This window comes from Maylandia zebra, linkage group LG8 (genome assembly GCF_041146795.1).
Source record: "Maylandia zebra isolate NMK-2024a linkage group LG8, Mzebra_GT3a, whole genome shotgun sequence".
Classification (NCBI taxonomy): domain Eukaryota; kingdom Metazoa; phylum Chordata; class Actinopteri; order Cichliformes; family Cichlidae; genus Maylandia; species Maylandia zebra.
The window spans coordinates 28062495-28288163 of NC_135174.1; the positions used below are offsets into that span (position 1 = coordinate 28062495).

A 225669-nucleotide genomic window follows, 5' to 3' on the forward strand; every position below is an offset into this window, starting at 1 on the left:
AGGGTAGATCCACAAGGCACTGGAGAAATGATGTCTCTGCCCTGTTGCCCTCATGGGATGAAGAGCAGCAGGAGGATGGATGGACTTGTCAACGCTAGTTTAGGTCTTTGAAACTCTAATATTTGGGAAAATGTTAAGCTTACATGCTTTTCTGATCTGCACAGAAGTAACCTCTAAAATAACTTAGAAACAATAATGTTGCCATGGATACAAGCTACCCAAGAAAAGACACTGGACTGGACTGTGTGCTGCAAACCAAGCCTTGCTTACATTTCAGATAACAGATGACCCTAAACTGCCTGTTACATGTTAGTAGTCATGACTGCAATTTGTACACTTCCATTCTGGATCCTGATTATCAGACATTTTCAGATAGTTTTGTCATAAATGAAAGATAATGTGCAATAAAGATGATGTAATCGGATTAGGTCAACAACCAGTTTGTGCTGTGATGTAGTTTTTTCCATCACCAACAGCAATAATTTACACTGATTTCTTATTCAAAAATACGCTTAAATGCAATTCAACACTTTATTTGTTTTCCTGGTAAACTGACTCGCACACACAAATATTTTTCTGCCACTTCTGGCCATTCACTGTTCACTTCCTTGTGATTTTATGGAAGCAGCGGCTCCATGAGTGAGTGAACAGTGTGGTCTTTGTGCGCTCAGGACAAAGCTGGTGCTGTGAGTCAGCCATCAGGACCTTGAGGAAGGACACCTGAGCACCAAAACACCTCCATGCTACCTGTTAGACTGAGCTCATCGTCGCGGACTCACAAAACAGCGGGAGTTATCAGTGCCACTCTTCCCTGTTTGCCCAGACTGTTAACACACCAGCAGCAAGAAACTGTTTCCTCAGTCATGCAGTGCTGTCCTATTAGAGGTGCATTACCAAATAAACCTATTCTGCACCACCAACCCGTAGGAGAGGAAAATATGCATGCCTCATATCTGAGGTCAGACAGCATGACAGAAATGATAATCAACACTTTGCTGCCAGTCTGAGTTTCAGAATCCAGAATCCAGCAGATGACAAAATCCAGGAGGAACCATAGAAGCAGGAACACAGAACAACCAGAAACATTACAGGCAGTGTTAACTAATGCACTGGCAAAGAAATGGGAAAACTTAAGCTTGTTATTCACACGGAGCTACAAAAGAAAGTGATCGCAGCTGTGGGGAACAACAGAGACGCCGAAGAAAACCAAACACAAGGCACAAAAGACAACTGACAAAATAATACAGGAAGTGAAACGTGATAACTCAACAGGAAAACACAGACACAAAAGAACCCAAAACAAAGGAGCTGGCATGGGAGAATGGAAGTGAACCGTAAACAAAAAGAAAAATACATAAAGATAAATATATCAAAAACTATGACCAGGAATGGAGGAAAAGAAAAACATGGAGCTAAAGACAGCGTAATCTAAGAAGATACCAGAAGATAATTACAGAAAACCAAACTAAAAGTTCATAAACTCAAGACATGTGCTTGTTTTGATCCCTTTACCTTCGTTTTGAGTCTCTTAGTTCTTGTTCTGAGACTCAACTTGTGCTGATTTTATTCTTCTTTGTGGGTTTTTGTGCTTTTTTATGCCTATTTTACGTCTCCTTGCTATCACTTAGAAGTTAGTCTGTGGTTGTTTTATGTCTTATCACATTTCTCGCACTTTTATCGTTGTTGTTGTGTGCCTGGAAAATATTTCCCCCCGCACGGGTGAATGTGCAACAAGTTGTTAGAAATACTCCCAGACCTTTTGTGCACCCAGGCTTTCACTGGGATTATCTGTGATAAAGCTAATCCTGCAGAAAGCCTGCAGCCACTGCAAAGCTGCGTGTTGTTTGTGTCAAAGCAGTTTCTAAAAAGTCAAAACGATGTCTAAAGTTTGAGGCTTTTATCCTTTAACCCTATTTAATTTCACTGAACACTTGTCAGCTGTTAAATTAAGAAACTCCCAATAAAATAAACCCAAACAAAAAATGTGCACACCAGTTTTACTGCTGGTTTGTTTTTTGGTCCTTTGGGCCCCTAATCCAAAAACTGAACGCATATTTTGTTTCTGTTTGGATATTAAACATCGAATCCCTGCTAATGAAAACGTCCTACACACAGAGAAACTTTGTTGTAGTAAAATAACTCAAGACTCATCTTTGCAGCACCTCAGGGAATTCCCAGAAAGCCCAGAGGAGTGCTGAGACTGCACTTTGGGGCCATGTGAAACTTTTCCTAAATCAAAAATAGGGGTGAGGCTGCTCCTGAGGAAAGAAGCTGGTGGAGCTCTTGGAGAAAACCGACCCCATGGCCTCCACTGCACTCAAATGCCTGGCATACTTGAAAGGTTCTCAAAGCTCCCTGATCATCTTAACCATGACTTTGCATTCCACAAATGAATCAAACTTTTGTTTAAGTTCATGTAAAAGCAACATTTTGTGTAATATTTATTAGTATTTGTTATCATGTGTGTATACTCCTGTGCACAGACTGCATTCAGTCAACACAGTTTAAAAGGCTTTTGTGTTTAGTTTTGTGGCAGCACGTGTAGTGATTAGCAACCTGTGTGTGTCCCCCTGTTTCACCCCACAGTCCAAAGACATGCATGTTTAAACGGTGATGCTAATACAGCTGTGGGTGTGGATGTGTGGGTGTCTGACTCTGTGCACTGGCCCTGTAATTGACTGGTGACTGGATCTATTTTCAGTTGTTTTCCATGTCTTGGTGATTGTGTCTCTTTGTTTGTTTTGTATCGTTAATTTGTAACCTCTATTTTTATATATGTTGTCATTCAGGGATTGTTTTGTTTCTTTGTGGTTACTTTGTGTCACTATGGTGAGTCTGATAGTTTCAGATAGTTTCAATTTCAACAGTTTGAGTGTTTTACTTGTGTTTTTATATCACTGTGGGAACTGTGTCTGTCATTCTTTTGAGATTGTGTTTGTTTGTGGTCATTTGGGGTCTTTTTGTGATTGTTTTACACTTTTTGTCACCTTTTATGCCACTGTGGCCATAGTAACCGTCGGTGTTACTTTTTTGTGTCTTGGTGTTTCATTTGTCTCTTTTTGGTTGTTGTGTATCACTGTGGTAATCACGTGTGTCACTGTCTTTGTGATCGTTTTTGCCTCTTTGCTTATCTTTCTGCATTTCTATATTACAGTAGCAGCTGATCAGATGACCCCGTGTAATGTAAAAGGCATATTTCTATGTGCATTATGATGTGACTGCATTAATTAGTATCTTCTTTTATTTTGGGAAGATCACAAACTGTCGGGCACACTTCCTGATAACAAAACCTTTGTGGGGTGGACTCTTTTTATGAAAACCATAAAACCATTATGATAAAACTGAACCATTGAGCCTCTCCTCAGGATAAGTCACAGAGGGGACTTCTGCTGAGATAACATGCCCCACCACACACCTGGTATCTCATGCCAGGCTGAGCAGCTGCTGTGTTTCCACACACGTTACCATGGATGTGGACTGCAAACACTGAAGTCTGTGGGGACCTCACTCACACTACACACACACACAGACATGTCCTCCATGCATCAGGGAACTGATCAAACAGTTAAACCACGACCATGCAGAGAACAACGACATCAGAAGGTTTGTCTTCACGTGTGGAGACGTTTCACCGACCAAATCTGCTTTACTGTGGCTGTAAAGCTCTTTCAGGCCACTGAGCCATAATTCACCTAAATCTGGGTCACTGAAAATACTTTGTGGAGAAAGCATTTGAGCCTTTTAGTACAGTAACAAAAAAAGTCAGTCAGTAAGGCCGATAATCCAAACAAGAGGCAGGCGAAGGGCAGTGTCCATAAACGGGTCACTTCCACGCATGAGAAAATCTAACAGGAACTAAAAATGAGCAACAAACGGGAAAATCTTACAGAAGAATTGTGCTGGAAAACACAAAAACAGTTTAAAAGCTTGATATTTGCAGAGTGCTGCTCAGGTGGAATAAATACTGGAATGACAAATGAGCTAATGCTACAAAGGTGTGACACAAAAGGGCAGAGCACAGCACAAAGGCTGCAAGAGAGCTGAATGAAGTGTTTGACAAACAGAGATTTCAAAATATCGCCCTGGAAAGCAACCGAGGTGCTTAGTCTGTGTAGATTCTCAGTCATCCAGGTCATGGAAGTCTTAAGAGCTTGAGAAAAGAAAGCAACTGGACTTCGTTGAGCTTATAAAGATGTTTTGCCTCGCATCCACAGTTCAATTCAAAACAAAAGGTGGAGAGTCCCAGGTAGTCCCCTAGTGAGGGTTGTCCCCTTTGAAGGTTGTCCTGAGGGTCACCTTGCCCCAGATGAGCCAATAGGTCACATGATAGGGTGTGGTAAAGTCCCACGGTGGTTTCACCCTTAACCCCCTGTGATGAAAATAACCCATCCCTTTTTTACACCTTGGCTCATATGAGTCATGTGATCAGCAGTAGGTCAGCGACCCCTCAGGACCACCGAGTCCAGGTGTTCTCTTTTTTTCAAGCTCTTAAGACAACCGAGACACTTTGCTCCTGTCTTCAAGTAAAAGGATCATTTGACTTTATTCTTAAAGCATTTTGTTAAAAACAAATCAGTGTGGATCATCTCCACTTCATTCAGAATGAAAAATATACAATCAGTCTGAATCAAATACCAGACAAATCACCAACAGCTGTGACATAATGCAAAATGTAAGGATACATTTCAGAGGACTAGAGGTCCCACTACACGGTCCCAAAAAGGGTTTTACATCAAGAAAAATCTCATGTTTATCCATTTAAACATAAATGAAAATCTTTTTATCTACACATGAATCCCCTGGAGAAATTTTGGATACTGCATTGTTTTATGTCTTCCAGTATAGCCTAGCAGTTAACAGACGGCCAGCTACTGAGATCATTTTGTCTGTCTCAGGAGCAACTGAGGCAAAAATTTTTAGACTCCAGTTTCCAGTTACACACTTATTTTTAGGAGTTTCTTCTTAATCAAATTTCTGTTTTTAGCCTGAGGATCTCAACCTCCTGATCCTTGATCTTAAACTCCACTAAAACACAAGGCCAAACGGAGATGTGAAGTTAAATGGAAAATCTCCCCCTCCTTTGTTTGTTTAAATGGGCCCGCTCTTAATCCATAGATGGAAAGAGATAACTGTGTGTGGGTAAAGTGCACAGTGCATTGAATAGAAGCTGTCTGGCCTGATTGGCCACATGCTTTCTGGTCAGTTGGTTCAGTGTGTTTACCTTTGTATCTAAAAGTGGTGCACGGCAGTAAAAGCCAGTAAAGATGAACCAGTGTTACAGTGACTACTTCTAAACCTAATCTAAATCTAATCTCTTCTTATTGTCAGAAACAGCTGATTTGTTTTTTAAATAAAGGTAAGTATACCTGAAGTACTCATCGCAGAAACAAGCTCCTCTGTGACTGATTATTTTAATATATGTGACATTAATGTGTGTGATTTCACCACTGTAGCTGTTGAAGACAGTAACTTTTACTAGTTTTATTTCAGTGCATGTCCATAATAATGTTCCACCACTAGGGATAAATGTATATATTTAAAAATAATTATGTTCTGCAGCATTCAGAATTTCACCAAGATAAGAACTTTATTCATCCAAAAAGGAAACGCTATGTGTATCCACTATCCCTCCTCTGCTGATGTCGACCATCTCAGCCTCGCCTCTCTAGCTTTGTTTCCAAACTGCTCAACCTGACCTGTCCCTTTGATGTATCCATGTCTAATCTTATCCATTCTGGTCATCTTCAGCTCTGCTGCCCCCAGCTGTTGTTTGGTCAGTGCCACAAACCGTACACCATAGCAAGCCTCACTACTATCTTGTAAACCTTCACTTTCACTTTTGTTGCTATTGTTCTGTCATAACTCAATCACTCCATCCTGCCTGTACTGTCTTCTTCACCTCTCTTGCACACTGTTCACTCATCCACTTCCACCTGTCTCCTTCTCATTCACACATATGTATTCTGGCTTCTCTTTTCAAAGTATACCTCCACCTCTTCAGGCTCTCTTCCACCTGGTCCCTTCTCTCACTATAGATCACAGTGTCATCTACAAGTATCACAGTCCACGGAAATTCCTGCCTGATGTCATTTCTCAACCTGTCACCAATGCAAACAAGAAGAGACTCATAGCCAATCACTGATGTAATCTCACCCCCACCTTGAACTCATCTGTCATTCCTACCACACAGCTTACCACTGTCCCTCTATATGTCCTGCCCCACCCTCACATACTTTTCTGCCACTCTTGAGTTGCTGTACCACGGCTTTCTCTGATTCACCAAAATGCAGTGAAGCTCCTGACCTTCTTTATACTTCTCCATCAACACTCTCAAGGCAAATATGGCATTTCTAGTGCGGTAAGTGATCAAACACTATAACTATAAAATGAATACTGTAGTATTAATAGTAATCATTCCGTCTAGTGAAGACAAATATTATTTTTGACTTTTAATGTGTGTCTTTAATATTTGTCTGGCTTTACTGCCGTTTCTGCTTTGTTTGTATTGTAGAATACTGACACCTGCTGGCCAGATGAGGGAAATATTTTTATGTCCCGCCCAAAAACCTAATCAATGCTTTCAATTGGTTTAAATTTTACAAAGCCCCCATTTAATTGGGTGATATGCTTTATATTGGCCAATCACCGCTGTTGTTTACAACCAGCCTCAAAAGGTCAGAGTTGAAAAATGGGAAGCAATGCAGCTTTAGCTGTCACAGCAGCTAACATGGTGGAAGTTGTAAACTCCAGGAAGGAACAGCTTAATTAAACATTCACTCTAGAAAATGAACCACACAGACGCATAACCGCCCGTCCTGCCCGACTCTGCGATGCTGTGTGCGGGTGTTAAAGCCGTGAGGTCGTCGGCGTCATTACGAAAGGTTGGTGGCTAAGCTAACGGTTCGTTTAACAGCTGATGATGTCCGTTGTGTTTTTAACACTGGAGTAACTTTACACGGTCACTCGTTTGGGTTGGGAAAGCCCCGGTGTCCCTCCCAGGAGAGCTGAAGGACGTTACTTGAGAAAGGGAGCTCTCCTTAGACTGCCGAACCGAGATAAGCGACACAAACTGGAGGGAGGCTGGAGAGAGGAATTCAGAGAGGCTGGAGGGATTTACAGACCAGGATCAAACCTTTGAACCCTGTAAAGAGCAGATAGGAAATGGAGAGCCTTGAGAATTCAGTCTACTATTATTATTATCATCATCCTTATTATTATTATTATATTATTATTATTGCATTATTATTGAGACCATACTAGGATCAAGAAGTTACAGCCCCGGGAACAAATGTTTGGTCCTGCTTGCATCGTCAGCCTTTTTTCCCTTTCTTCAGTAATTATACTCATATATGAAAGTGTACTTACTGTACATGTACACAGAATAGCTTGATTTTAACTTACTGAATCCACCACCATGCACAGTTTCACTAAAATCTTTACAGTGTCTTATAGAAAATGGACGATGGGGCTTTTATAACCCTATTTCTAATTTAAGTATCTTTACATACACACACCTGAAATATGAAGAGATTATTAATGCTTAATATTTATAGTATTATTATTATTATTATCATTAGTATTTAAGAGACTAAAATGTAAAGACAGATTGATGTGTCCTCACCATGTTTCACATGATTTTCACTGGCCCTCTCACTGTCCTCAGCAGTTATGGACGAGTCATCTTCACAGCGGGATTGTTCACCACCTCCCTGCAGGACCAGATTCGCCTGCTGCTCCTCCTGTTCTGACGGACTGTTCTGAGCCCGCCGACACAGAGCAAAAGCGTGACTCCATCTCCACTTGGACCCCCGCCCAGGGTCCCCCGCCGCCTCCTACGCACTGCTGCATGAGTGGCTGTCATAACTGCGTGTGGATCGAACACGCAGAGCAGCTGCTGGAGTACTACAACGATGAAGGCGAGCGGGCGTTCGCTGCTATTGAGGAGAACGTCCTCGATGAGAACCTTAAAACTTACCTGAAGATGGAGATCAGACTCTTAAAAAAGACGTGACCGTCGCAGCCAGTGGCATTGACCGCAGTGCTGCCAGAAACCCTTCACAGGCTGAGATTTTACAGCACACAGTGTACCTCCACATTTTCACCCCTCCTTCATCCTGTGGGGCCCACAGTATATGTCTCATTTTAGAAAGCTGGCAGACGTTAACAGATAAGACTTTGGGTCTTTGGTGGTCATTGTTATGTTGCACTTATCTAATATTTGCTTCTAAAAAGCAAGGGGGGAAGAGTCGCCATCTGGCAGGTTGCTGGAAATCATAAATATTCAGAATAAAAATACTCTTTGATTTTTACTGGAATCTGTTCAGACCTGCTTTGGCCTTTATTTCATTTAGACAGTGCAGATCTGTCAGGATGTCAAGAAATCTCAACCATGAAAGAAAAAACACAAACACTTACATTTGCAGAAGCTTATTAGGATTATCAAACTACTTCATTTGAAAATGAAAGCAACTCATTGTAAAAGAGTTGAGTCAGGAAGTCTTTCTCCAAACTTCGAGTGTTTTTAAGTTATCTAAGGTTACAGCTTCCTCTGAGGCTCCACAGTGTGCAGAGAACAGATGCCAGTCGGACCCTTTTAGATCTTGACATGTTTGTTTTTTTTCTTAAGGAAGTAGTTCATGAAAGTCACAGTGAAATGTTCTTTTTCTGTTAGAACCTTGTTTGTTGGTCCAGTTCAGATGTTACTGATGGGGGCGTTCTGTTGCAAAACTACAGAATCATGAACCTGGACTACAAACAGGTCCTCTTAGATTTCTTTGCTGGTCGTGCAGGCTGACCAAAGACAATCCAGTGAAAATAGCACTTTATTACCAAATATTTGTAATAGGAAATGTTATTCTCTCTGCTGTCTACTCATACTCAGCGCAAGATTTTCTTATGTGGGTCATATGAGTTGTTGGAAGGTATTATTTCTTTTAATAAAGTGTCTTCTGTTAAAGGAGGTGATGAAGTATTAAAGCACATTTCCTTAGTATTTGGAGAATTCAGTGAGGTCTGATTATTGAGGTCTCACTCAGATAAAAAGCTGCCACAACTTTAGTTTCCAACAGTTAAAGTTGTGCACAGACACAGCCAGTGGTCTGCTTATAAAGCATAACATTGCATCATAACACAGTCCAACGATTCTCTACATGAAAGACCATCGTTACTGTGAATAAACATAAAACAAACTAGTCCAGTGAAGAAATAAATAGCTCGAGCTTTCAGGGTCTGGAACTGCAGCTTTTTGAAGGTGTGATGAGTTTTTGTCCCTTTCTAGTGGATGTTTGCAAGTAATAGTTATAATGTGCACAGCATCATGAGCTGACAAGAGGAGCAATGCTTTAAACTTGAGGGATGTCTGAATTGTTGTCACGTGCTGTTTGGCGTTTGATTGGTTTGCATTGTGTCTTTGCAGCATTTGCACATTTGAAGCATCCGAACAACACTTTGCCTCTCTGTATTTGACTTTATTTAAATCATATTAGAAATTAGTTTTAATCCAATGCTTGTTAAATAAATATTTTTTATTTACTGTCAGATTCAGAGTGCTTTATTTTTATGCCGAGAATTGGTGCACACAAGCACACGTGCAAGTTCAAGCCTGAAAAACTTTAATAGCCTCTGTAGCCACTAGGAGGAGCTACATATGCATAAAACTGTCTGCTGTACTGCAAAAATGATATGTATGACGACCTAACTTGTTTATTTCATCATCATATATTTTTATCCAACCAGCTCCAAGTGTTGTTTATATTCTGATGGGATTATAGTCCGAATATTTAATAAACACAAAATCTTTGTGGCTTCAGGAAATTAAACTTTGTTCTTAATTGATATTTACAGTAAGTATGTAAAACACTGCATTGTTCTCATGATGTTAATGAGATTTAGATCCCTTCTTAGGTAATAATGACTGGTTGTGTCAGAGAAGAAGCCGATCACGTTCGGTCCTGCCACCTTGATGACGTCTTTAGTTAGCCTTCTCCCAGTCCCTCTGGACCAGTATCTGAGGTGACCCTGATCTGACTGAGTCAGCATTAGTCCAGTAATAGTGATGCACTATAAGTCCTGATTACTCAAGGTTCAGTGCTGCAGCCAGCCATACAGCGTGCAGAGTTATGCTTTGATCTAGGTTATGCAGCGGATTAAGAATGAGACGTTTCACTGATCATATGTAGAGCAATGACTCTGACGTGATGGAAAACGTTCAAGACAGATTATTGGCTGATGCCAAGGCTGCAACATGCCACTTTGCATCATCGCAGTGGGGAACGTTCTGTGAACAGTAAGCTGCGAGAAGTCACGAGTTAGCGCTAAACAGTTTTCTTGTTTCAGTTTCTTTCAAACTGGCATAAAATTGGACCTTTCTGTAGTTTAATAAACGCAGACTGCCTGTAGCTCAAGAACTCATCGAGAATGATTTACGCACCAAACGTAGTCAGATTCACGGGTGTGGGTGGAAAACATTCTAGTTAAACTTGTCAGTCATAAAACTGATAACTTGAAAGAATTAAATGTTAACTGCAGATGACTTCAAATCAATGTTCCCTCTAAGCTGCGCGCGCGCGCAATTGCGCATTGCTGGCACGGTCTCTGCGCACAGAAAATCTGCGCTGCGCACAAAAAAATCTAACCTGAATTGAAATTAAAATTAAAACTTTAACAATTCTGTTTTGCAGTGTTAGTCAGTAAGTGACTGGCTGCTCCCGTATGGGATTAGAACGATGCCACCTTATCCCATAGTCCAGCCAATGATGCGATTCACATTCATATATGATCAACGTGGTTGCCAGGCTATGACAGCGTCCTTATGTGCCGACATCGGTGTTTTAGCTAGCAAAGCGGCTGATGTGGAGTGAAGCCACGTTAATGACAACGTGTACAACCACTGGAGATGTGAGCAGGACAGACGGAACAACTGACGGGAAAAGTGTGGACTTTATACCAGTTTTTAAATTGTGTTGATCGGCCACGTAAAACCAGAGTTATGATAAAAATATCTGCAATGTTTGGTTTTCTTCCTGAATACTGTTGTTGTTTATATTTACTGTGCGAAGAAACGGTAAAAACGGCGATTAATAAGGAAAACCTCTCCGCCTGTGAGCAAACCCCCCCAGCCTGCTTTTCTATTGGTGGAAAAATGTACCATGTCGACCAATCAAAAATTGATATGGCAACATGGCATTTAGGTAGGGGGAAGTTTTAGGAGTGACGGACATGTGAGAGATTCGCAACGTTTAGCGCAAATAGTGTGTAGTTAGTGTGTAGTGTAGTCAGTAGTGTTGTGTGTGTCAGAACAATGAGGCGACTGCTGAGTGTTACAGGTGTTACAGCAGTGATACATCTGTTGCTGTCAGGCCTGCAGGTATCAGGCTGTTGTTCTCCTTCATCTCATAGTGGACAGAAATTATTTTTTGGAGTGGCACAAATAATTTGTGTGGCATCAAATTTGATGCTGAACAGCTGATTGTTCTGTAAATAGTTTGAAATGTTTATTTAAAAAACGCCTTGGCTTTGCAAAACTCAGTTACTTTTTTGAAGAAGTAACTATATAATTAATTGCCCAACATTGGTCATTATATACTGTATTTTCCAGACAGAGAGTTACAGACTCTCTCCCAGACCACAGACAGTCTGTGGTCTGGGAGAGAGTATTATAATACAAGTCAGAGCTTTATTAAGAAAGAAAGAAAGAAAGTTGTGTTTTCAAAATTGGAGTTGAAGTTATTTTTCCTTCCAATAGTGTTAACATGCTACACAGGTCATGAACAAGGTTTTTAAAATTTTTCATTGTAAGTGGGCTAAAGCAGTTAATTAAAAGTCGTCTAACATAAATGTAAATGCTGTAATGTAACTTGGATGGATTCGATGCTGGCGTGACCACAGTGCACACGTCTGCTGTCGCTCACAGTGGTCCAAGGGACGCTCAGGGAGTTTGTGTGTTCGCTCAGACACATGAAAAATTAGAGGGAACATTGTTTTAAATGTATAAAACTGTGTCGTCTACAAAGAAAAGAAAGAAATGTGCCAAGAACAGGGCCCTGCCGAACTCCATCAACAATCACTTTTCTTAAAGGATCCTAAAATCAAGCTAATATTGAAACAAAGAGGAAGGATTATCTGAGTCATTGTGATTCTTTTTTCATTAATTTTTACATTTAGATTTGTTTTTTCTTTAAAGCCACAAAAAGATATGAATCAAGGAGTTTGAGACCAGAACAGGGTCTAGAGAACGTGGCCAGTACTTCTTCCACATTAGTGTCTTCAAATCTAGAGTTGAAGTAAAATCCTTCTCCTCACATGCAACATCTGATCCCATCACATGTTAAAAATCGTATAGCCCTTTTATCCCAACAGAGCACTTCCCTCTCAGAGTGCAGGATTACTTGTGGCTCCAGGTGTTTTTAAAAGTAGAACAGGAGGCAGAGCTTTCAGCTTTCAGGCTCCACTTCTTTGGAACCAGCTCCCAGTTTGGGTTCAGTCAGACACCCTCTTTACTTTTAAGATTAGGGTTTAAACTTTCCTTTTTGATAAAACTTCTAGGGCTGGACCATTTGACCCTGAACCATCCTTTAGCTTAGGCTGCTGAGGGATTTCCCATGATGTACTTCTGAATCTGTTTCTTCTCAATTTGCCTCTTTTCACTCCAGATATACATGTATATACCCTGACTCCACGTATTAACATTTGTCTTCTCTCTCTTGTAGTTTGTTATTTGTCCTGTTTACTTGCTCTCATTTTTTCTTTTTTCTTTTGTCTTTTTCTTATTGTTTATTAAATTTTCACTTAAACTTACATGCAATGTTTTGCAGGTTTTGTTTAAAGCTGAAGGTCAAATGAGTGAAGAATTTCTCTAACAGTGCTTTGTGATGGATGGTTCCAGTTCAATTATTTAAAAGAAAACCGAGCTGCTGTTTGGGATGTCTCCACATGTTCAGTGTGTCTCTAGCATGTAGATAGGAGCTGCTGATGTTGGCTTAGTCCCCTGTTTAATGGAGAGTACTCCCACTGCAGGGTGTTACAGTGATACACACAGACAATGTAAAATATTTCTGTGGGTTGGAGGATTGGAGGGTTTCACCTTAAGCAGATGGAGAGATTGCATAACAAAGATGGAGTGGGACTGTGGGGCTTTCAGGAAGCTTCCAGCTTCATCTATAATCTGTTTGAACATATTGTAAGCTGTGTGATCTCATCCTGCATCCTACTGACTCAAATCACTAATTTAATCAGCATTAGGATTTCTAAAGACATTTCTGGAAAACTTCATTACAAATACTATAAAATACATAAAGATAATGTTTATATGGCAAACTGCATTTATCACAGAGCATCTTTCTTCCATAATCTATCATTTCCAAAGTGATTCTGGAAGAAATCCTCAGATCCTACTGATGCTTAGAGCGCAGCATCAACCATTTATTTACAGATGAAATGTGTTTAATTAGCTCATTAAACAAAACTGTGAGGCTGTTAGACAAACGCTGCTCTAAAAATAACTTCAACTAAGAAACTATGCAAATAATACATTTAAGTTGAAACTAGTTTTTAAAAATCCTAGTATTAATTTACAAGAAAAGAAAATTAAGTAATTTACTCTAATGATACAAATGCCTTTATCATTTTAAGCCATTTAGTGAGGTGCAAGCAAAAATCCTGCATCGGGACTGCAACAATTTTCCTAATTTGATCAATTTGCTGATATTCTGTCCTATTAACTGCTATTTTTCTCCAGCTATATAAGGGACACTTTTCTTATTTAACCTAATCCAAAATCCCAAACAGCATCCATCGTTGCACACTGTTTGGCTCTGGTGGAAAAGGGAAAGCAGCTGGTTTTCACTCATTACTTGATCAGGTTTAAGCAACGAAAGTTTAGGAGGTGCAGGAGGAGACTGTGGCCTGGGTTTAAATCATGGACGTAGCCACAGTAACGTGACCCATCGCCAGCTTTAATAGCATCACAGGGTTTTGGGAACCAGGTGTTACTATAGAGGGACATGCTAAGTTGTCAGCTACATTTGCCTGCTGTCTTAAAATATACAGGTGCAGTGCACTGTTCCTAAGTAACAGGCTAATAAAATACTAGAAAATCACTGACCAAAACTGAAGGACAAACTTCAAAACATATTATTTATTAGATAATGACCACAGAAATGCTCAGAAAGAGAAAGGCCATAGCTGACTGCTACCACCGAATGTGTTAATCAACGTGGCCTCATGTATGAGTTTAAGGCTTAACAAAATCAATCAGGTGAGTTACAAAAAGAGAGAAACTATTCATAGAGGCCAAAGCTTTGTAGCAGGCTGTAAACATGTTTACTTCTGCTTTAAATTTGCAAATGGAAACTAAAGGAACTACATTTCTGTATTATCTTCATTTTTCTAACATGATCCTTAAAGGAAAGCATTAAAACGCTAACAGCGATGTTTTTTACAACAGGCAGTCTTATGCATGTCTTTCTGAAAGCATCAGTATTTATGTCCCGGGGGTGGCACAGGGCTGATTTACACATATTGTGAAAAAGAACTTGGCGAGTGTAGATCAGAGGTCATCAATAATTTTAGTTCGTTTATGTTGTGTACAAGAATATCAGCTTTAGAAACCGCAGCTGCAGATAAATATAGTGCATTGAAAAAGTGCAAAATATCAATAAAATCAATAAAAAACAGATCATTTTTCCCAGTATGTTATCTTTTTTAAAATATTTCTGTAGTGTAGTTTCTGTAAAATACTCAAATTCAATGTATGGTTACAAAATATGAGAAAACATCTGTAAGATAATAATAATATCAACAATTGTATAATTTCACAGTGAAATTTCTCACTGAAATGTTGGAAGTTGACTGTAAATGTACACAGTTATGCTCCACCACTGTTCACAATGTGCACGTTTGCACCTATGTACACATTACAGTTTAACCTAAACCTCAAACATGTGAACTGTTGACAGTCAAGAAGGGAGGCGGTGCCTCTGTAATCTGTGTCGGCTATAAGAGGGACCACAAGCCCCGACTGGCCCTCACAGCAAGCCTAGCATAGAAGTCCACTCATCTGCTAAACGGATCGGCGCTGCGCTCACACCCACTCGTCTGGCTGTTCTTCACCCAAGCAGCCGGTGAGTAGACCATCATCACCGATCAGTGCTGATATTCAGACACCGTCGGTGGGAAACTTTGTTGCTCTTCTGCAGCTCTGTGTGTCTCAGTGAAGAACATGGGTGTTAACATTTTTTCCTTTATTAGGAGAAAATAATCCAGATAAAAGAGTTTAGAGCTCCAGAAATCGTCCCGCTTGGATATAAAAAGTAAACAGCGATTTATGGTGTCGTTTGTAATGTGATTAAACATGACAGAGTAAATTAGTGCAGATGTTTCTGACCTCTGTTAATCAACAATTCTGCAATCTATAGACCGACGCTGTTTAACACTCAGTTATCAGTTATTTTTATAGTGTATCTAAAAACTGCCTACAGTGCAAACTTACTCCAAACCTGGATATAACAACTTGTTGTTTCATGTACAAGTTCTTGCTTCATTTATTTATCTGACAGATACATTTATCAGCAACCTGGACAGAAAAAATATTTTAAAATGATCTCACAACAAGCACGTTCACTTCGGTTTGGCCTGTTTAAAGCTGTCAAAAAAGTTTCATTTTAAAACTGTGGCTCAAACAAAAGCAGATCTCTGAGTGTGTATATGTGAGTATATTTAACCCACACATACTCTTTTCTTTGCTTTCTTTCTTTAATTTACTTTCTATATCTTAATTTTTTTTTTTAATTGTCTAAAAATATTTACTTTTTTTTGGTTTAGTTTTTCTTAGTTTGTTTTGCCAGTTTTATTGTTTAAATACACAGGGTGTTTCTCCGGGCAAAATTCAGAATAGAAATTACAGTTGAAACACAAACATTTCCATTAAAGCCTCCTCAGACAGGCTGTGATGGCAACTTTGACCAAACTGGCAAAAACTAAAACTCAGGACGTTTGTTTGTTTGTTTGTTTGTTTGTTTTTGTTTTAGTTAGCATCGTGCGTTAGCTGTAATAACCTTGGTATAACCACATTAATGGTTAAGACCTGTTCAGGCTTGTCTGTGTCATTGGGACATGGTGAGCGGATTTAATGGTTTAGACCTTCAGTGCACAGCTCAGCGTTTCTGCAGTGGTGTCCTTGCTTTAACAAGATTACAAGTTCACAATCAGCTCAAAACAGAGAAGGAGAGCGCACTTATTAACTTGAGCCAGGGATTATGGGTAATTGGGTCATCCCAGCAGGACAAGCTGCAATGTGGTCCACCACATTCAGGTGCTGGGAAAAATGAGAGTGTAAGTCCTGGCAGGTGCTCATCAGATCAGTAATAGGATTATAGATGGTAATGTCAAACAGAGGTGACAGGAGCCGCCTGCTATCTGAGACAGGGTTAGAGAGTTTCAGATCATTCGCTGCTTGACACTAAAAGGATTTGCAGATAATAACCTAGTGAGAGTTTCTCTTTATTTCTGTGCTTTTAATTGCTTTTTTCCCTTTGTTTCCAAAAATAAAGACTTCACCACCAAGACTTCAGAGAGGTGTCTAACGCTAACAGCCTGCACGCACATCCTCATACATAACTGCTCAAAATGAATCTTGAGCCACCCAAAGCTGAGATCAAGTCGGCCACCCGTGTCAGCGGAGGCCCCGCCACCCCACGCAAGGGACCCCCCAAGTTCAAGCAGAGGCAGACTCGTCAGTTCAAGAGCAAGCCTCCAAAGAAGGGAATCCAGGGGTATGCTGTGAATACTTTTCTTCTTCGGGGTCTTGTTAAAAACCAAATAAATCAAATTAAGTGATTTGTAATTATTGCAATGTTCTTCTTTGCAGATTTGGAGATGATATCCCTGGGATGGAGGGCTTAGGCACAGGTAAGTGTATGCTACGGCTGAAACCACTGGCTTCAGTGCTCTGCAGGGACCTAAACAAGTTCACATCTGTGCTGTCTTTTTGCAGACATCACTGTCATTTGCCCATGGGAGGCCTTCAATCACCTGGAGCTGCATGAGCTGGCCCAGTATGGTATCATCTGAGCCTTCCCACATCTCCCTGCAATCCCCTGAGGATTACAGACCACCTTCATGCACTTCAAACCATCTGCCTCAGGATCCATCTCCTATCTTTATGTGGAACTACTGAACCATTATGAACTGTAACCAACACAAAAAAATGGAAAAAGAGAAAAAAAGCCACACAAAAAAAACTCTCTCTTTTCTAACTCTGGATTCTTTCTGTGATTCTGCAGCTCACACACATCTGCTTATGTTTAGGATCTGTTCATTTTAAATTCTCACCACTTCTCGCAGTAGACCTGCACCGTCGCCCGGCCGCTCTCCTCCTATCTTTCACTATCTCTGTCTCTCTCCTTCCTTTTTCTTCTTTCCTGTTGTCCTCGCGGACAAAAAACAAAACGAAACTTATGCAAGCAAGGCAGCCTCAATTTGAGTTTAAGTGACAGACCCGTGAAGTGGGTGGGTTCCCATTTCATGTGCTTCGGCGCCTCTCTCGCCATCTCAGAGGCTTTTTCCATCGATGCCGAACCTATAAAATTCTAAACCTGAATTCTGTAGAGAGCAGACACCAGTTGCTATTGCTGAGCGTAACATTTCGATGGGATAAGCGTTAATCAGATATCCCTCTTTTCCCTCTGTTTTGACCTTTAACTGCACCCATCTTCACCAGGATTGCACAAATCTTCACCCTCATGGTATCTGGAAGTCTTCTGTTAGTTGATGCATGTGAAGAACAACCTCTCACCTTATTTTCACAACACAAACTAAGAAATAAACCACTTTAGTCTCACCTTAGCAGATTTTAAATGTTGAGGAAACCAGTTTCTTCCCTTCGACTACCAGGAGTGTGCGTGTCTCCATCATTTTTCACACTTTTGTTCTGTTAACATTATCCCTATTTGTATATCTCCCATATACATCAGTGTATATGAATCTATGTATTGCATATTTAATACTTGTTTATTTCTAACACTTGCACACAACACTACTGTGCCCTGTGTGTGTGTTTGTGTATTTGTGTTTTTAAGCTCATTATTTTTAGTCTCATGTAGAGTAGGTTGTACATTTTTCCTCACTGTCCATTATTCGGTCTTATGTTTATTTTATTTCAACTCTACAGTCCTCTCTATCACTGTCATCTTTTTGGCCCATACCCCAAACTTGTGTCTTTCAAAACATTAATCTAATCAGGACAATGCTGACAAGCTTTGATGTAAAGCTGGTGGATGCACTGTAGTAGTGAAAAAGATGGTGGAGGGATGAGTGGGATGGATGTTTCAGTACAGATCTGAAGAGATGGGTAGTGGAGCGTTGTCCTCTCTACAGGACGAGGGATAAAAATAAAGCATAAAAAGAGGAAAATAAAAAACAGTGTGTTATTTTTTCTATTCAGATTCTTTTGTGGTTACACTACACTAAAGCACATTTAAGTATTACTGTATTACCTGTATTCACATGTATCAATTTATATTTATGGTAGTGCAGATACAAGTAATAATTCTGCACATGCAGGACTGAGATGTGGACTTGAAAATATTTGAATCGACTGCTATAAATTTACTGGTAACAGGACTAAATGCACATTAAATCACAAAAAGCCATCCTGAGAATCCGAAATCCACATGAATATGAAGTCCAGAGGAGCAGAAAGACAAAAACAGACCCTTTTTATATAAAGCCCGGCATACAGATAAAATGCTGTGAAGCGACACTATTTACACAGAGTGGACACGGGTGAAAAGATGAGGATTGTGCTGGCAGTTACAAACAAAGAAGTGGAGAGAGGGGAAGAGAAAACGAACAGATCTGAGGTTACTGACAGGAAACTCTGGGAAAACATTAACATGATGCTAACATAAAAGGAAGAATGTCAATAAAAACAGTGACCCAGTTAACAAGAAGCCAGAACCCCAACATCCACTTTATATTTTACTTTATTGGTCAGCCTATTATTGTTATTATGTAGTGAATATACTTTACGTTTTAGAGGTTATTAGTGTATTTATTGGAAGAAAATGACGGCTAATGTAATTTCAATTGATATTTTTGTAATGTCGGCTATTTTTGGTTCACTTGGATATAGTAAAACATTAAAAGTACTTGGGAGTATTCAAGTACACTTAAAGTGTCTTGTAGTATACTCGATTATCCTTCTTGTGCTTTAATACAGCACTGGATAACTAATTCTTTGGTGACACTGTGAGTAAAAAGAATAATTAGTTTGTACAGTGGTCCCTCGTTTATCGCGGGAGTTGCGTTCTAAAAATAACCCGCGATAGGTGAAAACCATAAAGTAGTCAGCTTTATTTTTGAGACCATTCAGCATTAATGAATCAATGGTACAGTAGTGGAGGAAGCAAAAAGAATGATTCGGGTAAAGTTTGACTTATGTGACTGTTTTGTTTCGCTTAATGTGCCTTATAATCCGGAAAATACGGTAACTTCTACCTTCCTTTAGCATGTCCAGAAGTCCACCTTTTTATGCGATGTTTGGCATCATCATCTGCCTTTGACGGTGCAAAATGTTTTGTCGACATTGTTATGTTTGTTGGGGAGAAAACTTACAAACATACACTACAGCACAGAGCCACACTGCTAGCGATCGAAGATGTATGTAAATTTGACAAGCTGAACGCATTCTGTACTGGACTGGAGACATAGCACGAGATTGATTGACAATGGTCTACAGCCAATCAGGGCGCAGAAAACGATACGCTGTTTTTAAAAAAAAAAGAGCATGCAAAATTGCACCAAAAAAAATCAGCAAAAACAGCGATTCTGCGAAAGGTGAACCGCGAGAGGGACCACTGCGATGCGCTTCTATATCTTCCAGGTATTGGTTGGGTGGTGCTGCTTCGATTTAGGATGCTCGACATTGCATACACACTGATGTCCTGACAACCATTCACACTAAACTTTCTTTACTTTATTTAATTTGACAATTTAACAGCAACCTGAGACTGTGTGGCCTAAACTCAATGTAGAACCCCATTAAGAAGCTAACGTAGTGGGCTCTCTTCTTGAGGCCTTACTATGTGGGTATTTCAGAAGGAAAGATAATGTAATGCTTTGTAATGGCAGATGCTTTGTCCTGGGCACAGCTCATTTGGTGACAGTGGGAGGAAGAACTTCGTTTGAACAGGAAGAGCCTTCTGATACAGCCTGGTTCAGGGAAGGGGAGTTATAACTGCTCCTGAAGGTTATTCTTGTTTCATGTTTGGAGTAGAATAAAGGGCCATGCTCCAACTGATGTTTAACCAGTATTTTACTTCTCTTCACCAGCAAACACTGCGAAAAACCATGCATGCGCACCACAAAGCGCCATACTCAGATCCACCAGTAGGTGGCGACAACACAACATAGGAACCAGCTTAAACATCCAAATTTGAAAATTACAATCACCTTATAAACACATTCCAGTGCGACAGCTACAGGAGTCATCTGCTGTAAATGGCATGGGTGTGCTAAGTAGGAGAAAAAACGTTTATACCACAAGTAATCTGATTAAATTAAATTCATTTTTCTAATCACTGTCAGGCTGAGCGGCACTGATTACTGTTGAGCAGACACTTGGATAGTGATAACATTTCTTCATCCATGTTGATTTAACTGTTCTTACATTGTTTGACATGATATTCGCCTTAGCTTATGCAAATAATACACATAAAACACGAGTCTGTTCAAAGAATGGTGTTTTATTTTATTCACAGTTTTAGTGTGATTTATGTTTCTTTTTTTAACCTGAATGAGGTCACTATCTGTATTTGTCAGGGAAATGTACAGTATTGCAATATTTGCTTAAGAACCTGGGATTACATGAAAACAGTACAAAGATAAGTTATCAAATGTTAAGAAATTTTATTTGTGGACCTCAAGTCTTCAGTCCATCAAGTCAAAGGAAATTAGAAACACAGTTGTCTTATACAAAATATTTATCTGGCAAATTTACCTTTAGAGCCATCATGAGTGGTTACATTGCATAGTAAAAAATAAATCTGGGAGCAATAATAAAAATCATAATACTGGTAAATAACAAAATGTGTATAAGGCTAAAGGAAGGAGTATTATACATTTTGATCAACACTGAAAGTACACTTTTTCTCGATATAACACTTTATTTTTAGCAGTCGAGCTACACTTTCCTGCTGTTATTTGTTCTCCATCCAGCCTATTCTTATGTGCTTTCCTGTTATTAAAAGTAATAGTATTATTATTATATTTGATCTATATATTAACTAAATATGTAGTCCATCTATTGTGTAAGGAGCTTGAGAAAAAAAGCCTCTGGACTTCTTTAAGTTGCTTGAAGACGTTTCACCTCTCGTCCGAGAAGCTTCTTCAGTTCTAAGGTCAAATACCTTTGACCTTATAACTGAGGAAGCTTCTCGCAACTTAAAGAAGTCGAGACGCTTTTCTTTCCAAGGTCTTTAGAATATGATGACCTAGATGACTGAGAACCTTCACAGACAGTACATCCATCCTTTTTCTTAACCACTTATCAAATCGAATGTGACAAGGGGCTGAACCCAGCATTAATCTTATTTGTGTTACTAAATGGACTGCTCAAAAACATGAATTGACTACTATGAAGATGTCAATGGGAAAAAATCATAATGGCTATCTAATACTGATATGGACTGGAGTAATGAGATAGAATGAAAGGCTGCCTCATTGTTTGAGGAAATGAAAATTATCTTAAGGGGCTTAATTCAAAGACACCTCAAAAATTAAAGTGAAAAAAAGATGCTACAGACTGGTCCATTTTGCCAAGGGCACCAGGGCACCAGTGTGGACCTGCCAATTCTGGTATTCGATGGCAACTGCCAATCAGGCACCACGGTGAGCATAGGGCCCAAGAGGACTTCAGGCTACCCTGATGAAGTCTGTTTCTGATGGTTTGTTTAGAGACATTCACACCAGTGTCCTGCTGAAGATCATTTTTTAGCTCTGGCAGTGCTCATCCTGTCCCTCCTTACACAAAGGAGCAGAAACTAGTCCTGCTGGTGGTTTAAGGATTTCCTACAGCCCTGTCCAGCTCTCCCAGAGTAACTGCCTGTCTCCTGGAATCTCAAACCTTATGACAATGGCAAGTATTGATGTGCCATCCTGGAGGAGTTGGACTACCTATGTAACCTCTGTAGGGTCCAGGAATCATCTGCTAAGTGTAGTGACACTGACCCTTACCAAATCCCAAAATAGTGAAAAAAAAATGAGATAAAAGGAGGGGAAAAAGTCATTCCTGTTTTGGGGGTTGTCTCATCATCGCCCTCCTGGTGCACCTGTTGTTAATTTCATTAACACTGACTAATAACCCCCTCTGCTACTTGACTGACCGGGTTAATATCCCAGTGGTTTAACTGACTTGATTCTATACTCTTAATAAAAAGTATTTCTTTAACTTTTTGAGCAATGCATTCTTAACTTGTAAAAGTTGCTTCACTCTACCATCACACGTGACTGGGGAGAATTTACTTCTTTCCATGGATGTTAACATTTTGTTAGCATCATCATTTACCTCGTCATTCTCTAGGATATTTCTCCCTTATGCATTTTTGTTTAAGCTTCAGAAGAGAGACAGTGGAATACAGTAGACCTGTCTGAGAGGTATCAACCTACACTCTCAGTTATCACGGCGCCATGAAGGAAATCCACTGCTCTGATCTGCACCAACACACTTTACAAATATTTTGGACAAAACCCTGTTACTTTACAGTTTCTATCGTGTGTGGACCCTCATGTGTCTTTTCAGGGTTCCCTGTCGTGAAAATGTTACGCCGCAGACATTACAGCCAAATGGTTTCTCTCCTGTGTGAACTGTCATGTGTGCTTTAAGGTGTGTCTTTCGCTTAAATTGTTTTCCGCAGTCATCACAACTAAACGGCTTTTCTCCTGTGTGGAGTCTAAGGTGTCTCTGCAGACATCCCTTTTGGCTAAATCTTTTACCACACTTATCACAACCAAATGGTTTCTCTCCTGTGTGGACTCTCATATGCGCTGTGAGATCACTATGTAGTCTAAACTTTTTATCACATCTACTGCAACCAAATGGTTTCTCTCCTGTGTGCACTGTCATATGCGCCTTCAGAATTCCCTGTTGGCTAAAACTTTTACCGCATTCATCACAGTGAAATGGTTTCTCTCCTGTGTGAATTGTCATGTGCGCCTTTAGAATTTTCTGATGACTGAATCTTTTACCACAGTCGTCACAGGTAAATGGTTTCTCCCCAGTGTGAGCTGCCATATGTATTTTGAGAGTGCATTGGTGTCTAAATCTTTTGCCACAATTATCACAACCAAAAGGTTTCTCTCCCGTGTGAATTCTCATGTGGATCTTAAGATGTGTTTTCTGGTTAAAGCGCTGTCCACAAAAATCACAACAGAAGGGTTTCTCTCCCGTGTGAATTCTCATGTGAGTGTTTAGATGTGTTTTTTGGTTGAACCTTTGTCCACAAACGTCACAGCCAAATGGTTTCTCTCCGGTGCGTACTGCCACTGATGAATCATCATTTTGTGATACTGTAAAGCATTCCTTTTTAGCCAAACCAGAGGAAGACATTCTTCCCCTCTCTCCCTGAAGTGACTGTTTGCAAAGAAAAGTTTTATTACATTCAGATACTTTAGAACTGTCTTGTCCTTTGTCACTATTTACAACTAATTCAGGTGTCCTGGTTTCCTTCCAGTCACTGTCACTGTCTTCAGTGTCAGGTCCAGAGTCTGATAAAGGCTCCTGCCAATAATAGTCATCATCATCATCCTTAATACTGACTTCAGTCTCAGATAAGCTGGAAGCCTTTTCATCACCATTTGGATGTACATAAATATCTTGATCTGGACTTCTAGCTGATTCCGGTCCTCCACAGTCATCACCATCAGTTTCCATTTTTATTCCTTTAGCTGGGGGGGCATTTAAAGCCTCTGCTTCTCTGTTGCATTTAGTTTTTCTTTGAGAAGTTTGTGAATACTCGGATTTCTCGTCACTGTCTTCATGTTTCACACTGACAGTATGGCCTGGAAACCTGGAGATATCCGCCACCTGCACCCCATTTAGCTGCTCTCCCACCTGACTGGTCCAGAGCTCCTCCTGCTCCTCTTTTATTTGGATGACCTCTGGGTCTTGCGGATCTGAGGTGGGGCTCCATTCAGGGGGAACCTCTTTAATTGCCAACAGTTGTGAGATATCTGCATGGAAAAATAACACAGACATGAGCATTATGAACAAAAAACTACAGCTGCAAAGGGAGAGATGCCAAACTGTGTTTCATTGTTCTGGTAACAGTGACAATAAAGATCGATCTATCTATCTATCTATCTATACTAGAGGTAATTAAAGTAAAACTGGTAAAAATGGTAGTGATAACGAAGTAAATGGAATGAAATTAATAACTAAAAAAACGTAGTTATAGTTATAAAGTTAATAACCAAGTCACACAGGAAGCTCATGTGTGACTGTGACGGTACATGACTGATATCTGATTTGACACTACTACCAGAACCACAAAAGAATGTGGCTGTTTTCTAATTTTACAATCCATCTGGAAAAGAATAAGAAAAAATTGTTATTATAGCTATACAGAAGAAGAATTGCTTACTTAGTGCTAGGCAATTCCACGCATGCTATGACACTTCTGATTTTACTACACAAGCAAACAGAAAAAGGAGAGTTTAACTGGTTTATCAGTAATAAAAAGAATAACTGCTCACTTGAAGCACTGAGAAGCACACTGAGAGGTGATCTGTATCAACCTCATACATTGGTCAAATCATATGATGCAGAAAAAAAATGCAATGAAATGATAATCATAATCCATTAATAACTTTTTAAGCATGGCAAAAATCCCACAAAGGCTGGTGAGGTGCAGACATTTTTAGCACTAATAATTGCAGATTCAAATGAGCTACATCCAAGAATAGTAAAGAGTAGGGATGGGTATCGTTTAGGTTTTATCCGATACCGGTGCCAAATCGGTACTTTTGAAACGGTGCCGGTGCTCAAACGGTGCTCAAACCGGTGCTTAAAGAATGGAGAACACAAAATTGGTCCAAAAACCTCTCATGTTCAGCTGTTTTTTGTAAAAATATAACAATGTTAGCCTTTTCTGCAGCTATGGGGCATATATGGTATCACTCTTGGCTGGAAGCAGTGCTTAAACAATGGAAAAAAAACACAAACTTTGTCCTAAACCTCTCATGTTTAACTGTTTTCCACTTTTTCTTTGGTCATTTTAGCCTTTTTAGCCAGGGTGAAGGGAGTATCTGCCATCAAACAAGAGGACAGCCGCATGTAGCTATGATGATGTTTGCTAGTTCACCTTACATGCATTAATGTAATAACGTGGTTAGCCTACTCAACGTAAATTAGCTACTCACGCAGAGAAGAACGGCTGCTGCCACCATCATCCGTCATCATTTCTGCTACACTGGCAGGGCTAGGGGCCAGGACTCTCCTCTTCGTGTTTTTGGGGGATGTTGCATAACAGGCAACCCACCCGCAGTAGATGTGCTCGGTGTGAGGTCTCGCAGCAAGCTATCAAATACGGCGCATTTCTGGGCTTTTAAAAAAAACGCTATGCGTCGCCAGGTGTTTCATCGGATTTGAGGTGTCACCTCCTTTGACAGTATCACAGTATCAGCTTAAAGCACTTGTTGCAGGCTTCTGAGTTTGCATATTTTGCTATGAAGTACAGCCAGACTTTTGACCGCTTCGCCTTGGACATTTTTAATCTGTAGCTCTGCTCTAACAGAACGTACGTACCTGGCCCCGCCTACTATCCTCGGAAACGTAAAATGATTGGCTAGAATCTAAAGTGTATCACAGCTCAGGAAAAAAAAGCACCGAAATGTGCGCTGCTTTTCGGTCTGGTTACTACCGTTTATGTCAGAACTGGTGCCATCATGGCACCGGACACCGGTACCCATCCCTAGTAAAGAGGGGTGGAGAATGAAAAAAAGAGAGCAGAGACTCTCAGCAGTTAACAATCTATTAAAGATCATTAGGATCCCACATGAGGAATTGGAAAGTGTGGCTAGGAAGACGAATGTCTGCAATGCCCCGGTGGATGGATGAATGCCCTGCAGTGTGTGAGCTGCTGATGTTTTACAGACTTTGGCTTGTTTTCAGGTGATTACCAATGTCTGTTTTGGTGTGGATTAATTTCTAAATAAAGGCCCATGCAAGAAGAAATAATTTGAATTATAATACTAGTACTACAATATACTGTGAAACCACCAGGGTCCTAAAAGTGCAGTGGCACAACTTTTAGGTCACACCACCTAAAATTGAAAAAATAAAACAAAACAAACAAACAAACAAAAACAGTCAGCAGAAAACAGGAAATAAAAACTGGATTTTGTTCTGAGTGTTCACTCTTGAGTAATCCATCCACTCCAGCCTTCTCTCTCTCTGCCAGTTTTTTGTCTCTACAGCACTTCCAATATATTTCTGCTTTAACCTTTTGTTATGTTTTTTTTTTTTTAGAAGAACATGGTTTTGGTTAAAGATGTCTTTTGCAAATAAAAAAATAACAGTCTCTTATTTGTTCAGAAGTATATTTATGCTGCACACAAATATTTAAGATATGAAGCCACCTTTAGTAGAGCCTTTATGTCTCTTGAGAAACACTCTAAACAACTTGTCCGGAACTGTTTTTATCATCTAAGAAACATTTCTAAACTCAGGCTACTGGTGTCAAAGGCAGAACTTGAGATGATTATTCATGCTTTTATCTCTTCTCGTTTGGATTATTGTAACGGTCTTTTTACGTGTCTTAACAAATCAGCTCTGGATCGCCTTCAGTCTGTTCAGAATGCAGCGGCAAGACTTTTAACTGGTACAAACAAGAGGTCACACATTACTCCAGTTTTGGCTTCTCTTCATTGGTTGCCTGTAAATTTTAGGGTTCATTTTAAAATTTTAGTTGTAACTTTTAGAGCTCTGCATGGTGAAGCTCCCCAGTATATCTCTGACCTGTTGAAACCTCATGCTTCATCCCGAGCACTTAGGTCTTCAGGTCAGAGGCTACTGGTGGTCCCACGTACTAGATTTAAAACACGTGGGGATCGGGCTTTTCAGGCACTGGCACCTAGGCTGTGGAACTCTCTGCCGTTGTCTTTACGCTGTCTAGACTCTACTGACTCCTTTAAAAAGCAGCTGAAGACATTTTTATACAAACGGGCTTTTAACTAATTTAATTAATTTTAACTTGTATGTCTGATCTTACTGTAAAGCACTTTGTGATTTTTATCTGTGAAATGTGCTATATAAATAAATTTTTACTTACTTACTTACTTTATGGACGCTTAGAAGCAGACTGAATTTAGTCCGAGATTAAAGAGCTGCAGTTAGTCTAAAAACATTCTTGCCTACAATATAAACACCAGGCCTGATTTATTTCTAGAAATATTGATCAATCATGAAATGTGAAGACTAACAAAACATATTTACAGATTCAAAGTCCTCACAGTCATACACCTGACACATCAGTGATACTAAGTTCTGATGTCTTCACCTTTGCTCCACAGAAAATGTCCTGTTGTATGGAGGTTAAACTATAAATGGAACATAAATAAGAGACTGCAGGTTTTTGATGTAAACATTCATAATCTATCGTGTCATACAGGGGCACACTTAAACAATTAAAGGCAGTATAATCTCAGTAGAACAAGTACATAAGTTCATACTTGTGAAATTCTTATATTTGTACTACATGCCTTATCACATATTAAAGGCACACTGACAGTTTGCAGTCAGGCATCCATTATGTTAGAGTCTCTTTGAACTTTTAATTAAGTAAAAACATATCCCAAACTTTGGCTTGCACTGAGGCTGAACTACAAAATAACCCTGTTGTGTACCCACTGTAAACCGTCCGGGTGCTGCTCTGTACTGTTGCCGTTCAGTTCCGTCTTTTACAGCGTTTAAAAAAAAGGAAAAATAAAGTGGAAAAACTGTTTTTGGTATTTGTGAACATATTCCGCTTTACAGAAGCTTTTTATGTGAATCTTCTTCTTTACTAAGCCCTAACGTCCGCCTTTTCACCAGTAGAAACACTCCACATTAAATCTGTGATGATCCTTACCATCTGTCTGCTTTACATCCAGCTGCTGATGGACTCCCAGCGGTTTACTGTTCGGGTTGTCTTTAAAACGAACACTTTCAGTGTCGTGCTGCTGACAATATTCCTCTTCGTTCATAGTGTCCGCATTTGTTCTGTTCTTTAAAATAAACTGGAGGCTCATTTGAGATGAACCAGGCCTGCGCAGGACCGATCACCTCCGCTCACAGTTAAAGAAGCGCTGGCTTCATTTTCTGTCCTGCTTCTACATCCGTGGATGTATTATATAAGAGCGGGATGCAGATTCCAACAGGGAATCCACTCTCCTGAATCCTTTTGTTAAACGATTTGTTGCCGTCTCCGCTGGTTTTTGAGCAGGCATCGGCACGGACACCTTTATTCTCCGTCACCATAGTAACTACAGGCCTTGCAGCAGCAGCAGTAAACAGTTACACCACACAAACGTACATGTCAAAGGCAAATATTAAAAGATAAATATATGTTTTAAATATATCATATTACTAGAAAAATAAGTATTGTAAAAAAAATTATATATTAAATTAATAATAAAGAAACAAAATAAATTCTAATATTATAAATACTGTAAAATAATAGTTAAATTCATTTTTATTGTGTTTTTTAGTTGTATTAATTTTTAAGTTAAAAAAGATCACAAATGTTAAATGTTTAGCTATGAACAAATTACATATTTACAATCATGTTGTTTGCAGCATTTGTGAAATTTTTCAGTTTTTATAGACACGTTCAAAATTTTAGTCACTCAATACAAAAATGTTATTCCTGGTAGAAGTTTGAATTAACAGGATTAAAAGGAAGTCGCTTGATTGCATTTGTGAACGTCTTCAGGAACGGACAGATCGTTTTATTTTTAGCAATGATACAGCTATTAAAGCTTCGGGGTTTTAATTAAGAGTTTAAAATAATATATTAAAATAGGCCCTATCTAAGGTATTTATTTCCCATTTATTCTTTCCAATCTTGCCATTTATTTTTATTAGTTCTAATTAGTAGCCCAACTAATGAGGATTTACATACTTTTAACTCAACAGCTGAAACAACTTGGGCATCTGTGATCCAAACAGTTCTTACTCTTTCCATTCATCCCTTACAGTAAAATCAGGCCGATGTGATATTTCTGTCACTAATTTTAATTTGTGTGCTGTATCAGTCTCCATTATTTCCATAAACATTATCCACTGATTAACACTGATCAAAACGTGACTTCTTTTTTTATTAATCCGACTAATCAGTTCTTTTCTCCATATATGTTTTATTGGAAGCCACAACCTCCCCTGTTGTTCAGGCAGATGTCGCCCTCTGCTGGCCTGCTAAAAGAAAAGCACTAGTACTACTCGTACCAATTCAAATGTATCCTACCATGAATAAGAGGGGTGTGGCTGTCCTCTGACGTTTTCCGTTTTTGAATTAATTTATCATCCAAAAGCAGAGAAAGAAAAATAGTGTATATGCTGTTCTTTACATAAAATATCTCATTTGAAAATCTGAGAAACTCTTACTTCACTGTTTGCTGTAAAGGTAACGGTCCTTATTTCTCCATTCACCATGTACACACACAGTGGCTGGAAACAACACCTTTTCTGTCACTTCCTTTTATTTCTGGTTTTATTTACCAAAAGATTTCACAACAGTACAAAATAGACACATCTATATTTATGATATTTATCCTCATTGTTTTCAGAAAGGCATCTTCTGATATACGGCACATTGGTAGCTACAGTTTGGTGGACTAAGAGGACGTCTATTTAACTTAGGAATTGTTCAAAATCAATATTTTACTGGGTAGGCCTTGCAAATTCCATGCATCTATTTTTTCTCCCTTTACCCATGTCAGGGTCATGGGGGTAGCAGCCTTAGCAGTGATGCTCAGACCTCCTCCAGTTCATCTGGGGGACACCGAGGTGTTCCCAAGCCAGCTGGGAGAGTCCCTCAGCTGGCATCCTCCAGTGGGATGTGCCTGAAGCGCTCACCTAGGAGGCATCCCAGTCAGATGGTGAACCACCTCACTGACTCCTCGCAGAAATTAGTTCCTTTTCTGGATATATTTTTTTATCATTGTACTTATTTTCATTGAAAATAAATACTGCCATTCATGAGAAAAGAAGATAAATTGCTTTCATTTACATATCTTAATGGCTCCTCAGCAAAGATTTCCTCCACACAGTGAAATGAAATTTCCAAATTAATTTCAGTCAGATGTTATTTCTAATCAGTTGCATTCCACTCAAGCTTCAAATACAATGAAGCTGATAAAAGCAAGGTATGTGCTTGACTTTGACAATTAAATATCAAATATTGTACCTGAGCACATTTGACCAGCTTGGTTGACTAAACACAAACCCAACCAACCCAAGGAGGGGCATACTCACTGAGAGCACATCCTGAGCACTCTGAAGTACTTTTCGGTGTAAAAACAGACACACAAAGACTTGTTTTTTTCTTTCTTAATTCCTTATTTATTGCACGCAGGCAAGTAAAAGACTTCAAATATATATATAAAATAAATCAATGTAAGACAATTAATTGTTGCATTCAGTGTTTCTTCATATTTCAACAAATTCAACTGAGAAGGATTTTCATCCGAGTATTAAAAACAATACTTAGAATTACATTTATGTTAAGTTGTCCAGTTTTGAGCCTCTGAAAATAGGGCACAAGTATAAAATGGTGATGATTCTTGAACGTTTTTTTGTAAAACCTCTTGAATTAAAGGTGAAAGTCAACCTCCAATCGCATATCGATTGATTTAAAATCCACTGTGCTGGAGTACAAAGACATCTTCTACTATCCAAATATTTATGGACACAGCTGTACATGACTCCAGACGGTACAAAGGGCTTTCATTTACTTTTGTAAAGCAAATCTCTGATTTATACATGTACTTTCTCATGAAAGCAACATTAACAGAAGCTTGATTCAGATTTACTGCCAAAACACTTTTTAAACAACACTCCATTAACTGCAGTTTCTGCAAAGCAACTTCTTAAAAGCTGACTTGACAATTCAATACATTTGTAGGACTCATCAAAATCAGATTGAAGGCATTTAAAAAACTTAAAATATTTAAAAACTCTGTGTGGTCCTTACCAAGGCACTTGGGTAATGTATCATTCACAATGAACCCTGAAATAATGCAGCTTCTAACACTTGTGAAGCGTCATGTGAGCCTTAAATCGTGTCTTTCGATTGAAGGTTTTTCCACAAACATCACAGCCAAACGGTCTCTCTCCTGTGTGGATCGTAACGTGACTCTTCAGATACTCCTGCCGGTAGAACCGTTTTCCACAAAAATCGCACCCGAACGGTTTTTCTCCAGTGTGCCGTCTGGTGTGCTCATCAAAATGCTTCTTCTGGCTGAAGCTGCTGGCACAGAAGTTACACTGATAAGGTTTCTCTCCAGTGTGGATTCTGATGTGTGCCTTGAGATGAGTCTGTTGGCTAAATTGCTTTCCACAAAACTTACACCCAAACGGTTTTTCCCCTGTGTGAGTTCTCATGTGTGTCCTCAGAACACCCTGCTGTCTATACTTTTTACCGCAGACGTCGCAGCTGAATGGTTTCTCCCCCGTGTGCACTCTCAGGTGACTCCGCAAGTTCCCCTCCTGTGCAAACCTCTCACCACAGACGTCACAACCAAAGGGTCTTTCTCCCGTGTGGGTCCTCATGTGTGTTTTAACGTGCATTTTGCGAGTGAACTTTTTACCACAAATATCACAGCTGAACGGCTTCTTTTGTGGGTAGAGTCTTATGTAAGGCTGCTGCGTAAACCTTTCAGTGTTAACACTGTTAGGAAAGTGAGGCACAGGCGTCTCCTTCTGATCTCCATCGCTGGTTTTTGTTTCAGGTCCAGGAGAGGATAAAGGTTCCTGCCAATCATCATCGCCGTCACTGATGTCAGTTTCAGAAGAATCAGAAGCGTTTCCATTTGCTTTCAGCTCTGCACAAATCTTTAGATTTGGGTTTCCAGCTGGTTCTGCTCCTGGATAGTCCTCTCCATCAGTTTCTGCTTTTATCCGATTAGTCTCTCTGTTGTAGTCATGTTGGTTCTGGTGGAGATCTGAAGTCTGAGTTTTCTCATCATCATCATTTTCAGTCTTCACAGTGGCAACAGCGAATGAGAACCTGGTGTTATCAGCTTCCTCCGACCCGTTAAGCTGCTCTCCCCCCACACTGGTCAGGAGTTCTTCCTGTTCCTCCTTTATTTGGAGGATCTCCTGGTGCCGATGGTCCACACCGAAGCTCCAGTCAAAGGGAATTTCTTCTTTAATCACCAAAACCTTCTGGACATCAGGTGGCACTACTGAAACACACAGACATGGACAGTTGTGTAATTAACTGAACTATTTTAAAGGAAACTAACTTTTTGCTCCTCAATTTAAAAGGACATTCTTTTTTTTTCTGCTACTCCTTTATTTCCCGAAGGGTCTCCACAGTGGAGTTTGCAGTTTATCTGGGTTTGGTAAAAGTACTAAGAGCACACTAGTTGGTGCTCTAAGGTTTGTCTCCTTCCAGCCTCAAGATGGGGATCTTTCACATGACAGCCAAACCACTACATCATGAAGCCATGGGTGCATGAGACACACATGGTGGAAATTAAGCTATTAAGAAACATGCAGTTTTACAAATACTGGAATAAATATTAGAGGCAGTGGATGCTGCTTATAACCAAAAGTATAAATGTTTCAAAAATGTATTTCGGGAAAGTAAGAGAGAACATCATCATCAGCAAACTGATAACAGTATTGCAGTTTTCCTATTAAGAAGTAATAATTAGGCTGGAAGCATGTGGTTAGCTGTTGTGGTATGACTTACATTTCTACAGCTCAACAAGTAAATATTTAGAGCTAATCCTTCCGTCAGCCAAGATGTTCAAATCAAATCAAAAACATAACACACAGCTACGTTTAGCTTTGGACTAAAATATCACATCTGTAAAGGTAAATCATGGTTTGGAGTAAAGCTATTAATTGTGTTTTGTTCTCAGATTTAAAACGTCCACATAAATAGACATAGAATTTGGAGCTGCATATAGAGATGTTGAAAAAAGTCAGTTTATGGGATACAGGGTTTGTCTCTGCAGTGGGATGTGGTTTGTGGCTCAGCTGCAGAGGAGGGCTGGAGCAGTGGGTTCAGGGGACAGAGCCAGGGAAGGCTGGCTGGCACAGCTGTTATCCATCACACTAACCACGCCTGCCCCAGTTCAGCATTATTATTTAAGTAATTAAAGCACAAACGCTGCCTTGAACTACACTTGTGTGCACCCTTTAAACAGTCCGGGTGCAACACCGAACCCCCCACTGACTTTCGCTCTTTTTAATCCGTAAATGTCATTAATAACTATTAACAACAACTATCATTACCAAAGTCGCTTGACTGCATTTGTGAACGTCTTCAGGTTAAGAAATAAAAGGAAGCTCCGTTCCTACGTGAACAGTTCATCGACCCCCTAAAACGAGCTACCAGCCGCTAAGCAGCCGTTTCCTGTCCGATAAACTCTCCACGTTAAATCTGATTATTCTCACCAGCAGTTTGGTTTACACCTTCTTTGTCCTGTTGAAGGACTGCGTGGAATTTCATTTCCGGGTTTTTCTCAGAAAGAAGACTTTCGTGGTTCTGTTGTTGAAGATATTCCACTGTGTTCATGGTGCCCGCTGCGTATTTGATCCTTTTTTCCAAAAGAAACTTGGAACGAGCGACGCATGCGCAGATTATCTCGCAGTTCAGTCCGTGCAGTCACGCCACTGGCTTCCCTTCATTGGCTTCCTGTTAAATCCAGAATTCAAAATCCTGCTCCTCACATACAAGCAATGTTCCCTCTAAGTCCCCTCTAGTTAGTGTGTAGTGTAGTCAATAGTTTTATTGTGTGTGTCAGAACAATGAGGCGACTACTGAATGATTACAGGTGTTACAGGAGTGATACATCTCCTGTTGTCAGGCCTGCAGGTATCAGGCTGCTGTTCTCCTTTATCTCATAGTGGACAGAAATTATTTTTTGGAGTGGCACAAATAATTTGTGTGGCATCAGATTTGATGCAGAACAGCTGATTGTTCTGTAAATAGTTTGAAATGTTTATTTAAAAAAAACGCCTTGGCTGCATTTTTAGGTAAACAGCTGCAAAAAATGTTGTTTGCATAAATCAGTTACTTTTTTGAAGAAGTAACTATATAATTAATTGCCCAACATTGGTCATTATTTACTGTATTTTGCAGACAGAGAGTTACAGACTCTCTCCCAGACCACAGACTCATAATATAAGTCAGAGCTTTATAGAAAAAAAAGAAAAAAATAAATAAAGTTGTGTTTTCAAAATTGGAGTTCATGTTATTTTTCCTTCCAATAGTGTTAACATGCTACACAGGTCATGAACAAGGTTTTTTTTTTTAAAATTTCATTGTAAGTGGGCTAAAGCAGTTAATTAAAAATAGTCTAACATAAATGCTGTAATTTGATTATTTTAATAAACCATGTAACTTGGATGGATTCGATGCTGGCGTGACCACAGTGCACACGTCTGCTGTTGCTCACAGTGGTCCAAGGGACGCTCAGGGAGTTTGTGTGTTCGCTCAGACACGTGAAAAATTAGCTGGCTTATCTTAATGACCTTGTAGTACCATATCACCCCATTAGAGGACTTCACTCTCACACTGCAGGTTTACTGTGTTCCTAGAGTATTTAAAAGTAGAATGAGAGGCAGAGCCTTCAGTTTTCAAACTCCATGGATGACGTCAGTGCGCACACTGTGTCTGAGGAGGATGTGCGGAGGTGCTTCAGGAAGGTGAACGCACGCAAAGCTACTGGTCCGGACGGGATTCCCGGCCGCGTCCTCAAGTAATGTGCGGCTCAGCTGGCTGGAGTGTTCACGCACATCTTCAACCTTTCCCTCTCTCTGTCTGTAGTCCCAGCCTGCTTCAAAATGGCCACCGTCGTCCCTGTACCCAAATCCTCCACCATCTCCTCATTGAACGACTGGCGACCTGTAGCCCTGACCCCCATCGTAAGCAAATGCTTCGAGAAGCTGGTCAGGGACTTCATCTGCTCTGCACTACCCGACTCACTGGACCCTCTACAGTTTGCATACCGCCACAACAGGTCCACTGATGATGCCATAGCCCTGACACTACACACTGCCCTGTCACACCTGGAGAAGAGAGACACGTATGTGAGGATGCTGTTTGTAGATTACAGCTCAGCATTCAATACCATCGTTCCCTCGAAGCTGGACAGGAAACTGCAGGATCTAGGACTGAGCAGCTCCCTCTGCAGCTGGATCCTTAGCTTCCTGTCTGACAGACGCCAGGTGGTCAGACTGGGCAGCATCACCTCATCCCCCATCACACTGAACACTGGTGCTCCACAGGGGTGTGTACTGAGCCCTCTCCTGTACTCACTCTACACCTACGACTGCACAGCCACTAACAGCTCCAACATCATTGTGAAGTTTGCGGACGACACTACAGTGGTGGGTCTTATCACCAACGGTGATGAGACGGCTTACAGGGAGGAGGTCAGCGCCCTGACCCACTGGTGTCAAGACAACCATCTCACCCTCAACGTCGCAAAGACAAAGGAGTTGATAGTGGACTTCCGGAGGTGCAGAGAAGTACACACCCCCATCACCATCAACGGCGCTGCTGTGGAGAGAGTGAGCAGCTTCCGGTTCCTTGGAGTACATCTGGCTGAGGATCTTACGTGGTCAGTACACACAAACAAAACAGTGAAGAAGGCGCAGCAGCGCCTCTTCTTTCTCAGGAGACTGAAAAGATTCGGCATGAGCCCCCGCATCCTCAGGACCTTCTATCACTGTGCCATTGAGAGCATCCTCACTGGATGCATCACCACCTGGTATGGCAACAGCACCGCCTACAACTGCAAAGCTCTCCAGAGAGTAGTGCGGTGCTCTGAACGGATAATTGGAGGTGAGCTTCCCTCCCTCCAAGACATCTACAGGAAGCGCTGCCTGAGGAAAGCGGGGAGGATCATCAAGGACTCCAGTCACCCCAGCCATAAACTGTTCAGACTGCTTCCATCAGGAAGGAGGTTCTGCAGCATCCGGTCCCGTACCAGCAGACTGAGAGACAGCTTTTTCCATCAGGCCATCAGACTGCTGAACACGTCATAGACACCTCAGCTTCACTACTGGAACTTCAACATTATGCACTCCATACTGTATATAAATGCCACTTGTTTTGCACATATTCAACTCTGTATATTTTATTATTATTATTATTATTATTATTATTATTATTATTATTATTATTATTATTATTATTTTATTTTTTTTACTATTTAATTTGTAAAAATGTGTATACACACACACACACACACACACACACACACACACACACACACACACACACACACGTAGGAAAATATTTAGTATACACATCCAGAAATGCATACACTATTATATATTGTACATATATTTATTAGTTTCAGGTTGGCCATTCTTGTATTTTGCTCGTTTGTGTTGTTGTGTTTGCACATCTCTGTTGCTTGTGGGGCTCGCACACAAGAATTTCACTCGCATGTGCTGTGCCAGTGTGCCTGCACATGTGATGTGACAATAAAAGTGATTTGATTTGATTTGATCCATCTCTTCCCATCTCAAACACAGAAAACATGCAAGTTTACACGAAGTCTTACAGACTCGTGACGCACATACACGCCATTTCTGTGTTTCAGAAATGTTCTGAGAGGTGTCAGTGGCTTAAGTTCATCTGGACTCGACTATTTCAACAGTCTTTCTTCAGGTGTGAGTCTGTCACTGTTCACTCAACTATAGATGGTTCAAAAAACACAGTTATTATCTGGAACATGGAAGCAAGACCACATATCTCCTGCACTGGCTGCCAATCAGCTTCAGAAATTATTTTACTGATTCTTTTAAGGGTTGCACAGTTTAGCACTTTCTTACCTGTCTGATCTTTTCACTAGATCACCAAGGTCTGCAGATGCTGTGCATTAAAATACTGTGACTGCTGACTTTAACTAATTTAATGTATGTACATGTAAATCTTCTGTGTATTTGTGGTGTGTAAAGATTGTAAACAGTGGTGCGTAAAATGTACTTGATTGATATACATTAAAATGATACCACATTTTCCTTAATGATTAAATAAACCCATTTCAGCTACTCAGATTTGTTGCCTCCTGTTGACTGAGGTTGAAGGATCATTGTTGAGTGTGTGAAACAAACTGCCTTTCACATCAGGACAACATTGGACACTTTTAAAATCTTCCTAAATGTCTTTTACTCGTCTAACTGTGGACGGTTTGGTTAACGGGTGCTGTTTCTTTTAATGTGCTTGAAAGTAAACTTGACTTGGCAACAAAGGAAAACCAGCAGCTGAGGTCAGGACCCAAAACCCCATCTGCACCTGAATGTAGAAACACATCAGAGCACAACAACTGGACCATTATGGCCTGATAAACTTTCACTCATGTGCCTTTAATGTCTCCCACTGCTGTTGGGTGCGTCAGAATTTAACACAAAGGCAAAATGAGAGAATCAACGACTCTCAACGATCCAATCAGATGATTAACTGCCGCCCTGCACCAGCTGTAGAGCCTTTGAGATCTGAATTGAAAGGCTTCAGAAACTCAAGTCCAGTTGCCTCATTTCAGCACAGTGTAGACCCAAATTCTCAAAATTATTTAACAGATTAATTCAATTATGTTTTTAGAAGCTCTAATCAGCACATGTCAAGTCAAGTCAAGTTTATTTATAAAGCACATTTAAAAACAACCAAGGCTGACCAAAGTGTTGTACAATAAAATACAAATATAAAATACAATAAAACACAAGTACATAAAACACCTCACTGATAAAACAATAAGTTAAAACAATAAGTTAAACCTTGCTAAAAGCCAATGAGAAGAGGTGAGTTTTAAGAGCAGTTTTAAAAGTTCCTAGGCTTGTGGAGAATCTGATGTGAGGAGGTAAACTGTTCCACAGTCTGGGTGCAGCCACAGCAAAAGCCCTCTCTCCCCTAGTCTTTAATCTGTACCTGGGAACATCTAAAAGCTTAAGGTCTGCTGACCTCAAAGATCACCTGGGGCGGTAAATGCTAAGAAGCTCTGCCAGGTAAGGAGGTGCAGTACCGTTAAGAACCTTAAAAACCAGCAGTAAAATTTTAAAATCAATCCTAAAAGCAACTGGAAGCCAGTGGAGAGAGCAGAGGACCGGAGTGATGTGGTCTCTCTTTTTGGAACCGGTCAGCATGCGAGCAGCAGCGTTCTGCACCAGTTGGAGGCGATGCAGACAGGAACGATCTAAACCAGCATAAAGGGAGTTACAGTAGTCCAGCCGTGATGTAATAAAAGCATGGACCACCCTTTCTAGATCGTTCCTGCACAGGTAGGAATTGACTTTAGCTAAAATCCGTAGATGATAAAAAAGATCCCTTGACTACGGAGCTGATTTGTTTATCAAATTTAAAAGTAATGTCAAAAGTAACACCGAGGCTCTTAATGGAGGAACCCCTAACTTTGGAAGTTAGGGGTCCCATAAAATCAAAGGAAAGGTTGGGGTCTTTAGGAAGCCCAAACACAATGACTTCAGTTTTACTTTCATTTAGATGTAGGAAGTTAAGAGCCATCCAAGTCTTAATGTCAGACAAACAGGAGAATAACGGCTGCAAAGAGTCCTTACAGTCTAACCTCAGAGGGAGGTGGATCTGAATGTCATCAGCAAAGGTGTAGAAGGACACATTAAATTTGCGCAGCACATCGCCCAGAGGGAGCAAATACAGAGTAAACAGCAGGGGGCCTAGAATGGATAACAGTATGTTGTGATCGACAGTGTCGAAGGCTGCTGTCAGGTCTAAGGTTACTAGGACAGCAGCACAACCAGAGTCTACAGTTAAAAGCAAATTAAAAACTCTCAATAAGGAGAGGTTAAAAACCTGAGAAGTCACCAGAAGGTCTGCAGATGCTGTGCATTAAAATACTGCAAATCTTCTGTGTATTTGTGGTGTGTAAAGATTGTAAACAGTGGTGCGTAAAATGTACTTGATTGATATACATTAAAATGATACCACATTTTCCTTAATGATTAAATAAACCCATTTCAGCTACTCAGATTTGTTGCTTCCTGTTGACTGAGGGTGAAGGATCATTGTTGAGTGTGTGAAACAAACTGCCTTTCACATCAGGACAACATTGGACACTTTTAAAATCTTCCTAAATGTCTTTTACTCGTCTAACTGTGGACGGTTTGGTTAACGGGTGCTGTTTCTTTTAATGTGCTTGAAAGTAAACTTGACTTGGCAACAAAGGAAAACCAGCAGCTGAGGTCAGGACCCAAAACCCCATCTGCACCTGAATGTAGAAACACATCAGAGCACAACAACTGGACCATTATGGCCTGATAAACTTTCACTCATGTGCCTTTAATGTCTCCCACTGCTGTTGGGTGCGTCAGAATTTAACACAAAGGCAAAATGAGAGAATCAACGACTCTCAACGATCCAATCAGATGATTAACTGCCGCCCTGCACCAGCTGTAGAGCCTTTGAGATCTGAGTTGAAAGGCTTCAGAAACTCAAGTCCAGTTGCCTCATTTCAGCACAGTGTAGACCCAAATTCTCAAAATTATTTAACAGATTAATTCAATTATGTTTTTAGAAGCTCTAATCAGCACATGTGACATCAGGCACCACAAGAGGTTGGTGGTTTTTAAGGTTGACCTGTCGATCAACAGACGATGGTGAGTTTTCATTCATTCTGTTGTCTAAAACAACTTCCTGCTCACATTAACACGTAGCTGAGGAAATGAAATATTGCTTTTGTGTAAATGATTTAATCACATTAGTACTTGGACTAGTTATAGTGGACAGGAAATATTTACATTCAATGTGATGTCCAGTTACGTTCAACCCCCTGCAGATTTGGAAACTAGGACACTGATACAAATGGATTCAACAGCATCTTTAGCAGAAGAACCTTTGTTCCAGTGATTACATTAACATTTAAGTGTTCACCTTCAGTTCACGGCTGTGGTGTGAAAGACGAGTGAAAGAAGTAACGACAGTTATGCTGGAGTAACTGTTATTGTTCCAGGAAGCTGGACCCTGCCCCTCTTATCAGATACCTGCAGGGCATCCCAGACGACTCGGAGCATTTCACACCTTGACCCAACAAACCCAAAAGGGTGAATGGGTGGGTCAACGACTCTGAGGCATCAGGAGAGGTTAAAAACCTGAGAAGTCACCAGAAGTCAGTCTGAACCGCAGGACGAGAGGAAAGATGTCTTCAACCATGGGTAAGTCCTGGCTGCCTGCTTTTTAGCACTTAGATGTTCGCTAAACTAAGTCATTCTTATTACAAATGTACAAAGTGATTCTTTTAATTCTATCACTGCTTTCATCATCATCTATTCCTGACCTAACCTAACCTTTCTTCCAAAAAACTTACCAAGTTCAGAAATAACCTTAACATTTATATTGTTCTGAAGGCTTCTTTTTAAAACAAAGTAGAAACATTTTATTTTTAATAGTTGCTGAGATGAAGTGATGCAAACCATCAGCATACACGTGATCTTGTCCTGTATCTTGGTGTTTACCAAAGAAACATCATGCAGGCGGCTTTGCTAATGACAGAAACGTCCAGTTTGAAGCTCCAGTCAGTGTACGAAACGATAACTAACGGCGAGAACTCATTTTCCTAATGAGTAAAGAAACTTTGATTGTGTTTCAGGGCCACACGGAAGAATTTAATTTTGTTTCTCATTGCATTGTTGCTCATACATTTGTGATGCTTGTACCTTTCAGATATTCAGCAGCTGTTACCAATCAAAGAAGAACCAGATGACTGGAGCCCTGATATGGAGCAGCAAGTCTCACAGCTCCTCAGCATAAAGAAGGAAGAGGAGGAGGAAGCTGACATCACTGATTTCCCGCTCGCTGCTGCTGCGGTGAAGAGTGAAAATGAAGAGAAAGTGCACTCACTGTTTCATCATGTTAAAAATGAATACAAGGACGAGGAGGAGACTCAGACCTGCAGCTCAGGTAACAAACAAATTAAATTGAACTATGAAACTGCACCAACATTTTTTCTCTGTGAGGAATCAGGTTTTATATTTTGTCTGCTTCTGTTGTGGCTTTGTTAGTTTCACTTCAGTAATGTTATTAAAATATGGAGGGTATTTTTAGGGCGAGATTTAAGAACAAGTGATGAAATCCATTGAATACAGTCACCTCACTAATTTGATTTGTTTTATTTTAGTTTCTCTTCGTTTTAACTTAGTTGGCTGTGATTCGATTGAATGATGTAACTCTGTGAGATGGGCTTTAGGTTAGAGTCCATTCTGCAGGATACTGGAAACCAGTGTCCCCATACACCCAGCATTTTGGCTTTTTTAAAATATGCTCATCCATCTGTGTGTACCTTGCAGGTGTCCATCATCTGTTTGATATTAAAGAAGAGGTTTCCCATGAACGGAGCCCGATTGAAGACTCGGACTTCTTCCAGGAACGCTGCATTGGCCAGGATGGACTGCAGGAGGATGACACATGTGCAACAGCTCCCAGAACCTTTCCGATGCCAATATTCAGTATTGCGTCCCGCAATGCATTGCAACGCCTCAAATTTGAACAGAGAGAAAAAATCAAATTCTGCGTGAAAACCAAGATATCTGTGAAGAAAACCTTCAAAATGCTTCAGGAAGTTTACGGCAGCAAAGCAATGAGCCGATCAAGATGCAAGGATTGGTATTTGCGTTTCAAAAATGGCAGAACATCCGTCGATGATGAAATCAGGTCAGGGCGACCCAGCACGAGCACAACTCCCAAGCACATCCGAGAAATTGATCAACTTGTGCGCCAGGATTTCCGGATCTCTCTGAGGGAGATTTCTGCCATTCTCAACGTGTCATTCGGAACGGTCCAGGCGATCCTGACGTCCACTTTGAACCTGCACCAAGTGGCTAACAAGCTTGTGCCCAGGCTACTCACTCCCGAGCTGAAGCAGTATCGTTTACGAGCCTGCGAGGATCTCCGTCAACAGACGCGAGATGACCCAACGTTCATGTCCCGGATCATAACTGGCGATGAAAGCTGGGTGTACGGCTGCAAGCCTGGAAAAGCAAGGAGGGTGAATCCGACAAGGAGCCAGTTCAAGGTCAAGCTCATCGTCTTCTTTGACATTCACGGGGTGGTGCATCGGGAAGTTGTTCCCGACGGTCAGGCGGTTGATGCTCCGTTCTACCTCAGTGTTATGACGCGTCTCAGGAAGAACATCGAGGCCAAACGACCTGAACTGTGGCAGAAAGGCGACTGGCTGCTCCATCACGACGACACACCCGCCCACGACGCACTGAAAGAGTGCCATTATTTCTGCTACACCGACACAAATCTCATTCTTCACCCACAGCACTCACCAGATTTGGCCCCCTGCGACTTCTTCCTCTTCCCCAAAATCAACGCCAAGTTGAGGGGACATTTTTTTGACACAGTGGAAGAGCTCCAGCATGCGTCACTGATAGTACTGGATTCACTGGGAGAAGAGGACTTCCGCAGAGCTTTCAGAGCGTGGCAGCAGCGCTGGGTGTGGTGTGCTGCTGTGCAAGGCAACCGCTTTGCAGCTGATGGTGGCCAGATTTGAATTGAATACATATTTTTGTATATTTGTTTCATATTTTTTCTATTTTTATTTTTTTTGCATTAGCATGCATTTTTACTGATGTTTGATCTTGTTACATATAACTTTTTTTATTGTTTAAGTAGAGTGAAAATGGTAGGTGGTACATTGCCGTTGTAAATATGTCAGCATGTGCATATTTACAATTGGATCACTTTATAAAATGTAAATAACAACAGAGCAACAACAAAAAAGAGAAGGATGGGTCTTATTGTCATGATCAGAGCGATCCAATATTAATTCTCCAGATCCTCTGAATCTTTTGATGATAGGTGGTGTTGATGTTTAGATTGGCAAAGTCTTCAGTTTTACATTGATAGTTATTCTGAAACTGTTCCACAACTTTTAGATGTTTCTTGTTGTTTTTTGCAGACTGGTGAACCTTTACTTGAGAAATGTTTTTTTATTCCAGTCATGTTGTTGACCTGTTGCTGTAATTAGTCATGAAAAACTTCCTCCAGCTGTTTATTTTGAGTCCCTCTCGCAGCCTTTTTGAGATGTGCTGCTGCCATAAAAGCCAAACTGAGCGAATGTTTTTCATCTCAGGTCAAACATTTGATGTATTTTGTTGGGTTCTTTTGTGAATAAAAATATGGATTTGTGAGATTTGGAAGTCACTGCATTCAGTCTTTATTTTACACAGCATAGTTTTTAGTTTGTAGTTTGCTGGGCACTGGGAACGTAATAGAATATAATAGAGGCACAGAGACCAGAAACTACCGCTGACCACAAAACACTGACGATGCAGGAAGAATAAAGAGAGGATAACTTACAAAACTGAGCGATTAAACACAAAGCAAAACTCAGTATTCCCAGGGATCCACAGCATACTGGAATTTAAAAGGGAACAAATAAACATGAGCCTAAAAATACAATAAACAGAAAAGTGTAAACCTTGAACACTGGAGACGCAGGAAAAACCCCAAAGAAGCTCAAATTCAAACATATAACCAAAAATGTCTAAACTCCAGAGCACAGTGAAACCCAGAGACCTGGTTTGCACCGACTAGCAGACATTTTTTCCCATCATTCTCCACTGCTGACTCAGTGTCTGTCCTCCACATGCCCAAGACAACATCCACACATCATTCTTTACTTTGGCATGAAGCAGCTCACAGGCCTCGCTCGGCCTAGCAAATAAATGAACCCATCTCAGATTACAGCAGACCTAAAGTCAGATAATCTACAAACAAGCTGTTATTAAAAATGTTATTAACCTTCACGCTGTGATAAAAAGGCAATAAAAAGTAAATGTGCACGTGAACTCCAGACAAACAGCATCAGGGGGAAAGAATAAACAAAGGAAGTGAACACACAGAGAGAAAACACAAGGAGCTAAACTTCAAAATAAAACAGGAAGCAAACAGAAATGGAGACCAGGGCCCTGTTTCAGGAAGCCGGTTTAGAAAACTCAGAGTGAAAAACGATACTCAGGGTTGAGTAACCCCGAACTGTCCAACTCGGAATATTCGGTTTCAGAAAGGCTGATAACAAGTAGTTCAGTCAACGCGGAGTTGCTTTAACCCCAAGTGAAGCGCGTGGACGAGGATACATAAAGCCCTGATCAGTGGAGCACAGATTAAGCGAGTCACCATGGAGACGGAGGGAAAGAAGGCGCGGTCAATGTATTTCACAGCGCTTGAGGCCGAAATTCTGATGGCAGCATATGCCGATAACGTGCAAATTCCGCGGAAAAAAGTAACACAGCCACAGCTGCAAAAGAAAGGGAGCATGCATGGCAAAACATAGCCGACAGAGTCAATGCGTGAGTGTTAATTTAAACATTGATCTAGGGATTTCCACCCATTTAACACGTTATTTTATCATATGTTATTTTATTTGTTATTTTATACATTTTATTTTGTGATGTGATGTGAGCGCAGGTGCAACCCAACAGGCCCCAAACGTTCCTGGCAGCAAGTAAAAATGAAATATAAAAATATAGTCCAAACAGGTAAGGTGTAATTGTATTATGAGCCATAGTGCTTGGTCTGTTTGTCCGATGTAAATCAATTGCAGTTAGAGGCTACATTAATTTTCTTTCTGTAAGCACTTATTGAAATTATCTGAGCACATTACAAGTACATATTTGCTTACTCTGTATGCTCAAATGTGACCCGTTATAGCCAACAGAAAAAAAGCGGAGGCCCGAAAAACAGGTGGGGGTCCTCCACCACCACCACTCACAGAGGCTGAGCAGTTGGCCCTCAGCCAAAACAGTGGGCGCCCTGTGGCCGAAGGCATCTCTGCGGGGACATCCTCTGAGTCAATAACCCCGCAAGACACAAGTGCCTACATAGGGGGTAAATTCAAAATAATACATGATGTGCATACATCCTTTCTTCACAGTCACCTTTGCAGTGCTACTCATTCATTTGATAAACTCTTTACCATAATGGATTATTCTGTAGTGAAGTTATTTTCCTACTGATTTTGCCTTCCCTCAGTCTTGGTTGTCTTTGAGAGCATAATGACAATGAAGTGTAAGGTGATAGGTATGTTTGTTAATTGCCATTTGGTCCCTTGTAAGTTATAAGTGACCTGTATAAACCTCATATTCTATCAGTTGATGGTGGTGGTGTACTGCATCTGGTGCAGCCTCCTGTTGAGCCAGACCAACATGCAGTTGTGAGTAATACTCCACAGATTATATGAGGTTACAGTAGAACAGCAATGTTGTTTATTTCTTTACTACAGGAAAATAATGAAGAAACATTGACAGCTGTTACAGAGGAGGAAGCAACAGAGACACTTTATGAGGTTTACATCTTTTAATACTTTGTGTACAGGAAATACAGGCGACCAATAAAGCCAGTTGAACAAAAAATCTGTTTATTCTTCTTTCAACATGTTGAGGTGATGGGTCAAAAGAAATGATTGTGACATATGGTGTCTCTGACTGCGCTTCCATCTTGTATGTCCGTGGGAGGGTCAGGATGTTCATGGTTTGGATCACTGCTGATGTTTGGTTCAGAAGGACAGTGTTCTCCTCTAATTGTGGCAATGTTGTGAAGAATCACACATGCCACAATAATGTCACATGCCCTTTCTGGGGTGACCCTGAGTCTTTGCAGGCACTGGAACCGGGCCTTAAGCATTCCGATAGTCATTTCAATTCTGGCTCTTGTCCTGCAATTAGCCAGATTATATCGCTGCTGTGGGCCCGGTTCAGGGTCAGGGTAAGGGGTAAGCAAATAGGGTAAACATGGATACCCCCTATCACCAAGCAAGTAGCCAGTGAACTCTCCTAAGACAGAAGGATACACTTCAGTTCAAATGTCCCTGAAGCAATTGGTCTTTATATATTTTAAAGTATTCTCAACTCACCATGTCCAAATTTTGTGCTCAGTGTACATTCACGGAATATTTGTGAGTCATGGACAGAGCCTGGCCACTTGGCTTCCACATTTGTGATAATGTTGGCAGCATCACATATGATCTTCACAGTGCAGAGAACACAAATTAGCATCCATTACTATAATGAAATAATTTGTTAGTTTGAAATGCTACAGGGAACTATGTACCTGTACATTAATGCTGTGGAAAGACTTCCTGTTCACATAGTCTCCTTCATTTACTGAAGGAGCAATGATTGGAATGTGAGTGCCATCTATACAGCCAATCACGCCTGGGAACCCTGAAAATAAATGTAAAATTTAAGTAGTAGTTCAAGTATCACCACATCATAAATTAAGTTTTGGTCATCCTGATACCTGCAATTTTGTGGCATCCCTCTTTGATAAATCTTGTGGGTCTGTGACCGGGGAACACCACAAACGTGTACAGGAGACGTTTCAGTGCAACTGTAACATTCCTGACTGCCCGACAGACGGTAGCCTTGGAAACGTGCTCAGCTTCACCAATATTATACAGAAAGCTCCCGTTTGCAAAAAACCGAAGTGCGATACAAATAATATGTAATGAACTGAGAGCATGTCCAATGTGTCACATGCGTAATATATGGCCTGAGGATGTTATCCAAATAAATTATAGATTGTGCTGAGAAACGGTAACGTTCGCACAGACAATCATCAGGAAATGATAAAATGTCCAAACGCGCTCTGATCACTCTCTCCCGGCGGAGAGCTCTGCGGAGAATTTGGGCTTCACGATCTACTGGCTCTTCAAGGAAGGGACACGCCATGTCTGACACTTCCTACTGTCAGGTTTCCGACAAAGGGGCGGAGACAGTCAGGGTTAGTTGTAGTAAACCTGCTAGGGGGCAGGTTAGCTTCACGGCGTGTGTCGTCATAGTGACTCACTCAGGCTTCAGCTGAACTCGCTTTGTGAAACCGAAAACCCAGAGTTTTCGTTAACTCAGGGTATACTTACTCAGTTTTTCCACTAAACCGGCTTCCTGAAACAGGGCCCAGGAATAATCTCACATAAATACAAATAAACACAAACACATGAGAACAGAGGAAAAACTACAAAAACACAAATGAGCAGAAAAACTAACAACAGCCAAAGACGATTATAAAAACCGAGACAATTAACATCTACTGTTCAAAGCAAGCAAAGCCTTTAAGTAATCTACACCATTTATTACTTTTCCTCGGTTTTCTGGCATCACGCCTGAAGTCGAGGTTCGAATGAACTTAAAACATCTGAGTTTCGTAATGTGTTCTCAGCTTGTTATAATTCTAGACAAAGGGGAGTAGCAATTTTAAAACATAAAAATATTAATTTCACAGTACTCGATACAGTTATATTTCCAGAGGGCAGATTCTTAATCATTAAACTATCTATACTTGATAAAACGCTATGTATTGCAAGTGTATATGGTCCAAATGTTGATGATCCCTCATTCTTTCACGGTTTTTTCAGTGCACTCTCTGAACACTTAGATGGCACACTTGTTCTTGGAGGCGACCTCAACCTGGGACTAAATGAAGACATGGATAGGCTCAATACAGCAGGAACTCAGGGCAACTGGCAGTCCACAAATATAATCAAACAGTATATGAGCGACTTTGGTCTTTGCGATGCATGGCGCTAACTTCACCCCACCAGTAAGGAATATAGTTTTTTCTCACATGTTCATCACTCCTACTGTCGTCTGGATTATTTTTTTATTATTTATTTCTGCAAATATTAATCTCCTGCTAAAACCAGGCAAAGACCCTGTATATCCCTCAAGCTATCGTCCAATATCCCTTATAAACGTAGACCTTAAAATAATCTGCAAAGCTCTCTCAAAGAGACTGGAGAAAATAACCCCCCTCTTAATTCATCCTGACCAAACTGGTTTCATAAAAGGTAGGCACTCATCAACAAATACACGTAGATTACTTAATTTGATAGACTACTCATACAGTAAAAACCTTGAAACTACAATATTTTCTTTAGACGCAGAAAAAGCATTTGACAGAGTTAACTGGAAATTTCTGTTAACAACTTTACACAAATTTGGTTTTGGATCCTCTTTCATTAACTGGTTAAAAATATTATATAATTCCCCAACAGCTTGTGTTAGAACAAATGACCAGACATCCTCCAGCTTCTCTCTCCTGAGGGGCACCAGGCAGGGATGCCCACTCTCCCCTTCACTGTTTGCAATTTTTATTGAACCACTAGCAGCAGCAATTAGACAGAATTCAGTAATTAAGGGCATAAAATGCAAGAACGCGGAACATAAAATCAGCCTTTATGCGGATGATGTGTTACTCTTTCTCCAAAACTCACAAACCAATATCTCTGGGGTGATTGAATTGATAAACTCTTTTTTTAAGAATATCAGATTACTCAATTAACTGGTCAAAATCTACAGTCCTCCCGATTAATTGCTCTAAATATAAAATATTTAGGTATTAATGTTTCTCCCAAGCTTGCAGATCTAACTAAATTAAATCATATCCCACTTTTAAAGAAGGTAGAAGATGATCTGACTAGATGGAAATGTTTACCCATGGGAAGGGTTGCTGCTATAAAAATGATGGTCTTACCAAAAATAAATTATTTATTCTCAATGATCCCAACTAAACCGCCACAAGATTGGTTCAGATCTCTAAATTCGTATATGTGCAAATTCCTTTGGAAAAATAAACCCCCACGTATAAGCTTAAAAACACTACAAAAGACCAAGGATAAAGGAGGACTAGAACTGCCTAACTTTCAGCACTACTTTTTAGCCAACAGGCTTCAGTTTATCTCAGGATGGCTAAAACACACCCTCTTAGATGAACCTTGGCTAGATGTAGAACAAGCACTTTGCAATAATCTAGAGATTTCAGACCTACCATTTATCAGCTCAAACATCCAACGACATGAATGCTTTAAAAGCATCAACATCAGCTCTTCTCTGACAGCATGGTGGGAGTTTCTAAAAATAACGGCGTCTTCATTAATCCCATGCAAACGTACACCTATCTGGAACAACCCTGACATATTACAAAACAATAATATGATAAACTTTTCAGATTGGAGTGATAAAGGAATCAAATATTTAGAACATATACTAGAAGGAACAGAATTTATTTCATTTGACGGACTAGTTACACAATATGGGATCAACAAGAAAAGATTTTTAGAATATCAACAAATTAAATTCATAGTAAAAAAGAAATTTAAACCGGGTCAAGTTGAACTACAAACACCACCAAGTGTGGTTCAATTTCTTACTCTTAAACCCCCCAAATTACTTTCCAAAATATACAGAATGCTTTCTAAAACAGATGAATCAATATCCCTTCCTATTGCAAAATGGGAAGCGGATTTATCAGTTAACTTAGACCAAAACTTCTGGTCTCAGATTTGCTTAAAAACCTTTCATCTAATTAGAAATCCCAGTCTTCAATTAATTCAATACAAAATATTACATAGAGTGCACTATACAGGTCATCGGATGTTCAAGATGGGCTTTACGTCTACCAACAACTGCTCACACTGCCAAACCAATTCACCGGACAATTATATCCACGCTCTTTGGTTCTGTCCACCAGTTCAGAAGTTTTGGCGCGAGATATGTGAAGACTTATCGAAGTGTCTGAAATGTAACATTCCAACTTCCCCCTTAGTGTGTTTGTTGGGCCGCTTAGATAATGTCACTTCAGAAAAGAATATGGCCCATATGGTTTTCACTGCCCTATGCATAGCCAAGAAAACTGTCCTCATGAACTGGAAAAATAAAAATAATCTTAATTCTAACCAATATAGAAATTATCTATTAGATTACATTAGTCTTGATATTAAGATATGTAGGCTGTTACATCTTGCAGGAGCTCTCCTCTCTTCAGGAACTCACTCTGCAGGAGGGGGAGATACAGGAGAGGTGGAGGAAGATTTCAGCCTGGGCGTCTATTGGGGTCACTTGCCCCTCCCTTCCTTCTCTCCCCATCTCCAGCTGCCTCCCTCTTCCCGCTCCACCACAACCACCCACACATGCAGGGCCTTGGAGTAGGGGTATGTCACCAGGGTGCAGGGGAGGCATCCCCCCCCCCCGTCCCCTTCTGGCTGCCTGTGCCTCAATTTTATCCCACAACTTAGACATTCACATTACTCACACTCTCATTACACATACATATAGGATCTTGGGAGTGTGCCGCTACACGGAATCCAAAAGACCATCAGGGTGTACACCCCACCCCTGGCGTCGTTGCCCACCTCTCAAGGTTAAATACACGTAGACATTGAGGGCTATCAGGAGGGGCTGTGCGCTTACCTGCTGCTCTCTGGCAGGTAGCTCCATGCCCTCCTGGGTTTTAAATGCACCTTAGAACACACATGCATCAACACTACATATGAGTAGGCGGAGGAAGGTTTGGAGTCTTCTCACACCCCCGTTCTCTGCAGCCTGTTGGAGCAGGGGGGCTAGGAGGAGGAGTCAATTTTCCGATTCAAATCAATTTTAGCCAGAATCTCAGGTTAACGCTCACAAAACTATTTCAACAACCGCCAAACAGCTAAAAAAGTAAATGTGAGCAGGTAAACGGATTCTGCACAAAGATGCATTGTTCACTCGATGGCATGTACACAGACACACCATCGAGGCTGAAATTCAAGTGTCACTCGCCAACCAAAATTCAAAAGCAAAAGAAGATCAAAACTACGCTTCACGTTTGATAAACATAGTCATGAATTCCCTCTTACTTTTGCTGTTTTGCTTCTACCATGATACAAATCACACTTCCTGCACAGCTCTTTCTCTCTCAGTGTACTTCAAGAACAGCTTCCCATCTAAAATCTTTGTTTTCTGCATTATTTGCTTGCTTATTAAGCACCAGTCTACTGTTGTGTACAATGCTGCCAGGCGGTAAGGGTTTTTTTTAAGGACCTCCGACATGACAGTCTAATTTCTGCTGTTCAGTACTGAAGACATTTAAACTTTTGCTAAATTGCAAAACGCTGTGTCTCTAATTAAACCTCTGTAACTTTGCTCTGCTTCAGTTCAGCAGCATCAGGTAATGTAGTAGTTGTTGATTCATGGTTTTCTTCAGTTTTTGATCCACTGCAGAATATTTTTAAGGTTATCTGCTATAAAAAGCTAGGCCAGGAAAATCTCCTTTGTGTTTTTCTGTGTTTCATTGTCAGTTACTTTGACACAAAGGCATCTGCTCTGAGGCTTACACCTCTGATGAAGTCTCACAAGCGTCAGTACTGATAAATGATCAGAATTATAATATTTCTGACACTCTGACTCAAAATTGAAGTGAATCGAATCGAGGATTGTAGAAATCATCGATACCCAGCTCCAATTGTATATATGTGACTTAAGACTTAAGCAGTGTATTAACTTAACTGTTCACAAGAATATTGATTTTATACCTGAAGTCTCTGATTTAAGCAGGCAGGTAGTGCTCAATTGGTTGATTTTATATGAAAGAAGGATGAGATAACATGTCAAACACCACCTTTTCACCTAAGCCTGGGCTAACGAAGAAGCTCAATGTTATGATATCAGTTACTTTTACATATCTACACCCCGCCACCTCCAAACAGGAGTTTTGGTTTTCTCGAGCCAGCTAACCAGCCCCTCATAAAGAACTCTCCTCGGTGTGAACTTTCATGTGTTTCTTAAGAAGTACGCTTTGGTTAAATTTCCGTTCACACTTATTGCAACCAAATGGTTTCTCTCCAGTGTGGATTCTCATATGTGTTTTGACGTTACACTGATGTCTAAATTTTTTACCACAAACATCACAACCGAATGGTTTCTCTCCTGTGTGAATTATTCCATGTTTACTAAGCGACTTCTTTTCATTAAATGTTTTACCACAAATATCACAGTGGAACGGTCTCTCTCCTGAGTGGACTATCATATGCCTCTTAAGCCCACATTGAGCTCTGTAGGTTTTTCCACAAAGCTGACAGCCAAACGGTTTCTCTCCTGTGTGGCATTTCATGTGCTGCCTAAGATCATCCTTTACATTAAATCTTTTATCACAAACATTGCAATTAAATGATTTCTCCCCTTTGTGGCGTCTGGTGTGTCTTTTGAGACTGCACTGTTGTTTAAATCTTCTACCACAAATGTCACAACTAAAAGGCTTCTCTCCTGTGTGAACTCTCATGTGTCTTTTAAGATTAAAGCGATGCCTGAATCTGTGTCCACAGTCATTGCAGACGTATCGTTTCTCTGCTTTGCCTACGCTCATCTTTGAATCTGCTTTCTGCTTCACCCTGGAGCATTTCTTATTAAGCAGATGGCTGGAAGGTGTTCTTCCTGAATGACTTGTCACATGACTCTGAAGAGACTGCTTGGAGAGAAAGTCTTTACCGCACTCGGAGCAGCTGAAGGATGTTTTAGCAGGATTTGAATCCGACTCCTTCTGATTACTGTCTCTGTCTTTAGTTTTAGGTCGACAATTGGACAAAGGTTCCTGCCATTCATCATCATCATCAGTAGCATCATCATCACTGTTGTTACCATCAACACTGACTTCTGCCTCAAAAGCAGCTGAAGCTTGTTTATCAGTATTAGGCTCTGAATCTCTGCGTGGATCTGAGTTTGTGGTCGTTACTGGTGCTCCACCTGTTTCTGTTTTTATGTGATTAGCTGAGCTGCTGATTGGAGGCTCATCCTCTTCCTCTTTTTTAACTTCAACTTTAACCTCTTTTTTAAAACTTTGCCTTTGATGCAGCTCTGACAACTGAGGTTTCAAATCATCATCATCACCATCTTCACTCTTCACAGGAACGCCAGTGATGAGGAGCCCATTAGGTGGCTTTTCCTCCTGAGTGCTCCAGGTTTCCTCCTGCTCTTCTTTTATGTGGAGGTTTGGGTATTGCTGCTCCAGAGTTTGGATCCATTCAGGTGAAACTTCTTCTTTTTTAATAACCAACAGCTGTGGGATATCTGCAGGAAACAATGAAACATGTAGGTAAATTGTGTGATGTTTATATGAATTCTACATCAGCACAGAGCTGTCCCATTATCTAAAAAGAAAAAAGACAAAATAAGAAATATTAACATATTTTAAAATATGGAGAAAAGAGCCTTGTAATGCATTTACGGTGGTCCTACAGAAAAACGTGTTTATAGGCCTGATGTCACAGTTGTTGAAGGAAATACAGAAGTAGCACAGCATCTCTTTAATGATCAGTCCAGAATGCTCAGAATGAAAAACATTAAATATGATTCATCAAAGTCAGGTGAGGCGTGCCCGACATGTTCTCTCAGGTGGAGACGCTGGAGTAGGCCCAGGACACGCTGGAGAGATTACATCTCTCGGCTCGCTTTGGAATGTCTTGACGTTCCCAAGAATACAGTAGATACATGGATAGGTATCAGACTGGCACTCAATATCACCAAATTTCCAAAGAAAAGGTGTTTGTGTGGTCTCGGAAAGGCTGGATTCTTGCAGCCCTAACTTATTGTGATTGTGTAGTTCTTCCTGTTATGTTTCATGTAAATGGGTTAGTGAGCTTCTCGCTATGATAGAAATTCAAGCTAGGCTATCAAAGAGCGATATCGTTGTTGTACTTTCTATACCAAGTGTGTGAATTCCTGATTTGTTATATATGAAAAAACAATTGTCCCCTAACCTTATTGTGCAACCTTTGGCAAAAGCATCTTAGTCAGATTTGAGCCTGGACTTTGACCAGACCACTGCAGAGGCTCCGTTTTGTTTTGCTTCTTTGAGCCATTCGGAGATGGACGTACAATACTGATGTGTTTTGGATCACTGCTCAAGTGCTCTTGAGCTTGAGTTTTATGCTAGATGTAAGGGAACTTGATTTAACAGGCAATAATCAGGCCTCAGTGTGGCCACTGAAATTGAACTCAGCTTTCAAAAAAATGTGATTAATCAGTTAATTCATGATTTTTTACACTTTTCACACAGGGCCAGGTAGGTTTGGATATTTTTTCCCTTGTTTTTGTACGTGTAAATGTGACAAATATACAAAAAAATAAAATAAAATAAGGGGCAAATGCTTTTTCCATAGCATACACTATGACAATGTAATTTGAGTGCATTTTATTTTGTTTTCTAACACTGTACAGTTTGCAGAGACGCCATTTACCATATGTAGACTGGGGTGTACCTGAGAAGGAATCCAGTAGAATCTTTGTGTCACCTCTCAAAGAACTGAAGTAATGATTGTGGAAAATTATATCATGAAATATCACATTTTACAGTTACCATGGACTGACACGTGCTAAACTTGAACATTAATCAATTTTTAAAAATTTAATTAAATTAAAAATTACAGAAACATATTAAGGATTTTCTGAAATTACAGTTCAAAAATAATATAACAATGTGGTAATTTAAACACAATAGACTGATTATTTGCTGGCTGTGCCTTTATTTTGTTTTTACAAAATAATTTTGTTTTTAATATATAGCAGTATTATATGGCAGTAACTGTGGATAAATGTGTGGACAACTTCAAATCCACTTCTCTTGCATATTTCCACAACCATATCCATAATCACAGACTGTGTATGCTATCGTTGTATATAGTGTATTATCTTACTTATTTTATATTTGTTCATATTTTATTTGTATTTTTGGTATTTTCCTTCTGCTATCTGTACCTGAGATGAGGTAACACAAAGATTTCCCCGCCGTGGGATCAATAAAGTCTTATCTCATCTTATCTTAATTTTGTGTGACCTTTTCTTCAGACAGCATTAAAATGTTTGATATTTTATTATGATGTGTAAAATTATTAATTATAATGTATTATATGTGTCCAAACCTGTACTGGTCTAAAGTAAAGTTATTTTTGTAAATAATATAAAAAAAAAAAATGACTGCTTTCATTGTGTTTCTGCATCAGCAGCACCGTAATGTCGACAATAGAGGAGCAAGAAAATTTGACTTCGCCGATGAGGGTAATCGTTTGCCATAACGCGATGCAGCGATTAACAGCAATGAAATCTGATTATTCTTACCAGAGGTTTGGTTTACATTCTCGTCCTGCTCCGGCTGGACTCCGAGGGTTTTAATATCAGGTTTTTCTTCTAAATCCAGACTTTCTCCGCCCTGCTCCCGATAATAATCCACCTCCTTCATGCTGTCTTCATTTGTCTCGTCTCCAGAATAAACTGCAGGTTCGTCTGAGAGAAGCTGGGCCTCGGCAGAACCGAACACCGCACAAACACATGCCGATTACATTCTTCTCCACGTGACTGTATTATCAGAGCCGGACACAAACAGAGCGCACGTTCTCATAAATTAGCACAGGCATCCGCACGGACACCTTTGATACCGAAACTTGTCCTGAAGCGAGGTTCTTTAAAAACCACTGTCACGTGACCAGTGACGTTTCACGTCATCAGCCCTTCACTGCAACTTTCTTCGGTTTTGGTGGTCTAAGTTTTATCTTAGGTTGTGATTATAATATAGATAAGCTTCCAGAAAAGCTCTCGATGTTTCACAAACAAGTTCTATTAGCTTGGTCCCTTATATATAAACACAACTTTACACCCCATACGTATTCAATTTGGAATAATAGGAACATAGTGTATAAAAATAAATCTTTTTTTTTTCTAGGTGGGTTGAGAAACGGATCGTTTTAGTGAATCAGCTGTTTAATCCTAATGGGCAGCTTATGTCCTATTCAGAATTCTTAAACACCTATAAATTTCCAGCCACACCCAAAGAATATGCCATATTATTTGATGCAATACCTACGGGTATTATAATGCTTTTTAAAGGTATTCAACCTTGCATATCATCTGTTTCTCTCCCCAACCCTTTAGATTCACACATAGGAAGAATTTGTCTAACAAACCACAGCAAAAGTAATAAGAATATCCGTGCTTTGTTCCAGACAGAATCTCTAACTATCCCACATGTGGTCTCTTATTGGAATTTCTTCGTCAGTGACATTAACTGGAAAAGAGTATGGACAATTCCTAACAAGTATCTGGTAACGAATAAAGTGAAGGATGTCTCATTTAAAATACTGCATAAATTTTATCCTGCTAATCATTACATGACGAAGTTCAAAAGGGACATAAATGTGAGCTGTGGATTTTGTGGAAGCCATCCTGAGACTGTGCAACACCTCTTCTGGATCTGTTCATACGCTAGAACATTTTGGAAAGACTTCAGTAGATTCATTGCTGGACATCTCTATAATGACTTTACTGTGAAACGGGAAAATGTTGTATTTTGTTTCTTTCGAAGGCAAAAAAAGAAGATGTTTACTTTATAATAAACTTATTAGTTATCTTAGCTAAATTTGATTTTCACAAATGCAAATACAGTAACAAAAAACCTAATTTTAAACATTACTATAATGATGTTTTATGTTACATAAAATTGATTAGTGGATCACTTAACAAAAAGGCTATGAAAACTATTACTATTTGTAGTAATTACAAATTTTTTGAATGTTTGTAATTCTTTGTATTACACCCCCTGGCATATGTTAATTTTGTTCTGATTGTATACATGTTCTGTATACTGTTTCTTAATAAAGTTTAATATTTTGAAAAAAAAAAAAAACTTTCTTCGGTTTGAAGCTTCTGTTAATAAACACTGTTTATTAAACAGTCCCAGAAATAGCTGATAAATCAAACGTAATCTTTTTTAAACACTGTTATAAGACTAGACAAGACTAAGAAAAGAATAAAATAAGACGTTTGGGACCCCATCATCAGCTGCGAAGCTGCAGCAGGTGTGTTTTTAAGTGAAACTTGTCTAAATCTGTTAAATACGTTTAAACTGGAAAGTGTTTGCGGAGTATTGTTGGTGTGTGGGTCTGCATATGTCGTGTCTTTTTAGTAAGTAAGTAAGTAAGTAAACTTTATTTATTAAGTGCTTTTCACAGACAGGCAATCACAAAGCGCTGTACACAAATATTAAAATATTAAAATAAACAATAAAATCAATAGACATTATATACAATGTAAAAGATCAAATGTAAATAATGTAAAAAAATATATAAAATATGTAGATCAACAAAAGGCTTGTTTGAACAGAAGAGTTTTTAACTGTTTTTTAAAAGAATCCACAGAGTCAAGCAAACGTAATTGTGGTAAACTGTTCCACAGCCTTGGTGCAACAGACTGAAAGGCTCTGTCCCCTTTTGTCTTCAATCGTGTACGGGGAACAACTAAGAGACTCTGAGTCTGTGAGTGGAGATGACGAGCAGCAGTGTATTTTAAAAGAAGCTTGGATAAGTAATCTGAAGCCTGGCCATTTAGTGCTCTGTATGTTAAAACAAGAATTTTAAAGCGAATTCTAAACTCTATTGGGAGCCAATGTAAAGAATATAAGATGGGAGTGATGTGAACACGCTTGGTAGAGCGAGTTAGTAGTCTGGCTGCTGCGTTTTGTATTGTCTGGAGGCGAGAGAGAGATGATTTATCCAAGCTAGTAAACAGGGAATTACAGTAATCTAAGCGTGATGACACAAATGCATGAATGAGTTTTTCCAGTTCAGCTGAGGAAACCATATGTCGCAGTTTAGACATGTTTCTTAAATGATAGAAACAGGAACGAGACAAAGATTTTACATGAGAGTCAAGGCCCAGAGAAGAGTCAGATATTACTCCAAGATTTCGAATATTTGACTTGACAGATGGACAGAAAGAGGCAAGAACCTGACTGATTTTAGAATGTAGCTCAGGAGGAGCTATGATCATGGTCTCGGTCTTGTTAGTATTTAGAACAAGGTAGTTGCTTGAAAGCCAATTTACCATTTTATTACCAGCTATTTAATTCAGAGACGACACTGAAGACTCAACAACTTGTTAACTGAAGTTAACAACAAAAAATTAATTTCAGTGTATGACAATGATGTATTTATTAATTAGAAATTAAAAACGGACACGCAGTCTTTTCAGAACTTTTATTGATGACCTGAGATTGAAACAGTAAGCCGCGTCAATGTTTAAGTTGTATTGCCTTCAATTATCCACCAGATGTCGCTGTTATTAGTGACATTTTTAAACTCCGCTTTAAACCACTGAATACATAAAAAAATAATAATAATAAAGTAACAAAAATATGAAAAGGAAAAACATGCAGTGCATGATCTTCACACCACAGAAAATGAATCTTTTCTTGCCGGGATGGCTTCATTTTATTTATATATGGATTGTCTGCAGGCTGTGCAAAACGCTGCAGCTATTCACATGTGACACCATTGCTACCTCGGGTATGCTGGTTTCCTTCCCATTTTAAGATCCTGGTCATTTAGAGCCTTGCATGGACTGGCACCAGTCTACATCTCTGATCTGTTACAGCCCTATGTCCCTGGCAGGTCCCAGAGGTCATCCGATCAGGGCTTACTTGCTATAAAAAAAGACTAAGATGAGAACTAAGGGTGATAAAGATTTTGCCACTGTGGCCCCTAGGTTGTGGAACTCTCTCTCCCAAACCTTAAGAACTGTGGACTCAGTAGTTGTTTTAAAAAACAACTCAAAACTCACCTTTTTAAAACTGCTTTTGATTAATTTTTGCCTGTTTTATATTGTCTGTTTTACCATTTATTATCTGATATCTTATGTGCAGTACTTTGTGACTCTGTCTAGAAAGGTGCTTTATAAATAAAATGTTATTTTTTTATTTATATACAATTGAAGAAAGTGACCCCAGCTTTAGGTTCATACATGCAGTTGTAATGTTGCAATCATAAAATTTGTACTCCAAATACATTTTCCAAACTACACCTTCTATAATTATTCATAGTTGGACCACTGCTCTACATCAGAACAAACATCAGAAGCAGTAATGAGCTCACTGATTGTTCCATGCAAAAGTTTTATGGCAATTTTCATTTTAATGGAGAGAAACAGAATATCATCTAGAAAAATCCAGAAAAAAACAAAAACACATTACATAAAATCTGTAAACTTGTCTGGATTCTGGATCCCACGATTGGAATCTGTGTCAGCAAATCAACACATTACTGATACTTCTGATCGCACCTTAAGCACAGCTATTTAAATAATGAATTTCTGCCATTACAACCTCTGGTCTGACCCAGGGCAGTGGAAAGTATTATAGCATTAAAATATTAAAATACAAGCTTATTTAGATATGACAAAACAAAGCTGGTATTTTTTTAATAGGAAGGTAGAAAAATATCTCACATTTCTTCTTTAAACATTCTAAAAACCTTTTACAAAAACATATTTCTTTCTCCAAATCAGGGAAAACTGATCGTTTGTTTTCCTGCATGTCGCTTACCAACACAAACCACACAGTTAAAGACACTTTGTGCAGTTTTTCTTATATGTGGACTTTCATGTGCTTCTTCAGATTTTCCTGTCGTGAAAATTTTTTATGTTTTGTGTAATTTTTTTTAACTTTGTTTGTTCGTATGTATTTGTTTGGAGTACAAAACGCTGCAGAAAGTACAGTAAGTAACATAAAATCACCCTCCTTTGAACCTACAAATAAAAAAACTAAAAGTAACTGCGACATAAAACAGCAAAAACTAAGCAGAATATAAATTATCTGATTACTGACTACTCAGTCCATCACATCTCCTTTAAATGCTTAATTACTGCCCTGTCCCTTTAAACACTGTACAAAAGCTTTAAAAGCCAGAAATTCCACATTTTCATGCCATAGTGTTAAAGAGTTTAGGGTTTGGGCTACTTTTCATCATCTTAGACCAGACACTAGTTTTATCCATCCCACATGTTAAAACAATGCTTCATATTTTATGATAGTGATTTTTTTAAATGAAAAATGTTAGTTATTGTTAAGAATTCAGAAAGCAGAATAAAATTAAGATAACGTTGTGCACTTACAAGGAGGGCTCAAACATGCTGTAGTGAGCCTCTATCTCTGAAAATGTTCTCAGGAAGATTTTGTATCCCACCTTTCAGCATATTTAATACTAAAAAGGATCTGACTCGGGGGGGCTCAGGTGGGAGGCAGTCACTGACGGGAGAAAAAGAAAGAATAATAAAAGTGGAACCCTTGTTTCCAGCTCAATTTCTTTGTTTCGACCGTGGTCGCTCCGCTGTGGGATCGCTGGGGGCGCTAATGTGTGCAACACCCGGTGTTTGAGTTGCGGGATGGAGTTTCGCTGACACACACACACATATATACAAAAGCGTTACGGAATATTTGTTTTGACCCTGTCTGTCCACTAACAAAGCCAAATCTACCGGGCGCACCTACCCGAGCAGCATGGCCGATAATATTGTAAGTACAGCGGCGGGTGTGCTCCGGCTAACGTTAGCTAGCCTGTTAGCCGGACTCCTGAGTGATGAGGCAGCAGAATTAGCTTGGCTAGCATTAGCAAGCTAACATGAGCTAAGAGTGACCAGGGCCTGTTCAGCTAGCCGGCTAATATGATAGCTAGTAGGCTAGCTGACGACATCCGAATGAAAAGAGTCATTGTTGGCTAACGGGAGAGCGACAATAACGGCCGGCTTAAAATGACTGGCATATTCTTTCAGCTCTTTAGCATGACAGTAACACGAATAGCTCGGTAACGATGGGAGCTGTGATGTTGCACATTCACCACGAAAGTGATATTTAGTTAGTCTGTGAATGAGCCAGTACACACTGACAGCTTTCCAGAGTAGTTCAATGTCAACATCGTCATGTTGCAGCTAAAAACCAGAGATTGATGAGCTAACGTTAACCCGACTTTTCTTTCTGCACTGTCACGGTTGTCATAATACCCCGACACTGACACCGGAGGGGGGCAGAAAGGGGGGGAGCTGCGTCCTGGTTTTGACTGACAGGTGTTTGAAATGCTACAATGGATTCGGGCTTGTACTGTAACGGCTGAATTGTGGGTTTATTTCTGTCCCTCCTTTAGATCATCAGGGTGCAGTCCCCAGAAGGGATGAAAAAAATTCCTTCTACAAAGAGGGAGACAGCTGCTGCTTTTTTAAAGAAGGTAATGTGGTAAATATAACAGCACTCAAGCATCTTGTTTTCTTCTGTGCTCTAAGGGCTGGTTTCCAGCCTCAGGATTTATCAGTTTGGCCTGGCAGTCCAGTATAAGGGGGTCAGTTCAGCCTTTAAATGAAGGTGGTGGCTGACTTCTGAACAATGCAGGATTTTAATTAGTCATGGCTGCTGTCTTCTTCCCTAAGCCCCATTCTGCCTTTTTATAAGGATCCCTGCTGACAAACCCACTGGATAGCTAAGAAAACAGTTTAGTTAAAGACTTCTAAACACATTATAGTTTTAATTCAGCTGTAGATAGTATGCTTTATTTGATGTTTGCATAAGATAATGAAAAATGATCTGTGAATAGTTGTCCAGCAGTTACAAACACAATAACATCTAAGCCTGGGCCATCATATTCTGTTCTGCTTATGACCTCTTTGGGTTTCCGAAGGCATGGGAGAAGATGAGGGAGAGTGAGCTCAAAACAGTTGTCCTCAGGTTTTTCAGATGTAAAGGAGGGGAAACAGGTATTTTCTGTAGCTTGTGTTTCCATAAACTGCCAGGCACCAGCACTCCTTCACCTCAGGGCTTTGTCAGCTCATCCTTATTATTTATTTTCCTGGAAGTAGTAACACCGTGTCCTCATGCAGTTGAAAAGTCACAAAATTCAGAGTACCATCCTAATCTGCACGCCCTCCCTCACTTCATCTCCAGTTCACAAAGATTACCCATGTTTGCTGCCTTCAGGGTACAGTGGTGCCACATTGTTTTAAATTGCTATGCATTGTAAAATTAAGTAAGAATAATAGACATAAAATAAAATGGTCACAGTTTTCTGGCTGGAAGAATGAAAGGCTATCTGAAAGCCACAGTGTAGTTGCAAAAAGACTTTGATCCAATAGAAATCTGGGAAAAAAGCAACTTTTTGTTTTGACCGTTTGGTGACACCATGTTTCAAAAGGGGAGATTATCAGCTCTCTCAGTGGTTATTAGACCCATCACATGCAGTTACTTGTGGCCAAAACAGCAGGAATGTTATTCTTGATGCTTCAAAACAGGTCTTTTTAAACCAAAGGGCTATGATATGCTAGTCATGTTAATACTGTCAATCATAAGGATGTACTGATATATGAACCAAATATAGTCATTAGCTGATATTGGCATATCAGCAAGTAAGATGGCATTTATCCGCATCAGTAGCTGATATTTATCTGTTGTGTCACATCGGTCATGTGCTGGCAAAAAAGCAAAGAATTTCCCACTCTCTGCTTTCCTCCACACCAGAACTGGATCCAAGCCTTCTGTACGTTATTTCCACAGTACACTGAAAACCTGTGGAGGCCTCTTATTTTTTCCACAAAGAAAATTGATTAGAAAATGTTTTATCTTTCAATCAGTACAGGAGTGTTATGTGTTGTGTGTGGGCTTTGTTTTGTTTTTTTCCTCCTCTTGTGCCTGTACATGCATGAAGCTGTGTAGGAAGTAACAGAGCAGGTCGGTCCTTCACCGCTCCTGTGCGTTTTTGTGGATTGTGTTTGATGTTTTAGAGTCCAGGCATTGCTTCACATCACAGAAGGCACAGATAAAAGCAGATAATCCATTTTTTATAGGACTTGAATTTTACTGAAGGCCTATTAATAATTTAATCCACTTCCCCAAATCTAGTGCATAAAATACAGGAAATTCCTGTATCCATTTACAGCTGTCTGGTAATGTTGAACCCAACATTTGCACCAGTGGTGAATCACTGCTGAGCTGGACTCACATCAGATTTGGACAACTCCTAATCTGATGTCAGTCCAACTCTGCAGGACTGTGAACGCCCTTTGGTGTTTCAAGAAGTTTGGCTGACACAAACAGGCTTCAGAGATGTGAATTTGAAGACCTGCAAACATGAACTGTAAGTTAAAACTTTAAATCTAAAGACCTTCTTTACCAAAAAGGACAGAAGCCGGTGAAATGACAATAAAAAATGAAGTGATCTGCTTGATTGGTAAAATATCAGGTATTCAGGTGACAAGAGTCAGCAAAGCAAAAATAGGAAGTTTTAGCAAATTGACAACAAACGTGGTAAAATACAGTGTGAGGTAAGAATAAGGCACCGTAAGACTTATAGTAAAGCTGACCAATGGTATTACTCCCAAGTTATACAAGTCTCACTTACCAAAGGACTTAAGAGCCACTTTCCCCTCTGTTTCTGGGTAAATTTTCTCTGTTATGCTTCAATTTTACACATGAGGATGGGAAATAATTACATTTGCATTTTAATCACTGTCTATGAAAAGCCTAAAATAGAAGCATATAACGCAGACAGAGCACTGCAGCAGCACCTCATCAAAATGCATTTGTTAAGGCAGGACTGTGTAGCTTGCAATTCAATGGAAAGTTTTCACTCCGTACTGAAATGCAGCTATGAGCCAGACAGAAAAGAGAGGAGCTGAAAACAATGTCTGATTGTGTACTTTTCCCATAGTGATGAGATCTTACGCTGTTCTTTTGGTGTGTCATGAGAAAAGTGATCCCCAGACAACCTCTATGCTTCTCACTGCTCTTCTGTTCTCTGCTAATTTTATTAGTGTGGACATAGTACTTTTCAGACATAGGTGTAGAGTTCTGGAGTGCACCGGATCAATGCCACTTCCTTCCTCAAAGTGAGGAAATAAAATATTGGTGTTTAGCAAAATTCTAGTGAAATCCAGTTATCAGTTCAGTATATTTCATGTAAGAGAGCCATTAAAGACTAATCAGATTTGAAGTCAGTATTTTTCTCCTCTGTCTGTAACTAGTAAACGTAACAAGGTGCAAAATATGCAGCGCAACATGTCTCAAGTAAAACAGTGTTTATAGAATGACACAGAATACCAAAAATAACTTGTTTTGTTTTTTTTCACACAACCCAATATGTAAGTTTTTGGGTTTTTGTTTTTTTTTTTTACCATCAGTACAGGTTAGAGTCAACTATTTGGATTTGTGGAAGTTTCCTTTGGTTCTGTCTAAAGCCTCTTTATCAGATCTTAAAATGCATGTACGTGGAAAAAAGGCCCACACAGGGAAATGATCAGCATCCCACTGAGTGTATTACAGTTACATGATGTGATGTAAAAGTGCTACGAGGGAGACCCTCCTGTTCGATCCGCTCAGAGTGCCAACCATAAAGAGGTGTTCCTCCAGGCTGACGCTCTTTGCTAATCTGCTTTGAGTGATTGGTATCTTTTCAAGAGCAAACTGTCTTTACACAAGAACCAGCACATGTGATAAGAATTCACTCCCGGCAGCACAAGGCTTTGACGTTTATGCTTAATGATGAATTTAAAGTGTCTTGATGGCTATCAATGTTTTTGTTCCAGGCTATATGAAATGTGTGTCGTATCGATATTCTTGTCAAAATCCGGTATCTGCTTCTCCCACAGGTGGCCAAAGAATTTGGGTTCAACTCTAATGGGTTTTCGGTTTATCTGAACCGCAACAAAACCGGAGAGCTCGTATCCCAGAACAAAACCCTCAGCCTTCTTAAGATCAAGTAAGTAGAAACAAACAGACTTTAACCTTTAATTAGAGTCTGAATTTCACTCTTGCCTCTCTGGGGAGTGTTGGTTCCCAGAAATACTGTCTTCTTTGTCGACCTCCACAGCTTTAATCATCTTATTCTTCTCTCTCGTGTTTTGTAGGCATGGGGACATGTTGTTTTTGTTCCCTTCAGAATCCTCCACCTCCTCCGGGGAGGTTATGGACACGGCCACCCCTCACACATCTTCGTCACTACCATCCGTCTCGTCCTCTTCTTCGTCCTCCATGATCCCCCGGTCCTTTTCAGCGCCCCAGGTCCAGGAAGATGAGATCGATCAGTATCTGGCCAAGCAAGATGGCAAGATCTACAGAAACAGAGATCCGCAGCTGTAAGGAAGAGGACCAGCTGCACACATCTGACCTCAGTGCAGATGTTGGATACCTAATCATTCTTTTCTTGTTCCAGATGTCGCCATGGTGCCCTTGGGAAGTGTGTGCACTGTGTACCGCTAGAGGTAAGATATTTCATTCCTGTGCTTTGTTTCTTAAATGATGAATGTTAGGGCTATAAAGCATGTTTCTTCTGATTCCAGCCTTTTGACGAAGACTACCTGAATCACCTCGACCCACCAGTGAAGCACATGTCATTCCACGCATACCTTCGCAAGCTGACGGGTGGCGCTGATAAGTGAGGAGCTGTTTTTAATTTTCCAGTTTGGTTGCTCATAATGTCAGACTCTGACACTGTTCTGATCTCCTGCAGGGGGAAGTTTGCTGCTCTGGAGAACATCAGCTGTAAGATAAAGTCAGGCTGCGAGGGTCACCCTCCCTGGCCGGAAGGCATCTGCACCAAGTGCCAGCCGAGTGCCATCACATTGAACAGACAGGTATGTCACGGTAACAAGTGTTGGGAGAAATATTCGTTTACTTCTTTTATCAGCAAATATGACACCGAAAATACTTGAAGCGAACCTTCCTGTCCTGGGAGTACTCCATATTTCACCATATGAAAGATGGAATGAGCTCCAGAACCCTGAAGTGGTTTAGAAAATGAATGGATTGGATTACTCTGCAGCTGTTTTACTGAAAATGTGCCTATTTGCTTAATACTGCACACATTTGTAATGTTTTCTGTCCCTGTTAATAATTTAGATCACAGTAAAAGTTTCAGGCGCATTAAATGGCAGGTGTACATTACAGTTAGCTTCAGTACAAAGTGCTGAGCAACACTGGGAATTTAATCCCCAAGTATATTTTAGCATGCAGACTCCTCCTGAGCGGCTGCTTCCACATCTTCAAAGAAACTTGATCCATGTCTAAAAAAACCAAACAACAGTCCTGAGTATCACACCGTGTATGTGAATGTAGTTTTTCTTTTCCCCCCCCAGAAATACAGACATGTAGACAACATCATGTTTGAGAACCACACCATTGCTGACCGCTTCTTGGACTTCTGGAGGAAGACGGGCAGTCAGAGGATGGGGTACTTGTACGGCAGATACACGGAGCACACAGACATCCCCCTGGGCATCAGAGCGGAAGTGGCTGCCATCTACGAACCCCCACAGGTGGGACATTCTCACTGAGCGTATTGCTGCCTGATTCTGCTCTGCAAGTGAAATTGTGTCTTAGTTTATTTGCTCAATAAGGTTAAAGTCCTCACTGAGCATTAACTGCATTTAAAACTATGCTGTTTTTCTCGGCTGTGTTTCAGAATGCCACCCAGAACAGCCTGGAACTGTTGGATGATCCCAAAGCTGCAGCCGTGGACGAGATTGCTGCCAAACTGGGCATGTGCAAGGTTGGGTTTGATTTCCCCTCAGTGCTCTGTTTGACCTCACATTGCTTTCATGTTTGCATACAGGCAGAACTATATGCATGCACATATATACAAAAAATAGATGCCTCTACAGTCAGACGTTAATCCAGTGAATGGATTCCAACTCCACCACTTAGGCTGCAGCTGGCAGACGTCCTTGTTCTGCTTTGCAGCTTTACTGTGCTCAGTACTAGTTCTCCTGGTAGAGTGGCCTTCCAGCTACTAAAGGGACTACTGTCAGTGTCGAGTTGGAGTCTGTCAGAGAGCTCAAGACACCTAAATGACCCTGATTAGCCTGTTGCTGCAAGTGGGGCATGGATGACCAGGGAGAAAAATCTGACATGAAACTTAAGGGTGTACTCAAAACAGGCAGTACATAACATGCCTGACCACAATTGTCCCCCAGAAGTCGAGTTAGTTTGGCGTGATCTCTATCCCCACCCACCCTCTTGACTCCAGCACTTCTTCAGTTAAAGCTGCAGATTTTCTATGAAAATCTCTTTAATTAAATAACATCTGTAAGGCCTGTCAGAGGTCAGCCTAAGATTAAAAACATGACAGTAAAATAATGAAAGTCATGAAATGGATTATTTTTAATGACAGTTTCAAAAATACCTTTCTCTGCACTGTTTTTAGCTCATATTGGGCTATTTTTGTAATTGTGGTGGTAAGTTAATAGAAAGCTTTCTATGGAGCTTGGTTTCAGTCTGGTATCTCAGAGGGCACAGCACAGGCAGGCGTATGTCCAATCAGGTGTAGCTCGGTGTTTGGAGCTGTCAGTCATCTGTCACCACTGTTTAGTGGCTCACACATCATGTGTTTGGTACTGTGAAGCACGGTGACCTTCACGTGTAAAACGGGAACAGCGATGGGGAGACGCATGCTGTTGCTGTAATGATGTGTTAGTGTGGTGGGAGAAAATCATGCAGGGATATTTGGAGTATTGAGAAATACAAATTTATTTTGAAAGGTTGAAGAAGCACAAAAATATTTTTAAACTTCAAGACTCGGGCGTATGCAGTGATGTTAATCCTTGCATGTGTATGTGTTTTTTGCATATCACCTGGTGTCTTGTGGTTTTTGTTTATCTAAGGGCTGTTTTTGTTCCATTTGGATAAAAAGATGAAACTTTGAGAATTGAGTTTAACTTATAGTTTTGTTACATCATGTAAAATCGCTGAATATTCGAGCAGATAATCTTATGAGTGGACATTATTATGTTTGCTTGTTCTGCAGGTGGGGTGGATCTTCACGGACCTGCTGTCTGAGGATACGAGGATAGGCACCGTCCGCTACTCGAGAAACAGCGTGAGGATCCATCTGACTCAAAGATGATCTGTTAGTCTTAATTGTGGTGTTTTCCTCTGTGTATCCTTAATGTCCTTACTTGTGTTAGGACTCGTATTACCTGAGCGCGGAGGAGTGCATCACAGCGGGATACTTCCAGAATGAACATTCAAACCCCTGCAGACTTTCTCGAGACGGACACTTTGGATCCAAATTTGTGACTGTGGTCGCGACAGGTTGGTACTGTTCCTTTTTTTTTTCTTGTGAGTGGTTTATGAATGAGAAACAGGGGAACATTTTCTTCATTACTTTATCAATGCAGGCATGGTTACTTGATCATAAACCACAAAAAAGCATCTCTTCCCAAAATGTCCTTTTGGCTTTTCCAATGGGAACACAGTGGCATCAAATCCTCATGTCACACCCTAACTTGTCGTTAACATGGAAAATTATGTAGTGAAAAGCAGAAGGGGGTCGATGTCCTCTTATCTGCTGAAGTTATAAACATACTGGACAATTACGCAGGTAGATAACCTTTTTTTTTTGGTCATATAAATCTACCACACCTGTAGAAAAATATTTCAGGTAAAGGTGGGCACACAGCAACTCATGCAACTGGATTTTTATTTTGTATTTGTATGTTTTTCAAATAGCAGAGCCCTTTATTTTTGAGCTGTTTCCGTCAGAGCCAGTAGCGTACTGCAGTTTGGGGGAAGTCGTAAAGTTTAATCATTTCTTTTTGTTTGTATCTGCTGTCGGTTATAGACCTTAGAAAAACATTCAGTATCTGCAGGTCACACTTCAGCAGGCTAAAAAAAAGTGATTTGGTGCAACTCTGGGTATAGTTAAGTTTGTGGTTCAATCACAGATTACCTCAAGCCTAGAAACCTGCTTGACAATTTATTTGGGTCAGTCTAATACAGGGTGTCCAACTCCAGACATCGAGGGTCGGTGTCCTGCAGGTTTTAGATGTGTCCTTGATCCAACACAGCTGATTTAAATGGCTAAATGACCTCCTCAACATGTCTTGAAGTTCTCCAGAGGTCTGATAATGAACTAATCATTTGATTCAGGTGTGTTGACCCTGGGTGAGATCTAAAACCTGCAGGACACCGGCCCTCGAGGCCTGGAGTTCCCCACCCCCTGATCTAAACAGACTTAAATCATTCATTAATCTGCACATCCCAGAATGCAACACTCAGCATGTTGTAGCCTCTCCTTTCATATATCCATAGAACTCTTACAATCTTAAGGAAACTGGTTTAGGTGTTCAGTTTACAGCTTTACTGTAAGGTCTGTCAAGTGTTAAACTACGACTTAAAACATGTGCGTCCATTTGAAGCCAGAGGAGCCAGACGTTGTGCGGGATCAGGCATGAATGTTTTCACCGCCTTTTGTATTTGTTCCAAGAAAACACCCAGCAGTGACCTCAACACTTTTATTTGCATGAGTGAGGCCCCGGCAGCCAAAGCTGATGTCATGGCTACGCATCTCGCAGCAAGCAGGGGCGAAGTCCATCTGTTTTACTGTTTGTAAATCACTTGCATGTGTAATGCTAAACAGACTTTACACACTCAGTGTTTTACACACTATAGTGTTATTGCAGTGTGCATGATTTCTCTGTTGATATTTTTAACTTCTCATCAGGTTGTCCTTGCTTATTAAGATTGACTTTATTCTGGCTTTGTCAAAGATTACATTTTGTGGTAAACTGGATGAATAGAAAGCTATTTAAGGAGAACTTAAACAGCTCAAAATCACTTTGTTTAGTTCAGCTTGAGCTGCTAAGGTGACTAAAAAATCGAGCATTCAGTTAGCAACATCTACTGACAAAGGGTGAAACGCTTAAGGTTCTCAGGGGAACCTGTGGATTATTGATGGTTGGCTTATCTCAGGATCCCTGATCACCTGATCCACTTTATACAGCACATCACATGTCACTGCTGTCTTTGGCTCTCTTGATAGTCTTGTGATTGTTGCACAGCTCTCCTAACGTGGGCCTTTGTTAGTGACTGGCAGTTGCCTTTGCAAGACTAGTTTTAAAATCATCACCATCCTTAATTTATTTGCAATGGAAATAATATTTTTGTTTTTCGGCGAGTGGTTATTATTTATTTATTATTATTTATTTATATTTCTCTGTGCTGTTTTATGTGCAGGTGGTCCAGATAACCAGGTGCACTTTGAAGGATATCAGGTGTCCAATCAGTGCATGGCTCTGGTGAGAGACGAGTGCCTACTGCCCTGCAAAGACGCTCCCGAGCTGGGCTACGCTCAAGAGTCGAGCCCTGAGCAGTATGTACCAGACGTCTTCTATAAGGTGAGATGGCGTATAAAAAAAGCTCTGATGTGATGAAGTGTGCATGTTTAAGAAAAAAATAAATATTAGGTACTTATTTTGGGGTTAGATGTTACTTATCAGCTCATCCAGATGTTGAGATTGATTTGTCTGATTTTCACATCCAACAGGACAAAGACAAATTTGGAAATGATGTCACGTTTCTAGCTCGACCTCTTCCCGTGGAGTATCTTATTATAGATGTGAGTATTTTTAATAATACTTTTTGTTACTTTAGTGTAGCAAACTATATTCTGACACTAAATTTCCGGAAAACTTGTATAGAGAAATATTATTTTCTTCGCAGATAACCACAACTTTTCCAAAGGACCCCCAGTATACCTTTTCTTCTTCGCAACGCTTTCCCATTGAAAACCGGGATATTCTTGGAGAGACACAGGTAAGTACTGTCAGCATGAGCTTGTATTTCCCTCATCCGATTCAACAAGGTATAAAAAGGCCATCAAAGTATTTGGTTTAAGGAGAGGATTGATGGTCCCAGTTTGGGAAATGGGTGTTTGGAAATTTAACTTATCTCTCATCCCCTTCGTCTTTGTACTGTTTTCACGTTAATGCATAAAGACAGTCGCTCCTCCGTCCGTAGTGTGGCTATCTTCTACAGATAGCAGAGACACTGAAGAATCCATCACAAATCTGGCATTCCAGACAACCCACAGTGGAGGTTGTGGGCAAGCAGGGAACAACAAAATCCAATAGCTGAAAACACTCTTCATCTCCCGTGTTGTGGTAAAATCACAGAGTGCACGGCATAAGTGTTTAGAAAGGAACTCTCAGACAGTGAATTTAAAAATAGCAGCCATGCTGGAAACTGTGTGGACATGCCTGAGTGACTGACTGTGAAGGTGTGGTTTAATAATTCATCTTGTTTTTCTTGTTTGTTTGCAGGATTTTCACAGTTTAGCCACATACCTGTCTCAGTGCACCTCCACATCATTCCTGAACATCGTGTCAGACTTTCATCTTCTCCTCTTCCTCGTCACCAATGAAGTCATGCCTCTGAGAGTAAGTTCAAAGCCTTGACGCTTTCAGGTTTTCATTTGTTTCCCATTTGTAATGCAGATGATGGGTTGGACCGCATTCTTCTCCAGTCTGGAAGTAGTTACTCCTCCAAGGATGTTTTCACTCAGACCTTTCTGCTCATTTTCAAACCGGCCCATCACGACGGTCGCAAACATTGTTTTTCTGTAATGAACCGCTTGATCAGATTTGGATGTCCTACATAAAGCACAGACTTGCCAAACATAAACTCTCTGGTGTACTGTTTTTGCTTTTAACTCCTCAGCATCTTGAATAATTTTCAGCAGATAGATGAAAGCTTGTGTTTGTATCTGCAGGACAGCATCGGGCTGCTACTTGAAGCAGTGAAGACTTCTAATGAGGATCTGGCACAGACCTGGAAGAAGTCTGAGCAGTGGGCCACCATCGAGCAGCTGTGCAGTAAGTCAGGTTTTTATATGAACCACAGATTTAAATTCTGTTTTTGACGGCCTGTAAACTTGGTGTCTTGATGGTACATTTCATAAGGTTCTCATCTGCACATAACCATAAATATATAGCAACATAACCAGCTGCCTCCCGGGTGAGTCTTTTCCTGCAGATAGACTCCACCATGTTAAACTGCAGCTCATTATTAAGCTTACATGCTCTTTCTAAAGAGCGCCTCAAATAAACCATGACTGCACAAAAAATGTTCGATCACACGTGTGTTTGATATGGTTGGTGTTAAATATTACTAATAAATATGAATAATTTACTATGGTTAAAAAACGAATGTGTCTCTGGACTGACTTTGAACTGCAGCAGGAGGAAAGAAGCTGCAGACATTTCTATAAAGTGGAAAATCACTCAGATGGTGTGTGCTGCTGATTTGAGCTCATTAGTAAACAGATTATTGGGGATTATTTAACTCAGCAGACCACAGAAATAAACTCTGCCTGCTTGTGACCTCTCCACCGTTACCACCTGTAATTTTCCAGGTTTCCACCAGTGTATTACAAGCTGTGTCTAAGGTGACGCCCTGTTAATACTAAGTTAGCTTGTAACTCCTTATCTTGGTGTTCTTGTTAACTGTTTTAACATCTATAGACAAGACTTAGGTTTCAGTTTAAAAACAGGGAGTAAAGAACCAAACAGATGTTATATCTGGATACTGTTTCAGCTGTTCAGCTGACTCACTTATATCCACTTATTACTGAAAGAATCCTGAATGGAAGTCTGTAGGAGAAGAAACAGCAAAGATGGTGGTAGCTTTTTCAACCTTATTTCAAGTGACAAGTTAATTATAAGATGCTTTAAGAGTGAGAGGACAGATGTGTTTCTAGGAGGATGTTGACTGTGTGTTACTCTGCCTTTGTGCAGGAAATGTGAAATGCATCTAAACATCTGTAGAAAGTTTTATTTTAATACTAGTTTAAATAGACTGCTGGTGCCACCATGAGCATGATCGGATTAACCAATCAGCTCCTGAAAATCACCCTGAAAGAAGTCCCTGCAGAGTAGCTTCCTGTAGTGGGAATGCTCATAAAGGTGTAGGTCCACTCAGCTGTTGATCAGAGAAAAGATGGCGGCATATCTTCCCAGAGAGGCTGCTGCATAAAACCACTTCTACTCTTCACTGTGGTAATATCCTGTTTTTCCTCTGCTGTCCTTCCAGGTACAGTGGGTGGGCAGCCCTCCAGCTCTCTGGATTACGGGGCCATGGGCGGCCCCTCGGTTCCTGCCTCCTCCTCCGCCATGTGGTCCTGCCTCCACTGTACCTTCATGAACCAGCCCGGCACTGAGCACTGTGAAATGTGCAGCCTGCCCCGCAGTTAAAACCCTTCGCCCTCGGCCCTGCTTCCACACCCTTCACCGATCGAGCTCAGTCACTGCACCAGGACCAGCTGCGAGACTCTGACGGCGTCAGCGATCTTTTCTTTTCTCGCCTCACGTCGAAGCCTCTGCCCTTCCCATCTCACAGGCTGCTGTGACGTGCAGTGGGATTTGCTCGTTTACATCAATTTCACTGAGTCAAAATAAAGTTGAATCAGAGGTTTTTTTTTGGTTTGTATCCCTTCACACTGTTGCTTTTCTGAGAGGCAGAATACATTTTAGATAAAGCACTCTGTGGCTGAGACCCCTTTCACTCAAATAATCCCGCCGCCCTCCTCGGCTCAAACATCCTGCTGTGACTCAGGACAACAGCGAAGACTCGAGTGTTTGGATTTTTTCTCACACCAGTGCTCTGCTCACTGTCACAATATCTTCTGGAAAATCTTGCTGTGTATAAATACATTTAAGAGTTGATACTGTTAATTTAATTAAGCATTTTTCTTTTTTGGTTTTTTATCAGATTGTAGCGTATACTTTAACATTTTGAATCTTCAGAGTGGGCTCGGCTCCGTCAGGTTTTCATAGGTCTCTTTGATGAGCCCCTTAAAGTACAATCATCAGTCAAAGCTCAGACCTGGAAACGCTACGAGCTGCAGAGTAATCCCACTTAAATAGAGTTTCTATTTTCAGTATTAAATTTGAAAAGACGCCCTCCTCTGATCGAACACGTTGGTGATGATCGCCCTTTTTTTTTTTGAATGAGCCTAAAGTTGTTTTTTTGTGTTGCTGGTTTTTTGTAGCGTTTGAATTTGGTGGTTTGAACTCGAGCAGGCACAATATGTAGCTTCTTATTTTATCAGCTGTATGTTCTGTGTCTCTGTTAAACTACATCCCCAGGACAACCACCCGCCTTCATCGTTCTCTTCACCGACTCGCAGAGTATCATCCGTGAGGTGCTTTAGAAACAACCGGTGCTCGCCACTTTCACCTCCCTGCCTGCCAGCCAGGGCAGAACTGATGTTCCTCCACTGATGGTCCCCTGCAGGTTTTCTTTTCTTCTTAATCACTCTGTGTGCGAGGGGTCGCAGGTGAACACGGGGGGGGGAGAAACACCCAATTTAAACCTGCAAACTAGATGGCACCACCTCCCAAAATCCACGTTAAACCCAGAGTCTGTTCATCCAATTTACAGCAAATTACTTTGCAGTATTATAGCAGGAAAAGCTTTGGGTGTATTAGTGATTTTTGAAATCAGTCCACCTGTATTTTACCTGCTTACACCGGCAGAGATATCGGCTGTAAAAGAGGATCTGTGGAAGTAAAGGGAAGTTTGTGGCGCTCGGAAAATTCCCAGTACCTGTTAAAAATACCCTTAAAAATCTGACCATCGCTGATTTATGACGATAGTTTTCAATTTTATTTCTGCATCAAATATTGGGACCAAGACATAGCATCATAAGAAAAAAACCCTCCTTTGTTCTGGTGAACATGCGGTGCTCAAATCTTCTCTAACATCTAAGCAAAAAAACAAAACCAACTGATGTTTTTTGTTAATAGTGTTGTTTAAAGGGAATTTTGGGGAGTTTGACACATGTGGCCAACGTTAGCTTTCACGACTTTGCATTTTTCTAGTACTTCTGGATGTTTTGACCTGTTTAATGCATTAAAAAGGGACACAAACACCATAAAGCTGCACAGTAGCTAATGTACACCATCTTCAGACTGTACATAAAAGATGGACCTAGCCGCAATATTTAAGTCCCAGCTGAGGGTCTCCTCTGCTGCAACATTTGCATCTGGAAACTGAAAGGGACTTGTGTAATCTGTTTGTGACTCTAATAACAAACAAAACTTCCTAAATGAGCATCACGTGTTCAAGAAGACCTCAAACAATCAGCAGAAAACTGCTTAATCAGGTTTTAGATCCATGGAGCTTCTATATATATGGAAGTCTTTCTGAGTCGCCCCCTGCTGGCCATTACAGAGAATGCAGGTTTAAGGCAGCGCTTCTATGGCCATAAGCTCCGTCCATCTTTTGTTGCCACCTTATAGGTTTAGTTTGGGTGTTTCTTTTTTCCCCACCTCAACACTTTTTTTTTTTGCCCCAACAATGGTCCACATTAATGAAATCAGTAATCAGTACTGTAGAGTTGAACTGCAGCTTTTGAAAATAGGGCTCTTCAGGTCAGAGGACGAGTCGTGGGCGCCAGATTCCTGCTATTTATGAGACGTGTGCTTCTTTGTAAGACGGTAATTCCATTGATGGAGTGAGGATATATTTTTAGTTGTAGATTGAGTTCTTTTCTTTTTGCCCGGTGGTATCATTATCGCCCCTCCTGAGCGTGATTTCTCTGATGTCATGCTGACAGACAGCGGTGACCTTTTCCTTTTGTATTGACCCGGGGGCCGTTTGCTGAGCAAGCATGCTCTTGGACTTGCAGCCGTTCCTCACTTTCCACAGAGCTAACTGAGGACCCTGAAAGTTGTATGGTGTTGACCTGGATTTGAAACAATAAAAAAGGAGTTGATGGAAAAATGCTGTCTTTGCTTTGTTGGTCTGCCTGGTTCAACGTAAATCGATCTCTGGAGGATGAATCTATGCTTCATTTTTTTCAGTGGCACCAGGCTTATCCAGAGCCTTTCAGGAATCTTTTTCCTCTGCAACATTTTCCACGTACACCTCAGTGATCCTGATGTGCTCCCAGGCCAGATGACAGGTTTTCTCCAAGTATTACATCCTGATCAGATGCTGAACCACCTCAGCTGCCTCCCGAGATGAAGAAACGGTGACACCATACATTTTCAGAGAAAAATAATTTAAAATTCATTTGTGACATCATTCTTTCAGAGCTCATGGTCATATGTGAGGGTTAGAGCATCAGTCTACTGGTAAATGGAAAGCTTTACCTTCTAGCTCGGGCCTTTGCAACTTCTGCATGACTGGTGACTGCTGGAAAACCGTCAGTGAAGCCAGGCAGGAGAACTTCGCTGGGAGCCCCTCCTGAAGGCAGACCTGGGAAGATAGCCATGTCTTGCTCTATGGCGCTCGTGAAGAATTAACATGAGTCTGCTGGCCTGTGGACAACAGCCTTTATAATTTAGTCTTACATTTGTTTTGTAGACGTTATTTTATAACTAGGTATCAACTGGTTTATTATTTCCACACATTAAAACATATTTATGTCACCATGAAGGCATCTCAGTGAATTCCCATGATATGAAGTGGTATGTTTACATGCAGATAAAATGCTAATAAAGTGACTGTTTAATTGCCATGATTAGACCCTGTGGAGGCGGTCCGGGTCTGGCTGGTCTCCTGTGAGCTCACATGGACAGCAGATGAAGAGCAGGAATTTTTAGGTTGACCTTAAAACATCAAAGAGCTCCGCTGAAGCTCTCAAAGGACTGAGATCATATTCCAGCTTTTACATTTTTACATATGCTGTTTTGTTTCCCTCCTCTCAACATTTTCTGCCTCATTAAATATTGTTTCTAAGCTTGAGGTTATGCAACCCTCTTCTGTTATTTTGACCCCTCAAACGTAAGAGTTAACAGAGATAGAAAGCAGGTTTCCCTCCACTGTGAAATCCTGATATATGATGCTCCGGCTGATGGGAGTGAGGACTGAAGACCCTCCCTCTGCTTCAGATTAAAAAGCATCAGTTTTATCCAGATCTCTTTGTTTTACCTCTGACTGCCAGAACAGGTAGGATTCCTACACGTTAACTACTTCGACTGCTGTTTTCCTTCATGGCCTCACACTCGGTGACTGAGAGCTCTCAGGGGTTCATTTGTGTGTTGTTGGGCTTTTTTTCATCAGGATGAGAATCGCTGGAGTTCTGATCGTGTTGTCTGCAGCTCTGTGCATCGCTCAGAGACAGAAAACAAGCTGGAGACCGGAGTGGGATTACAGGAATGAAGGCAAGTTTAACAGCTCAGTGTTATCAGCTCGGCGTTACAGGGAGCTTTTTGAGAGGAAAACTCTACTGCTGGTTATATTTATATTTTCCATAGAATGTTAAGCATAACCTGATCACACTTTGGAGCACAAATAACCATTAAAATATAGAATATTAGCATTTAAATGAAACTGAATTCAGATATTTATAGTTAAGCATCTGAAAATGTTTAGTTTCAAGTAAACTCTTTTTACATACAAATCTGGTAGTTGAGTTACCATAATTTATGCATTTAGCCAAAAAGATTTGTTTCCTGTCTTTTTTTAAAAGTCATTCTTTCAGCAGAGCTTTAGCTCATTTTACTTTTTTGTTTGTTTTTGTTTTTTTAATCTGACTAAATCAATTTCAAATAAATAAATACATTTCTTAGATGTATAATGCTTAGAATAAATGTTACCAGAAGTGTTTTCAAATAATTATTCTTAGTTTTCTTCATTTAATGTTTGTCCTGGTAATACTGAGTGAATGTTAACAGATCTGAAGGTTTACACATCAAGAGGGTTTCCTGTTTTCTGTTTTGAAGTAATCTGCTGGAAGTTGTAAATGGTAAATCATCGATTCCAGTTTGTCAGCTATATTCAGCAGCTCGGGTGTTTTTCAACAGGATTTCAAGCATCTTTGTGATTCTGTGTGTTTTTAAGAAGCATCTCATCTACTTAACTAATGTTAAGGATTAGTTATCAAAAACCTTTCTATTCTGAAGAAGCAGTGAGTCAGACCTTTTAAGAAAAAAGAAATCCCTAGCGCTGGAGCTCGTTCTCTGTTATTGTGATTCATTGGTTCTGTGAACTTAAACTTTATATGTTATTTTAAAAAAGAAGTGCTGTTGAAGAGAAAAGACCTTCCCTTGATGTTCATCTGCTTCCTTCATTTTCAAACATGTTTTATAATTCCTGGGAGAGCCGCGTCTCCACTAAAATCTACACCCATGGCAAGTTTTACACACCAGCCAGTTTATAGAGAAACTCATCCACAGTCTATGAAAACTATTATTAGTTGCAGCTCTGCACTGACTTCCCCACCACTCTCCCTCCCTCTTTTTTTTACTTCTTTTACTTTTTTCTACAAGGTTACAATAATTCATGATACCTGTATGAATGAAGTCATGTACAGTTGTTGCTGATGTAATAATTCCAAAAGCAGAAAATAATAAAGTTTGTTTTCCTGGCTTGCTCACCTGCAGCAGAGAGAGTGAACACCAGAGGATGTGCCAACCTCACGCTGGTTTTAGACAACTGGAAATACGCCATCATGACGCAGGTCAAAGATCTGCTGCTGCATGACCACAACACTGTGCTCCCCGACTATGGCAGGTGAGGTTTTCTGTTTTAGGGCCTTTTCTAAGTCTCCTGCGGCACAGTTACAGCAGTCTGGGTGTTCGGGCTTTGCGCATCAGTCAAAATGTAAAGAATAACTGTAACATTAAAAGGTCAGCTTTAATTTGAGCAGGTTTGCACAGATATAGAAAGTATATCTTTCTATATCTGTATCTATTTTCTTCTAAATGTGACCACAATTATTTTTTTAAATTAACATTTGGTATTCAGTATGATTTCAAAGTAGCGACTGAGGTTATGAACTCATCGGGGCCTTCTTCTTACATGGACTAATGTACTTGGACACTGCTTTCCACAACCAAGAGGTGAAAGAGGAGAGACAAAAAGAGGGCGCAGAGAAGGAATATAAAACTGAAACTGTTGGAGAGGAAAAAAACACTTTAATTTCTTTGTGTTCTTTCAGGATCCAGCCTCTGTCAGAAGCTCTGGGAGATCTTTACAAAGAGTTCAACTCCCTGAAGGAGCGTCTCGCTGAGCTCACGACCAAGTTTGATGGAGTGGAGGCTTTCGTGGACGATGTGAGATTAGGGAGGAGCCCTGCACCACTCCGAGGTGAACCCCGACCCCCAGGGTCACTGCCAGGGGAGGCGGATGGTGCTGGAGGTCGGCCCAGTGGAAGGAGGAGCCGGGTCATAATTCGGAGAATCAAGAAACCTGCCGGCTCACAGGACTGAGGATACAGCATCATACTGTTAATGTTGGGCTGAGACTGGGTTACATGTTTGTCTTATATTTCACCTCACTGTGTTTTCTGGTGCAAATCACATTTATAACTTGGACTTGAGAAGGAGAGACTGTAACATAAACTTAATTTACACCTTAACGCTTGAGTTAACACACATGTTAATATAACAGCAAAGAAAGCCCACACTGAGTCCACACGAATCTGCACAAAAAAGTCTCAGATGTTGGACCAAAAGCACAAAAGTAAGAACATAAATAAAGTGCACTGTGTTGGCACTCTTTCTGTTTTGTTCAGTCCATAGTAATCACAACATGCTGCTTCTTATAGCATCTAACTAATTTTTAATAAATGGAAAATTACTATTTCCTCCAGAGGAGTTGTTATACTCTTCTTCACCAGCAGATGTCTCCCCAACATCACCGAGATCAAAACAGTGATTTAGTTGATTGAGAACTTGGTTTTCAATCAACTTCGATTTCGACATATTTGACTGAATACAAAATGGATTTAAACTTGTTGTGGTCAATAATATTAATATTAATAATAATAATGATGATGATGATAATAATGACATGGTTTTCTTATGGTCTTTCAAAATAAAAGCCTATTTGCTACAAGGATTGAGGATTTCTAACAATCTTCAATTAGTCAGCATCGGTGGTGTTTCAGTTTTGATTCTTCTTTACTTAGTTTTATCGGTGCGCATTATTGTTTGGATCACTTTTGTGTTTGTATGTTTGTGCATTTTTTCTAGTTAATTGAGCCCAATAGCCTTAGTGCTACTTCACTTAACCCCTAACCAGGATTTTAATCAAGTTATCTACACATGCAGGAAGTTCACAGCTTCATTAAATAAAAGTTGTTATGAACAATACTTACCCATGGTTATTAATACCCATTCATCCATTCATTTTTTAAAAAGTGATGTCAGATACTATTAGTAGTAGTAGTAGTAGCAGCAGTATCCTTTAGTGAGAATAATGTGGATATATTACACATATTTGATGTGATTTTTGTCTTTTTCTTCAAAATAAACCTTGTGCTTTTGTCACGAAGTAGGTTTTTTTTTTGTTTTTTTTTACTATAGAATAAAACATAATAAAGATAAATGTAATTCACGGTAATAATGTCAGTGGCTGGGTTTCTTTGTTTTGGTACTGAAAGTGAAACTTCCGATCATCACCTGAACGCGGCATAAGTTTCTTCTTTGCAGAGAGTCAGACAGAAACGAAACTGAAAAGGTTGCTTTCCGGTTTAGGGACTCTCAAGATTTTACCTACAGAAACAAGACGAAGGAATCTGTAAAGACTGCATTATCTAACCAACTACTGACCTAAACGGATTTTTATAAAACCGGGTAATATTTTACAAATACAAACGTATATGTTAGATCAATAATGGGGAGATGCGGGTAGGCTTGTGAGTCTGAACCTTTGGGGACGGTCCCTGTGTGTGGGCGGGTCCATCAGGAAGTTAAGTAAATGTTTGTCTGGCAGATTTTTAGTGTACGACTTGCGAAGCTAACATACAAACAGGTAAGCAAGAACATCATGAACTTTATGTATTTTTGTCTTTATTTAATAAATGTCACTTGATTATTTCAGATCTTACGGTCATTCTTGTCCTTTTATCCAGTAATAACAAGCGTACTTGATTATTTTTATTGTATTCTTATTACCTTTAATGCCACAGTCGCATCTCAGCCTGTTTTTGTGCATCTCTGGTACTTTTTGGTAGTTTTTACTCCTTTTATTAGACTTTATGACGCTATTTTGTCAAAATATGATGCTGTCATTTGCTGTTCTACTTCATTTTATCATAAATTAATTGTTATCATATTCATTTGTACTGCTGATAAGATGAGGCAACCTAATAGGGTGTTTTTATGACTATTGAGGAAGTCATTGCAGAGTGTGTGCCATGATATGCTGTGTGCAGTATTTTTAAGGCATTTCTGCTCTTATAAAGAAGATCAGTTGCACTAATTTTATTAACTGTAATGCAACAACCTTGACCTGAATAGTAAGCCTCACAGGGATTAAAAGCTGTAACTGTGCCTGTATTTTTATATTTAAAGACAGTTCCCTCAGAGCAGGGGCTCACCTGAGAAAGGTGTCTCTACAGATGGAGGAGGGGGGAGGACACCCCCACCGTGCCAGTGGGCAGCAGGTGCAAACCAAGGAAGCTGAGGATTCTGCAACCAAAAGACCACGGAAGACAAATACGGTAGACATGCAGTCACAACAAACAGCTTTCAGGGGCCTGTTAGTGGTGTTTGAGCCGTCGTGAAATATATAAATTAATGTGTGTTCCAGGAACATGGAGCTGGAAAGCCCGGCAGGAACAGTCGAGAGAAGGAGAGGAGAAGAAGGAGAAATCAAAGAAGAAAAAATGCTAAGGGAGAGGCAGATGTCAAAAGTGAAAACATACAGAAGGATCAGAATAAGGCTATGGAGACTGAAAGCAGCCAAACTCAGGACAGCGAGTCTTTAAAAACACAGCCTGAGCTTCCCCAGACTGAAGACAACTTGCAAAAAGGGGAAAACAGCGGCGAACAACCACAGAAAGATCCTAAGATGGTGCAAGCTCAGACTCAAACAGGGAAGCTCAAAGGCCCAGATAAATTCACACAGACTCCAGTTGTTACACAGAAGAATCAGGAAACACAGACAGACTTTCCTGTGCCGAAACAAGACGAGGGAAAGGGTGAAAAGATGGTGCAAGCTCAGACTCAAATAAGGACGCTCAAAGGCCCAGATAAATTCACACAGACTCCAGTTGTTACTCAGAAGAATCAGGAAACACAGACAGACTTTCCTGTGCCGAAACAAGACGAGGGAAAGGGTGAAAAGACTCAAGCCGCCACAGAGAAAGCTGCTGAGGTGCAAGAAGATCAGAACAAGCACACACCTGGACCCAAGCTGCAAGGAGACAGCTCAGTTCAGACTCCATCAGAGCAAAATCCAGAAGGAACATCATCAGAGCCAGCCAAGGAGCAAAGAAGCGAGAAGGAGTCAAAGCCTAAACAGGAGAATCCCTCTGCAGAAGGTTCAGGTGTTGCATCTCAAACTGAAGAAGGTGCCAAACAGAAGTCTTATGCTAAAGCTGCAGCTGGAGTGGGAGGGAGTGACAAACAGTCCACTGTGGCAGCCACTAACATGGCAGAAAAAACATCCCAAAGCACACGGTAAGACTGATTTTAACTGTTTATTTAAACTCTGGAGCTGAAGCTCATATTTAAACGTTTATCTTTTTCACTCACAGTGATCGAAGCCCAGTGAGACCTCCACCCGGAGTTCCTATGTTCACCTTTCACATCTACGCTGTGCTGGACAAAGCGTTTAGATTCAACCAAGAACACGACAGGCTTGTGCTGGGTTTTGAACAAGAGCATTTACCCCTCGAACTGACACACTTTGTGTAAGTATTTATAAATATGTACAAGCTGTAATTCACAGAATATAAGCATGCTTCAGTTGCATACCGAGCCTTTGCAACATTTCTGAAATGCTTGGCCTAATTTTAATATTGACAGTTGTAATAAGTAAAATAATACTAAAGAACTTTTCAGAAACATGTACAAAATTACCCCAAAAGTTATTTAATTTTTTTTTTATTACTGACACAGTCCTGAAATAATCACACAGAGCTCATATCTGTGAGTGTGTTTACTCCATGTAACAGCTGCTGCATCTTCACAGAGTGAGGTTAGCAAGCAGCTTCATGGTCAGCAAAGAAACTGAATGAGAAAAGAAAAATTGTGGATGTAGATGATGGGGTAGATTTTATAGTGTAGATCTAGCCAGAGCTTCAAGGACACGATTAAAGCAAAGCATGTTGGAAAAGGGTGGAGAATTTACTCATGGATGGAAATCTCTTGTTCAATGTTTTATGTTTAGTGGAGTAAAGGGAGGCTATCTGGTGGAAGCACGCGTCTGTGTTGAAGAAAGAGATTTAGTACGAGGTGTGGTATGGTCTTATTGGTATGGTGTACATCAACGAGATAAAGCGATTTGGGGAATGGCCATGAGGCGTGTTCAAATTCCTTTAAACCCAAGCATTAAAGGTAAGGAAATCTATCATCTATATTAATGTCAGCCCACCAGTGTTGGTTCCAGTCTTTCTTCATAAACTGATCACATGTCAATGTTTTATGCAGAGCTTCATCTTTATGAAGGATTCATTTGCCGTAACAATGTACCACAAAGTGTTTTGCAAAAAGGTCTCCACATGATTGGCTGGAAGAACACAAAAGGTGTGGAGATTTCAAATGCCTGGCAGTCCTCAGCTTCAACTCTGCTGAACAGAATCTTCCAGAAATGGACTCCGTCAGATAAACAGAGCACTGAGAGCTTGTGTCAAAGTTTGAGGTATTTTATAGAGAGCCTTGGTTCTGCTCACACTAGGATGACATACCCAGACAATTCACATCCACCTCAGGTCCAGGTGTGTTCAGCAAAAGGACAAAAAAATCAAAGTAGAAATTATCTACAGTAGCTTCTATAAACCACCGTTAATACATGATTTTATTTTCAGGTGTCAGAGTTGATTTCAGAGAACTTGCTCCAGATCTTAAAAGGAGAGCCGAAGGAGAAGCTCCCGAGCTCCTGCAGGGACACTAGTCCTCTCGTTCTCGGGCTTTCTGTTTTCATGGTTACCCAAAGTTGTAGCATTAACCTTGGAGTTAAAGGCTGGGCTGAGCTGTGTCTGCTGGTCTCACAGTCTGCACTGGACAACAAAAACCTGGATGGGTTGCAGAGTTGTTTCACAAACACACAACAGTAGGTTTTTACAATCTTTAAGAAAAGTAATTCTTGGCCTGGTTAGACAACAGTTTCTCACTGACAAACGTTTTGTTTGTTTGTTTAAGAAAAATCCATCTAATTGATGTGAAATAGATGTTGCTGTTTGCTACATTTTATGGACTAATAAAAAAGCAGCATAGCAATTCAAAGGCTTTAATTACTTTAAAAACGAAATTAAATGAAACTCCACTTCTAAGTTAAGTTAACCTTCATCTTTAAACATTATCTTGGTGTGCTGATTGAGGTGTTGACATTTGAGCTTGTATCCTCACATGGTTCGGTTTCCCCCTCAGCACTGTGGTGGGTCTGATAAACCGCTGTGCCCAGGACAAGGTGGCAGAGGTCGTCCTGCTCGTTCCTCTCCTCTTCAGACTCAGACAGCCTGGAGCTGATGCAATGAAACTGGGTCCCACTGTTGAAGAAGAGAACTGGTCTGGACTACAAAGCATCAGTTTCAGTAGATTCAGAGAGAATGTCAAGTTCTCTCCGGACAAAAGAAAGTGAGTCTGTCTCAAACCCATCGTAGCTTTCTTTATTTCCCTGAAGTGTCGATCAGATTTACTGAATTATTTCATTTTCCATCCACAGGAGGATGCTCTCTCTGATCCAGAAGCACTTATCACTGGCTACAGAGACGCCTCTGCTCCTGGTGAGCTGGTTATCTCTGGTTGCATTTGAGGACCTTCCTGAGTTTTCAGACGTGACAGGAGTATCTGCAGAACAGCTGATCCAGAGTCTGTTGTACAGACTGAGAAAATGTGGTGAAAGACCAGATTTAAAGAAAGAGGAAGAGAATTTAAAGGTGAAAAACCAACTAACTAATATAAACTTGTAATTTGACCTTGTTCCATCTTTAATACAGTCCTCTGTGATCACCTTTGTTCTTCCTACATGCAGCATGCTCAGAAGTGCTTTACCCACATCCTGCTGAAGGTAGACAGAGAGAAGGACAGGTAATGACACCTGAAATGTGCTTCATACATTCTGGTGTTGTGCTTTTTGTAACTTTAACTTTGTCTCTGCAGAATTATTGAAAGTGAAACCATTAAACATGCGTTCGCGAGCAGCATTGATGTTGCAAAGAACACGCGCCGCTTAGTGCGAATCGTCCCGTGGTACCAGGCCATCGTCCTGTCCTACCAGCTGGTGCTGAAGGTGGCAGCGATTTTGGAGGCTAAAGAGGTAAAACCCTACATGTTATATTTCCCATAATGCCTCAGTGTGATCTGTTATCTTAAATTTGTTTGTTTTGTGTCTTCTAGTCCAAAGAAGATGAGTTTGAGACCTTAAAGCAGCAGCTTCTGAAGGACTTGTTTGCAACGCAGGACCGAATCAGAGAGAAGAGAGACGAACTGCTTCCAAACCCGCTCCTGACATCATCAAAATCACTCAGCTATCCAAAGGAAATCGAGGCATGTAGCAAACACAGCTGATAAAATCAAACTACGTTGCTAATAATGAATTTTAAATGTATTTTTTGTTGGTCAATAATTGCACATTCTAAAGACATTACTGAAATGTAAAAAAGGGATCCTCGATAATGTAACTATAAACTCTTTGCACTTATTTAAATGTAATCTGGGCTGATATTAGTAATTTATTCTGATTAGATAATCAGAGTTACCCATCAGCCCTGCCTCTAACCACTCAGTTCACCTCGTTTAATGCCTGTGATGTTATCAGATGTGGGACGCGCTGCTGAAGGTCGAGTGCTCTTCTGAGGAAGTTTCATCCCGCTGGAGGCAGAGCCTGGAAAAAGACCTGAGGAAGAGGGTGTCCAAGGTCAGGACCCGTGCACCGATCGGTGTCAGACCAACATTACTGGTCTCGTTTTAGAAACACCTGAGTTCTATTCTTTCAGACTGGTGTCGGTTCAGCATGTAGATGTTTTCCCTCTGAACTCACCCGAGCTGTTTTAATTTACAGATAAGTGACGAGGACAAAGTCATGCTCTGCTGCCTCGAGTCGTCCCAGACTGCATTAAGTAAAAACCAAGTCATACAGGCCTGTTTGGACGAGCTGTGTCGCTCTGCGATCAAGACAATCTGCCAGGTACACTGTGAATTAATAAATGAGTCAGAGCACAGTTTCAATATTCGCTTTTAAAACCTTTAAAGAGCACTTCCAAAGTTATAGACTTTTTTTTCTTTTATCAAACGCGTAGAGATTAAGATGCACTTTTAAGTGTTTTAAGTGTCACCAGGGTCACAATGTAGTTCAGATCAAAAAGCAACCGTACTTTCACGGCCAAGTGACCCCTCGCTCTCTCCCACAGTCTGTGTCTCGAGCTTTCACTTGTCTTTTCCCTACATTACACTCAAAAACCTCAGAACAACAAAAAATGTAACAGAGAGCTGGTTTAACAAATCAATCAGTTGATAGATATGATTTTAAACTTAACTTTTTATTCTATGGTGCCGAGCTAGGTCAGTTAGCTTTTAGCAGGTCAAATGTAAGATTTGGTTTTTGTGTTTTTAATGATGATCTCTGAGCTACAAAACTGATTAATCTGAACGAGTTTTTGTGAGCTTCTCTCAGTTATTAGTTTTATATTTTAAATTCATTTTTATTTATTTTCAGACTGGTTTAGCTGGTTTCTCGTTCATTTGTATTGTTAGTTTATTACATATTAGTTTCACTATACATGTATAATATGATATAACATTTATACATTGTAACAGTAGTCAGGAAAAGATTTGAGGAGTTCGGAGCAGGAACTACGCACCCAAACTTCTCTCACAGTAGTGTAGACGTCCATGTCTGCAACACAGGCTCCTCAGACTAAGGGCCTGATTTACTGAGTACAAACTATTTAAGCTCAGTGACAGGGTTGTGTGTAAGAGAGAACGCAGAGATTTTTGCACCTGACTCTGTTGTTTATGCATTTCAGAGAGTTCCTCTATCAGGACACCAAAAATAGGGCGGGGAAATTTAAAAGAAAGGTGAAAATGACTTGCTGACATTACTGTTTACAACATGCAGTTTACTGCTAACGGCACCGATTTTTAATGCTGAAAAAAGCATGTTTTTTGCACTTGATATTGCCTATAACATTGCCTGTGAGCTTTATTTGGAGATCGTGCACACACTGCATTTTGCCCCATTTAGGAAATCTGGCCATTGCTGTCTTTGCAAATATGACCCTATTAAAAAAGACTAAAACTTAAGATACATATTTTTGGTTTAAGTTAACTAAAAGGTTCATTTTTGGTTATAATAAACTTTTCTCTCTCAAAATTTGTAATTTTTCTCCAGTAAAATTCTTTTTATGTGAATGTAAAATGTCAGCTTTGAATAAATGTGTGGCGTTTGGACTTTAACAAGACTCACTGGAAAATTCTCCCATTAACATTAACGTCAGTATTGATAATGTATGCTACACTGTATGTAGCATACATTATGAAGTAGGAGAGTAAACGTGTTCTGTTTGTAGAGAAGGCAGGAGGGAGACCTGATGCGAAGTCTGACCTCTAAGGACAGATCAGCACTTCCTGCTGCTGTTGTGTCTGCTGTGGTGGTCGAGTCAGCTGCACGGTTCAGAGACAGCGTGGTGGTTCAGCTGCTCGACCCTCAGTCCGCCGTGAGCCATCTCCTGTTGAAGGGTACGTCATTTCTTTGCTCATTTACGTCTTCTTTAAATTTTTACTCGCTGCTGTTCGGGTTTTGTGATGGCTGCGGTGTTGCTGCTTTGGTCCAGGTGACTGGAAAGCGATCCAGGTGGACGACACCGCAGGGCAGGTGGTCCACAGCTGTGTGGAGGCCGTACACTCTCTGGTGGGGTCTCTGCTTCAAGGAGACGTGGCTCTGGGAGACCTGCAGACTTGCCTGAAACACCGGGAGCAGTTTAAAAAGCTTTTCCAGCAATGTGAGAACCATCAGAGTCTGCTATTCCTTCATTCTGTTTTTAATAATCTCACACATCCTGTGCTTTATATAAATGAGATATTCAGAAGATTTAAGTACAAGAGGGATGCAAAGTTAATTAGAACACCCAAACTAATTTTCTCCGTTTGCCTCTTTAGCTCATGCTTGCAAACTGTCTTGATTAATATGAGCTGCATCGTGTTTTCCACAGACAAGTTAAACGCTAAATCTGAGAAGGTTGCTGTCAGTGCAGACGAGGTTTTAGCTCAGAGAGAGAAAGATCTGAACACGTTCGTGCAGAGGAAACAGCAGATTGAAGCTCTCATAAAGATGATAGCAAAGGTTACAGAAAGCATCACAGGTGAGTTGAATGTCGTTCATTTCATCATTTTAAATATTTTTGCTGTGTGGTGGTTTAATGGCTTCTTCACACTAACATGGTTCTTATGTCAATAGTTCCTGAGATGTTGGCCCTGGAGGAGCAGCACAATGCAGATCTCCACGCTGTGAGCCTGAACAAACTGATGCTTGTTCAGCCCTTTGATGCTGAAGGCAAATTAAAGAGTGCCGGCTCTCCACGCATCCTCTGGTATAAAACCAGTATGAATGTCTTAAAAATGGCCACAGAGATGCACAAACTGCGAGACAGCAACCTGATTCTGTCCTCATGGGTCAAAGGAGCTGCATCTTTGGCAGCCAGAAATCCCTTCCAAGCTCCTGTTTCAGTGAACCTAACACAGGTCTGCGACAACATCTGGAACCCCCTGCTCACCGAGTTTGTTGACCTCGCCGTGAGCATTGCAGAAGCAAATATCACTTTTAGGCAGCTCGATCAGGTTTTGCTTGAGTCTGGGGACCAGGGTGATGGGAAAATCATAAAAACAGAGCTGGATCTGATGTTGGAGATGTTTTCTGAGGCAGGAGGGTCCAAACCTGAGGTCAACTGGATGAAGATGAGACTCGATCAGATCCAGAAGTATAGACAGCTCCACGAGGCGGCGGCTGCAGCCAGCGCCGTGCTGAAGATTGCAGGAAAAATGGGGCTTTCTGGAAACTTCACTGAGATCGAAGCACTCAGTCAACTGGTAATACTTTATGAATATTACTATTTACTTAAAGCATGTTCTCAAAGTCTCGTTGACGTGGTGACCAAAACTGAAGACGTTTAATAGATTTGTGTAGGAAAAAAAATATACGCGACATTTTCCAGAATTTGTTTTTAACAGTTTCTAATGTTGTAACCTGGAGTTTCAGTCAGGCATCAGCCTGGAGGGACTCTCGGTGTGTTTTTTGGCTCATTCTCCTGCTGAAAAAACAAATGTATTTCCCTCTGAGCTTGAACTAGATGAGACTGTGTGTCTCTGCAGGAACAGTGGCAGTAGCAAAACCCCCAGACATCATCACAGCTCCTCCTGCACATGTACAGATGCCATTTGTTCACCTTCTCTGTGTCATGGCAGTTTTCTTTTTCTTTTTTATCTCAAGAAGGCGGGGGCTCACGTAGCACTTTCATCACACAGGCCTGCTGATACAGTCTCCTCCCAAGAGCTTTTACTTATATCTATTTGCTGCTTGATCTTTGAAAAGCAGAGAGAACATTTCTGGACCTACTGACCTTCATGTATTAATGTAATTAGTGTATTTCAGCTCACTGAGCAGATCTTGCCACAATGTGCATGTTTACAGTAGCTGAGTCACGCTTCTTTATTTATCTTCTGCACAACTGAACTGAAGTTCTTAAAACCATCAAGGAGCAACTTCACGTGCTAAATGTGTGCAAAGCTCTCCTCATAGTTTTGGTGTCTTCAGCTATCTTGACTCCTACTGTAAAAATAAATACTAAAACAAGTGATATTTGTTGGATAAAACATAAGTTACACAGAAGCCCAAACATTTATATTGATATTAACTAAATAATGTTTCATTCTATGACGATATTCGTACCTTCCACAGGAAGAGGACAGCTTTAAGCGCAGGGCTCTGAGCTCTCTGAGTGACGACCTGTTTCGTGCCAGACAGCAACTCTCCAAGGTCACCAAGCAGCACACTGCCTGTCTGGAAGAGTTTCTAGCGAGCCAAACGCTTGTCACCTGGGTCAAAGAGAACCTTAAAAGTAAGGTGATCTCATGAAAAACACAAAGCGTCCCTTTTTTGGTTATAAATAATCTTGTGGCCTTGCAGAAGATGCCTCCATCCTCACTTTGTTCTCCCGTCAACAGACATGAGCGATGTGAAGGTTTACGTGGATCTGGCTTCCATATCTGCTGGAGAGAACGACACAGAGATCGATCAGGTGGCCTGCTTCCATGATGCAGTGATGGGCTATGCCCCTCTGCTCTACTCCCTCTCCCCTCAAGCTGGCTTTAATGACTTCATGAGGTGTGCTCGGCAGGTGTGGGACACCCAAAGTAGAGATGAGAAGCTCCCTGACAAACTGGTAAAAACTGGTATTTACATCATCTCTCTTATTTTTACGCCTACATCCTGGCTGATGTTGCAAAGCAGCTATAAGAGTGTTTGGTTTGGTTTTCAGAGCGAGTCTACCCGCTTACTCAGCTGGCTAAAAGCACTGAAGGAGACTCACGGCTCTGTCGAGCAGTCCTCCCTCTCCTTGGCTTCCTCTATTAATGCTAATGGAGTTTATCACATAAACTGGTCTGATAAAAACACACAGAGGGTGAGTGCACAGTGTTCCTTTGACAAACAGAATATGGGGCTTACAAACTGAAGTGATTTTCAAATTCTTATTAGTCAGTTTTTTCCGATTCCTTTGTAGAGATGTCTTCAAAACATGGTGAAGGTCACAGTGAGAAGCAGCAGAGAGGAGAAGAGCTACAAGCTTGAGGATCTGCTCGAGCTACAAAACAAACTCATGCTCATGTCATCCAAAGGGGAGCACGGCAGAGAGCAAGTCAACAGGTTCACAGAGGTCAGCGGCTTTTAAACGGTTAAATTATGACTCTTCTTAGCAAAGGAAACTCACTGGAAGGTTCTCAGCTTCTTTATTGTGTTTCATCTTATTTGTCAGACTTGTGTACCTGTTGTGTCCTCGAATTAAAGCTTTGACTCCACCACTTTTACAGCTGAGATAATAGGATGCAGGAGATCTCAAAAGTATTCAAGAAAAAAAGCAGACCCTTTTAAAGTACTCTTGGTTAGCATGACGATAAGTCATCATATCTGACACCATCACTAGTTTTTTGTGCAATAAATGCAGTTCTGTCCACTGACACTAGAACCTAAGCTAAAGAGAGTTAAACATTTTAGCTGTAGACCCGGTGTCTGTGGTTTAGGATAGTATTAACTGCAAAACTCCTGCTGCCATGTCCTCGTAGGTTTTTGAGGGAGTTCAGAGACTGGGCACCATCCTTCTTCAGATGCAAACATCTGGGAACATGCTCTTCAGAGACTGGCACGCTGAGGTCGAGTGCTGCCAACAACAGCAGCCATGCATCAGAGTCACCTTCTTGTCCCTGAAAGATAAACGGATGACATACTACGGTGAGGTGACAGCGCAGCTGCAAAGCCTTGCGCAGTCCATGGATACATGCCAGAAGGAATGGCGTTCCTTCATCAGCAGCAGGCGCTCCCGCTTTGGCTTGCTGAACCACTACACCTCGGAGCAGATGGTTTATTTGTGCCACTGGATACACAAAGTGTGTCAACGCCAGGCGTCTGTTCCTCAGCAGTTATGGCACTTACTGTTTCCCATAAAACCCGAGTGCACGCCAAATGATGTCAGACACGCCTACAGTAATGCAGCAAGAATGAGCTCGAACGCTGATGAGTTAGAAGATGTTTCGTCTGATGACGACGACATGTATTACGAACCTTCAAAAGATGTGATGCCAGCACAACAGGCTGAAGTGGACATGAAAGAGGCTTCTGACTTGATGGAGTTTTCTTCGGATGATGAAGAAGATGAAGAGGACAGTCTTGAGAATCTCTGGCAGCAATTCAAAAAAGACATGAGTCTTTACCTGAGTGAGTCGCTGGATATCTTGACACTAGCCAACTTCCTCTCATGCCTCTCTGAGATGAACCAGCAGCACACGATCAGAAACCTTCTGTCAGTTCTCCAGGAAGGAAAGCCCAATCTCGTTCTGTGCCCCATTGGAGAGGTTTTTACCACCACCCTCTCTTTTTACATGGAGAGTCCAGAGCAGCCTCTGCCGTCTGTTGATGAGGTTCTAGTCTGCAGAGAGGAAACCACAGAAGAGGAGGTGGAGATCTTTCTGCGCCGTGCTCTGAGTCAAGGCTCCAGACAAAACTGCCAGAAGATATACTCTCTGGTGAATCCAGGGCTGCTGGGATATGATGTCAGTGTAGCTTTAGGGGAGATCTTCGACAGTCTTGAGAGAAGTGCCGGCCCGCATTATCGTCTGGTCATAGTGAGTCCGGTTGTGCACCAGCACAGATACGTGCCCTCTTTCTTCAGCAATGATAAAGTGCAGGCTGGTGTGGGTATAACAGCCGACACTGCCAGGAAATATCTACATCACCACTTCACAGAAAACACGCTTCAGCAAAACCCCGTCACACTGGTTTCTCCAGACAAGCTCTCAGTCTGGATCGTGTCATCTGAGCGCCCTGCAGTCGGTAAGGACAACCCCTCCTTGCACTAAAATCCATTAAAAATGCAGTTCAGTTACAATATTTAAATGTTGGCATCTTTTCTTTTCTTAGGGAAATCACTTTACATTGATCGTTTGTTTGAGAAGTTCCAGCAGATATCTCCCAGAGCAAAACATATCAGCCTCAAGCTGATTGAGCCAAGCGTTGACGTAGACTCACTGATTAGGAGTCTGTCAGAGAAACTGGAACCTTTGAGAGAGCAAGATCCCGTCATTCTGCACATTGACACTGCTGGAGTAAGTATGCAAGCATTTACAGCTGCAGGCCGTTTGTTCTGCTGTTGCTTGTGCTTGTCTTTGACAGTCTATCTTGTTTTTTCACTTTGGACACCTCTCAGGTTCGTTCAGGTTTGGAGGAGCTCTTGTTCCACCTGTTAGTTCTGGGTTGTTTGAACGACAGCCATGGCATGCTGTGGAGAAGAAATGTGGCTCACTTAATCACAGTTGAGGTCCTGAAAACATATGCATTCCCCCCAAATCATCAACAAGAGGTAATGAGCTTTTTAGACCCTCATTGAATAGAACTTCAGAACTCGTCACACGTCACATTTCATGTCTTTAAGAAAAACTCATCTTTTTAACTAGATTTTTTTTATAAATGGATTTAACTTTGAATGCTAAAATATTTTAGATGGTAAAGAACTCATACAAAACCATCATGTGTAAAAGATTGATATTGCCTGTTGGTTAGTGAAGTTGTGAAACCTCATGATGAGTCTTTTTGTTGTCACAAGTGAGTGGTGAATCTTACCACAGGACTCTGATTTTGACGATTATTTAGACTTTTATATAGCTGGATGCTTTGCAGCCGGAGGAGTTGCAACAGTAATGTGGTAGTGTAACAAATTACTTTCCCTACCAAGTAATTAAGTACTATATTGCATTACTTTAAATAAAAGTAACAAGTAATGTGCAATGCATTTTTTTGAGTAACAACTCCAACATTGTCTTTGAGTGTAGTATATTTTAATTCAGTGCCCTAAATCTGCAAGCTTATTATATCTGTAAACTTTTAAAAGGTTCAAATAAATCATTTGCCGATTTGAGAACATTTTGGGAATCTCCTGTTGATTTAATTTTTTCTTTAATGTTTGATTTTTTCATGCAGACGAAGCTTGGACTTCTTGATGTTTTGCCCACCATTCGTTGTAAGCCTCCAAGAGAAGTGATGCAGTTATTGGCCAATCGAAGGTCATTAAGAGTTAAGACCTTTGATCCACTGATGGATGGTCAGGAGTTTTGCAGTGAGGGAATTCAAAGACCCTATCAGTACTTAAGGCGTTACAAGGAGAAACAGGATCTGGATCATTTTAACTACCAGGAGGGTTCCAGAATGGGGGATCCCAGTGACTGTCTCAATCTCTTCCTGTCCTACTGTGGAATGCAAGATCCATCCTGGGGTGAGCTGAAGAACTTCTCCTGGTTCCTCAATGTGCAACTGAAAGACTGTGAGAACTCAATTTTCTGCGATCGAGAATTCCTTGCTGACCAGCTTCCTGGTTTCAAAGGGTTCATCGTAAAGTTCATGATTCTAATGGCAAGAGATTTTGCCTCGCCATCTCTGGACATGTCCGACGAGAGTCCCATGCCACTCATGGATAACAGTCAGGAAGAGGAACTTCTGGCCCGTCTGACAATTCGTAAGCGCTGGGAAAATGAGTCTCATCCATACATTTTCTTCAATGCGGACCACATGTCAATGTCTTTCCTCGGCTTTAATGTACAAAGTTATAGGCAAAACACACTCATTGCAGTTGATCCTCGCAGCAATGCAGTCCTGATACATGATGTGATGTCGCAAGAGCTTTTTCAAGGTTTGCAGCGGCAGAGGATATCTCTCACTGAGGACTTTGATCAGTTACCCCGGGCAGACAAAATCAAAAGGATTTCTTGCGTTGTTGGAGCAAAGAAAGGAATTGCAGACAAGCGATTTGATCCAGACCCTACCTATGAGCTCACTGCTGACAATGTGATGAAGATGTTGGCCATACACATGAGATTCCGATGTGAAATTCCTGTTGTCATCATGGGTGAGACTGGCTGTGGAAAAACCAGATTGGTTCGTTTCCTTTGTACTCTACAAAGGGAGGGAAGATCAGTCGAGAACATGGTACTTGTTAAGGTGCATGGTGGAACCACTGCAGAAATGATCTACAGGAAGGTGAAGGAGGCCGAGGCACTTGCTCACCAGAACCGTGTGAAGCACAATCTAGACACCATTTTATTCTTTGATGAAGCCAACACCACAGAGGCCATTTTTGCCATCAAGGAAATCCTGTGTGACCGAACAGTGAGAGGACAACCTTTGAAGGCTGACAGCGGTTTAAAAGTAATAGCTGCCTGCAATCCTTACAGGAAGCACTCACCTGAAATGGTGGAACGCTTGGAACGTGCTGGATTGGGATACCGAGTGAAGGCTGATGAAACAGAAGACCGCCTTGGCAAAGTCCCTCTAAGGCAGCTGGTCTACAGAGTTCACCCTCTGCCTCCTAGCATGGCTTCTTTGGTGTGGGATTTTGGTCAGCTGAGTGATTCAACTGAGCTTTCCTATATCCAACAGATTGTCCAGAAGAAAGTTGCTGACCATCATTTGCCACTATCATGCAAGAACATCATTTCAAATGTGTTAGCAGCCTCCCAGAAATACATGAGAAGTCGTAAAAACGAGTGCAGCTTTGTGAGTCTCAGAGATGTGGAGAGGTCCATGAAAGTGCTAATTTGGTTTTACCAGCACAGCAATGTCCTTTTCAGCAACTGCACCCGTCTCAGTGAGGATGATAAAACACTAAAGTGCCTGATTCTTGCAGTTGGAGTCTGCTACTACCCATCTCTGGTGAACAAAGAGGAGTACCTGGATAACATTTGCAGGTACTTCCCGGATTGTTACCGCTCTTCAGATGCACTGCAGACAGAGATTTCTTCCTGTCAAGACTTCTTCCTTCAGAACATACAAACCAGGGAGACTATAGCCAAAAATGTTGCACTTAAAGAGAATGTGTTTCTCATGGTGGTTTGTATTGAGCTCAGGATCCCACTCTTTCTGGTTGGCAAGCCAGGCAGCTCCAAGTCACTTGCAAAAACTGTGGTTGCTGATGCCATGCAGGGACAGAATTCCCACTGCAAGCTATTCAAGAATCTCAAGCAAGTTCATATGGTCTCCTTCCAGTGCAGCCCTCACTCAAGTCCAGAGGGCATCATAGGAACATTCAGGAACTGTGCTCGCTTCCAGAAGGATAAAAACATGGACGAGTATGTGTCAGTGGTAGTGCTTGATGAGATAGGACTAGCAGAAGATTCTCCTCAGATGCCACTGAAAACCCTTCATCCTCTCTTGGAGGATGGTTGCATCGACAATGACAAGCCAGATCCACACATGAAGGTCGGCTTTGTTGGCATCTCCAACTGGGCTCTGGATCCAGCCAAGATGAACAGAGGGATATTTGTGTCCAGATGGGATCCAAGTGAGGATGAACTTGTTGAAACTGCCAAAGGCATTTGTTCATCCTCCAACCCAATTCTCCTGAAAATCAAACACCTCTTCCCAGCTTTGGCAAAGGCCTTTCTGAGCATCTGTAAGGAGACCTCCAAGAATCAGTTCTTTGGCCTGAGGGATTATTACAGCCTTGTCAAAATGCTCTTTGCTGCAGTCAAAACTACACAGCATGAGCCGGATGGTGAGCAGATGGTAGAGGCCATCTTACGTAACTTCAGTGGGCAGCCAGAAGGTTTTGACCCTGTCATATTTTTCCAAGAGATTCTCCAAGACCTTAAAGAAATTCCAAGACCAAGCACCCTGCAAATGGTAAAAAAGAATCTTGATCATGGCACCACTGAGGAGAGCCGGTACCTCCTTTTACTGACCACCAACAATGCAGCTCTCCATATCCTTCAGCAACAAGTGTTTGCCAAAGGAGACTATCCACAGCCAGAAATCATTTTTGGTTCAGGATTCCCAAAGGACCAGGAATATGCCCAAATCTGCCGTAATGTGAACCGAGTGAAAACATGCATGGAGACTGGACGTACTGTCATCCTCCTCAACATGCAGAATCTCTATGAAAGCCTCTACGATGCCTTGAACCAGTACTATGTTTACCTCAGTAAGCAGCAGTACGTTGATCTGGGTCTTGGCTCCCATAGGGTCAAATGTCGTGTTCATACAAACTTCAGACTGGTGGTAGTGGAGGACCAGAAGAAGGTGTATGAGCACTTTCCAGTGCCCCTTATCAACAGGCTGGAAAAACACAGAGTGGATAGGAGCACCGATCTGGAGCCGTGGCAGCACACAGTTCTTGACAAACTGAGAGAGTGGGTGAAGGAGTTCTCCGGCGAGGCGTCAGAAGATTTCAAACAATCTGACATTTTTATTGGCTTCCATGGTGATGCCTGTGCCAGTGCTCTGTTGCAAGCCCTGGAAAGGAGAGCACTAAGAGTGGAAGACACTCAAGAAGCACAAGGCACTCAAGAAGGACCGCAGCAACAGGGAGAACAAAACAAAACACTTGAGACAAGCACGCAGAAAGATGTAATTCAGCTGGAAGATGATCAGGTGGGTGATGCAATGGAAACAGATCAAGAAACTGAGACATGTGAAAAGAATGATGATGACTCCATTGAGGTATGTAATGAAAACAAAGTGATGCCAGAAAGTGAAGCGATGATGGACGCAGAAAGTGATTTTGAGTCTGCAAGACAAAGTGAGGAGGACGAAGTCTTGGATTTAGCCAAAGGTCTCTTGTTAAACTGTGCCACTCCTGATGCCGTGGTGAGGCTCAAGTATTCAGATTTAGCAAAGCAAGAAATAGACAAACTCCAGAGATTGTACTTCCAGCAACAGCATCACCACTCACTTCGGGATTTTCTGGAAGATTGCTTGAAGGTGTATCAGGAGTCCAGCAAGTTTCTGGAGGTAAGGCGCAAAACAAACCTCTAATTTGTTCTTCATATTCCTTACAGTCTGTTTACTGCACTGTGTGCTTTGTGGTTCTGCATAGGTTACTACATTCTCCAGCTTGTTAACCAAATCAGATGTCAAGGTTGTAGCCCACGCTCTAGGACTGCACACAGACAGGATCCTACTACTGTCGCTCCACCAGTTCGACACTGAAGTCTCTTTCTGCAATAAAATACGGTAACGATTTTTCAAATAAAGCAGGATTTACAGCGTTTTAACGAGTTATTTTTCAATGAGATCTTTGTGCAAAATAAAGCTGCTCTCCCATGAGTCTCGACCTGCCACTGAGCTTCAATCATTTTGGACCAGAGTTGGTATTCCTTGTGTTACTCTGCAGTATTGGAATAGTAACACGTAACACATATTGATTAAATCCAGGCTGCCATAGGGCGAGAGGCAGGGTGCTGGACCTGGACAGGTTGCCAATCTCTCACAGAGCTAAAGTGAAACCCAAGTTATTATTGTAATTGGAAAAAAACCCAGTGTAATTTCAAGTTTTAGTTGATGATGGCAGAGTTTCAATGTTGCAGTGTCTAAACACAGACAGTGATGCAGAAATGAGCAAGTTTGGCTTTGCAGGTGCTTACCGGTTTAGTTCAGAGTAGCATTTTCTTTGCAGCAGTATCAGAGACGCTGATGCGGATTAATCTTGCTCCTGCTCATCTGTCTGTATTAGGGGTTTCCTTCAAAACGCTGGCCGCTCTCTTCATATTCTGCTAATCCAAATGGACCTCGAGGAATCCCGCTGCAGCAGCGAGCTCATTGCATCAGCAAAGTAGGTCTCAACCTCAAACTCATGAACAGATCTGATTTAAAGCAGGGTCGGTGAGAAACGGGACATTGAAGGCATTTGCGTTGTATTTGTCTGCCAACAGATACTGCACCATGAATTATCTGATGTCACTGGAGGATCACACTTGTTGGGTGATTTTCATTGTGAAGGTTTCAAGGATCCCAAGTCATTCCCAGTACATTGGTTTCCAAGGAGGTGAGGACCAAGTGGGACAACAGTTATTGTTCCACCACAGTTATTTTCATGATTGCAGCATTATGCTTGATGTATTACAATAATAACATAATGTTTTATCTTTTCTATCAAAGGAGTTTGGCACTCGGTGCATATTGACGACCTGAGAGATTCGGAGGACATGAGCCTGAACCTGTCGGCTTTCTGTGGAACTCTGATTAGCAGCCTGCTCAAACCTGCCCTCACAGGTAAACACTGTGCAGGAAGTATTATACTACTCTGTAATGACAGAGAGTACGTCAAGGAAATAAAAACCTGTTTTCACGCTACCTGGAGCTTATTAATCATCATTACATACAACACTGTTTTAACCCAAAGTACCCACAGAATAACAAAGGATGAAAGATGCTATTGTTTATATTTCTTGCTCATTTAACCTGATTAGCTAGCTAGGCTAGCTCTCTTAACAACAGTACCTTTTATTTTTTACAGTTTCATTCATTTAAGTTTCTGCAATTTTTCTGTGATTTATCAAACTGTTACTGAGACGTTTGATGTTTGATGTTAAATGCAACAGGAGAAAGTGGGTGAATTACTTATAGTTACTAACATCTCACCGGCCAGCTTTAATAAGCCCGAGTGCCGTCACAGGTGTTTGGTTTTAATATACCGTTATTTATTTATTTAATCTAAAAAGTAAAATTAAGCTCTTAACTAGATTTTTAATAAATATATAGTTTTGGTTAGTTTTGCCTTCAAAAGGCAATTTAAGCCTCATTTTCTTGTTACATAAACAGTATTTTTAATCTTCATCAGCAAACCACGATGATATAGAAACCTTGAGGGGAGGAGAGGCCTCTAAAGAAGACAGACATGTGAGTTAATGTGAAATGAGATGATAATGAAAGCATGTTTCATTATGTTTAAATGTTTACACTTGAAAAAATAATATAATTCTCTTTGCTTACAGAGCGACAGAGCTCAGCTTGACAGATTGTCTTTAGTGAGGTCTTGCATCCAGAAAGCAGTGGGTTTGCTGAGGGACCCCGACAGCGTGGCTCCAAGAAGTATGGAGAGGATGCACGTCCTTCTGAACCTTCTAGGAACTGGTGAAAACCACACAGGAGGTAAATATCCAATGCTGATCTCTATTTATATATTGCTGAAGTACGCTTTCAATGCCTGACAACAAAAGATGCTCTAAATATGCAGAATTTTGAAATGGTTTGATGACTTATATCACTCGACTAATCTTAGATTCTTCATTTCTTTCTAATCAAACTGCTCTCTGTTTAAAGCTCACTTTCAGAGGTTGTTGTTGAGCAGACTGGTTGAGGCGTTGGCACAAAGAGAAGAAACGATGGGCGCTCCTAAAGAGTGGGTGTGCTCAGAGGCCAAGAAACGCCACGCTCTGCAAGAGGGAGGGACTCTCAGGTAAAAGTCTCCTGCAGATGTGACAACAAACCTCACAAGATCCTGTGAGGCATCATTAACTCAGTTAAAGTATTTGACTTTATCCCTGTCTACGTGTAACACTTCCAGCTCTTCAAAAATCACAGACGCTCAGAAAGATTGGCTTTTCACGATTTATTCCTGCAGAAGACATAAAACACACTCAACAGGTGTCTTCTGATGGTACCAGCAATTGTAGCTCCCTCACAGTGCAAACGCGTGCTGTGAGGAGCGGAAGCCTTAGCAGCTTCTAAATGCTAGAGTGAGATCCGGTTTCTGGGTTTTCAAAATAAAATACAATTTAAAAAATGATAAAATTCACACTTACAATGATAATTAAGAACAGGTAAGTGCATGTTTTTCATATGTATTTTAACTCCGTTACATACGCAGTATGAATCCATAATTGCAGTAAATCCTGTAAAAACAAATATTTATAAATTGATCAGTTTTTGGAGGTGAGAGGTGCTCCAGATAGAATTGGACATTTTTATTATTTGTTCATGCACTTGTACAAATTAGGCTCTCATATGCTATGATTTTCTGTTTTATGTATAAACAAAAGAAATACCGTATTTCCCGGACTACAAAGCGCACCTGAATATTAGCCGCACAAGCTAAAATCAGGGGAAAATCCTGTTTTGTACATACATTAGCCGCACCTGACTAAAGGCCGCAGGTGTTTCAATGTTGACTTATCATATGTAAGAGAATATGCACAAAGGGAATTGTCAGGAAAGAGATGGCTGTTTGGAGACACACCCCTTTTATTAATATTTTGAAAAACAAGTTATGGGTACATATTTGCACATGTGCTGTGCTTCATAAATGAGTAACAAATGTAGTACATAACAGTAACCTATAGCACACCAGAAAAATAGATTCAGACTACCTTTTAGGCTCAGGTGCAGTGACACGGCTTTAACAAGAAGAAAAGTCAGTCATTCACTACCATCTTTCTCATCTTCCTGCACACTAAAACCACCAAAGTCCTCTTCTCCAATGTCGGAAACGAACAGGTTCAGGATGGCTTCGTCATCCACTCTCCGCTTCTCTCCTTCGTTGTCACTTTCAAAACCAAACAAATCCTCATTGTCAGTGTCAGAGTCGAACACCCTCAGAAGGGCCGTGGCGGTATCCTCCTCTCCATCATGCAGCAGTCCAGCCCTTCAAAATCCGTTGGTGATCGTGGATGTTTTCACACTTTTCCACGCTGTCAGAATCCACCGGTGGAGTTGAGCATAACTTGCTTTTCGCAAGTTTATCGCCGCTCGTCATCCACGCCTCCCACTGAACGCGTAGCGCTACTTTGAAGTTTGTTTTTCGCGCTACTTCGTACGGCACTACGTTGCCTGGCGGACGGACATGTGACTAACATACCACTCTTGAACCCCGATCCTTCCGCCAGGCAACGTAGTGCCGTACAACAGCGGAACAAACAAAACAAATCGTCTTACGATATCACAAAAATCATGGACAATCTATAGAAAAGCCGCACCTGACTAAAAGCCGCAGGGTTCAAAGCTTGTGCAAAAAGTAGCGGCTTATAGCCCGACAATTACGGTACTTGTTTTGATAAATAACTGTTTCAGAAAATGTTCAAGTAAAAATGACAAAACAACACATTTTACGTTATTTTGTGCTCATTTCTATTGTCAGTGCAGTTCTCTGAGACATTTTCAGGAATACATATAAAATAAACTTGTCATATCTTTGGATTTAAGACACACCCTGTGGCGCTGTCTTCAGTCCACCGTGACACCGATCCTGGCCAGCATGTTGGAGGTTATGGACCGGTATGCGAATCTGGATCTGCTCTCTGATGACAGGACCGGTCCGGGCCTGATACAGCTGTGGTTGGACATCCTGGGAGACTCACAGGTTTTACACCTAACACCTCTCCAAAAACAAAGGTACTTTGCATTACCTCTTCTGTGTGTGAACATTATCACCACCTCTCTAACAGTTGCTGTTCGTCTTTTGTGTGATTCCAAAGCCAGCACGTAATGTAAGCTGTGTTTTGGAGTTACACCACATGCTCCGCTGTGAAAGCTTTGCACTTTCTGAGAAATCGGGAGCCGGTCTAACTTCCTCTTCCTCTTACATCTAACACATTCATTTTATTAAAACCAACTATTTTCTTATTGTCTAATATATCACAGAGATATTCACGTTTAATCATGTCACCTAAGAGTGGTTCATCTGTTTGGTTCATCTCTGTAATAAAAACTGCATTTTGTGAACATAAAGCAATTTTTGTCTCTAATTATAATATTTTCCAGTGAGTCAGATCAGGAGGTGCTTGTGCAGCACCACTTCATGCTGGATGGTGAAGAGCAGCCCTGCTCGGCCCCGTTCAGCTGGCTGGTCAGCATGCACCTCGAGACTCTGTGGGAAGAATCTGAATTTATGCCAGGTTAATGACAAACTCAAAAACAAATCAAACAAATGAGGTCGATGTAGAGCGCGTTGAAATGGACATCTGTCTGTCTGTCTGTCTGTCGCTCTTCAGTAACAAAAGAGGGTGGTGCAGAGAGGATTCTCCAGTTTGTGAGCACCTTCAACAACAGCAGGCTCGGCAGTCACCTCCAGAAACTCTCAGATGGGGACCGTTTGGATTACGCCCGCCGCTATCTGCATGACTTCCTGCTGCTTTCTTTGAAGATCAAGTCAAAGGAGGAGCTTAAGGTACAAATATTATCAGTCATATTTCAGTAAAACATGTTTTGGGTGAAATAGTCTTGGAGTTATTTAAGTTTTTGCAAAATCAAAACTCATTTTTGCCAATCATCTTTTTATCACAATAAGAGCTTCTTGCCATTAAACAAGCAATATACTGTATGTAAGGTGGTGAATGTGAAGATCCTAGTTTAAAAAAGTCATGAAAACAACCATGAACTTTAAATTAATTTTGAGGACGAGAAAGAGGGCCTGCAACAGCTTTTGTTTTGTTTCAGCAGCAATGAGAAATGAGCCTGCTCTGATGCTTTTACAGTGGCGCTAATTATACGTGTCACATGCAGGTGTTCACCAAGGCCATGCTGGGCTGCGTGTGTGAGCTTCAGACGTCCACAGGCACCAAAGCTGACGTCTCTCCTGCTTGGATAATGGCAGCTTCAAAGCATTTTGCACCCAGACTGGACACCCTCTGCCACATATTTCTGCTGCAGCCCCAGCTAGCCAATCATGTCGCTCAGCAGGGGCCAAACTGGGAGCCGGAGGAAATGGTGAGGATCATCTTTTTGGCTACATTTTAAACATTCTCGTCACACTTATCTGTTCTGTGTTCTTAAGTATTTTATTTCTGGCAGGTGGAGGACATTTTAGCTCTGGGTATCTGTGTCGAGGAGACCAAACTTCTGACCGTGACTTCCCTGGACGAGTGTGAGTCCTTTATGCGCAGGGTGGAGTTGCTGCAGCCGTGTTTGGATAGAGCATTCGGTCAGAAATACAGCGCCCTGTGTGGCCCTGCCAGTCTACAACACCTGGACTCTATCAGGTGAGTCAAGGTGACAAGATCTAGAGAAGGAAAAGAAAAACATTTCAGTGTTTCTTGGGTCCATTTTTATTCTCATCTGCCATTTCAGGTCACTGTGGCATGGCATGCTGGTCGTTGCATCTTTCATTCAGCATGTCACCTATAAAGTTAAACAGGACGACTCGAGATTGAAAGATCTGGCTCTCAAACACTGCAACCTTCACCTGAACGTATGTAAAAATGGTTTCTGCGTCTTCTGTGTGTCTCTGGATTTCACAGATTTATTGAGCAGATAACAGCATGAACACTTCTCTCGTTTTGACATTTGCTGTTAGAAGGAACAGATCATGAAACTTAATGGCTTTTTTGATTTAATAGTTTCTTTTAAACAGTTTAAAAGCTGTAACAGAAAGTAAAAGATCAGAGAAATGCAGAGGTTGAACGTAACCTGGAATTTAACACCTGATGCAGGAAAAATGTCTCGCTCTGACAAAACTGCAACTAATTATTTAATACATACATATGGCAGATGTTGCTGAGCTTAGACATGAGTACATCAGAGGGTCGACAAAGGTAGAGAGGCAAGGCTGAGGTGTTGTGGACATGTGCAGAGGAGGGATAGTGGATATATTTGACAAAGATTGTTGAAGATGGAGCTGCCGGCCGGGAAGCAAAGAAGACGAAGATTTATGAAGGAGGACATGCAGAGGGTTGATGTGAGAGAGGAGGGTGCTGGATAGGAAGAAACAAAAAACTAACTGTTGATGACTCAAAAAAACATGTTTCCACTTCTGATCCTCTAACAGCTGATGCAAGAGTCTCCTGATGTAAAAAGCGTGGACACGCTGCAGCAGCTGATCCGCATCCTCAATTCCTTCCACGAGGAGTGCATCAGCAGGGACCTGAGGTCAGGCTCCAGACTTCAGTTCAAGACTTGATTTTAAGCCTAATCTCACAGCAGTATTTCTGTTGCATTGATGGTGTGAATCTTAAATTAAATAATTTCTAATAAGATAATAAATATCTTACCTGATCATGTTTCTGTGCAGGTTTGGCATTTCTTGCCCGGTTTGCCTCTCTGAGTTCAAAGAGCCGTCCGTCCTGCCGTGTCAGCACGTTATCTGTCTGCCGTGTCTCCAGCGCTGCATTCAGGCCCACAGTCGGTGCCCTAAATGCAAGAAGGAACTGCCATCCAACTTCAACCCCACTGTTTCTCCCACCATCAAGTGAGTGGGGAAAAATAATGTAGAATCGACAGTGGGTCATGTACTGATCAGTCTGTGCAATAATAGTTTAATGGTCCACCTTAAAATACCACTGAGGGGTATTTTAAGGTGGTCATAGTGAGGTTTCACATTTATAACTCTCTTACTGGGAGCACCTGTCACCGCTGTGCTTGCCCCACCTGGGCCACAGCCAATCAGAATCCAGCCACAAATGTCCGAAGATGAAAACTAAACAACAACCACATACTCCAGGTATACAAACAAATAATCCTTCGGTTAAACATCTGTTCTTTGAGCTATGTAGTTTGACCCTGGATGCCATAATTTCATGTTCACTCTCACAGTCAGTCTTAATTCAGTGATGCTGTCCTGCAGTGTTATTAAAGTCTGAAAGCTTTCTTCTGATTAATGGCTAACTGTATGAATTTGTGTGGCTCAGGAAATCACTAGAACAGCAGGCGGCCATCAGACGCTGCTGTAACGCCTTCTTCCTGGAGGTGGTGTCCAGGTTCTGCCTGTCGGAGGGTCAGAATCCAGAAGAAGGGGTTGTGGAGCTGCTCTTCTCTTTACTTGTGTTCGCTACCGGTCAGTGAGCAAATTACTCAGTGATATTAATCAGATAACCGATGATGCTGTGGCAGTGAGGCATTCTCTGTTGTGGCTCTGTGTGCTGCAGGAGACGTGTACAAGACCAGAGAGCTCACTCCCTTCCTGGAGTGTGTGGATAACAGTCCGGTGGTCCGATCTGTGCTGCTGAAGCTGCTGCTGCAGTACAGGTGAGGTCAGGGTAAATTAGAACTGACGCTGTAGAAACATGGCATGAAAACTAGAGTGTGAAAGAAAAACCAAGGCTCAAAGAAGGATTTCATTGAACATCCTGTATGTGGAGATCATTGGAGTATATGTGTTAGCTTTGCCCAGGTGAAGTCTCACATTCACACCTACCTGAAGAACCTGGAGGAAAATCTTCTAGATATAGAAGACCGCACTGAACTCTACCTGCTGTTCGTCAACTGCTTCCAGGTGAAAACAGACAGACTCTCCTTCCCCTTTAGTGCTCTTTGCATTACAATTTTCACCTGGGTTGTTTATATTTGTATATTAAGTTCATGTAATTTAACAGAAGTGAATTGTTTCACATGATGAGAGAATTCAACTTTGAGTTTTTGTACATAATCCTTCATTTCCCAGAAATCAAAATTCACATTTTGCACTAATTTCAGCCTAAACTGTCTGTTTGCCACTCAGGATTCTCTGTTGTGCTTCAAAGCGAGAGACGTGGAGAAGAGCGTAGAACAGCAAACACAAAGTGATATCAGCTTCCTGAGCAGGATCGCCAGGAAACAGACTCCAGACAGACAGGAAGACCCGGCAGAGTTCCTGCTCAACACCGCCAGGCTCAGAATCTGTTTGAGCACCGCTGCAGAGCTGCTGGAGAGAGCCACAGCTCAAGGTGGGCTACACTTTGAGTCACATGTATGCATGCGTGCATGCCTGAAATCTTAAATCCAATACTGTGGTGCTGTGAGCTCAGATCAGCTGTAAGTCAGTTATCCCAGGCAGGTATTGAGTGTTTCGTCTTGCATTCAAAGGTGGAGAAATGGAGGCTAATCAGTACCTGCGACAGGTGAGGGGTGTGTGTGAGTACAGCGGTAATGATTGGCTCAAGGTTTACCTGCTGCGAGCCCTCCACAGACGCTCTGGCATCGAGCGCATCCTGTCCCTGATGAACAGTCCGGCCTCAAGGTGGATCTTCCCTGCAGAGGTGCTTCGACTTCAGGTAAGAAAATATCTAAAACGACAGAGCTCCTTCCATCCATCCATCCATCCATCCATCCATCCATCCATCCATCCATCCATCCATCCATCCATCCATCATAGGCTAGGTTACAGTATTTCAAAATCAAACATTGAAATCTTTTTTTCCTTACAGAGAATGATTCTGACTAGCGTGGACAGTTTCCTTTGCTGCGGGGCTTCTTATCGAGCCATGAGAGACGCTGTAGCTCGAGTTCTTCTGGAGAACACCTCTGACACCTTTGTGACAGAGCTAAAGGTGAGCAAGATGCCAGGAGGTGGATGAGGATCTTATGTTGTCTTCTTTTTTGGGGCAGTGTGCACAGTTCAGAAGAGGAAAGAGCTTTAATGCTGTCTGTAGATGTGTCATGTCTCCCTATGACCACCAGGGGTCAGCGAGGTCATTTAAAAGAGTGTCTGAAACGAAATAATCAGTTAATCATTGAAGGAACATAAACATTTCATATTAACTCAAATTTTTAGCACTTAACATTTAACAAAAGAGATTTAGGATGATTTATTGACTGTTTTTTCGTGTGTTTTTAAATTCTACATTTAAAACAAGCTCCTACCTTCAGCTTGTTCACTTGTTTAACGTAATATTTGTTTTGTCTTTCTCTACAGAAACTTGAAGGCTCTCAGATCAGCCTCCTGGCCCTGGCCTTGTTCAGACAGGTCACCTGTCGCTACAAGTCACCTGATGTCAAAATACATCCCTCCAAACAGGTAAATGTCTGACTTAATCATTTATGTGTCTGACTAAAAAAAACGTTGTATATTTAATGTCCATCTACAGTTTTCTGACATGTTGCACTCTGAATATACAGGACACAGCAAGGCTGGAAGAGCTCCTGGGAAAAAACATCAAATCAGGGGAATTCAGGAATTTCTGCACTTCACTTCTTTCCAGTCACATTGGCGGACCACATTCACGTCTCCATATAAGCCAGAACCTGCCAGCTCAGAGGCAAACCCTCCTGGAGCTGCTGGTCCATCTGGTCTCTGTGCTCCTCAGTGAAAGTCCTCTGCTCGTTCCTCTTCGTCAGATAGCCTTCCAGCCTGAGAACGTCACAGTAAGACACTTCTTACAGTCACTTACACTATTTTTTGTCCCACCCTGCTAGAGTAGCTTTGCATGACTCAAGGCTCAAAATAATCATGATTTATTTGATGCTAAGCCTTGACTATATCTGGAATATTCACTCTGCCTTCCTCTAGAGGCAGGAAAAACAGAGCAGCATGAATCCTGAGCCTTTAGCTCTCAGGGATTATCTGCACTTACAGTGACCTTATTGTGGAAACTTGAACCATGTTTAATGTGAGCGTCCACCATTGGGATATTGTATACAAAGGAAAATCAGAATAAATGTCAGTTTACATGGTTGTTTCATGTCTTCTGGATAACCTGAGAATGACATTTGAATTTTATAAAACCAGGAAATAAAAGATTCAGTTAAGTTTCATTATGTTAAATGTAGAATTTTGTTTTTTAAGGGAAAAGTAACTGCAGATTTTTAAATTGTCTCGTGAGGTCATACATTTGTGTTCATAAATTTAGCTAAATGATAAAATTCTGAGGAAGGGGATAAAATTAACTCAGTTTCCTTCTTCCCGGCAGAACGCCTTCCTGCCGACCATGCCGGATGATCACACAAATGAAGCCAGACAGTGGTTGACAGGCGAGAGGAAACTACAGACCTACAGTGAGTGATTAACATTCTGAAGTTTGTTACTTTTGTTACTGACTCTTTCAAATCTGTCTTTTTTCCTCTTTTTTCACATTTTAGCGTGTGCCAACGGGCATGTGTGTTTTGTGGGAGAGGTATGAACTATTACTCTTTCCTTAATGCTTGAATTAAAAGTAAATTATTTAACAAGTAAAATATTTCAGATTCAACAAAGCAAAAACAAAATTAACCAAAATTCATGTGCTGTCCCATAGTGTGGAAGACCAGTGGTTACATCGAGATGTCACTGTGGGATGCCAATCGGTGGAGAACGACATGTCCCAGTGTCTGGATTTACACAGCACACAGTGCAGGGGTATTTCTTTCTTCAGTTTAGCAAACTTGTTACAGTATTTGTCAAATATCTCTCTATATATCTAATATCTGCTTTCCTCCATGTTTGTGTGACATGTCAGAGATCAGACGCGAACAGGACACATTTTAGGAGAAGCTCATCAGCGCTCTGAAGCCCCAGAAAGGCAGATGACGTACGCTCAGTCCTGCATCCTGCGGCTGCTCACGCACCTCTCCATGCTCCAGGGTGCCATAAAAAATCAGAGAGTGAGAATTTACCTGAGTGTGGCTTTGCATATCTGTGGTTTTAAAGGCTTGCATCATGTGATAATACTCCTGTTTTTTGGCGGGGGTTTTTGTAGGAAGTCGGTACATTGATCCACCCCACACCGAATGATGTCTTTAAATTCCTGTGGCAACATCTTGAAAAGGACATGAAGGTTTTGGGGCAGACTCTGGATCAGAACATGGACAACACAGCGATTACAGTTCACCTGATCCTGGCACGATTCCCTGCAGGTGATACTGACTCAACCATGATTGTTAACATGCTGCTTGTAATGTCGCTGTAGAATAAACGTGTTTTAACTGTGCTGAACATTAACAAAGGTTCCCGCAATGCAAGACCCGATCTGTCCTCCAGACAGAGCCGGCAGCAGTGGGAGAAGCTTATATGTGATTCTGCCATCAGCCCAGTGCTTCAGGTAAGGAATACAATGTTTTTCAAAGACATGAAAAGACCTTTTGTGCTTCAGATTGATAAAGTTTTGTTTCTTCTGCCTGTTTTCAGGATTTGCAGAAAAATCTGACTGAAGCTCAGAACAGAATTGGAGCTGATGATGGACTTGCTGGAAGCCCTTTGCTGAATCTCCTCTTTGGGGATCCTGGGAAAATGCTGTCCTCCCCCTCTAACTGCCCAACACACCGCTCGTCCTTCTGGACTCTACCCGAGATCATCACAGTGGAGCGTTTTTCTCAGTTGGTGGAAGAAAAACAGGGACAGAGTGCTTTACCTCTCCTCAGCTTGTTTCTTAAGAAGGTATCAGCCATCATCAAGCCGATGTGCACCATATTTCACAGATTTTACCTTAAGAGATTAGGTACAGTGAGGATGGCACAACTCTCCCTTAAATTTCACTGAAATCTGCTGAGGAGTGTCAGAGAAATTGTGCTCAATATCAGAAAAATTCAACTAAGAAGAAAATATCAGAAGTGATCCTGAACGCTTGTCTGTCACAGTAGTTTAGCTGATGATCTGGCGAGAAGTGAATGTCAAGGCAGGTTGAACCAGAGAGGGTGATGCCTGCAGGGATCTACACACAAACAGAGACAAGATGTGCACAAACACAGAGGGAGAGGGCACAAGACCACAGCAAACAGCACCGGAGGAACAAGACCGCTTTTAATAAGATAGCAAAACAGTAGTTTGCTATATTATTGAGTCAGCATGTCAGCATCAAGCTAAGAGTCAAAACAATGTGACTACGCTTTGAGGGCGTTGCATATTCAGTGGTTAGTTCTACACTGAATAAACAATGTCAGGCCTCCTCTTCCTCCTGTTACTCTAAACTGTAAAGCCCTTGTACTCTTTCAGTCTCTTCGATTTATGGCTTTCCTCAGACTCAGGCTTACACTATGCAAACAGTGGAGAGGACTTTCAGATGAGAGGTGAAACCTGAAAAAAGTCCAATTATCTTCAGATCAAATGTTTAACACAATGGCCTGGATGACTGAGAACATACACAGGAAAGCAAGCAGTGAATATTAATGCCCATTGCATTAACAGGCTTTACACAGTATTTCCCATGTTTGCTGTTAGGGTGTTGAATCATAGCACTGATCTCTGTGCAAAGATCTGAGGTAAAGACCTGACAACATTACAGAGAGAAACCCAACAGTTGTCTTTGAGCAGCAGTTAGCAACAATGGGGAGTAAAAAAAAACAACCCCAAAACTCTTTTTTTTAATTGGAAGAACTGTATGAAGCAGCTTAAGCGGGACAAAAGGGGAAAAGAAAGCATGTGCCAAAACGTAAGGACAGCAACAGCATACTTCTGCAAAGGCTGAAAATCCCCCCACACCATTAAGTCTCTGAATCCAAAAGCATATCTGGATACGGATGATTTTGTAATGTTTTTTGGGAACATCAGGAGGATGTCTCTAAATGTGTCCTATTGGGTCAAGCCCCATATCCAGAGAAGCTTCGTGCATATCCATTTATTTATTATTTATCACCTGGCTAACAAACAGAATCGACTGTATAACCTCCTTGTCTCGGGGGATAATAAAATTCTGTGAGGTTGGTGGAGCCATTAACTTGCAGAAGAAAAGCTGACGCTGGCTTTGTGTGTTTTTCCCAGATTCACTGTGTGCGGCAGTTACATCACCTTCCTGAGCTAGCTGCTTTACAGTCTGACCTGCTGAGGGTGTTTCCTCTGGCGTCACACTCCACACCGCAGACTATTGCGCAGAGGTTACAGCAGATACCAGCAGGTACATCGGCCTTGCATCTGTGACTGATCAACACCAGCAGCAACATAACACAGACACAAACACACTCACAGACACAAACTGAATTCTTGTGTCATCCTCACTAGGGTACCAGAAGAAGATGCTAAGTGAGAGAGTGGGCAGATTCATCAGAGTGTGGAACTCCCTCAGAGCAGAGGTGGCAAACAACTGTAAGCATCTGCATGTCTGCTTTAAACCCAAGCAACGAATCTCCATCTGATGATAATCAGTGTCGTTTATTTTATTTTATATTATAAACTGAATGCATATCCACCAATTTTATATATAAAAAATAACACTTTATCAAGCAAAGTCTCATTTAGAGTCAACATAAAGATGTAACTAGGTCCAGATGTGCTTCATAATAGTAAAATAATCACACACTGGCACATATTTAAACATATTTAAAGCTCAGTCACATGATTACTAAAAAGAAGTGAAGTGATTGTTGGGGTGTTTATTGAGTGTCAGAGCAGTTTTCAGTTCCAGCACAGTGTTTAATATAAACAGTGGGAAGTCTTCAGTGTTTGGTTTCATAATATTTAGTTAAACGGTGGAAACATTACATTTTGACTTTTATTTTGGAAAATGAAAACCTCGGGTACAGTTGTGTTATTTGATGTCAACGTGGTTTGGGTTTAGAGTTCGTATTGCAAGAGTTACTTAATATTTTCGGGGCATCAGTTACTAAAGTGACTCATGAACGAGAAGGAGATTTCTGTCTGGGTGATCGGTTTTCCAAAATCATCACCTGGGCTCATTCTGACAGCTGTGAAGGACAAACAGTCCAGTATTAGGAGACTTACAGTTTACGCAGGTTGGTGGGGCCAAAGAACATCCAGCTCCAGGGAGTACTGGTGGCACTGCTTATTGGGAAGAATGTGAAGTCTTCAGTCTTCATATGATTCTGGTTAATGTGCACATGTGTGACTCCTTTCAAATGAAACAACAAAATGCACAGATGATGAGGGAACACTGTGTTTCTTGGCAGAAAGATTCAGTTGTTTTGGGAAGATGTCAGAGCTACGTGTCAAAAATAAATTCGACTTAAAGAAAGAAAGATGTTTTTATTCAGCTGAGCCGCTGTGTTGTTTCATTCTTCTGACTTCTGTGTGTATACAGCAGCAGACTTGGGTGTGGATGTGAACTTGTGTGAGAGGGAGGTGACAGCCGAGAGCTCTGGGGAGTTTCTGACTCCGAGCCGACACGGCCCGGGATCCGTTCTCCAAACTCTGGTCGACTTCCTGTCGGAGACTCACAACAGCCTGGTGAGAAAGGCCAGGCGAATGAGCGGCACCGAGGACAGGTCAGTCCAACATCAGCTGCAGAGGCTCGTGGGCCACAAGACTAAATCAAAGTGCCGTTTTCTTCTCAGCTTCCTTAATTAAATAACTGTTAAATTACAGGTGAAGCATAATTGGCAAATAGTCTTTTGTAGGGATCGCACTGAGATGAATTAGAAATCTAATAAGATTCCAGACAACTATATACAATCAATAAAAATAAATGAACAAAATTCTTGTGAATTGCTGCTAGATTTTGGACATTAGCAGGAAAATAACTTGCAAAGTGATGCATGTGTTGCTGTGTACTTCATGCTTCAGAATGATAAAAAACTACATTTTGTCACCAGTAACTGATGTAACATCCTGTTAGACCCCCTCTGGCCTCTTTAACTGTTAAAATCTTCTCCTGTTTTTTCCTCAGTGAGTACAGCGTTCCTTTGGAGAGGATATCAGAAACCCAGCTGACACTGTGCCACCCAGAGAGAGAGCTGCTGCCCCTGGTTTTAGCCCATTGCCAGTACACCTTGAAGAAAGGGGGCGAGACTGACAGCAGCTATGACCTGCCAATCATCCAGACCCAACTGGCACGCCGCTTCCTGGCTGGAAAACCACTTATCAAAGCGGTAATAATCTAAAATGCACGTGGATGTCAGGTAAAGCCAAACTCTCTACTGACCTTTTGTCCTCTTTGGTCTAAATCAGGACACCTCGAGGTACCTGAACCGACACCTGCAGGATTTCTCCATGGTTCTAACTGAAGTCAAAAAAAAGATTCCTCAGGTAAAACCATTTTACACACTGCTGTTGTTATCTGGAACTGACAAATGCCAGCTGAGGAATGTTCTCACTAGTTCCTGTGAGGCCACTTTGTTCAAGTTAAATTCCTCCCCTGACGTTCTGCTCCTCGGGCCCACTGACAGCGTCTGTCTTGCAGGAACCGCTGAAGGGTTCGGTGAGCAGTGCCCTGAAAACGGTGCTGCGCTCTTACACGGATGTTTGCGATGCTGTGTTTGTGATGGAGATCGGCCTCCGATTCCTCGGGAAAACAGGCGGAGAGCCCCAGGGTCAGCTTTTGTCCTACCTCACTGATTCACTGCAGATGGGCCCGCAGATTTCAAGCACCGTAGCCAAGGTATAATGTTGCAGATCTGCAGCTTTGTCCACTATGCAAAGAATGTTTTTATGTTTCTGTCTTTGAAAACTTCAATTATTGTTTGAATTTTGACATAAATCTGTTCTGTAAATCTGAAGTATACTTGAGCTGTGACTGAGAGGTGAAAACAACATTTCAAAGGTCTTTTAAAACTTCTGTTTCTATTCAGGGTCTTGGCCAAAGCAAACTGGAGCACAGCATATTCACCTGGCAGCTTCTGACTTGCTGGAAATCAGAGCTGATGCTCAACAGGAAGCAAGTAAGTGTGAAGAAAATCTTAAAATTCAAGGAATGTTCTCGGTGTGCTCGTTATGCAGTGTGCGGCTTCACCACCGCTCATTAAAGAGCCACAAAACTCCACCCATGGTGACCACACAATTTGTTTTCGAGTCAGTACTGTTACTCGTGACCCCTGCTGGCTGCCAGGGACTGACCCAAACCACACCATGGAGAGTGAATTTTTCGTGGCTGTAATCTGTGGAAGGTGTGCCGTCTGACACGGCAGGCGCCCAGAATCTCACCTCAATAAAAACAGAGAATTATTTTCTCTTTAAAAACTCTCTTGATACCTGAAATCAAGCAGACGGCTACATCTAATTCATGATCGTGTTGCAGGATCCGTTTCAGAAACTGCCGTCTGAGTTCCAGGAGAAGCTTTCGGAAGAGCAGAAGAAAGACCTGAAGGCCTTCCTCGCTGTCACAGACGTCGACACCTTCTCTTTGGAGCTGCATGAAATTCTTCTGCTGAAGACGAGCAGCGCTGTGCCTGACCAGGCTTACCAGCCACACTGGGAGTAAGAGCGTACACATCACAAATGCACCATTTGTGAGATTAGTTGTTGTATGAGGTAACACACCAAATGGTAAAACAACACAAAAACAACAGCATTATTGATGTTTTTACAGCTGAGATTACCCAACAGCTATTTTTGGACTTTCTTTTTTTCAAAAGTGTGCCTTTTGTTAGCGTAAGATTACCACCCCAGTCTAAAGGAATCCATTGATTGTAGACAGCTTTAATGAGAGTAAAGTGTGGCGGTCTCCCCCCCTGGGATTTGGAGCCTTTTGACTTCCAGGGACAACAGCGTGACCCCTCCAGGCAGCCATCTGTCAGAGGAAAGCAGCTTAAGTTGTGTCCCCTCAGCCACAGGTCATTTCTATTGCAGCAGCAGCAGCTGGGTGGGAAGTGAATGGGAATGCTTAAGGATGACAACAATGGATGCAGTGCTAACAGTTGTTTTCTTCATGTCCTCCCTCCCTGCTGTGTGCAGCATCAGGTCCACCTTAGAGATCCATCTGGAGGTGAAAGACCTTCCACCCCTGCCGGAGCTCGAGTCTTTACCAGAGGAGATCAGGCTGGGACAGAGCGCTGATGTGTGGAGGGCAGCTGTGGAGTTTAAAAGGAGATAGAGAGCAGAAATGTTTCTAGAGTTGGCTGCCACAGTATTGGATACGTTGTTATTAAATGTACCTTCATACGATGTAAATATTGTAAATAATTACAGTTGTTAAATTTCTATTACTTAATTGTGCCACGTGCAATTAGGGAACAAGTTAATGAATAAATGAAGGACCTAATACAGATGAGGTATTTCCCAGCATTTTCACAATCTTTATTTTAAACTTTCATCACATGCAGAGTGATTGGAAGCCATGACAATCCCTCACACACACACAGTATGAAGCATCAGGCGGAAAGCCAGTAAATCAAAGATAATAAAGAAATGTTAGCATGGGAACATGCTCACTTAATTTTAAAGATATTGCACACTTTTATTGCTTCTGTTTTCCTTGAATGCAAAGAATGATAGATTTGGAGATTTAGTGCCAAATAAAATAGATTGGGGGAAAAAATGGTCTGAGTCTGTTAGTATGAAGTGATAAATTCTCTTGGTGTGAACACTGCACATTCTTGCTCTAATTGTACAGCTATTGAATTTTATATACAAATTATAGACACATTTTAGCTCAACTTGAATGTCTGGCTTCTTTCTCACGCTCTTATTATGTAAACCAGACTGCTGAGGGTAACCTGTTATATTAGCCATCACAACCACAAGTACCTAAAAGGTAAATTTATAGTTAATATTTAATAATTGCTTATTAGTTGTTGAAGACTTTGTGCCAGGTCTCTTGCCTTTCCGGTCAGCAATACAAACAAAGTTAGTAGCATGTAATGAATATAAAGAATGAAGCCTTTATTCTGGAGCTGTATTAAAGGAAAACTTTATGTAATGCTAAATTAAGTTGGGTCAGCTCACTCTCAAAGCGTATAACGATGCAATGTGCGGATTATTTTATAATAATTTAGAGAAAATCTTGTTTTTTCCTTCACGTCTCCTTTTTTGCAATGTCAACCTAACCGTGGTTTGAGACGCGCCCCCCTCCAAGCCCCCTGAAATATGCGCAGCATACAGACGCCTCTGAACTACCAATCAGGTGCAAGAATGAGGAAGCTTTAGTTTGGTTTCCGCCAATCAGAAACGTCGAAGGGAGGCGATTGTCAGTGTTGCCACAGCGATGATGTTAAAGCGTTATATTTGTGCTGTGAGTCAACGGACTACTTTCACTGGTTATCAGAGGATTGTGTTGGGGATTAACTATCAGTGAGGCGTCCTCAGGCTCTCCAGCTATGGTGCCATCCCGCTTTTAAAGTAAGTACTTGACGCTGACGTTATTGCTTTTACGACGGGCGTTTTTGGCAGGTTGATGGGGCAACATTAAAGGAGTGAACAGTTAGCTCTGACCAGACTTCAGTTAAATAACAGCCGTTTTTATTTCTCTCCAGCTGAGCTACATCAGAGCTTTACAGATTTGATTTGCAAATCAGAAGCAGTGTTTTAATGCTTTTAAAGGGTAAAACAGACAAACACACCGATTTTCACAGGTTTAGCCAACGGGGAGACCAAGCTTACGCAGCTGTAATAACTGCGTTAGCTTAGTGAAACTAACGTTAGCGTGCTGGGGGTTTGTTTTGCTTCAGTTTCTCGTTTGTAACGACCAATAGAGACTTCTGTGGTTGAGAACAGACGATTGGCTAATGTAGTTAACAAAGGTACACCTGCCGGAGTGTCGGGAGCGAGCATGTTGTAGGAGAGCTGCTCGGAAAGGTAAACATTCACGGTAGCTTCATGCCTCAAACATGCCTTATTTATGGCTAAGTGGGCCGAACCAGTCTAAATAAATAAAAGGTTAAAAAAAAAAATTCACGGTACCGATACTGTCGCGTTATTTATAGCACGACGTTTTAATTGGAGGTATTTAAAACTAACGTGACTGGTGTTATTCTTCATTTGTTGGGGGGCATTGCAGCTGACGTCAGGTGAAGAGTCTCAGGTGAGCACCTGTGGCAGGAAGCACAGGTTGATTGGAGGTGTAATTAAAGATTTGGGATTTTCAGATTCCAAAGTTTGGGAATATTTTTCATAAAAATTAAGATAACTGCGCGACTTTGTTGTGGAAGGTGTTTCGGTATTGTGACCTTCCTTCAGTCCAGTGGTTCTCAAACAGTGCAGGTGGGGAGCAGCTATCATAAAATGACAAGTAAAGTCATTTTGTTTGTTTGTTGGATTCTTTTTTTTTTTAACTGCTGAGTTATTCATCCACGAAGCAGGTAGACACGGTTGCTTTAAAGCAATTACTGAAAGAGAAGCGTTGTGATAAACTCCATCCCACTCATTTCTTAATATTTTGCTCCAGTGACTCAGAATGTCTTGCCATTTTTAAAGTAGTCTTGAACAATAGTTCTCCAGGCTTTCTGAAGGTCGTTCAAATTTTTTCTTTGGGAGTGCATTTCAGCCATTGGACTGTCAAAATTGATAGAATTATGCAGCAGCTTCTGGAAAAAGCCTGATTGGCAGTTGCTTCATTTTGCAGTAAAAGCATATCAGACTCAGAATCACAATCAGAGAGACTTTATTTATCCCCAAGGGATATGGAAATAAAAACACACTATCATGGCTCAGTCTCCACAGAGCCTGGACATCAGCATTACGGAAGCATTGTCAGATCATTTTGACAGAGAAAGAAAAAGCAGCGAACATCCACAGAAGAGCTTTGAATGTCTTTGAGAAACCCAGAGAACTATTCCTGAAGATGCTTGGAAAAGAGTTCAGGCTGTGCTGAACAATAAAGGCAGTCTTACCAAATATTAACCGTGCAAACTGTTATGCTTTTTTTTTTGCCTTTTATCATTGAGTTAATTACACCTCTAAATCATTCCCCTTTTTTTTTTTAGTGTAATGATGCAAACTCAACTAATTAATGGCTCTCTGGGAAAAACTTTGCCCACCCTTGATTAAGAGCCTGAGATATCTAAGTGCTTGTTCAATATTATTTAGCAATGTGAGTCTATTTTTCTGTATTCAATCTGCTCAAATGTAAAGCTGTCAGTTGTTAGGATTATGGAAAGAAGCAACTGTAGTATTTTACTTCTTTGTGATCCAGACAACTTGTGAAGAGCTGTAAGCGCTTTTCTCCTGTGTAGTAATCCTGGAGTAGGAGTGCATTTTAATTATAAAATTCACGTTATCAATGCAATATTACCACTATGCAGCTGTCCATCAGGATCATTCGTTAGTTTTCACATCTCTCTCTGTTTTTGAGCTGGTGTAAAAGTAGTGCGTGGTGTTGTTGTTGGTTACCACGGGAAACAAAGCGGCCAGAGGAAAAAATGGCTGTTATTTCCTCTATTGTTGTGGTTTCGCACATTGAATCCTCAGGGAAATGGCATTTGTGGCCGACCGTGTCGATTCAACTCTGTTCCAGGTTTTTAAAGGATGCACACAACACGCAGCCCTTCGTCCATCCCATCAGGTGTCTCAGGAGACGCCCTGGATCTCAGCTTGTCAGGCTCCCAGCTGTCTATGTCCAAAAGGCCCAGCAGTGCGTCGCCGGGGAAATGCTTCTCTCGCTCTGTTTCGGTCTCTGTGGCGGGCGATAGCAGAGGCAAACGCAACACTTTAGTGAGTCACAGATAATTAAATCAGAATGTAGAAATGCTTGTTTCTGAATTCTTCACATAATGTCTGGAATGCTCTTTATTCTGCAGAGCGACACCAGCTTTGGCAGCTCGCGATCCATCAAGAACTTGAGGCGGTCCAACAGCACCACGCAGGTCAACCAGCAGGCCAACATCAGGTGCAAACATAGAATCTGGGCACTGTACAATGAAGCACGTTCAACATAGCCAAGATGTCTTTTACTTGCACTTCTGCTGACATCAGCAATCAGGCTAAGCAGTCACGTGATTATGATTATTAATGTCATAAATCAACCCAGCTTTTATCAATCTATCTGTGAGCGCGTTCACATGAAAGGGACGATGTTGGCAGCATCTTAACTGGCAACAGAGCGACTGATTTTAACAAATGAAGATAAACTATTGGAAAAATATGTGGAGGTTAAACACAATACAGACTGAAAGTAACACAACTGCTGCAGGTAAAGCAGCAGGGATGTGAGTGTGTGCAAGAGGAAAAGTATAGTAAGTGCTGCTTGAATGTGTGCGGGCTTTACACAAAGAGCTGCTATCCTAATAAAATTCAGTCTATTTGAAGCCAGGAAGAAAAGCTGAATTTGTAAATTAACAAATTTAACTATTGGTATGACAGCTCCATCATTAAGATAAAGACAGTTGCGTACTCTCTTAAATTAATGTTTAGATGTGCACACAGTCTTAGATTGTATTCTTTCATCTGCAGTGACAGTGATGTTAAACAGTCTGTGGGTGAAGAATAAATACAAAAGCAGAATTCAAATAGAGACTTGGCCTACATACATGATTAACAAGTACTTTAGTTACCTTTACTTATCTGGTATTCTATATTGAAGGATAGAGAAAATAAAATTGTTTGTAGCAGCAGAAAAAAGCAAAGCTTCACCAAAGAACGCAGAGAAAGGAAAAGACGTCTGAGGGACCTTCCAGGAGAGGTGATGCTGTTTTCTGGAGAACTGATTATGATTTGATGTTTGATGATTTCTTATCTCAGTAATACTGTGAACCAGAGCAATGCACCCCAGTAAGAAGTGCGTTAAACCTGGAGTTATCTGGATAAGCTCCTGCTCCTTATTACAAACCTCTGTCGGTAATAGCACACTGTGACTGTCCGGCATTTGCAGCCCTGAATTTCTATTTCCTTATCTCTGACATTGACAATCTGCAGTTTATACAGAACACTTTGTACTGAGACACATACTCTGCTAATCAGCCTGGGAAAACCTGCTTTTGGGCTCTGTTAGATCATCAAGCATCATTCCACTAACGCACAAGATCTGAAATCTGAAGGTCATGTTTGTAGTCAAAAAGAATGCGTACATCTTAGATAATGTGCAGGCTTGAAGCCGTGTGTGTCTCTTTCACCTTTGCTCTTTAAACCAAAGTGTCTCTCTTCAGCGAGCAACAGCTGGCAGCCCTGACGCTCCAGCAGCTCGGACAATGGGAATTTTGGCGCCCGGCTCTTGCATGATAAAGAGCGGAGGGGTGCCGGGTGGCTGTTGCTGGGGGTTGCAGGGTGCATAGACTTGCTTTGTCCCTCATTAGAGGGGGAGGGCTGGTACCTCTGGGGTCAGGTTACCCCCTTCCACAAGGACACAGTGAAAGGAGAAGAAGTGTGTGTGCATGCTGTGGTTGCATTGTGTGGCAGCTGCCGCCCTCCCCTTCCTGCCTCTGAGGATGCAAAGCTGAGGGGCTTTAAATGTAAAGACATACTAAGCACTCCCCTCACCCTCCAAAAGTCTCCAGAGTCCTTTTCAGGCTGTCATTGGGTCACTCGCCAGCCCTCTCCCTCTCGGCTGCTTCCTCCTCCTAAAGCAAAAAGTAAAGGAATGTGCAGCCTGAATAGTGTTGTCAGATTTCTTTTCATTGGGCCAGCTGGCTTCAGCCCCCTCCCTCACAGACACACACGCTCATTTACACACTTACACAGACGGAAACACCAGCAGAGGCCGAGCCAGACAGGAGGTCACCCTACATCTGTGCCTCACGACGGACAGCTTGGTGCATAAAGCTATTTGAAGGCTGCATGATGAGCCGTGGGATCAGCATATGCATGCGTTTACATGGGATCCATAACCCAGCCCATACTCCCCCCAGCAGACGGTCAGTTGCTGCATACTGAATTCCAGCGCTTGGGGCTACAAGAGTAAGGATGAGACGTGTTTCTGCAGCTGTCATTACAACATTTATCACAGAAGCTCCCACTAAAAGCCACAGCTCAAGTTTCTGCTTTGTGTCACTGCTAAGCCCCCGTGCTGCACCCAGATAGTGCTTTCAGCCACATTTAATGATGTTTTCAAGACTTTTTTGGCTTACGGGTAACATTTGAGTCTTTTAAAAAATAGCAAAAAAAGCAAAATCAAGTAAAGCTGCAGGTCGTGGAACCAGAACCGCAGTTCAGTTCACAATTCTTGACCACTCTTTAAACATTACAGCTCTCAACCGACTAGCATTCTTAACCGAGTATTAATAGCCTGATATCATTATTTTAGGAAGTTGAGTCTACGAGTGTACGTTCGTGCCAGATTTAACCGATTTTGCTCTAATTTGCACATCATGGCACACCCGTAGCTACATTACTGTTTTTTTATTTTGTCCAAACAGAAATAAAAATAAAATCGTGGTGACAGTCGCAGTAATGCGTCATGTTACAATGATAAAGTAATGTGAGCACTACTTCATAACACTCTGTTCTCAGTGGTATCCTTCCATGCAGATGTTCTTTCTGATATCATCTGTCTGTGTTTGTGGTCTAACTCCTGCCTGTTGTTTTCCTCAGTGAGGACCAGAGGGAGGACTACTTGGCCCTGTTTGACAGCAGCTCCGATGGACGCAAGAAGTTGGCGAGCCTGAGCAAGACCTCGCCAGACAGAACCACATGGAACATCCTGGTATTTACCTTCGATCTTATTCTCACTCTGTCGTCATATTTACACCTTTCATAGAGGAATTATTTACCGCGGCTCGCTGCAGGTTTCTCTTCTGCAAAAGTTTTATTTTGACAAGTTTGTCAAGTTTTCCAACTGATGTATTCATAAAAAACTACAACGTACATACTGCTATAACTCCACAACGGCCCGACAGGGATTCTCGTCTGGAAATGTTTGAATGCTGAAGACGTGATGAACACAAAGAGTGCCGATAAAAAGCTGATGAATGAGACGAAGCACTGAGGCACACTGTAAGGACAAGATCAAAGGCTGGAGACACTTGAATCTTGAAAAATTGTTGAAACAGTACGGCTTTACAAGCAGATACATTTCAGTTATTTGGCAGCTGAAGTAACCAGTAACAATGTTTAACAAACTCTTTGTGTCTTTCCAATCATACACACTTTCTAGATTGTCGTGTTTTGCAGTATTTCAGGGTGTAATGACTGTTTGTTTTCCACCATTAAGGACGACCAGCCGAGAGCTTTCCCCCCGCACTCGAGCTCCCGCAGCACCGGCAGCGTGGACTCTCCCACCAGCCTGAAGAAACGAGAGCCTGGCATCGCTCTGGCTGCCAGCTTCACTGCCAACAACAGGTGGGCCTCGTCTCCCACACACACACACACACACACACACACACACACACAATAGTCCAGGTGTCTCCTTGCATTGCTGAATTCTCAATGTTTAGCCGCTTCTCGTATTTCATACCTGTTGATCACAGCAGCTGATATTTCTTCAGAAAATTCCACCCACACAGAATATTTCTTCCATGAAATATGTCAGAAAAAAAATCCTGCGTGGGCTGAGATTGTAATTGGATAAGAATATGTCTTAGTTATTTTAATGCCTGCGGGAGGATGAAGTGGGGAAAGATGAGCTGATGAGTCTGATTGTCCTGTTTTGGTTTTGTTATTTTTGCACAGGAGCAACAAGGGAGCTGTGGGTAACTCCGTCACCACCATCTTACACAATAACTACTCGGAGAAGCCGCTCACACCTAAGAGCTCCAACCAGAAGCCTTCTTTCAAGTATGTCCTGAAATCAAAGAGCTGCTCCCTCACACAGCTTCAGTGACACGTCGTCGATTATCTTCACATTTACAGTCCGCTTTGCGTCTCGATTAAAGTTTTTTATTTTCCGTTTTTCTTTCAGTAACATCTTGAAAGCCACAGCGAACGACGAGGTGTCGCTGGAGAGCGGCTCCCTCACTAAGTCCCAGAAAAATTTCTCCACCACCTCCCCCGCCTCCAACAACAAATCCCCAGTGTCAGCTCAGCACGGCAGCCCTGTCCTGCTACGGAGGAGGGAGGTGACAGAGGAGGAGGCTGAAAGGTCAGACCCACATGACAGTGTTTCCACTGTGTGCGTGTGAGCTGCTCTGTTGTTTTTAGTCTGGGCGACCTGAAAGTAGTGGTAAAACTGACGTTTGTCCAAAAAACCACAAGCACTTCTCTTGTGTATCTGCAGGTTTATTCAGCAGGTGAATCATGCGGCGGTCACTATTCAGCGCTGGTACAGACACCATGCCAAGAAGCGACACGCTAACCAGGCAGCGCTCAAACGCATCCTTGACAGTAAAAGAAAGGTATCTATGTGCCCCTGCAGGCTGTCTCACAGCTCCCCTTTTATTCGGCGTAATATTAACTGGGTTTGTCTTTCTCCTTGTTTTGCGGCTGCACTGAAACAATCTGCATCTCTCCTGTCGAAGGAGTGGGAGGAGAGAACAGAGGAGGAGAGGCGCCTGGAGCAGCAGCAGAGGAAGGACGAAGACAGGAAACGGATTCGTGAGGAGAAGGCTCGTCTTGCCCGCCTCGCTGCCATCCAGGTGCTCACCTCTGATTACACAGCATGTGGTTCCATAAAGTTATGAGACTGAAGCAGAACAGCCTCAGATAGCTTTAATCTTGGATGTTATATTTTATAATGCAATTGTGAAACATGTTTCGTTGGACCTTCGTAGTAAAGATTTTCATTTAAAAACTGCATTAGCAACCACAGACTGTATGTCAAAGATGGATGTCGCCACTGTGAGGTCACCCATTGGTTTAGGACTCAACATTAGTGCTTTTGCTGTAAAGTTGGACGTTTTAAAATTGGAGTCTGTGGACTGAGTTGTTTCTATAGCCAGCCTCAATTATTGGATTTTTGGCACTAGCTTCATTTTTTCCGGCCTGCTGTTTGCTGTTGGATGTTATGCAACTGTGTAAAACTAAGAGCACCATGTCCATATATGAAAGGAGGCTTTGTGGATCCAAGTCTACTTTGTAAAGACATTGATTGTCACTTTGTGTCTGAGTGCTGCACAGTTTTATCATCAGCATTACGTTTATCTCCCCCTGCTGGTCTGTTACAGGAGCTGCAGCAGAAAAGAGCTCACAAGGCTGCAGCAGACACACAGCACGCAGCAGAGGCGGAGCCTGAAAACCTGAGGCAGACCGCCATGGTAGGCCGAAAGAAACTGCCCAAGATTTCCCCGACCAACAAAAGTCCAGCCTCACCGAGCAACAACAGCCCGATGTCGCCCACAGATGTTAAGACGAAGAACACAGGTCCACATTGTTTCACTTTGCAGTGGAATATTTCTTATATAGTGCTTTTCTACTAACATGTCTCATTCATACACACGTTCATAAAAGGCCTTTTTCCTACATCTGAGTGCTTTCTATCAAACATTCACACTCAGTATCTTTCAGTATCGCGGTTCTCGAGCAGCAGGGGTTGAACCGCCATCTTTCCAATTAGTAGATGCCCTCCTCCACCTGCTGACTCCCACATAATTACTGTTAATGTGTTTGCAGCTCATTTTAGGACACAATGTCTCATTATTTTTCATTAACAAATATTATAGGAAGTAATTTATATTCGGTGGAAAATCCAATGTAGTCTTTAAAAATATACAGCGTATAAGAGCCCTGGTTGTTGTTATTCAGCACTATAATGTAAATATTACAGCTACCTACAGTCTTGTCTGATTGCCAGGAGAGTGTTATGAGTAAGCATGAATAAAGTAGCAGTAATATGTTTATTGATTTATTGTTTGTTTCCACAGACTCTAATCTGAATGTTGTGGCTGACTTGGGTGATCTGACCTTCAGAGCCATTTCCCCAGCTTTGTCCAATCACAGAGGCTCTCAGTGCTCCCAGGTACCTGCTTAGCTCTCCAGGTAATCGATTCTTTGTCGTCCTTGTATTGATATGTTAAATAAATATTTTTGGGTTTGCAGGAGGACAGAGCAGAGGAAGACAATTCCCAGGAGCCACATCAGAGGAGTGAGAGGAAACCGATCCGTAAGGAGAAAGCTCTCCTGATCCGCCCCACTGCTACCAAAACAAACACGCCTGATGTACGTGCTTTGTGGTAATCCCTACTTGAGTGTTTAAGTGATGTTTTAAATGAAAATACTATTTGTATAGTCGTGATGTAAAAGTCTCCCTCTGTTTAAAAGTTGTCCTTTGTCTCCCTCTGGTGGTGTGACACAGGGACCGCAGCACATAAAAGTGCAGCAGGCCGCAGAGACGCAGCACACTCTGGAGGTGGAGTTGGAAAACTCGAGGCAGACTGGTGTGGGAGGACGTAAAAAAACGCCCAAGATTTCCCTGACCAACAAAAGTCCAGCTTCACCGAGCAACAACAACAACCCGATGTCGCCCACAGATGTTAAAACGAAGAACACAGGTCTGTGATGTGTGTCTCGGTCCCAAAAGACTTTATTAAAGACTGAAACGAAATTGAACTACTTTGCATTTAACATAAATAGTGTCTTTGTTTCCACAGACTCTAATTTAAATGTTGTGGCTGACTTGGGTGAGCTCAGCTTCAGAGCTGTTTCCCCAGCTCTGTCCAATCGCAGAGGTTCTCAGTGTTCCCAGGTAAAAATGAAAATTTCCAATATTCCTTGTTTTACCATGCATTTTCTGTTGCTAATTCTTGCATCTGATCATTTTTAAACACATTTGCTCTGTTTGTGCTCCAGGAGATCCTGCAGAGGTCGGTGAGTGTGGAGGACCAGAGGCAGGGAGCCTCATCCAGCAGGGCTCAGTCTAAAACCACCCTCAATGAGCTGCTGGACACCCTAAAGCTGTTGGAGGAGGAGCCGGAGAGGCTGTCGGAGCCGAAGTGCTACCGCAAAGAGAAATACGCCTGGATCGATGAGGTCAGCGCGTTATGTTGCACTAATTTTTATGGTTTTTCTTGTAAGAAATTTTGTGAACTAACAATGACGCTGTGGCTGTAATTAAAGGACGGGGACTCCAACTCTTTGACCACTGATAACCTGGAGCGTCACGGCCAGCTGAGCCACCACCCTGCACTGCCAGATGGGGGCGCCCTGCTCTCTGAGGCCAAGCTGCAGAGTATCATGAGCTTCCTGGATGAGATGGAGAAGTCAGAGCAGGAGAGGCCACGCTCTGTCACCTCAGGATCACACCGAGAGGTCAGTTTATTGGCTAAAGCGCCACAATGTACTTCATTTAGCAAACTGACACAGATTTGAACGTTTCTGACCAGTTTGGGTTCTTTAAAGGTTTGATTTAGAATATTTAACAGAACAAAACATGTATTATGTTTAAGTAAAGGAAACACAGTTAGGTATACTGGTTAAAAAATAACCATAAATCTCTGTGGGCTGAGAATAAACAGACCGTGACTGTGTGCAGGTGTTTTTCCCTATAATTGCTGAGGACCATCTAGTTAAGCCAGCCCTTTAAATTTATGGATAGATGTTCTGTGAGTCTGTCCCTGGTTGTTTTATCTAAAACTGAAAGGTGACATGTTGGCTTCGCTGTGCTTTCAGGCTGTTTTGTCTGAGGAGGAGCTGGCCGGTGTTGAGCAGGCGTCGGCCACTGCTGCCGAACTCACCGGCTCCATGATGAGGATCAAACTGGAGCTGGAGGAAAAGAAACGCACCGTCAACATGCTGCAGACCGCTCTGGTAGGAGAGATTAACACTTGTCGCTGTTTTTACCTGCTTTAGATGGTCGCGCTTACAGCTCGTGTCATGTCTGTCAGGCCCAGCAGAGGGAGCTGACGATAAGACACGTGAAGGAGACGGAGAGGGAGCTGAGCAGGAACTTCCAGCTCCAGAAGGAACAATATGAATCCACCATCCAGAGACACCTCACCTTCATCGATCAGGTATGCACTCGTTTCGTCTTTGTTATTAATTTACGTGGTTTCTACTCGAATATTTTCAAACCTTGTTTGTATAATCGGGCCAATAAAGGTTGATGTTGGTCCAGACAATGATGAAGCAATACAGCACACATGCAAAGAGTTGGTAAACAAGATGGGCTTGTCTCGACGGTCTTCGATGTTTTCCTGTTGAGTGTTTCAGTGTTTTTTAAACATCACATCTGAAAAATGTTTGTTTCTTCAGCTCATCAATGATAAAAAGGCTCTGAGCGAGCGCTGTGAAGGAGTGGTGGGAGAACTGAAGCAGGTGGACCAGAAGTACACCAAGAAGATCGCACAGATGCAGGAGCAGCATGAAATGGTAAGAGAGGTCCGGAGCGCTTCTGCAGATCTCTCCTGCCTCTGCTTTGCCTCCTGCGTGACTATGTCGTGCTGCTTTTGTTTAATTTTCTCTTTTCTCTCTATTTCCCCTCCTTCTTCTTTACTGTCTTTCTTTCTTGTCTGTACACGTGTTTTGTTTCCTGCTTTTAGGTGTGGCAAATTCTCGGTCCCTTGTGCGAGGTAACTTTTTTTCCCCTCTTCTAACTAAGTCATCTTTGGAACAGTCGTTTCCTTCATTCTTCCATCATTTGTCATTTCATTTTTCCACACACTGTTTCTCTTGGCCAGTCTGTTTGCATGTGAGTCTCTTTCATTTATCTACATTTTACATTCAGATGAAAAAGCTTACACTTCTTGATGTTATTTAAGTTTTTCTTTGCCAAAGATTTTAACCCTACTTTTCCTTTTATTACCTTTCACCATCACTGTCCCAGTGTCAAAGTCACCTAAGAGCACCCTACTTTGTTTAGAAAGACAGATACTGTGCTGCTTGTGTATTAAAGATCTTCATCATTTTGGTGGCGCTCAACTTTGATACCATAATTTTACCCTCTCCCCTTCCCGACTCCCTCGCTCAACAGGAGATCAAGAAGTTAAAAGACCTGATGAGTGCCACGGAGAAGATCCGACGGGAGAAATGGATCGATGAGAAAACCAAGAAGATCAAAGAGATCACAGTCAAAGGTAGCGCAGACAGAGCCTGGAAATCTGAGCTTACAGCAGCTTTACCAAAGCGCTGCTCAAACACACAAGGCAAAGAGGAAGAATGCACCCTGCTCCAGGAAGACGTTTTGTTTTTATCAACACTTTTGTTCACTTTATATCAAGAAAATAAATATTTCTGATTCCACGCTCTCAGATTCACATATCGCCTTTTACTCATTCAGATTTCATATGAGATCTGAAACACAGTTTCCTGACAAAGGTATCAGACGGTGTCATGGAATTTATTCCCATTTATAGCACCAAATCACAACAACAGTCGCCTCAAAGGTCCTAATAATTAAGGTAATTATTAAGAGAAACCACAACCATCAGATGACCCTTACATGACCAAGCACTTTGGCAACAGTGGGAAGGAAAAAATCCCTTTTCAACTTACCGGTTGAGGCTGACAGGAGGAAGACAAGACGAACAACATGTGTGGATATATATTCATATATGTAAAAGCTCTGTTTTGGTTTAGTCTTAACAGGCCTTCAGCTTTTCTTCTGTGCTGATAAAGTCTCAGACTTTTCACGTCCCCGAACTTTGCAGGTTAATGTTGCTACGCACTTCAGAGATTCCTCCTGCTTAGCACCTGTTATATCACAAGTGCACAATATGACAGCAAAAACATAAGCAAACAGTGTAATGACAGCAGCACTTTGCATTCATTTGCATTGAGATTATTTATCAATCAGTCTATTATGCTGTTTAACAAGATACCAACAGAGGGCCTTCCACTTTGAACTTGAAGGCCATAGTCAGCCTCAAAACTGGTAGAAACTATTTGAGTTCATTCGTGTTCTGGTTTTGATTTGAAGCTGGGAATATAATTATGTTCTCTTTATTTATTTAGAGAGGTGTGGTAAATATTAGCTTGTAATGCCTTGCATCGATATTTGTAATATAACAGTCTTTTTCACTGTTGAGCTCTGCAGTGGTTCATGTCGGACAATTAGCTTTATGGAGGCTAATTAAAAAGGTAATACTGATTTAATTAGATCGTTTAATGTCAAGGAACCTCAGAGTGCACGAAAGTGGACTTACAGTGGACCAAAAAAACGACTTTAGTAAGGATGTCTTGCTCTTTGCCAGTAGTCTCACACAGCCTCTGGTAAAATTATCTGCTGTCTGCTGGGTCCAAGGTGTGGCCTTTCATTTACTTTGGCATAGTCAGAGCTGTATTATGTGCTTGACAGTTACCAGACAAATGCTGGTAAATAAACTAAGTAGTGCAAACACAGCAGTTGTTCTGTGTGTAGCTTGGATTATGGGCAAAATGAACAACAGTTTCCAAAAGCTGACCGTGCTGTTCCACTGCTCTGTCTGCTGTGGGCCGCTTCCATGAAACGTCACAGGCTGTTGTCAGCCAGAGCTGATGAGGCGTTTGTGGCAGGCCCGAGGATGTAGAACTGTATTTCAGAGGCATTTCTCTCCTGTGTTTGCTTCTACTTCACTAACACGTTCAGGTTTTTGATTAAAGAAGTGAATATTAAAAGTTTGTCCTGTGAGCTTTAAACATCGTGCAGACCCTGTCCATCTAAAGCTCGAACATTTTTTCTTCCTCCTCTCAGGCCTCGAGCCCGAGATCCAGAAGCTGATCTCTAAACACAAGCAGGAGCTGAAGAAGCTGCGGACGCTCCATGAGGCGGAGCTGCTGCAGGCGGACGACCGGGCCGCCCAGCGCTACGTCCGGCAGTGCGAGGACCTCCGTCAGCAGCTGGAGAAGGAGAAGGAGGAGCAGTGCCAGAGAGAGCGGGAGCTAGCCAAACGGAGGTGGGCGTGTCACAGTATATACTCTGTCTACCTGCCCAAGGCTCTCTATGCTCAAACAGATGCAACAGAAACAGCTAACATCAGCATTAAACTGTCTTGGAATCAGTTTTCAAGACTACATGAATTTCCAGCGCACAATGTTTTATAAACTTTTAGATCAGGCATTTATGGGGGTGGCACTCAGTGTGACATTCAAACCTTGGATTAGAGAAGATCTGAGGCAAAAAAAACAACATCCAAAATGCCCTTTTCTTCTTGTGCTTGTGCTACAATCAGCTGACTAACACGTGTTCTATATTTTGATAAATTTGACCCCATTTTGTTTTTAAAATAAGGTAAAACCTTCTTTAGCTACAGTCCTCGTGATTTCCTTTTGGTGAAAGGACAAAACCTCTTTCATGGGCACCAGTGCTTTTATATGCAGGAAAGCCCTGCTAATGCAACAGCATCATTAGGCATTAATACTTCCACTAATCCTTTCCTGTTTTTATAGTTTTAAATGGATTAATGAGATACATTAGCTAATCTAATGGTTGTAGCGCACACCAATAAAAACATCTCAATGCTGCAAAAAAGCCCTCAGTCAGCCCTTTGCTCATGCAGGGAGTCAGTGCTGGAAATCCTGAAGATGATGGAAAATGCAAACTTGGAACAATGGGCTTTCATTTGGTACGAAAATGAGACTTTTGTTTGCATTTCATATTAATTAAATATTAAAATAAACTCAGACATTCAGATCAATGTGCTTACATTAAAAAAAGGTGAATTTTATTTACTTACGCAGGTTTAGTTTTAAATTTAAAGTGAAGTCCAGCTGACGTGAAGATGACCTTCCATCATTAAAGTTTACTCTGCATGTTGCTGATGAATATTTTTAGTGTTCACATGGTTCAGATGAGAGACAAAATAAAGATTCTGGCTTTTCATGTTACTCACATCATGGCACACACCAGTCCACGTTAGCAGCTGTTTCTTAATTAGACGCCTGCGTGTTTTACAGGCTTTTGTGCAGATTTAGTCATCGTCTGTGTTTGTGTGTCTGTCTCTCAGATATGAGAAGCAGCTTCAGGAGGAGGAGGTGTCTCTGCAGCAGCAGCGCAGGCGTCTCTACAAGGAGGTCGCTGATGAGAAAGAGAGGCTGGCCCAGCTGGCTGCAAGGTAAGGTCAAAGGTCAGGTTTATCTGCACGAGCTATTTTAATGGATCTTTACAGGATCCTTTCCCATATAACACATCCTTAATGAGTCAACAGTTTTTTGGCATATGGGATGAGTGTTGATGTTTCTGTCCATCTCCAAAGCACTGGTTTGTGTTTGTGTCACAGGCAGCGCGCTGAGCTAGAGGATCTGCGGCGGCAGTTGGAGGACAACAGCTCTCTGGCTGGACGAGCCCTCAAAGAAGAGCTGGACAAGACCAGGGAGGAGCAGGAGAGGAGACATCAGGTGAGGACACTGCAGAGCCGCGTCAAGAGCCTGAAATAAGTCTGCGTTCTATCAGCATCACGAGCATCCATCTGAAAGTCTCACGCTGAGTGTTGTTTGTGCGTTTAGGTGGAAATGAAGGCATTACAGGAGCGTCTGGACATCGAAAAGCAGACGTGGGAAGAAAACTACAAGAAGAAAGAGGTTTGTGCAGCCTTGTGCTGTATCTGCTCTCATTCGCTTCTTCTTTTCTTCAGATTGAAGTGTGGCTGCTGTATACTCTGTCAGTGGGAAGTGTTTGACTAACTGACATGTAGATATCTAGGTTACCTTCTCTTGCTTGTTTGCCTGGGATTATTATCCCTTCCCTTTCCTTTTTCCAGTTTGTGTATCAGTTTCAGACAGAAATGTTGAAATGTGCGTGTCACAACACAGGAATGTGGCAGGTTTCCAGCTGACCTCTACCCTCCAGCTTTCTCCTCAAATCAAACTGTGGATTTGTAGCAAAACATGAAACTGTTTCTCAGAGAAAGCAGAAACGCTGACAGTGGAAAAAGAATTAAAAAGGGCGCGATGACAGATGAGGCTGAACTGACAGTGTTAGAATTCAGTGCCATGTGTGTAGACTAACAGCATGCGTGTTTCTGTGTGTCCACAGGAAGCGTGGCTGCTGACCCGTGAGCGCGAGCTAAAAGAAGAACTGCGAAGAGAACGTGACAAAGAGATAGAGCTCGCCATCTGGACGCTGGAGGAGGAGACCAGCAAGGACAAAGAGGAGTGTGAGAGGGCAGCGGAAAACAGGTGCGTGCGCGTGCTTGTGTGTGCGTGCGTGTGCGTGCGTGTGCGTGCGCGTGCGTGCGTGCGCGTGCGTGCGTGCGTGCGTGCGCGTGCGTGCGTGTGTGTGCGTCGTGCGTGTGCGTGCGTGTGCGTCGTGCGTGTGTGCGTGTGCGTCGTGCGTGTGCGTGCGTGTGTGTGTGTGTGTGCGTGCGTGTGTGTGCGTGTGTCTAATTTAGACAGTGTGACATTATTAGACATTGAATACGATACAAAAAATCTAGCAACCTGGGTTGTTGCCCAGTAAAGATTCACTACAGTTTCTGCTGTTGGTGGCAGATTTATCTCTGTGTTTTTTATCATAGATGTTTCATCATTTAGTGAAATATCAGTGAGAAACTTTCAAAGGTCCCCTTTTACCTAAATTTGGATCCAAGGCCCATTTAGTAGCTGTGACTCCTTCTGTGTCAACATCATCTCTAACGTGGATGTGCTTTAATAGTACAGCATTGGGCATTTTTTTTAGTTTGTTTTTAACAACTATATTAAAAGTCACATTTGTGTTCTGCATTCCTTTTACAGGCTAAAGCGCGTGAGGGAAAAGTACGAGACCGAGCTGAGGGAGCTGGAGCGCTCTGAGAGGACGGCGGTGGCGAAGCAGCAGGACCTGAGGAAGCAGCAAATGGAGACGGAGGGAGAGCTGATCAGACTGCAGGCCGCACTTAGACAGAAAGAACAGGAAACTGAAGAGATCACGCAGGTAAGGAGCATCATTCAGAGAGAGAAACTAAAATTGCAGCTTAGAAGTGATTTGAGATTATTTGCCGTATTATACATTTACTAGCCAGTGGAAAGTAGACACAGAAATGGAAAATATGTTTAGACTGATCCAGTAGAATTCCTCCAACTTCCCTCATCAGGCCAGGGACAAGTTGGCGGAGGAGCGCCGCAACCTGGCGGAGGTGATAAGGCAGGAGTTTGCCGACCGCTTGGTGATGACGGAGGAGGAGAATCACAGGTTGAAGGTGGAGGTGTCAGAAGTCCGAGCGAGGATGCGGCTGGAGGTGGAAAGGGTCACACGGGAGAAAGAGGAAGAACTGGCAGAAGTCCACCAACGGTAAGCTGGAAGGGACAAAATGATTTAAGTAAAATGGTAAATTTTAAAAGCGAATTGTATTATTTTTCAGTTTTAAACCCCTAAAAACACAATTAAGCTTCAAATATCAGGTCTAATTCTTTACTAGCACAACCTTTAACTAGTATGGACCATTGTTGAAACTGGGAACTAATGAGAAACAACAAATATTACATCCTTTGGATTTACTGGGAAAGAGAGTTGAGGCTCGGGTGTGAAATTGATGATTTTCAGGGTTTTTATCGTTAAGAGAGGACGACGTTACTCTCAATGTTGTTGGCGCATTTCAGGAGGACGCTGCTAATAAAGTTACACAATTATACAGTGAATTTGCGTTTATTATTATATTTACAACATACCACAGTTTTTGTCTTGGTCGTATCATTTTATTTTGTTGTATTTATCCACGACACCTTAAATGCCGGTCTGTGAAAATATTGTCCGACGTTAAACTGATCTGTGGTGCAAAAAAGGTTGGAGACCGCTGTACTAGAAGGCTGAGCGGTACCACTGGTCACCACCTGTAATTTTTAAATGATCTGTTCTGACATTAACTTTATGTGTGTAACCATTTTGAAGCCAAAGCTGTGAGTGAGTCACCATCTCCAGCTGTCTGCCTGTGGATTTAGGTCAGCAGCAGTGTCCAAACATTCAGTAGGTCTTGTCAGAGGCCTGCTGGCTGCTTACAGATTCCCCCTGTTGAAGGTGCAAAGAGAAATGTTGGCACGTGGCTTGAAAGTGAAGCTCAGACTTAATAAAAGGTGGAACCTTAAGCAGCTCCACTGAATGTCTGCCAGTTTGTAAGAGATGCGAAACACGAGAAGGACAGAGGGTTGGAGCAATTCTGAAGGTGACCTGATTAACGTGAACGCGACGTTCAGTGCGGCTCTGAAACGTTTGTCTCCTGAGCAGAAGGCCGGCTCTGTGACACTGAATCTGATTAATAAACATCAAGCTACTGCGGCAATTTTCCAGATGTTCAACCTGGCTGCAGCACTGGTGACATCCAACACTGGTGCAGGATGGCTTCAGTCGGCGTTTCAGGTCATTAAAGTATCAAGATGATTCAAGTCAAGGGATTCCTGGGAAACTGGAGCTGACTAGCTTACAAAGGCAGCACACACACGATTTCCTAAATTATCAGCATATTATTTATCAAGGCTCGCATTTCAGTTTATTCTTAATGTCAGGAAATGTCACAAGGAAGGCAAACATACTAAAGTGCAGCACCTCAGTTCATTCTCAATCTGAAACCACCGCTAAGCAGACTGTCTTCTCATTTCCTGTGCCTCACAAGACTTAAACAGCGTGTGGGTGGGGTTAAACAGAATAGGAAATGCTGTGTAAAGCCTGTGTACATACACTGGCCTCATTATTTGAAGCTTAGGCTGTGTTTAATATCAGCAAACTTCACTGTGACAGCATATATCAGGCACACAGATTAGCCACTTAAACACATTCCCAAAGCACCTGGCAGTGTAGCTTTAGGAAAATATCCCTGATGTGTGACTGTGAGGGTCTGATACAGTCAGGATCACTCTTTGATGCTTTTAATTATTTTATTTTTAGTTTGAGGAACATATTAAGAGCTCTGCTTTCTTTTCTTTACTGAGGTTTAAATATGCAGACCAGATCGTGACACATGTAAACCAGGGGTGTCAAACATAAGGCCCGGGGGCCAGAATCATCCCAGCAAAGACCGGATGGCTTTGAAAAATGTGAAGTACCCCAAAGTAAATAAACACGAGGCAAACGATTAAATTGGAGAAAAGCTCCAGCTTTCCACTGTTGGCTATAGAAGCTTCTGCTCGTTACAGTGTGTCCACAGTAAGAAAAACAAAGATCAGTGAATTAATGGAAACTTTCTGTTTTCTAAGTACAGTCTGACACTGAGGCACCAGAACTGCTTCTGTAGTTCTTTCATTTACTACAGCAACGTTTCTTTATTATGTAGAAAAACTAAGAAATGCTGTTGAAATTAGATTTTTATTTTATTTTTGTAATTAAAGGTTTTTTTTAATTTTTGAACATTTAAACAAACATAACAATACAAAACAACAAAAACCACACTCAGTGAGGGGAAAAAAGAGGGGGGGGTGAGTAATTATAAATAAACTGTTGCACACACAAGACTCTTAATTCTTATTCAGACTGTATCTCACATTGTCATCATGCTGTAGACCCATAAAAACAGAAGCTGTCCCATGGTTCTGTTAGTCTCTGTCTTGCTGCTCAGTCTTCCCAGCATTGTCTCGCGTGCGGCATTTTCAGTCATTTTCTCCTTCCACACTTTCAGGGTTTGAGTCCGAGGTTCTTTCCAAAGTGTTAAAATAAGATGAACACAAGTCACAAGCCCAGTGTTTAACACTCTGAAGCCTGCTTTGTCTAACCGTGGCACCTCGCGTCTGTCCCCCAATAGGCACGATCTCTGTGATCTAGGTCATTTAACTTTCACCCAGCTCTTCATATATTTTCAAACATTTTCCCATATTGAGGAGACCAGTGGACATTCCCATAAAGCACGTACTAGCGTACCTTTTTGCTTCTTGGCACTTCCAACACAGGACATCTTTACCAGTTCCCATTTTATAAAGTCTCGTTGGTGTGTAATAGGACCTGTTGAGAGTTTTATATTGGATACATTTACTTCCAGCCTCCCTAATGTAAAACCCATTTTCAGAGATGATTGAATCTCATGTTCCCTCGTCAAAGGAACGATCCAGATCTTTTTCCCAAATACTTTTAAGACTTTTACATGTGTTGTTTTTAACCCAGTGACATCAATTATACCATTTCAATGCCTTTGTAAGTAAGAGTGGAAGTAGAAGGAAATTCTCTTTGAGACAACTGAGACAACTTTATTTGATCTTTCAGACAGTCTCTCATTTGTTAGTCTCACCAGAAATGGCCGGGTTCTTCCAAGTTAAACTTTGCTGTCAGATCTTTAAAAGACATGAGTGTGTTATCTTCGTATAAATCACTTATTAATCTTATGTGCCACTGTGGCCAATAAATTCTTTTTGTTTACCTTTTCTATTTTTGGGTTGTGTCACAGGGTGCATATGTTTGAAAGTATGGGGACAGATTGTTGCCACACCATTTTTTGAAAACTTTAAAATAGGGTTATCTACTCTATTCCCTTTATTGTCCGGTTTTTGAGCCAGCACCTCAATGGGGGTAAATGGAAAGGCCGATTCACCTTCCATTATGACCCAGTCCAGGTTTGAATTTGTTGCTGCCCAGTGTTTACACAGCTTGGACATTTCAAATGACATGCTGTAATGTTTTATGTTGGGTAGGGACAGACCCCCTTCTTTTCTCGGTTGGTACAGTCTACCAAGATTGATCCGAGGGCCACCATCCCAAAGGAAGTGTTTTATCATATTAATAATAATAATAATAATGGATACTTTATTGATCCCCATGGGGAAATTACTTGTTTTTTCTCTGCATTTGACCCATTCACTCAGTGAAGCAGTGGGCAGCCCACTAAGCAGGCGCCCTAAGAAAATTTGTGATGAAATACAAATTGGTATCATTCCAATGAAATAATTAATCAGAGGAGCTACTACCATCTTTATTGTATTTACTTTGCCCCATAATGTCAACTGCAGCGTGCCCCACTTCTCCAAATTAGTTTTAATCCTACTAAGTAGTTTTCCTACATTATCAGTCATAATCTCATCAATATTCGGATTAAGTATTATTCCTAAATATTCCATCCATTTTTTAAGATATTTCAGCTAAACGTGTGTGTGTGTGTGTGTGTGTGTGTGTGTGTGTGTGTGTGTGTGTGTGTGTCACTAACTCCATCAGCAGAATGTGAAGAAACAGCTCCTGTGACTTTATACCCACAATTTTGTGTTTGTGTTGAAGAGGTATCAGCAGGAGCTGGACTATCGTTGGGGCTGTACATTTGTGTAACCACACTTCATACCACAGGATGGCGCAGCGAGTCGTTTAACCTTTATTTAAACAGGTAGATCATTAAAAACACATCTGTATTTACAGCCCGCAGAGAAGGAAAGCCTCTTCAAATGGGGGCCAAAAATAAATTAAAAACCTTTCAACACCCCCGCCACTCTTGCGCATATTTACAAAAAGCATTTTTTACCAGTTTAACATGTTTCAGCTCCCATTGTTGGGAAGTGAAATGAGCAAATCCAAACCCACGACCCAGCAATGTTTTATTAACGTCCTCTCGTCTGTGCGTTACCAGAGTGAAATCGGCCATCTTGAAGAAGGAAGAAACCGTCAACAATCTTCGGAAGCAGCACGAGGTAGGACAGGACGTGCAGTCTGCCTGTCGGGGCGTGAATGATATGAAAGCACAGTGATCAGGAATGACTGACAGACGTGTCTAAACAATGCTCTCTCCTCTGATAGGCCGCCCTGAAGAGGGCGGATCACCTGGAGGCCCTGTGGGAACAGCAGAGGAAGCAGCTGCTGGAGAAGTGACTGACAGGATGTCCAGTTTCATCTCTCTGTGGACCTTTTCATCAGCGTGCCCGTCCCGACACGCCGGGGTCCAACCATTGTGATGCTGCTTTTTCTTTGGTTTTTGTTTTTCCTGCAGCGAGACAGGACCTGTGGACCCTTTGAAAGTTGAACAAGTTTCAGAATTTTGCCCTACCTCACTTTAAAAATACAAAAATTGGTAAAAGCACTGCACACACCCCCTCGCTCCGATCCAATGACCGTCACGAAGGAGCATGTTGTGTTTGAACGTCCTCATTTAAATGCCACAGACCAGGTGAACTTCCTGTTCCTCCTTTTTTTTTTTTTTTTTTTGTGAATGTTCCTCTTCCTGTCTGGGGCGCAGAAATGTTCCCCACAGATGTGCTTCACCGAACAGTTCCAGATGTTTCTCAGACCAGCCCAGGCCTGCACCGGTGTGACGTGGGACACAGTGGGGGTTGTTCTTCTTTCGTCTGGAGGGCCGCTCACAACCAAGGCCCGAGATCAGCCATGAGCATGAGAGCTGACGCAGAGCTTCTGCCTTTTTTTTTCTGTTGAGTCATGCATTTTTGTCCCAGCGTCCCCTCAAGGCCAGCGCTAATTACAGGACCCATACCTCCCCCACTTCTCACTGCAGCCCAGCTCTGAGCGGTTTGTTTTTAACGGGTCTTCGACCAAACTTTAGACCTAACGAAGCGATTTGATGAAATTTACTAACACAGATTTCAGACGTTAGAGAGAGTGTAGGATGTTGTTAGAGCGATGAGACGTAAAGGCAACTTAAAGGAAACTGAGCTGAGGAGAGCTTGTGGTCAGATGATTGCAGAGTGGCTTCTGAATGTAGGGAAGAGAAAAAAGAGAGAAGAGGGACTGAGGTAGATGTTGGGTGAAGCAAAGGAGGAAAGTGCATAGAAAATGTTTATAGGGTTAGGAAAGCAGAGCTGGGACCGAGCAGGGTGGTTTGGTGGATTTAAGGGGGCACGAATCATGTGACCAGAGCTTCAAAGGCGGCGCTGTGACAGACCATGACTCAAACATGCGTAATATGTGTTAAAAAAAAAAAAAATCACAGAAAGTCATCGGGGGGAGGGGATTTATCGGTTCGTAGACTGAGTAGGGGAGGGGTGTTGCAGAGAGAAACTCTAAACATGGAAGTAAGGCCTGTTATTTAGGTACAGCATGATGTGACTGCAAAAGCCCCGGCAGTCTCAAAATTAGACCCCAGATGAGAAAATATTTATTCTTTCATCTTGCTTTATTTATTTTAGGACTCGTACACGACCTTCGTGGTGTAATATGTCCACAGAAAGGTCAAGGTTGTGAAGGAAGCTTTTCTCAAACCTTCTCAAGACGAAATTGTATTTTATTCCTTCTGTGAGGAACATTTACACGGTTACTAAGTGTGACGGTGAGACCTTAACCGCTCCATTTTTAGTCTATCTAAATACAGTATGTCAGGTTTTTTCTGACCTCCAAGTCGTCCAGGCCCCAATGTGTGAAACGTAATCCACCGGGACCCTGCTGGTTTAAAGTCGGGTTAGTTTGGCCACATAGTTAACCATTAAACCTGAATCAATGTTAACCCTCTCTGCTTAGCACAGATAATAATAATAATAAAAAAAAAAATCCCACATGGGTGGTTGATGTGTCACACGCTCCCTGAGTTTCACTGTGAGTCAGCGTGGAGGCCTCGAAGCTGAAGCCGCCACTGTGGCCGTCGGCACAGCAGGCGGGGGGCAGCTGGGCTCGGACACGACAGGGGCGGCGATGTGAGTTGGCATTCCTCACGCATGCCCGTCCTACAAGTGCCAGTGAGCCTTTCTTTTGTGTGTTTGCATGTGTTTGTGTGTGCTTCCTCTCCTCCCCATTGTGACCTGCATTGACCCCCACACGCACACATTCACTGCAACATTATACGAAGCATTCCTGCTCTCTCCTGCTCAGCATTACATCTATAGCTCTTGAATGCACTAGTTCATTTTGTTTTAGTCTGTTTTTTATGATTATTCATTGTGATTCTTTGAAAAACTGTGAAGAGAATAAAAGGCAAAGAATGTTTGGAAAACACGCCGTGTTCCTCGTTTCTTCTCGCTGTGGGAAAAAAGACAAATGTTTAATTGTTTCTGTCCTCCGCCCTCCCGTCGTCCCTCGCTCTCCATAACTCATGAGCAGGAGACGAAGAAGCCTTCAGTCTCAGACACGATGGAGTCCACATAATGAGGTTAAATTGCTGTCGGTTTGGAGCCTGAAATGATTTATTGACGCTTTCTAAACGTTTAATTACAGAATTTAATGCTTGAAATATCTGTAGACCAGTATTCCAGCTGTTACCACCCCTCCCATTCCCTCTCGTTAAAAACCAACTGGGAAATTTTTCAGTCGTTTCAGCTGGAACAATGCATGCACTTCTCCAACCAGCTCAACTCAAACTGTGAGAAGCATGTTGACTGTTGTTTCTCACTTAGCTTGGCTTAATTTTAGTTACATAAAATGTAACTAAGATTACATTTTGACAAAAATAAAAATAGTTGTTGTAGTTTAAACTGAGGAGTTTACTGAAAGTGTTTGGATTGTAATGCTTGCTCTATACTTCTTATATTCTGACCCTGATACTAATAATAATAATAATCTAACACCAGAGCTGTCATTTTAAGTAGAAAGGAGAAAAAAATCAAGTGTAAGGAAACATTTTTAAGCAGAAACTAAACGGGAACAAACAAAATTACTCTGGAAGTACTCTGAAACACAAAGCATTATGTAACTCAAGTGTGAACACTTTAAAACCTTATTGTTACAGTTTTCTTTCAGTGCCACATCGCTTACACTTATGTTTCTGCTTTAAAACCGCTGTAGCAATTTTAGCCCCTGCCTCAGTCAAATAGACTGAGGCTATCGGTCATCGGTCAGGAATGCCCATTATCTGCCCAGAAGTGTCTGCAGCTGTGATATCGAATCAAACAAGGACGTATGTGCAAGTGACTGAACTGATACGCCCAGCTCTCACCCTCCCACACTCTGAGGCAACGCTAAAGAAGGTCTTGGCGTTTTCAGATGTGCATTTGATAAAGTTTTGTTCTTCCCCTGGTTTAAGCCAATCCAGTCCAGGCCCTTTGCAGTCCCATTACAGCCGACGTCCTGCGGATTTATGCTGGCTGAGATTCTGTTAACATGTGAAGAGAAATATTCCACTATTTCATTAGTACAGTTATGCAATAACTAATAACAATTAATCCTCTCAGAGAATAAGTGTGTGTCAGGTGATGATGGTCAGCAGACCACAGCGGCTGTGCTGCCAGAGGCCTGACTGAAATGACGTGTAGTAAAGTGCAGAGTTGTTTTTTCACTTATTGTATTTAGTTTCATATTGTCAGCTTAAAGGTGGAGCTTCTTGCTTATTTCCACCCATCTCATATTTTGATTGAGGAGGAGGAGGGAGTGGGTGGGATTTTCCATATTTAAGTAGGGCAAACGTTTTAGCTTTTAGCAAAAGTAAGAGTACTCATGCAGAACCATATACATGCATATCACTTAAATGTGGCTTCTCTAGATGGTTTTAATGACTTATATGTCCCGGCGGAGTGCGCCGATAAGTTTAGTTTACAGGACCCAGAAGCAGACACTGAAAGGCGGAGTTGCTGGCTGAACAGAAGACGATCCTTTATTTGGATGTTGGCACATGAAAAAGCATGAAGCTATGAAAACTAAGAAAACTGTGAACACTCAGAAAACTAAAGGACTAAGAAACTCAGTGAAAATACTACGACAAACTATGAACACCGAGTAAACTATGACAAAACACTATGGAGACGCAAACAGACGACCTGACAACGAAACATAGAAAACAGAGGACTTAAATACACACATGAGGTGATCAGGGGAAGTCGAGACACACGAGGAAACAGCTGACAAGGATGAACATAACGATGCACAGGAAATGTAAACTCAAACAATGACATGAAAACTGGACTTTCAAAATAAACAGAAAAACATGACAAGACAGAAACATGACACAATAAACAACAATGGGAACATTAACACACGGGAACACCACTGACACACATGAACCTAATAACAAGGCAGGGGAAGGGAACCTAAATACAATGAACAAAGAACATACTGGACTCTTACAACATAACACAGGAAACATGATGAGGCAGACCAAACAACATGGGCTTCACACATGAGACATGAAACAAATGGCAGGTGAGACCAAAGCCCACGGAAACGGGGAAATGCAGGGATCAATAACAAAACTATAAGGCTGAGCCACTCGGGGGGTTTACAGGAGCTAGATGAGCTTAACCCAAACGATAAATGACAAAACATGAAGCCTCAAGTTCTAACTAATAATACAAAACAAGAACCTAACATTTCCCCAAACTAACAAAAGAAATACACAATATATCATGAACTCAAAATGCTGGGTGACAGACCCAGCCCATGACATTATATAATCCTTGATAGCTTTATCTATAATAATAAACCATCAGATATTAGTATTCTAGTAACTAGAGCTTTAAAATAATGCTTCTGAGTAAAAAAGAAAAAAGGTAATCCAAAATACAACTGATATATACTAACTCACATCCATGCCCGAGTGCTTGTGAGAGTCGATTTGGGTTGTAGAGTGCAAAACAAAAAGCGAGCTTTATTTTAAAAAAACTGATTCACGAAAGGTACAAAACTAGGAAAACAAGAAGATACTGGAGAAAAAGGAAAAAACAGACAAAGCAAGGTTAAAAAAAAACAGACAAGAGCAGACCAGGAAACAAGACAGATGACATGAGAAAGGAAGTGACAGGAAGTAACTCCACGAAGATAAACTCAACATGAAGATGGAGAGGTCAGAGGAACTGGAGTAAGTTGAACCACAAACGAGCAACAAAGTCACACAGGCTGTGTCAGGCAGTCTGATTCATTATGGTTGCACTTCAAATATCCTAAATAAACGTGGATGAGGAGCCTCGTGAGATTGTCTTCACTGCAAGAGATCCAAGCAGAGAAATAGATGTGACTCAAATGGTGCTTTTCTCACTTCTGTGCAGGTACATGTAACACACACACAAAACTCGTGACACATGTTGGACACCACATTCTGCACCATGCCAACCACAGGAATCAAATGTTAAGACACGCTGCATGAGAGCTCGTGCGTCAGGGCTTTTGTCAGTGTAGACAAGCTGATCTGTTTTCCTCTGAGTGTTTCTGAGCTGCCTGCTCATGTCTCACTAACTGTATCGCTGCCTGCAGTGGGTTCCCTCCCCTCCTCTCGTGCTCTGGAGTTCAGGGGGTTGACCAATTGCCAGCAGCTGTTGCTCATTTCACAATGGTCCCGCCCATACAGTGCAAGGCAGGCAGCACAACCGCTTCACAGTAGATGAGCAATAGAGAGCTAAGTTAGAGGAATATGTCTCCACTGTGAGCAGCAGAAAGGAAATACTTAGAGCAAAGGAAACAGGAGCTCAGCTGCTGGTGAGTGAAGCTTCATGTTCTTCATTTCTCAAAAGCATTCAGAGGTTTTTTGAAGAGGTTTCTGTTTCTCAGAGTCCTCTCATTAAAGGAAGGCAGATTGAGTCATGATTTGTCACAGGCTGATGCTTTTTGTTTCCTCTTTGATATTTTGCTCTAAGTCTCTGTCAGACATGTTATGAATTACTGGATGACTTTTGCGATGTTTTACTGTGTAAAACCTCCAGTTTCTGGGGTGTGGAAGTGCTCATTCGCTCTGTTATAACTGCTATCAGAGATGCTGGAGTTTATCACATTCTTTCCATTCCCCATTTAGAGACTCAGCCAGCACTCCCACATGCCTAGGAACCTCTGTCTCTCTCTCTCACACACACACACACACACACACACACACACACACACACACACACACACACACACACACACACACACACACACACCAGTGGACGTATTTATCAGTTTCTGGACTTGAGAGACGTTTAGTGCGCAGACTGAGTTTATTACAGAGGGATGCAGCTCACCGCTCGGTGCTAATGCAACTTCTTCTAAGAGTTGGAGAAACATGTTGAGTTGACTAAAGCACTAAAGACGTCAGTTTCCTGTAAGATAACATTTCTGGCTTCCTGTATTTTTCAGCTGAAGCTATCGTCATCCCTTCCACTCCCAGCCTCTTTATTTTTCCTTTTAAACTTTGCTCAGCATATTTTTAATGTGTGAAGCTGTAGTGTTTCCTCTGTTTCCTCTCTCGTCTGTAAGAAGACTGTAAGAGCAGAAAGTAGATAAGCAAGAGCAGGATGTAAAAGGAGATGAAGATTGTGACCCTGAGCTTTGTGTTCAGGGGCATGAAGGCAAAGACTTCATTAAAAAGGGATTATTTGGCACTCTGACGCTGAAAGATAAAGTTTCCCCTCCTGAGTCTTTACCCTCGTTCCAACTCTCTCTTTCTGTCTGCCTCTCGCTGTAGCTGTGTTGAGAGAAGCTCAGAGGAGAGCCCAGATCCTGTCGTGGGTAAATCCCCCGCCGTCGACACTCGTAGCTGCCCTGTAGAGTGGCACAGCGTTCACATCCTCTTGCTCCTCATGTTCCTGGGAGCTGAGTGGAGGGCAGGGCGAGGAGACGCAGCCTGCCGGCCAGAGTCACAAGCACCATGATTGGGATGGGGCTGCACAGGAGGCTGCTTTTTGCCATGCTCACGGTCTCGTGCGTCCTTATTGTCTACATTCTGGCTTTGACCCTGGAGAGGCCTCTGGTGCCTCTCTACGACTTCATACAGAGGGCGAGCGGGTGAGTTCAGACTTTTACTTTGAATCTCAGATATGATAAGATGGATATGAATCTTCTTTGACTTGTAGACATTTTTGTGCATCATCTTTACACTTTTGGGGGCACACAGGAGTACAGCTAGATCCAGCTTATCGTGTTTCACCTGCTGAAGATCAGAATAAAGAGGGGACAAAACTAAAAGTTGCAGCTCAGGCCTGAGAGGGAAAAGTTACTGAGTGTCACCTGATGACTTGAACAAGGAACTAACTGCCAGGTGTGGATTTCAGGAAGGCAACACAATATTTATAACATGTGCACCTGACACTTTCTCTAAAAGAAAATGCTACAATCGGCAAGGCAACAATACCTCTGATGAAGAAAGACACCAATGAGTTTATATAAACTCCAAGATATGAATGAGTATAAATATTGGTCTGCTCAGTTATGGTTAAAAACGGAGTTATTTTGGTCAGTATGGAGATTTAAAGCATGACATCCAAACACGTTCGATGCTCTCAGAAGGGAAATGGGGGACCGATGACACGTTTGGGATGTACGTGATGGAAATTTGACACATGTGAGCAGTTAAAGTACAGAAACCGAAGGCAATGCTCGCATATTCAAGCAGGTTTATTCTCCCAAATAAAAGCTATGAAAGCAGCCTGATATTGGACTGAATCCTTAATTCGTTAAACCTGATTCTCATGTCTCGAACCATGCGGGCGCAAGAAAGGACGTGAGATAAAATCATGACAATATGTGCGTTCGTTCAGTCATGATGATGCTGAAGAATTAAAAGCAACCCAGAAAGCCGAGAAGCCTCGCCGCATTACACGTCACGATGTTCTGACTGGACTTAACCAAGGCTTTCGTTTACATCACCGGCCCTGAATTCTCAAAAAATATCCAAGACATTTAAAAGCAAAAAACATTAACAAAGAGTTGGGCTCAGTTTCAGATCCCCTCGTACTTTATTCCAGGGTAAAGGTGCAGCACATTTTAAGAACCACACTTTCCCCCTGCATCTGTAAACCATTCAGAGAACACGGCCATAAAGTGATGCACATGATGACCATGATGACCAGTGATAAAATCTTAAGTACACCAACTGTTATGAGGACGCATCAGAAATGCTTGCAGGGCAGTTAAATATGTAACACATTTAATGCTGCTGAGTACGAGTAGCAGAAAGGAACCAACCTTTGGACTTCATCAGGGTCTTTGAGCTTCTTCTGGGCGTGGCCCTTATCAAACTGTTGTCACAAAACTACTGTTAACAACAGGAGAAACACTCACAGCAAAAAGGCCATAAAAAAGTGCAAGAAGACATTTATAATACTCATATAATCTCAAAGTAATAGATAACTCTAAAAACAAATTTTTATTGCTGTTTATTAGTTTTACGAATTCTTCGTCACTCTTAAACAAGGGTCAGTGGATGCCAGGATGTTTGTCACTGGATATCCTGGGTATGTGGAAGCCCTGAAAAACTTGTCTTTTTAATATTTGCATTAAGAAGAATAAAAATAGAAATCTAGAGACTGAGACATGTCTGTATTGTTAGAGAAAAAGCTTCTCATTCAAGGTCCAAGAAGGGTATTAAGAAGTTAAACATTAAGCAGCAAGCACAGACATATCCCAGGTTTACTCCCATGTCCCAGTGTTTTGATACACTGGTGTTACTACCGGCACGAGGAGCATTACAACAGTGATTCCCACAACATCTGCCCCATTCAGATATCGTATGATCTTTTTTCTTTAAATGCAAGTCTTTAGAGTTACAGATGTTGTTGCTGCTAATGATGTTTTAAAGTTCTTTATCTTTAAAAATATTTTGTGTGCATGACGACGTTCTTTTCCCGGTCAAAACTGGATGTGTGGAAATAAAAACTGATGCTTTCCAATCTGAACTAAATTTATGGATTTTTTATCTTTTTGAAGAAGCATAAAGCTTCAGTTTCATTTCAGCTATTTAATCCTTTTGTTAGAAACAGGAAACTCTGGTGATGACGCGAGTGAGTTATTAAACAGGATTGCCTTATCCACTCTCAGCTCCCCCGGACATGCACACGATTGGACAAAAGGGGACTTTAACACCTGAAAATAAACTAAACATGACCAGTTAATTCACCTTTATGTGAAAATCAGGTATTTATCCATATTGTGCACTGAAAATATGGTGCTACATACCTCTTGAATCAGTCGTCTGGATCGTATTTTCCAGCCAAACAATATTTTTAAGCCTCAGCTGCTCTTGCATTTTCCATCCTGAAATTGACACTGCCTAAGAATTTGGTACAGTGACCTCCTTGTAAAAGGGGAAAAACTGAAGAAAAGGCGGCTTTCCCTCCCTGAACACTGTCAGGTTCAGACAACAGTCCACATGCAGAGCTGTATCAGACGAGGCAGTGAAACTGGTGTGAAGGGTTAAACTCTGAGATCATAAGTGGTACGAGGGGTTTTCTGTAACCGGCACTTATCCCCCTCCCTTCCACTTGTATCATTGTGGTTTCAACAAAGGAGCCACACAGCACTCCGGCCACACTAATGAAAAAAATGCCCTGGAGTTATTTCACTGGAGGTGGTCTCTCTCACACACGTATGTGAAATGTAAGCTTTGTAGCGACGGGCAGCGGTCCAGGTTTAAAAAGCCGACAGGTCCACATTAAATGCATTAAATCGAGGGAGTGGAGAAAAGATGGCTACTTTCTAAGGGGGCTGTTTGAGACACTCGGGGGTGAGTGTGGGCTTTTTGAGCTCAGAGGGCTCTGATTTAAAAAAAAAAAAAAATCTGAACGCCTTTTGTAAGAATCATAATGTGAATGTCCTCTTCACTCGCCTGCAGCTGCTTTAGTCTGGAACTGGAGGTTAAGATCATGAATTTAGACGCTGAAGCAAAAGATATTTTACAGCCATTGGTGTTAAAGCCTCATGTAGAAACGTGAAATGGTCAAAGAGCAGAAAACTGAAATCCCCATAAGATGCACAAAGGGGCCCTGTGCACAGAGACGTAAAAGGCCCCAATTCCCACCTTTGAGACTCCCTGTGATGAGTGACGACTGCTTTACAGTCTTTTTTTTTTTTTTTTTTGTCTATTTTGAAGTCAAAAGATGACTGCTCCTTCCAAATGCAGTCGTTTATATTTGGCAGTGTGGCTCGGTGACACCGGCACGGAACAGGAAAGCATAAAAGATCAAATTAAATATGTACTGAGTCCAAACAATACCCCAGCAGCTGTGGTGTCTGTGCACGCTGTGTAAACACAATTGATTAGAACGATGAGTTAAGCCAACCTATCCGGGTGGAACTCTCCCAGTCTTTTATTAACTTTATTCTGTTGGAGGAGTTTGCAGTTTGTCCTGTGACTGTAATGTGGCAGTTAGTGAGGCGCAGGGGTGGAGGAGGTGGTTGCCAAGCAGCTTGCAAGCTCAGCTGGGAAAATTGGACTAAAATGGAGTAACCGGATCGCCCTGTACGAGATTCACCAACTGAGTATGTCAGGATCTGAGCTTTGACTCTGAAACACTTTACAAAGATGTCCAGAGGCTTCCCGATAGTTCAAATAATCAGCTAATGCTTGATGCTCGGAGAAAACAAAGTATTGATATATGAGAGGATGTTTTCTTTAACAGAAACGTGTAAAACACAGAGCAACCACCAGGCTCATGAAATAATTATACCACAGTTATCGCAATGTCACACTGTAGCACACAGGATTTTACGGTGATCAATGAGACTTTTACATCTCATGACTTTGGTTTGTTGTTTCTCCTTATGTTACCAGTTACTTGCCAAAAATAATATTGATCAAGAGTACAACAGAGTAAAAATATCATTTTTTATTATTGAAATCTCTGTTGGCTCTTTCCACCTGCCTAAGTGTGATCTCTTTCTGCCTTCCTCTGCTTTACAACAGCACACACTTTGGATTAGTTCTCTTTTGAAACATGACACGTAAAAGAAACATTTGAGTGTGGGGAAACCTTCACCAACCGAGTGAGGAAAGCACAAATGCTCTGAAAAGACATGAACAACAAAAGCTGGGACTTTGTCCTCATGTAGGCGTCAACTTTTTATTGTGTGGATTATTTTAGTTGTTTTTGTTGATGTGGGCGTTTTTGCTTTGATTTCACTTCCAGGATTATCTTAAATATGAAAAAAAAAAAATCCTTCCAAGCACTCGAACATGCGACTTCCCGTTTTGTGCATTAAATGGAAAAAAACATGCTCATGCACGAACTATTTCCCTTTTATCTATGCTCATGACATTTTCAAAGAAAACTGTTTAAAATGCACACATAGAAGCAGCTCGTATCATAAGATGACCCTCAAACCCTTTAATTTCATAGCTCATGTATTTGAATTTTTGATTTTCATATTTTACTCTGGGCTGCGCTCTCTTAAGCCACAATAGGCACATTAGTTGGAAGTTGAAAATAATGTGGAGCTGTCCTTTGACTCTTGCTTGGTATGTGTTACATATGTGTCGGTAACTCTTCTGTCTCCCGCAGCATCTCATCCGAGGAGCCTCTCAACGGGCCGATCAACAATGCCCACTTGACCTTCCTGCCCCCAGTGCCCAGCTCGCATCCAGACAGGGATGTAGGGAATTTGTTCCTAAAGCATCACAAAGTGCAAAAGCAAGACCTGGATAAGGAGACATCCAAGTCCAGATCTGATGATGCCAATAATAAAACCAGGATCGATACCAAACGGCCTACAGTGAAGCCTGCTCGGCCAGCCAAACCTACGGACCCTCCCTTCATAGGAGACTCGTACATGAGCGAAGACGTCCCTCCGCAGACGGTGAGTTCTCCTTAACTGTGCTTAGTCTGCTGGCTTTGATTTCATCTGCTGCTGAAAATGAAACCCCCTGAGAGCAAAACGTTTATCTGATTTCAGCAGCTGTCAAAGAAATGTTTGCTGTTTTTAATCCAGGAATCTGAAATCTAATCTGTCTATATTTTACAGGCTGTTTTCCCTGTGACATGTGACATATATGTCTGTGCAGTTTGTCCTCTGACTGTAATGTGACAAATCGAGACGACTGTGTGGATGTCTCGATTTGTACAACTTCCTCTACATTTGCTTCTTGTTGTGCTTCTTCTCTCCTTACTGTGCTGTTGTACAGGATGTAATGTTTGCGTGGGTCCTGCATGTAGCCCTGCAAAAACACTCAAAAGAACAGGACAACATGCAGAACAGCACAATCAAAGACCTCAGAATGACAGGAAGTGAAACCGCATGCACTGATACACAAAAATATTTTCTCATGTTCAGTTGACATGGACAGTATGCAATTTGGCCACAAATAGAAGCGCGTACTCTACCAAATGAGTGTCATGTTGTTTCCAGTGAATGGTAAACGTGCTGGTACTTCCTACTCAGCTTAACACTCGAAGCACTTTCACCCACTTCTACAGCACTTTTATCTGTGGATGTGCAAGGTGAAGCTCAAGACTCACGATCTGGCTCAAGGATATTTTGTCACGTAGACAGTTCGAGCTGGGGATCGATCCAAAAACAACACGAACCATGATTTCCTTTGGGATTAATAAAGTATTCTGATACTGTGGCTCATTCATGTTTTAAATAAACAGCAATTAAGCTCCTTGGCAACAGACAATATATCAGACCTTCATATTCACAAATCCACACAAATAATAAAGGTAAACATCATCGTTATGGTGACTGACTGAAGTGGTGAGAAAAAAGCCAGCGGGTAATAAAAGTTGTAATTTGAACCCAGTAAACCAGCGGTGCCCATCACATGACTTGGTTTATCATCCCTGCAGCACTGTCACACATCTGCTTTTATTCGGGGCTGAGATGTCATAGGGCGGCTGCCATGGTTACTGGGTGGATCTGTTTTTTCCAGTAAATGTTTAGTAGAAATATGTTTCATGTGTTTTTGTTTGTTTTGTTTTTTCTTTGTTTGTTTGTTTTTATGGAGCCTGACTTCCACATTTCCTCACTATGAGCACAAACTCATGGTGTCATGAGGATGGAGGAGTGTAAAACAGATTAATTATCAACTCTGACTGTTATGGATGACATTGCATATTTTTGTAAGACTTTAATGATGAGGCCATATCATAAATCGCCTCTGTCAGTGCGCCCCAGGGCAGCTGTGGCTACAATGTAGCTGCCATCACCAGTGTGTGGATGACTGAATGTGTAAAGCGCTTTGGGGTCCTTGGGGACTAAGTAAAGCGCTATACAAATACAGGCCATATACCATAAATGACGATCTGTGCAGACATTGTAGTTAATGATAAATTTAACAAAGACGGAACAAGAACGATTAAAACCATGGTGTACTACCCCAGAGGAAAAATGAAACAAAGGAGCCACTTATACCAGAAGCAAGAATACAAAACAAAGCTGCTGTTATTGTTGAGAATCTAAATACTGAACAGCAAGTTTCAGGCCATAAATAACATGACTAACATAAACGGACTGCAGAGACAGCCAAGGAGAGAAGACGCGATCAAGATAAACTAGTTGATGCATTTCTTTATTTTTATGCCACTGCATTCATTTTAGAGGTAAAGGTTGGATATTATTGGCTTTAACTTAAAAATGTTACAGCACAGGAGGTGTGCCTGACATAAAGAGCTCTGGTGGTAGCACTACCATGCTACTAGTGGTAGTGCTACTGATGCACTAGGATGTGACTGTGGTTCAGGGGGTTGGGAAGCTCATCTGTAACTGGAAGGTTGCCGGTTCGATCCCCCAGCTCTCTCTGCTCTCTCTGTCCTGGGCAAGACACTTCACCTACCGCCTACTGATGGGGCCGATGGCAGCCTCGCTTCTGTCAGTCTGCCCCAGGGCAGCTGTGGCTACAACTGTAGCTGCCTCCACCAGTGTGTGAATGTGAGAGTGAATGAATAGTGGCATTGTAAAGCGCTTTGGGTGCCTAGAAAAGCGCTATATAAATCCAATCTATTATTATTATTATTATTATTATTATTATCCTTTGACTACGATGACCTGGATGACTGAGAACCTTCACAGACTTATTATTATTATTAGTTATTAGCATGTAGCTGTTGTTTCTGGTACAGTTTACTGCCATGTTCCAGAGAACTTAGATCATCACTGCCTTTCTTAAATTGCGAAACTTATTCAGTCATGTTTTCTTATTAACAGAGCATTTTGGTGTTGAATGTTTTATTTTTTTCTTTGGTTTTTATCGGTTGAAATTAATGCTTTCGATCCGACTCGGGTTGCTTCATTTTTCCTTTGAGGCTACTGTTATTGTGATATAGATATCTGTAGCTGTATAGACGACCCTACGCTGTCATTTTGGCCTCTAAAATAGCGTCTGTTGCTTGAGGGTTACCCAGCAGCCAAGCTGATATATGTAGTGAGTCAAGTTTATTAAGATGCCTGAATAGATAAGAAAGCAGGCGTCTGTTGCTCAGGCGATACACCTTTATCATCCACTAAAAGCGCAGATCGGTTAGATCAGCAAGTTACTGAACAAAGAGTGAAAAGCTTGTGCGCACGAGCATGTGTGTTGAAGTATTTAAAGTATATAAATAAAGAGCGATGTGACTGTGCATGATTGGCTGCAGCGTGCAGTATGAGGCACTTTTAAAGCTCTTAGTTTCCCGGACTATCATCCGCTCACTTTCAGTGGGTAGATTTTCTTTGAGCACCCTTCTCTGATAACATCTGCATGTATTTTCTTATCTGTTATTTCCACTCTTGTATTTCACTCAAACAGAATATTTCTCCTCCACTAACATCTACTTCCTTGTCTACATGTGTATATACTTGTAAGGTTTTTGTTTTTTTTTCCCATCAGCAATGTCTGCCTCTGTGTGTTACTTCATGCCTCATGCTGGATGAAACCTCCAGCATCTGTCCTGTCGTTAGCCCTGTTCTCTCTCCGCTCTGCAATTACCAGGCAATTGCGCCCAGTGAGACTCTTATTAGGAGGTCAATATTGAGGGTGAACTTCCTGCCGAGTGAAAGTAATGATGTTGGCTTCGTAATGATTGTGAGGGACGTGCAGTAACTGCATTTAGGTCTGGAGGTAGGAGCGTCTGCATGAGGTCTGATAAGTTATGTTGGTGTCTGCTCCACACAGGGCTGTCCAGACAGCATCCGAAGTCGGGTGGGGAAAACTGAATTTGGAGAGCGATTTCTGGAAAGTATTCCAGTTTTGCAGTGGGCCAAACACGTGACACCCGAACAGCACCGGCGTCTGAGCCATTATCCTGGAGCACATGGCTGGGGAGGGATCGATTACGACAGTGAGATTTTGATTTTATCTAAAAAATTTTCCTTTCATTTCTTCATTTCATTGATTGCTCCTTTTGAACTCTCCAGTTTCTTGTGAAACTTATTTTATTTTAGTTTTAGTTTAACGTTCATGATGGAATGCAGCCATCACAACTCTGCAATTTTTCTCTACCCAACCAAATCAGTCTTTTTTTTTTTTTTTATCCTCACCTCAGTGTTCAGATTTTTATTCTTAGGCTTTATTAAAGCAGCTTTGCATGAGTCCATGATTCAAAATAATCTTGTTTATCTTATGCTGGGCCTTGGTGCACCCACACACCACCCACCCAGTTCCATATAAACACATCCACACTGTGACATCAAAGAATTTTAATAAAACTGTCAGGATCCGACTGCTTAGATCAAACCTGAGCTTTTGCCTCATACTTAGACTGACATCATTATTTGTAGCTTTGTAACATCCACCGTTCTAACAGCTCATAATGGGAAAACAAGGAAAATCGGTCAAAATTCAACTAATTGTATTATTATTTTTTAATATAAAGCTGGATTTGCCCCAGTTCAAGATGAGGTGCGTATGTGTCCTGGCTTTTTTGTTTGTTTGTTTGTTTGTTTGTTTGTTTGTTTGTTTGTTTTATTTAAACATACATTGACATGGTCCTGAAAATAAAAGTATTTACATTTTATTTTGAAAAAGGAGTGTCTTAGAGTTATTTATTATATAAAACAGACAAAAAACCCACAAAACTGAAAATGTAAATACAGTAATACACCATAAATTTACAGTAAATGTACATCAATACATTAAACAATTGTTCAGGCTGAATAATCCACAATAACTCTCTGGCAGGAAAATATCCTCCTCCAACTCTGTCTTATAAGAGCCAGATGTAGGACTACAAGTACTTCTGGATAATTTCATTGAGGACATGCTGGTCTCATCACAGCACAGACGTTTATCATAGAGATAAAAGCAGCTTCCTGTCTGTGTGCCCACATGGAACCTCTGGGATTTTTTTTCCTGTTCTTTCAGGACAATCCATCCATCCATCCATCCGCTTCCGCTTATCCTTTTCAGGGTCGCGGGGGGCGCTGGAGCCTATCCCAGCTGTCATAGGGCGACCTGTCCAGGGTGTACCCTGGACAGGTCGCCAGTCTGTCACAGGGCCAACACACCGGGACAGACAACCATTCGTGCTCACATTCACACCTAGTAGCAATTTGGATTAATCAATTAACCTATCCCCACAAACTGTGGGAGGAAGCCGGAGTACCCGGAGGGAACCCACGCAAACACGGGGAGAACATGCGAACTCCACACAGAAAGACCCCGGCCTGATGTTGGAATTGAACTCAGGACCTTCTTGCTGTGCGGCAACAGTGCTAACCACCGTGCCACCATGACGCCTATATTAAACAAATCTTAGATTTAATCAGTTCTTTTGTGCCAACAGCACTGGTGGAAACACTCTCTGTCCTCAACTCACCTGCTAACTGGCAGATGTTGGACAACTGGAAGGCTCCTGGCAATAAGTCGGCGTGCAGTCGCTGTGCAGTGGTGGGGAATGGAGGGATACTGAAGAACTCCCAGAAAGGGAAGGAGATCGACAGCCATCACTATGTCTTCAGGTCGGTCCTGACGCCTTCCTTCCTGCTTCCTTTCATTAATAATGAAAATATAAGAAAAATAATGCTGATTCTATTTATTATGTGTCTCTGGATTGTTGTGGTCTTCAGGACCAATGGGGCAATCATTAAGGGCTTTGAGGAGGACGTAGGGTCTCGGACCACCCACTACACGTTCTCCACAAACACGCTGATGAATTCCATGTTGAGCTACGCAGGTGTCGGGTACAGACGACCCCCCGTGTCTAAGGTGAGGACGGAAATAAACATCTGTCTTTATTAAGTGACGACGTTAAAATGGTCTTGTCATGCTCGGCTGCTCCCTCCTCTCAAACAGGAAACGCGGTACATTTTCTTGCCGGATCACGACCGAGATTACCTGCTGATGAAAGCGGCGGCGACGCACACCCTGGTGGACAGGGGGCGTGAGAAGGGCAAAAAGTAAGCGACACTTTACAGACTGCAGCTTCAGTCCTGTTTTCTTCTGCGTTACCCGTTTTTAATTTGATTATTATCAGCATCAAGGCCCAAGGAGTGGAAGCGTCCTCAGGGTTGGTCCACTACCACTAGCAGGAGTTCTCCACACTTTATGAGGTTTTATCAAAGATTTTCTTAGGACACAAGCTGCTTTTTCACTCATTTTCAGTCCAATTGTTGTACCTGACCTTGTTCAGAGGAACAGTCATCTCACCAGAGAGCAGAGCAAAAGGCAGAAAACATCCAAAGAAGAGCTTTGAATGTCCGTCAAGAAGCCTGGAGAAGTATTTCTAAAGACTACTGAAAGAAAGAAAGCTGAATCGCAGAGCTCAGACTGTGTTGAAGAATAAGTGTGGTCATAACAAATATTGACTTTCAAGCTCATTTAAATTGTAGAAACTTGTTTTTTGCCTGTATGTCTGCAACTCAAGACTTGCACAGCCAGCTATGTTTGTGCAGAGGTGCAAAAACGGAGTCTTACTTTTTGGAAATATGATTGCTGAGATGAAGCAGATGATATTTCCTGCAGACAATCCAGCAGATTAAACCTGACTAGTCTGTATTTGTTTATAATGTCACAAGATCAAATATGTCAGAAGCGTCACTGCTCATCAGTGATCAGTTCTTTGAATGTTAATACTCGTGCTCTCCAGCAGTTGTGGTGTTTTTATAGTAATGCCGTATTTCCTTCAGTCCAGTGAAGTACTTTGGTGAGGACGTGTCAGCAGAGAAGTTGAAGATGTACCATCCTGATTTCATCCGTTACCTCAGAAACAGGTGAGCAAATTCTCACTCGTGAAAGCAGAGCTCGTGTTTCAAAAGCTGTAAGTGGGATTAAAGGAGAAGCAGCGACTGAAACCAGAGAGAGCTGCTGAGGGAAGATCCCCACGCAGCCACACTGGGCCACAGAGGTCACCGTGTGAATGTGTGTGTGTGTGTGTGTGTGTGTGTGAGAAACTTCAAGCTTCAGTTCCTGAAAGGCTCACAGCGCAGGTTATTCATGTTTTGTGATCTTTTTGTTTCAGATTCCTCAGATCCAGCACTCTGAAAACCAGATTCAAAGACATCTACCGTCCATCAACCGGTGCCACGATGCTGCTGGCGGCGCTGCACACCTGCGATCAGGTACATTTCCAGCAGTCTGTTGTTTACTTATCAGGAGACAAGGCCGTACTTGCCCGATAGCGTGAGAATGTTTTGACTTTGAGCAGCTGAGCTGCAGAAGCATGTGCTGCATTTCTGTTAAATTGCTGTGTGTCAAAAAGCCTCCACAGAGTTATGCTTTTGATCTTTACTGTGGTGGCAGCGAGCCTTATACATCGTGTCCAGATTCCGTATCCGGTTAATTGCACATGTTAAACCTGTTTTCCAGCCTGAGGAAATGAAAATGAGCCAAGTGGGTCAAATTGAACTAAAACTGGCATTTTGCAGTTTACGTGTCACCAGATTCCTAATCTGTCTGTCTTTTGATTATAGGTAAGTGCGTACGGCTTCATGACCCCAGACTACAAGAAATACTCAGACCACTATTACGACAAAAACTATCACCCTGTTGGCTTCTTCGCCAACCACGACCTGCGTATGGAGATGAATCTGTGGCAGCAGCTGCACAAGGCCGGCCTCGTACGGCTCTACATGCGCAACTAAACGAGGATGATGAGAAATTTCATCACTCCATCTGCACGCGGCTCACCAGCATAGTCACAGGGAGACGGGATGTGCAGAAACGTGGGACTGTGCCCGTCTCAAAATGACACTTCACAACTTTCTGAAATAAACGCAAAACCAGCAGATTTATTTTCATGAAGGAAATGATGATAAATTTGATTTCTAAAAGACAGCTGCTGTTATTGTTCAGCAGAGAGGTCACAGTTATGGGTCTATTATTTGTTTTGCCTCTTTTTAAAGGAATCTTTCTGTGCTGGGAAGCATTATTCTGGTGACTGGTAGGAAAATGGATCTTATGTTAATTTAAAAGAAAGAAACGATTTTTGGATTAAGGGGCCTGCTGGTCTGGACCACACAATCCTGTGACGGTAAATCCAAACGGTGTAAGCTGTGAGTCACAATCTCTAAGATACTGTCAGACTGTTAAGATGCTTTCAACAACCTCAAAGGGGAGCTCTTCTCCTCCTGCTCCTCCTCATCTTCTGTCATACACGGGCTCTTCCAGTGTTTCACTTACCTGCTGGTTAAACCATCTGTTTATGAGGGGCAACCAATAAGAAGAAAGGTGGCTCGAAGGAAGCTAACGTGGTTCATTTCAAACAGAGAATAAACTGAGGGGCTGCACCAGTGTAAGATTTACTTTGAACTGTGCTACTCTGGTAGAGTTCAAAATCATGACTGTAAATCTGGGAATCTGCAGAATTTATCAGCTTTAGTTGGAGTTGAAACACTCCAGATATGCTATTTTTTTTTTTAAAGTGTTATTTCCTCTCTTTGAATAGATGGGCACAGATTCTTGTCTAGTTAAAGAGGGAACTGATTTGCTATTGTAAAAGTTTGATTGTTTTAAAATTATTTCATTATCTCTGCAGACAATCTGTGGTGATTTATGGTAATATTTGGCTTTCCTGTGAACCTTTCTGCTGCTGCTACAAGCTGAACTGGAAATTGTCCCTTCTGTCTTGTTATGTATTTATTTTTAAACCAGCAAACCACCAAACAGTTGTTTACTCTGAGAACTTTAGATCGTATCATACGATCGGTCTCTGGCAAAGCTCAAGTCATTATTGTTTGACACAGCGAGACCACTCTCGAGTTGGCAACGTGCTTAAAATATCCCATCCCTGCGGCCAGAGCACTGCTGGCAGTGACCACGGGCCATTTTTATGAGTTTTCTTTTTTCTGTGAGTTTACTGTGGAATGAAAAGGGAAATAATTCACTGACTGTGACTTTAAAGCTCACAAACAAATTAAGTATTTAGTTTAAGGGACGTAATTTATTCTCATTTTAAACATATTTTAATTTCTTTTTTTAACACTTAACTACACTTTGTGGCCTCTACTGGACTTTCAGTGCCTTCAATGTGAAACAGCAGTTTGGGTTAATTACTGTAAGAACTGAACTTTATTGCCAGACTCCTTCAGCTCTGACTCATCAGCTTCCATCTCTGAAGTGACCGTGGGGGGTCTGCCCTCGACTACATGGATGTACTGTCTTCAAGCTTAAAGGGGATTTTATTGTATTTTATTAACAATACTACAAGTTTTGAAGTGGAAGGAAGGTAACCAAACCAAAAACGGTCACATCAGGGAACGTGTGTATTTAAAAATTAGCCTTCTGTGTTATTAAATCAGTGCAGAAAAAGCAATGCAATATTTCCAGCATTTCTGCAAACTGTAGAGGGGAAGGAGACTTCTGGTTTATATACGGTGCAATGATTGATTGTGATTTTTTTTAAAAATTAAATCCATATCTCAGTGAGTTTGAATCTTTCTGTCATAACCTGAGAGTTTGGTCACACTTTATTTTACAGCTTTGATTAATTTTTTTCTACCAAAGATCAAGAGGAAGGTTCTAGAAATTATCATTTACTGTTACTAATTATAAAATGGAGAATTTATTTATTGGTCTGTTTTCTTAACTGCATTTTCTAATCCTGGGTCATGAGGAATTCTGGAGCTTATCCTGGACTGGTCACCAGTCTATCACAAGCCTCACACAGAGAGACTATTCACACTCACGGCCAGTTTACCCAGCAAGCATGTCTCTGGACTGTGGGAAGAAGTCATGCAAGCACAAGGAGAACATGCAAACTCCCCAGACAGCAGGCAGATTCAAACCCAGGAGCTGTTTGCTGTGAGGCAACACTGCTAACCACTGTTCCACTGTGACCCAGACAGTATTTGAGAGCTTTTCAGACATTAATCAGTCTTCAGCTGCCACGCACCCTTGTATAAAGTCAGTATCATGTCTGATTGCACAGAATAGCCTATGACTTAATAACATGCAGTCCAATTTTATTTCTATAGCACCAAATGATGACAACAGTCACCTCGAGGTGCTTTATTTTAAGGTAAGGACACTACAATAAAACTAGAAAGTACAACAATGAAATGACCCCCTGTGAGCAAACACCTGGTGACAGTGGGAAGGAAAAACTCCTTTTAACAGGAAGAAACCTTCATCAGGAGTCTTGCACCACCTTTTCCATGTTGTTCTGTTTTCTCCACTAAATTTTGTACGCTGTAACATTTATCTTAAAGCTTTAGTTACTTCTATCCTAAAATCTCCAAAATTCTAAGTACCAAAATATATTAGCTCTATAAACATTCAAAATGAAATATTAATTAATGCATAATATCATGATTCTGCATAATGAGCACGGTTTCTATAAATCTTTTGGAATATAAAATTAGAATTATGCTGATTTTGGCTGCATGAAAGCCAGAAATTTGTGCCCCAACAGGCACTGAATGATTGTTTCCAACTTTTTGAAACAAGTCTTTTAAACTAAATTACACATGTCTCTTGTGAGAAAGATATCTATTCTTTAACTTAAGATCTGATGTGACATAGGGCCTCTAAACGTGCTATTCCACCTTGCTGATATGCATTGAGAATAGCTGTGTGTCAACACATAATGTGTAAATGCACTAAATTGGCACAAAGCCATCAGCTAAAAAAATGAAAGAATGTTTTCTTTGTTGTTAATTGTTTAATATGTTTTAAATTTACACTCATTTATATTTGAGGTTATCGTTATTTTAAATGAAGTTTTACTTCAAGATATTTTTTGTCATACTGAGTGACATACCATCCCACGCCTTTTAACCGGCGCCAAAGGTTTCAGTTCATACTCCAATCCAGAAGGTGGTGCTAACGCACCTGAAGTCAGCTCCCCGTGCACTGTTCACCAAAGAAGAGCAGCAAAAAGGAGACAATAAACGAAGTGGATCTTCAATACCGCAACACTGAGACGGTATTTTGAATTAAACCCAGAAATTAAACCCCTCGAAGTCTATCAGCACCAGGGGATCGATTAAAAACGAGATCGCTGGTAAGAAAAATCAGATTTAACGTGCAGTGACTCTCCGGGAGGAAACGGCTAGCTGCTAGCTCATCGTAGGGGGTGGATGAAGAAAAGAGTTACACAAAAACGGAGCATCTCATCTCTTGTCAATCCCAAACGGCACACAAATGACAAAAGACCATAGTTCGGCTATTTATTAGTTAATAATGAAGTATTAACGCGAATGAAAAAGGCGGAACCCAATAGCGAGGATTGAAGCGGATACCCGGACGGTTTACAGCGCGCACACAGCCAAGTTATTTTTACAGTAAAAAATCTCTTTTTATTCAGTCTGTGACAAAAGCCGCGATGAAACGCAGTATTTGGGCGCTTTTGTGGATTATATAGGCCCGAATTAGATGAGCTGAGCCTGAATTGCAGGCCGCAGCCGCAGGGGGGAAGAGAGCAGCTGGCGAGTCGGACGGTTTCCAGCTCTTTGTCTGAACCGGAAGTACAGAAACATTGACATCCTGTTGAGGCCGATTCCCCCCCCCCCCCCCCCCCCCCCCAATATCATGATTTTGTTTGGTTTTTTTTAGACTGCAGCAAATCCAGTATTATCCAATATTATCGTACTTTAACGATTATTAATAAACATATGAAAATACAAACAAATGAAGAAAAATGGCACCTCAGAACTTATTACATATCCAAGGATATTGCAGAAGTCATTAATCTGGTGATTTAGCCTAGTTTATTCCTAGTTTGTACTCTGTTTCCAGCAGTGTAAAATATTCATCTTTTTATAAAGGTATAAAAACATGGCACTTCCACATTATTTTAAACTGAAACTCTGAACATAACCTGCTCCCAACAATTTGTTTTATTCTGCTGGCTGCAGATTTGGTGCTGTTTAGTGTTTGAGAGTAAAGAATAATATATAAAAACAGAATTCAAACATAGGGTTATGTACAAGCAAGTAAAGTGTAGGTTAAGATCAGATGATGCTCATAGAACAATAAAATTGTTTGCTGTTGAGGATCTATTTTTATTACTGATGCTCGTCAGGGAAACACAAAGACTTTAGAAGCTACTGAAAATCTTTAGACCCTCCCACTGATTCCCCAGAGGTCTGCAGCAGGTACCACAAAGTAGGATTTTGTATTTCATACCCCTAACCCTACAGATTAGAGATCAGCACGTATGAAATCTCTGCCTACTGACCAATCAATTCACCATGAAATAGCGTCATCATTCCTGGAAGATCCCTTGGACCTCTGTGCGTGAACAGTAGAAGGTTCTAAAGAAATAAATGCAATTTTATTTCTTGCCTGTTTTTTTCCTCTTGGTAGCAAACAGTTTTACAATTTCATTGTTTTACTGGCATGATCCTAAAACAGGCCATGTAAACTGTACTTGCTGATCTCATATTAAATTTGTACGTAAACTGAGCCTATGCTTGAAGTCAGCTTTTATATTTAATCTGTACTCTCAAATGAGTCTGCAGCTGATAGAAAAAAAACTAAAACTGCTAGGAGCAAGCAGGTTTGATTTAAATCAGCTGGAATCACCACATTTTCACTGATTCTTTTCTTTACAGCATGTTTTATGTGTGCAATTTGTTAAGCTGTGCTTTACTAAAATCACTGACTAAAGTGAAAACTGTGACTTGCTTTGTTACAGGAAACTGCGTGTATTAATTTGATGATTTAGAAAATGTACAAATGTTATGCTTGATTCTAATCTGCTGCCGTTTATCCTGATCATCAGTGTTAGGAAAAGTGAAAAAGCCTTCAAAATTGATGTGCAGGGAAAGAAGCATAAGCATCATATTGCATTCAGGGGCGTTTCTTAAGACGTAATGTAGAAAATCTAGCCTTAGTTTGCCTATCGGCCATTCATTAAAAAATAAGAAAAACAAAAGGAATAAAAGTGTTCTGCATAAAATTGGCTTTACTTTTTTATGGTTAATGCTACATTTTTGTTCAGCCTGTTGAATTACTGCTGAGAATCTGCTCTTCAGCTGGATTTAACTGTCGACACAGTTACATCCCTAACTTGTTCCTGTTTTTCCTGCAGATGTTTAATAGCTGTCGGTGATTAAAGAAGTTCCTCATGAGTGAAACCCCAGTCTGGACCAGCATGAACCCGGAGACCCTCCACATAAAGGAGGAACAGGAGGAAATCTTGACCAGCCACGAGGAACAGCAGAGTAGTGGTCTGGAGGAGGCGGATATCATTAAGGTCATAATCACTGCAGTTCCTGTGAAACCTGAAGATGATGAAGAAAAACCTCAGTTCTTACCCTTTCATCAAAGCCAAGCTGAGGACAACAGAGATACAGAGCCTGAGAGCGATGGACAAGAACCGAGCAGTGACCCGGATCTTCAAAGTGAGTTTAAACCTGATGCTGATGAAAAGGCTTCAGACTATTCTGAGACTACTGATGAGTCTGGACCTGAAAACGAAGACAGCGATGGCGGCTGGAAGGAGGGCAGGGCACTGGAGTCGGACTTAAATATGGATGGGGACTGTAATGCAGCAAAAAAATTCTTAAGCTGCACTTTGTGGGGTCAGCAGTTTATCTACAAGCAGTGTCTTCAGAAACAGCTGACATGCCATTCAGGACAAACTCCTTCCAGCTGTTTGGTTGATAACAGCTGCGAGGTAAAGCAAAACGTAGATTCCCAGGTGGTGGCCCCAACAGGTGTGAAACAGTTTATCTGCGAGTTGTGTAGTGAAGTATTTTACCGAAAATCAGAATTTAAGAGGCACAAGAAAATGCACAACGGGGGGAAGGCATTCAGCTGCGACTATTGCGGTAAAGGATTTAACCGAACGTCAGATCTCAGGACACACATGAGGGTCCACACAGGTGAGAAACCCTTTAGCTGTAGTAGCTGTGGACAGAGATTCAACCAAAAGATACACCTTAAGACGCACATGAGAATTCACACCGGAGAGAAGCCGTTTGTTTGCGAGGAGTGCGGTAAAAGGTTCAGCCAGCAGGGAAATCTGACAACTCACATGCGAGTCCACACCGGAGAGAAACCGCTAGCCTGCGAAGACTGTGGGCAAAGGTTTAACCAGCAGACGCATCTTAAGGCACACATGCGAGTGCACACAGGAGAGAAACCCTTTCAATGTAGTGACTGTGATAAAACGTTTAAACGAAAGACGCACCTTAAGACCCACATGAGAGTCCACACTGGAGAGAAACCTTTCGGTTGCAAGGACTGCGGTAAAAGGTTTTACCGAAACACAGATCTTAAGACTCACTTGAGAGTCCACACGGGAGAGAAACCGTTTGGATGCGACGAGTGCGGCCAGAGGTTCAACCAAAAGACGCATCTTAAGGAGCACATGAGGCTCCACACGGGAGAGAAACCCTTTCACTGCAACAAATGCGGCAAGAGATTTAATCGTAAGACGCATCTTAACTCACACATGAGAGTCCACGCAGAATGAAAACGTCAAGGCTGCTTGGTTTGTTGTAAGAGATTATTTGCCGTGTGGAGGCAAGTCTGCAAGAACCACAGCATTTTTTTTATTGTCCTGTAACGTTTACGTTTTTTAAGCTTTCTTCAGTGCGTAGTTCAGAATATTTTAAACAAAATGATATTTGCTTCATCTGCTGGATGTTTAATGAAATACTAATGCTGAGGCTTCTTTAGTTTCCCTAAGCTAACCTCAGGTTTTGTTATTTAAAGAACTCAAGTAGAAAACAACTGTACTGTTACTAAAAACACTTAATTTAAGCCTGCGCTACGTATTAACTCTCTGTTGGGCTCTGTTGTATGTCAGTCCACACCAATACTTGTGCTCGTACAAAGACTTTTTTATAATGTGTTTTGATGTTTAAGCAGTGAGTCTGAATGAAACTAATCTGAACAGAAAACATAATTTAAAAACTGTTATGGTGGATTATTATGGTAGTCCTTATTAGGGTTGGGCAATTGGACGAATATATCGACTAGTTTTACAAGGGCGATTTATTTATTTGTTTGCCCATGAGCAAGTTTGCTAATAATGATGGAGCTAATAAAAGCAGTCAACAGAAAAAAATAATAGCGCTGTTTTAACAGCACCCTCTTTCATCTGCGAGCAAATGCCCCCACCTCAGAGTGCGCCCAAGTGCTTGTTGATGTGGCTGCAGAAGCTGTTGATAGCCTAGCATACTCAGCCGGATGGTGGACACGTGCATGCTCATGCAAGTTAGTCGTGTTTGAGTACTTTGCTCGAACTATACGTCTGCACAAGTGGCACACCGCTTTGGTTATATCCTTAGGTTTACCTCTTTCACCTGGTTTAAGGCCAAAGAAATCCCAAATTGGCAACTTTTAATTTTTTAGTGCTGTCAGCGTTAACACTCCTTCATCATGACTAACGCGATTAACAATTAACCCATCTGGAGCACAGCCTGAGTCAAAATCCCTGAAATATCTCTGTCAACGCATTTCGGCAGTTTGTCCTAATTTTGTTCATTCTGCGCTCCAGATGGGTCGAGAGCGTTAAAAATTTTAATCGTGATGACCGCGTTTAAGCCGTGTTAACGCTGACAGCGGTTTTTTGCTTTGTTTTTTTGGAAATTAGTTCATCCATGTTTGAACTTCTTCTGTGGTGTAAACGTGCATGATTACATGGCCCCGCCCATCAAGACGTCTGCGCACGCACGAATATATGGCCCATCGGCGATTGTTGGACTGACGATTGCCGGTTGGAAAATTTTTACATATCGCCCAACCCTAGTTCCCATGTAGCATCACTAAATGAATGTTTTTTTTTTCTTTTACTATGTGCTACTGGCAGGTTCACTGAAAAATACTACTTTGTAATATAATATACATTTCAGCCAATCCTGTTTGTAAAATGTATGTACTGTAATGTAAATGACTTTCAGATTCAGCTGCCTGTTGACGAGAACACTACTACATGTACTGCTGTATTTGCATGTTGTCTCTCAAAGTGTTTTATTAAAGGTGTGTTCCTGTAACGCATCAGAATGTTCTCAGACTTACCTTTTTGTTACAGTAACAGCATATGATTCTTCTTCTTCAGTGTTTTGGTGAGACTGTCCTCAACAAAACAGCTGGATTGTTTTTGTTTTTTTAATTAAAGCTGTCATTAGGACTAGTTAGATCTTAAAGGTAAGTGCAAAATATTGGCAGAACTCAAAATCCTGTAGCCTAGAGACTGGAGGAGCTTGTTAACATTTTCCAACGCTACCCGGATGTTGTTTTAACAAGTTTATCAGCATGTGAGGTCAAGTCATATAACCTTCATTGGATGTAATAATATCAAATATTTGCAAAGCACTTAAAAGTTATAAAACCACACATAAAGATGAATACATGTTCCACATGGGACGGGTGGGCAAAAAGAAGCTTTTGACCTAACTAAAGCTAAAGTTTAGTTAGGTCAAAAATTCAAACTATAAATGCTCGAAAGGAAACAGGCTATTCGTGTCCAGTGAAGGGAATCCAAGGAACAGCTTACATTAATTAAGCTAATGATTAAGAGGAAGGAAAACTATACAAATGACTATCAAAAGAAGAGTTAACCTAGGACCTGGCGTCCACATATGAGGTAATCACATTTTGGGTTATTTAGACCAAAATACTCAATTTTGCTCTACAAGGGCCTGATACCCACTTACGAGGACATTATACTGCTACTGTTCTATCGAAATTTTAAACGAATATCCTCATATGTGGCTCTGATTTTTCTTAGAAACAAAAATTAGGTAAAAAAAAAAACTTTGCTTTTACATTCATCAGGTCCCAATCATACGGAGCCCCGCAGGGTACATGGGAGAAAAAAAAAATTAAGACGGACTTTTGCGAGATCTGCTTGGTTTACAAGACATCACATATTTGCAAAAGTGCTCTGACGTTTTCGGAGATCTGACACCCACCATCTCGAAGCTAACGGGAGGTCGAGACCTACTACAGACCTACTACAACTCGGGATCTCGCAAAACCCCGAGTTTGTTTTGTGAGATCTCGCAAAACTTTTGCGAGATCCCCAGTTAGTTTTGCGAGATCCCGAGTTTGTTTTGTGAGATCTCGCAAAAGTTTTGTGAGATCCCTAGTTTGTTTTGCGAGATCTACTTTTGAGCACCTACGCCTGTGTGCTCCCACATTAATCACACTCTATCCCAGCTGCAAACTGGGGTGGGACACAATATATACCTTTGCCTGCATGGCTCCTAATTGATGAAGACACAGTAGTTTAACCTAAATGACTTATCCATAATTTGATGAAGGCAGTGTGCAAAGAGGTTCAGTTTAAGGTCAAAGGGAAATTCATTTCATTTATATTTTTTGCAATAAATACTCAATAATAATGATCAGTTTTCTAATCTGCAAATCAGGACCAAACATAGAAACTTTGTTATATGCGTGCCACATTCACTGCACATATTCTTTTGTTGGTATTACTGAGAATCAGCTTTACAGTTTGAGTATGTAAAAGAATTACTTCAGCAGAGAATCACAGCATGATTGGTAAAATAATCAGTGAAAATTTGGTGGTTTTAAACTCAAAACTCTGCTGTTGACCAGATTATGTGTTCAGCAGTTTTGATTATATGGAGAACAACATACGAGCTTTCAGAGAAGTACAATCACATCCATTTTTGTAAGTCGCTGCGCCTTCAAGACTCGGAACATTCATCACGCCATCACTAACTTAACATGCTCAAAACAAAGTATATGCACAGTCAATATACATAATAATCATACTAAAAACATTTAATAGTGTGCAAAAGTCTTGAGCCACTTTCATGTCTTTTTATTTTGTTTCCAATGAGTTTAACTTTCTGTGAATTAAAAAAAGTGCTCTTGAGCTCTTGGGCAATACTTCTCCAGGTTTTGAAAGCTTTCCTTTGGACAGTCCAGTCCTTGTACTTGACAATTTTTTAAAAATGCTTTTCCTTTTTTGTTTGTTAAGCCCCTTAACACTGGCCTATGAGTCATTCAAGCATAAAAAGACAACTTATAAAGTGCTTGGAGTGCTCCAGTAAAACAGAAGTGCTTTTAAATAGTATTTTCAGGTACTTTGTTATTAGCAACCTGTCAAAACCCCACCAAAGAAAAAACAGACTGATAAGTAGGGATGGGTACCGGTGTCCGGTGCCATGATGGCACCGGTTCTGACATAAACGGTAGTAACCAGACCGAAAAGCAGCGCACATTTCGGTGCTTTATTTTCCTGAGCTGTGATACACTTCTAGCCAATCATTTAACGTTTCCGAGGATAGTAGGCGGGGCCAGGTACGTACGTTCTGTTAGAGCAGAGCTACAGATTAAAAATGTCCAAGGCGAAGCGGTCAAAAGTCTGGCTGTACTTCACAGCAGAAGATGCAAACTCAGCAGCCTGCAACAAGTGCTTTAAGCTGATACTGTGATACTGTCAAAGGAGGTAACACCTCAAATCCGATGAAACACCTGGCGACGCATAGCGTTTTTTTAAAAGCCCAGAAATGCGTCGTATTTGATAGCTTGCTGCGAGACCTCACACCGAGCACATCTACTGCGGGTGGGTTGCCTGTTATGCAACATCCCCCAAAAACACGAAGAGGAGAGTCCTGGCCCCTAACCCTGCCAGTGTAGCAGAAATGATGACGGATGATGATGGCAGCAGCCGTTCTTCTCTGCGTGAGTAGCTAATTTACGTTGAGTAGGCTAACCACGTTATTACATTAATGCATGTAAGGTGAACTAGCAAACATCATCATAGCTACATGCGGCTGTCCTCTTGTTTGATGGCAGATACTCCCTTCACCCTGGCTAAAAAGGCTAAAATGACCAAAGAAAAAGTGGAAAACAGCTAAACATGAGAGGTTTAGGACAAAGTTTGTGTTTTTTCCATTGTTTAAGCACTGCTTCCAGCCAAGAGTGATACCATATATGCCCCATAGCTGCAGAAAAGGCTAACATTGTTATATTTTTACAAAAAACAGCTGAACATGAGAGGTTTTTGGACCAATTTTGTGTTCTCCATTCTTTAAGCACCGGTTTGAGCACCGTTTGAGCACCGGCACCGTTTCAAAAGTACCGATTTGGCACCGGTATCGGATAAAACCTAAACGATACCCATCCCTACTGATAAGCATAAAATATTCCAGCAAAGGCTGGAGAACGATTCCTGAAGACTACTTAAAAATAACAGGAAGCTTCCTCAGAGAGTTCAGAGTGTGCTGAAGAACAAAGACACCCATCATCACACCAAATATCAACTTTCAAGCTTTTTAGAATTGTACAAACTCTGTTCTTGCTTATAAACTGCATTTTCATGTCTCTTGACACATGTCAATGAATCACTGCACGCTGTTGTTACAGACAAACAGTGCAACACCACAACCAGCTTTTCTGGTCATTTATTCAGCCATAAAACAGCAGTTTGTGCAAAAATAAGGACATAATTATTCTCAGACAGTAGTTTTAAAAGAAGCAATTTCTTTCTTGTTGCTGTTAGCATAGTTATCCACAATCCTCTTACATCAGCCTGCAAAAAAGCATTTTACCACTCTCTTATACAAAACTGCTTTGAATCCACAATTTCTGCATTTTTAAAGCATCACCTGTGGGGTTTAATAGTTTGATCAGGACCATCATTAAACTCCTGTTTAACTAACTTGGATGAAATCACATCCTCTGAACACGTACAGTGATGATGACCCTGAATCATAAAATTTCCACCGCTGTGCTTCACAGGTGGTATGAGGTGGTTCTCCTGAAAAGCTGTCTTGTGTGTGTGTCAACATGTTTATTACTCCAGTTGCCAAATAACTCCAACTTAGTTTTTTTTAAAGCACAGTATTTCAAAAAAGCTGTTCCTAAATGCTGATCCCGGCGAGAAAAGTCTGACCCTTGATGATGAAGTTTCACCTTTTACACTCTAAGGTGGTTCTATTCATTGACACCTAATCCGGCTCTCATTGTATTTCTGAATTTGTAACAAATATAGACGAAATGAAGCAACAGATTAAAAAAAATATAATAAAAAGGTATAAAAATACTATGTTATTGTTAAAAAACAAATAAACAAACAAAATTCTATCACGTATGGACCCTCATATGTCTTTTCAGACTTCCCTGTCTGGTGAATCTTTCGCTACAAACTCCACAGCTAAATGGTTTCTCTCCGGTGTGGACGCTCGTGTGCCTCTTGAGATGCGCATTGCGACGAAACATTTTACCGCAGTCGTTACAGCCAAATGGTTTCTCTCCTGTGTGAACTCTAACGTGTTGTTTGCGATGAGTCTTTTGGCTAAACTTTTGACCACAAAAAGAACACTCGAATGGTTTCTCTCCCGTGTGGACACTCGTGTGTCTCTTAAGAGTATTCTGATGTCTAAATGTTTTGCCACAAATGTCACAACCAAACGGTTTCTCTCCCGTGTGAACTATCGTGTGTCTCTTCAGAACCACCTGTTGTGTAAATATTTTGCCACAAACGTCACAAACAAAAGGTCTCTCTCCTGTGTGGACTCTCATGTGCCTTATGAGATGCATATTGCAACTAAATGCTTTACCACAGCTGTCACAACCAAATGGTTTCTCCACAGTGTGTAACTTAGCATCTGACAGCTGTATACCTCCATCCTCTTCTGGATTCCTCCCTTTGGCTGAGTTGCTGTTTGGAGCTTCAGCCTCTGAGATGTGTTCAGTTTGGCTTGGCTGAAGCTCCAAGGACATAAATTTCTATTCATCATCTTCACTCTTTACAAGGAAGTTGGTGATATTGGTCTCCTCCAAATCTCCCTCCTGACTTCTGCAGAGTTTCCGCTGTTCCTCCTTTATGTAGAGATGCTCTGCTTCCTGCTGGTCCAGACTCGGGCTCCATGGAACCTCTTCTTTAATCACCAGCAGCTGCTGAACATCTGCAGGCACCGATGAAACACACATGCACATTATGGACTGTAACTTTGGTTAAAAGAGCCAATATATTATGTTATCTCTAAAGATTTTTTGAAGAGCATCTGAAGTCTTCGTCTTCCTCTGACAACGACTCTTAAGAGCTTCTTTATTCCAGCTTTTTTTTTTCATGCTCCTAAAACACGTTTAGTGACACGTTTGTTAAATTACACACGCTGTATTTTTTCTTGCCTTTAAAAAAAATCTCTATTTTGTCCTAATGACAAATTCACTTCATATAACTTCTTTTATTACTGGAAAGTGATTTTCTTTTCACACTTTACTAATAATTAAAACACAAATGACAAAACACGTGCGTCTAATACATCTAATATTATCATTCTATTTACTTTCTAAAAAAAAAACTAGATTCAGGTTTCTGATTGGTCAAAAGCAGCAACTCTACCTCTTTTACCTACTCAGCGAGATTAAGAAACCCTGTGCTTACTTATCAAGCTGATAACCGCTTTTGTATGACCTCTTAGTCTGTCTGCAGGCCAGATAAGGAAAAGATATCCTGGGTAAACTCAGGGTGTTTTGTAGTATAGGCCCCAGAAGTGTATCTTAATCAGCAAATATAAATACAATGACAAGGAAAACAACATATCAGCAAACTGCCTTGCACTCGAGTAATTTCACATTTTGATGTTTAAATTATAATATTATATTTCAAGGTCAAGACCCGGATGGATTCTCTCAATTCTTTAGTTTATTACTTCCTTATTACCTCCTATAGCAGAGCATACATTGCAGCATCCTTTATCAAAGAAAAAAGAGGAAGTGCCGTCCCAGCCTGTAGGATTAAAGCTGTTGTGACTTGTTGGCTTATCATCTGTCAAACAGATCTCTCACAAATGGTATCAAATCATTTTGAGTCAAAAAGAAGCTGCAATCAGTTTTTGGCAATGTGACCTTTACATTTAAAAAAAAAATTTTTTTCCAGTTAATATTTTTAAGAAATTCTCTTTCAAGGGCAAAATAGTTCTACAGTGAGATTTTAAGTAGCTAAAAAAGAGTGAATTATGATGTATGCAGAACAGGTCATTTTTAAATTATTAGTATTTTTATAACCCCTGCATAAATCCTCTTGACTATGTTTTTGGCACCGATGAGCAACTAATCTCAACGTGACCCACATTTTATTGTAGACAGTGTAGATTTTTTACCTTTATATTTCCAACTTTGATACTTAGGTACTGTTTACACAGACCGTGTTTACACACAGTGGGGATAAAACACCCTTGTTTTCTTCCTTAAATAAGCTGCAGGCTCCTTAAAGATGAACCAGGCAAGCGCAGAATCGATCACCACGAATCACCAAAACAGAGGTCTTCTGTGTTTTAAGCAGGCACCTGCGCAGACACCTTCACCCCATCTATGATTTTTACTGGTGGTGTGCAAACAAGGAACCGATGCATTACCACCACTAACTGGTCTGGAGTGTGGATCGGACCTTCAGACACGTTTATACTCTGCGTCCTTCAAAGGAGAACAACAAAGTACAAGTACATTTGAAGAAATTGACAAATAAAAAGTATTCTATTCTATTCTATTCTATTCTATTCAAAGGGGCACATATATACTCACAGGCCAATTTATTAGGCACACTTGTTCAACTGCTCTGAAACACAAATATCTAATAATCAGCCAGATCAATAATCTAATAATCAACATTGCACCGGCTCGTTCCATTTAGGCATGCTGACATGGGCAAAACGACCTGCTGAAGTTCAGGTTGATGCATCAGGCTGGGGGAGGGGATTTAAGTGACTTTGAATGTGGTTGTTTGTAAATGTTTGTAGGTGTTAGAGATCAGAGGAGAAGCACCAGACTGCTTTGAGCTGATAGGAAGTCAGCAGATACATAAATAAAAAAAACTTGTTACAACCACCGTTTTCTGAAGAAGATCTCTGAATGCACAACACATTAAACCTTGACCACATTGGGAGCCACTCCTGTGAGCTAACAACAGGAAACTGAAGACTGGGAAACACTGATGAGTCTCAACTCTGCTGCAAGATTCAGACGATAGGGTCGGAAATTAGTGTAAACATGAATACATGGATAAATCCTGCCTTCAGCAGAATAAAAGCTGCACTTGGTTTGTAGAACTGGTGTCTATAATTACAGCGGTCTTCAGAGCAGGGAAGAAATATTTGGATTTGTGGAAATTTTTACGGTGGCCCTGAGAGGCCAAACGGACTGCAACGTCAGAAAACACTTGCAAAAGGAAAAACGCTGCAAAAAGAAAAACGCTGCAAAAGCACACAAAACACAACGGAAATAGGAAAAAACACAATGGAAATGTTTCTGGGGAGACAATAACCCGACGGACCAGTTGCACGAACCAAAACATGCTAACAAGTGCGCTGGGACTGGGAGTCACTTTAAAGAAGTGGAGGAGAGGTAAATGTGTAGTAATCATATGATTCTAATACAGATATCTGGAATATACATACATGTTTTGGTGCAACTGGTCCGTCGGGTTATTGTCTCCCCAGAAACATTTCCATTGTGTTTTTTTCTATTTCCGTTGTGTTTTGTGTGCTTTTGGAGCATTTTTCTTTTTGCAGCGTTTTTCTTTTTGCAAGTGTTTTCTGAAGTTGCAGTCCGTTTGGCCTCTCAGGGCCACCGTAAAGTTTTCACCAAGCAGTCTCCTTTTGGGGGGTGGCTGTGGCTCAGGAGGTAGAGCAGGTCACCTACTACTCATCAGGTCGGGGGTTAGTTCAGTGCTCAGCTGGAGTAGAAAAGTGCTACATGAGAAGCAGACTTTACCATTTAGTTTTAGCTGTTGGACTGATGTCCTCATAGTTGAATCTGGAATACTTCCGGATAGAGTTTGTGGTTGACTCAGTGACTGGAAGGTGTCCAAGCCGAAATCTTGTCCCACCCATCGCGGTGAGCTGACAGTTGGTATGAGGTGTTAGTACTGATATATCTGGTTTTCACCTAATATCACACTGCATTATACGCAAACATCTCCACTTGTTGTTTGTTCAGATGCAGCATTGCATGCCTAAGCCATGTTGACATGTTCTTTTCAGACAGCTGAGATGTTCTGCTGGCAACACTTCCAAACCAACTATGTTCAGTGTGAAGATTTAACATGCTGAGGCTTGTAGAGTCTGAATGGAGCTCTGGGTTTTTGTTCTCTGAGCACTGCACTTGGGATGAAACTGCTGCGAACATTAACATTTACCTTGAATATTTTTCACTTATGAATAAGAGAATAATATTTTTAATTGTACAATGACAGCCTTATTTGGAAATGACCTCATAACCTTTGCTTGATGGACAGCAACAGCTAAATTCTCCAGGATCATTGCTGATGTTTTTCCTGCCAGAGGAGGTCTGCTATTATTAGTTATTAGTCAGAAGTGTGTTGGCAACGTGTTACGTGGTCAGCCACCACACCCTGTAATGTCACACTGCCAAGTTCTCATCTTTTTCATTGAATCTTTGTGTGGCAATATCTAGATTCACTGTAGGTGTTTTACATGAGTATTAATGTAAACAGAAAGAAGAGATGTGTTTGTTGTTATACAAACAAAAATAACAATTAATAACATTCAAAATCCAACCAGAATTATTCTTTAAAGCCAGCCATTTTAACATCTTCTCTTATATTTGCAAGAACAATGTTATTTGAAAAATACTGTATATGTACAGTTTCAGACATCTAGATGTTCATATTTGTAGATTCACAGTTTCTGTCTTCTTTGGACTCTATCGCCTTTCCTGGACTGTTATTGGGGCTGATGGTGACCCCTTTTGACCTGGTAATAGACGTGCATTTCACTAAACTTTAATTTCAGGCTTTATTACAAACACACCTCATGGGTGGAGGACAGTTTAAGCAAATAAACTGCAAAATAGAGAAATAGAAAATACATATTGTATTTTCTATTCACTGTCAGACAACCAGCATGCTCATTTAAGTGCAATGAAAAATCATCCAAATTCAAAAACAAAAGTCCTTATTCATACTGCTAATGCTCTATAACCACAAACAAACCCAAAAACATTGTTCAGCTATTATTAGTGTAAAAAATTTAATGTGTGGTAATCTGCAAATAAGGAAGCAGCTGGAAGAAACAGTTTTTATTCCATCTTTAATACAGTTAATTGTGAAGGAAGCAACAAGACTGAAATTCCAGAGGCCTGCACTATGAGGAAAAAAACTCAGCATATTCAGGATTTATTTAACTAACATTTGCAATCAGGATCAATAAGTCAGCCCAGTCTAGCTACGAGGACTTTTACATATAGAGGGCAGTGTTTGCAGCATATCACCAGGCACAGACAGACAGGTCTACTGGCAACAGAGCAGCATATTTTACACATGAAGAGCAAACTACAAATCAGAAATACTAGTCACAAGAACATCATCTGTGAAGTGCTCTACAGCAGCGGTCCCCAACCCCCGGTCCGAGGCCCGGGGGTTGGGGACCGCTGCTCTACAGGCTGTCAGTCACCTACTTTTCGTTGTTTTGGGCAAATACTTCAAAATATCTACTAAAAATAATCATTTCTGCATGTCCTTTTTTTTTTTAAGGTTTTGTGCAGTATTACTTTATAATGCATTAGTAATGAGAAGTGTGTAATAAAAACTTTAGATTACTGTTCAGTAAAATTAGTACTTCATATTTAGCACAGCCAGCAGACAGATTGTCATGTAGTGTTTATACATCCGATCAAAAATCAGTGAGACAGACTGAAAGGCGCCCGGTCCATCAAAGGCCAGAAAACAGCTACAGAAGTCAAGTGTCTATAACCCAAAAGGTTCGAGATGTTCAGGCACAAAATGACAGGCATGTGATTCAGTTGTTGAAGCTGCAGTTGTGTGTACACTCATGTGTCTCTTCAAACTTCCCTGTCTGGTATATCTTTCGCCGCAGACGCCACAGGAGAACGGCTTCTCTCCCGTGTGGACGCTCATGTGTCTCTTGAGAGTATTCTGCTGTCTAAATCTCTTTCCACACAGACCACAACTGAAAGGCTTCTCTCCTGTGTGAACTCGTGTGTGACTCTTCAGAACCCCTTGCTGTGCAAATCTCTCGCCGCAAACACCACAGCTAAATGGTTTCTCTCCCGTGTGGACTCTCGTGTGTGTCTTAAGGTGCGTATTGGAACTGAAAGTCTTGCCACAGTCAACACAAACAAACGGTTTTTCTCCTGTGTGGACTCGCATGTGTCTTTTAAGAGTAAAATTAACTCTAAATCTTTTCCCACAAGCATCACAGCCAAATGGAGTCTCTCCTGTGTGGACTCGTAAGTGTTCCTTAAAATTTGACTTCTGGCTGAACCTTTTACCACAAAAACCACAATCAAAGGGTTTTTCGCCTGTGTGAACTCTCATGTGCGTCTTAAAATGTGTCTTCCTGCTAAATTTCTCGCCACAAACAGCACAACAAAAAGGTTTCTCTCCAGTGTGGATTCTCATGTGTCTGTGGAGAGACTGCCTGTGGAGAAAACATTTTCCACACTCAGAGCAGCTAAAGGGTTTTTTGGTAGTGTCACATCTCACGTGACAATTTACACCTGACTCAGGTGACCTGCTTGCCTCCCAGTCCTTGTCACTGTCTTCAGTTCCAGGTCTAAAATCTGACAAAGGTCCCTGCCATTCATCACCATCGTTACTGAGTTCAGTCTCAGAGGAGTCCGAATCATTTTCCACTTCATTAGGTTGTAAAGTACTTTTTGTATCAAGGTTTCTGGCTGATTCTGGTCCTCCACAGTCATCTCCATCAGTCTCAGTTTTTATTTGTTTACTTGTTTGATGACAGTAAAGCTCTGAAGAATTTGGTTTCTCTTCACCATCTTCACTCTTCACAGGAGCAGCAGTGAACGGGAGCCTGCTGGTATCAGCATCCTCCAGCCCTTTAAAGTGTTCTGCTGTTTGAGTGGTGCACAGTTCCTCACGCTCCTCCTTTATGCGCAGGGGCTCTTGGGACCACTGGTCATCAGAGGGGCTCCATTCTGGGGGAACCTCTTCTTTAATCACCAACAGCTGTTGGACATCAGCATGAAACTCTGAAACACACAGAGACATCACCTGGAAAGCACTTATTTTACAAATATCACAACACAATAACCTTATAAAACACAGATAAAAAAATAACAGATAAAAACAAGAATAATCTGTCATTAAAATGTGAATAAAAAGGGTTAGAATAATGACTATTGTATGAGACAGGTTATTAAAAAACACCGCAAACAGTAACAAAAACAAAACAAGCCCTTGAAGCAATTACAATAAATAGAGGTCAACAAAAAAACCTCTATCTGCTAACTTATCACCAGCTAAATGTCAGTAAAAAAAATCTAAATTCATCTTAAGAGCTTGTTGTTTCTTTTGTTTAAAATAAAGATCCCTTTTTCATCTTCCACCTTTTTGCTGCTCTTACTGCTTTTAATAGGAGGCACTGTTGCAACAAATGACTTGTTGGTGTGAATAATACCAAGTCATTTTGAGCCAGAAGGGACAAACTGGAATCAGTTGTTACCAAGGTGACTTTCTATTTTACTTTTTATTATGATTTCTTATTATGTTTTTTGTGTTTTCAGGAGCAACCTGACCAAAAGGAAAGCAGAAATTTCACCAAATACAACCAAACAGTTTAAAGATAATTTAAGTGGCCAAAAAGCACTAAATTGATTACAATGTAGGTACAGTGATAGGTGTTTATTAAGAACAGGAAAGGGCAGTTTAAGCAAATAAAGTGCATAGGTGTGAGTGCGAATGGTTGTCTGTCCCTGTGTGTTAGCCCTGCGACAGACTGGCGACCTGTCCAGGGTGTACCCCGCCTCTCGCCCTATTACAGCTGGGATAGGCTCCAGCACCCCCCCCCCCCCCGCAACCCTGAAAAGGATAAGCGGAAGCCAATGGATGGATGGCTATATAAGTGAGATGGCTTTATCCTACATAAAGCCAGCTCACTACAATCTATATTTATTAAGATGAGTAAAAATATTGGACATTAAAACACCTTGAATCAAATTTCGCCCATTTACTTACGCTGAACTACAATATTAACGCTGTTGTTGTGTGCCCCGTCTAAAACGCCCGGGTACTACACAGGAACACCGATGGGTTCCGCCGTTTTTAAGCCGTTTTAACATCGATTTGTGGCAGATTTACATCATTTAAAAAGGCCGGTTTGTAGGTGAAAAGTTTATTTCGCCCACCAGTACAACGAGCTAGCAGCTAGGAAGCCGTTTCCTTCCGGAGAAACATCTCACGTTAAATCTGTGATTTTCTCACCGGTAGTTTGGTTGAGATCAGCATCCTGCAGCTGATGCGGTTTGATCTGCGGCTTTCGTTCATAAGGCTGACTCTCGATGCCGTTGCGTTGACGATAATCCGCTTCATTCATTGTTCTCGTCTTTAAAATCAACTGTAAGCTCGTTTGAATTGAACCAGGCGACTCGGTCAGAAGATCGATGGCCGTGTATTCACACTTCTATACGACCTCATCAATAGTTGGACAGGGCTCCCATTTTTCAGTGTTGTTGTGAAATGGATTTATTGGGGTGTTTTGGGCAGGCATTTGCGGAGGCACCTTTTTTTTTAATAGGAAAAAAACGTAACAGACACTTTTAAAATGTATTTTTAAACATTTAATTATTTTTCATGCAGAAATTATAGACAAGAACATATGAATGATAACAAAATATAAGAAACAGTGTATATAATAATAATAATCATACTCATAATAACAACAACAATAATAATAATTATTAATATTATTATTATAAGGCTTATAATGCAGAAAACAGGACAGAAAGGGGCCAATTAGTTTTAAAAATGAAACTTTAAGTCTTTATAAATAGGTGCTCTGTTGATATTTCTTTAATTTCTTAAAAATTGAACTAATCGTGATGACGGCGTTAATGTTGAAGGAAAAACTCCCTTTTGACATTTAAATGGAGCAAGAAAACTTCTAAAAGCTCCCTTTAAATGCTTTTAGAAGCATTTAATTTAATTTAATTTTTTTTTTTACCACATTGGTTCTATTTTCTTAGACTATTGTATTCCTATTATTATTCAAGTTCACAATTTCCTTACTCAGGGGTTGCAGTTCTCATCTTATATAGAACTCTCTTAACCCTTTAAGACCTACCATAGAACCAAGTCCGCCAGAGCTTATATTATATTTTTACATGCTGTAGAGCCATTTTTGGGAGCATTTCAAGTTGATATACATCAATACAACCATTATAGCCCAAATTTTAATGATATGTATGCATTAAGTGCATAGTAATTACATAAATTGCAAAAAAGTGCAATAAACTACAAAAACATTTAAAATTGTTTTTGTTTTTTTGTTTTTTACATATATTTCTAGTTAGAGAAATTTAAGAGGCGTATCCCTCAAAACTGTAAATACAAAAAAGTTGCACAAAATAGTTTCCTGCCACAGGAAATTTATTTTAAGTGTCTTCATAGTTTTATTTTTTATATACTGCAGGAAAAACGAAAATAAATATTATAATGCAGATTTCCAAAAAAAAAAACCAGCATATGCATCAAAGTAAACTATTTCCAGCAGTGCAATATCAGTCCTAAGCGTCCCAGAAACGACACAGAAAGTCATAAAGTCAAACATAACTTTTAAAAACACAAGTATAGGCTCATAAGGTCCTGATGGTAAAAAAAAAACTACATTTCCGCAAAATACGTCACTTCCGGTTTCGGGCAGGTCATGGCGGACATGCGATAGTTTGCGCTGATGGACGTAGGAAGTGTTACAAACAGCTGATCGGATGGGTAAAGCGTGTTTCTGGGATATTATGTTTTTGTTGCTGCAAGTGGTTTTTATGACATTTTTGCAAAGCTTTATGTGGAAGGAAACTGTGATCGAGGACAAGCTGATGGCATAAGATGTAAGTACAACCCCTCCGGTTTCATATGCAAAAGAAAAATATTGCACTAGCTTACGTGGTTGCAGTGCTACCGGGATTTAAAAATAGTTAAGCAAAACGGAGCGTGCCCGCTCTGACTGGCTTTAAAGGGTTAAGTGACCAGGTTCCCATTTCAACTTTTCTTCATATACTTGGTGTAAGCTTTTTCTTATTTGTCACTTTTAATTTTCGTTACTATCCTTATTTCTCTGTCTGTTATTTCTTTAAATGTAAGAGGTTTAAGAAACAGTGTTAAACATAAGGCTATTTTTTTGTTTTGCAAACAGTTCAACTCAGATTTTGGAAGCTTTAATGGTATAATTTTGAATTCTGACATAGATAAAGATGGTCATTACATTTTTCTAATAGTTGAGGCTGCACACTCTATCTATATTTTAGACAATGTGTATGGTTTTAACTGTCAGAGGGAGAATAAATGGTAAATGGCCTGTATTTATATAGCGCTTTTCTAGTCCCTAAGGACCTCAAGGCGCTTTACACATCCAGTCATTCACCCATTCACACACTGGTGATGGCAGCTACAGTGTAGCCACAGCCACCCTGGGGAGCACTGACAGAGGCGAGGCTGCCGGACACTGGCGCCACCGGGCCCTCTGACCACCTGTGACCAGGACACAACGACCGAGACTGTCCAAGCCGGGGCTCGAACCGGCAACCTTCCGATTACAAGGCGAACTCCCAACTCTTGAGCCACGATCGCCCCAAAATAAACTATATTTTGATACGTTGGAGGAGCGCCTACTATGCTGGTTGTCAATTATTTACAAGATTTATTAATGAGAGGAGACAACTTAAACAAGAGCAAGGTGATAAACAGAAACTCTGCACAGGTGCCGTGGGAAACCAGGGGACGGAGAAACGGTCGGGCACACAGAACACAGGGAGAGCACGGGCTGGAAGTTCTGCAACAGAGGAGAGAGGTGTCACAACGAGTGAGAGAGACAAGGCCAACTTTTACAGACAGGTGAGAGAGCGCAGACTGTCAATAGCATCACAGCGGATTCTTTTGTCACACATTAGGTGATCAGTCAAACAGCTCTGTTAAACGTATGGAATTCACATTGAGTATAGATGGATATTAAGAAATATAAAACTTCCAGTCCTGAATGGACATCAATGATTAAATTTAACAGTAACTATAGCAACAAATCACATCTGTTGTCCAGAGGCGCTTTACATTGGAAGGCAGAGACCCTATACTAGGACTGGGCGATATGACCCAAAATTCATATCTCGATATTCTTTAGCTGGTTGACGATATATAGACATCTTGATATTTTTTAAAGCCATAAAGTAAGAACAAAAAGAGAGCTCTTAGTCAAAGCTGTGTCCCAAATCTCACATAAGCACTTTTATTAACATACAGCGCAGATGTACAAGAAAAAATTACTCAGAAATAAATTATCAGCATTTATTAAATAATCATGCTCCATAAATAAAATAAAACAATGTTGTTTTTGTGCATAACAAAAAGCTCACAATTGTGCAGTCAAAATGTAAACTAACAGACGCTGAGCACAATAACAAAGACAGATTTCGCAGCTGCTCTGTTCCCAAGTTCTACTGCGTGACTGACAGCCTGGAGTTTGAAATCCTCTTTGTAACCGTGTCTCTTAACAGGTGTCATTTGTGGTCCTTATACACACACAGTACGGTAATATTACGTTGAAGCAGAGTACGTATCACTCCGCGAGGCTTCTCGGTAGCCGTAATGATCCAACAATCCATCAAGCAGTGCAGTTTCGTAGTTTACCAAAGTCGTACCAAAATATTTTTTGAAAGGTTTCTGAGCGCTGTGTACCACATAAAATTGGTTCGCGGCCAGTAAGCACAACCAGAATTTATACATAAGGCGCGCTGTCGATTTTTGAGAAATAAAGGATTTTAGTATGTATCCTGAAACAAGATAACATTCATTAGTAGAGATTGGGAAAACTTCTGTTTACCTTTGTTAGCCACTTGGCTATGATAGTAAACAGTGGGACAGAGGGACTGGTCGCCCAGGGCACCAAACAGGTTAGGACCGCCCCTGGGTGTATGGTAGGTGGGGCTGGCTCTACACTGGGGCAAGAGGGGCCAACCACTGCGAGCCTGTTGGCTGTGGTTTAAACGTTTTTTGAGGCTCACCGATTTGTAATGCTCCTGCTCACAACAATCGTGTAATTTCACTGGACAAATTTGCACCATTTTATTTTTTTGGAATTAGGCTCATTTTTTTGCATGTGAATAAATAGATCCGACCAGTGAGAGCGTTGGATTTGGCAACACGTGTGCTCATAGCTTAAAACGCGCTCAGATTATTTTTACAGTCTCACTGATTAAGTTGTGTTTAGAAACAGTTTTTAAATTACAAAACACTTCTTATGGGAGGCAAAAAAGTGCGTAACTTCTAACGTTCAACAGGTTTCTTTTTTTATATAATTTCTTATAATTTTGAAGCTGTTTAAAGTTTCATTGATATTAAAAATCATAATTCATCTAATGATGAATGACTTTACTATAAAAGCAAAAACGTGTTAAAACAGTAAAAAGGGTAACTTAATATAGTTACAAAGATTTATTGCCCAGTTTTAAAAAAAGATTATTTCATACTTGAGATAGCTTCAGTTTTCTACATATATGTTCCCATATATTTTATATATTTGTATGGAAACATATATATATTATTTATATAGGCAAGGACAAAACCACAAATTTTGTATTCATGGATATTTTTTGGTTTATTTTTTAAGTACAATGAAGACAAACATGAGGGCGGAAAAGTAAAGCTTGTTAATAATACAAATACACTTCACAACACAACCTATAGTGTTACAGTATCTATCTGCAGTAACATGTGCGAACTTTCATGCTGCTTCAGCTGTTCAGATGTTGAACATTTTTCACCACAAATGCCACACAAAAACTGTTTGTCTCTCCTGTGGATGCTCATGTGTCTCTTAAGTCGTGTATTGGAACTAAATGTTTTCCCACACTCGTCACAGCCGAACAGTTTCTCTCCCGTGTGGCCTCTTAAGTGCTCCTTAAATCGTGTGCTGCGGTTAAATCGTTTTCCACATATATCGCATCCAAACGGTTTCTCACCTGTGTGGACGCTGGTGTGTCTTTTAAGAGCATTCTGGTGTCCAAATCTTTTCCCACATATATCACAACCAAATGGTTTCTCCCCTGTGTGGATTCTCATGTGTCTTTTCAGACCTTCATGTTCTGTAAACCCTTTACCACAAACACTACAGCCAAAAGGTCTCTCGCCTGTGTGGACCCTCATGTGTACTTTAAAACTATACTTAAATTTAAATGTCTTTCCACAAGAATCACAACTAAATGGTTTCTCCTGTGTGTGTACTCGCATGTGATTCTTAAGATGAGTGTTACGACTAAATGTTTTTCCACAGTCTTCACAACCAAATGGCTTCTCTCCTGTGTGGACTCTCATGTGCGTTTTAAGAGTAAACTCAAGTCCAAATCTTTTTCCACAAGCTTCACAGCTAAAGGGTTTCTCTCCCGTGTGGACGGTCATGTGTCTCTTAAGATGTGTATTGCAGCTGAAGGTTTTACCGCAAACAGCACAAGCCAGTGATTTCTCTCCTCGGCGTTGTCGCTTCTGAGATTCCGGTTGTGTAAATGTTTTAACGCAAACATCACTGACAAACTGAGGCTCAGTTGCAACACTCTCCTTCCACGCTATACCACCCACTTCAGTTTCAGGTCCAGAATCTGACAGAGGTTCCTGCCAAACATCCTCCTCCTCCTCCTCATCTTCATAACTGACTTCAGTCTCGGAAGAGTCTAAAGTCTTTTTCTTATTATTTACTAATAAATGACAATTTAGATCTGGGCTCCAGACTGATTCCAGTCGTCCATATGCATCTTCCTCAATTTCCGTCTTGATCTGTTTAGCTAAGCAGCCGATAGGCGGCTCTGTCTGTGTGGATTCTTCTGTTTGGCTTTGATGACGATATGAGCACTGAGGCTTCTCTTCATCGTCATCATCTTCAGTCTTCACAGTAACAATAGTGAACGGTAACCTGCTGAGATCTGCCTCCTCCAACCTATTGATCTGCTGTCCCTCCTCACTGCTCCAGGGTTCCTCCTGCTCCTGCTTTATGTGGAGGAACTCGGCGGCTTGCAGGTCCCGCCTGGGGCTCCAATCTTGAGGAACTTCTTTAATCACCAGCAGCTGCCGGACATCTTCAGGTAACACTGAAACACACATGGACAGAAAAGACTGACATTAAAATTCTACAGCAGCATAGCACACCCATTAAAAACCCTGATATACAGATATATATTCATTCATTGGTGTCTAATTATTTACTCCCTTTCGATGGCATTACCGTTATTTTTTTACAGTAGGTCCTTTTAGTCACGTTTTTAACAAATCTGTAGGATTGGTTTTTAAAAGCTGTGTGACGTTGTCAAATTTAGAAATATCCTGACTCAGTGTGGTGCTAAAAAAATCATGCCGGGCTGAATTGTAGTAATTTGTTATTAAACCTTCAGCTGATGCAAAATGACACAATGGGAGTACCAACAGGGACTGGAAAGGGCCAATCTTCTTCACATTTTTCTTCTTTTCCTTTAGGGGTTGCCACAGCAGATCATCTGTCTCCATCTCTCCATCCCACTGTTACACCTGCCTTGTTCCCATTCAAACACATGTATTCTGTCTTCTTCTACTGATTTTATTCCTCTTCTCTCCAGAGCATACCTCCACCTCCCCAGGGTCTCCTCCACCTGCTCCTTACTACAGATCACAATGTCATCTGCAAACATCTTCAAATATCCTCATGGTGTGGCCCATCAGCTTTATCCCTGTGTAGTTTCTACAGCTCTGCATGTCACCCTTGTTCTTGAAGATCAGTTCCAATACACTTCTCCATTCCTCAGACATCCCCTCACTCTCCAGGACTGTGTTAAAAAGTCTGCCTTCCCTCTTAAACACCTCCATACCTCCACGGGTGTGTCATCAGTAGGGCTGCCACAAACGATTATTTTGATAGTCGACTAACCGATTATTTTTGCGATTAGTCGACTAATCAGATCCATTGGACATAAAGCGTACAGCTTATTGCACCAGCATGCATCTGCTCTTATATAGCTCTCATTAGCTTACAGCTTGAAGTGTTTAAGGTATGTGCTAACTAAAAATAAAGACAAGATGATTAGACAAGATTAAACTTTTAATGAAATTTGCAGATTGTCTCAGTGGACTTTAATAAACTCAGCCGTCTGCTCCTTGCTCTAAATATAACAGGACACTAGAGTAAATTCTCGAACATCTCACATTTCTGTTTAATCAGTTTTCTGTTTGCGTTTATTCACCTGTGTGAAAACTATAACTTTAATCTCAGCCAAACAGATTTACTCAGAAACAAATTAAACACTGAAAAAAGGCACGACGCAACGACTATTAAATTAGTTGTTGACGATTTTGATAGTCGACATAATCGTGACTAGGCAAGGCAACCCATACGGAAAAGAAATAGTAAAAACTTATATGTGATTACTCATGAAAGTGGCCACTTTCATGAGTAAATCATATAAGGCTTACATGATTTACTCATGAAAGTGGCCACTTTCGCATTACTTTCATACATTGTTTTAGTAAGTATCCAAAACATACAAGTTTCATTATATAATTTTTCAAGGGATCTTATATCTGTTTTCACACTTATATGCTTTTCATACAAGTTTCACACAAGACAGATACAAACTTTATAAGATTTATATATATCTTTTCCATATGGGAAGGCAAGGCAAGGCAAGGCAAGGCAAATTTATTTGTATAGCACAATTCAACAACAAGGTGATTCAAAGTGCTTTACAGAGACATTAGAAACAAAAACAAATAAAAAGCATGATTTAAAATTGATTAAAACAAACAAACAAACTAACTAAACACACACATTTCACACCTGTTCGCGCGATCTGAACCCTTATCGTAAGGGGAGCTACCAGTCCTTCTGTGGACGAGCTACTTTCTATTTTAAATTCCCTGAATTTAAAATCTCTAGACCCAGTCTAGACCCAGTTGGGGAGCTACCCAGAGCTCTAATCCCACACCTGTTCGCGCGATCTGAACCCTTATCGTAAGGGGAGCTACCAGTCCTTCTGTGGACGAGCTACTTTCTATTTTAAATTCCCTGAATTTAAAATACTCTCTAGACCCAGTCTAGACCCAGCTGGGGAGCTACCCAGAGCTCTAAACCCACTTAACAAACAAACAAAACAGTATATAAAATCAAAACAGATAAAATCAGAACAGTAGATAAAATCAGTAGTTAATGTAAGTTTTGAAATTTAAGCTTAACAAACAAACAACAGTATATAAAATCAAAACAGATAAAATCAGAAATAGATAAGATCAGTAGTTAGTGTAAGTTTTGAAATTTAAGCTTAAAAGTGTGGATTTGGTGCTTTATTCAAATGCAGCTGAGAACAGGTGAGTCTTCAACCTGGATTTAAATAAACTGAGTGTTTCAGCTGATCTGAGGCTTTCTGGGAGTTTGTTCCAGATATAAGGAGCATAAAAGCTGAATGCAGCTTCTCCGTGTCTGGTTCTGACTCTGGGAACTGATAAAAGACCGGATCCAGATGACCTGAGGGATCTGGAAGGTTCATACTGGGTCAGGAGGTCATTGATGTATTTTGGTACTAAACCATTCAGAGCTTTATAGGCCAGCATCAGAACTTTAAAGTCTATCCTCTGACGGACAGGCAGCCAGTGTAAAGACCTCAGAGCTGGACTGATGTGGTCCACTTTTTTGGTCTTAGTGAGGACTCGAGCAGCAGAGTTCTGAATGAGCTGTAGTTGTCTGACTGATTTTTTAGGTAGACCTGTAAAGATGCTGTTACAGTAATCAAGCCTACTAAAGATGAATGCATGGACTAGTTTTTCCAGGTCCTGTTGAGACATCAGATCTTTTATCCTTGAAATATTCTTGAGGTGATAGTAAGCTGACTTTGTTATTGTCTTAATGTGTTTTTCTAAGTTTAGGTCTGCATCCATCACTACACCCAAATTTCTCGCCTGGTTTGTGGTTTTTAGATGTATAGATTGAAGTTCTCTGGTGACCTGTAATCGTTTTTCTTTGGCGCCAAAGACTATTACTTCAGTTTTGTTTTTGTTTAGTTGGAGAAAATTGTGGCACAACCAGTCATTAATTTCCTCAATGCATTTACCAAGAGCCTGTACAGGGCCTCGGTCTCCTGGTGACATTGTGATATATATTTGTGTGTCATCTGCATAGCTGTGGTAGTTTATTTTGTTGTTCTTTATAATCTGTGCCAGTGGGAGCATGTAGATGTTAAACAGAAGGGGTCCCAAGATGGAACCTTGGGGAACTCCACATGTGATACTTGTCTGCTCAGATGTGAAGTTACCTGTTGATACAAAGTATTTCCTGTTTTCTACGTATGTTTTGAACCAGTTTAGTACAGTTCCTGAAAGACCTGTCCAGTTCTCCAGTCGTTTGAGTAATATGTTGTGGTCAACTGTATCAAATGCTGCACTGAGATCCAGTAAAACTAGGACTGACATTTTTCCACTGTCTGTGTTCAGACATATGTCATTAAACACTTTGGTCAGAGCGGTTTCAGTGCTGTGGTTTTGTCTAAAACCTGACTGGAAGGCATCGTAGCAATTATTCTGTTTTAAGAAGTAATTGAGCTGTTGAGAAACTGCTTTTTCAATGATCTTACTTAAAAACGGGAGATTTGAGATCGGCCTGTAGTTGTTCATTTGTGTCTTGTCAAGATTGTCCTTTTTCAGTATAGGTTTGATTACAGCAGTTTTTAGTGGTTCTGGAAACCCACCTGATAATAAAGAAAAGTTGACGATCTGTAACAGGTCTGACTCTAAAGTCTTTGAGACCTTTTTGAAAAAACTTGTTGGCAGGACATCTAAACAGCAGGAGGAGGAGTTCAGTTGACCTAAGATGTCCTCCAGGTCTTTGCTGTTAATAGGTTGAAACTGTTTCATGGTGTTTAAACAGTTTTTCGGTGGACACAGTACATATCCTGGATCTGCTGTTGATGTACTAACTGCTTGTCTAATCTTTTGGATTTTGTCTGTGAAGAATTTGGCAAAGTCATTGCAGGCCATGGTCGAATGAAGTTCAGCTGCCACTGACACAGGAGGGTTTGTTAGCCTGTCGACTGTAGAAAATAAGACCCGAGCATTATGGCTGTTTTTAGTGATGATGTCAGAGAAGTAGGACCTCCTTGCACTCCTCAGTTGTAAATTATAATTGTGAAGTTTCTCTTTATAAATGTCATAATGAACCTGGAGGTTTGTTTTTCTCCATCTGCGCTCAGCTTTCCTACACTCTCTTTTTTCATTTTTCACCAGTGTGGAGTTTCTCCATGGAGACTTTTTCCTTCCAGAGATAACCTTCACCTTAATGGGGGCAATAGTGTCCATTACATTTAACATGTTAGCATTGAAGCTATTGACGAGCTCATTGACTGAACCTTTGGGCAGGTCAGGTGTTAATGGGAAGACCTGGTTAAAGATCTCACTACTGTTTTCAGTTATACACCGTTTTGTGATCACTGCTGTTGATATATTTGTGTGGGCTGAGATTTTACTTTCAAAGAAAACACAGTAATGATCAGACAGGCCCACATCAGACACAGTAATGTTTGAAATGCTCAGGCTCTTGGAGATCAGTAGGTCGAGAGTGTGTCCTCTATTATGTGTGGCCTCTGTTACATGCTGAGTCAGCCCAAAGTTGCCCAGAGTGTTACTCAGGTCTTTAGTCCCTTTGTCCTGAGGGTTGTCCACATGGATGTTAAAATCCCCAACAATAATTACACAGTCGAAATCAACACAGATCACAGACAGCAGTTCACTGAGGTCATTAAAAAAGTCTGTGCCGTATTTGGGAGGCCTGTAAACATTAAGAAACACAACTTTGGATGGGGCCTTCAGCTGTAAAGCCACATATTCAAAAGACTGAAAACTTCCAGGAGATAGCTGCTTACATTGAAATGATTCATTAAATAAGACAGCAACCCCTCCTCCTCTCCTGCTCACCCTGGCCTCACTGATAAAACTGTAGTTAGGAGGGGTCGTCTCGATGAGAACAGCTCCACTGTTACTTTGGTCCAACCAAGTTTCAGTTAAAAACATAAAATCAAGGCTGTGCTCAGTGATTAAATCATTAATTAAAAATGTTTTCCCAGCTAAAGATCTAACGTTTAATAAAGCCAACTTAAGTGTTTTAGAGGCATTACTTGTCCCCTCGTGTTTGGGAGCAGTCTGTGGCACACAAGGTATGTTTACTATATTTAAAGATCTTTTAGAGTGCAGCTCTCTGTGTTTTGACCAGGCCACATGTCTTCTTCTGTCACCTAAAAGTACAGAAATTTTAAAACCTTATAGTAAACAGGGTCCCAGCTTCTCCTGGGAAAAGTCACCACTGCCATAATCCTCGCAGCCCGGACCCTTCACACATCACACATCAGACTGCGGAGACAAAGCATGAAGGTGGTAAGGAGGAACTAAGGGGGGCGAGGCTGGGCAATGTGACTTCGATTGCTCTGTTGAGGGTGGGGCTCGGTGGCGAACCTTTGGCTGCTTTGGTGGGGGGTTTATGGGGGACAAAGAGGGATTGGGCCGGGGGGTAGATCTGAGCCCAGCATTGACCCGCTCCATCATCTCTTCAGTGAATTTCAGGTGTGGGGAGGAGGGAGAAAGGGAGGGAGAGGAGGGTGATGGGGGTGATGGCCTGTCAGGGGTTTGGGGGACTGGGGAAGATCCTGGTCCTGGTCGTTGGTGTTGTTGAGAGAGTTGGAGGCAAATAGGGACCCCTCTTTATGCCTCTTCTTGCCTCAGATGTCTCTCCTTTCTGAGGCTCTTCCCGGGTGGGGGCAGATGGAGCTCCTCCTCAAGGTTTCTGCTGGGCTTTGTCTGTTCTTGGAGTACTGTTTGTTCCTCTTTATGAGATAACTCCTTGTTTATCTCAGCCTTGGCTCCAAGCACAGATGGATGACGTATGGAATAAAACAAGTTGGAGGTGAACAGTTTCACCCCTGACTTGTTAAAATTAAATCCATTTGCTTTAAACAGATGCCTGCGTTCCCAAAAAATATTAAAGTTGTTGATAAAATGCACTGAGTGGTCAGCACATGGACTATTTGACTAATCGTGGCAGCCCTTGTCATCAGGACCAATACTCTTCACAGCTGCTCTTACTTCCTCCTTACTAAGCCTCTGCACTTCCTGATTAGCGATCCTCCATCTGTCCCCCTCCTGCACTCTTCATCTTCATCCTTTAAAGAAAGGATTAGCTTCTCTGCACTGACTAGCCTTTTAAATGCCAAATTCCTGAATAATAAGATCCAATCATGTTTTAAATATATCAAAGCGTTATATGATCCCAGCAGAGTGCTTCACTCACACTGCGAGGCTACATGTGGTTTCTAGAGTTTATGAAAGTAGAATAAGAGGCAGATTCGTCAGCTATGACGATAAGCTGATTGTGAAGGCTGAGTCTGTGGACACTTGAGACTGTGGTGGAGGGGACGTCACGGACAAATGGTTATCCATCATGGATAGTCCTGACGACCCTCTGCACCACTGAAAGGACATGTAATGGAGCATCTTCTTTAACAGGCTGGTTCAGCTCCAAGCAGGACTGATATAGGAAATCTTTCATACCACATTATATCACCCTTTATAATACAATACATGTGTCTGACTAAAAGGCATTTGCCAGATACAAATTGCATTATGAAAGTATGCATGATTATTCTCAAGGTGCGAGTTGTGACCATAGGAATCCTTCACACTCTGAAGCCTGACGGATCATTTATTATTAGTGATTATAATTATAATTAGTGATTATTATCACTGTTAGTGTAAGGTTTGTAGCATAATTGTGAAACATAAGCAGAGCTTTTACAAAAATACTGAAGTGTATTTTTAAAGAAATTAACAGCTTAATATTCTCTGTCTCATGTTTTCCTCTTCAAACAAAGGTGATCCAGTCAAATGTAACAATATATGGAAGACTAAAATCCCTCTTCCACTTAGTGCCACGTTGGCCAGCCGTGCCATAGCACCAGCATTTAATATGAAACAAGTGGTGAGGACCTGCAGACCGAGGTGGAGCAGTGTGGACGAGCGACAGGCTCATCTGCTACTTTCCACTTTTACAATAATGGATTAAAAGTGTTTCTTATTTTGTTGCGGGAGCTGTGAGGTCAGTTTTAGATTCCACACAATGACCAGTTCAATCTTTCACTGTGAGCGCTCTGTTTGTTACTAACACTAACACACTTTATCCAAAGTTCATTTAAAACTTCTCTATAATGCTCTTCTTGTACAGCAACTACATTATTATTGTTGTGTATTATAGTGTTGTTTTGTGTTGTTTGTTGGACTCTTTGTTTATTAATAGGTTCTAAAATATATTTTACCTTCACAATTTGTAATAAAATGGTCTAAATAGTTAGTAAAACAAATATGAACTGAAAATCTTAATCTTAACCACTTATTTTGTTAAATGTAACTTAGAATTGGGGAATGAACAAGTTGAATGAACAAGCTAACTTTTTCAAGAAATGACTTTTTTACCATCACTTCCTCTCATAGAGCACTTTTCTACTCTACCTGAGCACTCAAAGAGCTTATACAACTCTATGCAACATTTTTCTAAGCTTTTCTATGCTTAAATACTCTCTTCCAAAAAAAAAAAGCGGTTTGAATTAACCACAATGGAGGTTATAGGGAACACACAAACTCACTATTTTTGCAGTCTGAAACACTGAAAATTGCCGATCTAGTGAAATTCCAAACAGCACGGTTAAAACGTTTGACTCCAGCTACACGACACCCAGCTGGAAACACTTCACGCAAGTCGAGCTGCCCGAGATTCACAGAATTTACAGAAAATGTAAATTTTTTGTGATTTATCTCGTTATAGGGACGATAGATGTTTTATCTCGGGATATGGAATTTTAGTCATATCGCACAGCCCTAGTATATATTATATCAGAAATCTGTTCACTATTTTTATTACAGATTATATCAGTAAGGAAGCTGACTAAATATTAACTTATGGCAAAAGGGTGGGATTAAACAAGTGTGTACTTCTTCCCACTTCCTTTCAACATGTAAATGAATCAGTACGGTAGCAATATTGAAATGTATTGACTTTTGTATAGTATTTTTTTCTCTCTTATTTTCTGTATATTGTTTACATGTTTGAAATAAATTAACAATTAAATGCTATTCTTACACAGGATTGTGTCTGCTCCTCTCTGTCAGCTTATTGCAGCAACTGGACCATCATGCAACATTAAGAAACTGCACGTGTGATTTCAGGAGGATGTCTCAGACTGCCAGACGCAAAGCTGCACTCCAACAGGATGAAAGAACCAACCTCACGTCACCCTGTAAGGACTGATGTTGCCGCTCTAGAAAGTGTCTGGCACACCGGATTTCTGAGTTTCCTGATGGTCTGAATTTCCCTTATTTCTCTTTTAGTTAGAGAACACTCTGATCACCACGCAGGGTGATCTCTACAGGGAGGGGGGTACAATTTGATCCCCACCAGGGATGTAAAACTATTTAGCAGAGTGAGGAAGGAAGGACCAGACGATGGGAAAGCTAACTCTGCTTATTGGTATTATTATTAATAGTAGATTTCATCATTATTTTAACTGCTGAGAACAAAAACATTTCTTAAATACGGGACAAATAAAGCATTTCTCATCTCGTGATGTTTGCATACTCTGGTCCAGAGCAACTTATGTTCAGATTTCTGTTTTAAACTCAGCCGAAAGCGCTTTACTTTGACCAGTACACGCAATTTTAATGATGTTCTATATGAATGATTAGCTGCAATATACAGGACCTTACCCAATTAACACGTTATTAACGCTAAATGAGCATTTAAAAACGGCCGAACTACAAAGACAACTCTTGTGTGCGCGCTGGCAAATCGTCCGGACGCCACACTTTACCCTCAACTTTAAGTTCCGCCGTTTAAAAAAATCCGCCACAATAATTCTATTAAACGTTAATATTCACATTTGAGATCCACGGATGAAATAAAAAGCTCTGAGATTTTATTTATGTGTTTATTTTTGTGCACGTATACAGATCAACGAAAACCGATGTTTCCGATGTGAAACACCTTTTCACAAACCCCACAGCGAGCTAACAGTTAACCCGATCAAACAGTAAATGTGTTTTTATTCTCACCGGCGCTTTGGCTCGTTTCAGCATCCTGCTGCCGTTTAATCTCGGGCTTCTCCTCAGCCAGACTGTCGGCATTCAGCTGATGGAGATAATCCACCTCATTCATGATGGTGTCCGTGTCTTTGCTCTCTTCTTTAAAATAAACTGCAGGCTCGGCGGAGCTGAAACCGGGCCTGGGCAGAATCGATCACCGCCGATCACCTTTCACGATCACGCCGCTTACGTTTCTGTTCATCCATGAATACGTCACCGGGGAAGATACAGATTGAAACGGGACACTCAAATGATTCCTCACAACATTTATTGCCCTCTGCTGTGTTTTGAACAGGCATCTGCACGGACACCTTTCCTGTCCTCGGCGGTGAGATCACCGCTGTGGAGCGACGAGAGTGCAAAAATGAAATCACTAAATACATCAAATAATGATTAAATGTTTAATTAATTGATTCAATTAACCAGGTTATGGTCTGTTGATCAGCCGCAGTGACAGTTTCAATTATTTCAAGATGGACAGCAACACATGAACCATGACATAATTAAAATATCTACTATTGTTTCTCCATTTAACTAACTAATGATACATTTAATTACTATATTGTGTTTTTATTTATTTTTTAAAATTGATGTAATGATGTTTTTTTTTTTTCCATTCTTGACCTTGGAGGGTTATTTCCTTTCTATAAAGGATAGGAGACATTTTTTTTCCTAAATTTTAAAAATTCCTTTTTTAAATATGTTTAGTTTTATTTATGTAGAACCGGTTAAAAATGTCTCAAGGTGTTTAAAGGTTGCGTCCCTCTTTACGTGGGACATTTCGATTGGCACGCAGACTCTTTTTCTCAGGGGTTTTCATTGCATGTGTGTGACGAAAAGCTGTCGTCATGAGTCTCCTGAATATTTAAGTCACTGCAAAGTCATATTCAATGTAAAATAAAATGAAAGCTTCTACAAATAAAAAGAAATGCAGCTACAACACTGATTACGTTCCTAAATACAGTATTGTTCAAAAGTCTCAAGCCAAACCCCATGTAATTATATCTTGCTGGGGAAAATGGAAAACAGGTGCAGTAATTGTTTAAAACGTATACAAACATACACATAGATACAGTAAATAAGGCAAAAACAGATTTAGTAAAATTAGAATGAGCTTGAAATTAATATTTGGAATCATAAAGGTGGTCAGCCTTTATTCCTCAATACATCCTGAAATCTTAGAGGCAGTTTTTCTATCTGGGTAGGCTTTCATTATATTGGATTTGTATTTATTTTATTTTTTTAAATTGAATTTAGTTTCTACTCAGTAAATAGTTGATCAAAATTATAAAAATTCAGTAAAGTAATAAACATTATTTTAAAACAATATTAAAGATTAGTTGGTATAATGAGATTTGCTTCTAATTCTAAAATCTAAGGAAATAATGCTTATTTCCTTCAATTAATGGTAGAGAATTATTGTATTTGCAAAAGGAACATTGAAACAACAGAACACTTGTTTTATGAGTGTAAGACTGTTACACAAATGTTTGGAAATACCATCATAAATAAATGTACAGTTCCAGAAGTAGATGTAGATTTCTGGTCTTTTCAAAATACTCGAATGGGTAATCCTCAAATATAGAAGATACACTTTTAATAAAGAATATGATAATCATAATCACAAAATTCTATAATTCTACATGAATGTAACTTTTTTAGGCCAAACATGAGGGAGAACACTCATGGTTTTTAATTTACAAACAATGTGTAATTATACTTTCAGTGGTGAAATGGAATTGCTTGATATTGAGTTTGTTTATGTATTATTCTGCTTATGTTCCAATAAATTAAGCAGGTTTTAGATGTGGAATGGAGCAGGGAGAAAAGAGCAAGGCAGAAATAATTAAGGGCAGAAAACTGGTTTAGATCAGGCTCATGTGTGCAAATGAATTACTTGAAAAGTGGCTGCTTATGCTGCTGGGTCCACTCCCCTTTTTGTTGTGTAGCCTGCTCACACTGATGTCTTTCACTGTGTGTTGGATTAATTTTTTCCTGCCCCTTGGGACTCAGTTTTGCATGCGCTGAAAATAAATGTCTTACTTTTTAAACATTCTGCCTCTTGTGTCTTCCATTCTGGATTCTTTGAAAACCTAAACATTACACTCAGTTTGCACACTGTGACAGCCACAAGCTGATTGCTTCCATGCCACACTACACTGATGCTGTGATTCATCCTCAAGAGCCCAATAAAGGTATAGTAAAATATAAACAGACATACTTTTATTGAAATTGGACATTTATGTGTTATAAATCCTTTTTGATTGACTGTACTTATTCCACTTGGAACCTCATGCAGCACACAAAAGTATTAAACTAAAAGTTGCAGATAAATTCATTCTGCTCTGCTGCTTTGATGACGATTTTATGAATGAGGTATTGAATGAGTGTCAAAGAGAAGAAAAAAAACCTGCCAGCAAACAGGTTAATGTTACAGACAGACTTATTACAACAGTAAATGACTCAGAGTTTAAGTTTTTATTTAATTCATTTTTTCTTTCATGCAGGTAATTCCACTGAGAATTATCTTATTTACAAGAGCAGCAGGATTTTTTGGACAACTTGGAGGAATAAGTTGTTTGCATAATATTTTGTGACAATAAAAATGAAATCCCCACGTATAAAAGAGAAAAGGATGGCTTTTGACTGGGTGTAATGCGACTGTCTTAGATATGTGACAGTATTTTAACATATTGTTTGCATTATAGGAATTAGAGGGTAATTATTTTAGAAATGTAATTTTGGACACTTAGATTTAGAGAAGGACAGTAAGAGGCAGTAAAGCGATATAAACTGATGTCCGGTGCCTTTAAACTGCCAAAGAAGCAGAAGAAGGGCGTCCGTGTAGATGCCTGCTCAGAACAGAGCAGACGTAAACAAATCTTTCGTAAAATCACCGATGGCAACTGCTGTCCTGTTCGGGTCTCTGCGGGTTCCTGTAATACATGGATGGGTGAAGGCTGACGGAGGTTCGATCAGCATGACCTTCGCGCTGATCGGTGATCGATTCTGCGCAGGCCCGGTTCATCTTTAAGGAGCCTACAGTTGATTTTAGAGAACAAACACGGGCATCATGAAGGAAGTGGATTGTGTTCAGCAGCGAAACACAGACAGTCTGCAGACTGGAGGGCAGCAGCTGCAGCAGCACGATGATGATGCTTTAAACCAACCTGGTAAGAGAAGTCGCATTAATTAGATTCAGTGTTTCTAGGATGGGGTAAGAGTGGCTGGAAAACTCCCGACTTATAATAAAAATTGGTCTTCTTATATAGTATGTCCAAAGAATCGATTCTCTTATTATATAATTAGAATAACTTTGTAATGACGGACCGAAAAAGATTGAATTTAAAGAGAAGGTTTAGTGCAACCCGGACTGTTTTAGAGTGGGCACACAACAGAGTTGTTTCTGTGTGATTTTATGTGCAGTGCTTTGCTGCTATTAGTAAACTGACTGCAGTCAACGAGATTCATGAAGGGATATCTATCTATCTGTCTGTCTATCTGTCTGTCTGTCTGTCTTTATATATAAAATTGCAACTTAAAAATGGAATTTTTAATGTCAATGAGACTTTTTAGCTGGATAAAGAAAAAATATATAAAAGTCACTTTGCAAAATACCTATTGCAGCTTTAGTCATCATGAGAAATATGTATATGTTTGACAAATTTGTCTCAGATTATAAGCAAACAAGTAATTTACAGCAGTTTAAATACAGGCATCGATTCTGACAGATGATCATTTTTTGGCACAACATCAGCAGCACAGATTTCCAGACCACTCCTCTCCCCAGAGATGTTCCTCAGTCAGCTGATAACCATAACCTGTCCAGTGTGTGTCGTGTGGGTTTAGTGGTTACAAAGTGATGTACAACTAAATAAAGTAAAAGAAATAAGAAAATGAAGTGCTGAAACAGCAAACAAACAAACAAATATGTATATATTAAGTCAAGACAACATGAAGTGAAGATTGCATAAAAACCAATAAGAAGTTGAAAAAGTTTTAACTGCTTTTTAAAAGAGTCCACAGAGTCCACAGATTTTAGGATATAATTCAGGAGGAGCTGTAGTCATGGTCTTTGTCTTGTTGGCATTTAGAAAAAGTTAAATTCAAGAGAGTCAATCACTAATCCAGGTCAAATAGTGGACTAGGGTTGACAGACCAGCTGGTGAGACATAAAACCAAAGAATTATCTGGAGCTGTTGTGGTTACACTTTATTTATTAATGTTTTTCTACCACAGCAGAGAAAAAGTGAGGGAAGGAAAGGGAAACCATCCAAGTAGAAAAGAATGGCCGAGGGAGACTCGGTTACAGACACCAAGGATGAGCATTCCTGTCACATTTCCCTGAAGTCCTCCTTGTCCTTGTCCTGCAGACGAGTCTGCAGTCATAAAAAGCTGTAGCACACCTTTTACAAACAAACAATGCTCCTGCCTTATCTGTGCCCTCTGATAACTTTTTATTTTTATTTTTTTAATTAAAATTGTTTAAAATTGTATTTGATTTTAGTTTTTTCTGATAAATAATCATGCAGCATTACAGTTTTGCTCACATCATGTTTTTCTGACTACGGTATTATTAGAAAAATGTAGACTTTTTTTAAAAATAATAAATAAAAATTTGGGGTGACAGTTGAACTTGTCTGTTTCAGTGTCTTCTGCCGAAGTCCAGCAGCTGTTTGTAGTTAAAGAAGAAATTCCTCCTGAATGGTCTCCCAGTTTGGACCAGCAGGATCGAGAGCTGCTCCACATAAAGGAGGAAGAGGAAGAAATCTGGACCAGTCAAGAGGGAGGACCGCATAATGGGCAGGAGGAGGCTGAAATCACAGGTGTCCTGTTCACTGCTGTTCCTGTGAAGAGTGAAGATGATGAAGAGAAACCTGAGTCTTCAGATATTCATCAGAGCCAAACTGGAAACTGCACAGAGGCAGAATCTCCGAGCAGCTGCTCAGCTGAAAAGATAAAAGCTGAAGCTGGTGCAGAGGACTGTGGAGGACCAGAATCAACCAATGGCACAGACTTAAAAAGTAATTTACAACCAAAAACTGATGAAAAAACTTCAGACTCCTCTGAGACAGAAGTCAGTAATAATGACGATGAAGATTGGCAGGAACCTTTGTCAGATTATGCACCTGAAACTGAAGACAGTGATAACAGCTGGAAGGAGAGCAGTGCACTCGGGAGTGAAGTTTGTGATGGAAAATGTAGCCAGTCTGAAAATCTAAAGGGACACAGGAGAGATCATACAGGACAGAAGGCATTTTGTTGTGGCGTTTGTGGTAAAAGATTCACCCGACAAGGGGATCTAAAGAGACACCTGAGGGTCCACACGGGAGAGAAGCCATTTGATTGCAGTTTTTGTGGCAAAAGATTTAAACAGCAGGGGGTTCTTAAGAGTCATATGAGAATTCACACTGGAGAAAAGCCCTTTGCTTGCGATGTTTGTGGAAAAAGATTTATCCATCAGTCAAATCTCAAGTCACACACCAGAGTTCACACGGGAGAGAAACCATTTAGTTGTAGCATTTGTGGTAAACATTTTACAGAACAGGGGAGTTTGAAGAGGCACAGAGGAATCCACACAGGACAGAAGCCCTTTGGATGTGGCATTTGTGGGAAAACATTTAGCCGGAAGACACATTTTAATATACACATGACCGTCCACACGGGAGAAAAACCATTTGACTGTGGATTTTGTGGTAAAAAGTTTAGCCAGAAGACACACTTTAAGATCCACATCAGAGTCCACACTGGAGAGAAGCCCTTCAGTTGTGATGCCTGTGGAAAAAAATTTAGACTTCAGTATAACCTTAAAAGACACATGAGAGTCCACTCGGGAGAAAAACCATTTGGCTGTGATGTTTGTGGTGAAAGATTTACAGAGCAGGGGAGTCTTAAACGGCACAGCGGAGTTCACACTGGAGAGAAACCATTTTGCTGTGACGACTGTGGTAAAACATTCAGTCGAAATACGCATCTTAAGAGACACATGCGGGTCCATACGGGAGAGAGGCCTTTTGGTTGTGACATTTGTGGTGAAAAATTTACCGAGCAGGGGGTTCTGAAGAGTCACATGAGAGTTCACACAGGAGAGAAGCCATTCGGGTGTGACGTTTGTGGGAAGAGATTTAGACATCAGTATACACTTAAAAGACACACGGGTGTTCACACAGGGGAGAAACCGTTCTCCTGTGGTGTTTGTGGCGAAAGATTTACGAGACAGGGGAATCTAAAGAGACACATGCGTATTCACACATAATAATCTGCACTTCCATGCTTGTAAAATCAGCAACTGTATCAGTAAGAAGTACGTGATTTCATTGTATTTGTAAACTTTTTTATGTGTGTATTTTAAAGTTTATAATAAAAAAAGAACTTACCCAGGATGGTGGGTATTTATGATGCTTTGCTTCAGATGATATCTGATTATTCTGTGATGTTATTTTTTTATGCTGTGAGCTGTCAGTCATTCACAAACTGAGACTACCTATATTACAGGTGTCAAACTCAAAGATCTGGAGCCAACTCTACCTCTTTGCACATTTGATTCTGATTTGTATGTTTTTAAAATCATTGTGTTGAATGTTTCTTTTCCCTGCAGAAACGTCTCAGGTTCTTTTTCAACCCCTTTTCTGATTTATAAATTATTACATCATGAAGAAAGGTGAAGAAATGGCCATAAACAGCTGCAGTGTTTTCAGTTATGGAGAGGCCATATAGAGGGGTCATAGTAAGTGACCCCAGCTTTTGTGCTGTTATTTGCACTTCTACAGAAAATGTCTCTCCTGCTTTGTAGAATTTCAACTTTAAGACATATTTTAGCACTTTTATAGCTGTGGCTACATTTCTCTAAGTGTATTGTGGGTCTATGGCTGTACTTATGCTTGCTGGTTCATGGTGTGGTTTAAAATAGGTTGTTTATGTGTCAATTTGTTGTGTGACCTGTAAAGGTGGCCCATATACAGGTTTAATAATGATGTGGAATTACTTGTTGCAGTATTAATTTAGATCTAAATCTAATGGGTCTTACTGAACAGTTTAGTTGATAACCTCTTTTCTGTGGACATACCTTGTGTGAGTGCAACCCATGCCCAACTGCACATCACTGACAGTATGAATATCTTCTCACTTTGTTTTTCAAAGTGAGCTGAGCCAAATACCTCCACCTGAGGCACAGGTGAGAACACATATATTTACATTTTAGGTTTAGGAATCATGTAAACAGTGTCCATTGGTGTAAAAAGTTAAATATATTGGATAAGAAATAAAACATGTTATCACCACAGCAGAGAACTTCTGAAAAAAATGTTTAGACAGTGTTGTAGATGATTCCATTAAAAATGCATCAGCAGAGCAAACAAACACTATACCCACACAGAGACTACAGATCGTCACCATATTAGGTGTTCTTTAAGTCTTTTATGGTCTCTGGCAATATCCAGTTTTTCATATTTAGCCAAAAACATTTGAACACAGGACCTGAGAGAAAAAACATGTCCTGGTTTCAGCAGCCTGTTCTCCTTTGTTCTCCCTTGTTCCTCTTTCCCCCCTCTCTCTCTGTCTTGCTCTCAGGTGGAGTAGGGGCAGTGCCTTGGCTCACTGTACCACCCATGGGTGGAGCTGCCCTACTTTCTGGTCCAGCCTGCACATCTGCTTCCCATTTTCTCATCACCCCTCTGGAATAAAAGCCCAGCTGAAACATTCACTCTTTGCCTCTCAGGTTTCCAAACCTTATTACTTGTTGGTAAGTGGTTCCTAGTTCTCCAGTCCAGTACTCATACTGGAATACTCACTTGTCCTCCCACACTCCACCCCTTCTGCCCTCTAGAACCATCATCTGCCTTCCCCATCAGTACATCTAAATTAATCTAATCAGTCAGCAGATACTGGTTTAAGGACCCCCTACTTCCCTGTCCAGTTCTCCTAGAGTGACGATCTGTCTCCTGGAGTCTCCTCCACGCTGGGAGACACAGCAAACCTTCTAGCACTGCTACATATTCATGTGCCATCCTGGAGGATTTGGACTAGCTGTGCAACCTCTCTAGGGTCCAAATATCGCCTCAAGCTACCAGTAGTGACACTGATCCTAGCCAAATGCAAAACTATTGAAAAAAATAGTCAGAAAAAATGAGAGTGGCCTCCACCTGTAACACCATAACTGTTTGGGGGGTTGTCTCATCATTGCCCCTCTATATCCCAGATGTTTAACTGATTAACTAATTCTATACTCCGATTAAAAAGTGCTCTTTTAAGTTTTTAGGACAGTGTATTATGTGTCTGCCTGTGTTGTATACAGTATTCGTAGCTCTTGAAAATGAGACACTGAGCTCAATGTGATTGTCTGTTTAAATAAAGGATTTAAAAATAAATCAACCAACCAACCAAAAAATAATAAATAAATAAATAAATAAATAAATATCATGATGTTTATTTCAAATTAATTACTCTTAAGAAACCAAATGATCAACTTTCCAAGGGAGGCTCAAAGCCACAACTGGATTTATCTAAGATTCAATATGAAACCTAACCCTTTCATTTAAGACAGAATTTTGTTGTAATGAAATTAACATACAGAAATTAAAAGTGCAAAAGATAAGCTAACGATAAGCTAATTTATATATCTAGAAAAATAAATGTTAACATAAATAAATGTTAAATGCCAGAAGACATTTTTAAACAGACTTCTTTCCTGCGAAAAACACTTTTGACCTATGGTTCTATTTATTTCTTTTTTTAGAAGCCATAAAATTCTTTTTAGAGTTAGAAAAGTTTTGTATCTAATTTGTGGATACAAAACTTTAAAGGAAATATCACGAGGTTGGTTACAAAGTACTCCTGTCAGGTACAATGAATTTTAATTTTCTCAGTGAAGTCCCACGCTGTGACAGGATTCATAAATCTGCAGGTTTCCCCACAGCTGTGATTTTTTTTAAATCTCGTGGTCGCTGCGGTGACCTGGGATAAAGGTGCCCGAGCGGATGCCTGCTCAGAAAACGCAGGAGACACGTCAACAAATCTTCCCCCCAAAAAGAAGTCAAGGAGAGTGGACGCCCTGTTGGAGTCCGTGTCTGTGACACATTCATGCATCAGGTCCGGACAGACATGCAAACATCGCGTCTGTGTTCGGAAGTCGATTCCGCGCAGGCCTGGTTCGTCTGAAAGGAGCCCACAGTTTGTTTTAAAGAAGAGGATAGCCGCTGACAGCATGGACGAAGTGGATTATCTGCAGCAGTACGCCGCTGACAGCCTGCCGTTTGAAGAAAAACCAGAGATCAAACCGCTCGGACTCCATCAGCTGCAGGATGCTGATATTAACCGAGCCGATGGTGAGAATAATCTCAGATTTTATTTGGAGAAAACCGCTAACTAGCTGCTAGCTCGCCGTAGGGCTGGATAAATTTGGTTTTAATCTAAGATGTTTGATATGAAGACACAATCAGGTCCTTAACGGGTCTTTAAAATGATTTAAAAACAGCCTGAGATGGATAGCAACCGATATTACACCGTGTCGTTTATTTATTGAACAAAAATCTGAACCCAAATGAAGAAACAGTTTGTGGACAACTAAATGCACTCCATGATTCAGCCGCTGCAAAACCACCTTTAGCAGAAATAACTTGAAGTCGCTGTTGTGTGACTTCGGAGGAATTTTTGGCCCACTCTCCTTCAGGGCATTGCTTCAGCTCATTGAGGTTTGCGGCATTCATGTATGCACAGCTCTCTCTTAAGGTCCCGCCGCAGCATTTCAGTCAGTCTGAAGTCTGGACTTTGATCGGCCATTGCAACATGTCCATTCTTCCCTTTTTCAGCCTGTCTGTTGCAGATTTTCTGCTGTGCTTGGCATCGTTGTCCTGTTGCATGACCCAGTTTACACCAAGCTTTAGCTGTCAGACAGATGGCCTCACATTTGACTCCTGGCTGCAGCCTACTAAGCAGTAAGGATGTGCCCAGTTTTTCATGCATTGCTTCTGTGCATGCATAAAGAGTCTGTAGTGTGGGGTGTTTATTACCAAGAACATTAAATAAGCCAAATAATTATAGTTGGTTCTCACAACAAGAGAAAGTGATAACAGTGTCAAACCTGAATATAATACATTTAAATGAGCAACAGGCTCAAAGTATCACTTCTGTGATGTGCAGCTGTTGCATGAGAAATACGTTTTTTGCCATGTTTTGCTCTGTTGACTTATTTGCAGTGCTAGGGTGGCCTATACACAGGTGTGTGGTGTCGATGCATTGTTACAGGGACCCCAAATATCAATATTTTATGAAATTAATTAAAATACTTGTTAAACATGCATTAAATTGGCTCAACTGAAAAACCATCCAACACTGGACCCTTAACTTGACAGATCTACCTCGTACTTCAGGGTAAGCTAATCGTTCAGTCACATGAGTACAAATGAGACAGCAACCTCCTTACATCTACAAAAATAGTGATTGTGTTTTGTATTTTTCACATTCTGCATATTCTGGTTGCCCAGAGCTTGAAGTTGTTGCACTCATGACCACTTTTGGTTCCAAGGTCACGGGTAGTCTGATTGGAGGAAACCTTTCTGCAAACAGTTGCAGTCTGACTTGGACTTGAGTCCACAGACGTGTGATTCTTGACAATTTATTACATGCAATTGCATATAATTGCCAACCTGACTCCATTTAGCTGCAGACTAATAATTGAAGCGAGATAAACTTTGTCTTATTAGATAAAACTGATATTGACGAAGTTTAACTTTGGCGACATCATTTGCAGTTAAAAAAGGCGATGAATTGAAATATGTTGTTGCAGTACTCGGCATATCGCAAAATATAAAAAATTCAAATGTTGTTTTATTGTGAAAATACAGCATTGTGTAGTGTCTGCTGGTGATTGCCACATCTACTTATTTCTGTTAATATTTTGATATTCTTTCTATATACCTACCACGTGTTCCTCTTGCATCTCTGACTGACATGACTATAAGTCTTCTCAAGCCGGCTAACATACAGAAATCCAGGTTATGCAGAACTTGTTTTATAATACGCCTGACTGTATTCACAGCTTAAACATATCAGGGCATAATAAAAACCCGTGTGCTCCTTAGCAGGTGTTCAGTCTATGTCTGACGTGAACAGCAACACGTGACGTAGTCCACAGTTTCAGAAACTTAGCCTACATGTAGAAGCACTATGTGGAAAAACTGCCTCCACAGCAGTTGCGACGTAGCATCCAGGAGTCAAACGTGAGGTCACCTGTCTAACAGCTGAAGTTTGGCCTGAACTGGGTTATATAACAGGACAGTGATTCCAAGCACAGCAGCAAATCTGCAACAGACTGGCTGGAAAAGGGGGCAGAAAGGTGTTGCAATGGCCTAGTTGAAGTCCAGGCTTCAGCTTGATTGAAATGATGTAGTGGGACCTTAAGAGAGCTGTGCATAAATGAATTCCTGCAAACCTCAATGATCTGAAGCAACACAGTAAAGAGGAGTGGGCGAGAATTCCTCCACAACAGTGGGAGCCTGATAAAGTCATACAGAACATGATTACTTAAAGTTAGCGCTGCCATACATGCTTCTACGAGCACAGGCTTTTATCGGGTTGTTAAACCAACACAGGGTTTGGCAAACCAGCCACGAACATGTTCACATAATGGAGCCTTTGTGTGCCGTGCATGACAAAACGCAAACGCAGACATGTCTACAGCAGAGCAGCGCATTTCACAAAGAGCAAACTAACATTAGAAAATGGAAGAAGAGGTTGAACACGTAATACACCTCACACACACTGTGTGTAGCATTAAAAAGCACTGTTCATAGTGAGTACACGTTAGTGTGCTGTGGGTTTGTAAGATCTTTAAAGTTATATTCAGTCTGTTTAACGCCTTTTATTCTGAAGCAATGTGTCAAATACGAACCATAAGTCGTAGGAGGCCATAAGTCAAATATGAGCCCATTTGTGTGATGACTTAAAGCTTGGCTGAAACTGGGTCATGTGGTAGGACAACAGAAAATCTGCAGTGGAATGGCTGTTGCAAGGGTTTAGTCAAAGTCCGTGTGTGTCTGCAGCAAAGCAGAGTATTTCACAATGAAGAGCAAACTGTAGTATTAGGGAAAAAGTAGGAAGAGGTTAGATGCAACACAGATCACAGTGTGTAAGTGTGATGGGAAAAGCACAGTTATTAATCTGTGCATGCTTTGCGTGGTCACCAGTTCTGGAAAAAAAATTGTATACATTCAACAGCTGAGAGGAAAGCTGGCAAAAATGCTGACCGTGCAAGTTATTAGACTCATTAGTATCTCAGTCGAGTCCGGACTTGCTGAAGACTCTCCTCTTTAGGCTGCAGAGTCCGTGCTTTCATAAAGGAATCTCAAGTTTCGGTCCATCTGACCACAGAACAGTTTTCCACTTTGCTTCCGTCCAGTTTAAAGAGAAGACTTTGGCCTTTCTGGGTCCTGTTCACATGTGCCTCCTTCTTTACATGATGGAGCTTTGACCTGCATGTGCGGATGGCACCGTGAGCTGTGTTCAGACAGTGATTTCTTGAAGTGTTCCTGAGCTCATGCACTGACTTCCATGACAAAATTTCCTTTTAATTCAGTGCCGCCTGAGGGCATGAAGATTACGAGCACCCAATATAGATTTTCAGACTCTCCGTTGTGCACAGAGATGTTCAAATTCTCCAAAATTTTACATTCTTCTAAAAAAAAAGTTCCAAAGTTTGCAGCTTAGTAAACCTCTGCCCATCTTTACTTCTGAAAAACTCTGCTTCTCTAAGATGTTCTTTTTATAACCAATCATGTTACTAACCTGCTCCCACTGGGTTACAAAAAAGAAATATGGTTGAATTATGTTTCTTATTTGCATTTTACATAACATTCAAACCTTTTTGAAATTAAGTTTTTAAAATTTCAAGAAATAAAAGTTCTATGTTAGGGTTAAATCACCATATTGAGTCTTATAGAAGAATTAATTAGATTTAAAGTTTAAAGAAAAATAAGAAACTATATTTCTTTGGTCATCAGGGAAAAACAAAGCTTAAGTTGGTTTTACAATCTTTAGACAGGTCCATCTGAGATCATCTGTTCATCTGAGAAACAGCACTGTTTTCCAGTTGGTGGTGGTTTTGTATGTCCCATATCTTGACCGTAACCTTCTGTGGAGGTTAGGTTTGCAGTAATTTTTATGTAACCTGGTACAAAGTTAGCTTGTAGTTCAGACTTTGTTGTAGAAAAATAAGTCTTGGCAGACTAGCCGTGTGGAGCAAACTGGAGCTTCTCATTGTTTAAACCACCATGTCAGAAGATGTAGATCTATGTTTGTGGAACAGATGTTACTCAGCTTCAGATTGCCCTGAATTAAGCAGAGAAAATGACTGAAATTACTGAAAGTGGCACAGGATCTCTCTGATGCATTTCTTTTAAAACCTGGAAGGATATAGTGGTGAACAATCTTCTCCAAAAAATCTTGAATGATCGTGACAGGAGATGACTGAAGCGTTTGAAGTCAGATTGAGGAAAAAAAAAAATCAACAGTGGAACTCTCGGCTGTGTTTTAATAGTTAAATAGCATTTCCACATGCACAATGGAAAGAGTATTCAAGGGATGGGGACTAAACAGCTGCTGAGCTTTAAGAAAACCATTAAAAAGGGCTTCAGTTTGGTAGAGAGCATACTGATTGAAAAAGGTCATGTGGTCTAAGTCCAGATTTACCTGATCCTGAGTGATGGCTGCATCTGGTGGTGAAGAGAGGCTGATTAGTTGATGCACCTGTCATCGGCCCTTCTACTATATGCAACCAGCTGGGCAGTGTTAAGGTCTAAGCTTGCTTTAGTGGGTTAGTTCAGAAACAATGTGTTCAAACACTAAGGTCACCTGACTACCTAAATATTCTGAATGACCTTGTCATCGTTGAATGTTTTTGTTCCCTAATTGAATGTGCATGTTTAAAAACGACAGTGCCAGGGACCATGAAACGCCATCTTTACACGTGCAAGTAAAGGTATAATTTGCAAAAAAACCCCAGCTGCTACTATTGTTCTAGCAAGATATTAACTCATGGTTTTTAATATAAGATAGACAATGATCATTACATTACAGTAATGTTTATAATTACTAAAACAGTATTAAATGATCCTCACCCATAGAAATGTGTATACTTGTAAATGTGATGTGTATTTTTAGTTGAATAACTGGTGACTGGTAAATCTTGATATACTCTATTCCTAACATCATACTTTGCTGTGCAGTATAATTGGACCAGTTTGTCTGGCTCACACTCTGGGCACCACTAGCTCACTTGGAACAGTTGATGGATGCAGTCTGAATACATAAACTGTCGGCTTATCGTGAGCTGGAAGTAATGGCTGGTTATTGGACCCGTACAGTGTGTGTAGAGGAATTGCAGGATCTGGCTGCCCGGAGAGACTGATTAAGGCTACGTACACGGGTGTTTTTAAAACGCAGATTTTTCTGTGCGTTTGCACCTTTCGTCCTCACGTAAACGGTGTTTTCGGTAACTGAAAACGGAGATTTTTAAAAACGCCTGCTAGGGTGGATATTTTTGAAAACTTCGTTTTTGCGTTTACGTGTGGACGAGGAAAACGGAGAAAATGCAGCGTCAAAGGTGTGCGCATTTTTTGACGTCACACTGTGCGCCACGTTATTGTTTCGGTGAAATGAATTTCTACAATGGCGGACTTAAACAAAATACTGTTACTGTTAATTTTACTCTCTGCAGTGTTTAAATGCTGACATACACACAGTTACTGTCCCTCCACACATACCACTCAGTTCTGCTTCTATGCCCCAGCTTTGTTTACTTTTTCCCACCGAGGCTTCTAGACTTCTGATTGGCCAACATTTCTACACAGTTAGGAATATATCGCCACCTGTTGCTTTTACATGTTCCTAGTAGTGTTTTCCTTTAATTTTGCGTTTACGTGTGGATGGGATTTTTAAAAAAACAACGATAAAAAAACGGAAAATCTCCATTTTCAAAAATACCCTTGTGCGTGTGGACGTAGCCTAAAACTCAGTGAATACGTGGTGTGAGTTAAAACGCACTACAAGGATTTCAAACTGCTGAGGATGAGTGTCGGTGTATTTCAAATCGGTTATCGATGTAAACGTGTTTCATTGTTGCCTGCAGATATTCAGCAACTTGTGGTGATCAAAGAAGAGGCTCCATGGGACCAGCATTACTCGGAACACCTCTACATAAAGACGGAGCAGGAGGAACTGCTGGCCAGTCAGGAGGGAGAGCATCTTAATGGGTTCGAGGAGACTGAAATCACCGGGTTTCCATTCAATATTCTAGTAAAGAGTGAAGATGATGAAGAGAAACCTCATTTTTCACAGCTTCATAAAAGCCAAACTAAAGACTGCACGGCGGCTGAGCCTCCAAGCAGCAGCTTGACTAAATGGATTAAGATAGAAACTTACGGAGAGGACGGTAGATCACTAGAACTAGCCAGGAAACCTGATCCCAGTACTCATTTACAAACAAATATTGTTAAAGGGGCTTCTGACTCTTCAGAGACGGAGGTCAGTGATGAGGATTGGCAGGGCCCGTTGTCAGATTCTGGACCTGAAACTGAAGACAGTGAGAATGGAAAGCTCGAGTCGGGCGTTCCTAGTGAGGCGGGACATAACACTCCGAAAAAAAACTTTAGCTGCTCTGCGTGCGGTAAACATTTTGTCTACAAGCAGTCTCTTAAGAGGCACATCAGACGTAATTCAGAAAATGGTTCTTCAGGCTGTTTGGATAACATGAAATGTTTTAAACGGAAGCAAAGCATAGACTCGCACATCAAAATTTACACGGGAGAGAAACCGTTTGGCTGTGGGTTCTGTGGCAAAAGAGTTAAGTACCTGTACAATCTTAAATCACACATGAGGGTCCACACGGGAGAAAAGTTATTTGGCTGTGACATTTGTGGAAAAAGGTTTACGCATCACCAGAATCTGAAGACTCATGTGACAATCCATTCAGGGGAGAAACCGTTTGTGTGCGATATTTGTGGCAAAAGAGCAAGGCATCAGAATAATCTAAAGATACACATGATAGCCCACACAGGAGAAAAACCGTTTGGGTGCGACGACTGCGGTAAAAGATTTAAACGGAAGACTCATCTGACGACGCACATGACCGTCCACACGGCAGAAAAGCCATTCGGCTGCGACGTGTGTGGCAAAAGATTTAACCGCAAATCCCACCTTAGGACGCACATGATCGTTCACACTGGGGAGAAACCGTACGGTTGCGATGTTTGTGGCAAGAAATTTAACCGAAAAACGCACCTGGAGTCTCACATCACGGTTCACACAGGAGAGAAACCGTTTGGTTGCGCCATTTGTGATCAAGGATTTACTCAGCAGGGAAGTTTAAATCGACACATGAGATTTCACTTGGGGTAGAAACGTGGTCACAGTCACGGAGTTTGGTCTGAAAGGGTCAAAGTGTCGCTGAAAGCCACAGCAGAGGCTCTGAGAGTTATTGCTCTCTTCATCTGTGTCTACAGTTTCGAGACTCTTTTTGTTTTTGTGATTAATCTTGACATTCTTGACATTTTATGTTACAAGTTAAGAATTGTGGCAGCACGGTGGCGCAGCAGTTACCACAGTGCTGCCCCACAGAAAGAAGCTCCTGGATTTGAACCCATCTGCCCCTTCTGGGGCACCCTGTGTGGATGCCCTTGGACTTCCTCAGGGTACCCCAGCTTTGTGCCACAGTCAGAGGACATGCTTGTTAGATAAATGGGTAACTCTAAATTTGCCTTAACTGTGAATGAGTGTGTATGGTTGTCTGGACAGGCCCTGTACCCCTCTGTGGGAGCTGTTAGGGCTCCAGCCCCACAACCCTGCACTGGATTGGCAAGAGCAGTTAAAGTGATCGGCTGTAATGACATCATTTATGGATTCGGTCATCTCCTGCGTTGGATGAGGCTCTGGTCTCTTTATCGTCCTGCAGTGCTTTTTGTTTGTTTGTTTGTTTGTTTTGTAGGTGTCCCAAAACTATTTACTGGCCATTCTTGGCCCCTGCTTCATGAAACACGACTTTAAATAAAACTTTAAAAAAACCTGTGGCTCACAGTGTCCCGGAGCCCGCAGAAGACTCTCTTTTGAGCTGATGTAAGACTTCAGTGTGGAGCATTAATAAGTATTCTGTTGTTGTGGATGGTTTGTCTCTTCCTGCCATATGATGGCATTTGTCTCTGCCTGTCAGGGACATTCAGCACGAACTGTTACTGTGAGCAGCCAAACAAACGCTGTCTACGCTGGGAGAATTTGGATTATTGTTAACTCTGAGGTGCCTCCGATTTTGTTTGCTTTCTCTGAGCATTTGGAGCGAGAAATGCCGACTGAAGTCAGACTCATCAAGCGGATGGTTTACAAGGTGCAGCGCTCCACCAGCTGGAAAGCTTAAGGCAGTCAACAAAGTTTGACCACAAAATTAATTCTGTTTTGTACGTTTGTCTCCTAATCATGTCTCCAGCTGTCACAGCTGCACTGATTCAGCACTTGTATCTCCTAATCCAGCCGTTATTTTTCATTTATTCATCATTATTTATAATTATTAATCTTTTTTTTATTATTTTGATTAACCTAATGATCATTGGAGAAAAATGTTTCCCTCTGTGCCGATTTTGTTTGAGATAATTGACTGAAGCATTTTGTGTGTTATGAATTTGGGAGAACATTCATGGATCTATAATCCTGAAAATTTCAATAATTTCCTAAATGATGATCAAAACTAAATGTAACATTTTGGCTGAAGATGATGAATTGAAAAATATTAATTTAATGTTTGTATTTATTGGATTCCTTAATTGAATTTAGGTGAAAGTTACCTAATTAGTATTTGAAATTATTTTTAGGGGAAATACACTTAAAAAAAAAAAAGAGATAATGAAGGATTTATTTTTTAATTAATTTTGAGTTTGAACCAACATGTAGCGTCATTAGTAGCCTTGCACTTTACGTTTTTTCCACATTTTCAGCCTCAAGCTTTGAGTTTTGACTTGATCACCACTTTGGTTTGTCCAGCAGATGGCAACAGTGTGACAAAAAAAGAGATGCAAGGCTGGCACTCTGTTTGCTGTTGTATACTTGTGTTGTTCATGCATCTTTAGTTATTAATCAAGTCAAGACAATAGCTTGTTTATTATAAATTTGAAAGAATGACAGTGTTACATTAAAGTGTGTAAATGAAAATAAACCCTTTTCCCACCAAGTCCAGTGTTGGTTTCATTTTCTCGATTGTTGAACTTGTTGAGAAAACCGAGATGAAGCTAAGCTCCTGTTGTGCAAAGCATTTGATAAGAAATGCAGCAGTGTGCATTTACAGCGTGTTTAAAAACAGATTCTAATGTTTGCACACAAAATGATTCATAACTGGTTCTTTGTCTTTGCCTTCCAAGATTAATTTTTCTCAGTCCAAACCTGTTAGTTTCTTAGACACTGATTTGGTAACGAGCATCCTCGCACTCCTTCAGTATCTGTTCTGTCCTCCTGCTCTCTCGCACGCTCTGTCCTAACATGACGTGACATCAGAAATCATCTTCATGACTCACATATTAGCAGCTTCTCAAATTATTACACAAGCCACTGTTAATGCATGGCTGCCAAATAGAGAGAGAGACACACACCTGTGTTATTGATGTCGTGCTCCGTGAGTGAAGCATCAACTTTCTTCATCCGTGGCTGAAAATCCTCTAACGCTCCGTGATTAACACGTTTTCCTTTCTGTTTATTCTGTGCAGAAACCAAAGTGCAAAGAGGACGCGTCACAGTTTCAGAGAGGGATTGTAAAAGCAGATGGTTCCTGTATTTCTCTGCCGTGCACTGTAAATAAGGACATTTTCCAAAATATTACAATATTACTTTAATTTTCTTTCAGCATTTTCATTCAATCATTTCTTTATTTTTCCTTCTTTCTATTTCTCCAGTCTGGTTTCCTTCCCTTATTATCTTCTGTTTTTACTTCAGTTCTTTATTGTTTTTCTTCAATTCTGTTTTCTTGTCAGAAGGGAAATGTGGTTTTTACAAGCTGCCAATTACAACTTTCAATAAAAGATTTTACACAAATATCAACTTTATAAAAAGCCGTTGCACTCCAAACTGCGTGCGCCCTGTAATCATCTCAGACTTGAAACAGTCGAACAAGCTGATGCTCTGAGTAATGCGATTATATTATAAAGATGACGATGTGTTTAATAAGATTAATTAAATAGAAGGAATAAATATTGTGAGCCAACCTCTGAAGCTCAGTAATGAAAACATATCTTATTAGTGTGTGAAAACAACGCTTCATAGCTTCACAGGGAGTTTTAAAAACTGAGCTTTCCTGCAAATGACTTCTGGCTGCAGCAGTGTTTATCTTCACAAGAAAGGAAATAAGCTCATCTTCCAGAATGTCGCACTATTACTTACAAATTCTTCTTTATTTCTTCGTCTCTTTCCAGTTCGCTTCCTGCTTTTATTCGTTTCTCGTATCCATTCTGGGGTCCTGGATGTATTTCTATGCTCCCTTTTGCTTCAGGCCTTATTTATATATTATTTATATTCTTTGTTCTGCTTTTCTAACATTTGAATCTTTTCATGTTATCTGTAGGATCAGAGGAATGAAGCTGTCACATAATATGCACTCACTGGACAGTTCAAAGGTACAGGGTGCTGGTACCAGGTTGGATGCCTTTTTACCTTCAGAATGTTTTAATTCCTTGTGCCACAGATTCGAAAAGTTGCTGGAAACGTTCCTTAACACACCGTTGCTGCAGATTTGTCGGCTCCATGTCGAAGATGGAGGCCATGTGAGTACAGTGAACTAACTGCGAAGCTCAAGAACCCAGCTGTGGTGTTTAAACGATGCTCAGCTGGTACTAAAGGGCCCAAAGTGTGTCAAGAACATATCCCCTACACTTGCCAAGGCAGGATGAATCGGTGGTTTCATGCTTTCCAAGTTCTCACCCGTTCATCCAAATGCTGCAGCAAAAATCAAGATTCATTAAACTGGGTAACATTGATGAGTGTGTATGAACTGTAGCCTCAGTTTCCTGTTCTTATCTGACAGGAGTGACCTGGTGTGCTCTTCTGCCGCTTCAGCCCTTCAAGGCTTTGATATGTTGTGTATTCAGAAATGCTCTTCTGCATGCCCTGGCGTTGCCTTTCTATCAGCCTGATCTCCTCTGACTTCAGACATCAAGAAAGCATTTTCACCCAGAGAGCTCAGAGAAGAGAACGTCAGCAGGTCATCTTGAACATGTTTACATACCTGAGTATACTGAGTCACAACCATGTGATCAATTCATTGGATATTTGTGAGCGGCCATGAGGAAACAAGTAATCAAGTGTTCTTTATTGTTTTTGTCTGGGCTAAGTTTTTGTTGCCAAATAGCTGTAACAAAGCTCCAAATCAGAACTCAAAAATCTGTTATAACATATCTGAAGAGATCTGAATCATAGCTGTGAACATAATGGCCTGTGGCCACCAAGACTTCCTAAAATAGCCTTTTTGAATCTTTTATTAATTTAACCTGCTAGTGAAAAACAAAATGGGCCTAATTCCCGATCAGTGTGTGGCCAGTCAGTTAGTCTCTTGTCTAATATAGAAAAGATTACTAGTAGCTGAGTTACTGAGTAGCTGTTGAAGAGTCCAAAGTTTTAAACCACAAATGTGAACTCTTGCAAGCTGAATACAGATTTTTGCATCAGTAAAACTTTATTATTATCTCCTGCCATAATACTCAGACCGGCCATCCTGGCATCAACCTCCATGCTGAGGTTAAGTCACTTTTTTTCTCCATTCTGATGTTCAGTTTGAGCTTCAGCCGGTCACCTTGACCACATCTATGTGCCCAAATTTACTGAGTTTCAGCCATAATTGGCTGATTAGATGTTTGCATGAATGGATGGTTAAACAGGTGTACCTAATGAAGTGCATGTGAGTGTAGATCAGAAAGCCCCCTGAAGCAGGTTTGTGAATAATTTCTTTTGCTTTTTGCTTCCTTTTTCAGCTTATTGTAACTCTCAGTCATCATAGACGGAAATCCCATCGCTAACTTTATATTTTGGAGAAAGCCAAAATAACCTTTTTTAATACAAAACATGAATAATTCCTTGTTCCTTTATTGCCATGACTCAGGAGAACAATTTCAGTTAAAAAACACAAATATTCTGAGTGCCTAGGGTTAAGGTTAGGATTAAGGCTGATGGCTGCAGAGGATTAAACTAAGTTTAGAAAAACAACTTTTAGACTTTTCTCCAAATACTTTTCCATTTTCGTCATTTGGCTTAAACTGGTGGAACATTTCTTCCTCCCCTGTCCTTGAAACTTTAAAAATGCTGATCAGTCACCCAACAAAAACGCCGGTAAGGACGTCCAGAGCTTAATTTTGAATCGCACTCTAACATGCAGCAATTTGTTTCTCATTTTTTTGGCATTGTTGCTGTTATTTCACGCTCTGATTTAGTTTAACCTCAATTACCTGGTTGGATGATTAGTCACAGTAAGATTACTCCTGCTGGATATTTCGAGTCCCTCTCTTAATAATGTGCTGATCTCAGAGTACTCATCGTCTCAAGCGTACTCAAGCTTAACTTAAATCATGTGCATTCAGAGACTGTTTTCTAGAGACTGCAGGTTAGCATCGGCATGTGATTTATGTTGTGGAACAAGCTGTGCAAACAGCACAAATGATGCAGCAGATGACGTGAAGGCGACCAGTGAAGCTGCTGCGGCGCATGAAGCAGGGTATTGCTGCACTTCCACTGGTTGTTTCATCACTCCGCTCCCTCCCCAGTTTCACACCATCATTTACACATCAAGGCCTGGAGAAACAAGTTGTTTTCACTGTTTGCCTAAAGGTTATAAATACACAGCATAAATAAAACAGGACCATTCTGCAGTTCTAAAGAAACGGGACACATCTTGTTTACCGCTCTAACAAATTAACACTGTGATTGGGGGAAAAAAAATGAGAACAACACTGACATATTGGAAATCGATACCAGTAACTGACTCTGCAGACCAGGCACAAGGTCCTATTTACCATCTCCAGCATGTCCTGTGTTACTCACCAGATTCAAGGTTTCCTGCTACAGACCCTCCCCCTCTTTCAATCTCATATATACGGGAAGGATGCAGCCACCGGTGGCCTTGCACCCGTCTTTCTCTCCTCGGCGGAGCCATTAAAGCCTTGGCTGCTGCTGTGGCAGACATCTCTCCAGATGTACTGGAACAAGACCCCATGTTAGGCCTGTTGATGGGGTTGAACTGGAGGACAGACACCCTTTGGTGGAAATTAAACAGAAGCCAGCGTTGGCACAGAGCCTTAAGGTTATTCATAGTGTTGTGAATCTAGAGTTCATCAGTTTTATTTCTGCAGGGGAAACAAAAAAAAGAGTACAAGATACAAATTTTAGTTTTAGCGTTTTTTCATTGCTCCATTCACTGCAGCATCACTGCTTTAATTAACAACTCTAAGCAAGTACATGCACTCATTAATTGCTTTTTTAAAAATGTTTTTGAGTGGAGATATATCATTACTTATCATTTCAATTAAAGATCTTTGGCTTAGTCTCTCAAGGTTAGCTGTCAAATAAATAGCAGGACTAAAATCAAAGCTTCTGCCAGGACCTCAGAGTCTCTCAGTGTCTGGCACGAAGTCAGATGACACCAGAGAACCTTGATTAAATTTGTCAGACTACTTTTATATCCATATTTCTTTATATACTCTCAGAACTACACTCTCCCAACATTAATGCCTTAAATCTTGCTCCAGGATGTCGCGCAGTTTGGATTCAAAACGCACAAGCACTAGACCAGTGCCAGGTTGGCATATTAGGTGGATGTGAGAACACAAAATAAAATGAAATATTACCTCTACATCTTCATGAAGGTCATATGAAAGTATATTCACTAGAGATGTAAAACACTTTTTTGTGTTTCACATTTAAGAATTCCTCCTAAAAAGGAAAGTTGCTCACATATCCAACAACCTCCTTACATAGTTGAGTTGAGCATAATATCCCCAAATCTGCACAGTGTGATGGTTTTTGGTTTCTTTTCTTAGTGATTTAGTTTCTAATCCTTTTCAGTCCTGATAGTTTCCCTTCTGCTCTTTGTTAGCCTTCCCTATAGACTGTAAATAAAAGATGGTCTGAAAACGTGAAGCCTATGGGGAAGTGCTGACAAACTGCTTTCTTTTTCATGGTCACCAGAGGGTAAATTCTCAAGCTGCAAGAAAACTCTGGGTTACAAAGAAGTTTATGGAAAAAATGCACTTAGCTCGTTGGATCTGTGACTTAACTGTAAACTCATTAAACATGCGCATGTTAGCATTTAGCTAATAGAATATCTGTGAATATAGCCTTGCATGGAACATGAGAAGTGTGCCTGCATCAGCTGCATCTCTAAGTGTCTTCTGTTGTCCATTTAAAAGCTGTTTAAAGGTCTGTAATATTTAACTTTCTGAACTTGAAACTGCAATAAACTACTATTCTTTGGCTCATTGGAAAGTCGTGACAGACCTGTTTCTATGTGGTGAACTACCCCTAAAAACCTCACACCAGAGACAATTATTAAAGGCAGCTCATCTGCGGCTGTAATCCAAGTGAAAGTGGAAGTCTGTGAGACTCAGCTGTTTGAGAGAAATTTGTTCCAGGCTTTGATCAGAAATCACCGTTACAGTGATGATTTATTGAAGAAAGACGGGCCAGGCTCCCTGCCAGCATCTCAACAGGCAGGTAATCGGGTTTGTTGCCCGTTCGCCACACACTCATAAACAAGTGCTGCAGGCCACAGAAATGGGGCTCTGCAGAAGAAAGTATTGCACCACACAGTTATATAATACAGCTGTGTGAGCTAACATGTGCGTTAAATAACGTATGAGCAGCGAAGCATTCTGGGTGACTGCGTGCGCACCACGAAGCAGATGATGTACAGCACGAAGGGTGGAGCTGGCTCTGATATTTATCAGGATCCCTTTAAAAATTTTTGTCTGCTTACGTATTCTTTGGAGAAATTAATTATAGAAGAGAAACTGCCTACAGGCTTGATAAATCTTATTTTTTCCCTCAGTTTGATTCCTACAGGGTATCGATCCAGAGGATCTAAAATCAGATTCCTGCTCAGCCACAATGCCTGAGCACATCTCGGATGTCTCTGACTGCTGCACGCTGCTTTTATCAGAAAAGCTATATCTAGTCCTTCGGCAGAAATTTAAAAATATTTAGAATTCATACAACAAATCATCTGTGCTCTGCACTTTGCAGATAAAAGCAGCTGTGTAGCTCATCAGGATAAACAGAACCCATGATTACTTGTGGTTTAAAAGGCCTCAGCAGAACAGATGGAAATCACTGCTGCGAAGATGAAATCAGTTCCCCCAAATTACCAGGGTAGTTTTATTTTTGTATTTTCTCGAGTTAAGGCGCTGCGGTTATTTCCTGAGATGTTGTTCTGGCAACAGATGTTGTCAAGCTTTTGCACGTCATTGTTTTTAATGTTTGGAAGCACCGCTCCCAGCTGGCTTTGTAAGGGTCTGAGCTACTTTGATGTTCGTATGTGGACACTTTGTGCACTCTTATCAGAGGCTACTTTTTCGTGCTTTTGGATTATGGGCAGTGTAAAAGAAGGACATACAGGGGGACTCAAAAGTGAAGTTGGCAGGGGCGACCCCTCTGGTTGCAAAGACTCGTCCTGTCGTAGAGTAAATGTCTGCCTTGCTCTTTGGAAACACTCCTTGGATGAGTTTATGGTCTTACACGTTAGTTTGAGGCCATACTGAATAAAGCATGAAGTTCATTTAATACATTTTGGTCCTTAGGATTCAGTATAAAGGATATTTTTACATGCAAACTAGTGAAGCGGCCTCCTGGTCCTCTTTCTGATCCTTGTTCATCATGTGCACTTTGAAAACACCAACATGGCTTCATAGTGCCACTTTACTAACAAATGGATCATGTCTGCATTCATACTTTTAAACATCATTCTCCTCAGTTCTGCTACAAAGGCGCTCGATGCTAGTAAATTTAATTAACGGATTAATTAATCTACACTGTGGGTGGAGGCCAAAGGAGTAAGAACATGGATGCAAGTGGATAAAAGGAGCTTTGTCAGGAGGGCGTCTGTGCTCACCCTTGGAGGGAGATGTGAAGGGAGAAGAGCTGCTGCTCCTCTTCATCACTTAGGATGCCTCCTGGACACTTCCAAGTTGAGGTATTTTGGGTATGTCCAACCAGGAGGCGTTCATAGAGCATATTCAGGACATCCTGTAGAGATGATGTCTCTCAGCTGGGGAGAGGGAGGTCTGGGCACATCTAGGAATGCTGCCCCTGTGTCCCACACCCAAATAAGCAGGACAAAATGAATGAAGCTTATTTTTTCCCATCTGGAAAGGAAACCTCACTGTAAGTCTTCAGGCAGACAGCTGAAGCATTTTGTTTCTGACTGACGTCCTGTGGCGTTTCATTCATGCTTTATTTACCCTGAAGGGCACAGTTGGTTACAGAGCTCGGGCTGCCAGCTTTAACCTTCTCATCAAATAAAAGAGAAACTTTAAATACAGATATACAGCATCCAGTCCGGAGTAAGTGTTCTTTTGTGTTCTGCATCAGTTTCCACAGCGTTACCTCAGCTTTTAAGAAAAAGTGAATTTTGTTTTTATCCCCAGTGCAGACTGATAACGCAGCATGACGGCTGCACTTCATTGCACGATGGTAAATTGAAAACCCAAATCTTTCCAATCCTGTCACTCCCACTGCTCTTTTAAAAAAATCTTTGGCATGAAAAAAGTGTAATTAATCTCATTAAGATCCCTGAATTGGGTGTTGAAGGACTCATCCAGCGAGCCTCGGAGCCTAATTGAAATTGACTCCATAAAGGCTAATTCAGCTGAGGCGTCACATTTAGCAGACACACATTAGTGTGGTGCATTAGCACGGCAGAGTCGTGCATACAACCTCCTAATGATGTGTGAAAACACAAAGCTGTGTCCTGATGCTGTGTGTATAACAGTATTGTGCTGCACTGCCTGTGACTGAAAGTAAGTTGAATCACAGAGACATTTAACTCCTGCCAGCGATCCTGCAGGAAAACGGATCTAAAATGACAAAGAGACATTTTGTCTAACGTGTGCAGCCTGATATGCAGCCATGCTGGCAGGTCTCCAGCCCAGCAAACTAAATTATGACTAAGCAGCTGTCATTATTTATTCAGTTAACTGACTCACAGGTTCATTCAGGGGTGACAAACACAAGGCCCGGGGGCTACAATCAGCCAAAGATCTGCAATCTGACTCAGTGGATAGCTTTGGGAAATGTTTAGGAGCACATGAATTTTAGACCAAATTTTCATGTTTTACAATTTTTCGTACTGATAAACTGATATTTCTTTCATTTACTACAGAAGCGTTTCTTTATAATGTACAAAAATTGAGACATACTGTTGAAACTGCACATTGATGGCAAGAGGGAAATTCACTGGTCCTGCCCACTTAAGATAAACGTATGGCTACCCACGATGTAAAACGAGTTTAACATCCCTGGGTTAGTTTATAAATGTCAGGAAAGAGTGAGCCTGACCCTTAGCAGACACCTGAAATTATTGTTTTTCTATGTTTCAGTTTATTGTTGAGGTCAGTGTTTAGTGAGAGAAGGGAACAGGTGGAGAGAGCACGGAGAGGTGGAGGTATGCTCTGGAGAGGAATGAAAATCAGTTGAAGAAGACAGAATGCATGAATAAAGTCCATTATTCGCCCTCCCCTCCTTTATTCATTGTCCTCTGCTGGAGGTTTCTAACCTTGGGCGGAGCCTCTTGGAGCCACTGGTGTCATGTGCCACTGTGACACAAAACGAAAGCGGTAAATTTAAGTCAGAGTGATGAGTAATATACCAAACAAACCACCTTCTATTAACAGTTTTAATTCATTTTTTATATAAATAAATGCATAAAACCATAACTGTACATACTTGTGAGTAATTTCAAAGTGAATTTGTGTTAATACTGCAGTACATCCACAGCCCACCAGTGGACCCCAGCCAACACTTCGGGAATCACTGCTCAGGTAAAATATCACCAACTTCAACCTCTGCTCAACATAAAGTAATGAAATAAATTTCACTAGCTGGGCCCGCGTCCTAATTTAAGTTTGACAGCGTTTTAGTAGGTAAAGGTGATGCTTTGACATGAATTGAGCTGTGGTTTGGGGAAGGCCTTGAAGGGGACTGGCGACGGCTCCCGGGCCTGGCAGATCCCCATGCACTGAATAGAAATGGAAAAGTTAAAGAATGGAGAAGAAGGAGGGAGGGTGGGGCACGTAAACGAGAATGATCAGCTTGCAGAACTGGGGGAACCTATATAGATGACAGCCGGAAGAAGCGTGTTTGGAGGCGTGGTCCTGCTCCTGAAATTCTGATACATAATCTCCAATAAAACAGAGACAGCACCACCCTCAACACAGTGACCTCCGTCAGAACAAGAGTTTGACTGTTTCAACATCTAAAGCTAAGAAACTTAACGTGATACCTCAGGCTGATTCAAGCCTGAGACCAGTATTGCCATGGCAACAATAAGTGCTGCTTTGAGTGGTGGCATTCATAAAAAAAGAGGAAACAATGGCTCTTAATTTGCAGTTTGCCCACCACAGTGAAAGCAATGAGAAGGGAAAGAGTTTTCAGAGACTGCAGTAACATGCTGGGAATATGCAGTGAGGCTGTCAGCTCTTTCTGTTTGCCCGAGGAAACTGCCCCAACTAATGGTTTAACGAAAGTACTGAGCCCTGTCAAATCAGGAAGCCACTGCATCTAAGGTTTGCTACAGGTTTGCATTATATCAAGATTTCATACAACAGGAGGTTTGCTATGCTATCTACAGTACAACAGACTGTAGTCAGTTTGTCTCCTGTCATTTATTTACCATGTTATTCCAAAGACAAACATTAACATCTTTAAAAAATGTTGAAATTCTAATGTCTTGGTTTTCTTGGGTCCTTCAAAGTTACTCTGTGATATACTTGGTTGTAGAAAAATGAAATGTTCCCAGTGCTCATTAGATTTTAACACATACAATGCCAAAGAGTCCTTTTTGGAGTCATTTTTATTGCAGAATATGTTGTTGAGTCTTACCGTGATCGCCTTGATATACTGTACATCCTATTGAAAGAGGATGTTAGGAGCAGATCTGATGTGGGGGAGAGTCACACCTTTCTGTGAACCATGTCAGATAGGAAGGACGAGACTGATTGATTTGATTGGAGCAATGGAAGGAAGCACGGTTGAGATTTCATGATGAAACCAATCAGTGCACACAGGAAGCTCCTGTAAAGATTTACTTCTTTCTAACTTTCAGGAAGTGATACATTTCTAACCACTGACTTGTTGCCTTACACACTGCAGGAGGTTTAATGTTTTATACTTTTTATTGTGCATTCAGAAATGGCTGGGAAGGAAGATGAGCAGAGAGACGGTCAAGATACAACAAAGCATTGTCTGTAAAATGGTTTGCAGATATGTAAATTTCTCTAAATGGGAAAACTCTGAGACAAAGTTGCAGAAGGAAACTCTTCCTTTTAGGAGTCAAAACAAAACGGTTCAGTGCCTTTGTTAGATGGAGAAACAGGCTGTGGGGCAGCCAGCAGGGGTCTTAGCTTGTAAACAAGCAAAATGACTCTTTTTTCTAATATAATTCCACAAATTAACAATCTGCTGCATCCAGGAGCAACATAAAAGGGTGCTGTTAGAATCACTGTGACGCACTCATTTAGGGCGTTATCTGTTTCCTGGCAGTCAGCACAATGCGCTGCTCCTGTTTCTCCCTGCAGAGTTTGTTGCTGGAGTTTGTGCCTTAATCATTTTCCTTCCCCATGGGCATTGTTCCTGCCTGCAGGACGTAGGGGTAACTCCACCACCCAAGCAGATGCTCACGAACAAACATTTAGACTTCGTAATTAATTAGTCTTCAATATATTTGCTCATGCATTTTAGAACCTTGAGAATAACAGCGCTGATTTAAGCACACATTTAAGAAAGTGGAAAAACTCTGATAAAAAAATCACAATTTATAGAAAAACTGATCCTCCAAATAAGGAATGTGGAGGATTTATATGTGAAATAATAAGGAAACAACAAATATAGTGTCAAAAAGTGTTTGCCTCCTTTCTGATTTCCTATTTTTATATGTTTGCCACACCTAAATGTTTAGATCATAAAATAAATGTAAATATTAGACAAAGACAACACAAGTAAACACAAAATGCATGTTATTATAACATAAATAAACTCTGGTGTATGAAAGCTGAGCTCAGTTTCTCTAGCCACACCCAGGCCTCATTACTGCCGCACCTGTTCTCAATCAAGGGAACTCTTAAATAGGACCTGCCTGACAAAGTGGAGTAGAACAAATAATCCTCAAAAGCATGATGTTATGTTTCAATCCGAGAGAATTCAGGAACAAATGAGAAACAAAGTAACTGACAGCTTTCAGTCTGGAAAAAGTTATAAAGTCATTTCCAAAGCTGTGGGACTCCAGTGAACCAAAGTGTGAGTCATGATGAAAACATGGAGCAGTGATGAACCTTCCCAGGAGTGGGCAACCAAAATTACCCCAAGAGCGCAGCGCCAACTAATCCAAGGGGTCACAAGTGACCAGAGAATGACATCCAAAGAACTGCAGGCCTCCTTTGCTTCAGTTAAGGTCAGAGTTCATGATTTACAATAAGAAAGAGACTGGCCTGTAAGGCAGAGTTCCAAGACAAAAACCAGTGCTGAACAAAAGGAGCACAACAGCTCGGTTTTGTCAAAACATCTTAATGATCCCCAAGACTATTGGGGAAAATACTCACAAAATCTGAACTTTTTGGAAGGTGTGTGTCATATCTGGAGTAAAAATATCATAGCATTCCAGAAAAGGAACATCAAACAAACAGTAAAATGTGGTGGTGGTAGTGTGATGGTCCAGGGCAGTTTTGATGCCTCAGGTCTTGGACTTGCTGTGGTTCAACCATTCGTGACCTCAGGCTGAAGCACACTTGGGTTCTACAATAGAACAATCATTTATGGTGATCCAGGATCACCAATCACTTTTTCACACAGGGCCATGTAGGTTTGAATTTTTTAATCTTTTTCATCTTTGTCTAATATTTACATTTGTTTGATGATCTGAAAATATTGTGGGTAAAAACAAAACAAAACATGCACTTCAAACCACTATACATGAGTTAGCAACATATACTGAATGTGAGCAGCATGTAAGCATGTGAATCCTGTACAATATGGGATTATGGGATACAATGTGCTAAGTCAACTGTTCTGCTTGCTTAGCAGATCTGCATATTCAGATGATGTAGAGATTTTTTTTTTCATAGCGTCAAAGATAATTTTTTTGTATTTAATTTAATTGTTCTGCCAATTGGAGACCCTTTCTCCTGGAAACTGTTTGTGTCATATTAAATATTAAATCCTGTGAGTTGTTCTGTGTTTTTCGTAGCTGACAACGATGCATGCTGTCAAAAACTGCAACTGAACTTTTGTTTCAAGAAAGAACTTTACTGGCTGCACTCCTACCTGGAAGATGGGCATTAATATGAAAGACTGTATATAAAAGGTGGATGTGACCACCATGATTGTTTTTAAAGCTTCTTTGAAAGTGGATCTATATCAGCTGGGGCTAAAGTTCAGCACCACCCCCAAGCTGTACTTCTCTTGTTTATGGACCAGATATGGTGCCAACCAGGTTTCCTGTTGGACACTCATTATTGGGGCAGCCATGTGACCTCACTGAACATTCATTGATGTCATCCATTGGTTCTGGACTCTGTTTTGGTGTTTTGGCTACTGCCATGTTGGGTTCTGGGAGCCAAGAACCCGACAGTATCCGACATATTTGGACAGGAGACCAGAGCTGTGTCCCAATTCAGGGTCTGCATCCTTCGGAGGCAACATATGAAGGCTGATTATGTCACAGCTAGGCGACGAAGGCTGTCCCAATTCAAGGGCCACTCCAAATGTGGTCGACAAATGGATCCTTCATTTCCCCGGATTTTAAGGATGGGTCAGGTGCATCCTTCGTGGCCCAACCTATCCCAGAATTCACAGCACGGCCCAGCCAATTCCAGTTTCCAACAATGGCGGCAGCTACTTAGTTTTAATATTACTCTTATTACTCTTACTGGGTTGCAAAATAAACTTTTAGCATATTTTCAGGCGAGAATGTGGGTGTGTAAACTTCAAATATCTGCTCGATTTATCGAGACATCGCATATTTGCAAAAGTGCTCTGACGTTTTCAGAGACGTCTGTTACCCACCCGCTTGATCGCTGGCCGGGTGGTCGAGGCTCACTAGACCCGGCGAGAACACCGGAATTCCGGCAAATCGTTTTCAGACCCCCTGCAGTCTTTCGCTACTCAGGTTAAACATGGATATATAAGTCACTTAGATCACTTAAAAATGTTGCTGTTTGGCTTTTTTCAGTGTTTTATTTGTTCCTGAGTTTGGCTGAGATTAAAGTTTTGGTTTTCACACAGCATCAAGCAGAAAATTGATTAAACAGAAGTGTGAGATGGTCGAGAATTTACTCCAATGTCCTGTTATATTTTAGTGAGCAAAGAGCAGACTGAGTTTATCAAACTCCACCGAGACAGCTGGCGACGCAAACGTGAAGGCTAGACTGTCCCATTTTACAGCCTCGCACCTCCAGCTTTTTTTGGTCTTTGGTTAGGGATGTGCTTATGTTTATATATTAGCAGATAATTAATGCTTTACTGAAGACTAAACCTTGATGATAGCAGAGTCTTTATAACCACACCTAAATGTCATTCCATCAGACACCATTAAACACAGCAACGGTCTGACCAACATGCTCTTTCAAATGTATTCAACACTTCTCTGATGGGTTTTTAAGAGAGAGGCAGGAATTCATAAAATATTTCCAGTCAACACAATATAATCTACTAGAATATTCTATTAGATCGAATATTTCTAAGTTGTTGTTACAAGCTTGTTGGAGCAGATGCTCTTTACAGGCCCCACAGAGTGAAAGCAGAAAGCAGTAACTCAGGATCTCCAGAGGGAGCTGTTAAGGCTGGGCTCAAAGCCTGCCCGGGGCCACTGCGATCCACCCTCATTGCCCCCCTGGGACAGCTCTGAATTGTGGGGTGAGGATGAAGGTGGACGTGGTGTCAGGGGTGAATTGCTTTTTAAATTCCATCAGTGTAATTCAGTTTCTGCTTTACCTGCCACAAAATACATGCAGGTTGATTTGCATAATGCTTTGGGTGTAATTAGCTGACAAGAAAAATACATAAAGGTACAAAGATTCAGCGCAGCTCACCTCAAGCTCTTCCCACTTGGTGTAAATGTTAAGTAAGAGGGAAGCACTGTCTTCTCTGCTGGCATTTCAGAAATCCATCTTATCCTCTCCTTTCTGTTTCCAGGGAAACCGCAGACATGCAACACAATGTATCAGTGAGTCGAATATGACGTGATGAAACAGTGAAACAAGAGGAAGAGGAGGAGGCGGAGAAGAAGTGAAAAGACTTAGAAGGAATATTCCTGTCAGAGAAATCAAATATCCAAAAATAGGAAAATATAGACTCTCCTTCATCTTCCACATGCCGTCCTCTCCTTGCCTTCCTCTGCTTTCACTGTCTCGGTACACAGGTACACACAGAGAAATCACATCTAGTACTTCATAAAATACCAATAAACTTATAGATCTAACTTAATTTAAAGGCTATAGAAAGTCAGTTCTTCAGCAAATATCATTTTTAAGCGTCCACAGATTAATTTTTGCACAATATTAATTTACCACCATCAACACAGTCTGGACTGGTAGACCAAGGCGGGGCACTAGAGAAGCTATTTGTTCTTCACCCCCTGACTGTCTACTTAGGCATATGGCCTTAGTTGAAGCTCCTTTGGGAGGATGGGGTATCAGGTCCGCTGTCAGGGACTGTTTGGTGCCTGTACAGCTGCAGGGAGATCAGGGTTTGGATTGTCAGCAATAGGCCACACTCATTGTCGGTGGTTGCTGGACTCTGCTAGAGCTGCCCTGTGTTTATAACTTTTGATGGACAGAATTTTGAGGTACTACCAAGAGCCAGTGGGCGTCTAATTTGGTAGCCTGATCTGTTGTGCTGAAGAAAGCGCTGAGTGTGAAGGCCAAGCTGCTGATTTGCATCCCCACTCTCATCTGTGACCACAAGCTGTGTGTAGTGACTAGAAGAATGAGAATGAGCTTCTTCTGAAGGCTGTCTGGACTCAGAGATGGGATCAGCAGCTCAGGCATTCAGGAGGGGCTCAGAGCAAAGCCGCTGATCCTCCACAGCTACAGAACCCAGCTGAGGATATGTACTTTTGAAACATGCTGTAAGAGAGAGAGGAATGTTTGAGTATGACCTCCACAGTAAACCTCAACTGAAAGCCCAAGGAAACAATATGTTTGACTGAACCCACGTCATTATCGTAAAGCCTCCAGTACAATTTCACAGACTTAACAAATGTATGCTGTTCATTCTCAGAGTGCACAGGTGTGACTTTGGTTATAGCTTTGGGGCATGTTCTTGACCCTAAAGCACTAAAACTGAATCTAGTTCTCAATATGCACCTGAGGTACTTTTACTATGTTGTTTATTTATTGTAGGATTCACTTTTTTTATTATTCGGTCTATCTCTGCCTGCCTATCTAGGTGTCAGCTATCTAAATACCAGATTCTGCTCAATTAAATAAAAATAAAAGAGTAATGTATTATTCTACAGGTGTGGTTACTTAACCATAACATTGATTAAAAAACCCAGCATGATAAGAGGTGATTAAAATAGCCTTCACCTTAGGAAATGTGCTTTTTGCCTGCTTGAGGGGCACTTTCACTCTTGATGCTTGAGTATGTTTTGCAGCTAATGGTTTTTGCACACCAGTAAAACTGTGAATGCAGGACTCTCATGCATTAGAGGTTTTTATATAAAACATCTCAGTGCTTCAGTGGGCATTATAACAGGGTTAGGGTTAGACTATTTTGGGATCTGCAGAACAAAGAAGAATGTAAGATGAAAATGGCCCTTCAGGACATACCGGCTGCAAAGTAATCTGATCAGTGAGGAAACCCACAGGCAGCTGAAAGGGCAACAAGAGGGAAATAAAATGCAGGCTTTTAGAAATGAGCATTTGTTGAGATGTATTTCTCCTTTAATCAGGCCCCTTAATGTCTCAAGACTTCATCGTCCCACATCATCCCAACAGAGCACTTTGCTCTCACACTGCAGCCTTACCTGAGTTTCTAAAAGTAGAATGACAGGCCGAGGCTTCAGGTCTGGATTCAGGAGACAGGCACAAACTCTGGATCAGGTGAGCGTGTTGTGCTGCTATATTCTCAAGCTGTTCGGTAACATGCACTCATGCACTGAGTACTTGTGTTTTGTCTTCCTTTACTCCCTTTCCTCTTCTTATTTCCCCTCACCATCTAGCTAGCCCCTGTTGGAGGCCTCTTCCTGTTCAGGGAGTTCTTTCTTCCCACTGTTGTCAAGTGTTTTCTCATAGGAGATCATCTGATTTTTATATTTTCTCTCACAGTCTTTACCTTACTATACAGAGCACCTTGAGGTGAGTGTAGTTGTGAACATGTATAGTTTTGAATGAAACTGAATTGAATTTGTCACCCAGAAACAATTCTTACTTACACAGCACTGATGATTTTTGCGTTGCTCTCTGTGTTTCTGGCACTTCAAGTAGGGATATTCACCAGGACTAGATATCTATTAATAATAAACTATATATTGCATAACAATTCATCCATGCAACAAAGAGCAGGGTGCACAGCTACAGTGATAGAAAACCTAACAGAGAGTTTGTGTTTGTGCTTTGAGCCATTATATTTATCCCTTTTCTTTCTTTGGCAGCTCAGCCTGTG

The 225669-nt window shown here is 41.1% G+C and overlaps 14 protein-coding genes and 1 long non-coding RNA gene across 22 annotated transcripts; 10 read left to right on the forward strand and 5 right to left on the reverse strand.

The window, feature by feature from the left end:
* Window positions 1-15009: 15009 nt before the first annotated feature.
* pde6gb (phosphodiesterase 6G, cGMP-specific, rod, gamma, paralog b) lies at window positions 15010-18415 on the forward strand. Its single transcript, XM_004565966.5, has 4 exons — window positions 15010-15119; window positions 16548-16769; window positions 16865-16905; window positions 16991-18415. Exons 2-4 carry the CDS (start codon window positions 16624-16626, stop codon window positions 17065-17067), a joined length of 264 nt encoding a protein of 87 aa, XP_004566023.1. The 5' UTR covers window positions 15010-15119; window positions 16548-16623; the 3' UTR covers window positions 17068-18415.
* A 2306-nt stretch (window positions 18416-20721) lies between these two features.
* LOC101481594 (uncharacterized) lies at window positions 20722-28496 on the reverse strand. Its single transcript, XM_004565968.5, has 2 exons — window positions 28122-28496; window positions 20722-24225 (listed from the first exon to the last, which is right to left on the reverse strand). Exons 1-2 carry the CDS (start codon window positions 28279-28281, stop codon window positions 22763-22765), a joined length of 1623 nt encoding a protein of 540 aa, XP_004566025.3. The 5' UTR covers window positions 28282-28496; the 3' UTR covers window positions 20722-22762.
* Window positions 28497-30568: 2072 nt separating this feature from the next.
* On the reverse strand, window positions 30569-33862 carry LOC105941253 (uncharacterized). 2 transcript variants are annotated; one of them, XM_012923184.4, is made up of 2 exons: window positions 33659-33862; window positions 30569-32433 (listed from the first exon to the last, which is right to left on the reverse strand). In XM_012923184.4, the coding sequence occupies exons 1-2, from the start codon at window positions 33777-33779 to the stop codon at window positions 31277-31279; spliced, it is 1278 nt and encodes a 425-aa protein (XP_012778638.2). In that variant the 5' UTR covers window positions 33780-33862; the 3' UTR covers window positions 30569-31276. The 2 variants fall into 2 exon arrangements, with proteins under 2 accessions (XP_012778638.2, XP_023009021.2); XM_023153253.3 differs by having other exon boundaries at window positions 30569-32436.
* Window positions 33863-39630: 5768 nt separating this feature from the next.
* LOC101468986 (mariner Mos1 transposase) lies at window positions 39631-43380 on the forward strand. Its single transcript, XM_024803575.2, has 4 exons — window positions 39631-39844; window positions 40198-40399; window positions 40908-41144; window positions 41531-43380. The coding sequence occupies exons 2-4, from the start codon at window positions 40384-40386 to the stop codon at window positions 42736-42738; spliced, it is 1461 nt and encodes a 486-aa protein (XP_024659343.2). The 5' UTR covers window positions 39631-39844; window positions 40198-40383; the 3' UTR covers window positions 42739-43380.
* A 1982-nt stretch (window positions 43381-45362) lies between these two features.
* On the reverse strand, window positions 45363-55428 carry LOC101481887 (uncharacterized). The gene is made up of 4 exons (XM_004565969.4): window positions 55115-55428; window positions 46299-53068; window positions 46102-46213; window positions 45363-46021 (listed from the first exon to the last, which is right to left on the reverse strand). The coding sequence occupies exons 1-2, from the start codon at window positions 55233-55235 to the stop codon at window positions 51747-51749; spliced, it is 1443 nt and encodes a 480-aa protein (XP_004566026.3). The 5' UTR covers window positions 55236-55428; the 3' UTR covers window positions 45363-46021; window positions 46102-46213; window positions 46299-51746.
* A 4716-nt stretch (window positions 55429-60144) lies between these two features.
* On the forward strand, window positions 60145-73044 carry nploc4 (NPL4 homolog, ubiquitin recognition factor). The gene is made up of 17 exons (XM_004565970.3): window positions 60145-60335; window positions 60961-61041; window positions 64448-64557; window positions 64706-64933; window positions 65011-65059; window positions 65138-65232; window positions 65308-65431; window positions 65933-66112; window positions 66259-66345; window positions 67600-67671; window positions 67760-67886; window positions 69810-69970; window positions 70120-70191; window positions 70296-70388; window positions 70895-71011; window positions 71344-71446; window positions 72663-73044. Exons 1-17 carry the CDS (start codon window positions 60321-60323, stop codon window positions 72821-72823), a joined length of 1875 nt encoding a protein of 624 aa, XP_004566027.1. The 5' UTR covers window positions 60145-60320; the 3' UTR covers window positions 72824-73044.
* Window positions 73045-75494: 2450 nt separating this feature from the next.
* Window positions 75495-79851, forward strand: LOC143419911 (uncharacterized). 2 transcript variants are annotated; one of them, XM_076887760.1, is made up of 4 exons: window positions 75495-76526; window positions 76641-76741; window positions 77963-78092; window positions 78520-79851. In XM_076887760.1, the coding sequence occupies exons 2-4, from the start codon at window positions 76642-76644 to the stop codon at window positions 78788-78790; spliced, it is 501 nt and encodes a 166-aa protein (XP_076743875.1). In that variant the 5' UTR covers window positions 75495-76526; window position 76641; the 3' UTR covers window positions 78791-79851. The 2 variants fall into 2 exon arrangements, with proteins under 2 accessions (XP_076743875.1, XP_076743874.1); XM_076887759.1 differs by having other exon boundaries at window positions 75495-76741.
* Window positions 79852-80267: 416 nt separating this feature from the next.
* Window positions 80268-114923, forward strand: rnf213b (ring finger protein 213b). Its single transcript, XM_012923175.3, has 65 exons — window positions 80268-80336; window positions 80879-81027; window positions 81117-81988; window positions 82066-82221; window positions 82701-82867; window positions 82961-83247; window positions 83338-83582; window positions 83900-84106; window positions 84195-84408; window positions 84504-84559; window positions 84632-84788; window positions 84869-85018; window positions 85290-85388; window positions 85533-85658; window positions 87040-87208; window positions 87304-87471; window positions 87682-87831; window positions 87927-88555; window positions 89424-89583; window positions 89690-89907; window positions 90004-90147; window positions 90247-90399; window positions 90806-92069; window positions 92157-92341; window positions 92443-92595; window positions 93213-97013; window positions 97099-97235; window positions 97735-97833; window positions 97934-98046; window positions 98160-98273; window positions 98842-98900; window positions 98996-99152; window positions 99324-99459; window positions 101202-101390; window positions 101760-101893; window positions 101990-102165; window positions 102501-102704; window positions 102789-102976; window positions 103065-103185; window positions 103762-103862; window positions 104005-104181; window positions 104621-104766; window positions 104858-104957; window positions 105093-105204; window positions 105430-105634; window positions 105774-105961; window positions 106115-106237; window positions 106603-106704; window positions 106806-107051; window positions 107597-107681; window positions 107766-107800; window positions 107921-108021; window positions 108122-108266; window positions 108362-108518; window positions 108609-108703; window positions 108790-109038; window positions 110359-110491; window positions 110596-110679; window positions 111632-111815; window positions 112217-112418; window positions 112498-112575; window positions 112730-112927; window positions 113118-113207; window positions 113564-113742; window positions 114220-114923. The coding sequence occupies exons 2-65, from the start codon at window positions 80926-80928 to the stop codon at window positions 114356-114358; spliced, it is 15513 nt and encodes a 5170-aa protein (XP_012778629.3). The 5' UTR covers window positions 80268-80336; window positions 80879-80925; the 3' UTR covers window positions 114359-114923.
* Window positions 114924-115444: 521 nt separating this feature from the next.
* On the forward strand, window positions 115445-138724 carry cep131 (centrosomal protein 131). Of its 5 annotated transcripts, none has more exons than XM_014410618.3 (30): window positions 115445-115602; window positions 117716-117912; window positions 117999-118087; window positions 120724-120835; window positions 121343-121470; window positions 121801-121905; window positions 122030-122209; window positions 122345-122462; window positions 122586-122702; window positions 123231-123426; window positions 123927-124021; window positions 124102-124221; window positions 124358-124553; window positions 124653-124747; window positions 124852-125031; window positions 125119-125310; window positions 125671-125808; window positions 125886-126011; window positions 126253-126369; window positions 126540-126569; window positions 126971-127073; window positions 128669-128870; window positions 129921-130028; window positions 130194-130311; window positions 130420-130494; window positions 130949-131091; window positions 131647-131824; window positions 131985-132181; window positions 136419-136479; window positions 136586-138724. In XM_014410618.3, exons 2-30 carry the CDS (start codon window positions 117727-117729, stop codon window positions 136655-136657), a joined length of 3777 nt encoding a protein of 1258 aa, XP_014266104.3. In that variant the 5' UTR covers window positions 115445-115602; window positions 117716-117726; the 3' UTR covers window positions 136658-138724. The 5 variants fall into 5 exon arrangements, with proteins under 5 accessions (XP_014266104.3, XP_014266107.3, XP_076743862.1 ...); XM_076887747.1 differs by lacking the exon at window positions 115445-115602 and adding an exon at window positions 116038-116058; XM_014410619.3 differs by lacking the exon at window positions 115445-115602 and adding an exon at window positions 116155-116284.
* A 3247-nt stretch (window positions 138725-141971) lies between these two features.
* st6galnac (ST6 (alpha-N-acetyl-neuraminyl-2,3-beta-galactosyl-1,3)-N-acetylgalactosaminide alpha-2,6-sialyltransferase) lies at window positions 141972-157175 on the forward strand. Its single transcript, XM_004565975.5, has 10 exons — window positions 141972-142129; window positions 143091-143410; window positions 147901-148195; window positions 151488-151653; window positions 153097-153271; window positions 153380-153518; window positions 153606-153709; window positions 154439-154522; window positions 154771-154870; window positions 155222-157175. The coding sequence occupies exons 2-10, from the start codon at window positions 143274-143276 to the stop codon at window positions 155390-155392; spliced, it is 1371 nt and encodes a 456-aa protein (XP_004566032.3). The 5' UTR covers window positions 141972-142129; window positions 143091-143273; the 3' UTR covers window positions 155393-157175.
* Window positions 157176-158566: 1391 nt separating this feature from the next.
* On the forward strand, window positions 158567-163700 carry LOC101484738 (uncharacterized). The gene is made up of 2 exons (XM_004565978.4): window positions 158567-158751; window positions 160783-163700. Exon 2 carries the CDS (start codon window positions 160819-160821, stop codon window positions 162169-162171), a length of 1353 nt encoding a protein of 450 aa, XP_004566035.1. The 5' UTR covers window positions 158567-158751; window positions 160783-160818; the 3' UTR covers window positions 162172-163700.
* Window positions 163701-167765: 4065 nt separating this feature from the next.
* LOC101465415 (uncharacterized) lies at window positions 167766-176159 on the reverse strand. Its single transcript, XM_076887755.1, has 3 exons — window positions 175888-176159; window positions 173606-174656; window positions 167766-168246 (listed from the first exon to the last, which is right to left on the reverse strand). The coding sequence occupies exons 1-3, from the start codon at window positions 175997-175999 to the stop codon at window positions 167766-167768; spliced, it is 1644 nt and encodes a 547-aa protein (XP_076743870.1). The 5' UTR covers window positions 176000-176159.
* Window positions 176160-177416: 1257 nt separating this feature from the next.
* On the forward strand, window positions 177417-192723 carry LOC143419914 (uncharacterized). Of its 2 annotated transcripts, none has more exons than XR_013099937.1 (5): window positions 177417-177509; window positions 178379-178512; window positions 181634-181745; window positions 189826-190016; window positions 191090-192723. It is a non-coding gene; the product is annotated as an uncharacterized LOC143419914 (long non-coding RNA). The 2 variants fall into 2 exon arrangements; XR_013099938.1 differs by having other exon boundaries at window positions 189826-189953.
* On the reverse strand, window positions 180243-191098 carry LOC101484462 (uncharacterized). Its single transcript, XM_004565977.3, has 2 exons — window positions 190765-191098; window positions 180243-181751 (listed from the first exon to the last, which is right to left on the reverse strand). The coding sequence occupies exons 1-2, from the start codon at window positions 190865-190867 to the stop codon at window positions 180352-180354; spliced, it is 1503 nt and encodes a 500-aa protein (XP_004566034.1). The 5' UTR covers window positions 190868-191098; the 3' UTR covers window positions 180243-180351.
* Window positions 192724-193627: 904 nt separating the features above from the next.
* LOC101484187 (uncharacterized) lies at window positions 193628-207963 on the forward strand. Its single transcript, XM_076887874.1, has 4 exons — window positions 193628-193967; window positions 195444-197045; window positions 199725-200117; window positions 205916-207963. Exons 1-4 carry the CDS (start codon window positions 193868-193870, stop codon window positions 207181-207183), a joined length of 3363 nt encoding a protein of 1120 aa, XP_076743989.1. The 5' UTR covers window positions 193628-193867; the 3' UTR covers window positions 207184-207963.
* Window positions 207964-225669: the final 17706 nt, after the last annotated feature.

What these genes read in the sequence shown, in the direction of transcription:
- LOC105941253 (XM_023153253.3), bottom strand. Translation starts at nt 33,779, where the DNA reads ATGAACACAGTGGAATATCTTCAACAACAGAACCACGAAAGTCTTCTT. An exon ending in AGGTGTAAACCAAACTGCTG is followed by an intron (nt 32,437 to 33,658) that starts GTGAGAATAATC and finishes TGTGTGTTTCAG; the next exon opens with TAGTGCCACCTGATGTCCAG.
- LOC101481594 (XM_004565968.5), bottom strand. Translation starts at nt 28,281, where the DNA reads ATGAGCCTCCAGTTTATTTTAAAGAACAGAACAAATGCGGACACTATG. An exon ending in GGATGTAAAGCAGACAGATG is followed by an intron (nt 24,226 to 28,121) that starts GTAAGGATCATC and finishes TTTTCCATGCAG; the next exon opens with ATATCTCACAACTGTTGGCA.
- LOC101465415 (XM_076887755.1), bottom strand. Translation starts at nt 175,999, where the DNA reads ATGAATGAAGCGGATTATCGTCAACGCAACGGCATCGAGAGTCAGCCT. An exon ending in TGATCTCAACCAAACTACCG is followed by an intron (nt 174,657 to 175,887) that starts GTGAGAAAATCA and finishes TGTGTGTTTCAG; the next exon opens with AGTTTCATGCTGATGTCCAA. An exon ending in AAGCCTTTCAGTTGTGGTCT is followed by an intron (nt 168,247 to 173,605) that starts GTGTGGAAAGAG and finishes TGGTTGTGACAG; the next exon opens with CTGTGGTAAAGCATTTAGTT.
- rnf213b (XM_012923175.3), top strand. Translation starts at nt 80,926, where the DNA reads ATGGAGGAGGGGGGAGGACACCCCCACCGTGCCAGTGGGCAGCAGGTG. An exon ending in GTAGACAGAGAGAAGGACAG is followed by an intron (nt 84,560 to 84,631) that starts GTAATGACACCT and finishes TTGTCTCTGCAG; the next exon opens with AATTATTGAAAGTGAAACCA. An exon ending in GAGCCATCTCCTGTTGAAGG is followed by an intron (nt 87,209 to 87,303) that starts GTACGTCATTTC and finishes GCTTTGGTCCAG; the next exon opens with GTGACTGGAAAGCGATCCAG.
- LOC101468986 (XM_024803575.2), top strand. An exon ending in GACTCAGACCTGCAGCTCAG is followed by an intron (nt 41,145 to 41,530) that starts GTAACAAACAAA and finishes TGTACCTTGCAG; the next exon opens with GTGTCCATCATCTGTTTGAT.
- LOC101481887 (XM_004565969.4), bottom strand. Translation starts at nt 55,235, where the DNA reads ATGAAGGAGGTGGATTATTATCGGGAGCAGGGCGGAGAAAGTCTGGAT. An exon ending in GAATGTAAACCAAACCTCTG is followed by an intron (nt 53,069 to 55,114) that starts GTAAGAATAATC and finishes TGTTTCCTGCAG; the next exon opens with ATATCCCACAGCTGTTGGTT.
- cep131 (XM_014410618.3), top strand. Translation starts at nt 117,727, where the DNA reads ATGCACACAACACGCAGCCCTTCGTCCATCCCATCAGGTGTCTCAGGA. An exon ending in TGTTAAGACGAAGAACACAG is followed by an intron (nt 123,427 to 123,926) that starts GTCCACATTGTT and finishes TTGTTTCCACAG; the next exon opens with ACTCTAATCTGAATGTTGTG. An exon ending in TGTTAAAACGAAGAACACAG is followed by an intron (nt 124,554 to 124,652) that starts GTCTGTGATGTG and finishes TTGTTTCCACAG; the next exon opens with ACTCTAATTTAAATGTTGTG.
- LOC101484462 (XM_004565977.3), bottom strand. Translation starts at nt 190,867, where the DNA reads ATGAATGAGGTGGATTATCTCCATCAGCTGAATGCCGACAGTCTGGCT. An exon ending in TGAAACGAGCCAAAGCGCCG is followed by an intron (nt 181,752 to 190,764) that starts GTGAGAATAAAA and finishes TGTGTGTTTCAG; the next exon opens with TGTTACCTGAAGATGTCCGG.
- st6galnac (XM_004565975.5), top strand. Translation starts at nt 143,274, where the DNA reads ATGATTGGGATGGGGCTGCACAGGAGGCTGCTTTTTGCCATGCTCACG. An exon ending in GGGCGTGAGAAGGGCAAAAA is followed by an intron (nt 153,710 to 154,438) that starts GTAAGCGACACT and finishes TATTTCCTTCAG; the next exon opens with TCCAGTGAAGTACTTTGGTG. An exon ending in ATCCGTTACCTCAGAAACAG is followed by an intron (nt 154,523 to 154,770) that starts GTGAGCAAATTC and finishes TTTTTGTTTCAG; the next exon opens with ATTCCTCAGATCCAGCACTC.
- LOC101484738 (XM_004565978.4), top strand. Translation starts at nt 160,819, where the DNA reads ATGAGTGAAACCCCAGTCTGGACCAGCATGAACCCGGAGACCCTCCAC.
- LOC101484187 (XM_076887874.1), top strand. Translation starts at nt 193,868, where the DNA reads ATGAAGGAAGTGGATTGTGTTCAGCAGCGAAACACAGACAGTCTGCAG. An exon ending in GAGACACATGCGTATTCACA is followed by an intron (nt 197,046 to 199,724) that starts CATAATAATCTG and finishes GATTTTTTTTAA; the next exon opens with ATCTCGTGGTCGCTGCGGTG. An exon ending in TGATATTAACCGAGCCGATG is followed by an intron (nt 200,118 to 205,915) that starts GTGAGAATAATC and finishes TGTTGCCTGCAG; the next exon opens with ATATTCAGCAACTTGTGGTG.
- nploc4 (XM_004565970.3), top strand. An exon ending in CTGCTGCTTTTTTAAAGAAG is followed by an intron (nt 61,042 to 64,447) that starts GTAATGTGGTAA and finishes CTTCTCCCACAG; the next exon opens with GTGGCCAAAGAATTTGGGTT. An exon ending in TGGAGTATCTTATTATAGAT is followed by an intron (nt 70,192 to 70,295) that starts GTGAGTATTTTT and finishes TTTTCTTCGCAG; the next exon opens with ATAACCACAACTTTTCCAAA.
- pde6gb (XM_004565966.5), top strand. Translation starts at nt 16,624, where the DNA reads ATGAATCTTGAGCCACCCAAAGCTGAGATCAAGTCGGCCACCCGTGTC. An exon ending in CCAAAGAAGGGAATCCAGGG is followed by an intron (nt 16,770 to 16,864) that starts GTATGCTGTGAA and finishes TCTTCTTTGCAG; the next exon opens with ATTTGGAGATGATATCCCTG. An exon ending in GATGGAGGGCTTAGGCACAG is followed by an intron (nt 16,906 to 16,990) that starts GTAAGTGTATGC and finishes GTCTTTTTGCAG; the next exon opens with ACATCACTGTCATTTGCCCA.
- LOC143419911 (XM_076887759.1), top strand. Translation starts at nt 76,642, where the DNA reads ATGAGAATCGCTGGAGTTCTGATCGTGTTGTCTGCAGCTCTGTGCATC. An exon ending in GTGGGATTACAGGAATGAAG is followed by an intron (nt 76,742 to 77,962) that starts GCAAGTTTAACA and finishes GCTCACCTGCAG; the next exon opens with CAGAGAGAGTGAACACCAGA. An exon ending in GTGCTCCCCGACTATGGCAG is followed by an intron (nt 78,093 to 78,519) that starts GTGAGGTTTTCT and finishes GTGTTCTTTCAG; the next exon opens with GATCCAGCCTCTGTCAGAAG.